Source organism: Ovis aries, chromosome 10 (assembly GCF_016772045.2).
Source record: "Ovis aries strain OAR_USU_Benz2616 breed Rambouillet chromosome 10, ARS-UI_Ramb_v3.0, whole genome shotgun sequence".
Taxonomy (NCBI): Eukaryota; Metazoa; Chordata; class Mammalia; order Artiodactyla; family Bovidae; genus Ovis; species Ovis aries.
Genome location: NC_056063.1, coordinates 28,549,534 through 28,798,710, shown reverse-complemented (window position 1 = coordinate 28,798,710; position 249,177 = coordinate 28,549,534). Strand labels below are relative to the sequence as shown.

The following is a 249,177-nucleotide window of genomic DNA, read 5'->3' as shown; positions in this document are numbered from 1 at the left end:
ATTAGCAACCTCCAGCAGTGATTAAGTGTTTTTATTTTAAAAATATATTGTGAATGCATGAATTCAAACATATTTTATGTTACAATACATGACTGAACTGAACGTTCAACAATAGAGGTTCATTAAGTAAATTATGGTATAGCTACATAGGAAACAGTAGTATAAGGTCACTAAAGTAATGATATAAGTGCGTATTTATTCACCTTAAAGTTTTTCATGATACTTTATTTAAAAATCTTTTTAACGTTAAATACACAATTATGGTACCAAAGGGAATGTAGTGACATATTTCTTTTCCACCACTGTTCCCAAGCTACTCAGACTCCTTCCTAGAAGTCCTCTAAGTTTGTGTATTCTTGTATATATCTTCCTCAACTTCCAGTGGGGTTTCAGCCTGATAAACCCATTGTTAGTTGAAAAGATCAGTAAATTGAAAATGAATTTAATACCCCTAACCCGGAGAAGACTTTAGAGAGTCCCTTGGACTGCAAGGAGATCCAACCAGTCCATCCTAAAGGAGATCAGTCCTGAATATTCATTGGAAGGACTGATGTTAAAGCCGAAACTCTAATACTTTGGCCACCTGATGAGAAGAACTGACTGATTTGAAAAGACCTTGATGCTGGGAAAGATTGAAGGCAGGAGGAGAAGGGGACGACAGATAATGAGATGGTTGGAAGGCATCACTGACTCAATGGACATGAGTTTGGGTCAACTCCAGGAGCTGGTGATGGACAGGGAGGCCTGGTGTGCTGCTGTCCATGGGGTCGCAAGAGTCAGACATGACTGAGCGACTGAACTGAACTGAACCTTCTGAACATCACAGCTCAGCTGAACTTACCTTAAATGTGCTCAGAACATTTAAATTAGCCTACAGTTGGGCAAAATAAATCTAACACAAGGTCTACTTTATAATAGAGTCTTGAATATCTTCTGTAATTTATTAAGTACTGTATTGAAAGTGAAAAAAAGAATGGTCGTATGGGTCCAGAATGATTGTAAGTATATAGGTTATTTATCCTTGTGATCATATGACTATGGCCTACCTCCACTGCCCAGCACCCCAGGAGTACCGTACCCACATCACTAGATTCAAACTCAACATCATAAGTTGAACCACAGGTTGGGGATGATCTGTATATTTTGCCAAATGTTTTAGAGCTGATTGTTCAGCTGTTGTGCAACGCTGTGGCTGTATCAGTAAAATACTTCTATAAGGTTCTTATATGGTCACATTCCTGGCACGTTGAGTATTCTCCTTCCTCCTTGGGCACTCCAGCCCCTCCTTGTCACCTTGCAGACTTTACCTGCAAGAGGGTAGATGCCTGGCACAGCAGGGAGTATTTAGCATCTTGCTCAAGTTACAGCCTGTATCTGTCTGACTGATCCTTGCCTGTCCTGTATAGTTGCATGTGTTTTAAATATTATCCCTGGAGATTTCTGTATAAGCAAATACCTGATGTTTTCAAGGAGAGATGGCAGATTATAAAACATTATAAATGTATGCTTGATATATTAAATTTATTATAATATATTTAGAATACATATGAAATTATATTTTAGAACATATTTATTTTATAACATAATTATATTTTATAACATATATATGAATAGAATATATTAAAAGCATTAAAAGTAACTTCATCTGGTGGCATGATTATGATTGATTTTCATTTTAATCTTTACTGCATTTTCAGATTTCTTTACCACAAACTCATCATTGACACATCAAAAATATAATTTTGGGAGTTCCAAAATCATTGCAGATGGTGACTACAGCCATGAAATTAAAAGATGCTTGCTACTTGGAAGAAAAGTTATGACCAAGCTAGACAGCATATGAAAAAGCAGAGCCATTACTTTGCCAACAAAGGTTCATCTAGTCAAAGCTATGGTTTTTCCAGTAGTCATGTGTGGATGTGAGAGTTGCACTATAAAGAAAGCTGAGTGCTGAAGAATTGATGCTTTTCAACTGTAGTGTTGGAGAAGACTCTGGAGCATCCCCTGGACTCTCAACCAATCCATCCTAAAGGAAATCAGTTCTGAATATTCATTGGAAGGACTGATGTTGAAGCTGAAACTCCAATCCTTTGGCCACCTGATGTGAAGAGCTGATTCATTTGAAAAGACCCTGATGTTGGGAAAGATTGAAGGCAGGAGAAGGGGACAACAAAGGATGATATGGTTGGATGGCATCACCAACTCAATGAACCTGAGTTTGAGTAAACTCCGGGAGTTGGTGATGGACAGGGAGACCTGGCGTGCTGCGGTTCATGGGGTCGCAAAGAGTTGGACAGGACTGAGCGACTGAACTGAAAACTGGTTTTATTTCAGTAAAATTAGTTAGTTTTTTTTTTTTTTTAAGTAATGGCAACATTTTTCAACAGCTCCATCTGCTGGCTGCTGAAGGAAGTTAATTTTCAAATATTACTATATTTGTTTCTACTATAACCAGGACAAGAAACAGAATCCCTGTATTAGAACAAAGTATGCTTTTTATAGATCTGTGAAGAGGACTGTCAGGAGTCAAGTGAATTTACCTGTAATGAAAAGTGATACAAACTTGGATGGATGTAGAGTGGATTACCCCATGTGTATTACCCCATGCACAAAAATAGACTGCTTCGAATAGAAACATAACACGGAAGAACTGGTTTCGTGTTTTTGGCTATTTTACACTGGCATGTTGAATTTGTTGATTATGTAAAATAAAAACATAGATTGGTGGTTGAGTATTGATATATATGAAGTATAGGAATTAATATACTTTTGCACTCATATTCAGAGCTTCACTTTAAACTCTCCTGCGTCATTATCATTATTTTCAAGTGCAATTGCTCTTAATTCTGTATCTTGAATCTGCCTGCAATACTGGAGACCTGGGTTCCATCCCTGGCTTAGGAAGATCCCTGGGGAGGGCATAGCAACCCACTCCAGTATTCTTGCCTGGAGAATCCGCATGGACAGAAGAGCCTGGTGGGCTACAGTCCATGGGGTCACAAAGAGTCGGACACGACTGAGCAACTAAGCACAGCCATTTTCCTGAAGTTGACTTGATGATAAATGCTTTCCGAAACAAAGTTCCTCTTTATATGGTTACAGGAGGTATTATATTTTGCTTAAAAATCTCTTAATCATCTAGCTTTGGAACTCTTAAAAAGTAAAATCTATCATGTTGAGTGAAGTCAATCATGAAAAGACAGGTACTGTATAATTTCACTTATATGAAGTATCTAAAGTAGTCAAATTCATAGAAACAAGATAGAATGGGAGTTAAGGGGAAAAAAGGAGTTGTTGCTTAATGGGTATAGGGTTTCAGTTCTGCAAGATGAAGAAGTTCTGGAGGGCTGTTTCACAAAGTAAATATGCTTAACACTACTGAACTGGGCACCTTAAAGTGTTAGAACAGTAAATTTTATTATTTGTTTAATCACAATAAAAAAGTAAAGTCTAAACATACATATGTATGTATTACATATGCAATATATATATATATACATATGCAATATATATATAACAAATTTGAGAGAAAATATTCAAGTAACCATACTCTACACTTAAGGATCCATTTTTCTTGTCCTCTCAAAAGTCTATTAATATTTCCACAAGTTTATATTTGTTTATGACTTATATGGAACTTAATTTGAAAAGAAATTACATATTTGTGAGATGAAATGAGATTTTTAAATTACTTGTCTGTGTTAGTCATTCATTCCTGTCTAACTCTTTGCAATCCCATGGACTGTAGCCCACCAGGCTCTTCTGTCCGTGGAATTCTCCAGGCAAGGATACTAGAGTGGGTAGCCATTCTGTTCTCCAGGGGATCTTCCTGACCCAGGGATTGAACCTGAGTGTCCTGCATTGCAGGCAGATTCTTTACCATCGGAGCCACCAGGGAACCCCTTTAAATTACATACTTTCTAAATTAATTGGAAGATGATGAGATTCACTAAAAAAATTTCCCCTGACTACGGATTCCCTGGAAAAATCATTTAGCTATTTGAGTCTCAGTTTCTTTATATAAAATAAATTGAAAAGAGGTGATCATTTCTATGCTCTTTGAACCCTAAACTTCTCAAAATCTTTTCATGGCATCTTTCTGACACCCTTTCCTAACCAGCTCTAACACTATTATATATGTGTATATGTATATACATATATATATAAACAAACTGAAAATAAAATTTGAAAAGCAACCATCAAGTAAATAAAGTACATTTTTAAATAAGAAATCACACTTCATTGGATCCTATATAAAGGAAGTCTCCTCTCTGCAATAGATAGATGTGATATGAATTTAGAACAGACTTTTAAAATATGCACATACAAAGAGTTCTCATGCCACAGAGAAAAACAAAAGGACTTACCTGGCGGTCCAGTGGTTCCAACGCAGGGGGCATGGGTTCCATCCCTGGTCAGGGAACTAAGATCCCACATGCTGTGCAACATGGCCAAAGAAAAAATAAAAAAGCACATACATATAGAATCCATACCTTGTAGAGAAGATTGAAATATTTCAAAAAGGATAGCGAGTGTTTCCTTTTTTGCCCTTTTTAAAAATAGTGAGGCCAACATTTTCTAGTTGTAAATAACATAGGCCATAAGACTATGGAGAGAAAAAGAAAATTAAAATGAAGGGTAAATCTACAGGCAAAGGAAGTCATGGGCCAAAGCAGCATGGTTGTGGGAAGTAGAGAAGTTCAGAGTAATGAGAAGTAAAGTGGTTAACTTAAGTAAGCAAGTCTGGTTGAATAAACAGAAGTAGCGCCCTCACAGCCTCATAGCTCCTTCGTCAACAAGTAGCAGGAGCTGCCCTGTATGCCAGACACTTAATGAAAAGTTAAAATATAAATAGGCATTTAGGGAGAGAGTGCTCGTTTTTATTCCATTCAGTCGTCTGGCCAGATTGTTCGATTACTAATGATTTCTAACACCATATAAAGAAATTTTATTCTAAATGAGATGTCTTTAAAGGAGCTCATGTATTACTATTAGTATGCTTCTGGTATTAAATTTAACTGCTTGCTGAGAATTATCGCTAATTCTAGTGGCTAATCATAATGCTCTTTAAATAAATTCTCACTTGCTTTCTTAAATATCTAAGCCAATGATATAGTTGATATAAATAGGAAATTTAGAGTAAGTCACTGTTTGATATAAAAAACATGAGCATAAAATAATATATATACACTATATATAATACTATATGAGTATATACTCTTATTCATATGTATTTGATTTTAGTCATTTTGAATACAATTGTGTGTTGGTGTGTTCCTCTTTGGTTTAATCGCATATGGGATTGTGCTTCCTGAACTTGGGTGAATGTTTCCTTTCATAGGTCAGGGAATTTTTCAGCTATTATGTCTTCAAATATGTTCTCAGACCCTTTCTCTTTCTCTTCTCCCTCAGGGACCCATATAATGTGAGTATTAGTGCTCTTGATGTTGTCCCAGAGGTCTCAAATTATCCTCATTTCTTTTTATGTATTTTAAATACATGCACTTCAACTGGTACTGGCATAATTCTTAACAGAGTTCAACAGTTGCAAAGAATACACCATGAAACAATGTTGAATATTTATTACAAGTTGTTAAAAAATAGCATTTTGATTCCAGAGTCTACAGGCTGTACTCTTCACCATAGGAAGCCACTAGCCACATGTACTTTTTTTTCTTTAGATTTATTTATTCATTTTATTTTTTGGCTGTGGTAGGTCTTCTTTACTGCATGCTGATTTTCTCCAGTTGCGGCAAGGGGTGAGGGGGTGTGTGGCATGTGGGATCGTCCCACATCAGGGATGGAATCCGTGTCTCTTGCATTGCAAGGCAGATTCCTAACCACTGGACCACCAGGAAAACCCACCACATGTACTTACTGAGCACTTGAAACATAGCTAGTACAAACTGAAATGTGCTTTTAGTGTAAAATTCACAAGATGAACAAGAGAATGTAAATTATCTGTGATTGTATATTAATAACAAAATTTTATGTTGATTATGCAAATGACAATATTTTGGATATACTGTTATATAAAATATTAAAATTAATTTCACTGCTTTTTTTCACTTTAACATGAAAACATTTCACATTACATACATGGTTCATATCATGTTTCTTTTGGACAGTGTGGATTTACAGTGTAAATTAGTGCCGTTTGCTCTCATTAACCAGGATCAGGCCCATTGATTTCACACACTGCTGAGTGCTAACCTTGGATAGGAGTGAACAGTTTTTGCTTTGACTGTTCTGCTCAGTGCATTCAGGAATTCTCAGTCAGCAGCTCAGAACCTCAATTATAATGGTGACCTATGCTACTTAACTCCAAGGAAATCTGGAAGACTCTACAAGTCTGTAGATAACACATATATACATATATTCCCAAAGATCCCAGAGATTTCTTCAGAATAAAAGAAGTTAAGACTTCCAGTATAATGTCTGTATCAGAGATCAGGAGTACCATTGGTTACTAGGTAGGTAAAAGATGCTTCAAGACTTAACCAAATGAGCTTAACAAGATGAGACCTCTAAGACAGTGTTTAAAAAGAAAGTCAGCAGGAAACTGACTTGGCTTACGTTTGGTGGCTTTGGCATTGAGCTGTATTGTAGGCAAAGTCATCTTGGAACACTTAACCTTATTTCCCTTTGTGGCATCCTTTCCCTTCTAGCTCTTCTCCCTGTGTGGAAATCACACTGCCTTTCTCCTCCTTGTCTCTTTTATCTGCCAATCCCTACGGAAAGGAAAATAATCTTTTAGTGGAATGTTAGTGGAAAGCTGATGGAAGCATGGGCCAACAGATGCCGCTTTCATTTATATTGCTCCTGATAAATTATAACTTGGTTATTTTTTGGACTCTATTTTTATTAGATTAGCTGTAAGTGTACAGCATATTGAGAGGAAGGCACAGAGATTTCCCATTTATACCCTGCTGCCATATTTGGTTGTTTTTTTTTAAAAGCCCTTACCACAGAAATTTATTTTTCTTTTAACACCAACTTTTCAAATTTTCCCAAAGCATTGCTTTAAATGAAAGTTTATATTACTAATTTCTTTAATCGATTGGCTGTTCCATAAAACAGTTTCGTTAGCAATTATGCTTCATTGAGGCCTTTAAAGTTATTTTTTCCTCTCTCCATCCTAATAGTAATCGACAGATCAACTTTAACATACCACCTTACAGCTGAAGGTGGGAGGAACGGCACCTTCTGGAGGTGAAGGGGGTTAGAAACCCAGCTTCTGGAAGGCGTCCGGTGATCTTCAGATTATTTCTCCAATAACAATTGTCATAGGACGAATGAATGGAGTGCTTTGTTACAGATGTAATTACTATGTTCCTCCATCCTCCCGCTTCCTAAACAATACCTGAAAATGGGGAAGCTGTGGGGTTAATTAAAGACATAACATACATAGTGGAGAAAAAAGCTATTTTATGACATTTTGAGATGACTACGTCATCTCAAACGTAAAGGAGCAAAGTAGTCAACACCAATTTTATTTACTTAACACAACATTCGTACTGAATTTCACTGTTTTGAAAAATTTCCAACTTTTATCCATAAAGCTAGAAATATATAACAATTTGTGTGGTTTTCGGGAAAAGTCAAGAAAGCCTTAAGAGGCCGAGAAAGCATTGACAGTTGCGGGTCTTGCAGCGGCGGCGTGCCCGTGTGGCTGCGTGCGCGCGCGACGAGCTGGGCGGGGCGGAGCGGCGGCGGGGACGCGCTCCGGGCGGGGCGGGGCGCAAGGGAGACGGGCGGGCCGGCGGGCGCGCGCGCGCGCGTGGGGCCGTCCGGTCGGTAGGGGGCGCTGCGCACCAACGCGGCGCTCTGCCTGCCCCCGGGTGCTGTCCGCGGCGGTTCGATTGGAGCAGCCGCCGAAGAGCGCTTGGCGCCATTTTGAAGCGGAGAGGAGGAGGAACGGCCGGGCTGGCTGCGGAAGGGGAGGGGGGGAGGAGGCGATTGGATGCGGCGGCGGCGGCGGCGGATCCCGGAGAGCGGCGGAGTGAGAGGAGTAGCGAGTCGGGCACCCGGAGGTAGGAAACAATTCAGTTAACGGGGAGAGAAAACCTCTCTGTTCTCCGGTCGCCGCGCTCCATTTTTTTCAGCGCCCGCCGCCGCGGCTGTGTCTTGGCGGGGCTCAAAGCGGCGCCCGCCTGGCAGCCGCGACTCGCCTCTCGGCATCGGGGGCTGCAGCCGCCGGCTGCGCGGCGGCGGCGGCGGCGGCGCCGGGAGGAGCGGGGCGCGGGCCGGGGGCGTGGGCCGGGGCTGCCCGGTGGGGGTGGGGAGGGCCCCGGGGCGGGCGCGCTCCCTCCACGCCGCGGGCTCCAGCCGCCGCCGACTGGAAATTAAACTTGCCGCCCTGGCCGGGCCGGGGCGCCCGCGGCGGCGAGGGCGGCGGGGCGGTGACCTTGCGCGCGGCCGGGGGTCCGCGCCGGCAGCCCGCGCCCCGCCGCCTCCCCTCCCCTCCCCCCCGCGCCCGGCCGGCCGGCCGGCGGGCGGGCGGCTGTTTCCCGGGCGGCAGGCGGGCGGCGCGGCGCTCCTGTTGAATCCTCCTCGGGCGGGCGGGTTTTCCATCCCCCCCTTCCGGGAGAGGGGCGGGGAGCGCGGGTCCCGGCTGGACCCCGAGCGCTGTGCCGGCCTCGGCGCCCTCTACCCCGCCGCTGGGTCCCCCGCGCCGCGCAGCTCCTCTGCTCCGGGCGGCGACCGTGGGCCGACCGAGTGACATTTTCGTACAGTTACTTGCCGGCGTCTGGAGGTATAAAGCGCGCTTGCCGCGCCTCCCGCAGCTGGTGCAGGGGGCACCCGAGGACCCGGTTTGAGAAGGAGTCCCACCCGGGGGTGGGTTTCCTTTAGGAAGCCTCCGAGTCGGAACGACCCGTGCCAGCCGTGTGCGGCTGTAGGAGTTGACGTTCGTGCGGTCTCTTGTCTGGGTGACAACCTGAAAAGTTTCTGATCGGGAGGATTTGGTGTGTGGTTCTCTAGCTGTTGGCTGCCTTTTGGTATATGCGTTAAAGCTGCGCTCAGCAGCGGTCCAGTTATTCGAGGCAAATGAATCTGAATCCTGAATCCCGGCACCTCCTCGTCTTCAGAGTTACCTCTTCCTGCGTTCCATTTGTGGCCGGTGTAAACTCGGGGTAGGGTTTGGAAGAGCAGGTCCCTAACCAGTTAACACACGTTTTAGGCATCTTAGCCAACCCCAAAAGGGAACCCTTTATCTCATTTTGGAGAACGTGCCTTGAATGCTCTTATCACACTTCTGTTATGGAATGATGGATGGGCAGTTCTGTCCTGAACCACCCTATAAACCCTGCTTAGTAAACCATTTCGGAAACGTTGGATGTAGCCTTCAATTTAGAAGGTGGGTCTGCGGTCTTGAGTGAGTTGGGGTCTTCTGCTGTCTTCCTAATAACCTTTAACAATTCAAGTGTGTTTATATATGAGACGAGCTGTAAATAAATCATAATTATTTAAAATTTGAATGGCAGTGTAATCATGTTCTCGACACATGTAAGTGAAGTTTCAAGATAGAGCATTTTCCGTACTCACGTATGAGTGAGTGAAGTCGCTCAGACGTGTCCGACTCTTTGCGACCCCATGGACTCTAGGAGCCTCTGCCCATGGGATTTTCCAGGCAAGAGTACTGGAAAAAGAAAATCCTTCTCCAGAGGATCCTACTCACATATGTAGTAGTCAAATAAAATGGTTAAAAACATAAAAATGGTATTAAGTGAAAAAAAGGGGGCTAGAAAGGACACTTACTTTAGGCTGTCCGTATGTCAGAGATGTTAGCAGTTTTAGGGACAATAAAATGTATGCAGGTCAGTTTGTGGAACAATTAATTTGGTATTGTCTGGTGATAGCAGAAAACTTAGTTAAAATTTATAGTGATTTATAGATGAAAGTTTCAACATGGTACTTTCTATGTTGAGGAAGATTTATTCTGACAAACTTAACTAAAAAATATCCCCTTAAAATAGAGCATTATTGTTTCAAAATAAATTTACAAATGTATGTGAAAGAGTGCACTTTAGACATTCTTTGATTACTGGAGTAGTTTTTTTTTGGGGGGGGGCCTTTTCTGATCATTAAAAAAACTATCCTCAGGGTTTTACTTACACAAGTATTTTAAATGACAAGTTAGTGTTTGCAGATTCTTTATCACTTGAGCCACCAGGGAAGCCCTAGTGTTTGTATTGCCTTTTATTTTTTCGTAAATAACTTTTGTGCCCTTTCTTTTTTGTTGTTGTTGCCCTTTCGTATTTTCTCCTTTTTTGTTGAGGTTGATTCTGTTTGTATTAACTTTATTTTTTACAGCAGCTGTCACTTTCATTCTTGTCTGGTTATGCCTTTTTTTCCTCCCCCCAAGAATTAGAGGTAATGTGATGTTGATAGTGATTCCTATTGTCGTGGAATGTTTTTTTACTAAGGTTATTTGACAAGCAATTCTACTGAATTGGCTGTTGATTAAAAGTTTAAATTTTTAATTTATTTTAAAATTATTTTTCATCTCTGTTACAGAGAGTTACATTTTGAGGACCAGGCTTTGTCAATAATTTGTTAAGCCTAAAATAAAGTGATCCTCTGTAATAGTTAGGGCTTGCTCCGGTGAAGAGGGCAAAACTTTGTGCAGAGGGGAATATTTTGGGAGATTGTGTTCTTTCTGCTGCTTTTTCTTGAAAATTAGGATTGTCCTCTGTCTTTCTCAGTGCTACTTTTTTTTTTTTTTTAATCATGGGTGCCTAGAACTAACAGGAGAGCTCACGGTGGTTTAACTTGGATGACAAGTACTGTGTGTAATTTGTATTAAAAAAGAATAAATTTGTATTTTCTTTGTTAGTGTTAGCAAGCTATAAGGAAACTTAGATGATCTCCAGTCATCATATGCATGAGAAATTAAGTTCAGATTGTATTTCGATGGATTTATCCAACGTCACAGATTCTTGTGATGGAATTGAGACAGCCCTTAGATCTCTTGAAGGCTTAGAAGCATCCACATGGTCTGTATTGTGTTATTCAGGACTTAAGCAATATGTACAGTTATTGCCAGATAGTGTATTATTCTCTGTTCCCTTCTCCCCTTTTCATTCATTCAACCAAGAAATAAAGTTTGGAGGTTAACCATCTGTTTGAGAGTCTGGTTTTAATAATTTGTATCCAGGATTCAGTCCACTTAAAGTGTCTCAGAAGATAATCTCTTGCATGTCTGTGTCTTCTGAAGTTGCTTGATTTTCTCATTGTGTTACAATGCTTGACAAATAAATGCCTTACAAAATGCCTTTTGTAAAGCATTTATTTATTCTTAAACTTGTAAGCCGGAGTAATTTGGAACTTAGTGTTGAACTTTATTTGGTTGTAAGATGTATGTATACATGAGTGTGTATTTTTTCACTTTTAAACTCAATTTGCTACACAAATCATTTGTCACTTCCGATTACAGATAGGTGTTTGGACAAAATTGTATTTGGTTTGAGTATTCCTGTTTGGGAGTGTTAAAAAGTCGAAAAATACTTAGTCCAAAAATAAACCCAGTAATTTTTTTGAGAGTGTATTTACTTCTTAAGCTTATTTAAGAAGCTGCCAAATTGTTCAAAATTCTGTCTCCTTGGAGTGTAGAGGTCAGCTCTTCCTCACACTACACTGTCATGAACCATCTGCTTATAATAATTTTCCCCAATAGTTGAAAAAGGTTTTATAACCCTTTCTTACTAATTAGTTCAAATTAAGGATAAGTTTGCTTTAATTGTTTCAGTTGGTAGGGGTGATCATACTCAGTGAGAAAAACATAAAGATTAAGCTCAGATTAGTTAAATCTAGTTTAAAAAATAAATCTTATAGCCATTACTCTGAGATATTTAAAAATATACATTATAGTTACAGTGCCCTAACTATAAGTGGCTCAGCGGTGAAGAATCCTGCCAATGCAGGAGATGTGAGTTTGACCCCTGGGTGGGAAAGATCCCTGGGAGGAGGTAATGGCAACCCATTCCAGTATTGCCTGGAAAATCTGATGGACAGAGGATCATGGCAGGCTGTAGAACATAGGGTTGCAAAAAGTTGGACATGACTGAGCACATCAATAGTAAGCAATATTAGAATACTTGGTTTAGCAGTGTAAAGTTTACAAGTTAGCTAAGAGGAGTGGAGGAAAGACTGATAAGCAGGAAGCTGATACGAGGCATTGTTAAAGGCCCATGATCTAGAAGTACTCCACTGACTTGCCTCTCTTTCACAGAGGGTGCTCTGACCTGATTCGGTTTAATGAACAAATATTAAGCTTCATGTATGCATTGTACCAGAGATGATGCAGCCAATAAGACTGAGACTCTGCTCTGTAGAAGTTTAGGGTGGTGGTTGGCTGCTTGCACCAAGGCCCTGAGAGCTGAGGAGAACCAGAGTAGGACCCCTGTTGTTAAGTGATTCTATGAGGGGCAGGCTCTCCTCCCTCTGCAGGGGCAGCTGAAGTTGCTCTTCTTTATGTGGGAGGGCGAAGGAGGGGACATTATAACCACAAGCATTGTCTCTCTCTGGGAGGGAATGGTTCAGTTCAGTCGCTCAGTTGTGTCCGACTCTTTGCGACCCCATGAATCGCAGCACGCCAGGCCTCCCTGTCCATCACCAACTCCCGGAGTTCACGCAGACCCACGTCCATCGAGTCATTGATGCCATCCAGCCATCTCATCCTCTGTCATCCCCTTCTCCTCCTGCCCCCAATCCCTCCCAGCATCAGAGTCTTTTCCAGTGAGTCAACTCTTCGCACGAGGTGGCCAAAGTACTGGAGTTTCAGCTTCAGCATCATTCCTTCCAAAGAAATCCCAAAAGTTCCCTGGGAAGGGTGGGGATTCTTTTTCTCTTTCATCTCTCAGATTGTTGTAGAGAGGTAAGTGAAGAGATTTTTTTTAAAAAGTCCCAGATAACTTATCCAAAATGTGTTTTCAAAATACATCCCTAAGTAGTTGAAATTCCATCAGGCAATTTCAGTTAACCTTCAGATATTGGGATGGGAGTTGGGTGTGTGTGTGGAGAGTTGGTAGTGAGAGTAATTGTTAAGGTTGAGAAGGAGAGAAGAGGTACTAAGAATCGTGCATTTTAAGTTAAAAGTTATACATGTATATGATAAAATTCTTATGGTACAGAAAAGTAAAGATAAAAGCTACTGTACAGCTTCCCCCAAAAGGTAATCCATTGTTAGCAGTTTTCAGAAAGTTTACTTTTCAAAATATTTATACGGAAAAGTATTATACCTTACTTCTTGTTGTGATAAAAAACTATATTGTTTACTTTTTCCTGCTGTTTACTTTTTTTCTGTAGTTAATATCACATAGCTCTTCTCATATTGGCACATATAGATCAACGTAATTTAAAAATAATTAGAGTATTGGGCTTCCCTGGTGGTTCAGAGGTTAAAGCGTCTGCCTGCAATGAAGGAGACCTGGGTTGGATCCCTGGGTCGGGAAGATCCCCTGGAGAAGGAAATGGCAACCCACTCCAGTATTCTTGCCTGGAGAATCCCACGGACGGAGGAGCCTGGTGGGCTACAGTCCACGGGGTCACAAAGAGTCGGACATGACTGAGTGACTTCACTTGACATCACTATATTCTGACTTTTTTTTGAGTGGTATTTAGGATGTAACTGTTTATACAAACCAACAGTATATGACTATGCCTGTTACATGTTTGCTAACATTGGGCTTTGTTAAGCTTTATATTTTTTGCTGATTTAACTTGAGAGGTTTCTACCTTGTTTTTAAAAGGGCTTCCCTGAGGTGGGTATAGAATCCACCTCCAGTGCAGGAGATGAGACACAGGAGATGTGGGTTAGATCCCTGGGTGGGAAAGACCTCCTGGAATAGGAAATGGCAACCCACTCCAGTATTCTTGCCTAAAAAATCACTAGGACAAAGGAGCCCAGTGGGCTACAGTCCAAAGGGTCGCCAAGAGTTGGACACAACTGAGCAGCTCTGCGTGCCCGAGCCTTGTTTTGGGTTTGCATTTTGCTGATTATGAGAAGGGTGATAAAATTCGTATGCTTATTGGGCAGCGGTTACTTGCAGCACATACTTTAGGTTGAGTAGGTTAATTATCTGGATGCCCCCCTTTCCCCATAAAATGGTTTGAGCGAGATGGAATTTGTCGAGAGGAAGATTTCAGAACCCATGGGGAATAATGCCCTGAATGGAGAGGCTACAGTGTTAGGCTGTGAACGGTAACCAAAGGTTAACATGAGGTTATTGAGAACCCTTAACTTGTTCTTAACAGAACATTATGTAAAGGCAGGAATGGAGATTCGAGAGTCAGGGCGAGTAAGTTTTATATCGGGTCAGCTCTGTCTCCTGGTGTCTGTTCGTTCTGTCTCACCACTCACCCCTCTTGCCCCAGCTGTCATTTCATTTTTTATTTATACTGTCATTGGATTTGTTCCTCTTCCCTGGTGGGGGTGGCAAACCTTGACTTTGATAGTTCAGTACCTCCAGAGATGAGGGACAGTTTTTCTATAAGGGAAACTGATTTTGCTTCAAACAGTCAAAGGGAACAGTTCTCATTTCTAACATTCTTTAGATCTATTTTGTGATCTTCAGTAGTACCTCTTTATGGTTGATAATTCTGCTAGTGTCAGGGCCCTTACGAGCTGAACTGCAGAAACCTGGGATGTTGGCATGAATACCTGAGCTTTGTTCCCATTTAATCCCCACACGCTGTCCCCACCCCAGCTTTACTTTTTTTTTTTTTTAAGGAAAAAATTTTTTCTTAGGCTTGGGAGGCAATTGGTTTAAAAGATTCTTATCTGTTTTTTTAGGAAGAGTCTTTTAAACCAATTGCCTCCCGAGCCTAAGAAAAAACTTATTTCCTTAAAAAAAAAAAAAGTAAAGCTGGGGTGGCAGGCCTAATTCTCCCTAACCGGGGGTTTCCTGAACTAGTTCAGCCCAAACCAGGGTTTCTTGGCAACAGACACATTTAGGACCAGATCATTTTTTGCTGTGGAGGGCTGCCCTACTCATTGTGGGATGTTTAGCAACACCCTTGTCTCTATTCACTAGATACCAGTAGCACCACTCTCCCCCTCCTTCCAGACCCTCCAGTTGGGACAACCAGAATGTCTCCAGGCATTGCCAAAGGTCCTGAGGGGAGAGGCCAGGGAAGGAAAGGGTGTTCAAAATCTGTTACCCCCTACCCCTCCTCACCCTCCCTGAATGTGACATGTAGAGATGATGTTGATTACCTTGATCTTTTCACGATGCATACATATATCAAAAGATCAAGCCATATACCTTCACTGTCTGCATTTTTATATGTCAAAGATGTCTCAGTAAAGTTTAAAAAAATGTTCTTTTCTATTTTCAGTTATTGTATACAGTTATTATCTTAAAGTGGAGCTTCCCTGGTGGCTCAGATGATGAACAATCTGCAGGGCAGAAGACGTGGGTTCCATTCCTGGATCAGGAAGATCCCATGGAGAAGGGAATGGCTTACCCACTCCAGTGTTCTTGTCTGGAGAATTCCATGAGCAGAGGAGCCTGGTGGGCTACAGGGGTCGCAGACTTGAGCACGACTGATCAGATGGATGGCCCTTTTTCATTTGTACCCTTAGTCTAGGCTCTCAAACCAGGGTGATTTTGAACACCTTTCCTTCCCTGGCCTCTCCCCTCAGGACCTTTGGCAATGCCTGGAGACATTCTGGTTGTCCCAGTTGGAGGGTCTGGAAGGAGGGGGAGAGTGGTGCTACTGGTATCTAGTGAATAGAGACAAGGGTGTTGCTAAACATCCCACAATGAGTAGGGCAGCCCTCCACAGCAAAAAATGATCTGGTCCTAAATGTGTCTGTTGCCAAGAAACCCTGGTTTTGGCTGAACTAGTTCAGGAAACCCCCAGTTCGGGAGAATTAGGCCTGCCCACCAGCTTTGATGGTAGCAGTCAAGCAGTAGTAATGCTTCATGTAGTCTTAGGCTCAGAATGGAAAGTTTTGAACTAATAGCTCTTGAGTACTTTTTTCCCCTCCTCTGTCTCTTTGGTCCCTTTCTTTTCAGCTTTTTGCTTCTCATTCTCCTCTACTTTTATGGTGTTAACATAATTAGGTCAGAGCTTTGCAGTTTGGAAGGTCACTAGCATTGAAGACTTGAGCAGAAGTCGGAACATATTTAGCCATTTGATAGGATGCTTGAAGAGTGAAGTCCCTTGCTAAGGAGAGTGAAGAGTGTGGCGGTTAAGCGTATAGACAAGAGTCTAGACTGGTTTTTATCCTGCCTCCATCACTAGTTAGCTGTGTCACTGTGGACAAATTACCTAATCTCACCAAGCCTCAGTTTCTTAATCTGTAAAGTGGAAATAATAGCAATATCTCATTTTTAAAACAGCTTTATTGAGATGTAATTCATATTCCATACAGTTTATCTGATGAAAGTGTGCAGTTTATTTTTTCCTAATATGTTTGTAGGTGCAACCATTGCCATGATTTGCTCTTTGTCCTCTATAAGAGAAACCCTGAATCCATTAGCAGTCAATTCCAGTCACCCCTTATCTCATTAGTTTTAGGTACAAATTAGGCCAAATGCTTACTCTGGTGATTAATATGTAAGTATTTAATTTAAAAACTATTATAGCTTGGGGCAGAGAGACTATTTGTGGCAAGACCACTTGTATCACTTTAGAGAAGGCAAAGATGGATAATTTTTTGTTGAATGGATATTTACATGGAAATTGTTTTCAGATATAAAGATGAAAGATATTCCTTCATTTAAAAGATCTTTATTCAAGTAGGAAGAAAGAGACATATTTAAAAATACTAGTTATACCAGTTATAATTTTAAGATAATTATAAAATGAGGTAGAATAAGTGGTTTCAGGAAGGTGTAAAAATTATTGAAATTGGAAATTTGATAAAGGGAGATTAATTAGGTTAAGAGTGCAGGAACCATGAAAAACTTCTCTAAAGTAGAGACCCTTCTGGCCAAGTCTTAGTTGATAAAGTGTGGGACTTTGGCTCTGTGAAGACCACCTGAAGAGTGCTGGTTTCTGAAATACTGGTAGTATCCTCAAATTTTTTTTTTTTTTGCTGCCTCATGCTGCTGCCAAATGGTTGCCTCTGGTAGCTACACCTGCATTCTGTTTTAAAAGATAACTTGTTTATTTTTTGCTTAGACTTGAGGTTTGTGGGGTCTTAGTTCCTGGACCAAGGATTGAACCTGGGCCCTCAGCAGTGAAAGGACTGAATCCTAAGCACTGGAATTCCTACCAGTGATTCCCATCCCCACCCTTTTTTGGTATTCCTAATCTGTTCTGAACTTGGCAAATTACCTAAATACAAGAAATAAACAAATGTTTAGCGAGAGCCTGGTGTCTGTGAGAGCAGGATATGATTATGTGGCCGTAAGCTGTCACTTTGAGTTAGTTGCCTTTTTAGTTTTCTTCTCCAGGTTAATTGCATGTATAGAATCAATAGTTCCTGGGTAAATTAGGCTCCTATAAAATGTTTTCTTTTTTTTCTTCCAAGGCTTCCACACCTTTCTTTTCAGTTTCCTGTCCTCTTTTTCTCATGCACCATCAGACACAGCACCTGCAGTGCACGTCCCAGCTGAGCCGCACTGCTCTCTCCTTTAACATCTGGTCAACACGGGATATTTTTGTATTTTGAAAGTTAAATGACTAGATTCGTGTCAAGTCAGTAATCTGGGTGTTATCTTGACCCCTCCATCTCCTTTACTTCTGAAATCAAATTTGAGTTAACAAATCCTGTTGATTCTGATACAGTAGTTTCAAAGTCTTTTTTTTTTTTTAAACACTGTATATGGAATAATACTTCAAAAGTAAAAAAGCAAAAAGAGACTTAACAATAAAAAGTTTCTTACCCATATCCTTCCTCATCTATATATTTCCCAGACTTCTACAATAGTTTACTAATATTATTGATTTCTTATATTCTTCTGAGGGTTTAAAAAAAATACAGCCCTGTACAAATACATTTATCCCACCCCATTCCTTCCCTTACCCCAACACATGTTTTACACTAATGTTGGAAACTTTAACTGCTTTGCCTTTTATTTTCTTCACTTGACAGTGTGCCCTGGAGACCTTCAGTGTTAGTATATAAAGTGCTGGTGTGTGTGCTCTGTCCCTCTCCACAGCTGCAGTGTCCATTTTATTCATGAACTATGATTTAACTAGCCCAGGGATGTGTAGAGTAAGATTGTTCCTAGTTTTTACTGTTATAAAAGTACTGCATGAGCAACCTTGTACACCTATCACTTTGTGCATATGCAGGCCTATCTGTAGATTAAGTTCCTAGAGGTGGGATTGCTGGGTTAAAGAATAAATGAGAAACAATTTTGATAGATATTGTCGCCCTTCATAGGGGTTGAAACAATAATGTATGTGTGAGACCACTTGTTTTCCCATAGCCTTGTCATTACAGCATGCAGTCCAGTTTTTTGGTTTTTTGCCGGTAATAATAGGTGAAAAATGATACCTCAGTGTAGCTTTCATTTTTTACATTCCTTATGAGTGAAGTTGAGCATCCTTTCATTTGGGCCATTTTGAGCTTCCTTTTTTTTCTCTGTGAACTGTCTGATCTGAATCTTTAGTCATTTTCCTGTCCATTTTGGGGATTCTTCAATTTCTCTTCAGTCCATGTGCCTTGGTTGATTTTTTAAAAGGAAACAACTTGCTTGTTGCAGTTGTCCTCTGACAGATTGCTTCCATTTTTACTCCCTTCTAGGCTTTCTCTCATTCACACTGTTAGCAAAGTGATACTTCTAATTGCAAATTTGAAAGCATCATTCCCTTGCTTGAAACTGTTCAGTGGCTCTTCACTGGCTCCATAGTGCAAGGGCCGTAGCATTAGGATGGTACCTCATAGGTTCTCCATCTCCCAGAACACTGACCTGCTCCTAGCTCCTTGTCGAGTTAGACCCTTTGTCTGTTTTGTGTGGCGTATTTCTCTGTTTATGACGGTCCGTTCCTGCTTGTCTGCGTGTCCATAGTTGTGCTTGTCATTCTCCACCTAATGAGGCTTTTCTGTTGCCTGACTCTTCCCTCAGTTCCCTAGGTATACCCTTATAATGGAACCCCTCACTTTGTGTATTTTTATTAAGTATTTCTTTGCCCTAGATGTTACCCTCTTGAGGGCATGAACTTACGGACTTTTGGAACCCAGCCTAGTGTTTGGCACATAGATGATGAGAGAGAATTACCGAGTACCCATTGATACATGTATACATACACTATGTGTAGACAACCCAGGACAAAGAAAAAAAAAGGAAAATTAATACTATGAACTCATTTTTTCAAAAATTTAATTTTTACATTGAGATATTTATTAAATACAATAAAAAGTACAGACCTTCTTTGTTTTAGGTGTGACTTTTAGGTGTGACAGTTGTACTCATGTAACTGGTAACCAGAGGATGATAAAGCATTCTCATCACCCCAGGGAGTTCGCTGGTTGCACTTTGCATTCAGTTCCCCTGTCCCCCACACGCTCTGAATGCTAACAGTGTAGGTATTTTGTTTGGTCTTCGTACAGTGTCTTCTTTTCTGGTATCTAGCTTCATTTGTTTAACATATATTTCCAGACGCATCTGTGAGGCTGGATGTGTCAGAGTCCTTTTTATTGCTGAGTAGTACACCATTGGATGAATGTATCAAGCTTATTTTTTCTTCTGTTGATGGGTATTTATTTACAGTTTTTTCATTTTTAAGAATAAGGCCTATATGGATCTTCTTGCAAACATGTTTCCATTTTTCTTGAGCAAATACCTAGGATTGGAATGGTTGGTTTATAAGCAGATGTGTGTTTTACTATGTAAGAAACTGCTACATAGTTTTTTGGAATTTTCTCTTAAATACTCTTCACTGTATGTTTTCTAGTTGCTCCACATCCTTTCCAGTACTTGAATGACCTGTTCTTTTGGATTCATTTTTATTCATGCTGGGTCTTCTCTGATGCATGAAGACTGTTCTCTGCTTGCGGCGAGTGGGGAATACTGTCTAGTTGTGATGCACAGGCTCTGCGTTGCGGTGGCTTCTCTTGCTGTGAAGCAAGGGCTGTAGTGCACACAGGCTTCAGCAGTTGTGGCGCGTGGCTTAGTTGCTCCAGGGCATGTGGGATCTTCCTGGATCAGGGATCAAACCTCTGTCTCCTGCATTGGCAGGCACATGCATTGTCACTGAGCACCAGGGAAGCCCATGGTCATTCTTTTTAGTTTTCGCTATTTAGTGCATGTGAAATGGTATTTTGTGGTTTTATTTTGGATTTCCTTGCTAGCTAATGATGTTTCATATGGTTGACAATTGTTAATAATTTTGTAGAATACCTCTTAAGTTTTTTGCATATTAAAAAGAATTGGTTATCTTTCTATTATTGACGTGTAAGAATTCTTAATATAGTCTTGATACAAGTTTTTTTGTAGCATCAGTGTCCTGGGAATGTTTTCTCCCAGTTTGTAAGTTTGTCTTTTCCTTAACAGTATATTTTGATAAGCTAAAGTTTTTAATTTTGATGAAGTTCAGTTCTTTTTCTTTAATAGATTGGAGTTCTAAGAAGCTTTTGCCTACTCAGAAATCATGAAACTAATTTCCCTTGTTTATTTTAGAAATTTCATAGCCTTATGCATGGGGCTGTGATCCATCTTGAACTATTGTGTGTTGTGTGAAGTAGGGATTGAGGTTCATTTAAAAAAAATATCCAATTTAAACACCATTGTTGGAAAATATTTTTTTTGTTTTGCTACACTAAATTGCTGTTGTATTTTTATCTAGGATTGTTTGTGTACACACGTGGATCTGTTTCTGGACTCAGTTTTGTTTCTTGATCTCATTGTTCCCCTATGCCAGTATTATTATTATCTCTGTTGCCGTAAGTCTTGAAATCAAATCGTGTGAATCCTCTAATACTCTTTGACCATCTAGCTTTTTTGTGTTTCTATATAAATTTTAAAATCAGTTTGTCAGTTTCTATGGGAAAAAAAAAAAACGTTTGGGATATTGATTGGGATTGTGTTGCTCTATAATTACATTTAGGGAGAAATGACCTATAACAATATTGAATTTGATAGTCAGCCTTTAACATGGTTTCCCTTGATCCCTGCCTTCTTGCATTTGCATCCTTTTGTATTTATTTACCTTGCACATGATTTTAGGGTTGGTCTGTGTAACCAGTAGCATATGGTTAAAGTCCCTTCTGAAATTAGATTATAAAAGGCACAGGGGCTTGTGTATTGGTCTCTTTCTGTCTCTCATTGCTAACTGTAGGAGAAACCAGCTCCCATGTTGTAGAGAGGCCCACTGCAATTTTACCCTGCTTGCTAGTTAACAGGTTAGCCTGCTGCAGTTTCACGGATGCTGATAGAAGGCATGGGAATCCTGGGTCTGAGTCAGGAGACAGTTCATTGTCACAGCTGCTGTAGTGGCCTGGGTGCTGTGAGCATTTCTGCACCAGCTCCTGCATCTCCAGATCACATTCATGGGAAGAGGACCAGATGACAACTGCACGTCAGTGCTTGCATTACAAAGGAATTCTGAACGTAGGGCACCTGAACATTTTTTAATGCACAGTAAGCATACCTGCTCTTTCCTCTGAAAGAGACTTTATTTTCCCAATCTGTTCACTTTATAAACATCTTTGGAAAGCCTGCAACAAGGGGCAGTGAGATCCTCAGCTGCAAGTGTGCAGAAATGTGAAAGACAAATGGAATATTGTCTCCCAACATCCTTGTGACAAAGGACTGAGGCTTTCTGTTGAAAGCAGATTCTCTGATCTTCACTTGAGTGTAGACCCAACTATAGTTTGCAACCTCCTGAGAAACCCTTGAGCCAGACCCACCAGCTAAGCTGCTTCTGGACTTCTGACCCTTGAAAACTGTGTGAGAGAATAAATATTTTCAACTGCTAAAGTTTTGGACTTTATTACACATCAGTGGCTGATTAATACAGTTGTTTACCTTTCCTTTCATTGGGTCATCTTTTTTGATATATTCTGGTAAACAAATTTTACATACATGTATGTATATATACAAGATCTCTACATCAGTGGAGTAAAATAGGTTTGTCTATATCAATATGTTATGGTAATACACTTATTATATAACATAATTTTGTTCATGTAACATTTTAATGATTTTCATAGAGATCTTGCAGTTATATTTATTCCTGAAGATTTTTCTTTTTGATGCTGTTTTCTAAATTTTATTTTTTGCTGCTAGTATATAGAAATACAGTAGTTGTTTTAACAATTCTTGTGCGCATATACTTTGACCATGCTGAACTACACTTAGTTCCAGTTGCCTTTTTGTGGCTTCTTTAGGATTTTCTCTGCAAAAATAACCACATCTGTGACTAATAAGACAGTTTTACTCCCTTTTCTCCCATCTTTGTAAGCTTTTTGTTTCTTTGCCTTACCTTATTGCTCTATCTAGCCTTTTCAATTTAGTGTTGAAGAGAAAGGGTAATAATGGTCATTCTTGTCTTGTTCCACGTCTTAAGGGAAAAGCAATATCTTTTAACATTAAATAGAATGTCAGCAGTGCTTTTTCTGTAGATTAAAAGAAATCACATTGAAGGTATTTCTTTCTATTTCCAGATTTCTGATATTTTAATTTTTATAGATGGGTGTTGAATTTTGTCAGATGTTCCCCTTTTTCATATTTACTGAGATGACTTTACTCTGTTACTATGGTGAATTGTATTTATTTATTTTTGAAAGTTAAACCAGTTTTGCATTCCTGAGTTAATCTTATTTGGTCGTAAATATATTGTCTTTTTATCTGTTTCTGAACTTGATCTGCTAATATTTTGTTAAGGATTTTGGTGTCTGTGTGCAAGAGGAATGTTGGTCTATGATTATCATTTTTGTAATGCCTTTTGATATCATGTTTAGCTTTCTAAAAGAATTTTTGTTTTCAGAAATAGTTTATATATGACTACTGTTATTTCTTTACTGTTTGGTAACCATGTAGGCATGGAGGGGTTTTATGTTGTGTGGGGGGGGAATTTTTGTTAACAGATTTCATTTCTTTGGTAAATATATAGTTACGTTGTTCAGTCACTTAGTCGTGTTGAACTCTTTGCGACCCTATGGACTGCAGTACACCTGGCTTCCCTGTCCTCCACCGTCTCCTGGAGCCTACTCAGACTCATGTCCATTGAGTTGTGATGCCATCCAACCATCTTGTCCTCTCTTCTCCTCCTGCCTTCATTCTTTCCCAGCATCAGGGTCTTTTCCATTGAGTTGGTTCCGGTAGCTTCAGCTTCAGCATCAGTTCTCCCAATGAATATTCATTCAGGGTTGGTTTCTTTTAGGATTGATGGTTTGATCTTCTTGCTGTCCAAGGGACTCTCAAGAATCTTCTCCAACACCACAGTTAGGAAGCATCAATTCTTTGGTGCTCAGCCTTCTTTATGGTCCATCTCTCACATCCATGCACGACTACTGGAAAAACCATAGCTTTGACTGGACCAACCTTTGTCAGCAAAGTGATGTCTCTGCTTTTTAATATGCTTTCCAAGTTTGTCATAACTTCTCTTGCAAGGAGCAAGTGTCTTTTAATTTCATGGGTGCAGTTACCATCTGCATTGATTCTGGAGCCCGAGAAAATAAAGTCCGTCACTGTTTCCATTGTTTCCCCATTTATTTGCCATGAAGTAATGGGACTGGATGAAATGATCTTAGTGTTTTGAATGTTGAGTTATATGGTTATATGGATTTTCTGTCTTTTTTTTCTGTAGGCAGTATATCTATCTCATTTAGGTTATCAGCCCTCTTGGCAGAAAGTTTTTAATTTTCCCTTGGGATCCTTTTAATTTCTGTAGGAGCTGTTGTGACCCCTTTTTAATGCTCTTTTTCCTTGGTCATTCTTGCTATGAGTTTAGCAATTTGATTTCTTTCCACAGCTTTTGGTTTCAATAATTCAATTGACTTGTGCCTGTCTTAATAGTTTCCTTCACTCTTATCTTCAGTTGGCTTAATGTATTCTTTTAATCCCTGGCTCCTTAAGCTAGAAATTTAGATTTTAATTTGGAAATTTAGACGTTTAAATTTGAGTTTCTTTTTAAATATAAGCACTTAAAAAGTTGTAATTTCCACACATTTCTATATGTTATATTTTCATTATCAGTTCAAAATATTTTCTGATTTCCTTAACTCATGAATTTTTTTAGAAGTGTGTTGCTTAATTTTCAAATATTTTGGTTTTTCCTGAGTAGCTTATTGTAACTGATTTCTTTTTTTGGCCGGGCTGTTTGGCATGTGGGGTCTTACTTCCCTGACGACCAGGGATTGAACCCGCACTCCCTGTAGTGGAAGTGTGGAGCCTTAACCACTGGACCTCTGGTGAAGTCCCTGTAATTGAGTTTTTTAAATGTGATTCTGTTGCAATTACAGATTAAACTCTATAAAATTTTCATCTTTTGAAATGTGGACTTATTTTATGATGTGATGTATGGTCTTATACAGTTGGTAAATAGTAATAATCGATATCTGAGATCAGGAAACGTCCTGCAAAGGGCAGTATAGGAAATATTTTAGGTTTTGTGAATTACACAGTTTCTGTTTTAACTACCCTGCCCTTGTAGTGCAAAAGCAACTGTGGCAATATGTAAATAAATGCATGTGGCAGCGTTCTAATAAAACTTCATTTACAAAGATGGGTAGAGGTCCTGTAGTTTGCTGCACCTGATTTGTTGCCTATGAATTGCTTTATAATCATTTCAGTAGCTGCGAGAGGGCTATTAAAATTAACAGATATAACTGTGGATTTATTAATTTCTTCCTATAACTTTGTTGGCTTAATTTATTTATTACTCACTTAATTGATTTATTCATACCATTTCCCTTGTGTTTACTATTTATATTCATGGTGTTTAAAAGTATGTTTCTTTTAGATAGCATATATTTAATGGATTTATTCTTTTCTTTCCTTCCTTCCTCGTTCCCTCCCTTCAGTTCAGTTCAGTTCAGTTCAGTCACTCAGTCATGTCCGACTCTCTGCAACCCCATGAATTGCAGCACGCCAGGCCTCTCTGTCCATCACCAACTCCCGGAGTTCACTCAGACTCATGTCCATCGAGTCAGTGATGCCATCCAGCCATCTCATCCTCTGTCATCCCCTTCTCCTCCTGCCCCCAATCCCTCCCAGCATCAGAATCTTTTCCAGTGAGTCAACTCTTTGCATGAGGTGGCCAAAGTACTGGAGTTTCAGCTTTAGCATCATTCCTTCCAAAGAACACCCAGGACTGATCCCCTTTAGAATGGACTGTTTGGATCTCCTTGGAGTCCTAGGGACTCTCAAGAGTCTTCTCCAACACCACAGTTCAGAAGCATCAATTCTTAAGGTGCTTAACTTTTTTTATAGTCCAACTCTCACATCCATACATAACCACTGGAAAACCATAGCCTTGACTAGACGGACCTTAGTCGGCAAAGTAATGTCTCTGCTTTTCAGTATGCTATCTAGGTTGGTCACAACTTTTCTTCCAAGGAGTAAGCGTCTTTTAATTTCATGGCTGAAGTCACCATCTGCAGTGACTTTGGAGCCCAAAAAGATAAAGTCTGACACTGTTTCCACTGTTTTCCCATCTATTTCCCATGAAGTGATGGGACCAGATGCCATGATCTTTGTTTTCTGAATGTTGAGCTTTAAGCCAACTTTTTCGCTCTCCTCTTTCACTTTCATCAAGAGGCTTTTAGCTCCTCTTCACTTTCTGCCATAAGGGTGGTGTCATTTGCATATCTGAGGTGATTGATATTTCTCCCGGCAAGCTTGATTCCAGCTTGTGTTTCTTCCAGCCCAGTGTGTCTCATGATGTACTCTGCATAGAAGTTAAATAAGCAGGGTGACAATATACAACCTTGACATACTCCTTTTCCTATTTGGAACCAGTCTGTTGGTCCATGTCCAGTTCTAACTGTTGCTTCGGGAACCATATCTAATGATCTCTGCCTCTGAGTGGAGGATTTGGTAACTTTACATTTAATGTTATTTGTATGGTTAAGTTAAAAGTCTTCTGTATTACTCTGTTTTATCAGTTTGTCTCCTCTCTTCCTTCTCTTACTGCCCACAGTTCTTTTATGTTGATCAAATTTTTAAAAATAAATTGCCATTGGGCTTTTTAGGCTGTATGGCTTTGTATAAGTGGCTGCTGTAGGAATTCCAGTATTCATGATTAACTTTTACAGTTCACTTACTTAACATTATTCCACTTGATGTGAAATGAAAGAACCTTAAAAAAAATTACATTTAACCTTTGTACTGTTGGTATGTTAACATTTGCTTCAACACAGTGCTATTTTTGCTTTAGTCATTTGCCTTTTTTTAGGGAGAGAAACGAGAGTCTTTTTAATTACATAATTATTTTGGATTTTCTTTATGTATATAGATCTAAGTTTCATTTGATGTCGTTTCCTTTCAACTTGAAGAATTTCCTTTTAACACGGCATAATGTTTAGGTCTAGTGATTAACGTCTTCAACTTATGTATGTTCACACACTCAGAGTAGATATATATACATTTATTAAGAGTAAATGTATTACTCTTACATTTTTATAATTATAATTTATAATTATATTATTCTTGGTAAATGTATATATATATTTACTCTTATTTTTCAAGAATATTTTTGCTGGATGTAGATTCTGGGTTGACAGTCTTCAGTTGCTTTACAGATCCTTTTTTAATTGTCTTCTGGTATCCATTGCATCCTTAATTTTCGACAGTTTGATATTCTTTTTTCTTTTTCTCTCATTTGTTACTTTGCTTAGAGTTGAGCTCATTGAATTTGCAAATTGATTTTTTCACCAGTTTTTTGACCGTTATTTAAATGATTTTTCTGCCTCATTCTCTCTTCTCTTTGAGATTTTTTACTATGAGGGTCTGCCCTGCTGGCTCAGTGATAAAGAATCTTCCTGCCAATGCAGGGAACACAGGTTTGATCCCTGATTGAGGAACATCCCACATAACTTGGATCAACTCAGCCCGTGCACCATGACTGCTGAGCCTTTGGCCTAGAGCCCAGGAGCCACAGGTACTGAGCTCACTCACTTCAACTACTGAAGTCTTTGTGCCCTAGAGCCTGTGCTTGGCAATAAGAGAAGCCACCACAGTGAGAAGACTGTACCGCAGCTGGAGAGCGGCCCTCACAGCGACGGAGACCTGGCACAGCCAAAGCCAAATGGAGGAAAATTATAAATTTAAAAAATGTACTATAGGTCTGTGAGTCTCTCTCGTTTTTGATTTTTTTTCAGTCTTTTCCCCTCAGTTCTTCCAGTTAAGTTACTTACGCAGATTTGTCTTCAGAGTCACTAGCTCTTTTTTATTTTGCTTCTAATATGCTGTCAAGCCCATTCCCCACCCCTATATATTTATGAATACTTTCCAGTTTCATTGAGATGTAATTGACAAGTAATATTGGATAAGTGTAAGATATATAGCATGATGATATATATGTATATATTGTTGAGTCATTACCATAGTTAGGTGGGTTAACACATCTGTCATCTTACATAATTAACATTATTTTGTATGTGTGGTGAGAATATTTAAGATTTACTCTCAACAGCTTTCAAGCACACATTATTGTTAACTGTAGTCACCATTCTGTACATTAGAGCCCCAGAACAATTTATCTTGTAACTGGAAATTTGTACTCTTTGACAAAAATCTCCCCATTTCTTCTCACTCCCCCTCACCCTGTCAACTCTCTGTTTATATGAGTTCGAATTTTTAGATTCCATGTAAAAGTGAGATCACACAGTATTTATTTTTCTGATTTATTTCACTTAACATAATGTCCATAAGGTTCATCCCTGTTGTTCAAAATGATAAAATCTCCTTTTCTGTGGCTCATGTTCTCTTGACTATATATACTACATTTTTATTCATTAGTCCATTGATGGATATTTAGGTGATCCGTGCCTTAGATATTGTGAGTAATTTTGCAGTGATCACAGGGATGCAGATATCTCTAAACCCACTTTAAAATAATGTACTTTACAGTTCAAGTATTTCATTTTAAAAAAAAATACCTACTTTTGGCTGTGCTTGGGTCTTCGTTCCTGAACTTGGACTTTCTCTAGTTGCAACGAGTGGGAGCCCCTCTCTAGTTGTGGTGCATGGGCTTCTTGTGGAGCACAGCCTCTGGGCTGCGTGGGCTTCAGAAGCTGTGGTTCCTGGGCTCAGTAGTTGCTGCCTGTGGGCTCTAGAGCACAGGCTCAGTAGATGTGGTGCACGGGCTTAGTTGCTCCTTGGCAAGTGGAATCTTCCAGACCAGGGCTTGACCTGGCTTGCCTGCATTGGCAGGTGGATTCTTTACCTCTGAGCCACCAGGCCACCAGCCTCAAGTACTTCATTTTTTAACTATTTACATTTATCTATTGAGATTCTCTATTGTGACCATGCTTTCCATTAAGTCTTTGAACAAATTTATTGCAGCTTACTTAAAGTCTTTGCTTGTTAATCCTTTCCTCTAAATTGTTTCATTAAAAAAAAAAAAAAAAATTATTGCTTTTTTCCCTTCCTTGACAGTAGGTCACATTTCCCTGCTACATTTCATGTCTAGAAAGTTTTGATTGTAGAGTGGACATTGTGGATGATTTGTCTCTAAATTCTCTTTTCTTCTGATGAGTGTAGTTAACTAGCTGCTTGACCACCTTGAGCTTGTGCAGGCTTGGTCTTATACTTTCAGATGGGTCTGTAGAGCACGTGAGGTGTTTTTAAGCTCTGATAACTTGACCAGGTTCCTGTCTCCTCTGCAGTGGAAGCAGCTGAGATTGCTGCTCAAAGGCTCTTTTAGCTTTCCACTTGTTTCCATTGGGCTCCTTAGAGTCTTCTGTGAGCATACTCAGCTCAGGGGTCAGTGAGGAATTAGAAATAGTTTATATTAGTTTTTGAGGTTTCTGCTTCTGTGACTCACTCATTTTCTGAATTTGCCCTCTGAATTTTTAACCACTCTGTGGCCATGACATTAGTGAGCCTGCGGCTTTTTGCTTGAGTTCTAGTAGTCTTGTGCCATTGTAGACGGGGAGTACCCTATAAGGGAAAAAGCTGTGTAACTTTGAACCTCTTCCAGTGTATTTCCCTTCTTTCAGTGGTCAAATTTCCAGTTTCTTCCTACTCTTGGTGCTTTCTTCTCTCTTCAAATCATTTTTAAAAGTAATTTACCCAGAGTTTTTTTTTTTCAATAATTGTTATATGAAGAATTGTTATATGTATAATGAGTTGATACGGAGAAGGCAATGGCACCCCACTCCAGTACTATTGCCTGGAAAATCACATGGACGGAGGAGCCTGGTAGGCTGCAGTCCATGGGGTCGCTAAGTCGGACATGACTGAGCAACGTCACTTTCACTTTTCACTTTCATGCATTGGAGAAGGAAATGGCAACCCACTCCAGTGTTCTTGCCTGGAGAATCCCAGGGATGGGGGAGCCTGGTGGGCTGCCATCTGTGGGGTCACACAGAGTCGGACATGACTGAAGTGACTTAGCAGCAGCAGCAGCAGCAGCAGCAATGAGTTGATAAAAAAGCTGTTAGAATTCTTCAGACTCATTTTCATTCATTTCACACTGGCCTGAAGCGCAGTTGCTGACTTAACACACACCTTGTTTGTTTTAGGCCTGTGTTTTTAGAATAAGATAGAGACTCACTATTTCTTCAATTACATCATGTATTTGGATTAAGTAGGTAATTATTTAATGAAAAACCTGGAGCTGAACAATGTTTGCAAAAACTTGTGAAAGGGACAGCCATATTTCTTCTGCTGTTTCTTTTCCCCTTTCTTAGCACCAGCCTCTGATAGATAGCAGTGGAACCCGGGACTAGGTACTATTGGAAGAAAACGTTGTTTTCGGTTGTGTTTGACTTTTACTTCTCTTGGTATTTATAAAAAAGTACTAAAATGTGTTGACCTCTCTGCTGCCCAAGGGACTCTAAGAGTCTTCTCCAGCACTACAGTTGTAAAACATCAGTTCTTCTTTATGGTCCAACTCTCACATTTGTATATGATTACTGAAAAAACTGTGGCTTTGACTCTACAGGCCTTTGTTGGAAAACTGATATCTCTGCTTTTTAATATGCTGTCTAGGTTTGTCATAGCTTTTCTTCCAGGGAGGAAGTGTGTTTTAATTTCATGGCTGCAGTCACCATCTGTAGTGATTTTGGAGCCCAGGAAAATAAAATCTGTCACTGTTTCCACTTTTCCCGCATCTGTTTGCTATGGAGTGATGGGAGTGGATGCCATGATTTTCGTTTTTTGAATGTTTCACAGTTGTAGGAACTGGTTGTATACACTGAATCTGATGCTGAGCTTGATGTCAGCAAGGCTGGGAACTGGGAACGGAACATGGACATGGAGTGATGGAGAGTAAGGTTAAACTGGAACTACAAAGAATTTTGGGAACTTATAGAAATGCGTTGAAACCTGTGAGCCCAAACTTGAGCCTTTGTGGCCCTCACTGCTTCCACACCTGTAACCTTGATGATGTAGGTGTCCTGTAGTGACACACCTAACTCTGCAGATGCACAAGAGCCTGCCTCAGGATTACTTGGAAAAGCAAAGATGGGACCTGACAGAAGCTAGGAAAACTGTAGGCCCAGTTGCTGCCTGTGCCAGTGAGGCTGAGCCCAGAGATCCTTGACAATGTCTGAGGGCTGCCATAATGCCTGAACTTACTTTAGCATTCCAAACCTGGGGGCTGCTTCTCTTTTGTCTTCTGCATCTCTTGGGGATTGATTTTTTTATTTTTAAAGCTAACTCTAACCAAGAACCCAGGGTGTATATTGTCACAGGGTGTATACGCAGAGCACATTATGAGAAATGCTGGGCTGGATGAAGCACAAGCTGGAATCAAGATTGCTGGGAGAAATCAATAACCTCTGATATGCACATGACACCACCCTTATGGCAGAAAGTGAAGAGGAACTAAAAGCCTCTTGATGAAAGTGAAAGAGAAGAGTGAAAAAGTTGGCTTAAAGCTCAACATTCAGAAAATGAAGATCATGGCATCTGGTCCCATCACTTCATGGGAAATAGATGGGGAAACAGTGGAAACAGTGCAGACTTTATTTTTTGGGGGGCTCCAAAATCACTGCAGACGGTGACTGCAGCCATGAAATTAAAAGGAAGAAAAGTTATGACCAACCTCAGTTCAGTTCAGTCTGTCAGTCGTGTCCGACTCTTTGCGACCCCATGAATCGCAGCACGCCAGGCCTCCCTGTCCATCACCAACTCCCTGAGTTCACTCAGACTCACGTCTATCAAGTCAGGGATGCCATCCAGCCATCTCATCCTCTGTGGCAGCATATTAAAAAGCACAGATATTACTTTGCCAACAAAGGTCTATCTAGTCAAAGCTATATGGTTTTTTCAGTAGTTGTGTATGATTGTGAGAGCTGGACTATAAAGAAAGCTGAGCACCAAAGAATTGATTCTTTTGAACTGTGGTGTTGGAGAAGACTCTTGAGGGTCCCTTGGACTGCAGGGAGATCCAACCAGTCCATCCTAAGGGAAATCAGTCGTGAATATTCATTGGAAGGACTGATGCTGAAGATGAAACTCCCAACACTTTGGGCACCTGATGTGAAGAACTGACTCAATGGAGAAGACTCTGATGCTGGGAAAGATCGAAGCCAGGAGGAAAAGGGGACGACAGGATGAGATAGCTGGATGGCATCACCGACTCGATGGACATGAGTTTGAGTAGGCTCCGGGAGTTTGTGATGGACAGGGAGGCCTGGCATGCTGCAGTCCCTGGGGTCGCAGAGTCAAACACGACTGAGTGACTGAACTGAACTGAACTGAACCCACAATCATGAAAAATGTGTTTGGAAAAATGTAGTTGCTACCCAGCAAGGTAAAAAGCCATCACAGACTATCCTTTGTCACCATGGCACCAATGCACACCTCTTTTCATTGTATTTATCTTACAAATAAAGACAATTGTGAAATTATACTTCTGGTCAACATAACGCAACTATCCTTTGTTCATCTGATAACATACTCTCTTTAAGATAACATTCATCTTAAACATTCGTCTGATAACAATTCTCTCTTTAAGAGAGAATACAAAATCTCTTTATCCATAGGTGGGTTAATTTCTTTTCTGTCTGTGTCACATTTTCTGCTTAACTTCCTGTAACTCAGATACCAAGATATGATATGTGATTAGGTACTATCAGATGATTATCAAGAGGGAGATAAAGCAGTTTAATAGAAATAGAAATATTTTGTATCATAAAAAGAAGAAATACTCATTAGAATTTTAATTTCTACAACTAACCATGTGGTAGTAGTTGCTGTCTGTAATTACTCGCCGCTGTCACTCCGCATTCCCTCTGTTCTTGGCAGTGTCTCAGCTGATGGTGGCTTCTTGCCTGATGGGGTGACCTGAATCTTCATTCCTTAAGGGTCTGGGTCATTAGCAGTCCTGCCTGATTGTTGCCATTGACTTTAATCACAGTACATGGAAATACTAAGTGGCCTCCCAGAGGAACTCCTGCATTCCAGACATACTTTCTGGGAGCCCCTCTTGTGTAGTAGGCGCTAGACTTCCCTTGATTGTGAGGTCAGTCACCCTAATCGGCCTGTAACCCCTTCTTTGTTTGTTGATTCCTTGGCATGAATAACCCAAAGTGGCTGGGTGGCAGTCTTAACTTCCAGTTTAATGGAATCATTTCTGCATTCCTTGGTGGAAACTAAAATCTAACAAAGGAGCTATATGGCCATAGATGCATATAGGTGGCTAAGTGATATGGTGTGCTGTATGTGCGAGTGAATTGGGAAGCAAAGTGAATTAGTTTAGAGTGACAGTCAGTTAATATAAATTAATATAGGCACATTTCATAATACTTGGGGAGTTAATCAGGATACCCTGTACTACTAAATACTTACTTTGAAAGTAGTGTAAATATATTCAAAATGTGCATTATTTTTTTTCTTTTTTACTTTTTTACTATACAGTATTTAATAATGGACTGGTGGTTGGTAACAGTTGAGTTTTGAATCTAGATCTGATATACTTTTTAGATTTTTAAATTTGTTTGTTTACCTCTAGGGTGAGACTTACATTTACTATTTTGAGCTTTTATAAATTAATTTTAAAGAATATAGAACAGTGAACATAAATGACTTCATTTATTTTCACAACTGAAAATAGTACAGTAGCATTGTGTGTTATATCTACTCTGAAACTAGAAATTATAATAATGCAGTGATGAGGGTGAGCCTGGAGTCAGACTACCTGGCTTTAAATTTCACCCCTCCTCAGTTCAGTTCAGTCGCTCAATCGTGTCCGACTCTTTGCAGCCCCATAAATCGCAGCAAACCAGGCCTCCTTGTCCATCATCAACTCCTGGAGTTTACCCAAACTCACGTCCATTGAGTCGGTGATGCCATCCAGCCATCTCATCCTCTGTCGTCCCCTTCTCCTCCCACTTTCAATCTTTCCCAGCATCAGGGTCTTTTCCAGTGAGTCAGTTCTCTGCATCAGGTGGCCAAAGTATTGGTGTTTCAGCTTCAACATCAGTCCTTCCAATAAACACCCAGGACTGATTTCCTTTAGGATGGACTGGTTGGATCTCCTTGCTGTCCAAGGGACTCTCAAGAGTCTTCTCCAACACCACAGTTCGAAAGCATCAATTCTTTGGTGCTCAGCTTTCTTTATAGTCCAACTTTCACATCCATACATGACCACTGGAAAAATCATAGCTTCGACTAGACGGACCTTTGTTGGCAAAGTAATGTCTGTGCTTTTTAATATGCTGTCTAGGTTGGTCATAACTTTCCTTCCAAGAGGTAAGCGTCTTTTAATTTCATGGCTACAGTCATGCTTATCCTAAGTTTCAGTTAACTATTGCTCTGTAGCAATCCCTCCCCCCCATTGTCAATGGCTTAAAATGAGTGCGTGTTATTACTCCTGAATCTGTAGGTCACATGGGTGGTTCCGATGATCTGGGCTAGATTTGGCTCATTTCAGCTGAGTTGATGTCGTCTAGGATAGAGAGGAAACAAGGAGACCTCACCCTGGGAACTGACACAACATCACTTCTGCCACGTTCTGTTGGTTCAAGTCAAGTTGTGAGGCCAGACAAGATTCAGGATATGGGGAAATCAGCTCTACCTCTTGATGGGGGGAGCTGCATTATCACATTGCCAGGAGTTGAATCTAGGAGGGGTGGAGAATTGGAGCCATTTTATAGCCATTTTACCATAGAACTTGACCATACACAAGGCTCTTCATCTCTTTGAGTCTGTTTGCTAACCTGTAAAAATGGCTAGGAGAGTAATGATTCTTGTTGAGACTATTTTGAAGATCAGATAAAATAATCTGTGTGAAGTGTCTTTGGTTGTGTCTTGATGTCTGCCAATATGTGCTCAGTATATGTTTGTTATTATTGTTTGGTAGTAAGTGAAAGTAAAAGTCGCTCAATTGTGTCCAACTCTTTGCGACCCTCATGGACTGTATCCTGGCAGGCTCCTCTGTCCATGGAGTTCTCCAGGCAAGAATACTGGAGTGGGTAGCTGTTCCCTTCTCCAGGGGATCTTCCCAATCCAGGGGCTGAACCCAGGTCTCCCACATTGCAGTTAGATTCTTTACCATCTGAACCACCAGGCAAGTCATGGAAGGTAATAATTGAGTGTGTTGTATTTATGTCTTAAAATACTTACAGTGATCCTATGATGCTATCATTATTTCCTTCTTATAGCTGAGGAGACAGACTGAATTGCTTAAGTTATCAATATGCCAAGGTTTGTGGTAGACCCAACATTTGAACCAACATGTTTTTTTGTTTTCGCCCTGAAAGTCTAATACTTGATTTTGAGAGCCAGTGCAGTGGTAAAACGTGGCCTCTGGAGCTTTGTTAGTCCTTGTCCCACACCTTTTGGGCCTTTTACCCTTGGGCAAATTATTTAACCTCTTTATGCCTCACTTTCTAGGAAAGGAGATTGCGTACCTTGGTCACATGGTTGTGTTGAGGATTAAATGAATTAATAGAGGTTAAGTGTTTGGAACTGGCTCAGGCTCGGTAGGTATGAAGTATGTTGTTATTCCTTTTCCTCTTTATTATTACACGCTGCTGTGTTTAGGTTGAAACTGTAAAAACTTTTCAATTGAAAAGATTAAATGAGACTGAAATTATCACCCTTTTCTTTTTAGAGCCATCTAATTTTTTCATGAAGTAGTATTGACCTTTATGGTTAGTTTCTTAATACACTAATTATGGATTTTACTGATGTGAATTGGTTATATAGGGATGGTTCAATTTGAGGAAAAACTATTCCACAGTATTTTGTCTTTTTTTCTCCCCCTTTTCCATTCTGAGCTTTTCTTGCACAATGTCATTCATTTCTATGGTTTCTATTCAATGTTGGTTACCCTCAAATCAACATCTGAAGTTTGACGTTACTCCTGATTTTCATTCCTTAATTGTCTTTTCTTTTCTCTCCAGTTAGTTATTGAAATTACTTTTTTTTCTCACATTGTCTCCTCTCCTGTATGCTTATTGCTTCTGGTTTAGTGCAGATCCTCCTATTTTGTTGTTGTTGTTTCTTTTCTCTTTTTAACATCTGACCTATTGTTAACTCTGAGAACATCTTGGTTTTGTTTTTCTTTTCACTTGAATATATATTTATTTTAGAATGAGGCAGTAGCAGCATTATAATAAGCTGTCACAAAGTTGTGCCTAGAAGCATACAATCTTTAAAGTGTGTTGTTTTTCACAAGTAATTTGAGTATGTCATTTATTATTTCGCACTAGAGTCAAAGACGACAGGTTCTTCAGCTTTGTAGCATTTAGTAACATTGAAATGATTGTCTAGTCAGGCAGAGGCAAGAAATTCAAATGCAGTTTCTTTCTCTTCTTCCTTTGTAGTAAGACCCATCTTCTCACATGAGAAATCATTAATAGGGAGACCTTCAATAACCTTCTAGGTCTTATCCTTGATTGTAACAGGGAACGAGTAAAGCAGATCATCAGGAATACCATAGGAGTTGCCATCAGAGATAATGCCCATGGACACAGACTCTCCCTCTGGGGTTCCAAACCAGATGTGTCTGACGTGGTCCCAGATGGCTTTTGCAGCTGGCGTGGCGCTGGGCACCTTCTGCGCCTTGGTGACAGCAGCACCGTGCTACTGCACGGCCCTCATGAATTCTCCCTTGAGCCAGCTGTCATCTTTCAGAGCTTCATAAACACCAACTTCCTTTCCTTCCAGTTTCACCTTGGCATGGTTAACATCTGGATACTGAGTTGAGGAATGGTTTCCCCAGATGATGACATTCTTTACATCCTCAGAAGTCACTCCAAGTTTAAGAGCAGTCTGAGCTTTAGCTTGGTTGTGATCCAAACGAGTCAAGCAACTGAAGTTCTCCTTTGGAATGGATGGCGCCGACTTAGAGATAGTCAGGCAGTTGGTATTGGCTGGGTTTCCCACCACCAAGGCCTTAACTAGACTTCTTGGGATATTTGTCCAAGGCTACACCCTGGCATTTGAAGATTTTCATATTTGCTTTGAGTAAATCTTTCCACTCCATGCCATCCCTTCTTGGCATGGAGCCCATAAGAATGGCCACATCCAGGTCTTTGAAGGCAATCTCTTCTTTATCTGTTGTGATGCCATCTTTCAGGAGGGGCAGGGCACAGCCTTGCAGCTCCATCAGGCCACCCATTATGGGAGTGATGGGAGTGATACCCAGCCGCCGAGAATGATAGGCCGGCCTTTACCGAAGACAGATCCATTTCCAATACTGTGCAACAGTGAATATGCAATTGGACCAGCTCCTCCAGTCACAAGGACTTGGATTGGTTCAGACATGACTGGGAAGGGTGTGGCGACTTCCTGCACCTGCCGAGGGAGCATCAGGCAGTCGGGTCACCTCTGTCCTGGAAGCAACTCACATCTTAGTTTTGACTGGCATCAGAGGTGGAAGCTCGCGGAGAGAACAGCCTCCCTCTCTTGGTAGTCTCTTTCTGGCACTTTTCTTTGGCCTCCTCCATTTTCTTGGCCACAAGTTTAGCATATTCTGCAGCCTGCCCTTGTTTTTCTCGGTACACCGTTTCCTCAGGGTAACATACTGGTGTTTGTGTTGCAGAACATGCGAAATACAGACACTGACTCTTGTGTGCCTTGGCCCTAGGTTTTGAACCCTGTTTGTTAGGGGGCTTTCTCACAACATGCTTGCGAGCATTATGGTCTTTAGAGAGATTGAAAAGTTTGGTAATTCTAGCAGTTTGGGAGTTCTGTTTTGGTTCCCAGTTGTTGAGCCACAGCAGTATCAGTGTCTGCAGGAATATTCCTTTTCTCCCTTTAAAAAAAAAAATGACAAATTGAAAACACTTAGATGGATGTTCACAATGTAACCCTGAACATGTTTGCACTTTCTTTCCGGTCTTCCAGGACTGCCCATTAGTAGCAGATGGATATGGCCATAGGTGAAAAAATGTGGAGACCTGTTTGTCATTCCCACCACTGACTTGCCACAGAACTAACCCTTGCATTCTTCGCCCAGAGCATTAGCAACAACTTCTGTGGCTACACGTGTCTCATAAAGTACAAAGTTCACTCTCATCGTCTTCAATGAGTTTCTGGCATCTAATGTCTGGAAAAGAGATCTTCAGTTTCATCCTGAAGCTGCTCACCACCTCCGAGGTGCCACAAAAAAGAGCTCATTATTTTTTCTTAAATTAATATCGCAGCCTCCGAATCAATCTCTTAACTCCATTCCTACCTTTTTCCAGTCTGTTCTCCAGGGACTGTCAAAATAGTTGATGTAAAAGACATTTGATCATTTTATTCCCTTGGTTAAAATGTTAACTTCACCTCGCTTACAAGAAAAAATAAAATTGAGGGACTTTCCTGGTGGTCCAGTTAAGAATCTCCCGGTACACGGGACATGAGTTCAATCCCTGGTCACAGATCCTACATGCGACGGGGCAGCTAAGCCCTTCTGCCACAATTAGAGAAGTCCTTGCAACAACAAAGACCCAGCAAGGCCAAAATAAATAACTGCAAGTTAAAAACAGTGAAGGGGAGGATTCAGGGCTTTTGGCGAATCTGTCTCTGTTTGCCTCTGCAGCAGAAACTTCACAACAGAATTTCTGAGTTCTGGCTGTGGGAAATTATCCAGGACTGTCATATTCTCTTGCATGGCTGTGCATCTGCGCATGCTTTTAATTTCATGTGAAATCCTCTCCTAGGTTTGTTCTGTGGACACCTTTGTGCATCTTTTTCAAAATTTAGCTCCAGTGAAATTTTTCAGAGGTTTCCTTATCCCAGGTGTACACTTTCAGCCTTCTCTTCTTTGCTTATATGATTTATTATCGCTTTCATCCCATTGGTGTTGTAAACATCTTTGTTTAGGTGTAGTTCATACCATACAGTTCACTGATTTAACATGTACAGCTCAGTGGTTTAGTGTGTTTACAGAGTTGTGCATTTGCTACTGCAGTCAATTTAGAACATTTCATTACCCCTCAAAGAAACCAACACCTCTTAGCCAGTACCCCCTAACGTTTCATTCCCCTTTCCCCTCCCCACTTCAACCATTAATCTGCTTTCTGTCTCTGTAGATCTCCCTATTCAGTACATTTCATATTAATGGAATCATTTAATACTTGATTCTTTGTAATTATGTCTTTAGCTTGATGTTGTCAAAGTTCAACAATTTTGAGGTATATATCATACTTCATTTCTTGTTATTGCCAAATACTCCATTATATGGGTAGACTGTATTTTATCCATTGATTAACTGATGGGCATCTTGGTTGTTGCCATTTTATCTATTATTGAGTAATACTATAATGAGCATTCATGTATAAGTTTATATACTGACATGTTTTTATTTCTCTTGAGTATATACCTACGAATGGAATTGCTGGATCATACATTAACTTCATTTAACTGTTAGAGGAAATCTCAAAACTGTTACACCATTTTACATTCTTGGTATCGGTGTATGAAGATTTTAATTCTTTACATCCTTGCCCACACTTGTTATTGTCTGTTTTTTAAAAAAATTACTTATTTTTGATTGAGGGATAATTGTTTATAGCCATTCTAGTGGGTGTGAGCGGGTATCTCATTGTGGTTTTGATTTGCCTTTCCTCTTGACGATGTGGAGCAATCCAGTATCTTCTTTGGAAAGCTATTCAGTTCCTATGTCCATTTTACAGTTGAGTTTTAGTAGTTTTTTTAATGTATTTTAGATACAAGCCCCTTAGCAGATATATATGATTTATATATATTCTGTTGGTAGACGTTTCACTTTTTTGATGTTACCTTTGAAACATGAACGTTTTTGTCTTTTTGTTTTTTAGTTATAAATCTCCACTTATCCTTGTTGTATTCAGAGTTGAGCCCAGTCTCTCTCTTCTCTTGCTATTATCTTGACATATAAAGAGATCCAGAAATAAGCTCTCATGGTATTAAAATTATTTTGAGAAGAAAACATTTGAGTTCCTGAGGTCTCTTTATCTGCCTAAAAGCGGAGCTTCCTTGAAGAACTTAGTTGTCGTAAATCCCCTTCCTGGAGCAGATTTCCAGAAAAACATCTGCTTTACTGACTATGCTAAAGCCTTTGAATGTGTGGGTCATGACAAACTGTGGAAAATTCTTATAGGGATGGAATACCAGACCACATTACCTGTCTCTTGAGAAATCTATATGCAGGTCAAGAAGCAACAGTTAGAATTGGACATGAAACAACGGCCTGGTTCCAAATTGAGAAAGGAGTACGTCAAGGCTGTGTATTGTCACCTTGCTTATTTAACTTAATATACTGAGTACCTCATGTGAAACGCTGGACTGGATGAAGCACAAGCTGGAATCAAGATTTCTGGAAGAAATATCAATAACCTCAGATATGCACATGACACCACCCTTATGGCAGAAAGCGAAGGACTAAAGAGCCTCTTGATGAAAGTGAAAGAGAAGAGTGAAGAAGCTGGCTTAAAACTCAACTTTCAGAAAATGAAGATCATGGTATCCGGTTCCATCACTTCATGCCAAATAGATGGGGAAACAATCGAAACAGTGACAGACTTTATTTTTGGGGCTCCAAAATCACTGCAGATGGTGACTGCAGCCATGAAATTAAAAGATACTTGTTTCTTGGAAGAAAGGCTATGACAAACCTAGACAGCATATTAAAAAGTAGAGACATTACTGACAAAGGTCTGTCTAGTCAAAGCTATACTTTTTCCAGTAGTTGTATATGAATGTGAGAGTTGGACCATAAAGAAGGCTGAGCACTTAAGAATTGATGCTTTTGAACCTATGGTGTTGGAGAAGACTCTTGAGAGTCCCTTGAACTGCAAGGAGATCAAACCAGTCCATCCTAAAGGAAATTGGTCCTGAATATTCATTGGAAGGATTGATGCTGAAGCACCAGTCCTTTTGCCACCTGATGTGAAGAACTGACTTATTGGAAAAGACTCTGATGCTGGGAAAGATTGAAGGTGGGAGGAGAAGGGGACGACAGAGGATGAGATGGCTGGATGGCATCACTGACTCGATGCACATGAGTTTGGGTAAACTCCGGGAGTTGCTAATGGACAGGGATGCCCGGCGTGCTGTGATTCATGGGGTCGCAAAGAGTCAGACACAACTGAGTGACTGAACTGAACTGTCAGCTTAAATCTGTTGTACTGTAAATGGTTTATTAACTCTCCAGAGAGGTGGAGTTATTTGGGGTTATATTGGCCATTTGGGGTCTATGTAATTGAGTTGGATGCTGAAGCTCCAGTTCTTTGGCCACATGATGCAAAGAGCCAACTTATTAGAAAAGACCCTGATGCTGGGAAAGACGGAAGGCGAGAGAAGTGGATGACAGAGGATGGGATGGTTGGATGGCATCACTGACTCGATGGACATGAGTTTGAGCAAGCTCTGAAAATTGGCGATGGACAGGGAGGCCTGGCATGCTGCAGTCCATGGGGTCACAAAAAGTCAAACACGACTGAGTGACTGAACAGCAACAAAAATGACTACTACCTTGAATTAATTGCAGCTTCATTATCAAAGAGAAGTGTAATGGTCGTAGAGGAGGCAGGCACATGCCCACATTGTTTGGGTGTCTTGGCAGTATAAAAATATGAGATAAATAAGAGTTACAAACATTGAAAATCATGTGCATTGGAAAGGAAGGGGCCAGTGTGGGAAACAGTGTTGTTGGTTTCTTTTTTGCAAGTGGAGCTCAGGTTTGTTACCTGTGCTTGGGAGGAGGCTGGGCCCTACTGAATCTCAAGGATTAAATAAGAGTAGTTTAAAGCAACTGTGGCAGTTTCATTCCCTTGCTAGCATCTGGTTTAATAATGGCATTATTACCTGTTTGAATTTTTGCTGGTTCAGTATGTGTCACATACTGCATAGGGTCGCAAAGAGTTGGACACGACTGAGTGACTTAACTGAACTATGTGTCAAAATCCTTCCTTACTTGGTCTTAATTTTTATTTTCTCATTACAAGGAAGAAAGGGAATACTTGTCAAATGTTTAATGGGTATTTTTCCCTCTTTTGTAATGCACCTGATAGTGACTTTTTGTTTCTGTTGGGTTGTGTTTTTCCTCCATATTGACAGGCATTCTTTGTATATATTCTGGTTACTAGCTTTAAAAAAAAAGTTGAATTGTAAATATATTCTCCCATATTGAGGTATTTTAATGAAGTAAAGCTTATCAAGCCTCTTGATTAAAGTGAAAGAGGAGAGTGAAAAAGTTGGCTTAAAACTCAACTTTCTGAAAACTAAGATCATGGCTTCTGGTCCCATTACTTCATGGCAAATAGATGAGGATACAGTGGTAACGGTGACAGATTTATTTCGGGGGGCTCCAAAATCACTGCAGATGGTAACTGTAGCCATGAAGGTAAAAGATGCTTGCTCCTTGAAAGAAAAGTTATGACCAACCTAGAGAGCATATTAAAAAGCAGAGACATTACTTTGCTAACAAAGATCCATTTAGTCAAAGCTATGGTTTTTCCAGTAGTCATGTATGGATGTGAGAGTTGGACTGTAAAGAGAGCTGAGCACCAAAGAATTGATGCTTTCGAACTGTGGTGTTGGAGAAGACTCTTGAGAGTCCTTTGGAAAGCAAGGAGGTCCAACCAGTCCATCCTAAAGGAAGTCATATTCATTGGATACGAATATATCCAGAATATTCATTGAAGGGACTGATGCAGAGTTGAAATTCCAATACTTTGGCCACCTGGTGCGAAGAACTGACTTATTTGAAAAGACTCTGATGCTGAGAAAGACTGAAGGCGAGAGGATAAAAGGGACACAGAAGATGAGGTGGTTGGATGGCATCGCTGACTCAATTGACATGAGTTTGAGTAAACTCCGGGAGTTGGTGATTGGCAGGGAGGCCTGCTGTGCTGTAGTCCATGGGGTTGCAAATAGTTGGACACAGTTGAGTGACTGAACTGAACTGAAAGCTTATCAATTTTTTATTTCATGATTTCTGTATTATATTAACTTGGTTTAAGAAATCATTCCATCAGGGGTAATAAAAGCATGTCTCTTGTCTTAAACCTTTGTCTTTTCCTTTCATTTCACTGAATTCCTTTTGTTTTTCTGTTTTCTCCCATCAGTAGTGGGAAAGAGGTTGAAATCCATTTTTTTCTTTATGAATATTCAGATTCTTTCATTAAAGGGTACACCTTTTCTGTATTGACTGCAAAACTAACTCTATCACAGTCAAGTTACCATATGTGTATTGGTTTATTTTTGGACTCACTTCTGTTCCAAAATCTGTTTGTCTGTCCTCACCATAAAAACTTTTGCTTTCTGTTAGAGCAAATTCCCCCCACTTCTTCACATGTGTTTTGGCTTTTTGCGCATACAAATAATTTTTAAATCTAGTGCTAAAGTCTTTCAGGTGCTCTCGCATTATTTATAAGATACTTTGGGGGAAAATTGACATCTTTGATATCAAACATGTTAATGTAACGATTGGTGGCTCAGCCGGTAAAAGCGTCTGTCTGCAATGCGGGAGACCCAGGTTCGATCCCTGGGTCAGGAAGATCCCCTGGAGAAGGAAGTGGCAACCCACTCCAGTACTCTTGACTGGAAAATTCCATGGACTGAGGAGCCTGGTAGGCTACAGTCCATGGGGTCGCAAAGAGTTGGACACGACTGAGCAACTTCACTTTCACTTTGGGGGAAAATTGACATCTTTGATATCAAACATGTTAATGATTTGAACATAGTACATCTTTATAAGCATTTAGATTTTATATAATGTTTTTTAGTAAGGTTTTAGAGTTTTCATCATATAGTTCTTTATTAAATATGTTTCATTATATCTTAAAGGTATACCTTGAGATACACTTTTTTATTTTAATTTACATTTTCAGTTGCTTTGACTGGTATATGGAAATGCAGTAGATTTTGCATACTGTTAGTTTTTAATATTTTGCTATTTATGAGTTTCTATGCAGCAAATAATGAGACTAGTTTCTTTCTATTCCTTATGCTATTGGTTTCCTTTTCTTAATGTACTAGATAGAATCTTCAGGTAAATATTAAAGAGGAGTAGTGATTTCCAGTGATTTCCTGGGTGGCTTAGTGATAAAGAATCTGCCTGCCAATATGGGAGATGCTGGTTCTATCCTTGGATCGGGAAAATCCCCTGGAGGAGGAAATGGCAGCTCACTCCAGCATACTTGCCCGGAAAATTCTTGCCTGCCAGGCTCCTGTCCATGGGATCACAAAGAGCTGGACACGACTAAGCACGCGTGAAGGACAAGTGGTAGAGGAGTTACTAGTGTTTCTGGCTTTAGAGGATGTTTCTCCGTTAAGAATGATGTTTGGTTCTGGTTTTTAGTAGAATACCTTTGTTCGTAAGCATATTTTCTTGTATTTTTAACAAATGGGTATTGATACCTGCATGTGTTGAGATAAGTTTCTTTCTTTCTTCAGCATCTTGATATTGTAAATTATGTTGATAGATTTTTCTGGGTCTAAACCAAAACCTTGCATTATTAGGAAAAACCCATTTTGGTCATAATGTAGCTACACTGTCCAATGTAGTACTCACTAGCCACGTTTGGAAGTTTGAGTGTAAATTAATGATAATTAAATAAAATTAAAAATCCAGTTTCTTAGACTTAATAGTCACATTTCAAGTGTTAATTGTAGCTAGTAGCTATCATGTTGGACATTGGAGATACAGAACATTTCCATTGCAGAAACTTCTGTTGTATAGTGCTGTGATATATATAGCTGCCTTTTAAAACACATCCATCTTTAACTGGTCAATTGAGAGTTTGAAATAAGCCATTACTTTTCATTACATTTTTTTGTTTTCTTTCCCCACCCTAGTCTTTCTGGTTATTTTCAGCATCCTTTTTCTGTTATCATATTTTATAATTTCATTTAGAAACATTTCTTAAATATTTCAGCTATATTTTACCTTTTGTTGATTAAATTTTGATATCTGAATTCAGTGGTGCTTCAGTCTCTCAGTGATGTTCTTTTCCTTGTGTGTTTGTTGATCCTTGAGTACGACTCATGTTTTGTTGAGCTTAGTATGTGGAAGATTTGGGAGAATACACTGAGAAGGTTTTTTTGAACCCACAGAAGATTGGTTTTTGTATCTGCTCAGATAACAGGATTTATGCCCTGGGAACTTTAAGGATGACTTTCAGGCTCAGCTTTCCTTCCAGGTGGCGCAATGCTGATAGAGACGTTTACTTTCTGGCCTCTGCATGTGCATACTGCTTACTGCCCAAGTGTCAGCATACTGTTGTTACGGGGTTGGATAGGTAGGGAGTATGGAAGTGATGGTCTAGCGGTTTTCCCTACTTTGTTCAGTTTGAGCCTGAATTTGGCAATAAGGAGTTCATGAACTGAGCCACAGTCAGCTCCTGGTCTTGTTTTTGTTGACTGTATAGAGCTTCTCCATCTTTGGCTGCAAAGAATATAATCAATCTGATTTCGGTGTTGACCATCTGATGATGTCCATGTGTAGAGTCTTCTCTTGTGTTGTTGGACGAGAGTGTTTGCTATGACCAGTGCATTTTCTTGGCAAAACTCGATTAGTCTTTGCCCTGCTTCATTCCGCATTCCAAGGCCAAATTTGCCTGTTACTCCCGGTGTTTCTTGACTTCCTACTTTTGCATTCCAGTCCCCTATAATGAAAAGGACATCTTTTTTGGCTGTTAGTTCTAAAAGGTCTTGTAAGAATGCTCAAACTACCACACAATTGCACTCATCTCACATGCTAGTAAAGTAATGCTCAAAATTCTCCAAGCCAGGCTTCAGCAATACGTGAACCGTAAACTCCCTGATGTTCAAGCTGGTTTTAGAAAAGGCAGAGGAACCAGAGATCAAATTGCCAGCATCCGCTGGATCACCAAAAAAGCAAGAGAGTTCCAGAAAAACATCTATTTCTGCTTTATTGACTATGCCAAAGCCTTTGACTGTGCAGATCACAATAAACTGTGGAAAATTCTGAAAGAGATGGGAATACAGACCACCTGACCTGCCTCTTGAGAAACCTATATGCAGGTCAGGAAGCAACAGTTAGAACTGGACATGGAACAACAGACTGGTTCCAAATAGGAAAAGGAGTACGTCAAGGTTGTATATTGTCACCCTGCTTATTTAACTTCTACGCAGAATACATCATGAGAAATGCTGGACTGGAAGAAACACAAGCTGGAATCAAGATTGCCGGGAGAAATACCAATAACCTTAAATACGCAGATGACATCACCCTTATGGCAGAAAGTGAAGAGGAGCCAGAAAGCCTCTTGATGAAAGTGAAAGAGGAGAGCGAAAAAGTTGGCTTAAAGTTCAACGTTCAGAAAATGAAGATCATGGCATCTGGTCCCATCACTTCATGGGAAATAGATGGGGAAAGAGTGGAAACAGTGTCAGACTTGATTTTTTTGAGCTCCAAAATCACTGCAGATGGTGACTTCAGCCATGAAATTAAAAGACGCTTACTCCTTGAAAGAAAAGTTATGACCAACCTAGATAGTATATTCAAAAGCAGAGACATTACTTTGCCGACTAAGGTCCGTCTAGTCAAGGCTATGGTTTTTCCAGTGGTCATGTATGGATGTGAGAGTTGGACTGTGAAGAAGGCTGAGCGCCGAAGAATTGATGCTTTTGAACTGTGGTGTTGGAGAAGACTCTTGAGAGTCCCTAGGACTACAAGGAGATCCAACCAGTCCATTCTGAAGGAGATTGGCCCTGGGATTTCTTTGGAAGGAATGATGCTGAAGCTGAAACTCCAGTACTTTGGCTACCTCATGCGAAGATTTGACTCATTGGAAAAGACTCTGATGCTGGGAGGGATTTGGGGCAGGAGGAGAAGGAGACGACCGAGGATGAGATGGCTGGATGGCATTACTGACTCGATGGACGTGAGTCTGAGTGAACTCCGGGAGTTGGTGATGGACAGGGAGGCCTGGCGTGCTGCGATTCTTGGGGTCGCAAAGAGTCGGACATGACTGAGCGACTGAACTGAACTGAACTGATCGAAGTGATGGAGTATGGAAATGTCCTTGTGGATTTTTCTTGGTGTGTGTTCAGCAATATGGTAACAGTTTTCTGCTGGATCAGTTGGGCTTTTCATAATACACTGACTCTATACTACTGGATATGGATGTTCAGTTTTCTCAGTTGGGCTTTTCACTGCTTCTGGTGATACTTAGTTCTCTCTCCCTTCATCCCTTCCAGTTTGAACTGTCCTGCTCTCAAGTCACTAGAATGTTCATTTCACTGTTGCTACTTTTCATTCCAGCTTACTTTACTTATTGTATGTACAAACCTATCCACCTTTATTTGAATACATTGAATAATTTCATTAAAATTAATGAAGATTTTAAAATGTATTTCTGTTGTGTCTTTTTGTATTGACTTTATTTTATGTAGCCTTGTGCTCTGATTCTTATTTTGTGTACCTCTTTTGGACTCCTTGAGTCTTCTGATGTGCTTGTTGATTTTTCTTTATGCAGTTATAGTTGTAAATGAAATTCTAAATTAGTCATTATTGATAGCAGGTGTGGGCTTCTTTAGCTATTGTATGATTTAGGGTCACTTTCTCCAGATGGGTCCTTCTAAGGGAATGGGCAGCTATAGTTCTTTATCTGTGTGTTCTCCCTGGTATGGTAAATCAACTGAGACAGGCTTTTAAAAGTAGGATTATTTTTAGGGTGTGTGGGCTAGGAGCACACCGGTAAGGCTTGTGTCTCCTGTGAACAAAACAGATGGCTGAGAGAGCATTTGTATCACAAAATCCCAACTTGTTTTATCTTGCAATCTGCAAGTCAGGAAAGCTCAGATGTAGTCTTTACCTATCTTAATTTTGTTTTGGTTTCTCGTGAACTTTCAAAATCCTGTTTGCTGTGTTTTTTGACCTGAGGTTATTAGCAGGAATTAGGAAAAGAGTTGCTGTAGTGGTAAGAGTCAGAGAAGGCAATGGCACCCCACTCCAGTACTCTTGGCTGGAAAATCCCGTGGATGGAGGAGCCTGGAAGGCTGTAGTCCATGGGGTCGCTGAGGGTTGGACATGACTAAGCGACTTCACTTTCACTTTTCACTTTCATGCATTGGAGAAGGAAATGGCAGCCCTCTCCAGTGTTCTTGCCTGGAGAATCCTACGGACGGGGGAGCCTGATGGGCTCCCGTCTATGGGGTTGCACTGAGTCGGACGCTACTGAGGTGAATAGCAGCAGCAGCAGCAGTGATAAGAGTATGCTATTGGAAGATTCTGTTTGCTTGTTTGTTAATAGTGATGGCGCAGACCTAAGGAGTTTTTATCTTCCTATCTTCATTCAGCTCCCCATCCCCTAATTCTGAGTCTGGGTGGTTTATTGCGACCTGGTTTTACTTGTGTTGACTATCAGCATTGTCAGTGATCTAATTGCTAACAGTGCTATAGTTTTTTCCCTTAGTTTTTATTTATTTGGCCGTATTAATTGATTTGGGGAAGAGGAGAGAGAAATGTTATTATGCATTGACCACTGTAAAATCAAAAACTCTACTGAAAAAGATTTAAAGGTTTATTCTTATTTTCAATGTGTGCCTTTTGGGCACGTGTAAGTTCTGAAGTCTTAGAATTAGACACTGCCACCTGCATTTCCTGTTTTACATTGATTTCTATGCAGTACTTTTTATCACATCAACTGCCTAAACCCAGTTTCTCAAAGATACATGGTAACCATCAAAAGGGGTGTAGAAAGATCATTCCATGTTGAGATGGAACTCCTTTGAGCTAGTGCTTCACTTGGTGTCTAACAGCTGTTAACAGTTGCTATGTTCTCCTTGGTAATTAAAAATATCCAACAACATCTGTGAATTTGCTGTGAAGTCCAGGGTGTTCTGAGATGTCTTGGTGCACAGTTTGGTAACTGTAGGTCTAGGACTTTACAGTTTGTATAGCATTTAAGCAGATAGTTACTTTCTACTTAGAAGACTGAAAATCAACCATCTTTGTGGGATAAGCTATAGATATTTGTACAAGGCTAGTCTACTGGGCTGTCTGTTCGCATCTCAGAAGACAGTCTTTATTTTAAAGTTTATTTCTGATTGGTATTTAAAAAATATAGTTCATTTTCTGTGAGTTTTTAACCCTTTTAGTGGAAGAAAATGTGTATTTGCCAGGGGATTGAAGAGAAGTGTCTTTCAAAGTAAAAGGTAGTAAAACCATCTACTGTATTGATATTCTTCCTGTTGCACATTTGTTTTTCTGAGAAAATGTTTTTTAAAAAAGGTTAAAAATTAATTTTCAAGTAAATAATTGAGTAACTTTTCATACTGTTCATGGAGTTCTTGAGGCAAGAATACTGGAGTGGTTTGCCATTCCCTTCTCCAGTGACCCATGTTTTGTCAAAACTCTACACAGAACATGGCAAGAACACACAGAAGAACTATATAAAAAGGTCTTAATGATTCAAACAACCATGATGGTGTGGTCACTCACCTAGAGCCAGGTGACCTGGAGTGTGAAGTCAAGTAGGCCTTAGGAAGCGTTACATGCATGCTAAGTTGCTTCAGTCATGTCCAACTCTTTGCAACTCTGTGGACTGTAGCCTGCCAGGCTCCTCTGTCCATGGGATTCTCTAGGCAAGAATATTGGAGTGGTTTGCCCTGCCCTCCTCCAGGGGATCTTACCCAGACACATTGCTCTTATGTCTTCTGTCTCCTGTTTGGCAGGCTGGTTCTTGACCACTAGCGCCATCTGGAAACCATTACTATGAACAAAGCTAGTGGAGGTGATGGAATTCAAGCTGAGTTATTTCAAATCCTAAAAGATAATGTAAAAGTGCTGCACCCAGTATTTCAGCAAATTTGGAAATTTCAGCAGTGGCCACAGGACTGGAAAAAGTCAATATTCATGTCAGTGCCAAAGAATGAGCTACTGCAGAATTGCACTCATTTCACATGCTAGCAAGGTAATGCTCAGAATCCTTCCAGCTAGACTTCAGCAGTATGTGAACCAAGAATTTCCAGATAACAAGCTAGATTTAAAAAAGGCAGAGGAACCAGAGATCAAATTGCCATCATCCATTGGATCTTAGAAAAAGCAAGGGAATGCCAGAAAAATGTCTGTTTCATTGACTACACTGAAACCTTTGACTCTGTGGATCACAATTAACTGTGACAAGTTCTTAAAGAGATGGGAATACCAGGCCACCTTACCTGTCTCCTGAGAAACCTATATGCAGGTCAGGAAGCAACCGTTAGAAATTGACATGGAACAATTGACTGGTTCAAAATGGGAAAAGGAGTACATTAAAGCTGTATATTGTCACTCTGCTTATTTAACTTCTATGCAGAATATATTGTGCAAAATGCTGAGCTGGATGAATCACAAACTGAAATCAAGATTGCTGGGAGAAATATCAACTGCCTCAGATACACAGATGATACTACCCTAATGGCAGAAAGTGAAGAGGAACTAAAGACCTCTTGATGAGGGTGAAAAAGGAGAGTCAAAAAGCTGGCTTAAAACTCGGCATTTAAAAAACTAAGATCACAGCATCTGGTTCCATCACTTCATGGTAAGCAGATGGGGAAAAAAATGAAAACAGTGACAGATTTTATATTCTTGGACTTCCAAATCACTGCGGATGTTTACTGCAGCCATGAAATTAAAAGATGCCTGCTCCTTGGAAGAAAAGCTATAACAAACCTGGGCAGCATATTAAAAAGCAGAGACATCATTTTGTTAACATAGGTCCACGTAGTCAAAGCTGTGGTTTTTCCAGTAATGTACGGATGTGAGAGTTGGACCATAAAGAAGGCCGAACGCTGAAGAATTGATGCTTTTGAATTGTGATGTTGGAGAAGACTGTTGAGAGTCCCTTGGACTGTAAGAAGATTGAACAAGTCAATTCTAAAGGAAATCAGCCCTGAATATTCATTGGAAGAACTGATGCTGAAGCTGAAGCTCCAGCACTTTGGCCGCCTGATGCAAAGAGCTGACGCATTAGAAAAGATCCTAATGCTGGGAGAGATTGAGGGCTAGGGGAGAATGGGGCAGCAGGGGACGCTGTTGGATAGCATTACCAACTCAGTGGACATGAATTTGAGCAAAGTCTGGGAGATGGTGAAGAACAGGGAAGCCTGGCATGCTGTAATTCATGGGATCACAAAGAGTCATACACAGCTGAGAAACTGAACAACAGAGGGGAAACTACAAGGGAGAGGGGATAAATTTGGAGCTTGGAATTTATAAATATAAGTATACTATGTATGAAGTAAGCAATAGGAACCTGCAGTGTAGCACAGGGAACTATATTTGGTATGTTGTAATTATCTATAATGGAAAAGAATCTGAAAAAGTATATATGTGTGTGTATTCTTATACATGAGCTTCCCAGGTGGTGCTAGTAGTAAAGAACCTGCCTGCCAATTCAGGAGCCATAAGAGACGGTTCTGGGTCAGAAAGATCCCCTGGAGGAAGTCATGGCAATGCATTCCAGTACTCTGTCTTACCTGGAGAATCCCATGGACAGAGTCATCTTAATTAGTGCTACAGTCTATAGGATTGCAAAGAGTTGAACACAGCTGAAGTGACTTAGAACATACACATAAGTAGGTGTATCTGAATCACTTTCTGTACACCTGAAACTAACATAGCCTTGTAAGTCAGTTATACTTCAAAAAAAAAAAGGCACCAAATAAACAGGAAAAGGTAGTCTTCAACAGATGATAACTGGAGCAGCTAGGTGGATTTCTACATGGAAAAGAGTGAAGTTGGATTCCATCTCAAACAATACATAAAAATAAATTCAAAGTGGATCAATGACCTAAACAACTAAAACCATAAATGCTTAGAGGAAAATACAAGAGTAACATTTCATGACTTTGGAGGTTTGATATTAGATTTTTAGATATGATAACAGCAAGCATGAGGAATAAAAGAAAAAAATGGATTGGTTTCACTACATAAAACTTAGAAACTTTTGTGCCTCAAAGGACATTATCAAGAAAGTGAAAGACAGGCTACATAATGGGAGAAAAAACCTTGCAAATCGTATCTAATATGGACTTCCAGATTTTCTGGATATCTGATATCCAGAATGTTTAAAGGACTTTTCGAGCTCTACAATAAAAGAACAAGCAATTTAAAAATTGGGGAAAGGACATGAACAGACATTTCTCTAGAATCTGGATTGGAAAGAATCCATAAAATCCTAAGTATATACCATAAAGAATTGAAACCAGGGTCTTGAAGAGATATTTGTACATGCATGTTCATAGCAGTATTATTGGAGAAGGCAATGGCACCCCCCTCTAGTACCCCTGCCTGGAAAATCCCATGGACGGAGGAGCCTGGTGGGCTGCAGTCCATGGGGTCATTAAGAGTCGGACACGACTGAGCGACTTCACTCTCACTTTTCACTTTCATGCATTGGAGAAGGAAATGGCAACCCACTCCAGTGTTCTTGCCTAGAGAATCCCAGGGCTGGGGGAGCCTGGTGGGCTGCCATCTATGGGGTTGCACAGAGTCGGACAGGACTGAAATGACTTAGCAGCAGCAGCAGTATTATTCACAGTAGCTACCAGTGGAAGCAAACCCAAATGTCCATCAACAGATGAATGAAAAAACAAAATGTGTTTAAATGCAGAGTGAATTGAATGGTATTGGAATTATATCTCAGTAAAGCTGTTTTAGGAAAATAAAAGAAACACAGAACAAAACCCAGCATCTTTGTTTGGACATCACTGATACAAAATGTTGAGTTGATTTTAGTCAGGAAGAATATATGGTAGATGATTGGCAGTTAGTCTATTAACCATAGAAAAATCTTTTAAATTCTCCTATGAAGTAAGAAGCAGCATCCCAGTTAGGATGATGCAGTTGCAAAATATTCTAAAGGGGCAAATAAATAATTTGGAATTATTAGACGTAATTCAACGAATCACTCAGAAAACTAATAATGAGACTAGATTCAAGAACTTGTACATATCTTCAAAATTAATGTCGTCAGGAATATTTTCAAATACTTGATGTACTATGATAGTTTTTTATGTTTTCCCATTAGGAGAAATTTATTGAGCAATTTATTAAACATTTTGGTGCACTTTACATCCAGAATTATCTTCCAGTTTCCCCCAACATTGCCCAATTTATTCATTATGGTTCATCTACAAGGTTTATAACTTAACGTTTTTTTAAGCTTCATCATGGTAAGAGCAGAACATAAAATTTTACTCTCTGAAAATTTTAGAATACAATAAGTGAATAACTTTTGAAGAAAATTTGTTGATTGTCATTATGAACATTCTATTACTTTTAATGAAGTAGGGGCTTCCCTGATGGCTAGGTTGGTAAAGAATATGCCTGCAATGCGGGAGACCCAGGTTCGATCTCTAGGTCGGGAACATCCTTTGCAGAAGGGCATGGCAACCCACTCCAGTATTCTTGCCTAGGAAATCCCACAGACAGGAGTTAGGCAGGCAACAGTCCGTGGGGTCACAAAAGAGTCGGACACAACTGAATGATTAACACTTTAAGTAGAATTAATAAGTATACTTTATTCTGCATACATTGTGGTATGGCCCTTAAATATCAGTATGAATGATACATTTATGCCCATTTTATTATAGTCTTAAAGAGAAGTAGATGTAGCTTTAGACAGGATATATTGAGTTTTGAATTGAAAGTATAGGTCTCTCTGAGTTGACATTGTTGATTTTTCTTACACTGAGCACCTTGCTGAACACAGCAACTCTTTGTAAATAGATTTTGTTTTGATTCTGAGTTCTCTAGGTGTGGAGAGCTTTAGGGGAAGTCACAGGGATGCCATGGAGATAAATGACCATCCTGTCTTGGTCTGAGAAAGGGTCCGGATAGTTTCTAGTCTCTTCTGGGGTAAAGTTTGCCTGCTGTTGTCTTCATCATTTTCTTCCATTAAATCATACTTCTCTCTTATTTTCTATTATATCCTTTATTTGGATGTTTCGTTCTCTTCCTGCTATGTCTATGAACCTCTCATATATTCTAGTAGTCTTCTTATGTTCCAGTTGGTGTGTCTCTTGTCTTTGGGAATTCTAAAATACAAATGTGATTGCTCTTTGTGTTCTTTAGAGAACAAAGAAAAACGATAACCACCTTATGTGGTGACAAACTCCTTATCAGGGATATAGGAAAGCCTGAGATGAACTGGTCTCAATTTCTTTTATAATCGTCCTCACCTGTATGTGCACATAGGCACATACACACATGCACGTTCCAGTTAAATCACTGTTAACACTGCTCTGCTGTCGCACATAGTTCTGTAGCATAATTAGCTCTGTGGTAAGTGGAGGGATGATTTAAGTGTAATGTGGAAGTATCATTAGTCATAAATGTCTGTTTTCTAGCACATCAATGTTTGGAAGCATTCAAGGGCAGTCTTTCTTCCAAAGATAATATTTTAACATTGTTTGAAGATAAGAGCTGAAAATCTACAGTGCAAATCAAAATCACAGTGAGATCAGATCACACTTGTTAGAATGACTATTATCAGAAAGACAAGAAATGTTGGTGAAGATGTGGAAAAAAGTACCTCTTACACACTGCTGATGGGAATATATATTGGTGCAGCCAGTTTGGAGGTTCCTCAGGAGATTAAAGATTGAACTGACCTATGATCAGCATTTCCACTTCTAGGTATTTATCCCAAGAAAATGAAAACACTAACTCGAAAAGATACATGCACTCCCACATCCCTTGCAACATTATTTACAATAGCCAAGATATGGAAGCATTCATGTCCACTGATGGATGAATGACTAAAGAAAATGCGAGATACATGCACAGACCCTGAAACATTATTCAGCCACAAAAAAGGGAAATTCTCACATTGCAGCAACATGGATGGATAAGTCAGAGGAAGACATATTGTGTAAACTCACCTATATGTATTAATGGAATCTGAAATCAACTCAGAACTTAAACTGATAGATTCAAGAAACAGATTTATAATTGCCAGAGCTGGGAAGGGGAAGGTGGATGGAACGGATGGGAGAGAAAAGGCATAGTCTTCCTTAAAAAATAAGTCATGGGGTGCACAATGTGGTGACTGAAGTTAACACCTTATTGTAAGTTTGAAAAATTTCTAAGAGAGTAGGTCTTAGAAGTTTTCTTCACAAGAAAAAGTTTGTATAGTGATGGATATTAACTAGGTTTATTGTGATCATTTTGTAATGTGTCTATATGTTGAATCATTATATTGCACACCTGAAACTAATATAATGCTATATGTTAATTATATCTCAGTGAAATTAAAAAAAATCTTAAAATGTAATACCATGTATTAATGTTTAAAGTCATATTAGATCTAGATGTGAGACAAAAAGATTGTTTAGATTTATTGTGCTCTGAAGGAAAATATGTTCTGTGAGTGATCTGTAGATGCAGTGCAAAAAGGAGAAAGCTCAAAATCCAGGTGAGAAATTGCCTGTTTATTACAAGCAGAAGATTTATTAATAGTATCAAGAATCTCCGATCATTTCTGTTAAGCTTCTGGTACAGCGGTGAATGTAGGCAAAATATCTGTGAGGCTATTTTCTCTACTTTTAACAAAAAATTGAAGACTGTCACTGGATTACATTTTTAATTCTGCCACAGTGTTTCCTGTTAGAAGTAAGTACCTTCAGGAGCCTGCATTAGAAAGGGAAACCTGAGCTCTGAGATTTAAGGCTGAGAAATTTGATTATGATGCTGGTAACAATTGCCAGTGGATAATTACTATGCTTGTATTTTATTACGATTGTGGTTGTTTTGCTCATGTTCTTTTAACAGTGGTTATTTTTAAGTGTTAATTTTGCAGAATGTGAGATTTTTCTGGAAACACTTTTTTTTATTTTTGGTAACTTTAAACTTTTTAGTTTGTATTGGGGTATAGCCGATTAACAGTGTTGTGGCAGTTTTTGCTGAATAGCAAAGGGACTTAGCCATACATATACATGTATCCATTCTCCCCCAGATTCCCTCCCATTTAGGCTGGCGCATAATGTTGAACAGAGTTCCATATGCTGTTCCATAGGTCTTTGTTGGTTATCCATTTTCGGTATAGCAGCGTGCATGACCTTCCCAAAGTCTCTCACTGTCCCTTCCCTTTGACAACTCTAAGTTTGTTGTCTAAGTCTGTGAGTCTCTGTTTTGTAAGTTCATTTGTATCATTTCTTTTTAGCTTCCACATATAAGGGATGTCATACGATATTTCTGTCTTCCTTCACTCAGTATGACACTCTGCATCCATGTTGCTGCAAATGGCATTCTTTCTTTTCCCTTTTTTAAATGGCCAAGTAATATTCCATTGAATATACGTACCACATCTTTATACATTCCTTTGTCAGTGGACATTTAGGTTGCTTCCATGTCTTGGCTATTGCAAACAGTGCTTCAGTGAAATTGGGGTGCATGCATCCTTTCAGATGATGTTTTCCTCTGTGTATATGCCCAGGAGTGCGATTGCAGCATCATATGTAGCTCTGTTTTTAGTTTTTTAAGGAACCCTTGGTTTCATTGAGTGAAACTCAACGCAAGCCATGCCTGCGAGGCAACCCAAGACAGGCGGGTCATGGTGGAGAGGTCTGACAGAATGTGGTCCACTGGAGAAGGGATTGGCAAGCCACTTCAGTATTCTTGCCTTGAGAACCCCATAAACAGTATGAAAAGGCAAAATGATAGGATACCAAAGAGGAACTCCCCAGGTCATTAGGTGCCCAATATGCTACTGGAGATCAGTGGAGAAATAACTCCAGAAAGAATGAAGGGATGGAGCTAAAGCAAAAACAATACCCAGTTGTGGATGTGACTGGCGATAGAAGCAAGGTCTGATGCTGTAAAGAGCAATATTGCATAGGAACCTGGAATGTCAGGTCCATGAATCAAGGCAAATTGGAAGTGGTCAAACAAGAGATGGCAAGAGTGAGCGTCGACATTCTAGGAATAAGTGAACTAAAATGGACTGGAATGGGTGAATTTAACTCAGATGACCATTACGTCTACTACTGTGGGCAGGAATCCCTTAGAAGAAATGGAGTAGCCATCATGGTCAACAAAAGAGTCTGAACTGCAGTACTTGGATGCAATCTCAAAAACGACAGAATGATCTCTGTTCGTCTCCAAGGCAAACCATTCAGTATCACAGTTATCCAAGTCTATGCCCCAACCAGTAACGCTGAAGAAGCTGAAGTTGAACAGTTCTATGAAGACCTACAAGACCTTCTAGAACTAACACCCAAAAAAGATGTCCTTTTCATTATAGGGGACTGCAATGCAAAAGTAGGAAGTCAAGAAACACCTGGAGTAACAGGCAGATTTGGCCTTGGAATGCGGAATGAAGCAGGGCAAAGACTAATAGAGTTTTGCCAAGAAAATGCACTGGTCATAGCAAACACCCTCTTCCAACAACACAAGAGAAGACTCTACACATGGACATCACCAGATGGTCAACACCAAAATCAGATTGATTATATTCTTTGTAGCCAAAGATGGAGAAGCTCTATACTGTCAACAAAAACAAGACCAGGAGCTGACTGGCTCAGATCATGAACTCCTTATTACCAAATTCAGACTTAAATTGAAGAAAGTAGGGAAAACCACTAGACCATTCAGGTATGACCTAAATCAAATCCCTTATGATTATACAGTGGAAATGAGAAATAGATTTAAGGGCCTAGAGCTGATAGATAGAGTGCCTGATGAACTATGAATGGAGGTCTGTGACAATGTACAGGAGATAGGCATCAAGACCATCCCCATGGAAAAGAAATGCAAAAAAGCAAAATGGCTGTCTGGGGAGGCCTTACATATAGCTGTGAAAAGAAGAGAGGCGAAAAGCAAAGGAGAAAAGGAAAGATATAAACATCTGAATGCAGAGTTCCAAAGAATAGCAAGAAGAGATAAGAAAGCCTTCTTCAGCGATCAATGCAAAGAAATAGAGGAAAACAACAGAATGGGAAAGACTAGAGATCTCTTCAAGAAAATTAGAGATACCAAGAGAACATTTCATGCAAAATTGGGCTCGATAAAGGACAGAAATGGTATGGACCTAACAGAAGCAGAAGATATTAAGAAGAGGTGGCAAGAATACACAGAAGAACTGTACAAAAAAGACCTTCATGACCCAGATAATCATGATGATGTGATCACTAATCTAGAGCCAGACATCTTGGAAAGTGAAGTCAAGTGGGCCTTAGAAAGCATCACTACGAACAAAGCTAGTGGAGGTGATGGAATTCCAATAGAGCTGTTTCAAATCCTGAAAGATGATGCTGTGAAAGTGCTGCACTCAATATGCCAGCAAATTTGGAAAACTCAGCAGTGGCCACAGGACTGGAAAAGGTCAGTTTTCATTCCAGTCCCAAAGAAAGGCAATGCCAAAGAATGCTCCAACTACTGCACAATTGCACTCATCTCACACGCTAGGAAGAGAAGGCAATGGCACCCCACTCCAGTACTCTTGCCTGGAAAATCCTATGGACGGAGGAACCTCATGGGCTGCAGTCCATGGGGTCGCTAAGAGTTGGACACGACTGAGCGACTTCACTTTCACTTTTCACTTTCATGCATTGGAGAAGGAAATGGCAGCCCTCTCCAGTGTTCTTGTCTGGAGAATCCCAGGGACGGGGGAGCCTGATGGGCTACCGTCTGTAGGGTCACACAGAGTTGGACACGACTGAAGCGACTTAGCAGCAGCAGCACATGCTAGGAAAGTAATTCTTAGAATTCTCCAAGCCAGGCTTCAGCAATACGTGAACCGTGAACTCCCCGATGTTCAAGCTGGTTTTAGAAAAGGCAGAGGAACCAGAGATCAAATTGCCGACATCCGCTGGATCATGGAAAAAGCAAGAGAGTTCCAGAAAAACATCTATTTCTGCTTTATTGACTATGCCAAAGCCTTTGACTTTGTGGATCACAATAAACTGTGGAAAATTCTGAGAGATGGGAATACCAGATCACCTGACCCGCCTCTTGAGAAACCTATACGCAGGTTAGGAAGCAACAGTTAGAACTGGACATGGAACAACAGACTGGTTCCAAATAGGAAAAGGAGTACGTCGGGGTTGTATATTGTCACCCTGCTTATTTAACTTCTATGCAGAGTACATCATGAGAAACACTGGGCTGGAAGAAACACAAGCTGGAATCAAGATTGCTGGGAGAAATATCAATCACCTCAGATATGCAGATGACACCACCCTTATGGCAGAAAGTGAAGAGGAGCTAAAAAGCCTCTTGATGAAAGTGAAGGAGGAGAGCGAAAAAGTTGGCTTAAAGCTCAACATTCAGAAAACGAAGATCATGGCATCCAGTCCCATCACTTCATGGGAAATAGATGGGAAAGAGTGGAAACAGTGTCAGACTTGATTTTTTTGAGCTCCAAAATCACTGCAGATGGTGACTTCAGCCATGAAATTAAAAGACGCTTACTCCTTGAAAGAAAAGTTATGACCAACCTAGATAGTATATTCAAAAGCAGAGACATTACTTTGCCGACTAAGGTCCGTCTAGTCAAGGCTATGGTTTTTTCCTGTGGTCATGTATGGATGTGAGAGTTGGACTGTGAAGAAGGCTGAGCGCTGAAGAATTGATGCTTTTGAAGTGTGGTGTTGGAGAAGACTCTTGAGAGTCCCTTGGACTGCAGGGAGATCCAACCAGTCCATTCTGAAGGAGATCAGCTCTGGGATTTCTTTGGAAGGAATAATGCTAAAGGTGAAGCTCCAGTACTTTGGCCACCTCATACGAAGAGTTGACTCATTGGAAAAGATTCTGATGCTGGGAGGGATTTGGGGCAGGAGGAGAAGGGGACGACCGAGGATGAGATGGGTGGATGGCATCACTGACTCGATGGACGTGAGTCTGAGTGAACTCTGGGAGTTGGTGATGGACAGGGAAGCCTGGCGTGCTGTGATTCATGGGGTCGCAAAGAGTCGGACACGACTGAGCGAGTGAACTGAACTGAAGGAACCCTTCCATACTGTTCTCCATAGCGACTGTACCAGATTACATTCCCACCAACAGTGCGGAAGGGTTCTCTTCTCTCCACACCCTCTCCAGCATTTGTTGTTTGTGGATGTTTTAATGAACACCATTTGATTGGTGTGAGGTGATAGCTCATTGTGGTTTTGATTTGCATTTCTCTAATATAGTGATGTTGAACATCTTTTCCTGTGCCTGCCTGTCGGCCATCTGTATGTCCTTTTTGGAGAAACGTCTGTTCAGGTCTTCTGCCCATTTTTTGAATGGGTTGTTTGTTTTGATGCTATTAAGTGTCATAAGCTGGTTGTAAATTTTTGGGACTGATCCTTTATGGTCACATCATTTGCAAATATTTTCTCCCAGTCTGTGGGTTGTCTTCGTTTTGCTTATTGTTGCCTTTCCTGTGCCAAAACTTCTGAGTTTAAGTGTGTCCCATCTGTTTATTTTTGCTTTTATTTCCATTATTCTGGAAGACGGATTGAAAAAGACATTGCTGTGATTTATGTTAGAGAAATAACATAAATCTGGAGTGGGTAGCCTCTGCCTTTTCCAGTGGATCTTCCCGACCCAGGAATTGAACCGGGTTCTCCTGCATTGCAGGCGAATTCTTTACCAACTGAGCTATCAGGGGATTGTTAGAGAGTGTTCTGCCTATATTTTCCTTTAGGAGTTTTACAGTGTCTGTTCTCACATTTAGGTCTTTAATCCATTTTGAGTTTATTTTTGTATACAGGGTTAAGAAATGATCTGCTTTCTTTTTTTTTTTTTAACCTGTGGCTGTCCAGTTTTTCCAGCACCATTTGTTGCAGAGACTGTCTTTACAGTATTGTGTGGTCTTGCCTCCTTTATCATAGATTAACTGACCATAGGTGTGTTGGCTTATCCTGTTCCATTGATTTATATTTTATTTTTGGAAACACACATATCTTGTCACAGATGCCTGGACTTGTCTTTTCTCACACTCAGCATGTCTTTGTGCTTCTGCTCATTGCTCCGTGTTTCCTCTGCCCTGAGTCCTCCCTTAGCCGCCTTGTTGTCTGCCACGGCTTAAATTCCAACTCCCTGTGATGTGTGGCTGACCCCTTTCCCTGCTGTCTCTGATAGAATGGATTGTTCCTTCATTTGTCTTTCCTTTAAAACATTGATTTTGTGTACAAGTGAATGATTTTTAGTTATTGCCCCCCAAACATCACTCGTGTCCCTTTGTAGTCAATTATTTCTCACCCCTAGCCAACTACTCTATCGCGTCTAATCCCTTGGATCTATTTGTCACTTTCACTGTACAGTCGTAAGGGATTTGGTTTAGGTCATACCTGAATGGTCCAGTGGTTTTCCCTGCTTTCTTCAACTTAAGTCTGAATTTGGCAATAAGGAGTTCATGATCTGAGCCACAGTTAGCTCCCAGTCTTGTTTTTGCTGACTATATAGGGCTTCTCCATCTTCGGCTACAAAGAATATAATCAATCTGATTTTGGTATTTACCATCTGTTGATGTCTATGTGTAGAGTCATCTCTTGTGTTGTTGGAAAAGAGTGTTTGCTATGACCAGTGCTTTCTCTTGGCAAAACTCTATTAGCCTTTGCCCTGCTTCATTTTTGTACTCCAGGGCCAAACTTGCCTGTTATTCCAGGTATCTCTTGACTTCCTGCTTTTGCATTCCAGTCCCCTATAATGAAAAGAACATCTTTTTTTTGGTGTTAGTTCTAGAAAGTCTTGTAGGTCATCACAGAACCTTTCAACTTTAGCGTCTTTGGCATTAGTGGTTGAGGCATAGACTTGGATTACTGTGATATTGAATGGTTTGCCTTGGAAACGAAGAGGGATCATGCTGTCATTTTTGAGATTGCATCCAAGCACTGCATTTCAGACTCTTGTTGACTGTGATGGTCACTCCATTTCTTCTAAGGGATTCTTGCCCACAGTAGTAGATATAATGGTCATCTGAATTAAATTCGCCCATTATGGTCCATTTTAGCTCACTGATTCCTAAGATGTTGATGTTCACTCTTGCCATCTCATCTCCTATTTGACTACTTCCAATTTACCTTGATTCATGGACCTAAGATTCCATGGGGAAGAGAATACGTTTGAGAATACCTAAATAGAAATGTTAGGTTGGCAGTGGTAAATGTAGATTGGAGTTCAGAAGAGAGCTCTTGGTGGGGTATTTTGGAGTGGCTTTAAGAAAGCTTGGGGTAGAAGCCTTGGGAGAAAAACATGTAGACCAAGAAGTGAATAGAGGAAATAGAATTAAGCCTTGGTGAATTAATATTTAGAGGTTGGATAGAAGAAAAGGAAACAAAGTAGACAGCTACTAGTAATAGGAGAAAAATCAGGAAAAGGTAAAATGTAGTAGAAAACAAAGGAAAGGAGTGTTTCAGAAAGGAGTCTGCTCTCCACTGTGTGTCCTAAACTGCTCAGATCAATAAAATTAGGATTGGAAAAGTGTTTTCTTTGGCAATGTGGAGGGCAGTGATGACTTTTAGTTAGCTATTATTGCATAACAAATCACCTCAAAACTTAATGACTTTAATCACCCAACATTTCTCGCAGTTCTCCAGGTTGGCAGCTTGAGTTTGGCTTAATTGGGTAGTTCTGCTGATCTGGGTCAGCCTTAGCTGATTGACCTGGGCTTGCTCATACATCTACAAGTGTGTGTCTGTGATCACCCAAAAGTTTGTCTGGGCCTGGCTTCCTTCATGATGGTCATACTTGGTATAACTGAGATCTCTCTCTGTGTATGTCTCAGTTTATAGTGGGATAACTTCCGTGCGTGTGCTCTTCTTAGGAGGAGTTTCAAGAATGCAAGTCAATAAATTCCAAAACACAAGCACTTTTTAAGCTTGCCAGTGTCCTAGTGACCAAAGTCATAAGACCATCTCAAATTCAAGTGCTGGAAAAACACTCTTCTTGATGAGAGGAGCCACAAAATCACATTGCAAGGCTGTAGATAGAGGGAAGAGAAAAATCTCTTGTCATTTTTGAAGTGAGCCTCAGTGATTATGGCAAAAGCAGTATTGCTGGTGTTGGAGGATGCTGGAAACAGGATTGGGTTAGTATGATAAGCAAATGGGAACTGAGGAAGTGCAGATTACTTTTCGGAAAGCTTGGCTATGAAGGTGATTTGAGAGAGAAGACAGTAGCTAGAGGCATGTAGAAAGTAAACAGGCATGTTGTACTTTCTTTTCTTTCCCTTCTTGGCTGAATTTCTTTCTGCATAGGAACCAAGTGCTTACGCTGAACACTGAGGGGGAGGATCTAGTAGACACAGGGTACAGATGCTGAGCAAGAAGAGAGAACGGATGAAGTGAAAGTCTCTGAGAAGCCTGTAGAGGATGGGATTCTGTGCACTTGTACAGGAATTCGTTTTCGATGTGAAGAGGGTTACATAATTTCTAGTTAACAGAAGGGAAGGGGGGGCGTGGTCCACTTGTAGTGTTGGGTTGGCCAGTAGTTCATTCTGGTTTCTGTAAGATTGTATGGAAAAACCCGAACAAAAGTTTTGGCCAGTCACAGCAGATTTAGTAATGGGAAACTGGGAGAGTTGCTGTGTGACAGAGCTTCTGTTTGCTCAGTGAAGTAGAGGCTGTCTGCTGAGAGTGGGAGTTCTAATAAGAGTGTGTGCTTGAGGTTTGTGAACAGAGAAGCTGCATAATCTTATCCCCTCAGTGAATGGGACATTGAGCTGACCACCGGCTGGGAAGTTTTGTTGTTGTTAGTCGCTTAGTTGTCTCCAGCTCTTGTGACCCGATGGACTGTAATACCAATCATTTAATAAATGAGAGATATTACCATTATTAATATAAAATGCTACTTTAAAGGGATTTTTCAGAACACTTTTTATGAGTTAGAAAGTGGTGCTAGTTGAGATGATCTCAGGCTTTTAATTCTACTTCCATGATGGTCCTTGAAAAGAATGTAGGCAGGAGGGTAGCCGTGTGTTTAATCATTTATAAATAAACATCACCAAAAATATGAACAAAATGGGTCTTTCTAAAATGACTTCCTGAAGCATTTACTATTACTTTGTATTAACAAAACATAGAAGAATAACTATTAAATATACTTAATTTGAATTAATAAAGATGATTCAGTCTGAATGGTTGGGTTAGTGGTAACATTTATATGGAAAAAAAACTTTGTTTTAGTAGTTAGGAAGTATGTAAATGTAGCCTTAAGGTTATATACTTAAAGGAGAATAACGTAATTTATTTTGTCTCTTTTCTTTTAGAACACACTCTTATTATTTTTTCAGTTATCTCTGGCCAGAAAGAAACCCTTCTTACTCTAACTATGTACTGGAAGGGTTGTATTGATATTTATGGAGGGCACCATCTGCTGGTTATAAGAGGTACCAGTTGTAGGAAGCCTACCTTTTACAGTTGTCAGACTTCACAAAATCTTGTTTTCTTTCCAACTCCACCTTAAACCTGGAGTAAAGTCCCAGAAGGAAAAGCAACTTTTAACAACAGTGGCAAGTAGAGATTCTAGTAGTGACTAGATCTGATTTCTGTGACTCTGATAAACTTGTTGCTACATACTTGGTATTTAAGAAAAATTATTATGAAAATGACAGATACCTGTTTTTATTTCTTCCCAGATCAGTTTACCAGTGACTGTTGCTATTGCTCTCACCCTTGTGGTTTAATCCAGTGAATGCTGTGCTCTTTTTTTCCATTCATTGAAAAGACCTTAATATTTTTACTTCAGTCTTTATTGTATCTTGTGAACATTTATTTATATCTAGAGTAGAATGATGATTTCATTGATTTTTTTTTCTTTCTAGGATTGTTAGTATGATTTTTTAAATTATCAATATGTTTCTTTTAATTAATGACCATTTTCTTAGAACGTACTCAGTGGTTGTATAAACTCTTTAGTATTAGAATAGTTTACATTTTATTGTTCATTCTGTATACAAAACTGTAGGTTTTATAACAACATGTATATAATGGTATTTGAAATTAATATATACATATATATGTGTGGTGTTTAAGTCCCTCAGTGGTGCCCAACTCTTTGCAGCCCAGTGGACTGTGTAGCCTGCCAGGCTCCTCTGTCCATGGGATTTTTCAGGCAGGAATACTGGAGTGGGTTGCCATGCCCTCCTCCAGGGGATCTTCCCAGCCCAGAGATCGAACCTGCATCTCTTGCATTGGCAGGCAGATTCTTAACTACTGAACCACTTGAGAAGTCCATATACATATGTACTCTATAATACATTTATATACAGTGTATAAATGGACTCTGACACAGGTCGGTTTTTATATAAATAATTTAAGTTACTACTTTCTTATTTTCAGTTCATTTGCTCTATCATAATGTATACTATTGAAATTCAGCACAAAATGAATGTCAAAGAATTTCTTTGACACTATTTCAGAGGAGCATCTGTGTGTCAATGTATCTTTTCCCTTTGACTTCGCGTAACAGTTGAATAGCCTATTTCTTTACTATAACCTTCCTTTCTTCTTCTTTATTGCTCTCCTTCTTCTCTCTCTTTCTCCTTTCCGCCTTTTTTCTCTTACATTATTATTTGGTGTTCATTCCTGTTGTTGTCTGGGAAGTACATAAAGAGATCAGTTTACCAAGTCCAGGGGCCTGGAGTTATCTTGAAAGAGTGATGTGTATTTCCAAAGTCACTAACACTATATAGCATCTCTCTATCTTCAAACTTTTTTTTTCCCCTCTTGTTAAAAAGCAATATTTTTCTCTCTTTTTTGACCCTCTTCTGTTTTCTTTCCTCACCCCCCCACATCAATACAGATGTTTCTTAGAGTTTAGTCTCTGTATTTCAGCTCACCATACACACTTTCTTTATTGATTCTGTAAGCCCCCAAAGCGTAAGCTATATGTGGTTCTAAAGTATTTTCTTTCATTGACTTTTCTCTAGAACTTCAGCTTAACATCTCTAGTTGCCTTGTATTCCAAACTTAATTTTTCCAAAGACTTGACTTCTCACTGGTTTTTCCCTATCTCTGTTATGATGAGGGCAATTATTTTATGTGTTACCATTGTATCCTTAGTGCCTTGAGGACTGCTGTCACACCAAGTAAGTTCTCAGTAGGTATTTAAATGGTTGACTTTCTAGGAACAAAGGCTTTGAGTCTTGCAGTCGTCTTCTGCTTCTCTCAAGTAAGTAAGCATTCATAGTCTTCGCATCAGTTTTCTTATTTTCAGTCATTCCCTGCAGTCTGTTCCTTATTAGTTCTTATTGGAATTTGGTAGCAGTTTCCTGTTTTTACTGTATTTGATTTCTCCTCTGCCTAGTCTGTACTTCCTACTGGAGCCACTGTCTCTTAAAATAGTTCTGGTCATTGATTCAGCAAGTATTTCTTGAGCACCTACTTTGTTCTAAGGATGCCTAAAATGATGCATACAATCCTTGTTCTAAAGGACATCAACCCTGAATATTGATTGGAAGGACTGATACTGAAGCCCCGATATTTTGGCCACCTGATGCAAAGAGCTGACTCATTGGAAAAGACCGTGATGCTGGGAAAGATTGAGGGCAGGAGGAGAAGGGGGTGACAGAGGGTGAGATGGTTGGATGGCATCACTGACTCAATGGTCGTGACTTTGAGCAAACTCCTGGAGATAGTGAAGGACAGGGAAGCCTGGCGTGCTGCAGTTCATGGGGTCGCAAGGAGTCAGACATGACTTAGTGACTGAACAACAGATCCTTGTTTTAAGGAGCGTATAGTCAAGTTGGGGAAACAGACAAATGAGTTTATTAAATGTGATGTGATTAAATGCTTATTATGATATGTTCACAGTTTTTCCAAGCTCTAGGGGTCAGAGCCAAGCTCGGCCTAAGGAGGTTGGGAGAAGTTTAAACAAAATCTTGAGAATTGAAGGTACATGGAGTTTGCTTATAGAGAGGGGCCAGTAAATTTGTCTTTACTTTGAGGAAACAGCCCACGTGTATACTCACAGAAGTATTTCAAACCTCTCCTCACAAAACCATTGCCTATGAAGCTGAAGTGCGAGCCGCGAGGCCTGCTGCTTTGTTGCTCTGCCTTTCCTTCTTCGCTCCCTTTTACTTGCCTCCACTTTTTCCTTTAGTCACGGCTTTAGACCAGTAACAGATTCTGAACTTTGTTCTCTGGGATTTATTCAGATTCTTTTCTCTGTCCTTTTGTTCTGTATATTGTTAACACTTCACCCCCATCTACTTTCGGCTTCTTTCAATCTTCTATTTTTCCAGGCTTGTTGTTTGTTATTTCTGTTGATAACTTTAGGATTTATTGTGATTTAATCATTTAGGGGGAATGTCTATTTCCTTTGTCAATTTTGAGACCTATCTTAACTCATGTGGCCCTCTAGCCACTCTAGAATGTCATGCACATAATAGGTTCTTGATAAAGTTTTGATTGTACAGATGGAACCATGTCTACATTATTAAGCTGTAGTCTGTGATTATAATCATGTGTTTGTTGTTAAGGAAGATGAACAGCTTTTGCTTCTGTTGAGGCAAGGTAGAGAGACTTTCTTATATTCCAGGTTCTGTGGAAAACTGGGAATCCTATCACATTTATATTTACCTTCCTGTAGAATGGTTTATCCCAGGCATTCAGTGAATATCTTCTTTGGTTGAAGAACACAAACAGCTGTAGGTTTGATTCTTGGCTTTTCCTAACCCGAAGTTGTGAAGTTGTTTTCCTACATTATATTTTAAAATCCTTTCCAATTGCCCCAATATTTAGTTCATTGATCGACCTGAAATTCCTTTTGTGTATGGTGTGACATATGGGTACAGTGTCATCTTTTTCCATATAGATGAAAGTCTCAGAACGTAAAAAATTTAAACAACTTTATTGATATAATTTATAGATCATAAAATTAATAAGATTGACCTATTTCAAGTGTATAGTTGAGTAATTTTTAGTAAATGTCCTGAGATATGAAACTCACCATAGTCCAATTTTAGAATATTTTTATCAGTCCAATAAGATCCCTCATGCCAATTTATAATTAATCTGTCACTAAATTCTTTATAAGTTTTCATCTTGAGTTCTCAGCAGCATCTCTGTTACAGTGTTAAACAAGTGATGATAGCAGGTATGTTTTTGTAGGTCCTGAAAATAGGTAAAACATTTTCAGAAGAGCATCAGTAAGCATGATTTATGCTGTAGGGTATAGCATCTTATCTTTCTCGGATTCAGAAATCTTTCATATAATTCTTAGTTTGTTGAACTTTTTTCCTTATTTTCTTTTATAGTTGTGAATTGATGGTGAATTTTCTTCAAACATTATCTCTTAATTTTTTGAGATTATTACATGATTTTTCTTTTTTATTCTGTTAATGTGGTGAATTCAACCTTGCATTTCTGGGATTAAACCCAGTTTTTTATCTGCAACTACATTTGATTTCTAAGTATTTTTTTTCTAGTATTTTATTTAAAAACCTTGTAAACAGAAAAGACCTATTGGTGGTTCTTTTCCCTTTGTCTTACTTTTCTCATTGGGTGTTAGTATCATGGTTATGCTAGTTAGCTGGATGAAATTGTTAGGTTGGTGAAAGAGTAACTGTGGTTTTGGACTGTGAATTTTAAATCATACAACTAGGCTCAAACACATCTTTATTAATCAAAATAGGAACCATTACAGTCAACACACTTTTGCTAATGAGAAATGAGTTGGTTTCTTCCTGTAGCATAAGAATCCGTGCTTTGGAATTCAGCGAACTCTTGGAAAGCATTATCTTTTTGGGGTTGGGGTAGTATTCTGCATTAATGTCAGGAAGGGTCTTTTGTTTGATGTTCTATCTTGACAGGAGTCTGTCCTCCTTTTCCCGTAAGATCACTGAAACTGAACTCTAGATTTGTCAGGGTTGGCAGATGGGCTCAGGGTGTAAGTAGATATAACGTTCCATTTACTTCTCTGGATTCCTGAATTCTCTTAGATTTTGGCCCAAGTAATTTTTAATACTGTAAAAAAAAAAGCTGTGTGTGTATTATATATATGTACATATATAATTTTGTAGTATATATTATAAATATTATGTTTTATATATGTAGGTAAGTATATAATTAAATAAAATCATATTTTTTTGTAATTGAAGGATTAGTTCAAATAACTTAGCATGTCACTAATGGAAATGAAAGTAAAAATAAAATTTTAAAATTTGGAGAAGTGTTCAATAAAATGATTTTCATTAATTAAATAAGTGAATTACTATAAATTAGGAAATAGTTATAATTTTTCATGTTTATTATGAATATTGTTAATGCTTTTTTTTTTTTGGTTTGCATCTAATAGTTTTCTTGTTTTAGGGGTAAAAATATTTCCATCATGGCTCATTCAAAGACAAGGACCAATGATGGAAAAATTACCTATCCTCCTGGTGTCAAGGAAATCTCAGATAAAATATCTAAAGAAGAGATGGTGAGACGGTTAAAGGTGAGTAGAATTAGGTTATGTTCTTTTGGCATCCGTTTAGGATAAGTGGAGTTGGGGAGAGCACCTGTGGAAATCATATAGGGCTGTACCTTGGTAAGGCAGCTTTGTAAAGCACATCAGAGCAAAAAATATTTATTGGCCAAGACTAGTTAGCTGTAATTAGGAGCTAAGAAAGTGGAATAGGTAAAGAATTGTAGAATTTCCTTAGCTATTGTTAATTGGAGCATAGTTGGAAAGGTGAAGCTTAGGATGTTTAGGGCCTCCTTTCCTGCTGAGTCGCTTCAGTTGTGTCTGACTCTTTGCGACCCCATAGATGGCAGCCCACCAGGCTCTACTTGGGTATAAAAGACAAATCCCCAATACGCTTATACTCCTTATTATCTGTCAAAAGTTGTCTCCTCTCTCCAGTATCTCATTCATTTTATAAAAACCATTTTAATTTGATTTTTAATTCTTATTAAAAATTAAAAGATTTAATTCTTTCTACTGAGTATTAAGTCTACCTTTTACTTTCTTGTATTTTGAAATGAAGTTAAAGAGTTACTTTTAGCTCTTGGTTTCTGATGTGCAGCAGTGAGTCAAGATGGATGGCGAACTTAAATTCATGAGGCAGTCACTGTGTGGTTAAACTCTTCTTATTTGCTTGAATAATATTTCATCTTTCACCATCAGTGATGGTCTTTATGATTAAAATGGTTAGAAGAGCAGAGTGGCCAAGGAGATTATTAAGCTGATTAGTTCAGATGTTCTTATTTTTAAGCATTTTTTTTCCCCTTCGGTGTTGTATCTACCTAGACATGTTGCCTGTTATTAATATTTATGTATATTCCAGTGTAGAAAGTTTGCCGTAATTAATCACTGAAGGCCTAGGAGCCTTACAATACTACTTTATGTTGCATGATTGTTTTTATTAGAAGAAAAAAACTCCCTTGTATTATTATAAATTTCACATAAAATCTTAGTATTATAGCCTATGCATACAATACTGGAATGACAGATATAAGGTGTTTATTATTCAAAGCAAAAGGCATCTTTGAGCAGATTGAGTTTACCAATATGTGGATCTTTTATCTAGTTCAGAGTGTGTATATTTTATTAGAAATGGCTAAGCTGCAAACTGTATATGGTATTTTTCATTTCTGAGTATCTAGATTTTCTTGACCTATTAAATTTTTAGAGAAAAAGTACGTTTATTTCCTCAGATTTGCTTATATTTCAGCAATGATATCATCCTTATTGTCTGCTAAGAAATCAGTGTTAAACACAGAGATAGATTCCACTTATAAGCTATTAGCATTTAGTGTCTTTTATGGATGTTATTTTCTCAGACATCTTTTTTAGTTTAAGGACTCCTATAAGAAGTATTCGTGAGTTTGTAACACCATTTGAGTTGTACACAGTATTGAGGAATTCCTGTTATCTGACCCTTGATTATTTTGGTGGAATGATTGCCACAGTGTTCACATGCAGTGCTTGTAGTATCCATTCATTATTTTGTAGACATACAATAATCTGCCCAGCAATAATCTGCTTAGTTTTCTTTCTAATTTACACTTCCCTCTTAAGTTTTATAAATCTTGCTAATATATAAGATGTCATTGTTTATGTAATTCCTAAGAGTTTCCTGTAATATTGTATTCAAAATATACTTTCTCTCTCACTCTTGTGAAGAGATTCCAAGGAAAGAACAAGTTCCTTGCATGTAGCTTTCCCTTCCTCCCCCCATAATACACCTAAGTCCATCAAAGCATATATCTTAAAAGTAATAAAATTAAGAGGTTAGGAGAGTAGCCCTGGACATTATACCCTTAAATTAATGTAGTGCCAGTCTGGAAGGATTGGTGTATGCCTGGTTCTGGATTCCGGTGTAGTAGAACTGAGGGTCTGTCCTGTGAGGAACACTGTTAGCCACAGCTGCTGTGAGAATTCAGTATGGCAGTGGGCAGTTCATTACTCAGAAGTGTTCACTCTGCAGCTGGGTGGAGACCCATGTTGCCATGTGTCTCAGGGACCCAGTCCAGTCCTGCTTGTTGATTGGTATTTGTAGCACCACCTAGTGGATGCCACACGGTCACCTTTACATTGTCCCTGACAAGTTCGGCGGTTTCGTTAAGTCTCATGTGAAGTAGAAATAGTGCAGGCTGAGACTTCACTGTGACTGCTAGTACTGAAATTAGAGAAAGCTCTTTACAGAGTTCAAACTGTGTAGTTTTTCATGACTGTTGTTTCTGTCTCACTTCTCTCACTTCTTTTATGTAAGGGATTGCCTTCCTCTGCTCACTCCATGCATACTATTGAGTCTTACTAATGAACTGTCCACCTCCTGTTCTCTTGTACTGTAGCACAGGAAGTGCTTCATTGGATGCTACAGATAGATACTTTTAGAGGAAACATGAAAGTATATTTATTGAAAGTTAACCTTTGTAATTAATATGATTTTTATTTTCAGATGAATATATTTTTACATAGAGGATATCATTATTTGATTTCATTTTATTTTTATATAGATGGTTGTGAAAACTTTCATGGATATGGACCAGGACTCTGAAGAAGAAAAGGAGCTTTATTTAAACCTAGCTTTACATCTTGCTTCAGATTTTTTCCTCAAGCATCCTGATAAAGATGTTCGCTTACTGGTAGCCTGCTGCCTTGCTGATATTTTCCGGATTTATGCTCCTGAAGCTCCTTATACATCCCCTGATAAATTAAAGGCAAGTACTGATTCAAAGAACTGCCAAGATTGACTGATACTTTATCTTTCTAACTGAAACGGGTATTAAAGAATTTAGATTATTTGTTTGGCGTCTTTGACATTAATTGCAGCAGTCGTTTGCTAAACTACTTTTGTTTTCTTTATTTTCTGTAGAATTCCCCCCCCCCATTAGTACTTAATTTTATAAAACAAGTTCTGATTTTCAGAATAAGAAGTTGATTAGTAAAGTATATTTTATACTTGTTTCTTGGCCCCTCCGTGTGGCTTGTGGGATCATAGGCCCTTGACCAGGGATTGAACCTTGGCCATGGTACTGAAAGTGCCAAGTCTTAACCACTGGATTGCCAGGGAATTTCCTATACTTTTTAAATTATGTCATCATTAGTGCTATCCCTTGGGGTACACTTCCTTTTCCTTTTTAAAAATTCATGTGAAGACCATGTTCATTATTGAAAAGACAGTATCTAGTGTAAATGTGAATTTATAGGAATCCTAATTCATATAATGGAAGATGTGATGTGCATTATTCTGAAGAAAATACAATGGGCAAAATTTCAATGAAAGGTAGAAAACATACCTAGTACTTGATTATGGTAGTTTTAAGTAAAGGCTATGTCAGTGAAATGATTTTTAAAAGATGGAAAAAGAAAGGGAATAACCTGGTTAATCCAGTGGATAAAAAGAATGAAAATAAGTATAACTGTGCAAAAAAATATTGAGTAAGCCAGGTTAGAAGAACATTAGAAAAACCAGCAATAATAAAAGATAACTGCGGAAACCGTGGGTTAGAAAATGAGTCCACGGGAAGATTACTGAGTATGAATTTAAAAAAAAGATAATTTAGATTTATTATATTTAACAAGTGTTTATGTTAGTTACCTGTCGGGAACTGGGTTTAACTTAGTGAAAAACAGCCCGGACTTGGTTCTATAGTCAGGGACTTGCATTTTAAAAACTGAAATGAGAAACCTGCTCATTTGATCCGGTGAGCCAGGATTCCAGTAAGGGATGCCCAAACTGCTGTGGGCATGTTTGTCTTATATATCTCACAATGGGGGAAATAGGGAACAATATTTGTCATTTAAATGTAAACTGAATTATAAGATTTGAGAGTGCTCGGAGACTTAAAATAGATAATATAATATGAGCTGGTCTGTGCAGTTGTGTACCCAGATGAATTGTGAACCTCTAATTTGAGGTACTTAATTGATTTAAGGAGTAGTTGTATTTAGTAATCATTTTTGAAGAGTGTACTTTTGATAGTATTTTTTTGAAAAGCTACTTAGTAATCTGCATATTCTGTTTCTTCTCTTTTAAATAAGGTTTATCATTTTACTTATAAGGGAATTTTTTTTTCTCTGTCTCTTTTTTTTGACAGATTAGCATGCTTCCTTTATAGAATTTAGCTTTTATAATTTTAGCCTTTTCCAAACTTTCCAAAGACATCATCTCCATACAAATTTGATTCAAAAGTGATACTGAACCTATTTTACGCAGGTATAAAGGGATGTGTAATAATAAGTCAGAAGCAAGAGATGGAGATAGATTGATAAATTGTAGGGAAAAACAAGTATTAATAATTATAATGACTGAGCAGGAAGCCTGGCAAGTTAACTTCTAAGGGTCTTTTTAAAATTTCTAAGTTTCTGCAGTCTATTTTTCCACTTGGTGATTTTGTTTTGCAATTTTAAGTTTCCTAAACTGTGTTCTTTCTGTACAATTACCATATATAATGCCATTCTACAAACCTGATCAAATCAGCTTTCAGTCATTGCAACGGGTTCGTCCTAATAACAGCATAAGTTTTACTTTACTCGGTTTTCAGAGCTGTTGTTTTTAACTTACTGTAAGATGTTTTTCTTTCTCTACTTTTAGATCATGGTAAATGATTTACTGTCTTCCTTTAAAGGGGGTAAGAAATTTGGTGTTTTCATGATAATGCACATTTAAAAAATTTGAGCCAAATGCAAGGTGTCTTTTTTTTTTCTTTTTTTAAACTGGTTCTTTACAATTTTATCATGATAAATACATATGAGTGCTGAATTATCTTTAGGAATTTAGTGGATGTTTTCATAATCTAAACAAAACCTTGTCCTTTTTTTTAAGGATATATTTATGTTTATAACAAGGCAGTTGAAGGGACTAGAAGATACAAAGAGCCCACAATTCAATAGATATTTTTATTTACTTGAGGTAAGTAGTATGTTATATTTTGAAGTGACATTTTAAAATGGTTTCTGTACATGTATATTTTTACTAATTAAAATTTTACCCTTTTCACCTCTTAATTTTAGAACATTGCTTGGGTCAAGTCATATAACATATGCTTTGAGTTGGAAGACAGCAATGAAATTTTTACCCAATTATACAGAACATTATTTTCAGTTATAAAGTAAGTTTACTAAGATTGTAATCTTTTTTAAATATAAAGAATTTTTAGCTCATAGACGAATCTGCATAAACTGTTTTTTATGATGAATATCAGAAGGCTAATATTTGTAACTTAAGAATTCATTAACATGATTTTTATAGATACGTTTTTAAAATAAGTACAGCTAATTTTTTATTGTAGAGAATAATACAAGAGTGGCATTAGTTAACCTAGCTGATATAAAAATATTTTTATTAGTTTTCTTTTGTTTAAATCACATATTACTGACCCCTTAATTCCTGTGAATCATTTAGTTCTTTATGTATCCCTTATAATCATCTGTTAGAATTAACTTCAACAAAGCAGTTTGATGCTCTGAATTTAAGGCCAAACTAAAGTTACATTTGATTTAATTACTTTTGATTGTGAGACTGATAAAAATTAGCAAACGTCATCTTGGAAATGTAGTTTAAAAAATATTTTGGATGCTACTGTAAGATTTTGGGGAGAAGGAAGCTTTAAATGAATATACACAATTTTATTTAATTAATACCTTAATATCATTGTAAAATAAAGTGTGATGTTCCATGTTATGATTAAATCCTATAAATTTCAGGTATGCTTAAATTTAAATGAAATACCAATTTTGAATTTCAGCAATGGCCACAATCAGAAAGTTCATATGCATATGGTGGATCTCATGAGTTCTATTATTTGTGAAGGTGATACAGTATCTCAAGAGCTTTTGGATACAGTTTTGGTAAATCTGGTACCTGCTCATAAGGTAAGTAGCAAAATATACTTGAATATATATCTAAAACCTATCAACAGTAGTGTCCAGAATTTACTTATGTTTAAAATGCAGTTTATCCTGCTTTATTCTTAGTTTTGAAGACTTTTATTGATTAATGTTAATGAACATTAATTCTGTTCAGTAAAACATAACTGTGTGGATCACAAGAAACTGGAAAATTCTGAAAGAGATGGGAATACCAGACCACCTGACCTGCCTCTTGAGAAACCTGTATGCAGGTCAGGAAGCAACAGTTAGAACTGGACATGAAGCAACAGACTGGTTCCAGATAGGATAAGGAGTACGTCAAGGCTGTATATTGTCACCCTGCTTATTTAACTTCTATGCAGAGTACATCATGAGAAGCACTGGATTGGAAGAAGCACAAGCTGGAATCAAGATTGTCGGGAGAAATATCAATAAGCTCAGATATGCAGATGACACCACCCTTATGGCAGAAAGTGAAGAAGAACTGAAGAGCCTCTTAATGAAAGTGAAAGAGGAGAGTGAAAAAGCTGGCTTAAAACTCAGCATTCAGAAAATGAAGATCATTGCATCTGGTCCCATCACTTCATGGGAAATAGATGGGAAGCAGTGGAAACAGTGGCTGACTTGATTTTTCTGGGCTCCAAAATCACTGCAGATGGTGATTGCAGTCATGAAATTAAAAGACACTTACTCCTTGGAAGGAAAGTTGTGACCAACCTAGATAGCATATTCAAAAGCAGAGACATTACATTGCCAACAAAGGTCTGTCTAGTCAAGGCTATGGTTTTTCCAGTGGTCATGTATGGACATGAGAGTTGGACTATGAAGAAAGCTGAGTGCCAAAGAATTGATGCTTTTGAGCTGTGGTCTTGGAGAAGACCTTTGAGAGTCCCTTGGACTGCAAGGAGATCCAACCAGTCCATCCTAAGGGAGATCAGTTCTGGGTGTTCATTGGAAGGACTGATGTTGAAGCTGAAATTCCAATACTTTGGCCACCTGATGTGAAGAGCTGACTTATTGAAAAAGACCCTGATGCTAGGAAAGATTGAGGGCAGGAGGAAAAGGGAACGACAGAGGATGAGATGGTTGGATGGCATCACTGACTCAATGGACATGGGTTTGGGTGGACTCTGGGAGTTGGTGATAGACAGAGAGGCCTGGTGTGCTGTGGTTCATGGGTTTGCAAAGAGTCAGACGCAATTTACTGAACTGAAAACATGAAACACTTATTAGTCATTAATTAAATGGAAAGAAGAGATAATAGATTTAGTACACATGATAAAATATCTATAATTCAGTTTTATATAGGATTATGTTTCAAGGAATATATTAATAGCTACTTAGAAATGGATTCAATCCCTGGGTTGAGAAGATCCATGGAGAAGGAAGTGGAAACTCACTCCAATATTCTTACCCGGAAATTTACAGAGAGTCTGGCAGGCTACGATCCATGGAGTCGCAAAGAGTTGGACATGACTGAGCGACTAACGCTTTCATTTTCTCTTCTTTGATTCTCTTATGTATGTTGGGAGATACATAACCAATTAGGGCCTTGGGTAAAAATAGTGATAGTATAGTTTGAAAGGAGGGGTGAAATTAAAAGAGAAGTCTTTACTAATTTGGAAAGAAGGAAATGTTGATGTCACTGTTATTTCTTGCCTGGGTAATATTAATCAAGTTGTGTGTGTATATGTGTTTGTTTTGTTCTTTGGAAATGACTAACACCCTAGTAAGCAGTGGAAATATGGTTCTGTGATTCACCAGTATAAAGGTCTTTGCAAACTTAAGACCTTTCTGGCAAAATATAATTTAAATTATAGCTATACAGCTTTCTCAGAAATATTGCCAGTGAAAAATGACCTCATAATCCAAAATTTCCAAACTGTTAAAATAGTCCCTGAATACTGAAAAATCAGGCACTAACTAAAAATTCAGATAATATATTTATAAACTAAAAATGATAAATGCCTTTAACAGAATTAAATATAACAGTTTTATGTCTTAATGCCTATGAGTTTAAGAGTTAAAAAACATGATAGCTAGACATAGAAAAGGAGAAGGTGTAAGGTTAGGGGAAAGAAAAGTATAAATTAAAAATGGTCATTGAGATAAAAATCTTTATTGGATTGTAACAGACATTTAGAGAACTAGGGTATAGATCTGAGGATATTATACAAATACAGTGAGATAAGGAAAACAAAAGATTCTAATAGGTGAAAGAGAGACTGCAAAGGTCCAGTATATCTAAAAGTGATACAGAACACCAAATAAGAATGGAAAAAGAAATGATATGCAAGTATATATTTGCTTAACATTTTCTAGAATTGATGAGAAGCATAAATTTATGAGTGAGGTAACAAAAGAGTCATGATCAGAATATAAACAAAACCCAGTGCAGACACATCCTGGAGAAATTGTAGAATGCTGAAATAGAAATAATGTGTTCATACAAAGCATCCAGAGGGGTAAAGCATAGCCCTTACAAAGAATAAACCTTAAAGTGATGTCTGACTTCTCAGTAGCAAGGACAGATGCCAGAAGATAATGGACCTATATTTCACAAAGTGCTAAGATAAAATAACTGTACACAGACACAGTTGCTATCCAGTTTGAGTGAACTTAAGACGTTAAATATACAACTTGTCAATATACCCTTCCTGAAAGAACTACTACTCTTCAAATACTTTAGAATACTGGAAATTGAAACTTGAAAGAAGTAAAATGTAAGTAGTAGTGGTGAACAACGAAATGCTCTAAGTAAGAACTGATATAAAGCAAAAACAATAGTAGTAAAAGTTGTACTTATTAAAGGGATATTAACAAAATGGTCCTAAACCACTGGATAAAAATAGCATGTAAGATTGAATGACTTAATGGAGTCAGTGAGTGATATGATCCTGGTGATGATCAGGAGGATAGAGCTGTAAAAAATTTACTTTGAACTTTAAATGAAATACTTTTGTTAAAACTTTAAGGATTACAATGCAGGGAAGAATTAAAATAAATATAAATGGACCAAATTGACTACTTCAGGTTGTCAGATTAGATTAAAAGTAATCCACCTGGTCATTGTTAATAAGAGATAACAACAAAAATAATTTCACCAAAGGTGACACTAAAAGGATGGGAAAAGTATTTGCCAAGCACATACTGACTGAAGTAGCTTGTATTGATTTTGGGTAGTATAGTCTTTACTGGGTAGAGAACGGTTTTATACAGTGATAAATTATAGTGCTAAAATGATATCTAACTTGCAATTACATAGGCTAAAAATATTAATATATAAATCATATATTGAAAAATTATAAGGAGAAACTCACAGTTTGCTGGGCCATTTTAAAAACTTCCCAGTAATTATAAATCTAATAGACCAGTGGTTCTTGAGGATTTTAAAACACAAAGCTAACAATGCTGTAGCACTCATAATTAATCTGTCAAAAGAATAAACCATAATGGAAATTACTAGATATTTAGAAATGATAATTAAAATGATACATATTGAATCCTCTGGGATTCAAGTTAAATATTGTGAATGCAACTTTATAGTTGTTTCCAGCTCAAAAAGTTATAAAAATATGGTTAGAGTGTACAAATGGTAGAAGAAAGTAAACAATGAAGAATGGAAGTTAATCAAATGGAAAATACAGTGACATTTCAGAAAAACCTAAAGTTGGTAATTTAAGTCAAATCACGTCAAATCAAAAAAAGGGAGATGGTATCAATAAACAGTTTTAGAATGAAATGAAGAACAGCAAACATTAAAAAGATCAGAAACAATTCCATGAACATTATTTTATGCTAACATATTAGGAATTGGTCAAATTTCTAGAAAATAGAACTTGCCAATTTTTTCTCAAGAGAGAAAAATTTGAATAACCTTTAACCAGTAAAAAATTTAATTGGTTTTAGAAACTGTATCCATAAAACAAACAAAGGCCTTCATGCCAAACAGCCATGACAATAATAATAGCAACAGCCACAGAACTCAAACCGAGCATAAAAGAACTTAAAACCCATCACGAGCAGATTTCTATTAATCATTTAAGTGCCATGTAATCCTGATATTTAGAAAGCTTTTTCAGATTATAAAAAGGAAGGCATGTTCTACAGTTCACATTATGAGCAGAATTAATTTTCATAGGGAAACTAGACAAAACCAAGTGCAAGAAAGGATAATTTAATTTAAAATGACAACCCATTCCAGTATTCTTGCCTGGAGAATCCTGTGGACAGAGGAGCCTGGAGGGGTGCTGTCCATAGGGTTGCACAGAGTCTGAAGTGACTTAGCCTGCATGTATGCATTGGAGAAGGAAATGGCAACCCACTCCAGTATTCTTGCCTGGAGAATTCCAGGGATAGAGGAGTCTATTGGGGTCGCACAGAGTCGGACTTGACTGAAGCGACTTAGCAGCAGCAGCAGCAGCAGCAGCATACTCATGTAAATCCAGTATAAAATAGCAATGGACAGTATCCAGAATGATACAAAGTAATATTGGTAATGAGCAAATTGACTTAATTTTAGGAATACAAAGATGGTTAATAGTAGGCTATTTGTGGAAATTAACAGAGCAAAGAGAAAAAATATCAGTAGATCAATAAAGAAAACTATTTGCTAAAATTCAGTATAACTTATGATAAAGAATATTCGCATATTTGAAATAGAAAGTAATTTCTTTAACCTTTAAGGTTGTATATGGTACTGCACTTAATGGTGAAATGATGAGGCATTCTCTTTGAAGTTAGGGATATTATAAAAATGTCACTTCTACTCAGGAAAGAGACAAGTATGCTGTTTCTAATCGACATTAACTGGAGGTCCTAAGTTAGTGGAATAAAACAATACAAACCAAAGATAAAAAACGATTAGAAATAAGAAACAAAACTGAAATTACTTGCAGATGTTCTGACTGCTTGTACAGAAAAAAAAATATACGAATTAGTTTCTAGAACAAGTAAGAAAATTCTGAAGTTGCTAGGTATAAGATCAATATATAAAAATCTGTTAGTGTAATCTGGAAAAAAATTTTATTTGTAGCTTTTAACAAAAACTTGAGCTACTTAGAAATTTAATAACTGTACATGACCTTAGTGTTGAAAATTATTGCAGTTGATGGAAAAGTATAAAAGAACCCTTCAATATGTTGCATGATTTGTTATGTTTATGTGATGGGAAACTCAGTATCATAATAATGTCATTCCTCTGCATACTAATAGATAACCCAATCAAAATAGATACTGTGAATGTGTGTGTATGTTAGCATGTGTTTTTAGTTGGACAAATTGGTTTTTGAAAAAGAGTAAGAAAGCGGGGACTTACCTTAACCTGATGTTAAGACATTGCTTCCATATGTCTCTTTGACTGTAAAATCAGGCAGTAGTAGTAATACACCAAGGGACATATGGAAGTAATGGATACCTTACAAATAGATACATAGTTGTATAGAAACTTGAGAGTGTGGATATTACAAGGAAGTCTCTGGAGGGAATAATGGACTTGAATGTCCATGTGGAAAATAATACAAGATTCTTATTTTACATCATGCATAAAAATAAAGTACAGGTAGAATCCAGATCTAAATATGAAAAGCCAGTGTTTAAAGTTTTATTCAAAAATATAAAACAACATTAACATCAGTGTAGAAAGAATTTTAAAAATGTAGAGAGAACACAAGCCAAGTAGTGGAGAGAGCACAAGCCAAATAGGAAAAGATTGATATATCTGGTTATATTAAAATGAAAACTTCTGTGTCCTAAGGCACCATAAGCATTGTAAAAATGTTAACTATAAGATATGTTGTGCATATAATTGACAGATATTTAGTGGATAGAATTTATAGAGAAACTTAACAAATAAGAATAAGGCAAAAACAGCTCATTTGAAAAATGATAAAGGTAGTATTTATAGAAAATTATTTCTTACATGTGCAAGAGCCATGTACAAGACAATTTCATGTCTATGAATAGGAGAATGAGTAAATAAGCTGTAGTATGCTATAATGGGCTTCCCTGGTGGTTCAGACGGTGAAGAGTCCACCTGCAGTGCAGGAAAACCAGGTTCAATCCCTGGGTCAAGAAGATCCCCCTGGAGAAGGAAATGGCGACCCACTGCAGTGTTCTTCCCTTGGAAATCCAATTAGAGGACCCTGGCGGGCTGCAGTCCATGGTGTTCCAAAGACTCAGACATGGCTTAGCGACTAAGCATGTACATATTATGTATTAAAATACTAAACAGGGATCTTAAGATCTACCAGACTACTTAGTCTTCAGAGAAAAGTGTCTTTGCTGTGCTGTCTCCCTTTTATTCAAATTGAATTTTAGAGTTTTCTTATTCATTTATATACTTAAGAGTAGCTTTGTGAATGCAGGTAACATTTCCTTTTTCATATTTAGTGGTGTATAATATAGGTATTTTTTCCCCTCCCCCCTCAGAATTTAAACAAGCAAGCATACGATTTGGCAAAGGCTTTACTGAAGAGGACAGCTCAAGCTATTGAACCATATATTACGAATGTAAGTGTTCTTTGTCCAATTGGTTGTCAGAAAGATTAGCCAAAATTTTAAAGACTGCTCTAAGCAGAGTTTTGGCAAGTAGTACATACTTTAAGATTTTTATTGTTTTAATCATTAAGTGTATTTTCTTTCTCATTTAAAATTATTACTGGTTAATATTTTCTAGATTACCTCTATCTTTTGTTCATTTCCTTCTTTCAAATTACGTAGTAACTAAAACAGTTTTTATTTTGGTTAGCAAACTACACTGTTTTTATTGTTGGAAATTGAGTTAAATGTAATTAGATAAATCATATGGAACTTTTCATTATTCAGAGAAGTTGCTTACAGCTTTTTGGAAATTAAATTGATTTGTACAACAAGAAGATATGAACTAATATCAAGACGTAAAAATTGAAGGCAAGTATGAATGACAGCAATGTGGTGCAAGTTGCCTATCTTACTCTCCTTGGGATAGATTCCATATAAATCTGCCTTTTCTGAGAATGGGAAAGAATTGCACTGAAAAAGCCCTTTCATTATCATCTCAGGTCTACTTATTTAAGATTGACCATCTTTATTTTCAGGAGAAATGTATTCTGTCTGCTAGGTTCTTGGATAGAAGCTTGTTGAGGTTTTATTTCACCCCCGAAGTTCTGGTGAGCTGCACAACTCTAGATGGCACCATTCACATTGTGTTCCATGTGAATTGTTCCATCCAGTGGAACAAATCCAGAACACAGTCTTGATATTGGCGTCTGGAGTTGTGTAGCAGGTCTGTCTCCACTCTGCTTTCCACTTTTATCCACATCTGAAAATGTAAAGGATGTAAATCTGTCTTCTTGGAAAAATTTAAGAAGGAAAATCTTTTGTAATTATGTATTTAATTTTCTAGAAGTTTATTGAAGGAGACTTTTTCTTGAAGTATACAAAATTTAATTTGGTATATAAAAATATATCATGGAAATGGAACAATACCTTGGTAAATTCCAGTCTTTGTTGCAGGCTTATTGCTTAAATAATTGTAAGCACATGATGATTTGGAAAAATGTATTTGATTTATAAAGAAACTGTTTTGGAGAGTGAACTTTGAGAAACTGGAGACTTGAATTATATAATCTGTCTTAATAGCTCCAGTAAGATTTCCAGGGAATTCTTAAATATTGATTTCTGCAAGTTTTGTGAGTGTTGTGTATTGGCTGGAGTAAATTGCTTAGATTGAGTGGATTGAGTTCTTTTTGTACGACATGATGGCACTTGAAATCTGTAGAGCCACATTTAAGCATTCTGTTATTAAGTACCCCTTCCCTATTTCTTTGCTTCAAGTGCCTGTGAATGATTGTCTCCATGGATATTAGATACACTAGGTGAGCTCCTCCTGGTGGTCATTTATTTAAGCTGATACTGCCAAGCCAGTTTTTTTAGGGGAACACTTACTTTTTCTGATACAAAAATAAGAAAATAACACTGTACTATGTTGGTATGTTTTCTAGGATTGGGAAAATAAATGTTTGGGTAATTAAAAAAATTTGGAATAGAATGAGGTGATTGGGTTCATTATACTGTTCTCTCAACATCTGTATGTCTGAAAATATTTATGATAAAAGCTAAAAGAAAGATAAAAACACTTCTGATAATCCCAGATATATCAAGGTAAAAACATTTCCCTGTCACTTACACGTTATGTTTCCTGCTCTTAGTTCTTGCTACAGATAATAGACAGCGCACTCCATACTTGTCTTTATCAGAAGCTGGGGATGGGGGCAGGAGATGCAGGATGAGTAGAATGGTCTGAGCATACCTTCAGTTCCATATTTATTCCAAGTACTCTGTCATTATTTTCTTCTCTCTCCCTGTTTTCCTTTTTTTCTTGTTCCCCTGCTTTATTTGAGAGTTAGCTAATAAGTCATTAAGAATTGCTTTTTTTCCCTTCTCCTGTTCGCCCTTCTAAATCTCCTTAACTTTTCTACTGTAAATCTATACAATTACATGTAAAATACTTTCTGGTGAGCTTACTTGTCTTGTGGGGTTTTAGTACAGTGTAAAAATCATTCTCAGTCTTTTTGGACTTATGCATGTGAAGCCATTGTTCATTTATCTTCCTAGTAGAGAACTAACAAGCAAAAATAAAGGTAGGCTATCAAGGTAATATAACCCCACATCTGTGTCGTCTTTACTTGTATCTTTTTTCACTCTCATGCATGTAGACACATTGAAGTTTTTTTTTTTTAATAGATAGTGATGTTTTTATATATAGAACTTAAGTCACTTTGGTGTTAGGAGTTATTTTTTAAAATAGAATTTGTAATTTGACAACTCACAAAACTACAAAGTACATATATGTATTTAAAAGGTACAACAGTATCAAAAACAGAAAGTACATAGTGACAATTCAAAAAATTCCCTATATGGATCACTTCTTGGTAATATTATTTTTTACCAGATCTTTTTAATTGCAGGTTTTAGGAGATGGCACAAAATTATTTTGTTGCATTGAAACAATGTGGTGTTTGTCTTGATACAGTTAAAATTTGGTTAAATTGCTTAATCTCACTTGGTGGCAGTTATTTTATAACTAAAGTTGATCATCTAAATTTAAGGTAGAATTTCTTACCAGTGTTTAACTTATTCCTCCTCCTTTCATCAGGAGGCAGTTGTTATTTAATGTTACGTGAAAATTAGTTACCGTTTGTAACAGAAGGACTCATGTTTTTTAGAGGGAGATACTTCAGTCAAATATGTATTTGCTTCTTCAGCTGAAGTATACACCCTCAGGAAGTTGTTTTACTTATAGTTGTATCATAGTACCTGTTACACATCATTCATTCATTTAAACTGAATTTAAACTATCAGGCACTGTACTAGGCTTTTGTTATGCAATGAAGACTGGAGATTGGTAAGTGTCAAATAAATGTTTTTGATGAAATTTGTAAGAAGTTAAACCAGGCAATGTTTTTTTCCCCCTCTTCCATTTTCATATGAGCTTTCTCAGACTGATAGAAATTTTCCCTACACTGATGATTTGAGCACGAAGGTGGCCAGATTGGAAAGAATTATCTTTTGTTAAGGAAAGCTATATTTATTTTTAAACAGGAGAAAGTTTTTGAATGGGAAAAAAAAGCCATTTTATCTTCAACTTGAATGAGAATTTAATCTTTGATGTCTTGAACTTCTTTCACACAAAATTGATGAACATCACAGACAAACAACTTATTTTTAAAACCAATAACTAATAGTAGAATAGAATTTTTAATTTTCTTCCCTCATGGTTAGGTAGTTTGTACAGGTTCATAAGTCTAAAGAACTTCATTTAAAAAACAACCCAAGAACTAAAGACCAGCAGAGAAGACGTTGAAATGTGAAGTCTTTGACTGTACTTTCCAGATAGAAAACCTCATTAAGCCAAGTTGTATGTTAATTGTCACAGAAAGAAGAGATCAGAGCAGCTTGTATGATGTAGAGAATCCTTAGTGCCTTTTTCAAGGAGATAATATGTAGGATATTCTGTGGGTTAATTTTTTTTACATATTTGGAAGACTTTAAATAGATAGGAACTTGATCATTACGCCATGGGTTTTTTACCATTTTCAGTAGTAATGTGATAAGTGTTTTGAGTGTAGAAGGTAGTGCTGGCTGCTATAGAAGAAATATGTTCACATTTGGATTTTCTTTTGTTTGTGTGTGCTTTTAATTGGACTTTAATTAGTGCTATAAACCTTTGTGTGTGTGTGTGTGTATATACACATTGTTTATCAGAATATAAAAGAAGATAAAAAGTATCAGAGGTTTTACATTGTAAATATAAAATTACATATTTTAAAAGTGGCGTTGGCTCCTACTATGAAGGTGTAAGGCTTTGACTTCCATGCTGTTCTCTCCCATACTGCTGTGGTGAACAAAGTGTGATCCCTTGCCCTTAAGAAATTTATCTAGTAGAGAAACTAAGATGTGTATGCAAATAACTGTGATACAGAGTAAAATATGGTAAGTACCATAATGGGGAATAAAATGTGTTTGGTAGGTAGGATGTTTATTGATATGCTAATTGATAAATCAATAGAAATTTCTTTTACTATGTATGAGATGAATTCCATGTTTTATCTTTTTTGGTAACCTGTAGTGGTTTCCCACCTGTTAGAAAACATTTTGATATGCCTGTTTTGACTTTGTATAGAATATTAATGGATTTAATGAAATAATCAAATTTCAGAAAATTCACTTTATCTGTGGTACTTTTATTAATAAATTATTTTTCTCAAAAGTTTTTTAATCAGGTTCTGATGCTTGGGAAAACATCTATCAGCGATTTGTCAGAGCATGTCTTTGACTTAATTTTGGAGCTCTATAATATTGATAGTCATTTGCTGCTCTCAGTTTTACCCCAGCTTGAATTTAAATTAAAGGTAACTATTCTAAAAACATGGTTTTATCAACTAGATTAGCAAGAACCATTATTTGTGGCTTTTTAATACTTCAGTGGTTTTAACTGAATGTTTTAAGTGTGATGGTGTATCACTGTTATTTATTTACATGTTTGTGCCTTGCCTGTTTGTGTCTTGCTAGTGGCTGACGTGGTGCCTAGCAGATTGAATCTGCTTATAATTAATGATTAGCAGGATGAATGTTTTCCAGGTGATGTTTTCTGGGTTGTGACTTTTTTTGTTTCTAAGGCATAGTTTATAGTGGTTCCCCAGACCCTTTGATTGTGCCATAAAAATGGTTTAGAGTCTGTTATCCACATAGGGTGAAATATTTTCCTTTATGAGCGTTATCTTTGCTTACCTAGCCTGTATCAAAAGTGCCTTTGCTTTTCAGATGACTTTCTAGAATCTATTGATAATGTCCTTATTGCCTCAGCATTAAATTATGCCATCAAATTCAGTTTCATTTGCAGGTTTGGGGCATATTTTTCTCTTTCAGATTGTTACATAAAGATTAAATAAATCTGGTTATAATTAATACACTTTGATGAACCACACTCTACCACCCAGAAAAGTTGTTAGATGATTTATGTGTTGTGTTTCTTGTTTCTAAAATTTTGAATTTGTCTCTTTGAAAGCTACAGAATAATGTGTTGATAGTGTAGTTACCCCCAAAATGCAGCGAATAATTATTCTCATTTTATTCTGGGTATCTTTTGGATGTATTTGCCAACTGAGCCATTTGATTCACTGGCCTTCCTCTGCCCGCTCTTTTCATATCACTAATTTTGATGAGGCAGAAGGCAGTCACACCTTTAATTATTTGTTGGCCTGATTTCATCTAAGAAAAATATTAAATACTATAAGAAATAAAAGAAGAAATTAGCATTGCCGCTTCTAGCAAATTTAACATCCATTATGGGAGGAAGAGGAAAAATCCATATCTAATAAGAGGCTGGATATTATAAGTATCATAAAAGATACAAACAGCATACAATTAAAGCAGAGGGAATAGCATGCAGAAACACGGAGAGATAGGAAGGTGCTGAGTGAATCTGCAGAACACGAAGAGTTACAGTTTTGTGGTTACATAAGTCAGTTTAAATCATCCCTGTCTGCCCATTAGAATCTTTACCTGTGGAGCCTTAACAGACAGACAGATTGACTTAAATCAGAATTTCAGGCAGTGGAGTTCAGAGATGAGTTTTTGGTTAGCTGTTTTTATTTTTAAAAGCTTTGCAGGTCATTCTAATGTTCAGTCAGGTTTGAAATGGACTCTTTTGGAGGAATAGCAAAAGAAATAATAAAGAGGAGTCAGGTCATATGGTCTTTAAATGCTTGGTTTTGGCATTGGTTTAAAAATTTAAAAGAAATCTGTACAGTGCTGCCTAAGTAACTTGATTATTAGCGCTTTGTAACAGTCTCACATTTTGTGTTCAAGTCTAGCATTGTGGCTGGCTCATTCATTTAAGTGTTGTCATGTATTAGAGGCACCAAAATCAATAATGAAGCTTGAGTTCTTATCTGCAGAGTACTTGTGTTGTATGTATAACAGAGACTTTAGTTTTCTTATCTGTGAGGCTTCATCACATTGTTAAACTCCATTAGGAATCTGCTGTATGTAGATGAACTGACTCTTGTATTGGGAGATTTAGTGCGTATTTATTTCTACAAAGAGCTTAAACAGTCATACATAATTCTCTCTCTACTGTAGGCTTGGGCTCTGTCAATGTCTGTTCTTAAAAACCACAAATAGTTTTTCTAGGGTCCCAAGTTGGTTTGATGTGAATTAGTTTTTGATTTTGAATGGAAACAAGCCTCAATTGTAGGCCAAGCCATTAAGTTTTAATCAAACTTTGGGATGAATTTTCATGTACAGGAGTACTTCTTTAATGTACTTTGAGATGATTAGAGCATTGAAGATAACATTTAATTTTGTGAAAAATATATTGAACATTTTTTATGTATAATTTTTCAACTGAAATTCATAGAAAGTTTTCAAGGTTTTTAAAGGTAAATCATGGGAAAAATTATTCTGAGTATATCTACCGCATGGTTTTAAAGCTGTGGTTGTGTTTTGTTTTAGAGCAATGATAATGAGGAACGTCTTCAAGTTGTTAAACTACTGGCAAAAATGTTTGGGGCAAAGGATTCAGAATTGGCTTCTCAAAACAAACCACTTTGGCAGTGTTACTTGGGCAGGTACATGATTATGGTGTCCTATTTTAAAGTAATATGTGTTTATGTCTACTTATTAATTTAAAACAACATCCACATTTGGGATTTTTTCATAGATGAAGGATTTTGTATTTTGAAATTTTTGATGCTGATAGTGATTAGCCATATTTACATATTCCCCTTGTCTTCAGAAATACTTTTTTTAGCAATTTTTAAAAGATAATATATTTAAATAGCTATCTTACAGAGTATTATAATCATGAAGTTGAAGTGTGTTATTACATAGCAATGATTCATTCCGACTGCAAATACATCATTGTGAGATATAGCCGCTCCACAAAAATTATATTTAGTTATATTATTTGGAGATTTGTAAGGATAAGAGTATCCATAGAATGGGTAAATAAATGATTATGTATGTTTCTCCTACTAACCTCCTTTCTGCATTTCTTATGATAAAGAAGAATTGATAATCTGGGCTTTCTTGTATGCTTTTAAATGATCCATAAACCTTGTGAAATTGGTTGCAAAATTTGAATATGTTTGTGTGTTTTTTCTGTGTGAGGAATTTATTACTTTTCTAAAGATGTCCCTGATCTTGAATATATTAAAACCACTTCTCAGTATCTTGGCTGAAACCTACTTTGACCTTGAGGATAGAGGAGGATTTCTCCCCCCACCCCCCCGCCCCGCTTTTTATTATGCTTATAACAAATAATGCAGTTAAGTCATAAATAAGTAAATAAGATTGAATCTTATTTTGTTTTCTTTGTGTTGAGATATTTGCATTGTTACTGCCACTTTTCTTTCTATTTCACTACCAGAGCCATCAGTGATTATAATACAGTTAATCTCTTCTGGACTTGTTTTTTCTAATTTGTTAAATGAAGAGATAAGCCTTTATACATTAAGCACTAAATTTTTACTCTGATTTCTTATTTCTTATGTAGCTCAATAATAATATTTAACGAGGTGTGTTAAACTGATAAATCTTAGCCCATTGTCATTTTGAATTTGATTTCTAGACTTTTTCACCTTAAATACAATAAGCAAGAGGGCCCAATATTTTATGTTTAATTAAATTATGCAACTACTAATAAAAGTCAAAATGTATTTTATTCAAACAAAAAATGTGTTCAAAACAAAAAATATAATTTTACATAAAGACATTTAATATATCTTTAAATCAGGACTTGGGTTCACCAGACCACTGTAGAATTTTTGGAGAAAAAATTCTAATTTAAATTTGTTACCTTTTTACTACATTGTAGTTTTTCCTTGTATTGTTAATGGCATAAACAATCATATTATTACCCATTTTAAGGAGCTAGAGTATTTATTTAAAGATGTCTTTTAGTGGTTATATGGTACATGCTTAGTTGAGAAGGTACAGACATAGATTGAGTACTTAGATTCAAATTACTCAGGAAACCATGAGACTAAAGACTAGATTTTATGTAACTTTTTTTGGGTGCACTTCATGAAGCAGTTTTTTTCCCCTAATATTAAGCTTTTATGAGTAACTTGTTGATCATTCAGTAGACTGCTATTTGTCTTTTTGTTGCTAAATTGTGTCTCTTACAGTATTAGGTGGTATAAGATCGGGAAACTTTTTGATCTTTGAGAATTAAGACATGCGAAAATGTTGAATGGAAAATCTTGTTCTTGTTACTCAATATATATATTTTTAATCTCTGTTTTGTACTTCATAATGAATTTAGGTATATTATAGGCTTTGAACACTGGTGGTTTAGATAACTAGACTGTATGTTTCCTGATGGAGGAACATGATACTGTATCAGGTCTTGCTTTAAAAAAATGAACCTGAATATGATCAAATCTGTAGACCTGATTACTAATTTGCAGGATTTAGGAGAGAGGGGAACCTGGTAGCTGACATCAGAATGGTAGGATTAAGCACAGTCTAAACTGTGGAAAACCACTACACACATAAGCACAAAACAATTGGTTCACCAGGTTATATGGGAGAAGAAAAAGAGAGGGGAAGTATAAAAGGTAAAGATAGTTAAATAACATATTGGCCAAAAAGTTTTAACTTTCCAGAGATGCATACTGAGATACCTACATTTTTATGTAAAGATTTGATTGATGTTAGTGTAAATAATTATGATGGTTAACTATAATAGATAGGAGTAATTATTGGCACAATTTTAAAGTCATAAAATAATACAGGGTTTAGTACAAGATCTGTGAAACATTTGTAAATGTTCTATATTTAAGAAAGAATAATTTGAGGAAGAGTTCTTATTTCAGTATGAGATTTAATAATGTATCCATGAACTGTGTATATACTTAACACTTGCATAAGCATATATATGTTAAAGTATAATATTTATAGGAAAAATTTTGTCATTCCAGTTATTTTTGAGCCAAATGTGTATTGTTTAAACATGCTCCTTAAAAGTACATAGTTCTCACAGGAGATTGACCTAGTTTAATATAAAGGTTCCATAGCATTTGTACGTGCATAGTATACAAATCTTTGTTACAATACTATGGTTGTGCTTTGAATTATGCTGTATAAATTATTTTTTCTTTTAATTAGAGAAATAAATATAAATCAAGTGCAGATTAAACACGTCTGTTTCTCTTATACTAAAGATTACTCTGTGCTTTTGTATTTTTTCAGGTTTAATGATATCCATGTACCCATCCGCCTGGAATGTGTGAAATTTGCTAGCCATTGTCTCATGAACCATCCTGATTTAGCAAAGGACTTAACAGGTACTGTATACCCATAATGGCAAATATTCCTTGGTGCTCTTTGGGAAAAAAAAAAAAGATAGGCTTTATATATAGCACAAAAACCTTCTGTTTTGTCCTTTTTTTGTGATTTTAGTGGGTGGAATCTTCAAATTCACCATCATGGTAGTTACTCTCTGAAGCTAGAATTTTACCTCCTAGTACAGTGGAGGCTACAATCACGTACATAAAAAGTAGTGTTATCAGAGGCAGTGTTGGTTTCTTAATTTAAGAGTAATTTATTTCAGGCATTCGGATTTGAATAGGTCTTGACTTTGAATACATTATGAGACTTCAGTGGTCTTTAATATTTTGAAAACTTACATGAGAGTCATCAATATATAAACTAACCATGCTTAATGGAGATAACTTTCTTGAAATCTGTAAATTCATAAGATATTTCATTTTTTATAGTAATGTGAATATTACATATCTGACTGTTGCCAGATATGAAATTATGAAATAGTTCAGAAAATATAGATGAATATAGCAGCCACTGTCTTCCTCGGAAATGTTAGCATTTTGCTGTATTAGTTTAGGAGATTAAAAAAGAAAAAGAAAATACATTGTAGATACAGTTGAAACACTTTTCACAAGGGATTCTCTTTCCTGCTTAGAGTAACTTCTCTAAAATTTGGTCTACAACGTGTTCATGGTTTTCTATCTATGTTCCATGTGTACATATCTATAAATTATATGTAGTATTCTTAAAGTGATTTAAACATTTTATTGAAAATATATATTGAATTTAACATAGTTGAACTTATTCCTATGATCTTATTTTGTGTTTTCTATTTTACACGCCTATTCTTTGCTTCTCTTATTTCTATTTTTCCTCTCATCTGCTCAGTGTATTTTCTTCTCATTTTTCCATTTTTATCCCCATGGGCCTGAAAGTTAATTCTTCTTCATGCTTTCACCGCATAGTTGACTAATTAAGTCTAAAGTTAATCAGAATACTAGCTTCTTTCTGAGCAATCAAGGACCCTTGAATACTTCAACTCTGAGCAGTCTCTTTCCCAACTTTCATATTATTGCTTATTATTATTGGGTTGGCCTTCAGGTTTTTAATTTAAAAATAAAACACACACTTTGCATTTTTACCAAAAACTTTAGTAAACTTTATATTCACTGTGAACTTTTTTAAACTTCATATTCACTGTTTCATTTCCCAACCTTCTACCATTTTTCAGGCAACTTCATAATTTCATCTTCTCAAAACTTTTTTATCTTTCTGAGCAAAGAACTGTTTCAGGTGCCTTTTACAGTCTTCCACAGAATTGAACTTTTTTTGTGTGAAGACCGAAATAAATGGAAAACCAAAGGTGCAATGTCTGGTGAATGATGCAAGGAATCAGAACTTCCCAGCCAATCTGTAACAGTTTTTGCCTGGTCATCAAGGAAACATGCAGTCTTGCATTATCCTGATGGAAGATTGTGTTTTCTGTTGACTGATTCCAGATGCTTTTTGTTGAGTGCTGCTTTCATTTGGTCTAATTGGGACCAGTCCTTGTTGGAATTAATTATTTGGTTTTCTGGAAGGAGCTTATAATAAAGGACTCCTTTCCAGTTCCACCATATATACAGCATCACCTTGGATGAAGACTGGCCTTTGGTGTCTTGTTCCGTGGTTTCTTCTGTTCTATATTATTGTACAGTGTCCACTTTTCATTACCTATCACACCTACTATCTTTCTCACTGTTTGAAATAGTTCCATTTGGTAGAGAATGCTCAAGGTGGAGGAGCTTAGGACCTGGGCATTGGTTTTATGAGCTTTTTACATTATATTTGTTAACTGTTCATTTATTGAGTAGTAAATCTGTTTACAATCATAAGCATTGTGTGTTGTTTATAGACATGGCTATATATGTTACTCCAGATCTGAACAACGAAATTATACTTACTAATCTTCTAATTAAAAAGCTGAATAATAATTTATGTTCACTTGTGGTGAAAGTGAAAATGAAGGTGCTCAGGCATATCCGATTCTTTGCAACCCCATGGATTATAGCCTGCCAGGCTCCTCCATCCGTGGGATTTCCCAGGCAAGAATACTGGAATGGATTGCCATTTCCTTCTCCAGGGGATCTTCCCGACCCAGGGATCGAACCCGGGTCTCCTGCATTGCAGGCAGACTCTTTACCATCAGCCACCAGGGAATATATTCACTTGTGGTACCTCTTCCTTAAACCTAATATATCATTACTGAAGATTGTTCATTTTTCTTTCAGTTTTCTGAGTGCCAGATCTGAACTCCCATGTTTTTTGCTTTAATATTTTCCTCCAGTCTCTCATAATTGTTGAATGTTTCATTTCTTCTGTCATCCCTTTGGTCTTTCTTTTAGTTAAGTGGAATTGTCTTATGCTCTTTCCTATAATCCTATTTCTTTACTGCCATTATCTTAATTTAATCTTTCAATAACCTCACTAAGGGTTTGCCTAGTTAAGGGAGATAGAAACTTATATTCTCTAGTCTTTTCCCAGCAGAACCACTTGACTTGAATATTTTAACCATTAAAATAAAAGTGAAATATTGATATACTTCTTGATTCATTTATGTGGCTTGTTAAATTACTGAGCCTAGGAACTCAAGTCATCCACCCTGCCCCATAGATGGGGAGGGGATTTACTACTCAGTTGCATGTAAACTATTGTATTTTGACTGAAGTACTAACCTTCCTTCCTTCTTCCTTCTCTTTCTTCCTTTCTGTCTCACCTGCTACTAATATTTTTGAAACGTTAAACATTCTACTTAGGTTTTGTTTTTGTTGTGGTTTATTTTCAAAGGTCTTATGCAATCTTTTAAGACATTTTAATTGTCAAAGTTCCATTTTAATCAAATAAAATTTTATCTTTCAGAGTATCTTAAAGTGAGGTCACATGACCCTGAGGAAGCTATTAGGCATGATGTTATTGTGTCTATAGTTACAGCTGCTAAAAAAGATATTCTTCTGGTCAATGATCACTTACTTAATTTTGTGAGAGAGAGAACATTAGACAAACGGGTAAGTAGGGATAATAATTACTAGTAGGTTTGTATTTTGAATACTCGATGTTTTAATAGAGTTTCATTTGCAAATATTGAGATTTAAATGAAATTAGCTCTTTTTTGGGGGGGAGCATTTTAATATCTAAAATGTTTATAAGAAGGTTTTACGTTTTGTTACATTAAATTTTGTTCATCTTATTTGTTTATCCTCAAATGGGACAGGTCTAAGTGGTAGATTAGTCAGATATTTAACCTGTACACTGATCTTAATAAGTGACTTTGTAAAGAACTGACACAACTTCTCTTTTCCCTTTCATACGGGTATCAGTTCATAGTCCTCTAGCTGATTGTATTATAATTTCTATGGAATAGAAAATAAAAGATGTTTTCAACATGGCAAAGCTAACCCGAGCAGAGCAGCATGCTTCTCGGCCACCTTCCATGACCCCAAACCTTCTTCCTTGAGCACCAAATAGCTCCACTCATTAGTTAGTGGCTTCCGAACAGGGGACTGTGTCTTGTTATGTTTGTATTCCTTGTTGCCTGGAGTGTGTTCGGTGCTTAGTGTTTCAGTGAATATTCATTCTCCACTCCTCCCCATTGCCTTTCCTTCATGGCATGGATTTTATAGACTTAGACTTAAGAGTAATTTTAATGAAAGATGAAAATCTTTGATGTATTTAGGGGTTAATTAGCAAAGAAAGCAGGAGGCTTGTTGGTAGCTGTTATTAACTTTAACCAGGCAAATACTTTACAACATTTTGACAGTCGCTTACAAGGTTGATTGTGCTCTCTTCATCATTTAATTCTCTCTTTGATCATGCTGGTTGTGGGTGCAGAATAGATGGACAGGAGTTGCATGGTTTTCTTGTGAAATCTGTAGGTATTCAGAGCAACTTATTTTAACTGATAAGTTTAGACTTGTCTTTATTGAATATATCAGTAGGATACTAAACAATGAAAAGGCCAAAAGTTGTAAAGGAAGACAAAGAGGTTTGCATCATGCTAGGGTGACAGCCTTCTGAGTGTTGTTTAAGTAATCTTCTTCATGGTCAGAGTTTGTGTGTTGTTGGTATCATGCTTCACATGTGTTTGATCATCGTGTTGTGTTCATTGTAGGACTGCTTGGGTCATTCTGTATATATTGAATACCAAAAAGTTGTTAAATGTATTTACATTATTGGCAGTATTAAAATTTGCTCTGTATCTTTAAATTCTCCCTAAAACACCAGTTTCAGGAACTAGAGGTAAGATAGGAAATTGGATATTACAGTTTTTACAAATGTATTGAATTTTGAGTAAAGCTTTTGAAGTCTTTTATTTCCGTGTGTATGCAATGGATGGATGAAATAAGAACTATTCTTTACTGTAATTAAAAGAGAAACCAAAAGAAAAATGTTGCTATGACTGCAAAGGAAAAATGAATAATTTTTGCAGATTTGTGAAGTTCTGAATATTACTAACATCCTACTGATTATAGTGCTGTAAAATTTAAGGTTAATCTCATACCGAGATAATTAATGTTAGATATATAGCAGATATGTACTCATTAAAAAAAAATAGTTGAATACGTTATTCTGACACCTGAATGTCTTTCCCAGGTATACAAAATGAACCACTAATGTGTCTTTACATTCAGCATCTGTTAAAGCCACTATTCTATGTACCTTTACAAGTATGTTTAATATAGACCATAATTTGGAAAAATTCTATAAGGAATAGCACACACTTTATGCACTTAACTGTCTTTGCCTTTTAAAAGTTGGTAACATGTTTCCCCTCACTAATTCTAAATGACATTAAGTAGATTGTGAGTGAAATTTGTTTTAAGAGGTTGGTAAGGGTCTAAGATATCAAAAGTGAAATCGCTCAGTCGTGTCTGACTCTTTGCGACCCCATGGATTGCAGCCTAAGAGGCTCCTCTGTCCATGGGATTTTTCCAGGCAAGAATACTGGAGTGGGTTGCCATTTCCTTCTCTGGGAGATACCAAAGCATTAAAATTATTTATATATTAATAGATATCTGTGCTTGATATAGTAAATATTAAAATGATAGTTGTCTATAGTTATTGCAAATTAACATCTAGTAAGTGAGGTAGGATTAAAATATATTGTGTAAAGTAAATAGAAAAGGGGGGAAGTAAACTTGAAGGAATTAATATAAGGAGGCATTTTTGAATTACTTAAAAAAATGTTTTTATTTTAAGTGGAGAGTACGCAAAGAAGCCATGATGGGACTTGCCCAGATTTATAAGAAATATGCTTTACAATCAGCAGCTGGGAAAGATGCTGCAAAACAGATTTCATGGATCAAAGACAAGTTGCTCCATATATATTATCAAAATAGTATTGATGATAGGTAAGTTAAAGAGACCATAAGTAAAATGTTTGGTGCTTTTTGGTATTATATAACTGTTGTTGAGCTGTTGTTTTAGGTGAACTATTTTTTAATTTTATTTTTTATAATTTTAAAGTCGCTCTTTGGTTTTTACTGCAAATTAAAAATTTTGAGTGACTAGTTGCTTTCCTGCCAAAGCCATAAATGAAGCAGTGATGTACATATAACTTTAGGGATGGCTACATCTTTTATGGTCATTTTCGTATACTGTATTTTAACTGAGTAATATTTGAAAGTAGAAATGTATGCAATTATAATTTAAATATTGTTTCATAGGTAATTGTATTATAAGGATTCACATTGATTTTTTTTTCAAATAAAAGTCAAATATACACCTTTTATATTTAGGCATTTTAAATAAAAACCGTTCCTACTTAAGGCTAAAAAAATAATTTATAAATTTATATATAAAAACACATTATCTGAATATAGTCTTTGTGTTTTTCTATTCCAGTATATAAGATTAGATCTTGTATGGAACCTATCCATTCTATAGTTAGTAGACTTGTAAATCCTGCTTCCAGTCCGCATTGGTTTGATGAATTTTTAGTGGGGTCCAAATGATCTTACCTGTAAAGATCAAAATAAGAAAATTAAGAACCAGTAGGACATCTTAGAATTTTAAGAGGTGTAGGAAGTAGAAACTGAGTATCTTAGGTTGATATCATCTAAGAAGTTTCACAGTTACTATTTTTAAAAAATTGACATTTTAAAGCTTTTTGAGCATGTGACAGTGCACAGAGATTTTCATTTTGATTTGGTAGCTCCCCTTTCCCCTGTTCTTTTTGTTCTTTTATCTAGGTCGTTTTTCATGATGATCACTCTGGAAACTCAGAAGACATATATTTCCTTGTTAGTTTTAACTTAGATTAGAATTTGTTGCTTGGAAAGTTCTAATGTAGTTTTTTAACCCTTTATTATTTAGTTAATGAAATTGAGCCCCTAGTACATAACTTGCCCAAAGTCATGCAAAAGTAGCGCTTTGCTAGGTATAGGAGTTTTTCTTGTATATCCAGCTGCCATTTTTTTTGTGGGGTGGGGGAGGCTCTTCTTGTTAAAGAAATCTTTTGATTTGTAAATCTCATCTCCACTCAGAAAGAAGAAGCTCTCATATGTATTTTTATATGTTTTGGAAATTTATATACATATGTAATACATATATTTATAGAAATTAATAGAGTACTTTATGTTTTTTCATAGATTGCTTGTTGAACGGATCTTTGCTCAATACATGGTCCCCCACAATTTGGAAACAACAGAACGCATGAAATGCTTGTATTACTTGTATGCCACCCTGGATTTAAATGCAGTGAAGTATGTTTCAGATGTCAAACTCTGTTCTTTCTATCTTTTGCAGTATACTGGATTTTATGGAAATGAAAACAACTGTATTTTTAATGTCGACAATTTATGTAATGTACATTGTTTAAATGGTCAGACACAATAGAATACTTGGATAAAAGTACCGCTACTAACATGGGATTAACAAGGATTTTTGTAACTAACTGAAAAACAGCTGATTGATTAGGTAGCTTTTAGGACTTGGTTTTTTCTGTTGTCTCAAGAAATATTGATGTATTTTTTGTTTTTTGCTTATATTCCTTAAGGCATCAGAAGGGTCCATATTGTGAAAGTAGTACTTTCTTATTTTTACCTGATACTGATTTGAGTTATAGTGTAAACCAGTAGGATACGTATTTTTGTGCTTCATAATCTCAACATGGTGTTATAGTTTGGCATAAAGGTAAGCAAATATATATTTTTATGACTGTGTTTCATTCAAAAAGTGCTTTTGAAGGCCTTTTGGCACTTTGTACATGGAAGAGGAATTGCTAATTGAATTGTACTGAGGCTTAGGAAATTGAGTCCTGGAGATTGACATGCTCTAGATTTCAGAAAGTATAGATCCTCAATATTCTAGTAAATGGGTAACTTAACCCCCAGCTAATGGGGTTTACATATGAAAAAATTAGAAGTCTAGGGAGCTGTACCTAATTTTCATTCCTATCACAGCTTAATGGAATTCTTCACTTCACTTCCCCCATGGAAATTGTTATATGTCTGTTTATATCTTTCACAGAAATGTAGAGAAAAAGATTGTAGGAGGGAAAATGTACATTTCTGAATATCGTCTGTATTTCAGGCACAGGAATGTATCTTAACTGTGTCTGCTTTCCTGCTGCAATTGGCAGAGTTGAGTAATTTCAACAGGGACCTTATGACCCACAAAGCTTGTGAAATGTACCATCTGGCCTTTTACAGAAAAAACTTGGCAGTGCCTAGCATAAGTAATATTTTTTCTGTTCTCCACGTGATAAACTGAATCCTACAGAGATCAGTTAACTTGCATAAAATTACACAAGTAGTAAGGGACAAGGCCAGAATTTGAATTCAGTTCTACCTGGTTCCAAAACTCATTCTTTTTCCACTGCATATAGTAGAATATGTTTCCACTGTATTTAATTGATTGTAAAACCTTAAATTTTAATATGCTAACATCTCTGAAATTGGAATGCATCCTTTTCTTCATGGTGCAGTTGATGGCCTCTTAGCGTGGATGAGATACGATATATATATGTATATTCCTTTTGGAACAAACTATTTTAAGTCACAACCAGTCTAGATGCCTTGACTCATTTCAGCTGTCATTCATGAGTAGTAATGAATTAAAGACACTTTTAAGCAAAAAGTGAGAGTTCACCACTCATAGATCCTACTTAAAAAATTACTAAAGAGTAAAAAAGGAAACTAAATCCAGAAGGAAGGAATAGGATAGTTTTCTTAAAAGAGTGTTGGGATCTGTATTAAAAAGTAGATTAGCATCTAGGCTGACACTGAGTCAACCTACACCGCTGCAACAATTTGTGAGCTCGTGAGAGTCCTTGGGATACCCTTCTCGTTCCCTGGGAGGGGGCACACAGTCAGATAACAACGTGTTAAGATGGCAGGTAGTGCTCTGATATTCTTTCATTGTATAAGAGCGAGGACAGATATGACATGTTGATTAATTAGACCAATTATACCTATTAAAAATTTGAGTCCCCCCTAAAAAAATTTGAGTGTATAACTTCCAAACCCATAGGAGCAAACAACTAATGACAACTTTAATACCAGAAATGGAAAAGAAAACTTAAAAATTTGTGAATAGAATACATAAAACATAAATGACAATTTCAGAACTAAAATAATATACTGAAAATATATTTTGAGATATACTGAAAAATAATTTCATGTAAAAGCTGAAAGTAAATTCCAATCTGTGGATCAATTGATTTCTACAAAAATGGTTGGTGGGTGCATGAATACTTATCTCTTTTAAGTTAAAATAAGTAAGGTATGTGTGTGTGTATGTGTATAACATTTTTGAAGTTATTTTTTATATCAACTTTTTGTAAAGTTTCTTTATATGTTCTATACACTAAAACATCTGTCAGGTATGTGCACAATATATCTTAGAGATTATAGTTATGTTTTTACAATGCTTATGGTGTCTTAGCGCATATAAAAGTTTTAATTTTAATATAACCAAATATATCAGTCCTTTTCTGTTTTGCTTATGCTCTCTGCATTTTAAAAATTCTTTTCTATACTGAGGTTAATTTGTTGTTCCATATTTTTGAATAAAATTTTAAAGATTTGCTTTTCAGATTGAGATCTTTATTCTTCCTATAATTTGTTTTTATGCATGATGTCAAATAAGAATCTTATATTATTTTCTACATGGATATTCAAGTCAGTTATTCTCTCTAATGACTTCCCTGTAATACCCACACTCAAGTTTCTATACAACTATGTTATCCATTTGTAAGTTCTCCATTAATTCAATATGTCCCTTTGTCTGTTACTTCCTATTAATCAACTTTTTCGAATTAACTGACCAACTATACACCTAATGCTTTTTAACATTTTATTACTTATTCTTTACATTTTGTCTGTGGTTATTTTCTCCAAAAGTCTTTACATTTACTGTCATGAAGTATTTTATGCACCCAAAGAAATGATGAGTTTTGGAGCATAGTAATAACTGTCAACATTCGCTGGATCATTGAAAAAGCAAGAGAGTTACAGAAAAACATCTATTTCTGCTTTATTGACTATGCCAAAGCCTTTGACTGTGTGGATCACAATAAACTGTGGAAAATTCTGAAAGAGATGGGAATACCAGACCACCTGACCTGCCTCTTGAGAAACCTATATGCAGGTCAGGAAGCAACAGTTAGAACTGGACGTGGACCAACAGACTGGTTCCAGATAGGAAAAGGAGTACGTCAAGGTTGTATATTGTCACCCTACTTATTTAACTTCTATGCAGAGTACATCATGAGAAACACTGGGCTGGAAGAGGCACAAGCTGGAATCAAGATTGCCGGGACAAATATCAATCACCTCAGAAATGCAGATGACACCACCCTTATGGCAGAAGGTGAAGAGGAACTAAAGAGCCTCTTGATGAAAGTAAAAGAGGAGAGCGGAAAAAGTTGACTTAAAGCTCAACATTCAGAAAATGAAGATCATGGCATCTGGTCCCATCACTTCATGGGAAGTAGATGGGGAAACAGTGTCAGACTTTATCTTTTTGGGCTCTAAAATCACTGCAGATGGTGATTGCAGCCATGAAATTAAAAGATGGTTACTCCTTGGAAGAAAAGCTATGATCAACCTAGATAGCATATTGAAAAGCAGAGACATTATTTTGCCAACAAAGGTCCATCTAGTCAAGGCTATGGTTTTTCCAGTGGTCATGTTTGGATGTGAGAGTTGGACTGTGGAGAAAGCTGAGCACCGAAGAATTGATGCTTTTGCACTGTGGTGTTGGAGAAGACTCTTGAGAGTCCCTTGGACTGCAAGGAGATCCAGCCAGTCCATTCTGAAGGAGATCAGCCCTGGGATTTCTTTGGAAGGAATGATGCTAAAGCTGAAACTCCAGTACTTTGGCCACGTCATGCGAAGAGTTGACTCATTGGAAAAGACTCTGATGCTGGGAGGGATTGGGGGCAGGAGGAGAAGGGGACGACCGAGGATGAGATGGCTGGATGGCATCACGGACTTGATGGACATGAGTCTGAGTGAACTCCGGGAGTTGGTGATGGACAGGGAGGCCTGGCGTGCTGCGATTCTTGGGGTCGAAAAGAGTCAGACACGACTGAGCGACTGAACTGAACTGAACTGAACTGAATAACTGTCTGTGAATCTACCACCCACCGTCTTTCATCCTGCTTCCTCTCAAAGGAAACCACTAACCTTAATTTTGTGTTTCTCATTTCCTTTTAAAGAATGGTTTTATTATACGTATGTATGTATCCTTTAATTATATATTTTTTGTTTTTGATCATTTTTGAACATTATAAAAATGGAGTGATTATCGGTATAGTCTTCTGTGATTTTTTTTTTCCTCATACCATTCTATTATGTTCCTAAACTTCATCCACTCTCTCTACATAGCTTATGGGTCATTCATTGTCACTGAGGTATTGAATTACTTTGTCATTATTCCACAGTTTTATTCCATCATCTTGACATTGCAGATCTGAGTGCATGGAAAGAATGGACATTTGTGTTGTTTCCATTTTTTAGTAATGCAAATAATGCTATTGTGAACATTTTCCAATTTAGTAAACATGCAAGAATTTCTCTGAGGTATAGTTGTGAATGGTTCTCAGATTTGACTACATATTGGAATCATTTGGAAAGGTTTAAAAAGCACTGACACATGAATCTCATCCTCAGTTTGTCATTTAATTTGTCTAGTTGGTAGTATGCACATTGGGGTGTTTAGAAAAGCGTTTCTGGGGATTCTAATGGGCAGACAAGGTTTAGGATCACTGGAGTTACAGCTATGAGTGGAACTGTGGAGGATGCACATTCCCAGCATTATAAACTAGTCAAATCATTTTCCAATATGATTATACTAATTTATACTCTTGCCAGTGGTTTCTTAAGTTTCTCCATCCTCTGGCATTTTATTTTTTGTGGATCTTTTGGATATGAAATTTTGTCTCATTTTATTTCCATCGTCCTGAATACTAATAATGATGGTTTACTTAATGTTTCTGATTTCACCACAGTGCTCACTACTGTATTATAACGCCTGTCCTACTTCATTTGTATTACCATTCTAGCCCAGAAAGTCATTTGAATTTGTGACGTCGAATTATTTTGAATGGTATTTAAAATAGCTCCTCTGTAACAGGCAGAATTTGTTTGGTAAGGATTTTTATTTATTGCAAGAGCCATATATTTTATTCTATGATGGTGTTCTTTTGGGGGAAACAAAGTACCTTCTATATTTTAGACTTTTTATATGTACCCACTTTTGGATAAGTCACTAAGTTAACTGAGTATCTTGATGATTGCAGAGGAGAACTGAGGCAGCTTGAGTGCCCTCTGATCATGGTGTGTATTTCCACCTTTCCCACGTTGCCCAGAGCAGCTGTTATCCTCGAGAGTAAGTGGTACTATCAGGTATCCTGGTGGTGATCGTCTCCTTCATTTATCAGGCTCTCATCTAGACAGTTCTGTACTGCCGAGTCTGATGGGTAGTTTGCCAGTTGAGAGCAGATTGGAGGAGAGGTTCTCGTCAACATTTGACAGGTTTCTGTGGCTCAGTGGCAGTTCTGTTTCTTTGAAATGATGCAAACGTAGTGCATTGGTGCAACTGAGGAGAAGCCCGCATGAGGGGACTAGTTGTCTACTTAAAATGTCACTTAATTTTAAAAAAGTCAGTTAACAAATGTAAGAGTTGCCAGGTTCCAGTCAGATTTTTCACTTTTATTTAGTGACAGAGCTGGAATTCAGACTAACATTGAATGAATGGGTACTTGTCTTCCTAGTATAGTAATACTGCTTCCACTAGTACAATTTTTTTTTTCCTTAAGTGCTGTTTAGAAAGGCAAAACACAAGGACACATTGTCTTTGCTGCTTAATATAATTTGATTAAAATGCTTGAGGGGGTGCCCCTCTTGACTGTTACAGTACAAATTCTTAGTATGTAATGGTCACTTTTTGACTTAAGCTGCAACCGTAATGGTTTATAATAAGCTTTAGAATTACTTAAGATTTCATCTTTAAATTAATAAATAACTATAGGTAAGATAATTTCTTTTTTATTTCTCTGCTTTAAGTGAAAGCAAGTTTCAAAATCCAGGGCCTTTTAAAGTTACAAGTAGTGATAAAATGTGTAGATATGGAGAGAATTCATTGACTTTGGGGTTCAGAAGTAATTTCACAGATGACTGCTCTGTTTCTTTCAAAATTATTGTTTTCATTACATAACTGCTACTTTGCTGTGAGACTTTTTCAGTCGTCTGGATAATGGTCATTTTTCTTTTAATATTTGAATCCTTGAAATGTGCCTGTTAAACTTTAGGGAACTTCAGTACCTTGAAAACAGTAAAGTATAGCTATTTTAAGATGAAAATGCTCCAGTACTGTTGTTTTGCTAGTACCATTTATAAGGGACTACTATAAAGGGAATTTGTGTCCAAATCTCTGCTAATTTATCTCCTTTTTTAAAAAATACAAAAGTACTTTTAAGACACAGTGTTGAGAATGAAAATATTAAGCAAATAATTGCTTTGTCTAGCAAAAGAAAATGGATGTTTTTACATGGTTTATGTACGTCTGCATTAAATTATTGTCTCAGAGCAGTGCTTTGTATGTGTGATAATGGAGTTAATAGAAAGTATGTGCTCAGTCGTGTCTGACTCTCTGCGACCCCATGGACTATAGCCCACCAGGCTCCTCTGTCGATGGAATTTTCCAGGCAAAAATCCTGGAGTGGTTGCCACTTCCTTCTCCAGGGGATCTTCCTGACCCAGGGGTGGAACTTGAGTCTCTTTGGTCTCCTGCATTGACAGGCAGATTCTTTACCACTCGTGCCACCTGGGAAGCCCCCGTAGAAGTATAAATAATTGAAAACAATAATGAGAAGTAGTAGTTGGTTTTGAAAAATTTCTTTTTAAAATTTTTGAATATAAATGGTTCTGATATTCTATAACTCAGCATTTAAATAACATTAACTGCTCTCTGTGATTTATATATATTTTATGTATAAATATAAGTTTCTTATATAAATCTCTTTAAAATTTCTGCCTGAGAACAATAAAAGTGTTATGGGGACATCAAAATTTTTGTTGTGTAAGGTGAATATTCACTTATATAACAATTTATAAATGAATAATAAAGTATATATATATATAATGTAAAATTATAATATTTTTCTTTCAGGAAAAAGTATCCCCATAATCTCAGAGCTCACTGTTTTCTGTCTTTTATTCCTTTTCATCCTACCTACTGAAAGATACTATTCCATTAAATATTGCTTTATTTCTCAAGTTTGTAATCACCTCGGTTAATTCCTATGCCCTTGCCTGCAAATGTGTTCCAGTTAATGAGAAATTTTCTGTATTTCTGTACAAAAGGAAAAACAATCACCACTAATCCCCTTCTTTTGATATGCCCATCTCCGCAAATGTTATTCTCTCTTCTCTTTGATTCCTCTCTCTCTCCATTTATCATCAGTTGCTTAGCCCCTATAACTTTTACCCTATCTTTGTCATCTCCCTTTATAGTCTGAACTTATAGAAATATTATATAGTTGGAATATCCTAGAGGATTTTTATCCCATTTTGTTATTTAAATTTATGTGTTTATGTTTTTCAGAGCATTGAATGAAATGTGGAAGTGTCAAAATCTGCTCCGACATCAAGTAAAGGATTTGCTCGACTTAATTAAGCAACCCAAAGTACGTTATCACCATTTCTGCTGTGTGTTTGTTGAACAGCTGTTTCTGGGTGGAACAATTCTGACTCTAGAACCTATGATCTCTAACTTAGAACACTGAAATTTTTAAGAAACTTACTACACAGAAAAACTTAAATTCACTGTATCTGCAAAAGATGATATCCAACAGGAAACAGAATGTGCTTCTGTGTACTCAGAATTAAGCCTTTTTTCGTAACTTTAAAAACAAAAAATAACTCAGCATTATTGATAGCATATAAAACAGTAAAATTACACTTAATGTTGTTGCACTGAAATGCTGCCATCATCTTTGTATAGTTTTGTGGTTATAGAAAGTTTTAAAATCATGTAATTATAGTTTAATATTTTGATATTTTTACTTAGGACTAATACTATGGTAATTTTAATGTATTACCTGGTCTTCATATTTATAATTTAATGGTGTTATTTATCCAGTTGATTTGTTTGAGAATGTTGTATGTAGGCCTATAAAAGATATAATTCATCTAAAAATCTGTGTGTCTGGTCATTTTAAATTGCATCCAGGGAAAACAGCACAGTGTTATTTTTGTCTCTTTTTCAGCACATAGTGGACTCCTTCACCCTTTCCCCACAACATACACTTTCTGTTCATAGGACAGAGGTCAATAGAATGGAGTTATTTCATCTAAGGGAGAACAGCTCCAGTTTTCCTAGGTGTAAATCTTGCCATTTGTCCTAAAAATCAGTGAGCTAACAGTAGTTGTTTGAGGTTTATGGTGACCTCACTTGTTTCTTAACCTCTAAGTCAGTAGTAGTAATAAGACATTTCTTGACCCTTGTTTGCCTGATTGAAGCTTTACAACTGAGTAGTATTTTTGGTTTATAGGCTAACAGTTATCTCTTTGTTTATGACTTATTGAACATAATTTAACCTTCTGTGATTCCTGATTATACTGAACCTACTAGAGTAAGTTTTTCCTTGTTACACAATAACTTAAAATTATTTTAGTAATTCTGCTATTTCAGTACTTCTGCACGAAGGAGGGAAATTGGAAAATCTCAGTTAAGTTAGTGTGTTTCAACCAATAAACATTTGTTTTAGTCAGTGTTATAATGCAGTGTTGAGTGTTTTAGGTAATATGCTCTGGATAAAGTGCCCCTCTTTGTCACCTAGAGACATATTAATTTACTACCTCTAAAGTTGCAAACATACTATTTTAGAATGTGAGATGTTCTCATTTTCATGTGTATAGAATTATTACTGATTGAAAGCATTATTAAAGTCTTAATAGCAGCTGAATAGCATTTTAAGTGTATAGGTTGTGTGTTGAGCAGTGTGATGTATGAGACTGTAATCAAGAATAGCTTTGTTGACTCTCACTGTCCCTTTAAAATTTATTTAGTGTGAGCTTCTTCTCTTTGCTTGTTCATAAAAACTTGGCAGGGTCTCATATTCCTGTTCAGTCTAGGAATAAAATACAGTCTCAATTCAGTTACAGTGTTTATTCCCTTCTACTTTGTGGTATTATCCTTTAAATTGTCTTAATTAACGTGCTATCTAAATCAAAGAGAATTCTCATTCTTGTATGGTGGGGTTGAAGAAGAAACAGAATGGAGAAGGATGGTACTCTAAAGCGGCCTTGTAGTGAAAGGAGAATTAAGTCTTAATACTCACTTTATGTTGAGAGTTCTAGTAGATGTGATACAGTTAAAGTTAGGAAAAAAAAGAAGCTGTGTTTAATTTTTGTCTTTATAATTCTGCCTATTTTATCAGGAAGACTCGTAGATATTTAATATTGTCCTTTGACTTCTTTATTTCTTCTGATTAAGATAATTTTTATTCTTTCTTAGCAATGTAGCTCTTCTACTTATTTCATTTAACTTAACTGATTTGCTCGGTGTCTCTCAAAGTGACTTGCAGTATTGTACTTTGTTGGTGATCTTTCTTTTCATTAAATAACACTAACTTGATGCAGTGAATAACTAGCATTCTTAGAAACATCATTCGTACCCATGACTTTACAGAATATGTTACATGAAGCACAGTGTAATGAAGACATTCATGCACTGAAATATTATACTGCACTGATGCAGCATATAACTAGCCCTCTTTGAAAAATCTTTTGTACATGTTAATGGCATCTTAAGTGTCTTCATCTAGCGTCTTCTCAGTGGCTTCCTGACTTATATGTCATAATTCTCAGGCTTCAATACCTCAGTTCAATCAGAATTATATTCTTGTCAGTTTTTTGTTTGAGATAGACTACAAATGTGCAAACCGTTTCCAGATTACTTTGTTCCCCCTTTAAACTAAGTTGTCCTGTCCTTTGAGTATACTTAAGAAAAACAGAATACCTCTGTGTCCCAAAAGGTTGAGGCAGCAGTCATATCTTTTTTTTTTCCTTTTGAGAGGATGACAAAACAGGATGAGGGAAGAAGTGACGAGGGTGGATTATGACTTCACTTCTTTCATTCAGTTTATTGGGGGCTTAAACATGTCTAAAGAAGGAATATATACTGGTGGTCTGGGCGTGGGCTTAGACTGTGAGTGGGTTATGCTTAACTTTCTGAAAAATGTAATGAAGATTATTGCTGGGAGATTTTAATTTTGCATTTTTTGTGTGATTTTCAGACAGATGCCAGTGTCAAGGCCATATTTTCAAAAGTGATGGTTATTACAAGTAAGTTACTTTAAATATTATATGTAAAATTTAAGGTTTATTTGAGACATTTCTTTCTTTGGTAGTATAAAATATTCCTCAAAGTTCCATTTTAGGCTATGATAATATAGGAAAAGATTAAAGTGTTTTGGTTGATTTTTATTTCTTTCCCCCAGCATACTCAGCTTTCCTTTTTTTTTCCTTGTTTTCATTTATTTTGCATTCTGCACAGAATTATTTTGTGTTTTGGTATGAGCAAGAGCTAGATAAAGGTTTTGTTGCACAAATTTATTTTTGAGAATTCATTCAAATTGCTATGTAAGCTTGCTGTTAAAACCTGAGCCTGTGCTTACCTATTGTTTGCTCTAATGTAAATCTATCTGAAGCTTTAATTTCATTGTGAGTCAAAGTTTAGAATGAAGGATATACTTAATAACTGCAAATTTTTTTTGAAAAAAAAAGTTAATTCACTTTTTTGCTTTCAAGTAAAATGTTTTTAAATAAAAAATGTTTTCAAATAAAACATTTGTTTTATTTCAAATAAATTTTCAAATCAAATGTTATTTAATTGCCTTTAACAGGGAATACTAAAGGGTTGTGTTGCACATCTCCTTTGTTCAGGGCAGGGAAAAGTAGCTTTTTTTTCAGGGCACTAGCTTTTCCTCTCACCTCAGAGGTCACTGTGTATAGCATGAGGGCGGATGGAAGATCAGGAGCACCTGGGGAAGTGCTTGCACCAGGCTTCCGCTTGGCTAATGAAGAGATCTTAGGGGGATTTTTAAGATGTTAAAAAATGTTCCAAGATATATGTGGAAGTATGTTAAGACACTAAAAAAGAATAGTAACCTAATTCATTGGGTATTAGACTAAGTGGTAGAAACTCTGGCATGAGTAGAAATTTCACACCAAAATACCTTGTAGTCCTGAGCAGTTAAATTAGTTTTCAGTCCCTTTGGAAAACTTAAAGCAAGTGATTTCATGCTGTTCCTTTTAAATAAGTATTTCCCTGGTTGTTTGGCTGTGGACACTATCCTCTAAAGGAGATAATCTCCTGTAGTCTTTCTGTTTTAACCTCGTATCCAGTTTCTTCCAACAAGTACAATATTTCCCAAACTCTGCTCCAAGAAATGTCAATATCCTGTACATATTAGTAGTACCATCAGAAAAAAAAGAATTCCAGTGGTCAAGTATGTTTGTAGAATCTTGAATTAAAGGGATTTTCATTGCTGTTTTTCCCTTCCTCCTTTTCTCCTCTTTCCTTCCTCTCTCCCACTCCCTTCACTTTCTTTTCATTTTGTTTCTTAGGTGATATGCTTTATTGTAGCCTTAATATGATACTGTGGAGGGGCGATAAAGTGACTTTTTCTAAAACTGTACCGTTGATAAACAGTACAGTAGAATTTTTGTTACGGAAATAGGGAAAGGTTACACAGTCACATAGTTGAGGGGGAGGAGATTAGTTCTTACCATGTTCAGTCATGTAGCCAAGATATAAATGGAACTTCAGAGTCATATATGAACTTGAAGACTGCATTTACTGTATTCATATTTTAAGATTCAACAGGTTTCTGTTACTTTTATTAGGAGTCCATATTTCTGTATTACCCTATTTATTAGCACGGTCCTACCTAGTCTGGTTCTCCATTACAGTTGTGAGCAGCCAGAAAAACGATATTATGATGGATATTTTGTTAGCTTTCATAAGTGTTTTGGTTAGTGATGTATTAGGAGAGCAGTATAAAACTAATCTTTGATTCTGTAAGAACTCAGACTTTCTCATGTGGTAGTGGCATATCTGGCAGGAACACCTGGACCATGTTGTTCAGCCTGTTTTGGTACTGAGCAGCATGCATGGGTGTGCGCACTTTCTGTGGATGTTTTAACAGTAAACAGTACAGAACAGGAAGATAGTTTCTTCAAGGTAAATCTTACTGATCTTGATCTCTTGCTGTGAATCACAAAAGAACAATGTATGCACAAGCTCATGGGACAGTAATAAAATTGGTATTTTTCAGGTTGATATTTAAGGCCTTCAGATATTATATAGAGTTATTTAAAATTAACCAGTATGATCTTTCTCTGGATAGATGGTCCTTCACAGTGATTTTATTTAATGTTTCTAGGAAAAAATTTTTTACTTGTGAAAATTCACTATTAAAGGATCTGTATAATTTTATCTCATTAAATTAAATGAATTTATATGTTAGGATTCTTCATCAAAGTAAAGAATGAAAAGTGTTGCTCTTTTATTATTTCAGGAAAAATCTAAAATTGTATTTTAATTTAATTTAAGGAAATTTGCCAGATCCTGGTAAGGCTCAGGATTTCATGAAGAAATTCACACAAGTGTTAGAAGATGATGAGAAAATAAGAAAACAGTTAGAAGTACTTGTCAGTCCAACATGCTCCTGCAAACAGGCTGAAGGTTGTGTGGTAAGGAGAGAAATTTAAAAGAGTTAATGTTTGATGATAAGTCACTTCAGTCATGTCTGACTCTGTGCAACGCTATGGACTGTAGCCTGCCAGGCTCCTCCATAATGTTTGGAGAAGCCCACAAATCCTTTTTTGTCCCCTTTTGTAAAATAATTTATGTTTGTTATGTAAAATTTAGGAAATATCACAAAACTAATAATGTATTAAACTGTAATTACTTTATAGACACAGTTGTTAATATTATGGTGTATGTTCTTCTAAAATAAGATTATATTGTACAGAGCTTGGTATATTTTACTTTTTTATTAGTCTTACTATATTATCTTTAGTAGCAACATAGCACATCATTGAATATATGTGCCATAATTTATTGAATGGCCCCCACTTGTGTTACACATTTAAATTTTTTCCCAGTCTTTGATTAATGTAAAAAATAAATAATCTTTATAGCTTAATAATTTTACACAGTCTTGATTTCTTTTCTTTAGGATAAATTCGCTATTGGCCAGTATCACTGTTGGAAACACAAAACTCAAACAAAAACATTACTATTTTGATAGGATTTATAAAATTGGTTGCAATCATATGAGTACTTTTTCTCCTTGGATACATTAGTCATTCTTATTTATTTTGTAAATTGTGTGTTTTTAATCTTTGCCTACTTTTCTAGACTATTTGTCTTTATCTCATTGGCTCATTAGTATGTCATGGCATTGTGTGTTAATTAGGCTGCAGATAGTTTTCCAACAGTTGTAGTTTAGTCCTTTTCATTTTGTTTGCGATGCCCTTTACATATGATAGTTTTGTTGTCTAAGTTTGTCAGCAGTCTCTTCAAGGTTTTTGCTTTTGGAATCTTGCTTATGAAATCCCATTGTACTGCAGGTGAATGAAAATATTTACTTATATCCATATTATTTAATCTGTTGCCCGTGTATCTTCCTAAATTCTTTAATAAAAGATGATTCTTGGCTCTACCCCAGATTGACTAAATGAGAATCTTCACAGTGAGGCCCAGGAATCTGTAGTTTTAATAAGCTCCCCTGATAATTTTGCTTGTTGAAGTTTGATATCCCATGACCCTTGGTTTTATTCTTTTGTGTTTGTTTTTATCCTTTTGGAATATCTTTGGTGTAAGATGTGAGATAGGAATTTAACTCTCCTTTTATTTTTAAAAAATGTCTATTGAGCTATTCTAGTATATTCAGTGTAATAATATATTGAATAATCCTTTTCCTGTTTACTTGAAATGTTACCTTTTTCCTACACTGAATTCTTAATTTAGTCTTTTTGTATTGATTTGTTTATTCCAGCACCAATACGATACTAATAGTACTGGTACTATGTGATTTTAATTATTGTAGTTTCTTAACATTTTAATGTAATGAATTATTTAAATGTACTTTTGTAATATTTTAAACATCTCCATTACAGCGTGAAATAACTAAGAAGTTGGGCAACCCCAAACAGCCTACAAATCCTTTTCTGGAAATGATCAAGTTTCTCTTGGAAAGGATAGCACCTGTGCACATAGATACTGAGTCTATCAGGTATTTAATGAAAATATTGAATTTTCATTCTCATTAATTCGTTCATGCTTTAGTAGTCATTACTGAGTGTCTGCTATATGTAAGACACTAATCTGTATAGATTTATGTATATACATAATGGCTATCTACTCATCTGTATATATCTGTATGTATTTAGTATTTCATGTTATTTATTTTAATTTGATATACTCTTTTTGGATGAGAATTTGTCAATACAAGCCTAATTTTTATCTGTTATCAGTATACTGGTTAGTTAGCTCGCATAAGTTAACTGATAGAAACAAGTTGCTGTTCTACCTTCTGGAAAAGAAAATAAAGTGATTATGTTATAAAACAACATATGATGCATTTCACAGGTATCTGAGAACTAAAAATGTTATTTTTAAGACAGCCTTCATTTAAAGTTTCAGGTTTGATATCACCTGACTTTGACATCTTGGAAAATACTTTCTTTTTATGTCTGTACTTGGTTTTGTAAAATGTGGGAAGAGCTCTTATTTATTTATTTATGGCCATGCCATACAGCATGATACCAGGGATTGAACCTGTGCCCCTTGCATTGGAGTGTGGAGCCATTCAACCACTAGACTGCCAGTGAAGTCCGCACCCAGCTGCCCCACCTGTTTTTGTTTGTTTTAAACTTCCTGAATGTTTCAACCAGTTGAAAAAAAGAATACTTATAAAATATGGAGAGCATATTCTTTTTTTATGACCAGTAGTACCTTTCAGAGGTATATTAGAATCTAAAATACTACTAATGGTACACTGTCCTCAGTAAAGCCCTTTTGGGGATTTTTTTGGAGGGAGGGCATAAGGTATGGCTTCTGGCTTGTAACGTTCTGTAGTGGAGGAAGACATGACGTTGGATGCCTGTTTTTCATTTTGGACTCCTCTTGCCTTGTTTTTCATCTGAGGAAAGTGTTCTTCAAAAGTGTTCTTTCCAAAAATAAAAGGAAGCAAAACAAAAACCGGAATCCTGTATATTATTACAAGGAAAAATCTGAATCAGACTGAAATTCATTAATTAAATAATCCGATGCCTTCTATATTTAAAACAATGCTACTTAGGCATTGGCAATGCATACTTTATGCTTTTCATTAATCTTCTGTCTAGTAGTGGAATAAGAATTTTAATCAAGAGATTATATTATAGTTGCATAAAATTGATGCAGATAGTGTTGAAAGGATTAAAAGAATTTCTCTGAGAGGGTAGTATCTGATGTGAGAGGAAGAATGGGTAAGATTTTATTTCTACAGAAATGGGAGGAGATCCTAGGTGTTGAGTTTTATATAAGCCAAGCTAACTGGATAGGAAGGAATAAGGATATTTAGAAAATGATTGCCATCTATTTAAGTTACTCTATGGAGAAATGTAAAAGTGTTATGAGGTGATCATCAAAAAGCATTTGGTGTCAGATTGTGGAAAGCCTTTAGGATCTGACTTTAGAGCTTTTACTTTGTTCTTTGGTCTGTTGAGAAGCAGGAATGATTGATGATGAACAGGAGGAGGGAAATAGAAGAGAGAGCCTGCTAAGGTGTTATAATTTTCTTTGAATGACAATAGTGGGATGGAAAGGAAAGAACATATTTGAGGAAGGTTTTAAAAGAACAGCCTTAGAAATGGGTCCTCTTACTGGAAATGGGGAATAAAATGGAGGAGGAGTGAGAAGTTTATGGGGTCAAATCCAGATGATGAAGAGAATAGTAAAAATGGAAAGAATGAAGGGAGCTGCTGAGAAAGGATATGCTTCTTGTTTGGGCATGACAGACAATTTTTTTAAAATCAAATTACAGAAAGATAAAAGCAGGTTATTGCAGTATTTTTGAAAGTTAAGATAAAGTTTCCAGAAGTAATGCATTTTATGAACAAAAAGACTTGAGGACCAAAGCATGTCTTTGTAGGTTGGTGATACATAAGATATGTTCAGTCATAACTAATAATAACAGGTAATAGCCATTATTGCTTATAATGTACACTCTTTGTTTTATGTGTTTTAACTCATTTTCCTCTTTATAAGGCAAAAAATATTATTCCCAGTTTACAGGTAAGGAACAGTGAGCTACACTGATGTTAGAGTAACTTTCCTACTGCTGGGGAGTAGCTAATGGCATTTAAACAGAGGAAATCTGGCTCCAGCGCCCTCTTGGTTTAACTGTCACACTGCAGAAAGGTTTCACTCTCTTCCCCGCCAGTAGTCATGGAGTGTCCAATTCACCTAACTTTTCCTAATAGTGGCTGTACCCTTTTTAGTCTTTCCCATTTTATAGGTGAATGATGATGATGTTTACTTGCTAAGTCATTTCCAACTCTTTGCAACCCTGTGGACTGCAGCATGCCAGACTTCCCTGTCCTTCACCATCTCCTGGAGCTTGCTGAAACTCATGTCCATTGAGTTGGTGATGCCATCTAACTATTTTTTCTTCTGCTGCCTCCTTCTCCTCCTGCCCTCAATCTTTCCCAGTATCAGAATCTTTCCCAGTGAGTCAGCTCTTTGCATCAGATTGCCAAAGTATTGGAGCTTCAGCTTCAGCATCAGTCTTTCCAATGAATATTCAGGGTTGATTTCTTTTAGGATTTATTGGTTTGATCTCCTTGCTGTCCAAGGGACTCAAGAGTCTTCTCCAACACCACAATTCGAAAGCATCAGTTTTTCGGCTCTCAGCCTTCTTTATGGTTCAGCTCTTGCATCTGTACATGACTACTGGAAAAACCACCATAGCTTTGACTATACAGACCTTTGTTGGCAAATTGATGTCTGCTTTTTAAAACACTATCTAGGTTTGTCATAAGTTTCCTTCCAAGGAGCAAGTGTCTTAAATTTATGGCTGCAATGAATGATGGCACTGTTTAAAGCTGAAATTTTTTTCCCCATATGTTTTTTGGCTTTTTGCTTTTCTTATTTTTCTGTAAGTGGCTTAGAGAAATTGTCATTTTTTATTGATTATATGAGTGCTTTATAAAACAAGGCTAATTAACACAGTTTGATTGCCTTTTAAATTTATGCTTGACATTAATAAATACTAAATTACATGATCTATCATTTGTTTCCTTTATTTCTTTCTGCCTTTCTTTCTGGTATCGTATTAGGTGGCTATATTTTTTACATTTAGGTTTTAATTGTTTTGGAATCCATTTCATTGTAAGGTGGAGATAAGATATCCATCCTTTTTTAAAAGCCTAGTATCTAGTTGTATCAAACCATTTATTGAAAAATTGGTTTCTTCCTGTTTGATTTGAGACAGTCCCTTATTTTAGGATAAATTCTTAACAATACTTAGGGTCTTACTGGATTTTTTCCCTTTGTTTCTTTGTATTTTAAGGCTTTTATGATAAAAATTTAAATTTCATTTAGAAAGTTCTTTCATCCCTCCTCCCTTAATATTTACTAGCTGTTCTCAAACATTACTTAATGTTTCCAGATGAGTTATAGAATGCATGTGTTGAATCTTATCCCACACCAAGTTGTGTTCCTGTAAGATATTTTTAGACGTAGTGGCAAATGCTATTCGTGTAATACTGTTTCCATCTTATGAAAATACTTGTCTTGATTTTTTCAAATCTCTTTGCTCCTTTTAGTAATTTTAGGAGTTATATACAGATTCTGTGCATTTAAAACTTTTTACTCCTAGTTATTTTATGTGTTTTGACTTGTCGTCATAAATAGATTTCCTCGCCCCTGGCCCCTGTATTTTTAAGGTGGCTTTGGCTAATACAGAACAGCTCTGTCCATTTTTGGTGTTGTTGGTGTCACCTCACTGAACTCTTAGTATTTTGTAATAGTTTTTCAGTTGATTCTCTCTGATTTTCCAGGTTGATGCTTTTTATCACTGGCTCTTATTCTGTGGTTATTAGCTCAATTGTACCTAACTTAGCAACTAAACAACAGCAGTACCACCTCTACAGGAATGCCTTTCCTCACTACCCTCGCTAACCAATCTCACTTCTTGTCTTGGCCTTCTCTCCAGGCCTTATTGTTTCCCGATTATCTTTTTTAATGTATTTATTTACTTAATTTTGGCTTTTGGCCTCCCCTCACTAGACAGAGAGCTTCCTGCTCTTAGTCATGGAAGAAAGAAATGAATTTCATTTTGGATATATGGCATTTTTCATTCCTTTGGTACATTTAGGTAAAGAAAACCTTAGAACTGATGAAAATTTGGGAAGAGAATTCAGGCTGAAGATTTTTATTTGGAGTAGTTGGAGCTATGAGAAACAGTGAAGCAGGGGAAATGGGTGGAACAGGACAGAAAACATCCTCAGTGATTTTAACTGTTAAGGGAATGATAAATTTAGGAGGATATTGCAAGGAAGACAGATATATTTGACTCATATCTTGACCTTAGATTTAAGTACATATTTTTGTAGAAACATAAATCTACTAAGGGTTTTAAAAACCATTGAATAATTGAATTTTCTTGTATTTTGATTTGTATAAGGTCTCTGACTTGATATTTGTTACTTGTTTTTTGTAGTAAAACATACCTATCAAAGTGAATGAGTATTGTGGATAATTGACAGTGCATTTCAAATGATTATTTTAAAATCACATAAGCTTGTTTTTAGAAGAAAACTTTAAAATATTGTATTTCCTTTGTGATCTGTTCTAAGTATTCTAGTGAGGATTTATTGTATGTTTGCTGTATAACATTTTTACACCTGTCAGAAGCAGTCCTTTCTGGCTTTCATAACAGTGCTGAACGCAATAATATTTGCTAGGTTGTTTGAAAGTGCTTTATGTTACCATTTATCCTTTATTTCAGTATATGTTGTTCTACATATTGGAACCATAATGAACGTTAGATAATTGGAAAACATCTTTTCTCATTCACATGTTTGGACCTAAACTTCACACAGCAAATACAAGAATAAAAATACACTGTTAATAAACAGCAAGTCAGATAACATTTTGACCTCATTTGAATGGCCATGGGGAAATACCATTTTGAAAAGAAGCATTTCAAAATATTTATTACAGCTTTTTGTTTTGCCATAATGGTTGGGAAACAGCTGTATCAAATTTGTGTGTGGTTTAGTTGTGGTCTGTATAGAAAATACTCAGGATTATTTTTCTTAAACATTGCTAATTAAAAAAGAGTTGAAAAAATGGAAAAAATATTTTTTTTGTCATACTTTAGTGCTCTTATAAAGCAAGTGAACAAATCAATAGATGGAACAGCAGATGATGAAGATGAGGGTGTTCCAACTGATCAAGCCATCAGGGCAGGTCTTGAACTGCTTAAGGTAAATATGCTTACATTGAAATTTAGGCACTTAAGTGGCTAATGAGATAACTGTTACATATATAGTTTGTACGTTTTAGTCGAGATTTGCTTTTCTAGGTTAATAGAATCTAAAATAAGATTTTCTTAATCACTTTTAGGTAATTTTGAAATTGTGCATTTATTCTAACATGTAAGCTAAATATTAACATTTTTATGTTTAAATTATATAATATAGCCTAGTATTAATTATATTAAGGATTATAAATTAAAGGTTTCATTAGTGTGCAAAGAACTTGCTAACACTACCACAGGAAGCACCAAAATTTTAAAGTCCATTTTATATGTTATTTTGTTAGCTAAAATTTACCTTTGCCTTTTACTTATTACAAAAATATCAGTTAATTGTTGATAACTTAGGGCATATAAAATCATAAAGAAGAAAACATTGAGAAGCCTATCATTCATAAATACTTCTTTTGTTTCCTTTTAATCTATAGAAAAATATACTTTTTGGTACAGTTGAAATGAGACTGAATATACAATTTTATATCTTGACTTTTCCCATAATAAATTATAAGCATTTTCTCAGTGTTTTTTAAGACAGTGTTTTTAAGTGTGTCATAAAGCAGGTCTGATTGTTTTTACTGTCATTTATTAGATAGTTACTCTAAGTTAATTGCTTTTGCTTCCTCATGTGTAATGGAGGTAGAAATAATACTTATCTCACAGGGATTAAATTAAATCATGTACGTGATGTCTTAGCAGATATTTATTTTGAAAGTGTGATTGTAATGGAGGGTCTAATTTGATTTCCTTCAGATCGCTATACCCAGTTTTACTAGGTCTGTTAAATTTCATCCATTTTCAGTTATTTTCTGTTGTCTTTATATTCTATTAAACTCTACCTTAAATTCCTAGATGTGGTAAGGTCTATTTATTGCTTTATTTTTTCTTTAGTCCTATGTTGGTGTGTTTATTGTAACCTTACAATTTCTTTTACTGTTTAATGTTTTACCCTCTTCCCTAGATTATTTTTTTCCAAAAATGTTATTATCTTCTTCTAATGACCTATGTTTAGAATAATAGAGGTATTTTTAAAAATTCTCTTCTCATTTTCCTTTTCTCCTAGCTTGAGTTTCCTCCACCCCTCCTCCCCAAACATTAACCAAATCCAGATTATTTTGAGAACTATGTTAGCATGTTGTTTAATTTTGAAGATAGTTGTTTCTTTAGATTGTACAGTCTTCCAGTGCTCTCATTTATTTTTAGCATAATTACTTGTGTTTTTACTTTGACTTGTAGCATTTCTAGTATGTAACATTTTGGATTTATAGAGATGAAAAGGATTTATAGATCATTTTTATGATCATTTTTTAGGTACTCTCATTTACACATCCTATCTCATTTCATTCTGCTGAAACATTTGAGTCTCTCCTGGCTTGTCTGAAAATGGATGATGAAAAAGTAGCGGAAGCTGCACTCCAAATTTTCAAAAACACAGGAGGCAAAATTGAAGAGGATTTCCCACACATCAGATCGTGAGTTGAGTTTTTTTCTGATAAATATTCTAGAAAATAAAATAGCTTGCTGTTTCTTGATTTACGTAATAGTTGGAGTCAATTTTAAGTTTTGAGGAAATAATGTCTGGGTTTTATCTTAAGTCTAAACTATTTAGAGTCTTTATTTCCTGGGAGAAGGCATTGATTGGTATTTTAGAAGATTCATGAAAATGTAAGGTGACCATGGCATTTCCTTCTGAAGCATCAATTTTGCTTGAAGATTTCAATGAAAACAGTTTTATAGCAAAAGAGTTCCTTGGCATATTATGGCATAGAATAAACAATGCGAATTTGAGGTCCAGTGAGAAACGCCAAAGGAATTTCAGCAGGATTGTCCATAGCACTTTACTTTCTTCTGTTATTATGAGTATTGAATTGAAAATTTTCAGTAGTATTGTTTTACTTGACACAGGGAAGCAGAGAAGCATGTAATAATCATCCTAACAGCAGTATATTTTCTGTGTGTGTTTGCATGTTCTAGTATTTCCAGAAATTGGAGATTATGCTGTTATCCTGGAGATCTCTAACTATGGTTCAGGATTCTATAATAGCTCAGAAAGAATACATCTTCATTCCTTATGAATCCCTCCTTGTTTCTGTGTGTTCATCTCTCCATCCTCTTCCTGGAGAGCATAGCTGGTGGTTGGTCCTGATATTGCCATAGTCACTGGTGACTGGTTTCACCTCTAGCTCATTGCTTCTGGTCTAGTTCATAGTGGTTGGGGTACTGTGTTTCTTCATGTTTAAGTGGATTGTGGTTCTTTTTTTCAGAGAGAGACTTGGACAAAGCTAGCATTTTAGAGGCTCAGGTATAGGTTTTGTAATCCCTTTCTATTCACATGAGCTTAATCAGCTCTAGAAACTATTGTTATAAAGGAAAAGAGCATTATTTAAATGATAATTGAAATACCAATACCAGAATATTGTAACAATATACTTTTGGCAACGGCAAGAAACTTTATTTTTTATAAATGGCTTCCTAATTTTTAAGGGAGCCTGGAGAACATGAATTTTCCTTGTAATGGAGCTGTGACTTTCCGGTCCAGATCAGAGATCAGAGTTTGGAGACACACGTATACACACACACTAAATGTATAAACTGTGTGCAACTCTGTACATGCGCTATACTAAATGCCCTATTACTGTCTCATTTAAACTTCATAACAATTCAGTAAAGTGTAGGAATTACTTTGCTGAGTCTAATCTTCAAAGTGGGAAATCTGATGTTTACTTGAGGCAGATCGTTCTAGGTCATATAGCTAGCAAATGGCTGAGGGAATATTTGACTATCAGCCTGTTTGGATGGTCTATGGTACCATATCCATTATGGCATAGTTTTCTTAATTAGAGCATTGATTGAGTTTTAGTTTGGTTTATTCAGCAGATTTTTTTGTTTTCATTCTAGACCGTCTTTTCTAATGCCCTTTATGTTTTAAAGAAACATTGTTCAGTTTATAGGAAAACTATGAGAGCAATGTTGAAAGTTGGACATTTTAGAACATGAAGTGAAAGTCGCTCAGTCATGTCTGACTCTTTGTTACCCATGGACTATTACAGCCCATGAATGTCTCCAGGCCAGAATACTAGAGCGGGTATCTTCTCAAGGGATCTTCCCAACCCAAGTCTCCTGCATTACAGGCAGCTTCTTTACCAGCTAAGCTGGTAATACTGAAGTGGGTAGCCTATCCCTTCTGCAGCAGATTTTCCTGACCTAAGAATCGAACCAGGGTCTCCTGCATTGCTGACAGATTCTTTACCAACTGAGCTATCACACAGAAGGGCATTTAAAAACATTCGCAGCTTTACTGTGAAAATGAGGTCCTTGAAATTACTTGATATATGTACATTGAGAATATTTCAGGTGTCTCTCATGAGGAGAATTATCTCAACTGATATTGAATACCTGCTGGGTGCACACTGTTTTCAATGAGGTTACTCTTGGTATATGTCTTCTAGAAGATGAAATACGTATGTGGATTTTATTTTTTACATTATTAAATTGTGTGAGTTGATGTTGAGGAAAACTGGTAAGAGATAAATGAATGTTTATTAAATTATCTTCCATTGAATTCACCAAAATTATTTAAAAGGAAAATGTGTCTTAAGCAGAAGCTACCATAAACTGGAGAGAATTGGTGCTAGATAAGCCATTTAGACTGAATTGAGTGTGAGAACATTGACACTTGATGACTATATCCCTGAATCAGATGTATAAGGGAATGTATAATAAGTGTTCTTTCATTTACTAATCTAGAGGGAGGAGTTTGAGGTATGGGCAGGCTTTGAAAGAAATGTTGTTCAGTCACCCAGTCCTATCCAACTCTTTGCAACCCCGTGGACTGCAGCATGCCAGGCCTCCCTGTCCCTCAGTTCAGTTCAGTCACTCAGTCGTGTCCGACTCTGTGGCCCCATGGACTGCCGCATGCCAGACCTCCCAGTCCATCGCCAATTCCCAGAGTTTACTCAGACTCATCTCCATTGAGTCAGTGATACCATCCAACCATCTCATCCTCTGTTGTCTCCTCCTCCTCCTGCCTTCAGTCTTTCCCAACATGAGGGTCTATTCCAATGAGCCAGCTCTTCGCATCAGGAGGCCAAAGGATGGGAGTTTCTACTTCAACATCAGACCTTCCAATGAACACTCAGGACTGATCTCCTTTAGGATGGACTGGTTGGATCTCCTTGCAGTCCAAAGGACTCTCAAGAGTCTTCTCCAACACTACAGTTCAAAAGCATCAATACTTTGGTGCTCAGCTTTCTTTATAGTCCAGCTCTCTCATCTACATGACTACTGGAAAAACCATAGCTTTGACTAGATGGACCTTTGCTGGCAAAGTAATGTCTCTGCTTTTTAATATGCTGCCTAGGTTGGTCATAGCTTTTCTTCCAAGGAGCAAGCATCTTTAAACTTCATGTCTGCAGTCACCATCTGCATTGATTTTGGAGCCCAAGAATATAAACTCTGACACTGTTTCCACTGTTTCCCCATCTATTTGCTATAAAGTGATGGGACTGGATGCCATGATGTTAGTTTTCCAAATGTTGAGCTTTAAGCAACCTTTTCCCTCTCCTCTTTCACTTTGATCAAGAGGCTCTTTAGTTGTTCTTCACTTTCTCCCATAAGGGTGGTGTCATCTGCATATCTGAGGTTATTGAATTTCTCCCGGCAATCTTGATTCTAGCTTGTGTTTCATCCAGCCGAGCGTTTCTCATGATGTACTCTAGATATAAATTAAATAAGCAAGGTGACAATATACAGCTTTGATGTACTCTTTTTCCTATTTGGAAACAGTCTGTAGTTCCATGTCCAGTTCTAACTGTTGCCTCCTGACCTGCATACAGATTTCTCAAGAGGCAGGTCAGGTGGTCTGGTATTCCCATCTCTTGAAGAATTTTCCACAGTTTATTGTGATCCACACAGTCAGAAGCTTTGGCATAGTCAATAAAGCAGAAATAGATGTTTTTCTGGAACTCTCTTGCTTTTTCAATGATCCAGTGGATGTTGGCAATTTGATCTCTGGTTCCTCTGCCTTTTCTGAAACCAGCTTCAACATCTGTAAGTCCATGGTTTATCTATTGTTGAAGGCTGGCTTCATGACTTTTCAGCATTACTTTACTAGTGTGTGAGATGAGTATAATTGTGCGGTAGTTCGAGCATTCTTCAGCATTGCCTTTCTTTGGGATTGGAATGAAAACTGACCTTTTCCAGTCCATGGCCACTGCTGAGTTTTCCAAATTTGCTGGCATTTTGGGTGCAGCACTTTCACAGCATCATCTTTTAGGATTTGAAATAGCTCAACTGGAATTCCATCACCTCCACTAGCTTTGTTCCTAGTGATGCTTCTTAAGGCCCACTTGACTTCACATTCCCGGATGTCTGGCTCTAGGTGAGTGATCACACCATCGTGATTATCTAGGTTGTGAAGATCTTTTTGTACAGTTCTTCTGTGTTTTCTTGCCACGTCTTCTTAACATCTTCTGCTTCTGTTAGGTCCATACCATTTCAGTCCTTTATCGAGCCCATCTTCGCATGAAATGTTCCCTTGGTATCTCTAATTTTCTTGGAGAAATCTCTAGTCTTTCGCATTCTGTTGTTTTCCTCTATTTCTTTGCACTGATCACTGAGGAAGGCTTTCTTATCTCTTCTTGCTATTATTTGGAACTCTGCACTCAAATGGGTATATCTTTCCTTTTCTCCTTTGCTTTTGGCTTCTTTTCTTTTCACAGCTATTTGTAAGGCCTCCTCAGACAGCCATTTTGCTTTTTTGCATTTCTTTTTCTTGGGGAGAGTCTTGATCCCTGTCTACTGTACATTGTCACAGACCTCCATCCATAGTTCATCAGGCATTCTGTCGATCAGATCTAGTCCCTTAAATCTATTTCTCCCTTCCACTGTATAATCATAAGGGATTTGATTTAGGTCATGCCTGAATGGTCTAGGAAATTAGTTCTTACCATGTTCAGTCATGTAGCCAAGATATAAATGGAACTTCAGAGTCATATATGAACTTGAAGACTGCATTTACTGTATTCATATTTTAAGATTCAACAGGTTTCTGTTACTTTATTAGAGTCCATATTTCTGTATTACCCTATTTATTAGCACGGTCCTACCTACTGAACCTAGTCTGGTTCTCCATTACAGTTGTGAGCAGCCAGAAAAACGATATTATGATGGATATTTTGTTAGCTTTCATAAGTGTTTTGGTTAGTGATGTATTAGGAGAGCAGTATAAAACTAATCTTCGATTCTGTAAGAACTCAGACTTTCTCATGTGGTAGTGGCATATCTGGCAGGAACACCTGGACCATGTTGTTCAGCCTGTTTTGGTACTGAGCAGCATGCATGGGTGTGCGCACTTTCTGTGGATGTTTTAACAGTAAACAGTACAGAACAGGAAGATAGTTTCTTCAAGGTAAATCTTACTGATCTTGATCTCTTGCTGTGAATCACAAAAGAACAATGTATGCACAAGCTCATGGGACAGTAATAAAATTGGTATTTTTCAGGTTGAAATGGTCCCTACTTTCTTCAGTTTAAGTCTGAATTTGGCAATAAGTTCCTGATCTGAGCCACAGTCAGCTCCCGGTCTTATTTTTGCTGACTGTATAGACCTCCATCTTTGGCTGCAAAGAGTATAATCAGTATGATTTTGGTTTTGACCATCTGGTGATGTCCATGTATAGAGCCTTTTCTTGTGTTGTTGGAAGAGGGTGTTTGCTATGACCTGTTCCTTACCACCTCCCAAAATTGGCCCAAGTTCATGTCCACTGTATTGGTGATGCAGTCGGGGAACCTTATTTTTCTATAGCAGAAATAAAGGAAAGACTTTGTGGTTATACCTTTTTTCTCTGGGTTTAATAGGCATAAAGCTTTTGGGTGAGGTAAGGCTTAGAGTTGTGAATCAAATGTCTTACTACCGACTTTACAGGAAAAGAAAAAAGTAAGTGCTGACCTACTAAACTAAAGTGATGGTGAATTATGGGTTCCATTTTGTCTCAATAAGTCTCTTAGGAATCTGGCTCACCTGAGAATAGTTAGATGTGCCAACACTGAGGGTTCCCTATAACCTAGGATACAGTCATAGTCCAAGTGAAGCTGGTTCTCAAATGGAGGCGGTTAAGCAGAGTCAGACACTACTGAGTGACTTCACTTTCATTTTTCACTTTCATGCATTGGAGAAGGAAATGGCAACCCACTCCGGTGTTCTTTCCTGGAGAATCCCAGGGACAGGGGAGCCTGGTGGGCTGCTTTCTATGGGGTCGCACACGACTGAAGTGACTTAGAAGCAGCAGCAGCAAGCAGACTTGGAGGAGAAATTAAACAGAAATAAAGGACTCACTACCTTTATTCCCACCTTCCTTCTCCATGCTGCTTATCAACTTGATTAAGCAAGTGTAGTTTCAGTTGGGAGTTCTGATGTTAATTTTTTGAAAGAAGTGTCCAGTGTTTAGTCATCAGGGAGACACCATCTCCATTTTTGTTTAAATGTCAGAGCCAAAGAGAATTTCTTTTATTTAAAGATGAATTAACAGAATACAGATAAATAGACAAACACAGATCCTTTGAGGGTATTTTAGTGTTCAAAAGAATGGTGATTAACACTAGGAAGAATGAAATTTTTGTTGGATAAAAGAGAATTTTAGACATGTGTTCTAAGCTGCCAGGAAAATTATGCAGCAAATGACATCTGGGAAAAAAAGGAAGAAAAATAATATACTGTAAAAAGAGAAATGACAGAACTAAGGATAAAGAAGAGCAGGAACATATTTCTGTTATGGAATGAAATTTATTATAAACAGCAAGGAGCAGAGTAAACAATATTGCAAATGTAATCAGGAAGGTTTCTGTTGAACTTAAGGAAACCGCATAGATCATGAGTATAGTGGGCAAAGAAATAAACGCAGTTAAAGAGAATTGCAGATGATGGAAAGTCATGATTGGTGTCTGTGGAGAAGACGACAGTATAATGGAAAGTGGAAAAAATTTTTAAATAATAGTAATGAATAATAAACATAATGAATGAAAACATGAATCTGGAAATGAGTACTCATGGTTTAGGAAGGTATTGATAGCTTACTGTGAATGGTGTCGGATTTGTGATCTCCAAAGAAGATTTAACTTTGGTACCAGGGACCAGGCTTGATCACTCAAGAGCTTTTGTGCAGCAGAGTTTTATTAAAGTGAAAAAGGACAGAGAAAGCTTCTGACATATTCATCAGAAGGGGGACAGAGAGTGCCTCCCGTCAATAGTCTTATCAAGGCCTCGTATACTTTTCCCAGACCCACCCTCACAACATATATCTTAAATTAGCAAGATTAGAACTAACAATAGAAAGGTCTTAAGAGACCCACTCCCATAACATACACATCTCAAGGTAACATGAATAATCAGAAGATTCCTGTTAAGAAGAACAAACATACCCTCAGGCAAGATACATTGTTATATTGAGTAAGACAAAGTGAAAGTGAAGTCGCTCAGTTGTGTCCGACTCTTTGTGACCCGTGGACTGTAGCCCACCAAGCTCCTCCGTCCATGGGATTCTACAGGCAAGAATACTGGAGTGGGTTGCCATTTCCTTCTCCAGTAAGAGTAAGACAAAGCAGTGTAGAAAACAGTTTCTCCTGTCCTTCTCCTTGAAAGCCCCAGAACCCTTTCTCCTTCTCAAGAGCTCTGGACCTCTTCCTCACTGATAGTCCTGGACTCCTTATCAACCTACCTCAGGATTTGCTCTCTCAATATCCTAATGGAATTTACTGAATTTTCAGAGATTCAGTTCCGTTCAGTTCAGTCGCTCAGTCGTGTCCGACTCTTTGCGACCCCATGAATCCCAGCACGCCAGGCTTCCCTGTCCATCACCAACTCCCAGAGTTCACTCAGATTCATGTCCATCCAGTCAGTGATGCCATCCAGCCATCTCATCCTCCGTCATCCCCTTCTCCTCCTGCCCCCAATCCCTCCCAGCATCAGAGTCTTTTCCAATGAGTCAGCTCTTCTCATGACGTGGCCAAAGTACTGGAGTTTCAGCTTTAACATCATTCCTTCCAAAGAAATCCCAGGGTTGATCTCCTTCAGAATGGACTGGTTGGATCTCCTTGCAGCCCAAGGGACCCTCAAGAGTCTTCTCCAACACCACAGTTCAAAAGCATCAATTCTTCAGCACTCAGCTTTCTTCACAGTCCAACTCTCATATCCATACATGACCACTGGAAAAACCATAGCCTTGACTAGACAGAACTTTGCTGGCAAAGTAATGTCTCTGATTTTGAATATACTGTCTAGGTTGGTCATAACTTTTCTTCCAAGGAGTAAGCGTCTTTTAATTTCATGGCTGAAGTCATCATCTGCAGTGATGTTGGAGCCCCCCAAAATAAAGTCTGACACTGTTTCCACTGTTTCCCCATCTATTTCCCATGAAGTGATGGGACCAGATGCCGTGATCTTCGTTTTCTGAATGTTGAGCTTTAAGCCACCTTTTTCGCTCTCCTCTTTGACTTTGATCAAGAGGCTTTTAGTTCCTCTTCACTTTCTGCCATAACGGTGATGTCATCTGCATATCTGAGGTTATTGATATTTCTCCCAGCAATCTTGATTCCAGCTTGTGTTTCTTCCAGTCCAGTGTTTCTCATGATGTACTCTGCATATAAGTTATAAGCAGAGTGGCAATATACAGCCTTGACGTACTCCTTTTCCTATTTGGAACCAGTCTGTTGTTCCATGTCCAGTTCTAACTGTTGCCTCCTGACCTGCATACAGATTTCTCAAGAGGCAGGTCAGGTGGTCTGGTATTCCCATCTCTTGAAGAATTTTCCACAGTTTATTATGATCCACGCAGTCAAAGGCTTTGGCATAGTCAATAAAGCAGAAATAGATGTTTTTTCTGGAACTCTGTTGCTTTTTCGATGATCCAGTGGATGTTGGCAATTTGATCTCTGGTTCCTCTGCCTTTTCTAAAACCAGCTTGAACATCAGGAAGTTCACGATTCATGTATTGCTGAAGCCTGGCTTGGAGAATTTTGAGCATTACTTTACTAGCATGTGAGATGAGTATAACTGTGCAGTAGTTTGAGCATTCTTTGGCATTGCTTTTCTTTGGGATTGGAATGAAAACTGACCTTTTCCAGTCCATGGCCACTGCTGAGTTTTCCAAATTTGCTGGCATATTGAGTGGAGCACTTTCACAGCATCATCTTTCAGGATTTGAAATAGCTCTACTGGAATTCCATCACCTCCACTAGCTTTGTTTGTAGTGATGCTTTCTAAGGCTCACTTGACTTCACATTCCAGGATGTCTGGCTCTAGGTGAGTGATCACACCATCGTGATTATCCAGGTCGTGAAGATCTTTTTTGTACAGTTCTTCTGTGTTTTCTTGCCACGTCTTCTTAACATCTTCTGCTTCTGTTAGGTCCATACCATTTCTGTCCTTTATCGAGCCCATCTTTGCGTGAAATGTTCCCTTGGTATCTCTAATTTTCTTGAAGAGATCTCTAGTCTTTCCCATTCTGTTCTTTTCCTCTATTTCTTTGCATTGATCACTAAAGAAGGCTTTCTTATCTCTTCTTGCTATTCTTTGGAACTCTGCATTCAGATGTTTATATCTTTCCTTTTCTCCTTTGCTTTTTGCTTCTCTTCTTTTCACAGTTATTTGTAAGGCCTCCCCAGACAGCCATTTTGCTTTTTTGCCTTTCTTTCCCATGGGGATGGTCTTGATCCCTGTCTCCTGTACAATGTCACGAACCTCCGTCCATAGTTCATCAGGCACTCTATCTATCAGATCTGGGCCCTTAAATCTATTTCTCCCTTCCACTGTATAATCATAAGGGATTTGATTTAGGTCATACCTGAATGGTCTAGCAGTTCATGATCTGAGCCACAGTCAGCTCCTGGTCTTGTTTTTGTTGACTGTATAGAGCTTCTCCATCTTCGGCTACAAAGAATATAATCAATCTGATTTCGGTGTTGACCATCTGGTGATGTCCATGTGTAGAGCCTTCTCTTGTGTTGTTGGACGAGGGTGTTTGCTATGACCAGTGCATTTTCTTGGCAAAACTCTTACTAGTCTTTGCCCTGCTTCATTCCGCATTCCAAGGCCAAATCTGCCTGTTACTCCAGGTGTTTCTTGACTTCCTACTTTTGCATTGCAGTCCCCTATCATGAAAAGGACATCTTTTTTGGGTGTCAGTTCTAAAAGGTCTTGTAGGTCTTCATAGAACCGTTCAACTTCAGCTTCTTCAGCGTTACTGGTTGGGGCATAGACTTGGATCACCGTTATAGTGAATGGTTTGCCTTGGAGACGAACAGAGATCATTCTGTCGTTTTTGAGATTGCATCCAAGTACTGCATTTCGGACTTTTTTGTTGACAGTGATGGCTACTCCATTTCTTCTGAGGGATTCCTGCCCACAATAGTAGATTTAATGGTCATCTGAGTTAAATTCACCCATTCCAGTCCATTTTAGTTCGCTGATTGCTCCTAGAATGTCGACGTTCAGTCTTGCCATCTCTTGTTTGACCACTTCCAAGTTGCCTTGATTCATGGACCTGACATTGCAGGTTCCTATGCAATATTGCTCTTTACAGCATCGGACCTTGCTTCTATCACTAGTCACATCCACAGCTGGGTATAGTTTTTGCTTCGGCTCCATCCCTTCATTCTTTTTGGAGTCATTTCTCCACTGGTCTCCAGTAGCATATTGGGCACCTACTCACCTGGGAAGTTCCTCTTTCAGTATCCTATCATTTTGCCTTTTCATACTGTTCATGGGGTTCTCAAGGCAAGAATACTGAAGTCGTTTGCCATTCCCTTCTCCAGTGGACCACATTCTGTGAGACCTCTCCACCGTGACCTGCCTGTCTTCGGTTGCCCCGTGGTCATGGCTTAGTTTCACTGAGTTAGACAAGGCTGTGGCCCTAGTGTGATTAGATTGACTAGTTTTCTGTGAGTATGGTTTCAGTGTGTCTGCCCTCTGATGCCCTCTTGCAACACCTACCATCTTACTTGGTTTTCTCTTACCTTGGGTGTGGGATGTCTCTTCACGGCTGCTCCAGCAAAGCGCAGCTGCTGCTCCTTACCTTGGATGAGGGATATCTCCTCAGTGCTGCCCTTCCTGACCTTCAATGTGGGATGGCGTGCAGCCCTATGGAAGTGATTTCATAAACATCAAGGGGGAAAAAAAAAAGGTAAATCCTGTATGGCAGAACAGTAATGGGGCTGACATTTCTTTTCAACCACTTAAGATTTCCAGTTAATGATTCAACAGTTGTGAAGTTTGATCAGAAAATGAATGTAACTAAAGTTTTCCTAATTAGCTAAGTTGTACTAGGGCAAATGAAGGATTTTCTTTGGAATTCAAGGATTTAGAAAACGTGTTACCCCTTTTTATTGTGAGGTCGCTCTTTCTACCAAGTTGTGTGCCGTTTTCCCTTTATTCACTTTTGCTTATGTCCTTAAATCAAACTTTTTGTTTTCTTATTTGCATATCTAATTGTCTTTTCTCACCATTTTAATTTCTGTATTCAAATTTTAGGTGTGGCTATATCTATGTTTTAGAGATCTGAATATCTGAATTTTTAAGGGTGATGTAAATAAATTGGTTCAGGAAGAAGGAAGGGGAAAAAAAATCCTAATAGGCTATAATTATAAAAGAATTTCAGAAAATTACCCTGTAATAATAATAAGGGCCAATAAAAGTTATGTTAGAGGGGGTATTTCAAATATATATATAAACTACATAGAAATTCTAAATCTTTTTAATTGTTCCAGGCATGAGAGGGAAAGGAAAGCATTTAGATATAAAGCCAAGGTAACTAGTAGGAATGCTGCTGCTGCTGCTGCTAAGTTGCTTTAGTCACGTCTGACTCTGTGTGACCCCATAGATGGCAGCCCGCCAGGCTCCTCCATCCATGGGATTTTTCAGGCAAGAGTACTGGAGTGGGGTGCCATTGCCTTCTCTGTTTAGGAATGGTAAAACCTGATAAAAGATATCTCTCCAAAAGAAAACTGAGACAAATTTTATTGATATTGATGAAAATTGAATGCAGAAAGAGAATTTACTATAGTAAGGCAAGAATACAATATGGCCAAATGTTGGTTAATTCCAGGAATACAAAAAGGGTTACTATTAGAAGAGAACCCGATGTTCATGTTATAATTCATTATATAAATGAGTAAAAGGGAGAGGCCACACAATAGATCTTTTTGACAGATGCTGCAAGGGCTTCCAATCAAAAGGAACATCAGTTTACTTACAGTTAAACCCAGCAAAACAGGATTTTAATGGCCTTCATACTTCTCAAACCAATGAAAGTGAAAGTGAAGTAGCTCAGTCTTATCTGAGCGATTCCGTGGACTATAGCCTACCAGGCTGCTCTGTCCATGGAATTTTCCAGGCAAGAGTACTGGAGTGGGTTGTCGTTTCCTTTTCCAAATAGCTCAAGTAATATCTACCAATATCTACCACCATATGATAAAACACAAGCATTCCCAGTAACATCAGGAGCAGGATGAGAAAATATGCTAACTCTGCCATGATTTAACATTGTTTTGAAAGCATTAGCCTATATAATTACATAAGAAAATAAAATTAAAAGGTGCAGTTGTTGGAAAAGAGGAAGCAAAGTTATCATATTTCTAAGAGAAAAATCCAAGAGAATCAACTGCAGAACTACTAAAAACAAGATGGCCGTATCGAGTATCTAGAAATCCAAGGCTCTCTTTATATCCCACTAATAATCACTTAGAAAATATAGGAGTGAAAAAATCAGAAGATTTAAAAGTCAAGAGTATGAGAAATTCACAACTTCACAACACTGTACTATCCCTATAGTAGTGAGGAGTATAATATTTAACAAAGAAATTAGTCAGGAAAACTTAAATCACTGAATAAGTAACTGGCAAGCAGTTTTAAAAAGAAAAAATGTAGACTACTTACTTGATACTACATATATTCTGGATGAGCCGGAGTTTCTTTATTTAATAATCTAAGATTTTATTTTAAAACTTTTAAATTTATGATGATTATTTATATATATATATATATATAAATGAATTATTAAAATTATTAGTAACCAGTTCTTTTTTTTCTTTTTAATTTTATTATTGAAAGATAATTGCTTTACAGAACTTTGTTGTTTTCTATTGAACCTCAACATGAATCAGCCATAGGTATATATATATCCCCTCCCTTTTGAACCTTCCTCCCATCTCCCTCCCCATCCCACCCCTCTAGGTTGCTACAGAGCCCCTGTTTGAGTTTCCTGAGCCACACAGCAAATTCCTGTTGGCTATCAATTTTACATATGGTAATGTGAATTGCCCATGTTACTCTTTCCATGCATCTCACCCCCTCCTCCCCTCTTCCCATGTCCATAAGTCTTTCTCTGTGTCTGTTTCTCCATTGCTGCCCTATAAATAAATTCTTCAGTACCATTTTTCTAGATTCCGTACATGTGTGTTAGAATGCAATATTTATCTTTCTCTTTCTGGCTCACTTCAGTCTCATGTAATTTATCTTTCTCTTTATATTTCTCTTTCTGGCTCATGTAATAGGCTCTAGGTTCATCCACTTCATCAGAACTGACTCAAATGCGTTTCTTTTTATGGCTGAGTAATATTCCATTGTATATATGTACCACAACTTCTTTATCCATTCATCTGTTGATGGGCATCTAGGTTGCTTCCATGTTCTAGCTATTGTAAATAAATAGTGCTGCACTGAACAATGGGATATATGTGTCTTTTTCAGTTTTCATTTCCTCAGGCTAATATGCCTAGAAGTGCGATTGCTGGGTAATATGATGGTTTTATTTCTAGTTTTTTAAGCATTCTCCATACCATCTTCCACAGTGACTATCAATTTACATTCCCACCAACAGTGCAAGAGTGTTCCCTTTTCTCCACACCCTCTCCAGCATTTATTGTTTGTAGACTTTTTGATGATGGCCATTCTGACTGGTGTGAGGTGATATGTCAATGTAGTTTTGATTTGCATTTCTCTAATAATGTGCAGTGTTGAGCATCTTTTCATGTGTTTGTTAACCATCTGTATGTTGTCTTTGGAGAAATGTATGTTTAGATCTTTTTCCCACTTTTTGATTGGGTTGTTTGTTTTTCTGACATAGATTTGTATGAGCTGCTTGTATATTTTGGAAATTAATCCTTTGTCAGTTGTTTCATTTGCGGTTATTTTCTCCCATTCTGAGGCTTATCTTTTTACTTTGCTTATAGTTTCCTTTGCTCTACAAAAGCTTTTAAATTTAATCAGGTCCCACTTGTTTACTTTTGTTTTTATTTCCATTACTCTAGGAGGTGGGTCATAGAGGAGCTTGCTTTGATTTCTGTCGAGTGTTCTGCCCATGTTTTTCCCTCTAAAAGTTTTATAGTTTCTGGTCTTAGGTTTAGGTCTTTCATCCATTTTGAGTTTATCTTTATGTATGGTGTTAGGAAGTGTTCTAATTTCATTCTTTTACCTGTAGCTATCTAGTTTTCCCAGCACCATTTATTGAAGGGAATGTCTTTGCCTCATTGTATATTCTTGCCTCATTTGTCAAAAATAAGGTTCCCATAGTTGCATGGGTTTATTTCTGGGCTTTCTGTCTTGTTCGATTGGTCTGTATTTCTGTCTATATGTCTTGGAAGATTGGTCTTGTCTAAGAATCTGTTTCTTTTGGTTTATCCATTTTATTGCCATGCTGCTGCTGCTGCTAAGTCGCTTCAGTTGTGTCTAACTCTGTGCGACCACATAAATGGCAACTCACTAGGCTCCGCCGTCCCTGAGATTCTCCAGGCAAGAACACTGGAGTGGGTTGCCATTTCCTTCTCCAGTGCATGAAAGTGAAAAGTGAAAGTGAGGTCGCTCAGTCGTGTCCGACTCTTAGTGACCCCATGGACTGCAGCCTACCAGGGTCCTCCGTCCATGGGGTTTTCCAGGTACTGGAGTGGGGTGCCATTGCCATATAGTTGTTCATAATAGTCTCTTATCATCCTTTGTATTTCTGTATTGTTTCTTGTAACCTCTCGTTTTTCATTTCTAATTTTGTTGATTTGATTCTTCTCTTTTTTTCTTGAGTCTGGCAAAAGGTTTGTCAATTTTGTTTATCTTCTCAAAAACCAACTTTTAGTGTTATTAATCTGTAGTATTGTTTCTTTCATTTCTTTTTCATTTATTTTTGCTCTGATCCTTATGATTTCTTTCCTTGTACTAATTTTGGTTTGTTTTGTTGTTGTTCTTTTTTCCCCAGTTGTTTTAAGTGTAAAGTTAGGTTGTGTATTAGATGTTTTTCTTGTTTCTTGAGGTAGAATTATATTACTATAAACTTCCCTCTTAGAATTGCTTTTGCTGCATCCCATAGGTTTTGTATTGTTGTTTTTTGTTGTCATTTGTTTCTAGAAATTTCTTCATTTCCCTTTTGATTTCTTCAATAACCTGTTGGTTATTTAGAAACGTGTTGTTTAATCTCCATGAGTTTGTTTCTTACAGTTTTTTTCCTTGTAATTGATATGTAGTCTCATAGTGTTGTGATCGGAGAAGATGCTTGATACGATTTCAGTTTTCTTAAATTTACTGAGTCTTGATTTGTGACCCAAATGTGGTCTATCCTGGAAAATGTTCCATATGCACTTAAGAAAGTGTATTCTTCTGTGTTTGAGTGAAATGTCCTGAAGATATCAGTGAGATCTGTCTCATCTAATGTATCATTTAAGACTTTTGTTTCCTTATTAGTTTTCTGTCTTGATGAGCTGTCCATTGGTGTGAGTGGGGTGTTAAAGTCTCCAGCTATTATTGTGTTACTGTCAGTTTCTCCTTTTACGTCTGTTAGTGTTTGTCTCATGTATTGAGGTGCTCCTGTGTTGGGTGCATAGGTATTTACAATTGTTATGTCTTCTCTTGGATTAATCCCTTGATTGTTATGTAGTGTACTTCCTTATCTCTTGTAAAATTCTTTATTTTAAAGTCTATTTTGTCTGATATGAGGATTGCTGCTCCAGCTTTCTTTTGCTTCCCATTTGCATGGAATATATTTTTCTATCCTCTCACTTTCAATCTATATGTGTCTTGAGGCCTAAAGTGGGTATCTTGTAGACAGAATATATATGGGTCTTATTTTTGTATCCATTCAGCCAGTCTGTGTCTTTTGGTTGGAGCATTTAATCCATTTACATTTAAAGAAATTATTGATACATATGTTCTTATTGCCATTTTCTTGTTTGGGGTTGGTTTTGTAGATCTTTTTTCTTCTCTTGTATTTCTTGACTATATAAGTCCCTTTAACATTTGTTGTAAAACTGGTTTGGTGATACTGAAGAGGTTTTGGTGGTTTTGAAGACCTTTCTGCTGTTATGTTCAACCCATTTTTCTGTGATACTGTTGGTATTTTCATTATCTGTTTGTAGGTGTTTACACTTCATGGATATTTACCATTTCTCTGTAACAAGAAATACAAAATTTCCCTTCAATTGGTCACTTGTCTTTTTATTATATTTTACTGTTATCTTTTCTGTGACTGCTATTATTATAATGAATTATTTATCTCTGATTGTTTTTTAAACTGGGGCACTGAGTTGGGCAAGGAGAATTCAGAAGTTATTTCCACTGAGAAATAAATGCATAGTTGAACTAAGAGAGCTTGCCTTATTCAGGATTTTAAGTTTTTATATAATGAAGTGATATGATACATCAGTGTTCTTCCAGGTAGCTAGATGACTCATTCCCTGCCTCTTTGAGAACTGTGGTCAAGTGTTGCTTTACTAGAGTGATCTTCTGTAGGCAGCATATGTAAAATTGTAACACTGTCACAAACTTAGGCCTGTTCCCTATGCTGTCCTTTTTCTTCTCTCCCACCCCCTTACCCCTGCCTTATAGGAGTTACCACAATTTAACCTAACAGATGTTTTGCTGACTTAATGTGTTTTCATTTACCTTATCCCTAATATGCTGGTAGAGTGAATGCACCAATTTGGAACTTTAAATAATGCCTGGCATTACAGCAAGTACTCAATTTGTATTGATTAAATGATCAAATTTCCCCTCATGTAGATTTTTTGAGGATAGATTAAAAGATGAACTGGAAGAGGAAGAGACTTGAGAAAGAAGGAGCAATTTAAGTCCCATTATGGTGGTCTTACGTGTAAGGTAGCAAAAGCTTAGCTGAAGTAATAGCAATGATAATAAAATAGAAAAGGCTAATGGAAATGACATTAAAAAGAAGAAATGGGTTACCATTCTTGTTTGTATTTATAACTAATAAATAAAAAGGAAAAATTATTTGTGTTTGTATTATATTTTAATATAGATGTTTATAAAGCAAAATTATAGATGATTGAAAATGAGTGAGTAGATGCTGTGACTTTTGTTTCTTTTGTTCTTACAAAACATTACTTTAAAAATACAAGCTTTAAAGTATCTAGTGGAAGTCATAATGATTTTTCTGGTGTATTGTTTTTCTGTAATTTTTTTTTTTAGAGCTTTGCTTCCTGTTTTACATCACAAATCTAAAAAAGGACCCCCCCGTCAAGCCAAATATGCTATTCATTGTATCCATGCGATATTTTCTAGTAAAGAAACCCAGTTTGCACAGATATTTGAGGTAAAAAGAAAAATTTTTTTTTGTTTCATGTTATTGTTAAAAAAATATAAATGAGTTTACAGAATGTTCACGTTTGGAGATGTATCATTTTGTAATTTTCCAAATTTGAATCAGTATATCAATATTAATGATTGGTTAAAATTTGAAAATATCTGATGATTCAGCTTTTTAATGCTAGCTCATTCAGAAATCAAGCAGTTGTATAATAGTTTTGACGTTACTTTATACATTTAGTATTAGGAAACTTTTTTCATTAGTAATTACATGTAAAATCATAGTTACTCATAGTAGGTAATAGGTGATTATTCTATCAGTTTACAGATTTTAGAAGTTTGATTTCTATATATGAAATACTACTGAAGTGTGGGGGGTTTTATACATGAATAATAATTTATAATTAAGGTTAAATGCATTTGTACTTTAATGACTGACCTAATTTCATATTAGATTAAAATGTGCCTTTTCCTTTGCAGGGCACGTGATCCACACCCAAAGATCCTTGATAGTTGGTGCTCTCCAAAACACCCATAGCAGTTTAGGTCCATGCCAGATGGTTTTGGGCAGGACCAAATATCAAGGACCTTTTGGTGTGGTCCAGATGTCTCTTGGAATTTTTGAGCGGGACCAAATATGAATAAATATTAAGGACCTTTGTGTGTAGACCAAATGTCTTACTGGGTGTATTGGGACAGGACCAAATACCTACTGACTGTCTTTTCAGCATGTTTTTTATTTTTTCTGTACTTTGAATTACCAGTACCCTTTCTAAGTATGGCAATTTCAGTATAAGCTATTATAATCTAGCTTTAGCCTTCTTACTGCAAATAGAAGCTAAACAGAAAATTTATAAAAATCTTGTAGTTATAGTCTAGGAGCCTTGAATGAAGTCAAAACAATTTGGAAATTATGCTGAAACTAATCCACCATAAATACACAGACTTGCTGTCTATTTTAGAAGTATTTATACTAATTTTCTCATATTTTCATGATTTATATTAAAGGTGGAATAAAAGAGGAAGAAAAGTTTTCTGTATCAAACAGCATCTTAGCTATAGATACTCAATCATAATATAATTTAAAAATTGAGGTGGAGGTATATTCTATAGTCTTTAATTTTTTAATAAGAGGATGATTTCAGTGGACTCATGTTGATTTCTAGAAAGCTTTTTATTTTTCCTTGAATAATCTTTTTGTTCCCTCCAATGATGAGGAGGAAAATGCTGATAATAGCTTGACTTTATTGGTTACTTTTGATTTTAATATCTATAACTTCATCTTTATAAGAACCTACCTGGTAATCCTTCTCCTGTAACATAGAAGATTGGCTGGCTTTCTGAGAAATGGTTTCACAGACACATCTAACCTTTATCAGATTACTGTTAATCCAGAGCTGCTGCTGCTGCTAAGTCACTTCAGTCATGTCTGACTCTGTGCTGCCCCATAGACGGCAGCCCACCAGGCTCCCCTGTCCCTGGGATTCTCCAGGCAAGAACACTGGAGTGGGTTGCCGTTTCCTTCTCCAGTGCGTGAAAGTGAAAGGTGAAAGTGAAGTCACTCAGTCGTGTCCGACTCTTAGCGACCCCATGGGCTGTAGCCTACCAGGCTCTGTCCATGGGATTTTTCCAGGCAAGAGTATTGGCGTAGTGTCCGACTCTTAGCGACCCCATGGGCTGTAGCCTACCAGGCTCTGTCCATGGGATTTTTCCAGGCAAGAGTATTGGAGTAGGGTGCCCTTGCCTTCTCTGGCTAATTCAGAGACTGATCATTAATTTTGGTTTTTCAGAAATGATTTTAATACCTTATTGTGGAAAATTGTCACGCAATATAATAAATGAGTTGGAAAAAAGTACACTGTCAGTGATGTGTTTCTGATGTAAACAAGTTATCACTTAGATGTGCAATGGAGGTATTGAGGGACGTCATCGAGAACAGCAAGAAGTACTGTCATTACTTTTGATTAAATGAAACTTTTCATATTGCCCCAGTGTGTTGGAAAAGAACAGTTTTGTGTTGTTTTTTAAAGCCTAGAATGCTTGGTGTTCAGTATAGGAGGATACCTACACGTTAATCTCAACCCCATTTCCCCAGCCACCCAGTTTCTTTTCTCAGAGGCAGCCAGTGTTACCAGTTTCTAATGTACTTTTCAGGAGATATTTTATTCTTATACAAGTAATATAAATACACAAAACACATCTTTTGTCCCCTTCCGCCTCTCCTTATGCCAATGATAGTGTGCTATAGCCACTCTTCTGACTATCATATTTTAAAAATTGAGCAATATATTTTAGGTATCAACTTATGTGATTAAATAATCAGTCTCCTTCTGTTATGGCAAAATGAATATTAAAATAATATTTTTATTTTACTATGAGTAATAAAATAGTTTTATTAGTTATAGTACTTAATATTTGATGCTATAAAAATCCACAAAAGCGCTTGTAACTATCCATAATGAAAGCTTATTTCTTGCTCGTCATAAAAGTCCATTTGGGTGTTTTGATTGCATTCTATTCAGTGTTTTAGCCACGCAGACCCTTTTTGACTAGTGGCTTCTCTTTCCTGGTGGCTCAGACAGTAAAGCGTCTGCCTGTAATGCGGGAGACCTGGGTTCGATCCCTGGGTCAGGAAGATCCCCTGGAGAAGGAAATGGCAATCCACTCCAGTACTCTTGCCTGGAAAATTCCATGGACAGAGGATAGTGGTGGGCTACAGTCTGTGGGGTCGCAAAGAGTCAGACACGACTGAGCAACTTCACTTTCTTTCACTTTTACTTTTTCTCTTTGCGTCCCATTGGATCCTTTGTATTAAGCCACCAGTGAGTAAAGAGAAAGAGAATGTGGAGAAGATACGCTGTTCATGTCTGCCTGAGTTCAGGCATGGCATACCTTACTTCCATCTCCATTCTGGTAACCAGAACTTTCGACTGCACATAGAAGCATCCTTATGCCCAGAAAGTAGAATAGAAGTAGCTATTGGTGAGCCGAAATGGCTACCCACTCCAGTTTCTTGCCTGGAGAATTCCATGGACTGAGGAACCTCATTGGCTACAGTCCATGCAGTCACAAAGAGTTGTACATGACTGAGCAACTTTCAGCAGTTGCTGACATATGCAGTCATAAAATATATGATACGTGATTCTTCATATTGAAATGTTTCTTTACCTACCTCTAAAATATAATTTGGGAAAAACTGAAAGTGCTTAAATATGATGCCTTCTAGTCAGTAAAAGTTGTCAGTAAAAGTTAAATATAACTTGAACCACTGCTTATACCATGTATTGGAACTTGTGTGGTTTTTAGCATTTGTAGATGATACATGTGACCAGTTTATTTGCATGTTTATGGAGTTAATCATTTTCCTTTCCTCACTTTCAGCCTCTGCATAAGAGCCTAGATCCGAGCAACCTGGAGCATCTCATCACACCACTGGTGACTATTGGTCATATTGCTCTCCTTGCACCAGACCAGTTTGCTGCTCCTTTGAAGTCTTTGGTAGCTACTTTCATTGTGAAGGATCTTCTGATGAATGATCGGGTAATTTATGTTTTCTAGATGTGTATTCTTCATAATGCTATCTTCTAAAATTTTATGCAACAAAGAGAGAAGTGGAATGATGTAAATAGCACTTCAGTTTGGTTTATATGTTTTTAGCTTTTCCCATCTTTTTACCATGCTGCATCTTCATTATAAGTGAAACAACATTGAAACATCTCTTTAGTTGAGCACAAGGCTGTGACCTGGAATGCTTTCCTTGATAAATACAAGATATCACTGGATTCTGTCTCTTTCAACTTTATAGGGATGTAAGTTTTCTAATGACATCTATTTTTTAAATATGTGAAGATTGACAGGTTAGTTTGCAGTATGGTTGTCATGATAGTAGTTGTTGCATTTCATACATACTATAGAGAATTAAAAGATCCCTGAGGGAAAATACTAGGGAAAAAAATAGTGATTTTCTGTCTCCATTGTGTGAATATTTGGGGCAGGATATGTTTGGGTGTCTTGGAGAATTGACCCTTACAATCATGTGGAGTTTTATGCATGGGTTTGTGTATTTTTAGATATACATATGTGTAAAAAAGAATACTGTAAAACTAGGATTTTCAGAATGGTAAATGAGCATTGGTTTCGGATTAAAGTTACCAGCTGCGTTAGCCCCTAATAAAGGTAGTCCTGTTCTATGATGCTTTGAGGCAAGCATTGACTTCTCTCTGGCTGTGAAAGTTCTACAATGCATCTTCTTCCAATAGGAGATTGTTTTCTGTGTTGAAAATCTGTTTAGCATAGCCACCTTATCTAAGCTAGATGTTCTGGATAACTTGCTGCAGCTTCAGCATAAGTACTTGCTGCTCCACCTTGTACTTCTATATCATAGAGATGGCTTCTTAAGTATTATGAACCAGTCTCTTCTAGCCTGAGATTTTCCTTCTGGAGCCTCCTTAGCTCTCTCAGTCTTCATAGAATTGAAAAGAGTTACAGCCTTGCTCTGGATCAGGTTTTGGCTTAAGGGAATGTTGGGCTGATTTGATCTCCCCTCCAGTCCATTAAACTTTCTCCATATCAGCAATAAGTGTGTTTTGCTTTCTTGTCATTCCCATTTTCACTGGAGTAGCACTTTTAATTTCCTTCAAGAACTTATCCTTCACATTCACAACTTGGCCCAAGAGGTGTAATTTTCAGCTGGTAGTAGCTTTTGACATGCCTTCATCACTAGGCATTATCATTTCTAGCTTTTCATATGAAGTTGAGAGATGTGCAGTGCTTCCTTTCACTTGAACATGCACAACCCATGATAGGTGTGCTAATTTTCCCAATTTCTATGTTGTTGTATCTTAGGGAATAGGATGGCCTGAGGAGAGAGGGAGAGATGGGGAAAAGGCCAGTCTGTAGAGCAGTCAGAACACACGTGTTTACTGATTAAGTTCATTGTATTAATGGGTGTGATTCATGACACCTGAAAACAGTTACAATAGTACCATTAAAGATCTCTAGTCACTTATCACCATAACAGATGTAATAATAGTGAAATCATTTGGAATACTGCAAGAATTATGAAAATGTGACAGAGATAGGAAGTGAGCAAATGCTGTTGGAAAGATAACACTGATAGAAACTTGACACGAACCTTCAGTTTGTAAAAAATGCAGTATTTGTGAAGCTATTGAGACAATTTTTGTGTGTATACAAAAACTATGTCAGACAGCTGGATAACAGTAAAAATAAAATTTGTTTATTTAGAGTATGTAATTAGAACTGCAGCAAGATAGGAAAGAGAATATGAAACAGAAACAGTATTTGAAGTGATAATGCCAGAAGAATTTTTCAGAATTTATGAAAGACATCAAAGCTATACATTCAAAAAGAGATACAAATCCCAAGTAGGATCAGTATAACACAAAGCTCACTAGATATATCACAGTAACACTAGAACCAATCAAAATAGAAAGGATTAAAAGCATTTATGCAGAAAGACAGAAAGCCTTCCAGGGAACAAGACTGTCATCTGACTTCAAGAGAAAAGATTAGAAAATGGAAGATAATGGAATAATATCTTCAAATTATTGAGTGGAAGAAAAGTACCAATCTGGAATTCTAAACCTGGAGAAAATATCCTTTAAAAAGGGAACGCAACATAAACACATTTTCAGACAAAAACTGAGAGAATGAGAGAAAATATTTGCAAATCATGTATCCAGTATGTCCATATTGTATAAATCACATGTAAAATAAATAAACAACAGAAAAAGAGTTTGATTAAAAAATAGGCAGAGGTGACGTTTTTCCAAAGAATGCAAACAAGTCATCAGTAATTGTAGAAAAAGTGCTCAACATCAGTAATCACCAGAGAAATGCAAATCAAAACCACAAAAAGATAGGACTTTACTTTTCTTAGAATGACTAATATAAAATAGACAGATAATAAGTGTTGGTGAAGATGTGAAGAGAAAGAACCCTTTTGTACTGTTGGTGTGAATGTAAATAGATACAGCCACCATGAAAAACAGTATGGAGAATCTTCCAAAAAATTAAAAATAGGAAAGAAAAATAAACAGAAGCACCACATGATCCAGTAATAAATACTTCAGAGTATTTATCTGAAGGAAATGCGAACACTAATTCAAAAAGATCTCTGTACCCGCATGTTCAGTGCAGCATTATTTATAGCAGTCAAGACAGGGAAGCAACCCAGGTGTCCATCTAATGGATGGATGGATAGAGAAAAAGGGGTGGATATACACAATGTAATATTGATCAGTCATTAAAGAAAAGGAAAAAGTCCTGCCATTTGTGACAGCATGGATGAACCTTGAGGACATTATGCTAAGTTAAATAGACAAAGATGAATACTGTGTGATGTTCCTTACATGCAGTATCAAATTTAAAAAACCCCAAATAACAGCAACAAAACCTCCCAAACTCATAGTTACAGAGATCCAGTGGCAGTTGTCAGAGGCTAGGGATGCAGGATGTGTGAATTGGGTAAAGGAATTCTAAAGGTACAGACTTCCAGTTGGAAAATAAGTCAAGGAATGTAATGTACAGCATGGTGCCTATTGTTATTAATACTGCCTGATAAAACTGAAAGTTTCTGCTGAGAGTAGGTCTGAAAATGTCTCATCATAGGAAAATAATTGTAGCTGTGTTGTGATGGGTGATCACTAGACTTACTGTGTTGATCATTTCACAATATATTGAATCATTGTACCTCTAGAACTGATTTGTCAAATGCCAATTATATCCTTTTTAAAAAAATTATTAATTTAAAAAAAAATGAAAAATGAACCTGCAGAATGGGAGAAAATATTTGAAAAATTATATATCCGATAAGAGGCGTAAAACTCAACAAGACAAACAGCCCAGTTTTTTTTAAATGGGTGAAAGACCTGAATAATCATTACTATTAATAGTTATTATAGCTTTTTTGTTTATATTTTTGTATTAAGGTTTGTTCATTGTTTTTCTAGACATGATGCTATGGCACACTTAATAGACCAAATTATCATATAAACATAACTTTTTGTATAGTGGAAAACCAAGACATCTGTGTAACTCGCTTTATTGCAATACTTGCTTAATTGTGGTTGCTTGGAACCATACCTGAAGTATCTCCGAGGTATACCTGTTTCTGCTTGCTCATGCTTCATTTTTGCTTTCTTCTGACCCGTCTTTGAATTTACTCATCCTCTCTTCAGACTTGTTGAGTCTTATGTTAAACCCATAAAATTGAGTTCTTAATTGCAATGTTTATATATTTTTTCCTGTAATTTCCTTAGAGTTTTTAAATGACATTTTTAGTTCCCTGCCAGAATTCTTTTTCTTACCATTTAATCTTTCAGCACCTCTAATTATGTTAAAATTTACGTGAGTTAGTCTCAATATCTGTATCTCCAGTGGCTCTTTTTCTCTGTCTGGTTTTCACTTGATTGTTGGTCAGGTCTTACCTTGCACATGTTATTGTTGATTGAGTTGCACACTTTGTGTACGAAAAGTTACAGAGATAATTTGAAGCTCTGGATAATTTTATAATTCTTCCAAAGAAGATTTATTTTTGCTTCTGATAGGCAGTTGAGCTGCTCTGAAATAATTTTCATTCAATCAAGAAAGCAGTGATTGGAAGCTGGGCTTCAGTTTTTGACAGGCTGATTGTTTTTCTGATCACTTTTATGTTGAGGGTGTTTTTATTTGGGATCCACCCAAAAGTCTAGATTGTTTAACAAGTCAGTCAGTCAGTTCAGTAGCTAGTCATGTCTGACTCTTTGCGACCCCATGAACTGCAGCACGCCAGACCTCCCTGTCCATCACCAACTCCCGGAGTCCACCCAGACTCATGTCCATTGAGTCGGTGATGCCATACAACCATCTCATCCTCTGTTGTCTGTCCCCTTCTCCTCCTGCCCTCAATCTTTCCCAGCATCAAGGTCTTTTCCAGTGAGTCAGCTCTTCACATCAGGTGGCCAAAGGATTGGAGTTTCAGCTTCAACATAATGAACACCCAGGACTGATCTCTTTTAGGATGAACTGGTTGGATCTCCTTGCAGTCCAGTGGACTCTCAAGAGCCTTCTCCAACACCACAGTTCAAAAGCATCAATTCTAAAGCATCAGTTCTTTGGTGCTCAGCTTTCTTTGTAGTCCAACTCTCAGATCCATACGTGACCACTGGAAAAACCATAGCTTTGACTAGATGGACGTTTGTTGACAAAGTAATGTCTCTGCTTTTTAATATGCTATCTAGGTTGACCATAACTTTCCTTCCAAGGAGCAAGCGTCTTTTAATTTTATGGCTGCAGTCACCATCTGCAGTGATTTTGGAGCCCAGAAAAATCAAGTCAGCTACTGTTTCCACTGTTTCCCCATCTATTTGCCATGATCTTAGTTTTCTGAATGTTGAGCTTTAAGCCAACCTTTTCACTCCTACTTTCATCAAGAGGCTCTTTAGTTCTTCTTCATTTTTCTGCCATAAGGGTGGTGTCATCTGCATATCTGAGCTTATTGATATTTCTCCCAGCAATCTTGATTCCAGCTTGTGCTTCATCCAGCTCAGCATTTCTCATGATGTACTCTGCATAGAAGTTAAATAAGCTGGGTGACAATATACAGCCTTGACGTACTCCTTTCCCGATTTGGAACCAGTCTGTTGTTCCATGTCCAGTTCTAACTGTTGCTTCCTGACGTGCATACAGGTTTCTCAAGAGTCAGATCAGGTAGTCTGGTTTTCCCATCTTTCAAAATTTTCCACAGTTTATTGTGATCCACACAGTCAAAGACTCTACTCTTTATTGGACTCAGAATTCCGTTTTTTTTTTTCTCCTTCTAGCTCTGTGACACTGATGCAAAACATTGCTCAACCTTTAAACCTCTTTCAGTTTCAGAATCAGCCATCATTTATATATCAGAAAAGCAATTTTAGTGCCAGGCTTACATCTCAGTTATTCTCTTTCAATACCCATGAACTGTTAGCATCTGGTGATGTTACTCTCCAAACTTTTTTTTTCCTGCCCCAGCTAACCACAAAGCACCATTTTACTGTATATTTATCTGAAAACAACATACTTGTTTAGGTTTGCTTGTTCCTAGGCTTTATGAATTATTTTATACCATATATTGATACATTTTTGGGTGGCTTGCCATCATTATTACGGATGTGTTTCTTAGAATAACTCTTGATGTTGAATCTAGCTGTAGTTCATTTATTCATTGCTCTGTATTATATCATTGTGTGGTGTATATCTCATTTTCTTAATGGACACATGGTGTATTTCCATTTCTTTCTTGTTTTAAACAGTACTACTGTGATTTTTTTCTTCTTTATAGAACCATCTGATGCATATGAGTACAGATTTCTCCAGGTTACATTCACAAGAGTGGTATACTTATGACCATCAGTCTGTACATTTTTCAATTTATTGCCGAAATATTTTTCAGACTGGTTGTAAAACCTTATTTTCCTTTCATCAGCATGTGACATTATTGTCAAATGTCTTAATTTTTGTCCATCTAATTAATACAAAGTAATATCTCTTAATTTGCATTTCCCTGGTTACTAAGAATGTTTATGTCAAGTCATCATTCATGTTGCCTCTTTTCTGAAATTCCTCTTGATGTCGTTTGCCTTTTTTCCTTTCTTGGATTGTTTATGTTCTACTCACAGGTAATCTTTACACACTTAATTTTTTTTTCAGGTACATGTTAAAGTGTGTTCATAAAATCTCATTTATGGTGTGTCTTTCTATTCCCTTCATAGTGTCTTTTGAACAAAAGTTATTAATTTTAATGTAACTAAATTTATCATTCTTTTCTCTTATAGTTAGTGCTTTTTATATCTTGTTTCAGAAATTATTTCCTGTGCCATTGTCATAGTCTCTCATACGTTGTTTTAAAAGTTTTAAGGTTTTCTTTTCACACATAAAAATTTTAATCCATCTGGTTTTGGTTTTTTTTTGCTTTTTTTGTATGCTGTGACTCAAGATCTCCCTTTCTTTCTATTCTCCATTAGGAGAACCAACTTTCCCAGCATAATTTATGGCATGATCTCTCCTTCCAATCATCTGCAGTGCTACCATCCTTATACAGCCTGTATTTTTTCTCATTGCTTAGTTTGCTCATCTACAGTGTCTTTCAGTAAAATTTTATAGTTTTATATGCTTTTTCATCTTGACTAGTACATTTGTCCATTAGTTTTAGATTTTTTTGTTTGTTTGATTTTAGTTTTGTTGCATCTATTATGGTTTTTTTATTTTTGAACCTGTCTGTTTACCTTATGATGTTTTTTATTTTCTATTTGTAATAATTTGTGCTGATTGAATTTTCTTGTGAATTAAATATTTATGTGGAAGACATCTTTGAATAATTCTTTCAAACTGGCTTGTAATTTGAAAGATTTCTGAAAATATTTTTCTCCCTGTTCTTAAATATTAGAATTCTGTTTTTCAACTCTCTTGGCTGTGGAAAATTCAGAACATTGTTTTTTGGCATGTAGTCTTGCCACCAAGAAATCTGAAGTTGATGTGGTTCTTGTTTCTTTTTTGGTAGGTTCCTCCATGGGAGCTTTGGGATTTTGGGGGATGTTCTTAGTTCAGAAATTTCATCAGTATGTTTCTAATGAGAGTCTTTTTTTCATTATTTCCACTTCATGCTTTGAAGGCACTTCTCTCCTGAAGACTTGGTCCTTAAACTATTTGTAAATAGCTTTGTGTGTTTGGAAAACTTGCCTTCTGTATTGGAACTACCTATCCTGTTGCCAGAAGGTCATCTGAGATGCTCTTTGATTTCTGTTTCCAACTAGCAATTGCTCATGTCAAGTTGAGGTAAAAATGGGATCTCCTGTGTTCCAAGATTGGGCTCAGCTCTTTGATCACCTTACTTGTTGCCCGGCTGCTGCTGTGAATTCCGCCTCTCAGCACTTTCAGTTTATCATCTCAGTATTACTCTATGATTGTTCTGAAAAGATGACTTTTTGGAGGGTGTTTTCTGTGTTTTTCTGGAGATGTCAGTCCTCTTGCTCTGTTTTATTGTTTGTTTACTTTTGCTGTTTATTTTCTGTTTTTTGAAACTTTTCTATGGTTTTGGTTTTGTTTTCTGGGCTTCCCTGGTGCTCAGACGGCAAACAGTACACAGTGCAGGAGACCTGGGTTTGATCCCTGGGTCAGGAGGATCCCCTGGAGAAGGGAATGGCTACCCACTCCAGGATACTTGCCTGGAGAATTCCTTGGACAGAGGATCCTGGCCGGCTACAGTCTTTGGGGTCACAAAGAGTTGGACATGACTGACTAACACTTTGACTTTTTTGCTTCCCAGCCCAGCTAACGGGGTAAGAGGGATGGGTGTGGGGTGGGGTGTGTGGGTGTGAGTATGTGTTGCCTTGAAGTAGGAAGATACTAATGTATGTTTTCTGTTACTTCAGCTGCAAACCTTTATATTTGTTCCCTGCTCAAGACTTTTTGCAGCTACCTTCACCCTTGTTGATGAACTATAGCTGACCATTGAGCAAAATGAAAGTTAAAGCTGCCAACCCTTTGTGTTGTGGAAAAATCTTTTTATAATTTATAGTCAGCTGTCTGTATGTGGTTCCTTGGGCATTTGTGATTCAGTCAAATATAGATTGTGTATAGTGTATCACTGTAGTATATATTCACTTAAAATCTGCATGTTGGTGGACCTGCACAGTTCAAACTTGTCTTATTCAAGGGTCATCTGTATCCTTTTTGGCTCCAGTGATTTTTATCCTCTTCTTTGCTGACTGCCTTAAATAAATGAAACATTAGTCTTAAAGGGGGTTAAGCAAGGAAGTGTACATAAGTTGTTAAAGTCAGTCCTGTCTCATACCTGCAAAGAACCAACTGGAGCTGGAGGCATAAGGTTCATTTTGGTGCTAGTGAAGACAGGTCTTTCAACCTTTTTGCATAAGTAACAGAAAACATAGTCATATATAATGACTATTGTTATAGAAGGTAAAGATTTCATTCATTCTCTAAATATTAATTACACATGAGAATTTGTATCTTAAAGTCCTTAATTTTTGTTTAGCTTCCAGGAAAAAAGACAACTAAGCTTTGGGTTCCAGATGAAGAGGTTTCACCTGAAACAATGGTCAAAGTGAGTGATATGCACAGATCTGCTGATTTTAATCTACTTAATATACCCTATTATTATTATATTATAGGTGCTAATAGTTCCTGTTATAAAGATATGGCTATTGAAATAACTCAAGGTTTTATGTTTATCCTGTGACATCCTTTGGGCCATGAGAGTATAGGGCAATACTGAGAAACCTGAGACTTTGGACAGCTGCACATAATCTAGTTTGGAAAATAAAAAGAGTTTGAAAACTCCTTCCATGTTGCTTTTTCTTAGATATCAATATTTTAATGGCAAAAGACAATGCTGGCCTTAAGTACCTTCTTTCAGTAACGATGGTCATCCAGGTTTTAAGATTATTCAGCAGGGCTTCCCAGGCGGCTCTAGTGGTGAAGAATCAGCCTACCAATGCAAGAGAAAGAATCTGCCTGTCAGTGCAAGAGACAAGGGTTCGATCCCCGGGTCAGGAATATACCCCACAGGAGGAAATGGCAACCCGTTTCCAGTATTCTTGCCTGGGAAATCGCATGGACAGAAGAACCTGGCAGGCAACAGCCCATACAGTCACAAAAGAGTTGGCCACAACTGAGCATGCACGCACATCTTTTCCATGGGATTTGATAAACTTTTTTATTTAAAAAAATTCAACCTGTCATTTCTTGAGTTAGAAGTCATATGTAAAAGATTGCTTACCGCTTCTGTAGGAGTATTACTTCTCTAAAACCGTATGTAGTCTGTAATATAGACCTCAGTCTGCTGCCCAAGGTATGAAGGCCAAGAACAAATACATTAAATATTGTTTTACTAATTATACTTTCTTATAAATAATTTTGTTGTATATTTATGTTTCATACTGTGAACTACTTTTTCACATTATTGCAGTTTCAGATTCTAATACTATTTCTCCAGACCTGTAGGGCAGTCTTTCTTTAGTATCATTGAATGATGCTGGTTTTGAGTTCTAGTATGAACCAGTTTTCTCTGCATTGGTCTCAAGCAGCAGTTTTGTATAGTTGGACAACACTGTATTAGAAGGCGGGCAGCCTGCACTTAAGTTCATGGTTACAAAGTGGCCAAGGAAGAGAATCTGAAGAGTGTAAGCCGCATACCACAGTCTAAAACCCATTTAGCTCTGAAGCTTCAGATCTATAAAAAGTAAGGTAATACGTAAAAAAGAGAAAATGTGTTGCACCCCTTCAGAAAGGGTTGTTCCAAATATTAGAGGCAGTAACAGGTATTAAAGTACTGATATTGATAGTAAGTACTTCATAATTATGAAAAATACAGTACAAATGTAAGGTGGTATAAACTCTTAGAAAAGATGGAATATGATTTGCATTTGGGAACTTTATGGATTAGGGAAGTTAACATGATTTTACTGTGGATTCTAAAGGCTAGAGTGTTGGAGAAACATTTTTTAAAAAGGGGGAAGAACCAGTTTTTAGGTAAATCATTCATTTGTCAATTACCAGGAGGTGGAATGTGAGACCTTTTAAAACATTCAAAGTTATCTTCACACATGCAAATAAAAATAATTTTTTCTTTCCTTTTCTTAAAATGCATCTATTAAAAACATTTCTTCATTCTTTTTCAAAGCTAATGTAGAGTTTCTTTGAACAGTAGCAATGTTGTGTCAATTTGTATTTTAAATAGATTCAGGCTATTAAAATGATGGTTCGATGGCTACTTGGAATGAAAAATAATCACAGTAAATCAGGAACTTCTACTTTAAGATTGCTTACAACAATATTGCACAGTGATGGAGACTTGACAGAACAAGGGAAAATTAGGTATGTAATTACAGCTTCAGCATTCTTTGGATTACACAGTATGTTAACATCTGATGTAATTTTTGAATGATTGTTTCTTTTTAAATAAAATACAGATTTGTAGATATGCATATACTTTTGTTGTAATAGGCTTTTGTATATTGGTTATTTCAAAATGACAGTCCCATGTCTAGTGCAGATTACTGCTGAATGCTTTAAAGTATTTTTAACAGTAGATCTTTACTTTTTTTAATACCTCATATGAAATTGTTAATGTACTAATCAGTAACTGGTGTTTTACATTCCTGTTAATATCTAAATGCAGAAGAACAGACCGAATAGAAAGCAACTTACCTGAATCTGTTGCCAGAAGTATTGTTGTTGTTGTTCAGTTGCTAAGTCATGTTTGACTCTTTGCGACCACGTGGACTCCAGCACACCAGACTCCTCTGTCCTCCACTGTCTCCTGGAGTTTGCTCAGACTCATGTCCATTTAGTTGGTGATGCTATCTAATCATCTCATCCCCTGCTACCCCCTGCTCCTTTTGACATCAGTCTTTCCCAACATCAGGGTCTTTTCCAATGGAATTGGCTCTCCAGAAGTAAAAATATATGCATATGTGGAAAATGCACTTGACACAAAGTATTAAAAATACACATACTTTTTTGTTTGTTTTGTTTGAAAGACGTATAGTCTAGAGATTGAAAACATGAACTCCGGATTCCAGATTCAAATCCTGGGACCACATCTTAGCAGCTTGGTACCTTTCAGCAAGTTACTGTAACTGCTCTGTACCTCAGTTTCTTCAGCTGTAAAACAGAGATGATGATTAATATCTATCTCATCTAGCTATTATGATAATAAAAAAGTTGGTATATTTAATATATTTAAAACACTGCCCAGCACATAGTAATTGGATATATTGATGGTAGTGATTATGTCAGAATTAGCTAACATTTAGAAGTTCATCCTCTGTGAAAATACAGGTGCCATTTATAGCATCTTATTGGTAGTTAAAAATATGAGAGTAACTTCCCCCACCTTTTATATATATACGTGTGTGTGTGTGTGTATACACATCTAGCTTAAAGTCTTTAGGACCAAATGGTAATTGTCAACTGCTTAATACTTTGCTATCTTTGCTTCATTTCTTATATGTTTTGCTCATACAGTACTTTTTGCATAGAATATTAGCATTAACACATTCTTCTCAAACAGATCAAAAAAGAAAATTCTATAAGGTATTCCACATGTATAACTCATTTATTACCTTTTCAGTAAAATTAGTTGTCTCTACCTTCTACTCTTATAATTTATGTTAGCATCCAAGAGTAACATAATAATTAGAAAAATTTCCTTAGTATTAATACATTTTGTCTCAAATTTACTAATTATATTATTTATGTGCATACTTAGGTCTCATGCCACCTGTTTTATTCATAGTATTCTTTAACAAAATCACATGTGTTCTTGAATTCTATAAGTGTGTGTGAATTACATTGGATTTGTCTGCATTTTTTAAAAAAAATTGAATGAAGTACAGTTGATTTATAATAATGTGTCAATTTCTGCTGTGCATCAAAGGGATTAAGTTAAATACATACATACATACATATATATATATATATATATATATATGCCTTTCCATGTTCTTTTGCATTGTAGTTTGTCACAGGATATTGAATATAGTTCCCTGTGGTATACAGTAGGATCTTGTTTATCCATCCTATAGCTAAAAGTTTGCCTCTGCTAATCCCAAACTCCCAATCCCTTTCTCCTCTACACTTCTGTCCCCTTAGCAACCACATGTCTTTTTTCTATTTCTGGTTTGTTTTTGTTTTGTAGATTTGTGATTTGTGTCACATTTTAAATTCCACATATAAGTCTCATTCTGACTTTGCTTAGTATGATAATCTCTAGGTCCATTCATGTTGTTGCAAATGGCAGAATTTCATCTTTTTGATGGCTAAGTAATATTCCACTGTATGCACATACCATATCTTCTTTGTCCATTCATCTGTCAATGGACATTTACGTTGTTTCCATGTCTTGCTGCTGCTAAGTCACTTTAGTCGTGTCTGACTCTGTGACCCCATAGACGGCAGCCCACCATGCTCCCCTGTCCCTGGGACTCTCCAGGCAAGAACACTGGAGTGGGTTGCCATTTCCTTCTCCAATGCATGAAAGTGAAGTCGCTCAGTCGTGTCCGACCCTCAGCGACCCCATGGACTGCAGCCCTCCTGGCTCCTCCATCCATGGGATTTTCCAGGCAAGAGTACCGGAGCAGGGTGCCATTGCCTTCTCTGGTTTCCATGTCTTAGCTATTGCAAATAGTGAACATAAGGGTGCATTTATCTTTTTAAGGTTAGTTTTGTCTTGGTATATGTCCAGGAGTGGAAATTGCTGGAACTTTTAGTTTTTTGAAGAACCTCCATATTGTTTTCCATAGTGGCTGCACTGATCTACTTTCCTACCAACAGTATAAGAACAGTGTCCTACCGAAAGTGAAGGAACTTTTCTTCACACCTTCTCCAGCATTTGTGGTTTGTATACTTTTTCATGATGACCATTCTGACTGGTGTGAGGTGGTACCTCCTTGTGGTTTTGATTGCATTTCTCTAGTAATTAGGAACGCTGAGCATCTTTCCATGTACTTATTGGTCATCTATATGTCTCCTTTGGAGAGATGTATATTTAGATTTTTTGATTGGCTTGATTGTTGTTGAGTTCTTTGAGCTGTTTCTGTATTTTGGAAAAAAAGCTGTTATTTGTCACATCATTTGCAAATATTTTCTGCCTATCCCTAGGTTGTCTTTTCATTTTGTTAGTGGTTTCCTTTGCTGTGCAAAAGCTTGTAAGTTTAATTAGGTCCCATTCGTTTATTTTTGCTTTTATTTCTATTGCCTTGGGAGCCTGACCTATGAACACATTGTGTGATCTATGTCAGAATATTTAGGCTTTTTTCTGTGAGTTTTATGGTGTCGTTTTGTTTTTAAGTCTTCAAGACATTTTGAGTTTATTTTTGTGTATGGTGTGAGAGTGTGTTCTTACTTGATTGACTTACACACAGCTGTCCATCTTTCCCAGCACCACTTGATGAAGAGACTGTCTTTTCCTCATTGAATATTCTTGCTTCCTTTGTCAAGGATTAATTGTTCACAGGTTTGTGGATTTATTCTGGGTTCTCTATTCCGTTCCATTGATCCATGTGTCTGTTTTTGTGCCAATAACATACTGTTTTGATTATGGGAGCTTTTTTTGTATTGTCTGAAGCCTGGAGGACAGTGCCTCCTGCTTGTACTTTTCCTCAGGATTGCGTTGGCAATTCTGAGTCTTTTGGTTCCATTTACCTTTTAGGATTATTTGTTTTAATTCTGTGAAAAGTCTCATGGGTAATTTGATAGGTATCGCCTTAAATCTGTTGATTGCTTTGCATAGTATGGCCATTTTAATAACAGTGTTAACTCTCAATTCAAGAGCTGGGATGTTTTTCCGTTTTCTGAATCATCTTCAGTTTTCTTTATTAATATTTTGTATTTCTCAATATATAAGTCTTTCATCTCCTTGGTCCAATTTATTCCTAAGTATTTTATTTTGGTGGTATAATTTTAAAAGGGATTGTTTGTTTACACTCGCTTTCCAGTATTTCATTGTTGCTGTAAAGAAATGCAGCCTGTTTCTGTATATTAATCTCATATCCTTCTACCTTGCTGAATTCATTTATCAGTTTTAGTAGTTTCTGTGTGGTGTCTTTAGAGTTTTCCATATTGTATCATCTACATATAATAATAATTTGTACCTCTTTTCTACCAATTTGAATACTTTTTATTTCCTTTCCTTCTCTGCTTTAGCTGGGACTTCCAATACTATGTTGAAGTGAAGTGGTAAGAGTGGGCATCTTTGTCTTTTTCCAGAGTATACTGGGAAGGCTTTCAAGTTCTTACTGTTGAATATTATATGGGCTGTGGGTTCATCATAAATAGCTTTTATTATGTTGAGTTATGTTCCCTCTATACTCATTTTCATAAGGGTTTTGTATCATGAATGAATATTGACTTTTATCAAGTGCTTTTTCTGCATCTATTGACATAATCATGTGGTTTTAATCCTTCCTTTTGTTGATATGGTGTATCGCATTGATTGATTTGCATGTGTTGAGCTATCCTTGTGGCCCTGGGGTGAATCTAGCTTGGTCATGGTGTATGACCTTTTTTATGTGTTGTTGAATTCAGGTTGCTGATACTTTAAAAACTTTTGTGTTTATTCATCAAAGATATTGACCTGTAGTTTGCTTTTTTGATGGTGTCTTTGTCTGGTTTTGGTAACTTCATTACCAAACTTTAGGGTGATGGTGACTTCATAGAATGTCTCTGGGAGTGTTTTCTTCCTATTCACTCTTTTGGAAGAGTTTAAGAAGTTCTTTTTTGTATGTTTTATAGAATTCCCCAGTGAAGCCATCTGGTCTTGAAGTTTTGTTTATAGGGAGTGTTTTTGGTTTGCTTTTTAAAATTATAGATTCTATATCATTTCTAGAGATTGGTCTGGTTATCTGTTTCTTCTTGCTTTTTAGTGGGTTGTATGTTTCTAAAAAGTTGTCCTTTTCTTCTAGGTTCATAGTATTGATCATAGTAATTCTCTTTCGGTTTCTTTGTATTTCTGCAGTTTGAGTTGTGATTTCTCCTCTTTGATTTCTTATTTTGTTTATTTGGGTCTTTTGTTCTTGGTGAGCCTGGTCAGAGGTTTGTCAATTTTTGTGTGCCGTGTCAAAGAATCAGCTCTTGGTTTTATTGATTTTTTTTTTTGGTGTTGTTTTTAAATCTCTTTTATTTATTTCCTCTGTTTATTATTCCTATCTTTATTATTTCCTTCCGTCTGCTGACTTTAGGTTTGTGGTTTGATGGTTTTCTTTTGTATTATTCTTGTATTCTCTTCTTTTTGATTTTTGTTAATCTTCTGTTACGTTTTTGATTTGTGCTTGCCCTGGTTTTCAAATATATTAAACCCGTTCGTATACCTACTTGTTTTAGATTGGTAATCATACAAACTGAAACACATTCTAGGAAAAGACAAATCTATATTTTCTTACTCTCCTCTCCCACATTTTATAATTTTGTTGTCCTTTTACATCCTCATAGTGACACTTTTGCTGTTCATTTTGGTAATCATTGCTTTCACAGTAATTTTATTCTTTTAAAGAATTTGTGTACTTATTTCAGTGATTTACTTTCCAATTGTGATTTTCTCTTTCTTATAGATTCTTGCATGTTTTCTACTTAGAGAGGACCTGTCAATATTTCCTTTAAGATAGGTTTAGTATTGTATTCTTTAAGTTATTGTTTGTCTGAGAAATTCTTTATTTCTCCTTCTATTCTAAAGGATAGTCTTGCTGGCTATAGTATCCTGGGTTGCAGATTTTTCACTTTTGGACTTTGAATATATCTTATCTTGCTACTCCCTTCTGGCCTACAGTGTTTCTGTAGAGAAATGAGCTGATAGCCTTTTGGGGGTTCCCTTGTAGTTAACTCTGGTTCTCTTGTTGCCTTTAAAAGTCCTCTTTAACATTATTATAATGTGTCTTGGTATAAGTCTCTTTGGATTTATCTTGTTAAGGGTACTTTGTGCTTCTATTTCTTTCTTTAGGCCTGGTAAGTTTTCAGCCATAATTTTTTCAAGAACATGTTCATTCCCCTTTCTCTTTTTTCTTCCAGAATCCCTATCATGCATAGATTTGGATGCTTCATATTATCCCATAGGTCTCTTATATTGCCTTTTTTTAGGGGGTGGTTGTCTGCTGATCTACTTGGGTAATTTCCATTTTTCTGTCTTCCAGATCACTTATTCCTTCTGCTGTCTATAGCCTTTAGTTCAGCTTTCGTCTCTTCTAATGAATTCTATGTTTTTTCCTTGGCCCCTGCTTATAGTTTCCAATTCCTTTTCACAGTAATCTGCATCTCTATCAGTGACCTTTCTTAATTCCTGTAGTATTTTCATTCATTTTCTCCATTTTGAATTCAGTGTCTGTTAGTCTGAAGAAATGTTTCATTGTTCTTTCAGGGGAATTCTATCTTTTAATGGGGAGTGCTTTTTCTGCTTCTTTATTTTACTTTCATTTCTTTTGCCCTGTGAGTCTAGAGCAGTTGTTTGCTGTGGTCTTTGAGGGCTGTTTTTCTGTGGGGAATGACCCTGTGTAGCCTGTGTAAGTTTAGTATGTTTTGGTGTGAGGGCTGTTTTTTAGTATGAAGGCCTGCAGCCTGTTCCCTCCATGTATGCTGGCCAGTATCCCCTTGATGGGAGCTGTGACAGATGTTGCAGTGACCAGAGCCTGTACAGGATATTGATGGGGCCTCCTCTTTGGTCTGTGGTTGTCATTGCCCTGTTGGGGCAGGATCTGCTCCCAAGTTGCTGGGAGTAGAAGCCCCCGATCTGTTTCTGATCTGTAGTGCAAGGGTGGTAGGATTGGAAGCCCCCAGCAGAAGAGCCACTGAGTATTGCTCCCCTGGAGCTGTGTGCCTGTGAGTGTGCTCTGTTGCATCACCTTCCCCTATTGTGTGAGCTCACAAAGTGCACTGTTGCTGGCACTGCCTTTGCCTTACCTTAAGCATGGATATGCTGGCAGTTGCTCTTGGTGTCTCTCAGGAGTTGTTTTCACAAGGTCACCAGTGCAGATACACTGAAGTCAGGTCCCAAGACTATAGTAGTTGCATACCTGGACCCGCTGTGGGAGCTATGGAGGCACTGCAGACCCTAGCCTAGCCCAGTGCCCGAGTGTACGTGCCTGCAAAGCCCACAGCTGCTAAGGCCAGACCTGTCCCACCTGCAGGAGCTCTCATTGGGTCTGCGTTCTCAAACTAGTCTTCAAAAACATTGTTGTAATGGACAGAGGAGCTTGGCAAGCTGCATTCCGTGGGGTCACAAAGAGTCAGACATGACTGAGCGTGCATGTGTGTGCGCGTGCACACACACACAGAGTATTTTAATTAGTTACTTTTTAAATTTTACTAAATAAATTCCAACAAGGAATTCAGACTTTCCTTAGCAGTGGTTGAGTGACTTATCTTATAATAACTACTTGGAATATTGCTATTGATGAACTGAAAATATCTCTGCAACCTGTAACTTCAGAACCTTATTAATGTTGGCATACAGTCAGGAAATATTTTTACATAATTGTTAGATAAAGAAAGAGCCTTAAACCAACTAGATCTTTAGATCTTGGAAGATTAAGATTTGTCTCTTTTGCATCCTGGAAGATTAATTAAGATTTACCTCTTTTACATCCCTCTCAGTATGGTGTATTTTTGTATGTATAGCAAATAATAATGTTTTACTGTGGAGCTACATAGGGAGTCCTAATTAAGGAGTTACAACTTCCCTCCTTACAATATTTCAGTGAATCAGTAATTCATCTGATATATCTCTGTATTAGGAAGGATTATTTAAATATATTTACTAGTCAAGAATTTCCTAATTGCTGAAGTACATCCCATTTTACAACAGATTTTCTTCCCTTAAAAAGAGGCTCCTGATAATATTTCAAAATTGAATACTAGCTAAAAATAGTAATTTTTAAAATCTATTGTACCTGCTTTTATGTTAACTTCTTTTGTACTTAACACCATAGTTTTAGTTGAATGATCAGTAAGTTATGACATTTTGTGCCTAATACATAAGTAAACACATATCCCCCAAAAAATCCATGACTTGAGACCTAACAACTGAACATACAAATAGATTTGTCCTAGGCTTGGCTGAAAGCTTTCTGTGTAGAACAAGAAAATTCAATGACTAGCTTACACTTGTGTTCAAGAGAAGAATTTTGTGCTATTGGACACCATCTTCCAAGCATAATATAGTGGTCAGTATCACTGAAATGTTTTCTGCCCTTTTTTTTTATTGGCCAGAGGAATTTTTATATAATTAGATATACAAAGTAGGAGTGTTCTTGTGCAGATGTTCAGAAATCTGATTCCTGTTCTTTCTTGCTTATCTTTCAGTAAACCAGATATGTCACGCCTGCGACTTGCTGCTGGGAGCGCAATTGTGAAGCTGGCCCAGGAGCCCTGCTACCATGAGATTATCACGTTAGAACAGTATCAGCTGTGTGCTCTAGCTATCAATGTAAGGAAAATGGTTGGTTGTACAGAACATGATTCTTTGTGTTCTTTGACTTTTAGTACTTGTGGTACTCCAGTATTTAAAACATCTGTTTATTATGATTTTAGTTTTGGTTCAGATACTTGACTAGGCAATATGAGAAATGAGATTTTTGCAAAGCCCATGATTTTCTGGTTTACTATTCCCTCTTTAATTTTGGAAATAACCTTATTTTGCCATAAAATGAGAATTGTTTAAAAATAGCATATTAAATTTCTTAGGAAACAACGTATGTAATTAATTTTTCAAATTGGTAGTACTTGCAGTTTATCGATTTATTGGATTCTTGGTCTGATATTTCTTAGGGTATTAGTGGTATTGGTTGTTAAGTAGAAATTTTTTTTAAAAATTAGGGCAAGTATAGATGTTAAGAGAGATGGACTTTGTTTGGAACTTGCTGTGTATAGTAAGTTTGTGCAGATCATTAGTTAAATGTCCACTTTGTCCAGAGAACATCCATGCTTGTTAAATTCTAGAGACTTTCTTTTCTAGCATACTGTATGTGTTACTATCTCAGTCACCAAATTCCCAATGTGAAAGTTCAAATTACCTTAGTTTAAAGGTTGTTTTAGAATTCTGTTGACTGTGAAACATGTAGTCATTGTAAAATGTTAATTATTATCACATTCTCACAACTTACAAATATGGGATTACCCTATTGTAAACAAAGCTTTTTCCTAATTTTGTTGTTCCTTTCAACCACAGGCTTGTCTCTGCTCTCTTATCCTCTCTTAAATGCTCACATTTTAGCATTTGCTTTCACTGTTTTCCAAAAATGATCTAACTAAGTCCCCCAGTCCAATGATCTTAATCTTTATTTTACATGTCCTTTTGGCATTATTTGACACAACTCATTGCACCTTTATTTTTGAAATACTTTTTTTTTTGGGCTTTTGTTTCCTGATTTTTGTCATACTTCACAACTACGTTTTCTGGCCCTTCTCAAGTTTCTGGACCCACTTCCAACACCAAACAGAACTTTCAAACTTTTATTTTCTGAGAGTGTAAGACTGAATCTCTCCCAAATCTACTCTTTCCTGACACACAGAGAACCTCAGGAAACATTAAGTAAAGGTGAATGGCTTTCCTAGACCTAAAAGCATGATTTATATTTGACTATTTGCTTGTGTTTGTACCTTGTCTCAAAAGTACAGATAATTCTGTCCTTTGATATCTATTACATCTTTTTTATTCATACCTTCTTAACCTTAACCATTCTGATTGCTGTACCCATTGTTAGCTGTTATCTGTGCTGTTGGGAGACTTCTGTATGGTGGGTTGAATTTCCCTATCAAGTTCTGGTCATGTTATTCCCCTGTTCAGAAATATTTATGGGCTTGTACGCATAAGAAAGAAAAATTGCATATATTTTACCTTGCCATTCAAGCCCTTCTGATATTTGGACCCACATATACATTTAAAAATTCTGTTTAGCACACCACCCTTTACCTATGTTTATTTCAGTGAAGCTGAACATTTTTTTTTCTTTTATGTACCTGTAGTTTGCCTCCCTCTAATTTTATTTTCACCCTCTTCATTTCTACATACCCAAATCCAACCCTTTTTGAAAATCAAGGCTCAAACACAATCTTCTCCACAAAACTAGCTCTTATTTTTACAACAGATCTCCTTTGGATCCCCTACAGATTTTATCTACAGTCCTGATACATACTTGCCTTGTGCTTAGTTACATGCCTATGGTTTATTTGTATTTACTTGAGTTGTGCTCGTTAAAGGCAATGTTGTATCTCAGTGGCCTTTGTCATGTATTTGAATAGAAAGTAAATCTGGAGGAATAAAAATTCAATAATACAAATATTGAAAGCAAAAGTGGCCCAGTTGTGTCCAACACTTTGCGACCCCATGGACTATACAAGCCCATGGAATTGTCCAGGCCAGAATACTGGAGTGGGTAGCCTTTCCTTTCTCCAGGAGATCTTCCCAACCTAGGGATTGAACCCAGGTCTCCCTCATTGCAGGCAGGCAGATTCTTTACCAGCTGAGCCACCAGGGAAGCCCTTGAAAATCAGTCAGTCATGTCTGATTCTTTGCGACCCCATGGACTGTACAGTCCATGGAATTCTCCAGGCCAATCTAGGTATTTTAGAATGTGAATGCACTTCATGAAAATGTACTGTGTACTTCTATGTGCTATGCATTGTTCTAGGTTCTTCAGATACAAAGGTGAGTCATGGCTATAGCCCTTAAGATAATTTCTTAGGAAAACAGAAAATATAAGTGCTGTTAATACAGTGCAATACACACAATAATTGAACTATTTACAAGATACTACAAATAACTCTGAGAATAGTTTACACTTAAAAAGTATACTTTGCTGTACAGCAGAATTAACACAAAAGTTTATTTAATATGCAGACTAAAATGAATTTCTTAGTAGTGAATAAAAGCTTCGATTGGAACTTTATCTCAGAAAAATATTTGGTAGTATTAGATACCATCTTCCTTATGTTGAATCAATTACTGGTTATAACTGTAAACATGAAAGTATCAAGTATCTGCTTTTTTGAGAGTGTATTTTTCCTGATAAAAATTGTATCACTCTATCCTCTGCTTCGCATGTTTTTATAACCTAGTCAAAGTGTAAATCTTTACTTCTATTTTTAATAGCCTTTGTTGTTCAGTTGCTCAGTTGTCTCTGACTCTGTGACCCCATGGACTGCAGCACGCCAGGCTTCCCTGTCCTTCACCGTCTCCTGGAGCTTACCCAAACTCATATTTATTGAGTCAGTGATGCCATCCAACCATCTTGTCCTCTGTCATCCACTTCTCCTCCTGCCTTCAATCTTTCCCAGCACCAGGGTCTTTTCCAATGAGTTAGCTCTTCGTATCAGTGGCCAAAGTACTGGAGTTTCAGCCTCAGTATCAGTCCTTCTAGTGGATATTCAGGGTTGATTTCCTTTAGGATTGACAGGTTTAATAACCTAGTCGAAAGGATAAATCTGTTCTTTACTTCATATTACTTTTTATAAACTAGTGAAAAGGGTAAATCTTTGCAAAAACCAGAGCAAACATTGGAAGACTTCCTCATTTCCCAGGAGCACATCTTTTAAATCTTTATTTAGATGATTCTCTTTTGCTGTACCCATTGTATCATCATTCTTGTCAGTTTTCTCATCTTTTGTTGTTAAATATGTCAATTGCCTTGCATATGATTTGACAGTTTTTTCCTAACATTATCTTAATGACCTTTTGAAACTCTCCTACCTTTGCTGTGATTCACAGTTGACATTGTAATTAATTTGCATCGCATTATTAGATTGTCAGTGATTACTGAAAGAATGACAAAAACATGGCCTTGGAAATGTATCTAAGTAGTGTGGAGGGATATTTGAGTGTTCTTCAGTATTTTGTATTTTGTTGTTTGTTTGCTTGCTTTATTGAGGTATATTTGATTTCCAGTATTGTGTTAGTTTTAGGTATGACGAGCATAGTGATGCCGCTTGCTTCTGCAGGTTATGTTCCACTATAGCTTATTATTGTTAGATAATAGTATTGAGTGAAAGTGAGAGTTTCTCATTCATTTCTGTCTCTCTGCAACCCCATAGACAGTAGCCCCCAGACTCCTCTGTCCATGGCATTCTCCAGGCAAGGATACTGGCATGGGTAACCATTCTCTTCTCCAGTATAATATTGACTAGTTTGTATCTATAATATAGTCTTAAGAATAGCTTGTTCATTTGTGAATATGTTTGTGATATTTTGACTTCTACTTATATTGTTTGCTTGTAATTGGATATTTTCATAATGAATAATTGGATACTGAAAATTCTTCTCCCTATAGGGGTGATAATGAAGAAGGGGTGATATAAGTTTAACTTTGTTTTGTGGAATATAAGGATAGGTAATAGACAGTAGTTCTGTCTATTAATTACTATTTTTTAAAATTGAAGTATAGTTGATTTATAGCGTTGTGTTAATTTCTGCTATATAGCAAAGTAATTCAGTAGTGTGTATACACACACACACACACATACATTCTTTTTATATTCTTCTCCGTTATGGTTTATCACAGAATACTGAATCTAGTTCCCTGTGCTATCCAGTAGAACCTTATTATCCATTCTGTGTATAATGCTTTGCATCTGCTAACCTGAAACTACCATTTCATCCCTCCCCCACTCTACCTTCCCCCGTGGCAACCAACCATAAGTCTGTTCTGTGTGTCTGTTCTGTTGTTTTGTAGATAGGTTCATTTGTGTCTTATTTTAGATTCCACGTATAAGTGATAATATCTGTCTTTCTGACCTGCCTACTTCACTTAGTATGATAACCCACAGGTCCATTCCTGTTGCTGCAGAATGGCAGTATTTCATTCATTTTACGGCTGAGTTGTATTGTCATTCATCTGTGGATGGGCCTTTATGTTGCTTCCAGGTTGTAGCTGTCATAACCGGCACTGCTGTGAACGGGGTGGTGCAGGTCTCTTTCTGAACTATGGTTTTGCTGATTATGTGCCCACGAGTGGGATTACTGGGTTGTATGGCAACTCTACTTTCAGTTTTTTGAGGAACCTCCATACTATTCTCCATAGTAGCTGCACTTGACTTTTTTTAAAAGTGGGTGTTTCGTATTGTAATAAACTGAAGTTTAAATGAAAGAAGATGAACAAAATAAAGATTTAAAGATAAGGGCAAGATGTTGCAACCTGGGTTTTGAAGAAAAGCGAAATTAGCATTCTAGATAGAAGAAATAAACATAAAGTTGCAATAATATGAAACACACCACACATTATGTTCATTGATGGAGTGTAATAATGAAAGTCTTTGTATATCTCATATGGCTCAAAAGTCATATCGAGCTTTTCCCTATAGTTTAGAAAAAATTCTCATAATCTGTAGCATACACTGTGTTAGGTTTTGAGGCACAAAGAGGAGTAAAATCACAGTGCTTGGCTTCAAGAAACAGCACTGCATAAGACAGATAAACCAGTCCTTTTCATACTGCGTACTAAATATTAGGCTGGAGATTTGCACAGAGTACCAGCAGAGCACAGTACTAGATATGCACAGAAGGTTCAGGATAAAGATTTACACAGTGATTTCTAGAAGATATGGGAGCTGTCCTTTTTTTTTTTTTTTTAACTTTATTTTACTTTACAATACTGTATTGGTTTTTGCCATACATCAACATGATTCCGCCACAGGTGTACACATGTTCCCAATCCTGAACCCCCCTCCCACCTCCCTCCCCATACCATCATATAAGAAACGAATTGCCAGTCTAGGTTTGATGCAAGATACAGAATGCTTGGGGCTGGTGCACTGGGATGACCCAGAGAAGATGTTATGGGAGCTGTCCTTGAAGATGAGGACGGGTTAGCTACTAGAGTGGAGGTGGGTGGTTTAGGAGAGTGAGTAGTGTGAGAAAAGCAGGCACAGTGATGAGCAATTCATTTATAGAACTAAGAGGAACGTGATGTTGCTGAAATGGATTAGTAACTCCTGCCTTTGGAGTTGTGCGTTTTAATCTGAACAGTTTTTTAAAATGATAGAACTAAATATATAAATTGGACAGAGTTTTATCTTGCTAAGTAAATGAAAAAGGTAAATAAGAGATAGTATTCAGACTTGTTTTTACATATCTCATTTAAGTTAAGGTGGACTAATATTTACTAGTTTTTATCTATTTTAAGAGTACATTCAATGTGTTCTCACACAGGTAGCTGGTAGTCATTTTAAGGTCCAAGTTATCACTCTGGCTTCCGTATTAACTTGTCACATCTCAGTCCTGTGAACTGGAGCACTGGTTGTGGGTACACATGCTGTTTATTCTTCTGATTACCTGATACAGTGGATTTCCTATCCAAAGTTGTTACTTCCTCTTTGATACCATGTAGGTAACGTGGAATAATTATGTCTTCCAGGATGAATGCTATCAAGTAAGACAAGTATTTGCTCAGAAACTTCACAAAGGCCTTTCTCGATTACGGCTTCCACTTGAGTATATGGCAATTTGTGCACTTTGTGCAAAAGACCCTGTAAAAGAAAGAAGAGCTCATGCCAGGCAGTGTCTGGTAAAAAATATCAATGTGAGACGGGAGTATCTGAAACAGCATGCAGCTGTTAGCGGTAAGCTTGTGTGAAAATGAAGAGTGTACTTTCCCATCTTGCCAGTTTCAGTTTTGTGGAACACAAGATGATGTTTCTGTTGTTTATTATATTCTAATCAGCCCTCATTAAGTAAGTTGTTATTACTGTTTTTCAGTAGCAACTTTTCCTCATAAAAGGTCATTTTTAAAATACAAATGCATGGGTATTTAAATATCAACCCATAGTTCTTTATGCAACTGACTAAAAGACCAAGGGGAAAAAGCAGGAACTTTGGAGGTAAATGAAACAGTAAGAGGTACATTTATAAAGATTGTCTAAGTACTCTTACTTTAAAAAAGTCCAGGTCTCTAAACTTTATTGGTTGTCCTCATCTGTAGCTGACATTAATATCAGGGTCCTGTGTGCTTTTTGAAAATCTGCTCACATCACTCCGTCCACACTATTAGTTTTTGTGTCCCTGACTTCTATGACTTGATCAACAGCATTAAAAGCCATCCAGTTATGCAAGTCAGAAGTCACAGGCATTCCTCATGCCTTCTTTTTTCCTCTCATTGGTCACTAAATCCTCTTAATTCTTCTTTTGGGTGTCTTCGCTGTTTCTTCCCAACTCCCCTTCCTGCTGTATTTCACTTGGATTATCATATCTACTCCTAACTAACTCCCTGTTGTAAATGTTCCCCTGCCTCAAGTCGAGCCACACCACTGTCAAAATTATCTTCCTAAAACAGATCAGCTCACATCATTTCCTTGCTTGAAACCTTGGTTGGCTTTTTTCTGCTCAGAGGACCAAGTAGAAGCTCATTAGCATGACCCTTTGCAGTTAACTCTCAGCCTGAGTTTTAAACTTTCTCTCTAGCTACTCCTGAATGTAAATTCTTTGCTCCTTGTACTCTGGATTATTTGAAATTTGTCTAGCCAGCTTTTTTCCCTCTGTTGTCAACTGTGGAAATTTTGCCTCCCCCTTCTGGCCGAACAAATAAACAAAACCAAGGAGAGAAGTTTGCCCCTTTTGAATCCTTACAGTTTTGAGACCCTCTTTCTTTCTTTGTCTTCCTACTTCGCCTTGAGGGTTCTGGAGTTAAATCTCACCTCTGCCACCTCTGCCATTTACTGGTTGTATTTGGGCAGGTTGTTTATGCAGTCTGAGCCTTAGTTTCCTTTTTGTAAGATTGGTATAGTTTTACTTGTATCTTATGGTGGTTATGATTAAAAAGTTATATATATAAAGCACCTGGCATAATGCATGGTCCAAAGAAGTACTCAGAAGTTATTAGCTGTTCTTATTTTACGGTACTATTCATGGTGAAGTGGGGCTTCTGTCCTGGTCCTGCCTGTGCTCACTGTGAGGTCTTTGTCTAGTCTTTTTTTTGTGTGTGTGTGTCTAGTCCTACACATCTTTATATTTAAAATAGTAAGCCCTACTAAAATAGTAGGTCTGGAAAAGAGTAAGCACTCACTACATGTTTGATAGACTTTAATTCAAATTTCACTGATGTTACTTTTTTCTTCTGTACCTACCTTGAAATGAATATTACACATAAGCTTATTCTCTTTGAGTTCAGTGATAGGAATAAAGAAAATTTGGTGCCTTGTTGACACATACATTATTTTACTCTAGACTGAACATCTGATTTAAAATTACAAGAGTAGGAAATATAAAAAGAATTGCTCAGAGTATGAATCTTGGTCTTTTGGGTAACCTTTATTAAAACTAGTTAGGATTTCCATTTCTATGTATAATGGATTGTACTGATCTCAGTCAAAAAATTAAAACATTTGAATTTAAACTGAAAAGATACTTCATTGTTATTTAAAATGCCCTAGAAACAATGTTCTTTTCTATCAGTTTTTATGTTGTAAATTGTATTAAATAGTATCAACCTTTACTTCCTATTTTTGTGCCATACTGACTGAAAGATTTACTAGTTGTTTTCCTTTTGCACAGCAACTTACAAGGGAGTGTTGAACCTAGAGTTACTAATAAGAAGAAAAATAGATTTTATGTTCCTTAGTCTTGAGTATAGTTTGGGTCACTTTTTCTCGTATCTGTTGAAAATTGAAATATTTATCTTTGTAGGCTCAGCACAGGGTGCGTTTAGTAGGCATATCAGTATTGGCCATGATGGATAACTGAATAAACTTTATGATGTACCTCAGCACTAGACCTTTCAGTGTATTTTTCTTCCAGTGATATTGTGGTATATTATTGGGATGCAAGAAATAAAGATTATCAGAGAGAGAAAGAGAATGAGTAAGATTTGGTTTTCTAACCTAGATGTTTTTGTTTTATTTCTTTTTCAGAAAAATTATTGTCTCTTCTACCTGAGTATGTTGTTCCATATACAATTCACCTTTTGGCGCATGACCCAGATTATGTCAAAGTACAGGATATTGAACAACTTAAAGACGTTAAAGAGTAAGACTTTTTCCATCCCATTTTCATATTTTCTGAAGTTTTTTCCCCTTTCCTGCTGATAATGGAATCTCAGTTATAATTAGTGTTTTAAATTTATTTCATTTCTTAGGAGTTTAAGGTTCTTTACCTTATTTGTTCTCTTTTTTTTCCCTTACCATCTCTTCATATTTCATTTCTTATATAATTCCCAAAACAACTTAGCATAATTACTGTATTGCTGTCCTGTTTCTCTACCAGTCTGGCATTTCTTTTCTATTGAAGTTATCCATTAAAGAGTTTGCTTTGTAATTCTTATCTCTTCCTACTTTCTTCTGAAGCACTGTATAGATTTTTATGTGGAGTGAATTAACACTCTTATTCACATGGTAAGCATATTTCCTTTGCAGTTCCTGTCTTTCTCCGTAAGGAAGAAAGATAATCTAATTTAATAATGGGCCAAGTTGATAACCAGGGAACTGTTCCCATACTTCACTGTTGATTCTCTGACTAAATTAGGTTTATAACAGTTGTAGTTCTTTAAAAGATTCTTGTTGAGATGCCAGAAGAATATACCTGCCAGGGTGTGGGATGGGGGAATATAATGGTATTTAGAGAAGTCTTTGTAAGACTTCCTTAAATAGAGATGAGATCCTATTTCTGTTATAGTAAAGGGTGACCTCTGTGGTTTTGAATAAATTAATTTCTTATGCTTTTAGCTTCTTATTAAAGGAAAATAACTCTTGGTTTCTTGATTCATAGAAATATTTTAAGTTAAGTATTTGTGGTGCTTCAAGAGAATAAAATTAAATTACTGGTAATTTTCTCATGACAAGAGAAAAGGCTTTTGCCCTCTTTTTGCCATAGTTTCTAGTTTTAGAAAATAAGCAATTAGTTTTCCCAAATGAATTCTGTGTTAGTATGATTATACTAAGGAAAACTTTTTGCCATTCCTCTTTCTTAGAACACTTTTTTTTTTAATGATAAAATATTCCTTGAAACTTACTAAATAAATATTTGGGGCTGTATTTATAAATGGTCTAGTACAGCCCTGAGTGATCTCCTTTCTCTCAGAGAAAAGAAACTGTAACCTATGCCTGCGGTCTCAGAGGTTACTTTTTTCCCTTCCAGAATGATGCCTTGTTTCACATTTCCCTTTTCTCCCATTTTCTCCTCTGTACGATCACTCTGTCCCATTCTGTATGCATAATACAGAGACAAAGGACTTTCATTTTTTTCTTGCATAGAATTTAATATAATTACCCTGAAACTGAGGTACTTAAACTTGTTTTTTCCCTTAAGTACATAAAGTTGTCAGCCCTGACTTTTCCCTCAATTTATTGATGAAGACTCTCACGGTTGTTTGCGTTTCCTAAAGACTGCAGTCAGAACCACAGTCAATCTTAGCACATGAGAGTCTCCACTTTATGACCCAGTTACTGCTTCAGGCAGCCCTCCATCCCTGCCACAGCTCAGGATTAAGATCATTGCTTTATTTCTACCATTTCTGTTTCTTTTTAACTTTTCTGTCTACCTAGGAAAATTAGTGAGACTTTGAGAAAGGATGTTATGAACTCATACCTACCTTGCTGATACGTTGTAATATGTATGTGACATACTTTTTTTCTCTATTGATTTTTAGCTGTTTCTTTTTAATTTTTTCTGCTCTTGGAGTTCATTATATTTAGAATTATATCTGTATTTAATAGTGAATTTTTTTCTTGGTATTTTTTAGGTGTCTTTGGTTTGTTCTGGAAATACTAATGGCTAAAAATGAAAATAATAGTCATGCGTTTATCAGAAAGATGGTAGAAAATATTAAACAAACAAAAGATGCCCAAGGACCAGATGATGCAAAAATGAATGAAGTATGTAATTCTTTGTAAATAGTTATGATTCTGTATTGACTTTAAGCATTTGAGCATAGGGTATAAGACTTCTGTAGACAGCATCAGTCTTTTCTACTAGTAGTAAATAGTAGTATTCGTGTTAATATAGAATCAGTAGAGAATGGTAGTAATGCTGTTACTAGTAAACTAATTACAGTAATAGAATAAGTATATTAACTTACACTGTTGTCCTGAAAACTACGTACTAAATGCATGTTCTGGAATTACTCCTAATTCACAGATTCTAGTTTGCCAACTTAAGTACCTGATTTTTTCTTTTTGTTTAATACCCATTGCAGAAACTGTATACTGTGTGTGATGTTGCCATGAATATCATCATGTCAAAAAGCACCACATATAGTTTGGAATCTCCTAAAGACCCAGTACTGCCAGCGCGTTTTTTCACCCAGCCTGACAAGGTAGTTATTTTAGGATTTATTTGTGTAAGTTGAAATAAAATGTATTGTCACCACTAGGTTGTGGGAAGATCAGGAAGAGTCAGTGTCAAGAGTTGACCCACTACTTATGTCATGGGGAAAGGTCGCCATGAATCTTAACCATGTTCAAGATCAGAATATGGGCCAAGCTGGAGGACACAGATAGGTTCAGAAATGAGTTAAAATGATATAGAATTTTTATTGTTTTCTGAGTTTTATGTTAGTCTTAAGAGCACTGGCAAAAATGTGATCAAAGCTGGTAAATTGCCGAGTTAATGGCCATTGATTCAAAACGGGAAGGAGAATGCTGATACAGTCTGAAATTATAAGCCCTTGAAATTTTAACTGGTGTGAAAGAATCAGAGAACTGACATTGGAGCATGCTTAATACCTGGGAAGTATTACAGGGATCTTCCCAAACCACTCTCAGAAAACTCAAGTGTAGTATTAATCTAAAAAAGGTATTTTTAAGAATCTCTTGGAGGTTTATAGTCTACCTAAGTGAGAGGAGAACAGTCATTACCCTTTTTTTTTTTTTTTTTAAGCAGAATACCAGTTAATATCTTAACCCCAGTGTATAGAGATTGGAACAGGCCTTGTAGGTTCACCTAAAAAGGGACTGTCTGCATTTAGGCATTCACTTTTTTGTGATTAAGATAAAAAGAGTATATATATGTGGTCTCTTCCCTGGAGAGTATTATTGTATAACCGTGTTTTTGTTCAGGTGCTCTTACAGCTTTAGCATATTAGAGCTCAAAAATGTTGTGTTAGTACGAGAGTTAGTACAAGGTTAGTTTTAGCTATTACAGCATTTAAAATCAGTGACTGAAATTTTGTGTTTCAACTGATTTTTAGTTTCAATAAGTATGTATTTTATAATGCACTTTAAAACAAAAGGAAAGTGAAAGTAAAGGAAAGTGAAGTCACTCAGCCATGTCTGACTCTTTGTGACCCCATGGACTGTAGTCTACCAGGCTCCTCTGTCCATGGGATTTTCCAGGCAATAGTACTGGAGTGGATTGCTATTCCTTCTCCAGTGGATCTTCCCGACCCAGGGATGGAACCCAGGTCTCCCACATTGTAGACAGACGCTTTACCGTCTGAGCCACCAGGGAAGTCCAAAAGCTGCTCTGATTTAAGCTTTGTTGACTTTTGAATTGCTTTGTAGATACAGTGTTTCAGAAGTCATTGACTGTGTCTTTTTTCCCTTGCTTCCAGAACTTCAGTAACACCAAAAATTATCTGCCTCCAGAAATGAAATCATTTTTCACTCCTGGAAAAGTATGTTTTGAAAATTATTTTAATTTTTATGTGGTAGTTTATTTTAGTGTGACTGTTGATATAATTATATTATTTTGTATTTCTTTTAAATTGGTTTATCAAAAGAAAATACAAATATTCAGTATCTTCCATTTAGTAAGGAAAAGTTATTTTTACTATATAGATATAGGTTGAGATATAGAAAATATTTTTTAGCTTATGGTAAAACCCTGGATATCTTCCTTCTTAAATTTCTCATTCTGTAGTATTAAAGTAAAAAGACATGTCCTTCCTTAGCAAGAGTCTGATTGTCAGTTTTCACTATTGACTATACATTTTTTGTGTTCTCACTTTCTGTGTAAGCCTTCTTACTGTAGATAACTTAGAAACTTAACTGTTATTCTGTTAATACCGTTTTTATTTATTCAAGTGATACTCAGTTTATAATTCATATTTTGCTTAAGGATAGGCTGGCTTTTCATGATTTATATATGGAAATACTTTGGCAGGTGTTATTTGTGATTCTTTACATCTAAATTTCCTTTGGCTTTTATCAAATAGAAAGAGATATGCATTTTTCATTTCAGCCCAAAACAACCAATGTTCTAGGAGCTGTTAATAAGCCGCTTTCATCAGCAGGCAAACAATCTCAGACAAAATCATCACGAATGGAAACTGTAAGCAATGCAAGCAGCAGCTCAAATCCAAGCTCTCCTGGAAGAATAAAAGGGAGGTAAGTACACAAGAAATACCATGCTTTACATTAAGGACTCCACCAAGGCTATGAGATCTAAAATAACATCTTCTACCTTCAGTGTCAGTGAATGAAAGTCAGTGCATATCTGTACATTCCTATTTTAACACTGATAGCCATTTACAGGGTAAATGTATTTGCTTACTCACTTAGATGGGTACTCCATATCCTTTCATATTTTAGCTTCCTGGGGCAATCTGTTGTTAGACGTAAGCTGGTTTCCAAACTTAGTGTCCAGTGAATGTAAACTTTTAAGTTACAGCTCATCTATACAGTGGGATACATAGTCCTTTAAAAAATGACATATGAGCTCGTATGAAGAGTTTCCACAATACGTGATTGAGTGGAAAAGACAAGAATAGAACAGTGTAAAGTATTTTTGGGTTTTAAGAAGAATTTGTATTTACATGTACTTGTACATGCATCAAAAGTTTTAGGAAGAATACCCAACATCTTCGTAGCATATACAGTAATCCAGTGAAGGAGGGAGATGCTCTGATGTGGTTTTGAATTTCTTTTACTGAGCAAGTATATAACTTTTGTTTTAAAAAAGTTTAAAAATGTGCTTTCAAATTGTGCTGTGTACTTTCAATTTTTTCTTTTCCAAAGAAAAAAGGAAAATAATTTACAATTTAACTAGTTTTAGCATTCTTGTTTTGTTGTTTAGTTTCTGAGTTGTGTTGTTTTTTGTTCACCAGGACTCTTTCTAAGGGAATGGGCTAGGGGTGTGTGAGAGATCGCTTTGGTTGGAGAGTAGGGATTAGAGAATAATGGTCAGGGATGAAGTTGAGAGGTAGCCAGATTATGTTTGGCCCTTGTGGATAATGTAAAGAATTTGGTTTGACTTTTAAGTAAAACTGGAGAAGGTAGTAGAGTCTAGTGATCTAATTTATGCTTTTAGAATATTACCTAGGTTACTGATGGAGAATAGAGGAGCTGCTGCTGCTGCTAAGTCGCTTCAGTCGTGTCCGACTCTGTGCGACCCCATAGATGGCAGCCCACCAGGCTCTGCCATCCCTGGGATTCTCCTGGCAAGAACACTGGAGTGGGTTGCCATTTCCTTTTCCAAGAGGAGCCAGAATCAGCTGATAGTAATCTCAGGCAGGCATGAAAAGGGAGAAGGTTGGAAAATAGCCAAAATGGTATTAAATATATTAAAGTGCTTCCCTTGCAGCTCAGTTGGTAAAGAATCTGCCTGCAATGCAGGAGACCCGGGTTCAATTCCTGAGTCAGGAAGAGCCCCTGGAGAAGGAAATAGCAACCCTCTCCAGTATTCTTGCCTAGATAATTTCATGGACAGAAGAGCCTGGTGGGCTACAGTCCATGGGATGGCAAGAAAGTCAGACACGACTTAAGGACTAAACCACCATGAAAATAAAATGGATACTTTTTGGAAAGAATGAAACTTTTTGTTCATAAAGCTATAAAGCTACACTGGGGACAGGAAGAACTTTTAAGGTTTGATTGTAATAATAATAACAAATATCTGTATTAAAAGGCTTGATAGTTCTGAAATGGATCACAGTGAAAATGAAGATTACACAATGTCTTCACCTTTGCCGGGAAAAAAAAGTGACAAGAGAGACGACTCTGATCTTGTAAGGGTGAGATATTTCGTTTGATTTTATAATAAGTACAAGAATAGTAATTCTTTCTATATAAATAATAATTTTTACACGGAAACTAGTGAGTGTTTCAAGTTTGACATACGATTTTACTTCAGTGGTTTTAATCACAAATTTGAGTTTATAATTATCCTCTACCATGTAATTTAAGTATATTGAATTTCTTGTGTGTCTTATTTTAATAAGCAGTCTTTATTCTTTAAAGCTTTGGACTCAGACATGCCTGTTCTGTACTCAGAACTGCTTGGCTTTTGTTTTTGTTTTCTTTTTCTTTAAACACAATGAGTTTAGACTTAGCCTTAGAGAAGAGACTAGAATGAGAATTCTTAAAGGTTCTTGCATCTTGGCTGATCTCCTGAGCCTTTAATTACTAAATATGATTCCAGTGAATGTTGGAAATGCTACAGATTTCATAAAGTCCTTGTTTAGTTTTTAAATCTTAATAGCAGTGATACTGATATGTGTTATAGACATAATTTATAATTATCATTTGAAGACAATTTGGCATTTTTAGTATGGACATAGAATGCGGTTATGTATTCCAACACAACCCAATGACATTAATAATGGAGTACATTTTGACTTTCTAGGTTAGCTCTAAACATTTCTTGAATAACCTGTTAGGTTCCCTGAATTAATTTCTTTATTAGAAATTAAGAAGGTACTGGTAAGGTTTATCAGAATAAATGAATTAGCCCAAATGAATGGTGGTTGCTGCTGTTTCATTGTTATCAAGATTAATATTTTTTATTAATGATTAACATCATAATAAAAGTTAATGTGCTTTCATCTACTTGATTAATAGAGGGAAAAATTATTAATAAACACATTGCTTTTTCTGAAATAGTTCTTATACTTCTTGTCTTCCGGTGGCCCAAACTTACATATCCCACAAAGTTTAAATGATTTTCAGTTTTTTTCAGGTTTCTCCAGTAATTTATTTTAGCAAGTTGTTTCTCTTCCTACTTAAAACTCTAAAATTCTTACTCAATCCTAACTATAGTATTAATTCTGATTATTATTGGCTGTTTAAATATTTCACCCAAGCAGAATTAAAAATTGATTGCTTAGCCAGAAAGGAACCTTGTTATCTGGATTTATAGAAGAATCCTTGAGTGAGAAAAGTTATTAATGTCTTCTAATCTGACCTCTCCCTTAGTGTAGAAATTCCTTCTTTATAATTTATGAGAGTTAGATACCATATGCTTGAAAATGTCTTAAGTGGAAAGCCTGTAATTTCTCCCATTTGTTGGAGACCTCAGGTAGGTTACCCACACCCACATATACTGCTCTTAGAAATTAGAAAACATGGTTAATATTTTGTTATCCTATAAATTCCATATCTAGTCTACATTTTGGAGCAATGCAGAATAAACTCTTTGTTTTCATAGAACAGTTCTGAGTTTATAAGCTTTTGAGATTGATACATGTAGTTAATAAGGCTTTTGCCATCTTTTGTGTAACTTTGCATCCATTTTCAGAAGCACCTTATTAATAAGCTTGTTCCAACTGAAATGTCTTTAGAGAGTTGACATTAGGAGACAGAAGTTCAATTTAAAGACCAATAGATAGTGGAAAAGTATTGTCTTTTTTGTATACTACCAGCTTCACATTGAAGTTTCACTGCAAAGGGATTATTGTTCATGTACATTTATATTAAATATGGCCACAGGACTGCAAATGGTCAGTTTTCATTCCAATGCCAAAGAATGTTCAAACTACCATACAATTGTGCTCATTTCACATGCTATAAGGGAATGCTCAAAATCCTATTAGACTTCAGCAGAGCATGAACCTAGAACTTCCAGATATACAAGCTGGATTTAGAAAAGGCAGAGGAACCAGGGATCAAATTGCCAACATCTGTTGGATCATAGAAAAAGCAAGGGAATTCCTAAAAAACATCTACTTCTGCTTCACTGACTATGTTAAATCCTTTGATTGTGTGGATCACAACAAACTGGAAAATTCTTAAAAGAAATTGGAATAGCAGCCCACTTTACCTGTCCTGAAAACCCTGTATACAGGACAAGAAGCTACAGTTAGATCAAACATGGAACAGTGGACTAGTTCAAAGTTGGGAAAGGAGTATGACAAGGCTGTATATTGTCACCCTGCTTTTTTAAGTTTTATGCGGAGTACATCATGCAAAATGCCAGGCTTGATGCATCACAAGCTAGAATCAAGATGGCCAGGAGAAATAACAACCTCATATGGAGATGATATACCACCCTAACAGCAGAAAGTGAAGAGGAACTAAAGAGCCTCTTGACGAGGGTGAAAGAGGAGAGTGAAAAACCTGGCTTAAAACTCAACATTCAAAAAACTAAGATCATGGCATCCAGTCTCCATGGCAAATAAATGGGAAAAAAATGGGAACAGTGACTTATTTTCTTGGGCTCCAAACACTTGCTCGTTGGAAGAAAAGCTATGACAAACCTGGACAATGTATTAAAAAGCAGAGACATCACTTTGCCAACAAAGGTCCATATAGTCAAAGCTGTGGTTTATCCAGTAGTCATGTGTGGATGTGAGAGTTGGACCATGAAGAAGGCTGAGCACCAAAGAATTGATGCTTTTGAACTGTGGTGTTGGAGAACCACAATAGTTGGGATTCTTGAGCATCCCTTGGCTGCAAAGAGATCCAGCCAGTCCATGGTAAAGGAAATCAGTCCTGAATATTGAAGGACTGATGTTGAAACAGAAACTCCAATACTTTAGCCACCTGATGTGAAGAACTGACCCATTTGAAAAGACTCTGATGCTGGGAAAGAATGAGAGCAGGAGGAAAAGGGGACAACAGAGGATGAGATGGTTGGATGGCATAACCAACTCAGTGGACATGAATTTAAGCAAACTCCAGGAGATAGTGAAGACAGGGATCGCAAAGAATTGGACATGACTTAGCAACTGAACAATAGTAATTTAGTTTTACAATTAACATTTTCCCCATTTCTTACTTCTAATGTCAATTTTATACCCACTCTGTTCTGAAACAGTACAGTTCAAATGAAAAATTAGAGAATTTAGTGCTTTAGGAAGCTAGATTATTTTATGATGCTGTCAAGAAAACAGACATTGAATTTCCTTTTTACCACCAGCCTTTTCCAAAACATTAAGATTTCAGCCATTTTTTTCAGATCTTTGGACATCAAAATGAATTGTAATATTTATAATTAGAAACTTTAATATTTTTCTTCTCTAAGTAATGACAATTAATTTTTATGTTCAAAACTCTAGAAAAATAGTAACAAATTAAAACCAAACATTTATATGTCTTTTTTCTTCCCAGAATACAAGGATAATTTAAATGCTAAAAGATCTTTTTAAATAGCAAGTCAACATCCTAAATAAAAGATGCTAACAAGATAATCTCAGATCGTGTCAAGCAGATATAAATAAAATTTCATTCTTGGCAAATGAATGAACTCTTTGTAAATTAATGGTAGAAACGTACTTAATCATATGCTAAAAGTTTTATCTGTTTAAGTCAGTAGTCAGTGATTTGGTCAAAATTATTATTAAAGGCAAAATACTTGAAGCATTTTTATTAAAAATCAGGAACAAAACAAACAATCAGTTATCACCACTGTTATTGTTCTAGAATATTTGGCCAGTTCTGAAAGACATGAAATAGGAACCAAAAGTATGACAATGAAAAAGAAGAGACATTTATTTTTATACTCTTAAAAAAAATAAGGGGAAGCAATAAAGAAACTAAATTTAGCATGGTAGATGTATGTTTGTATGTATATATATAACTAACTTTACTCTGGTTATTTTACTTTATATCAGACAGACACTAGGGGGAAAATAGATTTATTTTACAGCAATAACTGTTACAGTGAAATTAGAGGGATCTAAACATAATCTTAAAAAGAAGTAGGAGGAACCTATATGGAGAAAACATTAAAACTGAGAAATATAGGAGAGAGAGAGGACATGCCATATTCTTTCATGGGATAAATGAATTTTTAAAAAATGACAGTTCTGAGTGAAAATATCATTGTAAAATCCCAGTGTGATTTTAAGTCCACGGTGAAGAATGTTGTTTAGCTGCCAAGTTGTGTCCAACTCTTTGTGACACCATGGCCTATAGCCCCACCTTCCCCCCACACCCCCTCCGCCCAGTCTCCTCTGTCCGTGGGATTTCCCAGGATTTCCAATATTCCCAAGAATACTGGAGTGGGTTTTCCTTTCCTTCTCGGGATCTTCCCAGACTAGATATCAAACCTGTGTCTTCCTGCATTAGCAGGTGTATTTTACCACTGAGTCACCAAGGAAGCTCAAGGTAGAATAAATGGATGCAAAGAAGGAGTAATGATAAAATCAGCCCAACCAAACACAAACATACTTAGTTATAATTAGTAAAATACCATGCTTTTGTTGCATAGTATTTTACTAATACCTAGAAGCATTACTGTCTTTGAAAAATAATACAAAGTAAAGGAAGCATAATACATCATTGAAGTGATTAGATGTGTCTTTGGCAGTGGGAGTAGGTAAAACAGTTTAGAACCTCAACTCACATCCTATTCTAAAACAAGATATGATAATGTGTTAGTCTGTTCATAACAATACACCATAGACTGGAAGGTTTGAACAACACAAATTTTCTCATATTTCTGGAGGTTGGAATGTCCAAGATCAAAGTGTGGGCCAGTCCAGTTGCTGATGGGATCTCTGTTCCTGGTTTGCAGATGGCTACCCTGGGTTCGATCCCTGGGTTGGGAAGACCCTCTGAAGTAGGAAATGGCAACCCACTCCAGTATTCCTGCCTGGAAAATGACATGGACAGACCAGTGTGGCGGGTTACTGTCCATGTGGTCACAATGAGTTGGGCATGACTGAAGACACGTACACACACCCTCACACACCCTCCCTTCTTACTGTGTTCTTACCAGTGGTAAGAGGATATGAGTTTGGGCAAACTCCTGGAGATGGTGAAGGACAGGGAATCCCAGTGTGCTGCTTTTCACAGGGTCACAAAGAGTCGGACATGACTGAGCAACTGAACAACAACAAGCTGGTGGAGAGAGAGAGACAGTGAGATCTCTCTGGTGTCTCTTTTCCTAAGGACACTTATCCCATCATGAGGGCCCCACCCTCATGACTTTAGAATTACCTCCCAAAGACCCCATATCCAAAGAATATCAGAATACTTCAGCTTGTGAATTTTGTGGGAACACAATTCAGTTCACAACAAACAGGAATATTTGTTTGTTATACACGAAATACACATGAAAGTGTAGAATATTGTAGATTAAAACTCAGACTCCAGTAAACAGACAAGGGGCATAATTAGGCAGTTCACAGATAGGAAACACAAATGACTAATTAAACGTGAAGAATTATAAGTAATCTGATAATTTTTGTAGTCACTGATGTTTTAAGAATGTAAATTGGAACAAACCATTTGGAAATTAACTTAGTACTACAAACATGGCTCAGATGGTAAAGTGTCTGTCTACGATGCAGGAGACCCGGGTTCGATCCCTGGGTCAGGAAGATCCACTGGAGAAGGTAATGGCAACCCACTCCAGTACTATTGCCTGGAAAATCCCATGAACAGGGTAGCCTGGTAGGCTACAGTCCATGGGGTCGCAAAGAGTCGAACACGACTGAGCAACTTCACTTCACTTCTTCAAACCTATGGAGAAAATTACAAAGTCATGCATACTCTTCCTTGTTTCTTTGAAGAATTTCTTTAAAGAATCGCCATCTACGAGTCAAGGCTTAAATTCTGTGACTGTAGACTGGGATTTTATGTTAAATTTGGAAGTCACTGATTTTTGTATTGTTGTATCTGGGAAAAAGCAATATCTTTGATTCAGAAATGTTTTCAGAATTTTTAATAAATGATGAATATGTTTAACTTTGTATCTTACAACCTCCACTTTTGAAATAAAATAGTTCTTTTATGATGTGTATGCATTATGCATTACCTAGTTAATATTTATGTCTTATTATATACACTGAGTGGTAAAATTAGGATTACTTAAATTGACTGTCAAATGCAGATGCACTATACTCAGTGTAGTTGTCTATTATTTAAGCATTGAATTTGGCTTTTTTTCTTTTTTTTTAGTAGACCAGATGGATTTTTTTTTAAGAAAATATATTGATTTTATTACTGAAACAGTATAGACATTTGTGAAATATTTGAAAGTAAGTTGCCAATTAAAACTTGGTAGAGACAGCAGATACTAATAAGAACTGCAATTCTTCATAATGAGTACTGAACTATGACTCCTTTTAAGTGTTGAATTTAGAATGTTCTTTTTAATGGACTAGCTCTTCATCAAAAATTTATCATCTATTCATCTACTGAGAGGTTTCATCTGAGGCTCTTTAGCTAGAGTAAGAATAAAAATTTACCCTCTTACCCCCAGATTATGTTTTATATTAGAAAATTGTTAATAAAAGCAAGTAGGTAGTTATGGTTCCGACATGCTTAAAACCTCTAGACCTTATTAGGTACATTCTTATAACTGAAGTAGATAACAGATTTTGTTCATTTGTTTATTCTTGAACATATACACACACACACACACACACAAATAATGTATACTAAGTTTTATATTTGAAATCGTGGCTTTTATTCCTAGTCTGAATTGGACAAACCTAGAAGCCGGAAAAAGACACCTGTAACAGATTCAGAAGAGAAATTAGGCATGGATGACCTTTCCAAGTTGGTACAGGAACAGAAACCTAAAGGCAGTCAGCGTGGACGAAAGAGAGGCCATACAGCTTCAGAGTCAGACGAACAGCAGTGGCCTGAGGAAAAGAGGCTCAAAGAAGATATACTAGAAAATGAGGATGAACAGAACAGTCCACCAAAAAAAGGTAAACGAGGCCGACCACCAAAACCTCTTGGTGGGGGTACACCCAAAGAAGAGCCAACGATGAAAACATCCAAAAAAGGAAGCAAAAAAAAATCTGGACCTTCAACAGCAGAAGAGGAGGAGGAAGAAGAAAGACAAAGTGGAAACACAGAGCAGAAGTCAAAAAGTAAACAGCACCGGCCTTCAAGGAGAGCACAGCAGAGGTAAGTGTGTGCCACTCTGAACTGCATGCATTCAGTTATTGTACTGTAAATCATAACTTGATGCTGTCTGCATCTGGGTCTTTCCCAAAGCAGAGCAGAGTCTCCAGAAACTAGTGCAGTTGAATCCACACAGTCCACACCACAGAAAGGACGAGGAAGACCATCAAAAACACCATCACCATCACAACCCCCCAAAAATGTGTAAGTTGTAAATAATATTAAGTTTCAAACCAGTTTCAAATTATTTTGCAAGAGTTCATAAATTTCTAAGTATAACAATACATAGTGAAAGTGTTCGTTGCTCAGTCGTGTCCAGCTCTTCGTTACCCCTTGGACTGTAGCCCACCAGGCTCCCTTGTCCATTCTCCAAGGAAGAATTCTCCAGGCAAGAATCCTGGAGTGGGTTGCCATTCCCTTCTCCAGGAGATCTTCCTGACCTAAGAATCGAACGAGATCTCCTACACTGCAGGCAGATTCTTTACTGTCTGAGCCACCCATATATTTAGCCCATTATACTAGGTAAGATAAAATTTTTGTAAACTTACCTAGGTGATTAATATCCCAATCATCCTTTGGCGACATTTGTACATTTTTATAGGCTTTAGAGAAATGGTTATAAACAAATACCAAATAGTTGATTATTTCCAGTACACACTTTATGGTACCTAAAGAGACGATGGCGTATCTTTAAATAATCACGCATAGATCACATTTTCTTGTTACTCCACACCACAGGTTTTCCATCTTTCCTCAGCAGCTTTAAAAAAATAGCTTATACACTTTTGCTTTCATTCTTTGATCAGTGTAGGAAAGTAACAGGCATCATTTTTCCTAAGTACGTTGGTGGAAATTATCACATAGTGATCTCAAGCTTTTGATGTCTTGATATTGTTTTCTAAGTAAATTAACACATCTGTATCTACATATAGATAGTTTTGGATGTTCACACAAGTACATGTTTATAGGAGAGTTATAGTAACAAATCTGTGTCCAAAATTATTAAAGTGGCAGGGGCATCAATGTTGTAATTTATAAATTTGGCACTTTTTTCCTCATTTAAAGCAAAAACAGAGTAGCATGTTGTCTGTCAGAAATTTTACAGTTTTTCTGAAAGTAATCTCATACTTCAGTGGCTTGACTTTTCAGTTGCCAGCACACCTTGGTTAAACACTCAGTTCATAGTTTCCTGTTCCTGTGTATTCCATGGGAAAAGTTACTGAGTGTCTAGCCAGTACTTCCCACCTTTTTCCATTTAATTTTTCCTTCACGTAAAAAGTAAAGGTAAGTACATTTTTTCGGCAGCTTTATAAATGTGTTTGTATGCAACCATGGAAAAATAACTTAAAAAAAATTCCTAAGATAGCCTAAATTTCAATGATTAACTTTATAACAAAATAACAGGGTAAATATCTTTCATGCTTATAACTTTAATTTATATTGGGGCATCATAAAATTAAGGGCTTATATGATTATCATTTTGTCTTGTAAAATTACACAAGTCCTCCTCATGGGAATGTTTTTAATGAAGCAAGTATTTTCTGTTAAAAAAATCAACACACAGAGAGAGAGAGTCTATGTCCTATCTTAACAGCCTAACTTCTTTTTACTGGAAGGCCCCTCTTTAGAGGTAGTATGATCACATATGTTACTATTTGCTTGTTTTCTTGTTCTGATCTTAGTGGAATTGAGCAAGATTATATTATTTTCCCTGTATTTTCTTCTGTTAATTCTGAAAAACTAAATCAAGTAAATTTGAGAAAATTGGTTTGAGTACAGATTAAACAGTATGTATATTCAGTTGCTTATAGAAATGATGAGGAAATTCTAAATTAAATACCAACAGATATATACGTTTAATTAAATGGTGGTATCTGTTACATATTTTTGAGTATCTTCTATGTGTCAGAGAGTACTAGGTGCTAAGGAATATAGTGACAGAAAACAGACATCCTTATAGTGCTTAGCATCTAAAAGGGAATGTAGTTATTAAATAATCACACATGAATGTGAAATAATAAGTTGTGAAATGTACCTTGGAGGACAAAGTTAGGGTGCTGTAAGAGAGTGTAATGAGAGGGCTGGGGAACTGGGGAAGTTTTCTCTTTGGAAAGTTGATTCCTTGAGAACAAGTTGATTCCTCAAGTTGATTCCTTGAGAACAGTAGGACTTAGACTTCTAGAGAGTAGGGAGAGGAACATTTCAAGTGGAGGGGACATTGTTTTGGAAGGTGCTGAAGTGGGAACAATCTTGACAAATTCAGAGAGCCGAAGGAAGGCAAAGTTTTTGCTGTATTGCAGTTTCAGGGAATTGGGGTATAGAAAGAGATGAGAACTGAAAGTAGGCAAGGCCAGTCTAAAGGTCCTTATGTACTTATCAAGGAGGTTAATGCAGTTACTCTCAGTACAGTAGGGGCCTCTCTCAGGGGCATGACATCAGCTGTTTTACATTTTTAAAAGATTACTTAGAGGCAAGAGATGAGAATGGTTTAGAAATATGTATGATGTAACAGTGAAGATGGAGAGAGTGAATGGATTTGATATTTCTTTACAAGTAGAATCTTTGGGTCAGACAAAGAATTGCACACTATTAAGGAAGACTCTAAATTTTCTGGTTTCAGCAACTCAGTAGACATAGATGCCTTTTACAGACTTGGGAAAGGAAGAGTAGACTTTGGGTTATATATTAAAATCCTTTATGGCGTTGGTTTCAGTCACCCTGACTTTTGTTATTTGTTAGATCTTTTTATATGTAACAATCTAGGGTTAAGTACTGGTTTAGGGTTTAGAATGTAAGAAAAATATTTCTTGGCTTACACGGTAATTGAGGGTAAAAATGATAATAAAGGACAGTCTATTAAGTAATTAAAGCATTTCCTCTTATGAAGTAAAGTAGAAAGTGAAGTTGCTCATTCATTTCCGACTCTTCGTGACCCCATGGAGTCCATGGGAATTCTCCAGGCCAGAATACTGGGGGGGCGGGGGGGTAGCCATTTCCTTCTCCAGGGGATCTTCCCAACCCAGGAATTGAACCCAGGTCTCCTGCATTCATTCATCTTTACCGTCTGAGCCACCAAGGAAGCTCAAGAATTCTGGAGTGGGTAGCCTGTCCCTTCGCCAGGGGATCTTCCCAACCCAGGAATCAAACCCCTGATTCTCCTGCCTTGCAGGCAGATTCTTAACCAGCTGAGTGGTATACCAGGGAAGGCCTCTTATGAAGGTAAACTACCACTTAAAGATCACAATGTTCATTTTATTTTACCTGTGTTTTACTCTAGCCGTGTAGGACGCTCTAAACAAGCAGCTACTAAAGAAAATGACTCAAGTGAAGAAATAGATGTGTTTCAGGGTAGCTCTCCTGTCAATGATGAAAATCCACAGGAAGAAACAGAAGAAGATGAAGTCTCTACAGTAAATGTATGTGTTTTTTAAAGTTCCATGTGTGATAGTATGGAGTATATTCAGTAGAATTAGAGTTGATAAGTGGTCAGATTCTTTTAGCACTTGCTGTTACTTAATAATTCTGAATATTTATGTATATATTTTTTCATTTGTTTGTAGTGTGTTAGTTCATCTATCAGCTTAGATTGTGGAGAAAATATCATTTATGAAAACCTGAAACCAAGTGAGAATAATAGACATAGCCTAGTGAAAGTGTAAATGTCCAGTGTACAACTGAATACAGAGAAGAGCAAGTGATAGTCTCAGGACGACACCACATGCACTTAAGTTTTCCCAGTATCTGTTACATATACTCTTGGTGATATTTCGTATAAGTTTTTTGTTTGAGTTTCTCAGTAGCAACTAGAATTTAGTCAGTCATGTAGAATAAAGTCATGTCTTCAAATAAAATTAGCGTTTGGAATTCATAAAAATTGGCAATAGACCTTTCTTTCACAAAAGTAGGAATGTGATGCCTCCCAAGATACTTTTTAAAATAATGAATGGCTGCCTGTCACAGCTCCGATTTTTCTCTTTGGAAGAAATATAATTGATGCGTCTAAGTAAGAGCTGTGTATTGCTAATATTCTTGCTGAATCTGTGGATCAGCTCAGCTAGTTTCAGTTTTTTGTTTGAGAAACGTGTGTCCTGTGATCAAGCCCCAGAGTTGACCCCTGCCTCTCTGTCTTATTTAATATAATCAGCACCTCTGTCTGCATCAGGATTCATTTATCTGAATTAGTTGAAGACCAGAGGAAAAAAATATGTTGAATTATGGTCTCAAACTAGTTTGGCTTATAAAGGGTTTTTATGGGGGGAAGGTATAAAAATAAGGCTGATGTGTACATAGTAACTGATGGCTTCATTAAAGGAAAACTAAACTATAAGTTAATTACATTAAAATCCTGTTCTGTTTGTGTTCCTCTTCATAATACTAAACTTATTTTATCTGAAATTTTATGTTTTCATTAGTACTTGCCACATTTTTTATATCTTTTTGATAGTTATTATGATCCAAACTCAATAAGTAACTTCTGAGAAAGGTAGCTATACGCCTAAGTTCATAAATACCAGATGTTTTCCTTTATTAAAGACACATAAATAACATGGTGATGTTTGTCATTGTTTTTTGCCATTGACATTGACTTCTGTTCATTTCTCTTTAAAATTATTAAACAGAAAAGTAAAATATTTTCTCTTTTGCTAATCCTGGGAAAGGCTATTTATAAGCATTCATGTATGTGATGCTAAGGCTGAAAGTTAATGTAGGAGAAAGATTTTAAGAAAGGACTATCAGGAACGTGTTAAGAATAATAATTGGTTATAAAACAATGGTAATTACACCTGTTGATGTTTCTTTCAAGGTGCGGCGGCGAGGTTCTAAAAGAGAAAGGCGATGAACAGATGCCGTTAATAACTTTCTGTGTGAGAGCTTTGAAAAAAATGGTTATCAAGCTTCAGGCTGAGTAAAGCCTTTGATGCACAAAATGGGACTGCTGAAGAGTGGACAGTTGGACCTTACTCTGATGACCTCATGTGTCTGTGGTCACACGCTTTAGCCATGCGCATGGTGACAACATTGACTGTGGAGTCTTATGAAAGAGTCTAATGTGCGATGGCTATGTAGACATAAACTAAAGAAGAAACTTGTAAATATATTTTTCTTTTTTTTTAAATGTTTCTGACTTCTAAAGTGCTTGTATAGCTTTTATCTGTGGCTTTAAACTGACAGTGCCCAGCTGTTTATTGGATCTATTGATTTGAAAAGAGTTTGTTAGGATAGATCTTAAGCAGTAATCTGTCAGTGTTTGTATTTGTATTCTCTGCAATTTACTGTGAAAAAAATTTTTTTTCAACAAATGGTGTCATTTTCTTGATGTCACTGTTTGTTGGAGAGTTGAAATGCTCTCTTTCCCATACGTCTGTTAGCTGGTGTTTACTCCCAGGCATCCTTAATCTGCAGAGGTGCTAAGTGGTCTGCCATCACACCTGAATCATGCCTCTGATGGGAGGACGCCACACAAATGGTGAAACAGTCCTGAAGTTGTTTGATTATTTTACACCTCAGTATTGGTCCCAGAATTTTCTGGCCTGTCATGGCAACGAAAATTTTAAAAAGAGAGAGATTTAAAATATTTTAATTTTAAAGAGTGTGTTAATAAAATAATGTACTGAATTCTTTATCCCGTTTTATCATCCCTTTTCAGTTTTTATTAATCTACTGTATCAATAAAATTCTGTAATTTGAATTAGTTTCTGATAGTCTAGAATGTTATTGTGTATAGATACTTCCTCTTGAACATTATGTTCAGAAAATGCAAATTATTACACTATAATATAAAATCTGATATATACACATTAGAAATGTTTCAGTTCTCCATAACAGTATAAAGTTAATCAGAAAGAAAAAAATTTTATTGATGCAGTGTGTCTTTATAAAGCTGTTCTTGAAAGCAAGTGTTTTGTATTTTATAGTGAGTTGCATGTTTATGAAAAAAAAGTGCTGAAAATGGGATGTGCTCTTTTCTGTAAATTCATATTTAGCCATAGTATATGATAGATTGCCCCATAACATAGTTTTTCATCAAGAGTTTATTATTGTACTTTATTTTGGAGCCAAAAATTGTTTTTTGGGGGGAGGGGCAGGGTGGGAGTGATATATCCAACTATATGAGCTACTGTAGGTACCACAGTCTTATGAACTTTGAATGAAATTCCACTTGTCCAGATTGAGAGAAGTGGAAATTTATTTGGGTTTAGAGCATATCTTTCTTCTTTTCTTTGTTGTAATCTACAAAATATAGAAACAAAGGCAGTATCCTTTATACAGTTTTATGAACTGTATTTTCAACCAAAACATATAGAGTATGACTTAATGCTTACCTAAATTCATTTTAGTATTTCAGGTGCTGTTCTTTCATTTTTTTCATGGTTACCATCAGAAAAGAAAATCGTATTCTAATTTATTTATCACAGTGAATAATTGAGCATTTTCATTTAATATACCATTATGTTTAAGGTATATTTCCAAGGTTGGTTATAATAGATGGGGGATATAATAAAGAAACTACTATTTTGGAAAATGACGTTTACTATTTTCCAGTTTATACTCACAATTGATGTGATTATTTTTCTTTTAAAAATTTCTTCATGTTTATGAAAGGGCCTTTTATTTAAAAAAATAGTTTTGAATTGTGTCTTAATCTCTCAATATTTAACTATTCTTCATTTACAACAGTACTGACACCAGTGATAATGGGAGGCTGCTATATATCAAGACAGCTAACGTTGGACCAATATACAGCTGGTTTTTAAACGTGCCATTAGCTCAATTCTCCCAAACACGCTATTTCTATTTCAGCAGTACAAAGGCATGTTTTTAAATCTATAAAATAAAGAATAAGGGATAGCTTTGTATTTTTGTCTTTGACTAAATTGCACCAGAAATGTTTATGGAAGTGTATCCTTATGACCATTTTATAAAACATAATGAAAAAATGATTATGGAGGATTTTTATTTGCATGATCATAGTTAACCAAATTTCATTGCACATTTAATTCTGTACATTAGTTCACACAAAATGCTCATTGTAGATTTTGTTCAATGCCAATGAGTCTGTGATTTTATAACTTGTCTGTTCACTTTTTGGGAGGATTACAATGTAAATTTTCCATTTTTCTGTAGAAAAATAGGTGCAATAATGATCAAAGTTTTAATGTCCTGAGTAATCTTAGGGGATTATCTTATTATTATGTTTAAACTTAACATTTCATGTACTAACATTTGGAGAGCCACATACGATAACTAAAGTAAAATTAAGTATGTGTAAAACATTAATTGCTAACCATGGTTAGCAAACTCTTCAGTGATAATGTTCATTTTGAAAATATGTACTGTATAAAATTAAGAAAATATTTAACTCATTGTAACAAGTTCCACTATGAAAATCTTACGATTCTTCAGTGAGGTTATCTTGCTGCACTCTGTAGCAAATCCGTTTAATCTACATTATAATAAAATTTCTTGCTGCAGTGCAACAGGAAGCTTTTTCAGTGATCTCCACTGTATATGTAAATTACAAATGTGGCTGTAAAACTTGTTCCAGGCATTAAAGGTTAAATTACTTTCTGTATTTTCTTACAACTTGTTAAGTTTGATTTTTAAGATTTCCTTTTGCCCACTTAAAGAATGTCAGGAATTTAAGAATTTGTTTAACTTAGGCATATGTCCCCTACCATATAGTATTATGTCACCATGATGAACAATTGGTATTTAGGTAGATAACCAATTTTCAGACACATTTTTGGATTTTCTGTGAAGTTGAATAAACATGGAAGCTAATATATAATTGTATTATTTTATTTATGTGAATCTATATACATTTATATTTAAATGTTTACTAAGTGGAGGAGGTCATATTTTAATGATTTTTACTTTTGGAGCCTTTGGTTCATGAAGAGAAAAGTGTATTTCCTAGTAACATTTTTCAAACTTTTTGTTTGAACTTCTCATGCAAAATCTTGGCCAACAGAGATTTACTAAGTATTATTTAAATGATTGCATAACTGAAGAAAAGAAATGTATCAACTTCAAAAGTAAGCACCAAGAAATGTAGTGGCAGTTTTGTTAATGTGTTCAGCAAATATTTATTGAATTCCTACTATGTGCTAGGCTGGTTACAAAAGTGTGATCAGGATAGTAAGTCTCTGCCCTTGCGGAGCTCACGTCCTCCACAGAGAGGTGGGGGAATAAGGAAAACAAGAAGCAGTATTTAATATCATATCATACGGTAGAAGGTGTAGAGATTAGAAAAGGACAAATTGGATAGAGAGTAGAAATGATTGGAGGAGAAGCTGTTTTATACACTTGGAAGCTATGTTATTCAGTAAAATTTAGGATTGTTACATTTTTATGATGAAGTTGACACTTTTCTAATTATAAAATGTCACTTGTTGTCTGTATGAATACATCATGCTGGCTTTGATAATCGAAACAGCCATTACCAGTTTTGTTGTAACTATTCTTTGCATGACAGAACTTCTATCCTGTTATTTTCAACCTGTTTGTGTCCTTATGTTTAAAAGCGTGTATTATGTAAACATTTTTTCCTTTGGTCTTGTTCTTTTATCCAACCTTAGAATCTTTGATTTTTAGTTAGACTGTTAAGGCTGCTTATTTTTGTTTAATCACTGATATGGTAGCTTTCTTTGGTATTTTCTCTTTTTGCCATTTTTTTCTTCATTCCTTTATGTTCTCCTTTTCCTACCTTCTTTTGGCTCAGTAAAGTACTTCTTGCTATATTATCTCTTTTACTAGCTTTTTAGTTACACCTGATTGTGTTATTATTTCAGTGGTTAACCTGCAGATTACAATATCTGTATTTTACTTATTATAGTCTACCCTGTATTAATGTTTTTATAACCTTATGAACAAGGCAAGAAGTTGAAAACAGTTCAGCTTCATTTGCTGTGCCTCTACTTTTTGTTCTATATTTTTGATATATTTTTTGGTTTTAAATGTCAGAATATCAATGCTTTCAATAATCAGTGTTCTTACTTGTTTACCCATAATTTTCTCTCTCTCTCTCTCTTTTTTTTTTTTAATTTGGATAGTTCTGTGCTTCCACTTACTTCATTTTCCTTCGGCCTGAAGAACTTTTAGTATTGCTTATGTAATATAAGCAGTTAATATAAGCAGGTCTGGGGCAGTTAATTCGTTCAGCTTTTTTTTTGTTTGTTTGAAAGGTCTTAATCACACCTTCATTATTGAAGGGTATTTTCCTTGGACGTGGAATTCCCAGATGGGCAGTTCTATTTGGCACCTTAAAAGTTAGCATTCTCTCGTCCTCTCATTTCTGTATTTTTTGTGGGAAAGTCAGCTTAAAACCCTTTTGCCCCTTGTAGGTAACGTGTCTGTCTTTTCTGGCTGCTTTTAGAATTCTTTCTTTATCTTTGTTTTTAGCAGTTTGACTGTACTGAGTGGCTTTCATTTTGTTTGTCATGCTTGGGGTTTCCTGAGCTTTTGAAGCTGTGGATTGATGTGTTCCATCAGTTTTGAAAGATTACCCTCACAAATTACTTCTACTCTATTATCACTCCTCTCTGACACTCTGGTTACAAATACGGCTTCCCTGAAAGCTCAGTTGGTAAAGAATCCACCTGCAATGCAGGAGACCTGGGTTCGATCCCTTGGTTGGAAAGATCTCCTGGAGAAGGGAAAGGCTACCCACTCCAGTATTCTGGCCTGGAGAATCCCATGGACTTACCCCATGAGTCGCAAAGAGTCGGACATGACTGAATGACTTTCACTTCACTTTCCCTTTCCCTGTTCTTTCTACTTGTTTTTTCTCTGTGCTTCACTGTTTTGAGTATTTTCTATTAACCCATCTTCAGATTTATCAAGCCTATCTTGTGCCCTGTCCAGTCTTCTATGTAACCCACCTGATTAGTTGATTTCAAACATTATACTTTTTAGTTTTAGAATGTTATATTTTATAGATTTCATTTCTCTGTTGAATGTCTCTTTCTATGCTTTTCTCTCATTTATAAAAATATGCAACTGGCAGAGATTGGAATTATATAACTAACTATTCATCATCTGTGGACCTGATACTATTGCCTAATTCTTTTTTTTCTTCATTATCAGTCACATTTTCTCTGGTCACATTCCTTTCTCTCACCTTTCAGGGCTTTTAATTTTTTTCTCTATTGCAGGAGAATGTGCATAAAAGAACTGAAGGATTGAAGTTGATGTGATTCCGCACCCCCACCCCCCAGGAGAGAATTTGTTTTGTTTTCTGTTAGGCAATTGATTACCTCAATCCATGGAATTGGGCTTGGATTGCAGCTTATGTTAGACTCAAACTTGTTTCAAAAGTTTTGGGACTTGTGTTATGTGTTATGTGAAGGCCTTCCCCTTTAGCACAGCAAGACTGTGATTTCATTCAGCTTTTCCCTCCAGCCCAGACTCTCAACAGGAGGGCAGTTTTACAAAGGATCATCAAAGAAGGTTCTCTGAGAAGGTGACATCTGATTGTGGACTTTGATGAAGCGAGGGAATAAAACCAAACCACATGAGGGGAAAAAAGAATACTACAGGCAGAGGAAAGAGTTACGTACAAAAAGTCCTTAGGGGAGAATGAGCACATTAGGGATTTCAAGAAGGCTGTGTTTCTGAAGTGAAAGTGACCAATGGATAAAAGGGCTGAAGGGAAACTCAGAAGCCAGCAAAGAGCTAGACCATACCTTTGTGCTCTTGGGAGTTTTGTTCAGAGTTTGATGGGAATCCATTGTCTTTGATGAGTAGGAGAATGGCAAGATCTGGATCTGCTTTTATTTATTTTTTAATTAAAAAGATGTTGGACTGAACATGTCTAAAACTGAATGCATAACCTTTCCTTCCGGGATCTAGTCATCTTCATACATCTGGAAGTAGAGCTAGCATTCAGCTAGTAACACAAATCAGAAACCTAGAGATTGCCGTCTTCCTCCTCCTCATCCTTATGCTTATATTCTCGTCTGTCATTAAGTCCTGTTGATTTTCTTTTCTGATTGCTCCTGGAATTTTTCCACTTTAAGTTCTCATGTCTTTGCCTCCAAACTTGTCTGTCACGTTTGCTCTTGCCTGACCTCAAGTTGATGTTCACAGTGTAGCCAGACTATCGTGAAATAGAGTGATCCTCTCAGCAGCAGCAGCAGCAACAGATCTTGTAGTGTAAACCCTACAACCCCTTAACACTCCACTGTTGCCTCTAGATAATGTGCCCTACACAGCTTTGCATCTTTGGTCACTCCTGTCTAGCCAGACCTTTCTTCTTAGTCTATGTCAGCCACACTCTTCCCTTACACCTAGTTGCCAGAGGTACAGGCTATTAGGGTGCATACAAAGGGATATGGACATTCAAAAGACAAAGTATAGTCTACTCTTTGTGCCTGAAGCCCTGTTCCTTTTTCTGCTTGCATCTAGTTGTCTCATACTCACACAACAAGAATTTTCCCCAAGGAAGCCGTTGTAGGTTTCTGTGATGAGGACAAACCCTACTATTGTATGCCCTCTTAGTTTCCTTCTTTATAGAGCCTCTTAGCCCAGTTGGTATTTGGATCGTCTTACTGCCTCCAACATTGTAAGTTACATGAAGACAGAGATGAGGTTTCTGTTCACTAGTTTAATCTCCAGCACACAGCACAGTGCCTTGTACTTAGTAGTCAAGAACACTTGTTGAGTAAATCTAAATTTACCTTATTAAAATGTAGATAAATAATGTGACAAATTATTCTATTTAAGATGAAGTCAGATAATTTATTGTGCCAGATAGCCTTACTGAAGGCTTTCCATGTACTATTTCACGTAGCCCTCCCTCACTGTAGCTCAATGTGGTAGTGGATGGTATGCCCCTTAACAGATGAGGGAACTTGAGGGTCAGAGAGTGGTTTACTCAAGATTCCTCGTCTTGGAAGTGATGCCAGAGGGGTTGATCACATCTGTTTTACTCCAGAGGTGTGCTCTGTTTCTGCTATCTCAGATATTAATCATCCAGCCAATTGATAGAATAAATGTTAATAAAAATCTTAAAGAAGTCATGATATAGTTCTCAAATTATGCTGGAATTTCCCAGTCAAGATGATAATACTGGTCCACATTTTATTGGATACCCTATTACCACATCTCCCATTGTGAGAAATGTATATTTTCAACATTTTACAAAGCAACCTAGACTTGCCCAAAGGTCACAGGGTAGAGCCAGTCAGAGTTGATGGTCTGAAGTGGTCCTTATGCTGCTTATTTGGACTAGAATTCAAATGCTAATAACTGAAACCAATACTGCTTACTTTTTACTGAAAGCATATACGATAACTTCAGACTGAGATCCTAGAAAGTGACGGATAAAAATGTAAGTTTTATTTACCTGGCAGTTTCCTGTCTTGAATAGATGGGTTTGACTGGGTTCACTAGATAGTCTTCTGCACCCCCTGGGGGCCTGTAGGTATCATGAATAAAAATCCTGGAGAGGAGATGATGCTGTTCACCCCTTATAGATGGTATGTGAATGTTTGGAGGGTGCTGCATACTAGAAGTGTTCATTTGGGAAATGAGATCAACTTGGCTCAAGAGAGCTTTCTGAGTTGTGGTTGGGTAGTAGGGAGATAACCTGTGGAGAAATAGCTTGAGAGAACACCGTGTGGGGCTTTGAATTACAAAGCCAGTTCAGGGAGCTACCCATGACTTTAGAGCAAAAGAAGCTATTAAACTATTAATGTTAGGAGTTTTAATGCAACAGCTTTAGAAGGATGTGTGATACAGTTTAACGGGCTATAAATAGGGAGTCCAATTAGTTAACTCTTAAGATTAGCTTAGTAGTTTGCTCTGAAGAAGCAATTACCTTGTCATTAAGCCTCAGACTGTTCATAATTAGTAATTGTTAGATGAGTTCTGTAGTTTAATTAGATAAAGACAGTGTTGACAGTAACTAACAGCCATTGAACATCTTTTTTGATTTGAAACCTTACACATGTACTTCCTAAATATTTTACCATAGAAAGGAGATGGAAACACACATTCAGAGCAAAAATATGAAAATTACCCTTCATCTGATGAGGATTTCAGTTACACTTCCTCATGCATACCTGTATAGCTTTTGTTTTTATGTAAGTGGGACCATGTTACACCCTTCTACAATTTTTTCCTCTACCTACAAAGCTATCAGCACGTATGGGTTTATTGCACACTTTTAACAGCTGCATAAAATTCATTGTGTAGTTATGATTTATTTAATCAATGTTCTATTGATGGGCATTTGAGTTATTTACACTTTTCGCTTTTACAAATGAGGCAGTAAATGATCTTTCCTGTATGTCTTTGTGCTGAAGTGCCAGCTTTCCTGTAAGAAATAGATACCCGTGTAGAGGATTGTGGAGTTCCTTGAAATTTTAAGTTTTGCCAAATTGCTTTCCGCAAAGTCTACCAGTTAATGCTGATTTTAACTTCTGTCAGCTGATAAAAATTACTTTGTTTTCATTTGCATTTCTCCAATTAGAAATGAAAGACCATTGTCACATATGTTTTCTTTTTGATTGGCTCTTTCTAGTCCATGAACTACTTGTTTGTATTTGCCTGTTTTTCTATTTAACTGTTTCTTTTTATCATTGTTGTTCCTCATCTCTGGGCAAAAAGGGAGGACGTAGGGATGGGTTATGGACTTTAGCTATACCAAGTTACATTTTGTTATAAAAAGTACTGTAGGTTTTGGCTAGCATATATAATAAAGTGAGTTTACTTTTTATTCCATGAGCTCTGTACATATTCTCACATTATTCACTTCTTGTTAAATCTGTGGAAGTTACCTTCTGGTGACTCACATATCTTCTTAAGCTAATTTTTTTTTTTTTTTTTTTTTACTGTATCACACAAGTCGTGTGATCTTAGTTCCCTGACAGAGGATTCAATCAGGCCATGGTTGTGAAAGCATTTGAATCCTAATCACTGGACTGCCAGGGAATCCCCAATTGATGTCTTCTGTCATAATTTCTGTAATAATATGGGAGTTTTTCCTCTTCCTGAGCTCAAATCTGTCAGTATTTTTCACTGTGGCCTTAGAGTTTTGTGCTATCTATAAGATTTTTTTTAAATACTTTTCTCATATGTATACTTTTTTTTAACATTAAATCATGTACTCCATCTGGGGACTACTTTTGTATATTGTGTGTGATTGTGTTCTAACTTTATTTTCTCCTAAGTGTGTGGTTGCTTTTCTTAATACAGTTTATTGCATAATTTCTTTTATCTCCACTGGTTTGAAATGCCACAGGTATCATGAACTAAATATCTTTGTCTACCTGGATATGATTTTGGACTCATGTGTCATTGATTTCTTTGTCTTTGCCTATAACCAACGTATAATGTAGTTACTATACCCATATGATAAGGTTTTATATTTAGTCTGAGACATTTCCCTAAAATGTAATTTTAACAGTGTCTTATTTGTTGTTCTTGGCTATTCTGGTTATTTTCTCTTACTCAGAATATCAACATCTTTACAATATTGAGTCTGCCCACTGAGATAGATTTTTTTTTAAGTCCTTTCAATATAATTTTACTATTTTCTTCATAAGAATAGGCTTTACATCTTAAAACATATATTTTACAAGTTTTTTTGTCATTGCTAACGTTGTTGTTATTCTATTTTCTAACTGGTTATACCTATTGTGTTATGTTTTCAGCCACTTTGCTGAACTTTTACTAGTTGTAAGAGTCTTTCAGTTAATTCTCTTGGATTCGTTAGGTGACACTGTCTGCAAACAGTTTTGTCAGTATTTCAGATTGTTCTGATACTTACATCATGTTTTTCTGGTCTAATTGTGTTGGTTGGCATCCCCAGAGCATTGTTAAATAGAAAGCATCCTGTCTTTTGCAGTTTAAGAAAGTTTCTGTTTCTAATCAGGGTTATTGAAAAAATAAAATCTGGAATGTGTGTTGAATTCCATGTTTGCATGTCAGTTCATGTTTTTTAAAATAGATAAGTATCAGTGTAATCAATTACATTAATAGGTTTCATAAATAGAATCACTTTTGCTTGCTTTGGCAGGATTAACCCAACTTGGTCACCCTAGTAGATTCAGCGTGCCAGCATTTTACTCAGTATCCTTACGTTCACGTCGAGGATTGAGATTGTAATTCTCTTTGTTGTGTTCTCCTTACTCCAGTATTGGTGTGAAGGGTTTTGCTAGCCTTTAAAATGAGTTGGAAAGCCGTCTTTTATTTTTCTATAAAACAATTTATATAATGTAGGAATTATCTACCTCCTGAAATCTTCACGAAGCTCACATTTTACATTGTACTTGGTGCCTTTTAAAATTCTACTTTTTCACTTTTCCAGTAAAAAATATTTTCAGCATCTGGGAAATAATATAGCTGACCATCATGATCTCATTCTCCAAATATAAAAGATGTTAATACTTCACCGTATTTTGTGAGTGAGCAGTAAAGTCTCTCAGGAATGTTTAGCAAGCAGTGTTTATTTACTGTATTTTAAGAGTAGACTCACTATGCAAAAGATGCATTCCTAAGTTTTTTTTAAAAAACACTAAAAGATATGGTTAAAACTTACAACCTTCTTTCATTCTTCCCCTTTTCTTCACTAGGAGATAAATATCCTGATATTAATGTGTATCATTCACATGCATGATTTCATCCTTGTTTTACATATGTATATTTTCAAAAATACATAGGACTATTTTGTATATTTTTAAACTTTATAGGGAAATGCACTGTATCTATAATTTTGAAACCTGTTTTTCACCCAATACTGTGTCTTTGAGGAATAGGTATAGCCATGCTTATTACGTTGTTGTTTCTATTTTTTCATGATTTAACATCTCTGAAATTAGGATGCTTCTTAAATCGTGATGTCAGATTTGATGAAGTCCAAAATTAATTCCTCTTAATTGCTTTTGTGAGACATTCTATATCGTTTGACTGTATACCACAGTTAATCCATTTTTATAGCACTAATAATCATTTTTCATATTTTTATTTTTACCCTTGTTATCAGATTGTTTACACTTTCACTATTACACACCAGGGCCAAAGTGAACAACCTGTCTCACAGACGATTATTTTGAATGGAAATGTTAAACTTAATGAACATGCTTCATTAAAGCACGAGGTTGTTTTACTTTAGAGTCCCACCAGCAGTGCATAAGAGCTTTTGTTTGCTTTTAATTTTTAGATTTGAATCCTTTTAAAATTAAGTCTGTGTGTGCTGTGGGCTAGGGGTCTTATTTTATCTTTTTCAAATGCATAGCCATTCACCTCAGCACTGTTCCTTGCTAGTTTAATCTTTGTACTTTGATTTAAATACTATCATATACCAAGTGCCTTTATAGGTTGGGACTATAAAATAACATTTATATTTATAATGTTCTAGGCTCTCTTTTTGTGTTCCATTAGTTTACGTATGTTCTGCAACTAGTATATTTTCATTACTATAGTTTTATAGTAAGGCATCTTCCCTAATATTACCATTCAAAATTGTCTTGGCTATTTTTGTCTTTTTACACCTCCACATGAATTTTAAAATCAAGCTGCCAGATTCTGGGAACAGTCCTTAGGATTTTTACTGGGATTGCACTGAACTAAAAAACTGTTCTGAAAAGAATGATCATTTTTACAATATTGAAATCTTTTCTATTTATGAATATGATTGGGTGGATGGTATCTATCTTTAATATCCACAAGTAGTTTTGTACAGTTTACTTCATAACAGTCTTGCAAACCCCATCTTCCTTTCAACTTACTCTTCCTTGTTGTTGCTGATGGATAAGGAACCCTGGCTGTCTGCCCTCACTCCTTTACTCTTACTCTTTGGGGGCCTAAAAGCTTTTTTAGGAGCTGCAACTTTTATCATCCTTTTAGCTTCCTGTATAGTTCATCTACAAGTGTTCCACTTCTTCCTGAAGTGAAGTTTTGGTAACTCATGTTTTCCCTGGCATGTCTAGATTTTAAAATCTGTTGGATTGAGGTTTCACGTAGGCAGTTTTCATGTAGGCAGTTTTGTTGTTTCATGTTGGTTCTGTAATTTCTGCAATAATATTCATTCCTTTTTTTCACCTTTACTTGAATTTTTAAATTCCTTTTTAGTCTCTTGGGCTGTATACTTATTTCATTTACCTTAAATCTTTCTTTAATAATATATATGTTGCTCTTCTACCTACAGCTTGATTACAGTCCAAAGGTTTTGTTTTGTGGTGTTATCCCTTACTATTCACTTCTAAACAGCTTATAATTTTTGTTTTGAGTCTTAAGCTTAGTGGGGCTTTTTCTCCCTGCAGGCTTGAAAAAAGAGAAATTCTGAATGTTGGTAGGATTGGGGGGAGGGGGTTGGTTATTTTGTTACCTTTTTGTGATTAACTTCTAATTTAACTAAATGTAGGCCAGGAATGTCACTTGTGTAATTTTGATTCTTGGTCTGTGTTAAGAAATTTTTGTTGCATGTTTCCATATGTGTCTGAAAAGAAGGTTTGTTTAGGTTTATTCACAGTGCTTTGTGTACCAAATTTTGTGTGTATGTGTGTGTGTGTGTGTGTGTGTATGAATGTTTTAGATTGAACATACTGGGTTATTTAAATTTATATATCTTGGTTTTATTGTCTGTCAAACCTGTTAGTTTAGGAGATACTCTTTTTATGTGGCCAATGAAGACCATGAATTTATCTATTTCTCCTCTCAGTTTTAACTCCTGTTTCAAGGTTGGGATGTTAAAAGTTCTATGACTGATATAAGTATTTGATGCTCCCTTTCCCAGCTTCCCTCTGTCATTTTGTTTTTCATCTGATTTTAAAATACCATATCACTATCTTTACTACTTATTTTTTCCCCTTCATTTTCTCTGTTCTGTTTCTAGAATTCCTTTCAGATATTTAGAGATTTTCTAATTGTCTTCCACATCCAAACTTTACCCTTGCAATGCTTTTCTCTAGCATGCGTTTTAGGTTGTGTTTCTTGTTAAAGATTTTTTTTCTTGCCTGAGTTTGACAAAATTTTAAATTTCTTTCTCTTGTGGATTTATCTTGGAGTACATGTGCATGTGTGTGTTATCTGCTTTCATTTTATGAGGAAAGATAATTGCCAGCACTTAATTTCTGTCTGAATCCCGTAGAATCCCATCTTGACTCCAGCACTTACATTGTATTCCTACCCATTTTCTTTTTGTTTGCTTGGGGGATGAAAGTTTCCTAAGTTTATACTTTATGCATCATCTCAGAGCCTTCCAGAGCCACTTTAAAAAACAAAAACAAAAGCTAATTATCTTCAGCATGTCTGGTTGTGCTACTGCTGTTTATCATTGTAAGTTGGAGTCACTTCAGTTTTTCAGAGCTCCTACTGTTCAGAGCAGCTCATTTTATGGAATTATTACTGTAGATCACCAATGACCAAATCTAATCCTTTCTTCTCAGTCTTCTTTCTTTAGGACTTCTCTGTATCACTTGCTTTTGACTGGCCCTTGTGACGCTGTTAGACTAGGATTTTCTTCCTACCCTTCTGAATGTCTTATTTTCACTATAGTGGTTTTTCTTCCTTCACCCACTCCTTAACTGACATTATAACTTCACCTAAGTGTTATCAACTTTTCTGCCCTCTTCCTAAAGGCAAGAAGACAATTTTACTGACCACTGCACACTAGAAACTGTACTTTTTAAATATCCATTGAGAAAGTTTATATAAAGCCGAAATACTTGAGTAGAGCCACATAATAAACATTTAACTTATATACTGATTTTAAAACCTGTCCCCATGAAAGATATGGAGATGTGACTCCACTAGCTTCTTTAATCACCTCAGCAACATATAGTATTAAAGACTGAATAAGTAAAATTCCCTGGCAGTCCATTGGTTAGGACTCTGCACGTTCACTGCTGAGGGCACAGGTTCAACCCCTGGTCTGAATACTAAGATCCCACAAGTGGCTTGGTGTGGCCAAAAAAAAAAAAAGAGTAAGTGTATAAAAGGCAAATATTTAAATAAAATGAAGTACATATTGCAAGAAGCAGTATCTACCTATTTTCCATTCGTCATTGTTTTCATGGCTATCCTAAAGGCAAAGTTGTTTAAATGCCCTGACATCTTAAATATGTTGGGTTGGCCGAAAAGTTTGGGTTTTTCCATAAAATGTGGAAAAACCTGAATGAGCTTTTTGGCCATCTGAATACTCCCTTTAGTGCCTTTCATAGGTTCAGGACATTGATAACTCAAATTTTAGCATGCATGGAAATCACTGCTTTGGGTTATGTATATAAAACCAATGGAGATGTAAGGGATTCTTAAGGGTACTTTCAAGTATACCTAAAATTTATATGTCAATGTTAGATTTGCCACACTCAATAAGTTTTTATTCCTATCTGTATACATTTGAATGATATTGCTACATACATGGAAAATACATTTATTGAAACTGTATGTAGATATGTTCATCCCATGTGATAACTCCTTGTGTAAAGTGGACAAACAGTGCTTTAATTTTACTGTCTCTGCAAATGTAGTTGAAGTATGATCTCAGTCAAGTTACTTTACATATCTGTGCTGCAGTCTCCTATCTATAAAATGGCAGTAAATAACTAACAGCTCAGAATATAGTCAATCATATCAAATTGTGCAAAAAAACCCACAAAAACCCGTAGATGATGAAGTTTTCAGGTGTCAGTAATTCAGTTATTGGGATCATTACCCACTTTTGGACAAGAGGGTAATGGTTGGTCCTTAAAGAAAATATGTTTAACTGAAAAAGTGAGATACAGTCATGGGGAACTGAGAGTTACACGTGGGTGTGTGTGGGTGTGTGTTAGGGTATCTGTATTGTGTTTGCTGCCTTGGGACAGAGGTAGGGAATATACAAACTATGTCCCTGTCTTCAGTACTGTCCACCTTTGGTAATTTCTCAAATTGCTGACCTTTGCCTACTGTCCAAATTATAGTTCACCTTGCCCACTCATCTTGTTTAATTTTTTTTCCTGATTTTTTCAAATGATGGTAAAATTCACCAAACAAAATTTACCATCTTAACTGTTTATAAGTGCATAGTTAAGTGGTAATTATATTCATAATGTATAGCCATCACCACCATCTATTTCCAAAACTTTTTTCTTTTGGGAAAACTGAAACGCTATACTTATTAAACACTGATTCCACACTTCCCCCTCCTTCAGCCCCTGGCAACCACCATTCGTGTCAGTGGACTCTGGGCTGCTTCCACATGTTAGTTATTGTGACTGTGCTGCTAGAACATGAATGTTGCAAATATCTCTTCAAGATCCTGCTTTCAGTTCTTTTGGGTATATACCCAGAAGTTGGAATTGCTGAGCCATGTAGTAATTCTTTTTAAAATTTTTGAGGAGCTTCTGTACTGTTTTCCACAGTGGCTGTGCCATCAACAGTGCACAAGGGTTCTGATTTCTCCACACCTCTGATTCTGTCTTGGTTCCTATTTATTGTATCTCTGCTGTAATCCTAAACAAACCTGAATCTGAGACTAAGCCCTGTGCTTTCTGCTTATGATCTGTTAAATGTTAGGTTATCCTTTTAAATGGCCCAACTTGATACTTTGGCTATAGCCCTTCAGGAAATCTTGTTTACCCTACTTTTTAAAACCAGACTTTTTTCTTTCTATACCAGTGTAACCATTGAAAAAAGGATTAAAATAAGTAGAAAACTAGAAAACTTCATAAGAGCTAAGCAAAGAAACAGCCATAACTATATACCACAAATTAAGAATATCAATGTTATTTGATATTAAGATAGTTTTTAATTTTTATAAAGAATACATAGTTGGGAAAATCTAGTATTATGGATAATCTGCAATAAAATGTCCCAAACTCTCAGGAAAAAAAAATCTATTGAATCTCATCCCCACCCTACCCCCATGCTTAAACCTGAACCTCTCTCCTAGAGTTTTATCATTCTGTACAGCTTTCATTCTGGACTTTCCTTCTCTTAGGTAGAATCTGTTTCCTAAATCTCAGGTCTTCCTCTTATATAATTTCCTTATTTTGCTGGAATTCATCTTCAAGTAAATTCCTAAGAAAGGGTTATGAGAAGTATACTTTGTGAGTACTTGCATGTCTGAAGAGAAGTGTAGTGAAAGTCACTCAGTCGTGTCTGACTCTTTGCAACCCCGTGGACACTACAGTCCATGGAATTCTCCAGGCCAGAATACTGGAGTGGGTAGCTTTTCCCTTCTCCAGGGGATCTTCCCAACCCAGGGATTGAACACACATCTCCCGCATTGCAGGTGGACTCTTTACCGGCTGAGCCACAAGGGAAGCCCAAGAATACTGGAGTGGGTAGCCTATCCCTTCTCCAGTGGATCTTCCCAACCCAGGAATCGAACCGGGGTTTCCCTGCAGGCAGATTCTTTACCAACTGAGCTATCAGGGAAGCATAGTATGAAGTAAGAATGAATGAATGAATGAATGTCTGAAGATATATACTCTACATTCACACTTGCCATTTGTCCTGAATACAGCCCCCACTTCTTGTTGGAGAAGCATCAGTGATGTTGTAAGACGAGCCTGGGAAAGGGATGAATATTGGTGTGGCTCTCCAGGAAATTCCACCTGCCACAGTGAGCGCCTTAGCAACAGGTGTGCTCGCCTTTTTAGTTTCTGGCTCCTGCTCCCTTGCCTGGCGCTGACCCTCAATTACATTTTTTCTGTAAGCTCTGGAGCCCTTGGAAATGTTGACCTTTCTGACTCCTGTTCCTTGGCTCTTATTCCCTGCCTGTCAGCTTTCTTCTCTTTGGCTTTCTTTCTGTTCTCGGCTACCCTTGGTCTAAATATCATTGACACTTGGACTGATATGTCTGTAGAGCTGAAGAAAGAGAAATAATGTTTGCAATCACAGTAATCCAATCCAAAAGACAAATACAACAGAAGTAATTATCCCTCTTTCCCTGTAAAATTTTATATTTCTCCTTTCCCCTACTTCAGTCTACAGTTTTTTCTGCTGCACAACAAAAACCCCCAAAACAACAACAAACTAGAGCATTCAAATGCAGAGTGACTAATTAAAAAAAAAAAAGATGGTTTGCACTTGAGGAGATTATTTTCTTGGCTGAAGGATTTCAAATGTGGGACTTCATAGATCGATGTGTTCAGAGATAAGTGAATAAGGTGCACAGCTTTTTAGAGCTCAAGGATGTGGAGCCATAACCAGAGGAAGACTAGATTGACCCTCACCACCTCCAAGAAACGTGGTGTTAAAATGTGGTTTGAGAATGGGTTAGAAAAGCTATTAGTTCAGTTCAGTTCAGTCGCTCAGTCGTGTCCAACCCTTTGTGACCCCAAGAATTGCAGCACACCAGGCCTCCCTGTCCATTACCAACTCCTGGAGTTCACTCAAACTCACATCCATCGACTCGGTGATGCCATCCAGCCATCTCATCCTCTGTCGTCTCCTTTTCCTCCTGCCCCCAATCCCTCCCAGCATCAGAGTTTCTTCCAGTGAGTCAACTCTTCTCATGAGGTGGCCAAAGTACTGGAGTTTCAGCTTTAGCATCATTCCTTCCAAAGAAATCCCAGGGCTGATCTCCTTTAGAATGGACTGGTTGGATCTCCTTGCAGTCCAAGGGACTCTCAAGAGTCTTCTCCAACACCACAGTTCAAAAGCATCAATTCTTTGGCACTCAGCTTTCTTCACAGTCCAACTCTCACATCCATACATGACCACTGGAAAAAACATATATAAGATCCCTGGTGGCTCAGACAGTAAAGAATCGGCCTGCAGTGCAGGAGACCTGGGTTTAATCCATGGGTTGGGAAGATCCCCTGGAGAAGGGAATGACTACTGACTCCAGTATTGCCTGGAGAATTCCTTAAAAAGCCATGCTGTAAGTTCTCCCCACAACCCCTACTCTGCAACACACGTGGTGAACGGCTTGCAGGGTGTCTTGGCCCAGGCTAGGGAGCTGAAAGAGACAGCTGGAGGGAGGCTGCACATGGACAGTGCCCAGCAAGTAATTCCCCCCAACCCCCTCCCCTTCTCGCTGGCCTGGCTGGTCCTTGGCACAGAATCTGGGCACCAGATGTTGAGCTTGGTTAAAGAATAGCTTGGGGTCATTTTTTAAAAAAGAGGTTTTGTCCAAGAAAGTGGCCTGCCAGGATAAGAACTGTGCATCCTTAAAGAGATGTGTTGGATTCCAAGAGCCAAAGTTGAGGAGGGGGTTCCAGAGAACATCCAGAAAAATTACTTTATTATTATCTCTTTGAGTCCTTCCAGAAATTCTGTGGGATAGCTATTATCTCCGAAACTCAGGGGTTCTGATAACAAATGTTTATTTGTAACCTGGTTCAGAGGGTCATAGGAGACCCTGACCACAGAAAAAGGTGACCCCACACCCTGGACTCTAGCCTTCGCTCCTCCTTCAAGAATTCTTTGGGAGGGCCCTTGAAGGGTGATCACAAACAGGCTTCTTTTGCCTTCCAGGCCCGGTCCCTGGTGCCTAGGACTTCCCGCGTCCACATACAGGACTCCAGATATAGCTGGGTCACACCGTTGTCCCGCTGACCTCCCAAATCCCCAGCCTCCACTTGACTCGCCGAGCTGAGTGTTCCTCCCGGCCGGCAGGGGGCGCGTGCTGAACCGCGGGTGATATCACCATCAGGTGCCTCCCGATTGGGTGCTTTTCATCTCAGCACTGGTGATCCGATGGCTTTTTCAGTCGCAGAGCCCTACACAACATTCCAGGACAACCGAAAGAGATGATTTAACAACCCATTAATCTTGGCAGTGCCACATGGGAAATGGCAACCTGGATCTAAATTTAGGTCTGTCTGGGTCCCTCATCTAATCTGGCTCTGTTTTACAGAGATACACATATTGTTTGTATGCATGGAATAAAGATGAAAAGGAAAGTCAACATCTTAACTTGGGGTAGGGAGTGGGTATTACTGTTTATGGTTTTTAAAAGTTATTGAAAATAAAGTGAGCAGAAAAGTCAGAAAGTTTTTTAAATGATAAAATTGATACATGAGGAGTCTAGGCAAAATTGTTAAAGCAAAGGTCCAAAAGATGGGAATAACAGGTTGGAAGACAATGTCAGTTGTTTTCAGGCAAGAGTGTTGGTTGACTGAGCCATAGACCTGTTGTCTTAGTTTTCATGTAACTTTGACTTCCTTTGACATGTAAAACTAACAAATTCCTTTATGTTAAAAAAATATAATAACTTGAAATGTCTTTTAAAAAATCCTAAAGTTTTATTATTGGTTTAAATGCTAAAAAATTCATTTCTTCCCTGACTCAGCATGAAACTCATGCTGCATTGAAAATTAAAAGATGGAAAGATACACCTGACAAATATTAACAAAATAAAAGCTGAGAATGGTATATAAGGAGGAGATAGATACCTTGAGACAAAAAAACATTATCATACATAATAAAAGTATCATTTTTACTGGGAACATATGTTCTAAATTTGTGCACTAGTAAAAAAGTATCAAATTATATGAAAAAGTAAGGGACAAATCCATTATAATAGGTAAGTTCATTCTCTCAATTATTAAGTTAAATGAAAAATTAGTAAAGATACAGAGTACTTGAACAAAATACTGATGTGTTGGGCAATTAGTGTGATGTGCAATAAACTGCAATAATACACATTTTTCTTGAGCACATGTGGATACTTTACAAAATCTGACCATGTGTTAGCCCACAGAGCAATTCTCAACAAATTTCAAAGAACTGATATTATGTAAACCACATTTTATTTTCTGACTGAAATTCCATAAAGATAAGATTAAATTCGGAGAAGGCAATGGCACCCCACTCTAGTACTCTTGCCTCCCATGGATGGAGGAGCCTGGAGAGCTGCAGCCCATGGGGTCGCTGAGGGTCAGACATGACTGAGCGACTTCACTTTCACTTTTCACTTTCATGCATTGGAGAAGGAAACGGCAACCCACTCCAGTGTTCTTGCCTGGAGAATCCAAGGGACAGGGGAGCCTGGTGGGCTGCCGTCTATGGGGTCGCACAGAGTCAGACACAACTGAAGTGACTTAGCAGTAGCAGCAGCAAGATTAAATTTTCCATACATCTGAAGATTGAGAGAATATATTATAAGGGACATTTAAAATTTTAGTAACATCCATGATGATAATAGATATCAGCTGTTATGAGATGGAGCAAAAGTAATACTTAAGAGTTTTATAGCATTAAAGGTTACATTAGAATAGTCTGAAAATTAGTAAGCAAAACTCCTAACTTAAGATACTAGCATGGCGAAGAAAATGGCAACCCACTCCAGTATCCTTGCCTGGAAAATCCCATGGACAGAGAAGCATGATAGGCTACAGGCCATGGGGTCACAAAAGAGCTGGACATGACTTAGCGACTAAGCAACAAGATACTAGAAAATAAAATAATTCTTTAAAAAGTATAAGGAAGGAAGAGTAGAAATCAAAGAAACAGAAAACAAACATCTGACAGACTTAAAGCCAACAAAATTGATTCTTTATAAAGAATCTATTTATTTAGATATATTAATGGAAAAGGCAAAAATAAGGTAGGGAATGAAATGGGGAACATATGTATAGACAGGAAGGACTTAAAAGACAAGTGAATATCATGCACAACTCTGTGCCAATTAACTTGAAAATTTAGATAACGTTGACAAATTTCAAAGAAAACAGGAAAAAATAAAACTAGAATTATAGAGAATCAGTAAAGATAGCACTAAAGAGAAGGCTCTAATTAATTATAGGCAAGTCCTATCAGTTTTAGGAAACTCTAAATCATGACATAAGCTATGACACTTATAAGTTAGATATCAAAACCACACAAATATAGCATGGGAAACCTCAGGTCAATTACATTTATGAATGTAGATTAAAAATCCTAAACATTAACAACTGAGCCTAGTCACATATTCTAAAAAGAAGAAATAAACCAATGGGCTTTCAAATTTCTGGGTTTATTCCAGGAATGCATTTTAATAGAGTAAAAGAAAAAGAAAACATATGATCATTTCAACAGAGGCAGAAAAAGCATTTGGTAAAATTAAACACTCTAAATAAAAACTCTTAGTGAAATACAATTGCCTTAATCTGATAAAGAATATCTGCCAATAACAAATATTTTCCATAAGGAATTATTAGAAGCATTCCTTTTAAAAGGAATAAGAGTATAAGCATATGTGATAAAACTTTATATGTAAAAAAGTCAAGAAAATGAGAAAACTGACATTCAAGAAAGGTTATACCTGCTAGGAGCCCAAGCCTGGGACAGGAAAGGAACACAGGATAGTAGTGGGTCTGTTCTACTTCTTAAGTCGGGTGGTTTTATAACAGGCCTTTCATTTATTATTACGCTGTGAGCACATTATATACATTTTTGTTTATGTAGTAAGGGTGTTAAAATGATATATAGAGGAGAAACACATGGCAAATATCTCTAATTCTGGACTCTGATGTCTCTGTGGGTATCTGGTGGATTTAGGGGGGAGGGTGGATATAAGAGCCGTGCGCTGGAGTCAAGACCCTTCAACCCAAGGACAATGAGGCAGCCCGTACCCTGCACCCTGGGGCCCTGGTTCCCGGAAGGAGAGGATTTCTGAGCACGGTTTGCGGTTTCTCTCACTTGACCAGCTCTTGGCCCAAGTCTGTGCACTAAAAAGAGGCCTGGAAGTAAGCAGCCAACGGCTCTGTGACCAAAACCCTGCAAGTCCCTGGTAGAAAAGCCGCGCTGATTAGGAACACCTCTGACTGAATGTCAGCTTAAAAGGGAAGGAAGATATTTCCCCCTCTGTGGAGCTCTAAGTGCACTGTGAGGGTCCGAAGAGCGGCAACGGCAGACAAGAGGGTGTAGATCCCCAGAGGCGGCAGTGCCCATCGGACACTTAAGGTGCCAGCGGATGGAGGCTCAGTGCCCAGGGAGCCTGCATGGGAGCAGCCCTGTGTGTCCACAAGGGCAAGAAGAGACCCTTGGAAGTGCCTTGCAACACCTGGTGAGAGTTACTCCTCTGACTTCATCTATACCCACGACCCAGGTGACATTTCTGTTTCAGAGAATGAGATTTACAAGCTGCTGCATTTTCCTTTATCGGAACGTAGTATCAGCATTAGTCCTATCTCTGTCTCTGCTTCCCTCCCTTCATCTCCCTGTATCCTTCTGATAGAAATGTTGGGCTAGTGTTACCGACCTTTCCAGCCGGGTCCCAACCAGGCTCCTCCTGCTTGGGGTCCCTCGCACCAGCAGAAGGAGACCAAATTTGGTTCTGAAGCGAAGGAAAGTCCTGTTAACTGATCAAAGAGGACAGGTGAACGCTCTGGCCTGAGGCCTCGCTCTCTCAGAAGGCGGGGCTGCTGTACAGAGATCCGGTCACAGGGAAGGGCCAGGGCTGCTCGCGAGGCCGCAGGGCTGTGCTGCGCTTGCCTCAGAAACCGTGTCCGGCGCAGCCTCTCCGCGCACGGCCCGCCGCCGCCGCCATCTTGGGCTGAGATGTTGCTCCTGATGCTTCTACACGCCGAGTAGTCAGCGTGTCATTTCGCACCGGGAATGCTGGACTGAACACCCGGACTGAAGTGTCGCGACCACGGCCTCTGCAAGCGGCCCCCTGTGAGCAAGTGAGGCTAGACTAAGCACAAAGGAAAAGGGGGGGCGGGGAAGGTTAGACTAATTTATTTTATTACCTAGACTGTTTTTATTTCCCAGGAATTGTTAATAGGCTTCACCGGTGACACTAGCTCTAAGCACTAGGCCCCTAGTGGGTACTGTTTGTTCTTGCAGGGGTTTCTAAATATTTTTCCAGAAATAAATTGTACAGCTCCCCAGGAAGAGTGCCAGTGTGCCTGGCCTTGCTTTCAACGTGTCTCCCCTTCCCCGTGGCTCCCTCCCTCTCCGTCGGTCTGCCGGGTGGGTGTGAAGAGAGCACAATTCCCGTCTGTGGGGATGCTCTGCTGAACGGCTTTTGTTTCCAGAGCTGTGATGTGAGCAAGACCGCATTAGTGTTTTCATTTTGCCCTTTCTCTGGCATTGTGCTTCTTAGCTCGAAACATTCTAAACAAATCTCTTAAGAATCTTTACATAATTGTCAATGTTCTGTGTGTAAATGCCAAGGTTGACAAACTGCTTCGAGAAATTTAATTAAAAACGGAGTAAGCTTGTTTGGAAATTGAGAAGTGGCATTTTATATGCTCCTAAATATATTTACCCATCTACAGAATATAATAGGATGCCAGAGTCCAAGAGACGCTGAGCACTTGCTAATTGATTCTCAGGACAAAAGTGTTCAAGTGAATTCAAATGATGATGCTCCAAGCCAGTTAAACAACTCGAATCTCTGTACAGCTAACAGTTGTCAAGCCCCAACAATAGTCACTTGTGTCAAGCAAGAGCCTGTGACAAACTGTGAGACTTTCAGAACACCTCTTAGAGATCTTCCAATTGAATTATTCTATAACATAAGGATTATTCATCATGCAACATAGTTTTCAGTTAATCTTTCATAGATCAACTTGTAATGAGGTTGCCAGATCAAATCGTTTAACGTTGAAATGGCAGTCTCACCATACAAACAATTACAGCTGGGTGTATAAAACTGGCAGTTTGTAAGGTCAGCTTTTACCATTGGAAGCCTGTAGAAATCCTTAAATTTTAGCAAAAAGCATCAGCTTCATTAATTACATGAGCTTTGTTGAGCTACTTCTCAGATACGATTAGGATTGTGTCAACAGTATGTAAACATTAACTGCTGGCTAATCTTTGTGGACCTAGAGGACCTCTGATCATATACTTGTGTGGTGGAATGTGAAGTCAAGTGGGCCTTAGAAAGCATCACTACGAACAAAGCTACTGGAGGTGATGGAATTCCAGTGGAGCTATTTCAAATCCTGAAAGATGATGCTGTGAGAGTGCTGCACTCAATATGCCAGCAAATTTGGAAAACTCAGCAGTGGCCACAGGACTGGAAAAGGTCAGTTTCCATTCCAATCCCAAAGAAAGGCAATGCCAAAGAATGCTCAAACTACCGCACAATTGGACTCATCTCACATGCTAGTAAAGTAATGTTCAAAATTCTCCAAGCCAGCCTTCAGCAATACGTGAAACTGTGAACTTCCTGATGTTCAAGCTGGTTTTAGAAAAGGTAGAGGAACCAGAGAGCAAATTGCCAACATCCGCTAGATCATGGAAAAAGCAAAAGAGTTCCAGAAAAACATCTATTTCTGCTTTATTGACTATGCCAAAGCCTTTGACTGTGTGGATCACAATAAACTGTGGAAAATTCTTCAAGAGATGGGAATACCAGACCACCTGACCTGCCTCTTGAGAAATCTATATGCAGGTCAGGAAGCAACAGTTAGAAATGAACGTGGAACAACAGACTGGTTCCAAATAGGAAAAGGAGTACGTCAAGGCTATGTATTGTCACCCTGCTTATTTAACTTCTATGCAGGGTACATCATGAGAAACGCTGGACTGGAAGAAACACAAGCTGGAATCAAGATTGCTGGGAGAAATATCAATCACCTCAGATATGCAGATGACACCACCCTGATGGCAGAAAGTGAAGAGGAGCTAAAAAGCCTCTTGATGAAAATGAAAGAGGAGAGTGAAAAAGTTGGCTTAAAGCTCAACATTCAGAAAACGAAGATCATGGCATCCGGTCCCATCACTTCATGGGAAATAGATGGGGAAACAGTGGAAACAGTGTCAGACTTTATTTTGGGGGGCTCCAAAATTGCTACAGATGGTGACTGCAGCCATGAAATTAAAAGACACTTAACTCCTTGGAAGAAAAGTTATGACCAACCTAGATAGCATATTCAAAAGCAGAGACATTACTTTGCTAACTAAGGTCCGTCTAGTCAAGGCTATGGTCTTTCCAGTAGTCATGTGTGGATGTGAGAGTTGGACTGTGAAGAAGGCTGAGCACCCAAGAATTGATGCTTTTGAACTGTGGTGTTGGAGAAGACTCTTGAGAGTCCCTTGGACTGCAAGGAGATGCAACCAGTCCATTCTGAAGGAGATCAGCCCTGGGATTTCTTTGGAAGGAATGATGCTAAAGCTGAAACTCCAGTACTTTGGCCACCTCATGCGAAGAGTTGACTCATTGGAAAAGACTGATGCTGGAAGGGATTGGGGGCAGGAGGAGAAGGGGACGACAGAGGATGAGATGGCTGGATGGCATCACTGACTCAATGGACGTGAGTCTGAGTGAACTCCAGGAGATGGTGATGGACAAGGAGGCCTGGCGTGCTGCGATTCATGGGGTCGCAAAGAGTCGGACATAACTGAGCAACTGAACTGAAGAACACCTCTGAGGTTAATAAGAATAATTTCTATGAATGTTTCTAATATTGAAACTTTTCAAACCTTCTAAAATATTATTTTGAAGGACCTGGAATTATGAGAGTATAGCAAAGAGTATATGCATGTCATTGGATTTATACCTTTTTAGTATTTATCTTTGTGGTTATTTGTCAGGATTTAATTCTTGTTTTAAAATTTATTGGAGTACAGTTGATTTACAATGTTGTGTTAGTTTGTGTACAGCAAAGTGAATCAGTTATACATATACATATATCACTCTTTTTTAGATTCTTTTCCCATATAGGCCATTGGAGAGTATTGAGTAGGGTTCTTTGTGCTATATAGTAGATCCTGGGGCTTTTGTTTTTTGCTCCACCACTGAATTGAAAAAAAGAGTCTGAAAACCAAATTAGTTCCCAGTTGGTTGTAAATAAAGTTGTTACCATCTTTGAATATACAATCAAAGTAAAAATAATATTGACAAAATGAATTATTGGCAGATAAAATCAAACTATGTTTATTGGGAGCAAGAGTATTTTGTGGGTGAGAGAAATGATGTAGGTTCTAGTGCTGGCTTGAGATCCTGAAAAAGTCACAAAACTTTTCTCAGCCTTAGATTCCTTGTGTGAAGTGGTTGATTAGACCCAATAATCTTTAATATGTCTTTCCATTCAGTCAGCTTAGCTGCTCAGTCATGTCTGACTCTTCGCGCCAGACTTCCCTGTCCATCACCAACTCCTGGAGCTTCCTCACACTTGAATGAATGATGCCATCCAACCATCTCATCATCTGTCGTCCCCATTTCCTCCCACCTTCAGTCTTTCCCAGCATCAGGGTCTTTTCAAATGAGTCCAATTCTTTGCATCAGGTGGCCAAAGGATTGGAGTTTCAGCTTCAGCATCAGTCCTTCCAGTAAATATTCAGGACTGATTTCCTTTAGGAGTGACTGGTTGGATCTCCTTGCAGTCCAAGAGACTCTCAAGAGTCTTCTCCAATACCACAGTTCAAAAGCATCCATTCTTTGGCGCTCAGCTTTCTTTAGAGCCCAACTGTCACATCCATACATGATTACTGGAAAAACTATAGCTTTGACTAGATGAACATTTGTCAGCAAAGTAATGTTTCTGCTTTTTAATATGCTGTCTAGGTTTGTCATAGCTTTTCTTCCAAGGAGAAAATGTCTTTTAATTCCATGGCTGCAGTCACCATCTGCAGTGATTTTGGAGCCCCCCAAAATAAAGTCTCTCATTGTTGCCATTGTTTCCCCATCTATTTGCCATAAAGCAATGGGACTGGATGCTATGATCTTAGTTTTCTGAATATGAGTTTTAAGCCAACTTTTTCACTCTCCTCTTTCACTTTTATCAAGAGGCTCTTTAGTTCTTCTTTGCTTTCTGCCATAAGGGTGGTATCATCTACATATCTGAGGTTATTGATATTTCTCCCAGAAATCTTGATTCCACCTTGTGCTTCATCCAGCCCAGCATTTCATATGATGGACTATACATATAAGTTAAATAAGCAGGGTGACAATGTACAGCCTTGATGTACTCCTTTCCCAATTTGGAACCAGTCTATTGTTCCATGTCCATTAGGGAACATTATTTTTCTGAAACAAAAATGAAGGGGGTTCCTTATATACAAAAACAGAAGAACTGCTAGGGACTCCTGATGGTACATGAAATTACCACATCATATGAAACAAGATTGCTTGTGTGCTGAGAAATAAGCCCTAGCTTGCCAAGTCACTTCAGTCATGTCCAACTCTTTTGCAACACAGTAGACTGAAGCCTGCCAGGCTCCTCTCTCTATGGGATTCTCCAAGCAAGAATACTGGAGTTGGTTGCCATGCCCTCTTCCAGGGGATCTTCCAGACCCACAAATTCAATCTGCATCTCTTACATCTCCTGCATAGGCAGGTAGGTTCTTTACCACTAGTGACACCTGAGGAGCCCTAGAGCTCTCAGTTAGATGCCCAGTCTTGTTTCTTGTATCATACACTACCTTTCAACCTACTGGATGAAAAATGATATGTGTAGATGTTTCCAGGGGTTGCTATGTACCTCTGGAGCTTGCCATTGGGGTCTTGCCCAGGGCACCTAGCGAGCAGTAAGCCATCCTGAGGAGCACAACTATCTCTACACAAAGCAAGAATCTCAGGCTTTGTACTTCCTAATGTGTGTGCATTAGAGAAATACAGTTTTATGTCACTCATGGTCTTGGCACAGGTGAAAGCAATACATGTTTCTGAAGCTGCTTCTCTGTATTATGATTTTTCTCATCCCATGAGCTTTAAACTATATCCTTGGGAGCATTTGCTAGTTCACCTCACCTCTGTTATATTCCTTGGGGATGTTAGCATCTTTTCTATCTGGATCCAGGGGCTACCTTTTGGCCCTCACTATTTTAATGCCACATATATGCCCTGCAACACTCTCTCCTTCTACTTATATACGTATCTTCTATTATAAAATCTCTGTGAGCAAATACAGTGTCCAGGACACTTTACATTGTTGGTACTGTTTACCTGGTTTGATTACTTTTAGCTCCAGAATCTTGATGGTAATAGAGTTAATTGAAGTCTTTAACAGAACATCTGGTTTGTGCTATAAGAAAAAGAAAATCCCCAATTCAATTGACTTAAACAAAAAAGAAACTGTAATATGGCTGAGTCCCTTCTCTGTTCACCTGAAACTATCACAACATTGTTTGTTAATTAGCTATACCCCAATACAAAATTAAAAGTTTAATAAAAAAAAGAAATGCTAGCATATAAAAAAAAAGAAAATGTATCACAAATAACAGGAAGTCTGGCTCAAGAACCTAAGGTTCATTACTGCTTAGCATTGTGGCTTGTCCTCATGGCTGCAAAATGGCTGCAGCAGTTCCTGTCACCACAACTAGCTGTGATAATAGCAGAAGGAGAGAGGATTTTCTGCGTGTCTCTTTTTGTTAACAAAGATATCTTTTCCATACTGTCTCCCTACTTCCAGTCAGATTTTTGCTAGTACGTCACTGGCCAGAATATATCAATAGTCATACTTTGCTAGTTACTTGGTAAGAGGAATAAAATTATCATGACTCATTTAATTGATACCTTGTTTTATTTGAGCAAGTTAATTTATATAGTTGTAACAAGAGGTGTTGACTAATATGTAAATACTTTCTTTTTGTATATAGTGAAGCTAGAGCCACATGAGAGTAAAGCTTTAGAATTAACTTCTGTCTGGAGGCTTTGTAAAGCCGCAAGAGTTGTAAATTACTTTTATGAGTGAAAGAGATTTTATCATTGTTATCAGTATTATTTTCTCTAAGAATCCCACATTTGTTAATATTACTGGATTGCCAGGAAGTGACATTTTTTACTGCATGAGGTTGAATGTTATAAGTCATAGAGCATATAGGTTTCCCTAGGAAGACTTGTAGTCTTTGTTCCTTAATAGTGGAGAACTATAGTCTTTGTTTCTCTATCACATCTAATTAAATGAATTTTTGGCATAGGCAATATTCAACTACATTTTGGTAAGAAAAAGACATGGTCATAAGTAGTAATTCCCTTCAGAAGTGGGTAAGCTATATTAATTTATTAGGTCAAATTTTTTTAAAATTATGAAATAGGAAATTGGTCACAGAAAATAAGGAGCTCAGTAGAGATACTTTCCACACTATCTAATCTTGGTTATGATTATTGTGTAGGCCCGTCAATACATGTCATTATAATCCAAAAAGTTATTTTAAAATTGCCTTGATTATATATTAACATAATTTATACCTCATGGGACACAATCTCTCATAAGATTTTTTTTTTCTTTTGAATTTTCACTATTCATGTGGAGCAAAGTGTCATATTAGGAGTACTTGATTCCAGTGTATGAGTAGGTATATCCTACTAAATTGAAAGTGAGAGATAGTTTAAATAGTTTTCTAAAGATTTATGAAAATATTAATTACAGTGAAATCAGTACTCACAAAACCTTTTGGGAACACATATCCACCTTTGCTATAACTCATCTTTCAATTTATTGAAAATACTGAATTTATTATGCAATATAAGGCTGTATATTGTCACCCTGCTTATTTAACTTCTATGCAGAGTACATCATGAGAAATGCTGGGCTGGAAGAAACACAAGCTGGAATCAAGATTGCTGGGAGAAATATCAATAACCTCAGATATGCAGATGACACCACCCTTATGGCAGAAAGTGAAGAGGAACTAAAAGGCCTCTTGATGAAAGTGAAAGAGGAGAGCGAAAAAGTTGGCTTAAAGCTCAACATTCAGAAAACGAAGATCATGACATCTGGTTCCATCACTTCGTGGGAAATAGATGGGGAAACAGTGGAAATAGTGTCAGACTTAATTTTTGGGGGCTCCAAAATCCCTGCAGATGGTGACTGCAGCCATGAAATTAAACGATGCTTACTCCTTGGAAAAAAAGTTACGACCAACCTAGATAGCATATTGGAAAGCAGAGACATTACTTTGCCAACAAAGGTCCGTCTAGTCATGGCTATGGTTTTTCCTGTGGTCATGTATGGATGTGAGAGTTGGATTGTGAAGAAAACTGAGCGCTGAAGAATTGATGCTTTTGAACTGTGGTGTTGGAGAAGACTCCTGAGAGTCCCTTGGACTGCAAGGAGATGCAACCAGTCCATTCTGAAGGAGATCAGCCCTGGGATTTCTTTGGAAGGAATGATGCTAAAGCTGAAACTCCAGTACTTTGGCCACCTCATGCGAAGAGTTGACTCATTGGAAAAGACTCTGATGCTGGAAGGGATTGGGGGCAGGAGGAGAAGGGGACGACAGAGAATGAGATGGCTGGATGGCATCACTGACTCAATGGACATGAATCTGAGTGAACTCCGGGAGTTGGTGATGGACAGGGAGGCCTGGCGTGCTGCGATTCATGAGGTCGCAAAGAGTCAGACATGACTGAGCGACCGAACTGAACTGAACTGATAGTGGTGCTAGTGGTAAAGAATCCGCCAATGCAGGTTTGATCCCTGGGTTGCAAAAATCCCCTGGAGGAGGCCTGGCACCCCATTCTAGTATTCTTGCCTGGGAAATCCAATGGACAGAGGAGCCTGACGGGCTACAATCCATGGAGCTGCGAAGAGGCAGACACGACTGAGTACACAACCATATTTATTAAATAAAGTTTTTTGCTGTATATGTGAATATGTGTGTGAATGTACATTTACACTGGGGGAAGTGGTAATATATTTAATGGAACTGCAGGATCCAGAGCAGACAGCATTTTCTGCTACTCGTTTTGATTTTCTTTTATACTTCTGGATACATACCCAGCAGGATTTTAATGTAGTTAAATTAGCTCATAATGGCTAACAGGAGAAAAGAGCCTCCTGGTTAGCACATTATAATGTCCTTTCTGAGAAGAGTATTCCTGCAAAAGTTGGGCCTAATTGTAAAAACATTAAAGTTATAAAAGCATGAAATTGCATCTTAGGGTGTACAGGAATAAATATCCTCTTTGTACTGGTGGTTTTTCCATCTATATCACTCAGGCTCAAACACACACAGAGAATGTTTTTGCACCACTGAGGACTGCATTGCAAAGCTGTATTGTCTTCTCAAAACAAGAGAAGGAAAGGAAAAGAAAAATACTCAGAATAGTTTGGGCTGGTCTAGGAGTGAAGGTAATTTATAAGATTGTCTTTCTCCCGGATTCTTGCTCTTGTGTTTTTCTCTGAATGGAAGCTCAGCCATTCCTTGTTGACTGACAACCTCTGTGAATCCATGGGGCTTGCCTTTCTGGGCCTCCTGGTCCCACATTCTTAAATCCAGAGGATCAGGGCTGGGACAGATGGTCTGACACCACAGAGACAACCATGTCACTGCCACTTAAACCCAACTTCAGTGTCGATTGGTTTGCAAAGGACTATCCAGTACTGCAAATGCCAGGCACCATTGCTTTGTGGAGGAAAGCGCCCCTGCACCTGTGGGTAATGAGCATGTTGCCTTGACAGTGTTGCAAGCCAGAGGAAAGAACAACTAGCTCCTGCTTATGGAGTGGTTATTTATTCTTTGGTTTTAAATATGAGTAACATTTCTTTGGCCAGCTGTTTGAAAATGGCCCTTTCGAGATACAGTTTTCTAGCACGTGTAAATTGATGGTAACATTCACTTTGGGATGACCTGGAAGGACCTCCATCTTTCAGAGCTGGTGGAAAGAACATTGGTTCTGGAATCAGAAAGAATAGATTTCTAGTCTGAGCTTTGTGATCTTAAGCAAATTCCAGTTGATTCTTATTTTTCATGGCCATTCTTTTCTACAAAGTCATTGTGAACCCTGAATTAACAAATACTGAACCACTGCTCCTGGGGAAATACAGGGTGAGGTTCCTGTGAGCCTCTGCTCACAGCATCTTTGTCAACAGATCGGTACATACCCTTGTTTTGTGTGTGTTTCTGTTTGAAGACAACTTATTTAATATATTGTTGATTCATTAATATTGAACTTAGAGCTACAGCGCTGTAACTTGTGTCTGAAGAAAGCTTATTTAACGCATGTATTTTCTCTGTAAAGCACATTCCAGCCTTCTCGAACGTAGGAACACCAGATAGCACCCCAGCACTACATTTGGGGGCCAAATAAACAGTGAAGTCACCAATAAAAAGCAGAAAAAAAAAACAAAAAAAGATGGTAGTAAAGACTATGAAAAGGATGCAATATTATGAGAACTAAAACCAGAAGGCTGAGCATTGCCTTGTTGAACCTCACTTGGAAGGAGCATGTCAGGTGACTCAAATTTTTTGTGGCTCTGCATGTGATCCCAGATGAACCTGCAAGTGCTGCGAGTTTTAATTTTGGCTACAAATACATTTTTTAGGTGTAGGTGGGTTCCTAAATATGAAATCCACAGGGAATGAGGATCAACTGTATTTATCCACCATGGATGCTAGTTTTCTCATCTGTGAGTTGGAGCTTATACAGTTTATTCCAGATTGCTGGGAAGATTAAATGAGATGAGGTTTTTGCAGCACTGGGCTCATATCAGAACCTTTGTTGTTGTTCAGTTACCCAGTCATCTCCAACTCTTTGTGACCCCATGGACTGCAGCACACCAGGCTTCTCTGTCCTTCACTAGCTCCTGTAGTTTGCTGAAACTCATGTCCATTGAATCAGTGATGCCATCCAACCATCTCCTCCTCTGTCACCCGCCTCTCCTCCTGCCCTCAATCTTTCCCAGCATCTGGGTCTTTTCCAGTGAATTGGCTGTTGCGTCAGGTGGCAAAGGTATTGGAGATTCAGCTTCAACATCAGTCCTTCCGATGAATGTTTAGGGTTGCTTTCCTTTAGGGTGGACTGGTTGGATCTTCTTGCTGTCCAAGGGACTGTGCATCAATTCCTTCTTTTGTCTCTTTCCTGCATTCTCTCTAGGCTTGACTTAGAATCCATCCTGCTCCCACCTGCTTCTGTCCTTCTCTCAGGTACCCTTACCTGCATCTTGGTAATCCCTGTCTACCTCATCCCGTGAGGCTGGGTTAAGACTCAACTTTGCCAAGAAGGTTTCCAGGTGATCTTGCTCCCATGCAGTCTGTACTACACAGACTTAAAGTGGTAGCTCTTCGAATCTGGTTTTTAGGTCTTGTTTTCTCCTAACTTGTAAGCTTATGTGCCCAAGGACCATGCCTTCAATTTTTCCTATTTATCACTGAATAGATGCCACTGCTGGGGCTTGGAAGGTATTCTGTATTAAATATGTTGAATAAATAAATAAATAAATAAATAGAAAGAAAGAGACACATCAACCAACCAACCTGGGTTTTCTGTACAGTATGTGCTTGCCTGCTCAATGTAGTCTAAGAACAAGGTCTCTGTGACTGACAGTACTTGATTGACACCAGTATCCTGTGGTCTGAGGGTCACTTTTTACAGTTCCTCATAGCATCAGCTCATCAGAATAGACACAGCTCCACAGAGAAGCTGGCAAGGAGGAGAGAAGCAGCCACACGCATGATTCAATACTGCCATTCCCTTGTCACATCTTCCTTTTATTTCCATGTTAGCTCTTGCCACAGTCAGAAATTCTCTTCGACTTTTGTTACTTGTTTATTATGCAGTCCATGAGGCCAATAATCTTGCCTGCCTTGTTTTCTACTATGTCTCCAATGCCTTGGACAGTCCTGGCACATAGTCAGTGCTCAATCAATGTTTATGAAAGAATAAATTCAGTTCCGCTATCATCTGTCTTTTTTTGAAATTTTAATTGATTCGCCTGTACCATCTGCACCTTTGGACAAAAATAGTTACTTTCTAGCATATGTAGATGGCCTTCTTGTGACTTTTTATTCATTTACTCTGTTATTCATCTGCTCACAGTTGTATCTGCTCACTTCTGTCGTCTGTGGGCTCCTTGAGAACAGACAGTTATTCAGCTTTGTGTTCCCAGCACATAGTGGGGATGCAATAAATCTTTCATGAATGAATGGGTATTTTCTCTAGAGAGTAGAGGTGAGAGGACAGTTGGTAAGGTACCCCATGAACAAAATGGAAAGTGAAGAGAGAAAAACAACTTAAAAATCTAATATCATGCTCTGTGGTGTTAAATCTGCTTTCTTATAGAGTTAGTTGTTTTTTTTTTTTTCTCACAAACTCCTATAAACTAGAGCAGGTATTACTGTTCCCGTTTAGAAATGAAGACATCTACTCTTGTGGATTTCAGTTTGAGCTTATAAAGTTGGTAGGTAGTGAATCTAAGATTAAAAAGCCAGGTCATTTGATTCCAAGATCAGGGCTTTTTGCATTCAACTAGGGTGAGGGTGTCTGATAAAACACAGTGAGACAGTGTTCTTTTGTGGATGATAAATGTCCGAAGGTAAATCCACAGAGGAGAGCTGACTCTGCTATCGTATTGTTAGAATGAGTATAATCTCGAAAGGGCTATGATGGATAGGACCCATCTGGGCGTACAAAGCCTGGTGTGTGTGTTTTAATCAGAGTCTCACTATCACTCTTGTCTAGAATGGGAGCCAAGAAACAAATGAAGGAGAGCATATGGATGGGTGGGTGGGAGTAGGGAAAAGATCCGTACGGTGGCCTGTGGTGGTGAGGTAGCAGCAGTGATGCTGCAAACTAGGGTTTTGATTAGCAGGGGGCTGAGTGGTACCTAAAGGAACAATGGACAGTTGGTGGCAGTGCCTCTGCAAAGGTGAAGCCAAAGTGAATGACCCGAGCCAAGACCAAATCTTGTTAAAGCCCGCATGGTGTCCTGACCTTGGGGATCCTCTGAAGTGAGCCCTCAAACCATGGCTTGTGGGCCCCTTTATTCCCTCCGTACTGCACACTCTCTCTTTAAACAGCTTAAATGTCTAAATTGGATTCTGGAAGAAAAATGCCATGAAATTGCCAACCTCATTCTTTCTATAGGGGACTCCTGTTGTGTTCTTGATGGGTCTTCACAGATAGCTCTTGCAGCAGAAATACTGGAGTGGCTTGCCATTCCCTCCTCCAGTGGATCATGTTTTGCCACTGTCGTTCTTCCAGTGGTCATGTATAGATGTGAGAGTTGGACCATGAAGAAGACTGAGCCCCAAAGAATTGATGCTTTTGAACTGTGGTGCTGGGAAAGACTCTTGAGAGTCTCTTGGACTGCAAGGAGATCAAGTCAGTCAATTCTAAAGGAAATCAACCTGGAATATTCATTGGAAGGACTGAAGCTGAAGCTCTAATACTTTGGCCATGTGATTTGAAGAGCCGACTCATTGGAAAAGATCCTGATGCTGGGAAAGATCGAGGGCAAGAGGAAAGGGGAGTGACAGAGGATGAGATGGTTTGATAGCATCACTGACTCAACATACATAAGTTTGAGCAAACTCGGAGAGATAGTGAATGGGAAGAGAGCCTGGCATGCTGCAGGCTATGGGGTCACAGAGTCAGACATGACTTAGGGACTGAATGACAACAACATGGATGATGGAAGCAGGCTACTGAGAACCTGAGAAAAAGTCTCTCTGGGGCCCCCAAGGGTGTTCTGAGTAGAAACAGGCCATCCCTTCCAGTTCTCATGCAGCAGCCTCCCTGCCTTACATAAGACAGTTGAGGGATGCTCAGCATTGTGGCATTTTCTGAGCACTGGCTGCTGCCGCAGGTGGACAAGATGTGTGGGAAGTTGGTACTAGACCCTCCAGCTTCACCCATCCCTGCCAAGCTTCACTGTCCCCCCATTGTCCCACTGTCCCCTTGGCCTCACCATTCTTGGCCACTGATGCTTGGACCTCTATCTCCTGTGTCAGGCAGCCAGGTCAAGGCATGGATGTTCTCTGTTCAGAGAACCCTGCTCTGAGAGACTCTAAATACTTGCCTCATTCATTGCCATAGTTTTACTCTCTTCATCAAACAACCCTCAAACATACCACATTTCATGATCTCAGAGGCAGTTCTAACTCTTGCTCCTCTTTTCCTTCCCTTTGCATCCCAAAATGCCCATAGGAGTTACACCACCTATATCCATGACTACACCTTGAACTTGAAGGGGTTTCTCAGACTTGTTTGGAAAACAGTGACATATTATTCATTTAATTTTTAAGATCTAAATACCAAATGTTAGGCTAAAGCAGACATTGGGCTTGGTTGCTCAGTCATGTCTGACTCTTTGCAACCCCGTGGACTGTAGCCCACCAGGCTCTTCTGTCTGTGGTGATTCTCTATGCAAGAATACTGGAGTGGGTTGCCATGCCTTCCTCCAAGGGATCTTCCCAACCCAGGGATTGAACCCAAGTCTCCCACACTGCAGGTGGATTCCTTACCAGCTGAGCCACCAGGAAAGCCTAAAGCAGACATTATTTCACACTAATCTCTAGTGGGTGAACTTGAGGTAAAAAGATATCACCAATATAGGAAAAATGTATTTTGAGAAATTTTAAATTACAAAATTTTCATCCATGAACATAGTTCTCCCTCTTCCAAATTAACACTGGGGATTATGGAATTCTGGCAGCAGAGCTATTGGTGGACTGTTGGGATAGACAGTATTTTAAGGGGGGAGTGAATAAGGAGAGGGTCTTCCCAGGTGGTTCAGTGGTAAAGAATCTGCCTGCCAATGCAGGAGATGTGGATTCGACCCCTGGGTCAGGAAGATCCCCTGGAGACGGAAATGGCAACCCATGCCAGTATTCTTGCCTGGAAAATTCTAAGGACAGAGGCGTGTGGTGGGCTACAGGGTCGCATATTGGTCCTTAAGAATTTCTGTGACTGCATTCTTACTCTGGAGGAAAGCTGTAGAGAGATTGGGAAGAATACTAATAGCTAACACTCAAAATAATGACAACACCACACCCAGGTTTTTTTAAAACCACTCTGAGATATGATTGAGATATAAAAAGCTGGACATAATTAATGTATACAACTTGAGTTTGGAGACTGTGTATACACCCATCACCATAATCAGTATCATAAACATATGCATCACCTCCAAAAGTTGCTTCTTCCCCTATTTGTTTATTCATTATTCCAGCACTATTTTAAGTGCTTTACATATATTAATTCATGGAATTGATAAAACATTCTTATGAGGTAGGTGTGCTTGTACTGTTTCCATTTTATAGATGGGAAAAGAAAGTCACAGAGAGACAGTTAGTTGCCCAAGATGAGTTAGTAAAGGTGAGATTTGCAGTCTCTTCTACCTTCTGTCTTATACAGTCTTGTTGAGAACTTGCCCTGCATATTCCTCACTCACCACCAGTGTGTTGTCTCACTAAGTCCTGTGTGTGTGTGAGTCCAGGGGTTGGCGTTAAGTTCCAACAGCACTGAGACTTTGTTTTGCTCACTGTTGTGTCCTTGGCCCCCAGCACTGTGCTCAGGATATGTTTGTTGACTTAATTAAGGACTAAAGTTCGATTCTTCTGAGTGCCAGGCTCACGTCGTTAGCAGTTATTTTGCGGCCTTCATTATGACCCAGTTTTCTTTTTTCATTTGGGTGAAAAATGATTTTGGCATTTTAATAGCACGACTTCATTACTGATACTTTTAATCTGTCCCCACCATCAAATTCCCCTTTTGGTATTTTGTCACTCCCAACATATTTAGGAACATTTGTCTTTGTCTTTTTCTCCTTCCTTTTGAATCTGTGATGTATTTTAACAAGGAGTATTCTATAAATAGTTATATTTTATTTTAGTTTATCTCCTTTACTCCGTAATAGAGGTTAAGAATATACCCTTTTGATAACAAAGAACTTTCTTACTATCTTTCTGATTGACTGAATAGTCAAAGAAAACACCATAATTGTGTGAAATGTTCTGATTTAGAAACCAATTACAAGGAACATAATTATCTACTAATGAAATATGCATGTAAGTCCTTGGTTTGCTGCTTCTGATGTCACTGTAGACAAATGTGTATCCAGCAGTAACTTGCATAAGGTAAATTGAAAGTCAACCATTTCTAGACTGTGTCTGAAAATCTCATGACAGCCAACAACTCAGAATCAAAAATATCTATTTTTCTCCTGCAAATGTCTTCTTCACTGTGTGTGTGTGTGTGTGTGTGTGTGTGTGTGTGTGTGTGTGTGTGTGTGTGTGTCTAAGGGACGTTTTCTGGTCTGAAATTAAGATTTGCTTGCTCCTCCTTTCTGTCTACTGATGATTTTCAAAGATTTAATCTTTGGTTTTTCTGGGCTTCAAAGGTGGAGCTGGAGGAGATTCCTTTATAATTATTATTTATTTACTTGTTTATTTATTTTTGGTCACTTATTATTTACTTATTGATGATTGCACTGGGTCTTCATTGCTGTGTGGGGGCTTTCTCTAGCTGCAGCAAGTGTGGGCTACTCTTCATTGAGGTACATCGGCTTCTCATTGCAGTGGCTTCTCTTGTTGTGGAGTGAGCTTCAATAGGTGCAACATGCGGCCGCTAGCAGTTGTGGCCTGCGGGCTTTAGTTGCTCCACAGCATGTGAAATCTTCCCAGACCAGGGATTGAACCTGCGCCCCCTGCATTGGCAGGCAGATTTTAGACACTGTACCACCAGGGGAGTCCTGAGGTTCTTTTATTATCATAAGGATGCAAACAGACAAAAAAGGCCCCTTGTTTCCCTTAGGAAATGTATTGTTAAGAATAATCTCTCGCTCTCCACAGATACATCAGGAATAAGCCTTCAGACACAGAAGTGCATGCACAACGCCAGATGAGAGCAGACAGGAGTCCCTGAACAGCAGGAAAGAATATATGCTGCTGCTGCTGCTGCTGAGCTACCTCAGTCATGTCCGACTCTGTACGACCCCATAGACAGCAGCCCACCAGGCTCCCCCGTCCCTGGGATTATCCAGGCAAGAACACTGGAGTGGGTTGCCATTTCCTGCTCAAATGCATGAAAGTGGAAAGTGAAAGTGAAGTCCCTCAGTCGTGTCCGACTCTTCGTGACCCCATGGACTGCAGCCTACCAGGCTCCTCCGTCCATGGGATTCTCCAGGCAAAAGTACTGGAGTGGGGTGCCATCGCCTTCTCCGAAAGAATATATAGACCCACGCAAAAGTCGGTAGTACAAAGGAACTAGAGGGGGAAAGGGACTGTTAGTAGGACTGGACCTGCCCTTGTAGAGTGGGGGAACTGAAGCAGGGGTCCGATCCCCACACTGGGGCAATTACCTGAGTCAGAGGAGAAACATTTAAGGCCGAGAGAGGAACAGCTGATCTGTGGCAGCCTAAATGGAATGAGAATCTGACAGTCCTTGCCACAGCCATACGTACCCTAGATGGCAAGCTGGCTGGGAGCTGGAGTTTAGGGATTGTGGAGCAATCCCAGGGCGAGGGCTGCTGTCGACTGGGGAGAGACGGATGGAGGGAATGTGAGAGAGGAGACTGTGGTGGGAAATGCCTGTGGAGGAAAGCCTGGCAGCCATGGAAGCAAGGCGATACTGCTGAGTCACGTGTAGGAGGTGGAGTCATCGCCATAGCCTGTCTCCCCCAAAGTGCCCGCATTGGCAGCTGAACAATAGAGGGGCTGGCCCATCAAATGCCTGATGCCCTGATCTATAGAGTAGGACCCCAGGGGGTAGGGGTGGCCCCTCTATGTGCCTGATTGCGCCCAGGCAAGGAAGCCCTCTAAGTGCCTCAAGGGGCAGAGCTACAGAGAAAGACTGGGCAAAGAGCCCCTCTGATCACCAGCTACAAGAGGCTCAAAAAAAGACTCTGATAGGGCCCTAACTCCTGCGATGGAGGCAGTCTGTGTCCCTGTATGCTTGGCGCTGCCAGGGCCCCTGCAAGCCAAGCAGCTGCGCTACCTTCACGCTCAACTCTCACTGGGGCAGAGCTGCCACAGACAAAAAAAGTCCTGCACATAGGGTCGCTTCAGAAGTGTCCAACTCGTTGTGACCTTGTTGACTGTGGCCTGACAGGCTTCTCTCAGGGAGGGGGTCCTCCAGGCAAGAATGCTGGAGCGGATTGGCCAATACTGGTTGCCATGCCCTTCTAGAGCACTGTGTTTCCTGCTGCCCTAGCCGCCAACTCCCCTGAGTCGCTGGTGCTGCCAGAAGCCCTGTGCCTCAGGCAGCTGCACCACCTCCACACCTGGCCCTCACAGGGGCAAAATCAAGTCCTCCAGGGCAGCGTCAGGAGCAAACCCCAGTGGACGACCCATATCCAGAGGTAGGAATAAAAGCACAGTTGAAACCCAGGGGCAGTGTGACTAAGGAAGAAGACCCCAAACCCTCCCACCAGGTGTACAGCTGCAGATTAAATCCACACGATCAACTAGGCAGACTGTCCATCTGTGATTCCACAGATGGAAGGTCATTGAGAGCTCCCACAAAAGAAAACACAGTAGTTCTGGTAGCTGTGGACATTAGAGGCAAGAACACAGAGGAGTAGGAGCAGATTAGAATCTGAGCAGCCCCCACAGCAGGTCCAGCACAGTGTTAGAGGGGATCCTAGGGAGGTGAAGTGGACTGCAGTGACTCAAGAAAAACATTTATTGTTCTTATGTTTTGATGTGTTCTACGGATTCTTTTTTTCTTTTTTTTCTCAGTCACATTTTTTATTGTTGTTATAAACCTCTGCCTCTATATTGGGCTTTTGCTGTTCTGGGGAGATTTTTTTTCCTCTTTTTTTAAAAATTTTAATTTTTAAACCTATTATTATTTTTTCTACATTTATTCCTTTGTTTGCTTTTCCTACTGCTCTTTTTCCCTTGCAGTTAATCTTTAATATATATAAATCTTCTTTATCTATTTCTGTTTAACTTTTCATATCTATTCTTTTCTTCCTTTAGTCTCAACATATTTGTTAGTTTTATTTTAATTGCTTATACGCCAGTTGGCACCTTGCTTTAGTTTTGTTTTCCAGTTTGTGCTTTAGTTAGTTTCATTCTGGTAGACATAATTTTTGGTTCCCTTTGTTTGGCAGGTCAGTTTGCTTATGGGTGTATATGTATATGTATATGTATATGTATATGTATATGTATATGTATATATTCAGTCACACTTTTTATTGTTATAAACCCCTGCCTCTACTTTGGGCCTTTGCAGTTCTGTGGAGTTTTCCTTTTTTTCTTTTTCTCTTTCTTCTTCCATTTTTTTCTTCTCTCTATTTTATAATTTTAATTTTTAGTTTTCTTAAACCTATTATATTTTTCTACATTTATTCCTTTGTTTGCCTTACCTACTGTTCTTTTCCCCTTGCAGTTAATCTTCAATGTATATAAATCTTTATCTACCTCTGTTTAAATTTGCATAGCTATTCTTTCTTTCCTTTCCTCTCAATATTTGTTAGTTTTATTTTCATTGCTTTATTCCCCAATGGCAACCCACTCCAGTACTCTTGCCTGGAAAATCCCATGCACAGAGGAGCCTGGTAGGCTATAGTCTATGGGGTTGCGAAGGGTCAGACACGACTGAGTGCCTTCACTTTCACTTTTCACTTTCATGCGTTGGAGAAGGAAATGCCAACCCACTACAGTATTCTTGCCTGGAGAATCCCAGGGATGGAGGAGCCTGGTGGGCTGCCGTTTGTGAGGTCACAGAGTCAGACATGACTGAAGCGACTTAGCAGCAGCAGCATTCCCTAATAGACACCTTGCTTTAGTTTTGTTTTCCAGCTTGTGCTTTAGTTAGTTTTGTTCTGGTAGGTATAATTTTAGGTTTCCTTTGTTTGCCAGGTCGAACTATTGTATTTTATTTTTGTTGAACTGTTTTGATTTTGCTTATGGGTATATATAAATATGTGTATATTCAGTCACACTTTTTATTGTTGTTATAAACCTCTGCATCTACGTTGGGCTTTTGCAGTTCTATGGAGTTTTCCTTTTTCTCTTCCATTTTTAAAAAATCTTTTCTCTTTTTTATAATTTTAACTTTTAATCTTTTTAAACCTATTATATTTTTTCTGCATTTATTCCTTTATTTGCCTTTCCTACTGTTTTTTTCCCTTTGCAGTTAATCTTTAATGTATATAAATTTTCATCTACCTCCAACTTTGCATAGCTATTCTTTCTTTCTTTTCTTTCAACATATTTGTTAGTTTTGTTTTCATTGCTTTATTCCCTACTTGGCACCTTGCTTTAGTTTTGTTTTCCAGTTTGTGCTTTAGTTAGTTTTGTCCTTAACCGGTAAATATAATTTTTGAATTCTTTTGTTCGCCAGGTCAATCTATTGTACTTTATTTTTGTTGGATTTTTTGGCTTTGCTTATGGGTATATATGTATATGTGTATATTCTATTATTTTAATTGTTATTTGCATGATTTTGTAACTGCCATTTGTCTGGGGTTCATCTTTGGTTTCTCATTTTTGGATATTTGTTTTAATCTCACTTAATGCCATAACAAACCACTTGTGGAATCTTCGTTCCTGACCAGAGATCAAGCCCTGAGCCTTTGGAGTGGGAGCACTGATTCCAAGACCCTAGAATACCAGAGGACTAACCCAAGCGGGTATCAAATAGTGAGAACTCAAACAAAGGAAACCATTGTAATACAAGACCCAGCATCACCGAACCACCAATAGTATCTCTGTACAGGATGCCTCATTTAAACAAACAAAACAAAAATACACACCCAGTCATCAGCAGACAGGATTACCACCTCACTCAGCCTTGCCCATCAGAGGAAAAACAAAAACTCAGCACAAATCTCACTCTATAAGAAGCTTACACAAACCACTGGACCAACCTTAGAGGCCAGAAACCATAAGGAAGAAAGAATTCAACCTTTAAGCCTGGGAAAAGGAGACCTTAAATACAATAAGTTTAAAAAAAAATGAAAAGGCAGAGAAATACTGCACAAAAGAAGGAACAAACTAGAAACACAGAAGTCCAGATAAATGAAGAATAGGCAAACTACCTGAAAAAGAATTCAGAATAATGATAGTAAAGATGACCAAAAACCTTGAAAGCAAAATGGAGAAAATGCAAGAATCAATTAACAAAGACCTAGAAGAATTAAAGAATAAACCTGCAGAGACAAACAACACAATTACTTAAATTTAAAATACTCTAAAGGAATCAGTAGCAGAATATCTGAAGCAGAACAAATCAGTGAGCTGGAAGATAAAATGGTGGAAATAACTCCTGAAGAGCAGAATAAGGTAAAAAGAATGAAAAGAGCTAAGGACAGTCCCAGAGACCTCTGGGACAATATCAAACGCACCAAGATTGCAATAATAGGGGCCCCAGAAGAAGAGAAAAAGAAAGGGTATGAGAAAATTTTTGAAGAGATTATAGTTGAAAATTTCCCCAACATGGAAAAGGAAATAGCCTATCAAGTCCAAGGGACACAAAGAGTCCCATACAGGATAAACCCAAGGAGAAACACACCAAGACACATACTAATCAAACTAACAAAGACTAAACACAAAGAAAGAATATTAAAAGCAACAAGGAAGAAGCAACAAGTAACACATGGGAGACCCCATATGCTTAACAGCTGATCTTTCAGCAGAAACTCTGCAGGCCAGAAGGGAATGGCAGGATATATTTAAAGTACTGAAAGGGAAAAATCTACAACCAAGATTACTGTACCCAGCAAGGAGCTCATTCAAAATTGATGGAGATATCAAGCAAAAGTTAAGAGAATTCAGTACCACCAAACCAGCTTTACAACAAATGTTAAACAGACTTATATAGTCAAGAAATACAAGAAAAGAAAAAAGATTTCAAAATCAACCCCAAACAATTAAGAAAATGGCAATAGGAACATATAAATCAATAATCACTTTAAATGTAAATGGATTAAATGCTCCAACCAAAAGACATAAGCTGGCTGAATGGATACAAAAATAAGACCCATATATATGCTGTCTACATGAAACCCACTTTAGACCTCAAGACACATATAAACTGAAAGTGAGAGGATGGAAAAATATATTCCATGCAAATGGGAAGCAAAATAAAGCTGGAGTAGCAATCCTCATATCAGACAAAATAGACCTTAAAATAAAGAGATTACAAGAGATGAAGAAGGACACTACATAATGATCAAGGGATCAATCCAAGAGGAAGACATAACAATTGTAAATATCTATGCATCCAACATAGGAGCACCTCAATACACAAGACAAACACTAACAGACATAAAAGGAGAAATTGACAGTAACACAATAATAGTAGGAGATTTTAACACCCCACTCACACCAATGGACAGATCATCAAAACAGAAAATTAATAAGGAAGCACAAGTCTTAAATGATACATTAGATGAGATGGATCTCATTGATATCTTCAGGACATTCCATCCAAATGCAGAAGAATACACCTTCTTCTCAAGTGCACTTGGAACATTTTCCAGGATAGACCACATCATGGGTCACAAATCAAACCTCAGTAAATTTAAGAAAATTGAAGTTGTATCCAGCATCTTCTCTAACCACAATGCTATGAGACCAGATATCAATTACAAGAAAAAACTGTAAGAAACAAACACATGGAGATTAAACAACATGTTTCTAAATAACCAACAGGTTACTGAAGAAGTCAAAAGGGAAAACAAAAAATTCCTAGAAACAAATGACAATGAAAACACAACTCAAAACATATGGGATGCAGCAAAAGCAGTCCTAAGAAGGAATTTTATAGCAATACAATCATACCTCAAGAAGAAAGAGAAACATTGAATAGACAGCCTAACTTTACACCTAAAACAACTAGAAAAAGAAGAAGAAAAAAAAACCCCAAAATTAGTAGAAGGAAAGAAATCATAATGATCCGAGCAGAAATAAATGAAAAATAAATAAAAGATTAATAAAACTAAAGGCTGATTCTTTGAGAAGATAAACAAAATTGACAAACCTTTAGCCAGACTCATCAAGAAACAAAGAGAGAAGAATCAAATCAACAAAATTAGAAATGACAAAGGAGAGGTTACAACAGACAATGCAGAAATACAAAGGATTATAAGAGAATATTCAGTTCAGTTCAGCCACTCAGTCATGTCCAACTCTTTGTGACCCCATGAACTGCAGCATGCCAGGCCTTCCTGTCCCTCACCAACTCCTGGAGTTTACTCAGACCCATGTCCATTGAGTCGGTGATGCCATCCAACCATGTCATCCTCTGTCATCCCCTTCTCCTCGTGCCTTCAATCTTTCCCAGCATCAGGGTCTTTTCCAATTAGCCAGTTCTTCACATCAGGTGGCCAAAGTATTGGAGTATAAGAGACTATTATGAAAAACTATATGGCAATAAAATGGATAACCTGGAAGAAATGGACAGATTCTTAGAAAAGTTCAATCTCCAAGACTGAACCAGGAAGAAATCAAAATTATGAACAACCCAGTTACAAGCACTGAAATTGAAGCTGTGATCAAAAATCTCCCAAAAAGCAAAAGCTCAGGACCAGATGGCTTCACAGGAGAATTCTATCAAACATTTAGAGAAGAGCTAGTGCCTATCCTTCTAAAACTCTTTCAAAAAATTGCAGAGGAAGGAACACTTCCAAACTCATTCTCTGAGGCCACCATCACCCTGATACCAAAACCAGACAAAGACAACACAAAAAAAGAAAACTATAGGCCAATATCACTGATGAACATAGTGGCAAAAATCCTCAACAAAATTTTAGCAAACAGAATTCAGCAACACATCAAAAAGCTCATACATCATGATCAAGTTGGGTTATGCCAGGAATGCAAGGATTCTTCAATATATGCAAATCAGTCAATGTGATACACCAGATTAACAAATTGAAAGATAAAAACCATATGATAATAGATGCAGAAAAAGGCTTTGAGAAAATTCAGCACTCATTTATGATTAAAACTCTTCAAAAAATGGGCATAGAAGGAACCTACCTCAACATAGTAAAGGCCATATATGATAAGCATACAGCAAACATTATTCTCAGTGGTGAGAAACTGAAAGCATTCCCTCTAAGATCAGGAACAAGACAATGGTGTCCACTTTCACCACTATTATTCAATATAGTTCTGGAAGTCCCAGCTACAGAAGAAAAAGAAATAAAAGGAATCCAGATTGAAAAAGAAGTAAAGCTCTCATTGTTTGCAGATGACATGATACTGTACATGGAAAACCTTGAAGATTGTATCAGAAAATTACTAGAGCTAATCAATGAATTTAGCAAAGTTGCAGTATACAAAATCAATACACAGAAATCACTTGCATTTCTATATACTAACAATGAAAAATCAGAAAGAGAAATTAAGGAATAAATCCCATTCACCATTGCAACACAAAGAATTAAATATCTAGGAATAAACTTACCTAAAGGAGACAAAAGAACTGTACACAGAAAATTATAAGACACTGATTAAAGAAATCAAAGATGACATGACACAAACAAATGGAGAGATATTCCCTGTTCCTGTGTAGGAAGAATCAATACTGTGAAAACGACAGCACTACCAAATGCAATCTACAGATTCAATGCAATGGCATTTTGCACAGACCTAGAACAAAAAATTTCACAATTCATATGGTAACACAAAAGACCTGAATAGTCAAAGCAGTCTTGAGAAAGAAGAATGGAGCTGAGGGAATCAACTTTCCTGACTTCAGATTATACTACAAAGCCACAGTCATCAAGACTGTGGTACATCAAGTACATCAAGTATGGTACTGGCACAAAGACAGAAATATAGACCAATGGAACAAGATAGAAAGCCCAGAAATAAACCCATGCACCTATGGGTACCTTATTTTTGACAAAGGAGGCAAGAATATACAATGGGGCAAAGATAGCCTCTTCAATAAATGGTGCTTGGAAAACTGGACAGCTACAGGTAAAAGAATGAAGTTAGAACACCTCCTAACACCATACACAAAGATAAACTCAAAATGGATTAAAGACCTAAACCTAAGACCAGAAACTATGAAACTCTCAGAGGAAAACATAGGCAGAACACTCGATGACATAAAGCAAGATCCTCTATGACCCACCTCCTAGAGTAATGGAAATAAAAACAAAAGCAAACAAGTGGGACCTGATTAAACATAAAAGTTTTTGCATAGCAAAGGAAACTGTAAGCAAGGTGAAGAGACAACCCTTGGAATGGGAGAAAATAATAGCAAATGAAACAACTGACAAAGGATTAATTTCCAAAATATACAAGCAGCTCATACAACTCAATACCAGGAAAACAAACAACCCAATCAAAAAGTGGGAAAAAGACCTAAACAGACATTTCTCCAAAGAAGACATACAGATGGCTAACAAACACATGAAAAGATGTTCAGCATCACTCATTATTAGAGAAATGCAAGTCAAAACCACAATGAGATATCACCTCACACCTGTCAGAATGACCATCATCAAAAAGTCTACAAACTATAAATGCTGGAGAGGGTATTGAGAAAAGGGAACGCTCTTGCACTGTTGGTGGGAATGTAAATTGATATAGCCCCTGTGGAAGTCGGTATGGAGATTGCTTAAAAATCTGGAAATAAAACCACCATATGACCCTGTAATCACACTCCTAGGAATATACCCTAAGGAAACCAGGATTGAAAAAGACACATGTATCCCAATGTTCACTGCAGCACTGTTTACAATAGCTAGAACATGGACTCAACCTAGATGCCCATCAACAGATGAATGGATAAAGAAGCTGTGGTACATACACACAATGGAATAATACTCAGCCATCAAAAGGAACGCATTTGAGTCAGTTCTAATAGGTGGATGAACCTAGAACCTATTATACAGAGTGAAGTGAGTCAGAAAGAGAAAGATAAATATCGTATTCCACATATATGGAATCTAGAAAAATGGTTCTTAAGAATTTATTTACAGGGCAGCAATAGAGAAACAGACATAGAAAATAGACTTATGGACATGGGGAGAGGGGAGGAGAGGGTGAGATGCATGGAAAGAGTAACATGGAAACATACATTACCATATGTAAAATAGATAGCCAATGGGAATTTGCTGTGTGGCTCAGGAAACTCAAACAGGGGCTCTGTATCAACCTAGAGGGTTGGGATGAGGAGGGAAATGGGAGGGAGATTCAAAAGGGAGGGGATATATGTACACCTATGGCTGATTCATGTTGAGGTTTGACAGAAAATAACAAAATTCTGTAAAGCAATTATCCTTCAATTAAAAAAAGAAGAATCTCAGTTTTCATAGTCTGAGGACAATGAAACAAGATAGCCCCACAGGCCAGTGGGGATGCTTCTGAGTTCCCACCTTCCTCTCTGTAGGGGTTCGTGAGAAGCTTGCTATAGTCTGGATAGGGGGGCAGCACGGCCTGAGCAGGGTAGAGCACTAGTCTCCTTGGCTCTAATTGTCTAAGGAAAGGATACTGGACTATGAAGGATCCTAGCCCCAAATGTTTGCCTCACTCATGCCTATAATGTCAGAGCAACTCTTGTTGTTCTGAGGCCAGTGAAGCTCATGTCACTGAAATGATCTTTTGTGCTTCCTTCTCCCTAGTACAGTGCTTCAGTCTCCTCACTTACGGTATCTTATCAGCTCTAAGACACATTTTTGGGGGATTATATTTTAGCATCTTTGAAATTGGGCTGTATCTTACCATCAACGTTTTGTCGCAGTTTAATTTGCTGCTCTGGGACATAAAGTAACCATGTGCTACATAAAGGCTTCCCAGATGGCCCTGGTGGTAAAGAACCCACCTGCCAATACAGGAGACATAAGAGATGTGGGTTTGATCCCTGGGTCAGGAAGGTCTCCTGGAGGAGGGCATGGCAACCCACTCTAGTATGCTTGCCTGGAGAATCTCATGGACAGAGGAGCCTGGCGGGCTATGGTCCACAGGGCCACAGAGAGTTAGACATGACCAAAGCATCTGAGCATATGCTTCAAAATCTACAATGTCTCAGGTTGGATGAAATATCAGTCATAGCAAGCCTATAGGCTTTGCAAGAACGTCCCCCTTTCCAGCCTTGTCATCTGCCACCATCTCACACAAACGATCCTGAAGGACATGCTGTGAGTGACTTCTGACCTCCAAATGTGTGCTGTACTTTCTTACCAGGCCATCTTTGCTCCTGGTTGTCCTCTGCCTTTCATGCTTTTTCCATCACTGTCCATGGAAATCCATTCCATTCTTCAGGGTCCATCTCATTGACTTTGGCCAACCTGGACACTCCTCTGATTATTCCCAACCAGGAATCATCCCTTCCTTCCCTAAAATCCATATAGAGATCTATGTGCATGCATGTATGCCTGCGTGCCCTATTGCTAAGTTGTGTCCAACTCTTTGCGACCCCATGGACTGTAGCCCACAAGGCTCCTCCATCCATAGAATTTTCTAGGCAAAAGTACTAGAGTGGGTTGCCATTTCCTTCTCCAGGGGATCTTCCCCACTCAGGGATCAAACCTGGGTCTCCCGCATTGCTGGTAGAGGCTTTACCATATGACCCACCAGTGAGTCCCTAGGAGAGTAAAGGATGAGTTCATCTGGGTTCCCAAAGAAATCTGAACCGATGTACCTTTAACTGAAGAAGTTGCTTAAGCTGTTATCAATCTGTCCGCCTCAGTGTGAATGAGTCTGGGATCCCTTCCAGAGAGCAAGTTTTAGAAGGGTGGATGTGGGGCATCACTGAAGCCCTGAGAGCAGTGGGGGCAGTGCAGGGGGTGAGCAGGGGGCTCCTTCCCATCTTCCCAAAGCTGCCCAGGAGGAAGAGATGGAAGTGCAGGCCTGCTCCGGTTTTCCTGGGGTCAAGGGCTGCCCTGCTGGGGGTGGGGGTTGAGGACTGTGCGAAGCCCGGCTCCACCTCCAGCACTTGCTTGCAGGAGTGCTTGTAGTGCCTGGGCGGTGGACAACCTGCGCTTGCCTCTGGCTGCTCTGCCCACCGCGCAGTCTTTGCAGCCGTGTGACTTGCGAGTGCTAGGTTTGGCCTACTCGCTGCTGTACCCATCTTCCCACAGCTCCGCAAAGTCTTATTTACCCCAGCGATGGTTACACAAAGAAAGATGGGTGAGTCACCGGGGCATGGGGAGAAAGTGGCTTTCTGTCATTCTCCTGAAGACGCAGAGTTAATATTGCACCGCAGGGAGGAAGCCTTTGTTATCAGACAAATAGGTATTCCAGTGTGTTCTCACTGCTTGTCACTCAAGATTCGTCTCTGCAAGAAACTTTCAACCCAGCAGAAGGATTGTTTTCTTACTCCCTTAGGCTTGAGGAATATTGAATCATTGCATTAATATGTCTTCTTATAGTTGGTTTTGTGTCTTTTAAGTGAGATCTGTGGCCTTACTGTAGATCTCAAGAAGCTTGCCTTGTTTTTCAGAGCCATCATGAAAATGGTAGCATACATATACTGCTCACAAAAGACCTTGTCCTCTTCCACGGGAAGGTTTATTGGCAATGTGATTTCCACGCCAAAGCAATTACACATCTGTTCAGCATCTACAAAGGACCAAGCTTTGTGCTGGGCACAGGGGATGGGGAGTTGAATAAAGAGCTATCCTCACCCTTGAGTTTTATTCATTCATTTATTGAACAAATCCCTGTTCTAGGCACTGGCTATACCACAATCAGTAAAATAGAAAAAGTTCCCACCCTTGGGGAGCTCATATCACAGTGAGGGCAAGAAACAAATAATACAGTAGCGGTGGTGATATGTCTTGGGAAGAAGGATAAGGCAGGTAACCACGGAGCTTGTGTGTGCTGTTTTAGAGTTTTAGAGTGGTCAGGAAGAATGTGGGCGTGTGGGTAGCATTCTGAATAAATCAGGGAGTGAGCCTCAGTTGCCTGGAGGAGGAACACGCCAGACAGAGAGGGGAGCAGAGGCCCAGAGGTGTCCGAGCAACAAGAAGACTGTGTGGTTGTGCTTAGTGAGCCAGGTGAAGGTCACAGAGACAGGGCAGACTTGCAAGACTTGGAGGCCACTTATGGACTTGGATTTGATCCTCTTTCATTGTAATTCTGCATTTGAATTCTTTTTAATCACATGGGATTTTAAAATAGAAAACTTTTTTTTTTAACTAAAAGATAATGAACACACGGAAACATACAAAAATTAGAAGATACCTGTGTACCTGCACTCGGGTTGAGAAATAGAATTTTACCTGCGCCCCACCCTAGAGACTTCTCCCAGTCAGAGAACCACTATCAGACTTCTAGAAACATAGAATTATTCTGAACTTCCTATAAGTGAAAGTGTTACCGAACAGTTTGGGCTGCCTCCACCTGCTTGCCTCAAAAGCCAATAAACAGGTCAGGTTAGTGGAAAGTTTGCTTTATATCCGATGCTGGCAGCCATAGTGGAGGCCAGATGTCTGTCCAAAGGCTGACTCCCCCACTGACAATCAGTGGGTTAGAGATTTTATAGGCTGAAGGAGGGGACTGCGGGCAGAAACAGCACAATCAGCTCTGACAGTCATCTTGAGATTGGTCTCTGGTGGTCTGACCAGTGTCATCTTTATTGTTTTAGGTACAGTTAATCTTCACTTCCAAGGTTGGTTTGTTTCCATTTCGTTGAGGGCAGTTCTGGGCACTGCAGCAGCATTGGCGCTATGTAATTAGCCTCCATCTGGTGGGAGTTTCAGTATCGATGAGACAGCTCATGGGATATGGCTCAGAATATTACCTATAGCTCTTGAGAAGGACCTAAAGGTTCTTGACTATGCTTAATGACTATTATTATTGGTCTCCTTTGACTGTTTTCCTTTGTTTCTGCATGCTCTCATTTCGCTGATTAAACTTGTTCTTTGACTAAAGTTTTCCACAGACAAAAGGCAGGCAGAGGATCAAAAGCATACAGTATATAGTTTTTTATGTCTGGTTTCATTCACCTAACATTATGCTTATGAGATTCTTCCATGCTGTTGTGTGTTATAATGCTTGTTCATTCTTGTTGCTGTATAATATTCCATTGTATGAATATTTGACAGTTGATTTTATGTGGATTGTTTCCAGCTTTGGCTGCTATAGATACAGCTGCTACAAGTACTGATGTATGTGTCTTTCAGTCTATCTGTATGTGTTTCTGTTGGGTATAAATCTAAGAGTGGAATTGCTGGCATATGTATATGTTTGACTTCAGTAAATAGTGTCAGTATTCCAAAGTGTGGGCTTCCCTTGTGACTCATCTGGTAAAGGATACGCCTGCAATATGGGAGACCTGAGTTCGATCCCTGGGTTGGAAAGATCCCTGGGTTGGAAATATCCCTCGGAGAAGGGAAAGGCTACCCACTCCAATATTCTGGCCTGGAGAATTCCATGGACTGTATAGTCCATGGGGGTCGCAAAGAGTCGGACAACGACTAAGGGACTTTCACTTTCACTTTTCCAAAGTGCATGCTTCATGTTTTACTCCCACTGGCCTTTTGTGAGAATTCCAGTGGCTTCATATTCTCGCCAACAATTGAGATGGTTTGTCTTTTCTGTTTAACCATTCTGGTGTGTCTGTAATGGTATGCCACCGTAATTTTCATTTTCATTTTCCTGATGACTCATGAAGCTACGTTTTCATACATTTGTGAACAATTTGGATATCTTCTTTTGTGAGGAAAATCTCTCTGCCTGTATCACTCATCATATTTGCATTGTAATTGTATGTAGCAGGGAAAGGGAAAGATAAAAAACCTAACTCAGCTTCATTCCTCTTTCTAGAAAGTGTGCATGTGTGCATGTACGAGTGTAGGTATAAGTGTGTGAGAGTGTGCATGAATGTATGTGGGCCAATGTGTCATGAACCAAAGTGTGGATAAGGAAAATCTCTACTATATCCTTCTGCAGAGAAGCTCTCAGGTGAAGAAAACAACTGAAAGACTAATTTGTACTGCCCACAGCTGGAACTCGTCACAGATTTATAGCAAGACTTGGAGAGACAGGCAGGCAGGGGAAGAATTCTTCATGATCAAGTGGGGAAAAGTCAAGTTTTTCTGCCAGAGAGAGACAGGGAGCCAGGCGGAGGTCCTCTCATAGTGACACAGGTAGGGTGGTGTCCAGAGTGGGTCATAGGATGCAGATGGCCCAGGGACAGCTCACACAAGTGGAGCAATGAAGGGAGAGAACTCAGTAGGTGCTGAAACTCAGAGCCAAAGCTGCTGCTGCTGATGCTGCGTCGCTTCAGTCGTGTCCGACTCTGCGACCCACAGATGGCAGCCCACCAGGCTCCCCCGGCCCTGGGATTCTCCAGGCAAGAATGCTGGAGTGAGTTGCCATTTCCTTCTCCAATGCAGGAAAGTGAAAAGTCAAAGTGAAGTCGCTCAGTCGTGTCTGACCCTCAGCGACCCCATAGACGGCAGCCCACCAGGCTCCCCCATCCTTGGGATTCTCCAGGCAAGAACACTGGAGTGGGCTGCCATTTCCTTCTCCAATGCAAGAAAGTGAAAAGTGAAAGTGGAGTCACTCAGTCGTGTCCGACTCTTCGCGACCCCATGGACTGCAGCCCACCAGGCTCCTCTGTCCACAGGATTTTCCAGGCAAGAGTACTGGAGTGGGGTGCCATTGCCTTCTCCAGAGCCAAGGATGAATAGTAGACAAAACAGAAGCTTTGGAGATGGGAGGGGGCCCCACTGGGAAAGGCCATTTTAAGTCTTACAGAATAAACATGGCTTCCCAATGCTGCAGCGTGGCATCATGGACACTGAGGCAGTCCGGCTCAGTTCACATGTCTTTCTCCACACATGGGAAGTGAGCTCCTTGGCTCATTAGAGTTTGTGGACAGCCAACACAGTCTGGGCCTTTATGGTTGAATTAATCAATGACTGAGATTAATCAATAAAGATGGGAGATAACGAAGTGAGAATAAAGAGACTGGAAGTGCTGGAGCAGACCAAACAAGTGATTGAGGAAAGGAATTAGATAAAAAACCAATAAGGTGAACTTCAGCTGGTCTAATATTTTCAGACTGATGCTGAAACTGAAGCTCCAATACTTTGGCCACCTGATGCGAAGAACTCCTTAGAAAAGACCCTGATGCTGGGAAAGATTGAAGGCGGGAGGAGAAGGGGACAACAGAGGATGAGATAGTTGGATGGCATTGCTGACTCAATGGACATGACTTTGAGCAATCTCTGGGAGTTGGTGATGGACAGGGAAGCCTGGTGTGCTGCAGTCCATGGGGTCACAAAAAGTTGCACATGACTGAGCCACTGAACTGAATATTTTCAGCATCCATGTTCCCTGAGAAGCCAGGGGGGAATCTCGGCTCCTGTTGGGGGTGAGGAGTAGCCTCCATGTGTGAGCCCTGCAAGTAGAACCACCTGGGCTACGGCTGTGATACAGACAAGGAGACTTTCCTCTGGCTGGGGATTGTACTGTCAAGTGTTTTTTTGTTTTTTATTTAGTATAGCCATTGACAGTTTACCTTATTATAAGAAGCGTTGCTTGAGAACCTTTGTTGTGTTTGGATAATACTAAGCAAAGCAGTGATTTATGGGCAGCTATTGAGTGTAGCCATAGACCCGAGCCCTGGGCTGGCAAGGTAATACTGCTATCTTCTCTGGAAGATCCTCTCCTCAGGCTTTATTACTCTTCTTGTGGCTGTAGTTGAATAAAGTTACATTTTTATAAATTGAACATGCTTATCTGAGTTGTCTTCTTAGGGGAAAAAAAACCCACACAAACAAACAACAGATATAGTGACATAAATATGCCCAGCATTGTGGAGATAAGGCGGAGGGGACCACGTGCAGCTGAGATTGAGTAGATTATGTCCTGGGGGATGGGAAAATCAGGGGAAAAGGGAAAGCAAACAGTCACGTTCCTAAAGCACAAGCCCTGGAAGTGAATCTTGATTCATTTCACATACAATTCCAGTGTGCCCCAGCAGCTGAGACCCTTCTGTGTTTGCTTATTTGTTTAGTAAAGGGAAATGTCCCCAGCCTGGCAGCCCTCATGGGTTGTTTGCCTGGAGAGGATCGCAACTATTGAGCCATCCTGGAAGGGAGGAAATAGGGCTCTAACAGTAGGATGTTTTTTTAAAGGGACATTTTTAAAAATGTCTATGAAATGTTCCATCTGAAAAAAAACAGCAACGTATTTTTTTGGACTTTATCTGTTTTGTCACTCCTGGTTCCTCAGTGTCACGTAGAAGGCATTCAATAAACCCTAAAAAATAACCCTAAATATGGCTTCAACACGTTTGATGGGTTTCCAATTTTTATCTTTATGAACAACACTTCAGTGAACATAGGTATCTGTGCATCTTATGATTTCCTCAGAATAAATTGTTATGACTGAAATTACTGGTCTGGAGTAGTGCTTCTTAAGGTGCCTATGAATTTTCTGGGGCTTCCCTGGTAGCTCAGATAGTCAAGAATCTGCCTGCAATGCAGGAGACCCTGGTTCAATCCCTGGGTCAGGAAGATCCCCTGGAGAAGGAAATAGCAATCCAGTCCGGTATTCTTGCCTGGGAAATCCCATGGACAGAGGAGCCTGGCAGGCTACAGTCCATGGGGTTGCAAAGAGTCCAACACAAATGAGCAATTAACACACACACACACATGTGAATCTTCTGGGGAGTCTTGTTAAACTGCAGGACATGATTCTTCAGGCGTGGGATGGGGCCTGAGAGCCTACACTTTTACTAAGTTTCAGGTCACGCTGACATTGCTGGTCCACAGACTACACTTCGAGACTTGAAGCACTAGATAAGCAGCAGGCAGGGCCAGCCAGTGCAGCAGTTCACCTCCAGGAGGCAAATTTGAGTGGACCAGGGCCCCTGTGTATTAGGAGAAAAGAAAAAACTAACCGCTGGTCACCAGACTGTTCAGAGTGAATTTCTACTCCTCCCTTAAAAATATTAGAAAGGGTAAAGAAATCTCAGTGCTGATTTTTGTGATTTATTTGGAGTCAAATAGATACACTGGCAGCCCAGAGGAATTATCAATGAACTGATAAATGGGGTGTGGGCAACTTGCCAATTCTTATTAGCATCCCTCCAGGCCTCAGGGAGGGAGCAGATCATTGGAGTGGTCAGCTCAGAGGCAGCCTTTGCTGAGGACAGACCTGCTGCTGTCTGCTCAGCTTTGCGTGGGGCAGACCACAAGTTACTCTCGCCCTCCTGCCTCTGCTGAGGGAGTGATGCTTGCCTCAGTTCTGCCCTGGGTCATCAGGAACACTTTCTCAGAAGAAACGACCCTCTATGCCCATTTTCCTTTTATCTGTGGTTTTGCCTTTTTATGTTTATTTCCAGGAACTGCTTTCTTCAAAGTAGCACCCAGGGACCCAGAGAGAAGGGACGAAGAACAAGTGGGTCATGTGTACCCCCCTAGAACTGGTGCAGGAGATTTGCAAATGGAGTTTGAGCTTGGGCTTGTGATGTGGTTGACCTCTAGGGATGGTTGGAAAAGCTGCCATGATTTTATCTAGTCTTATTAACAGTTTCATTTGGAGAGATTTGCCCCTGAGGTGATTTTGTGAAATGCAATCTAAAAACTGAGTAAAGAAATGATTCACCAAAAGCATCACTTAGCTTGCTAGGGGAAAGAAATAATTTTTTCCAATGAAGGCCTTTGTCTGCTAAGAGCCTAGTGACTTTAGAATGCTGGAAGCGTATTTCAAATGCTGCAGTTATTCTCAGGCACTCTTCTGTGTCCTGTGTTTCTGCTAGTTAGACGATATAAGAGGAAATTGTGTCTTCAGCAGGCAGTTCCAGAGAACTGGCCAACGTGGGACATCATCTGGGCCCCAAGGAATGTAGGCAGGGTCTCGAAAATATGGGCTCTGCCTTCACTTAGCCACGTGACCCAGCTGGGGACAGAGGCACAAAAACTGTGCATGGCAATAAGAGTTAAAATAAACCCATAGACTGGCCTGATACAGAAGCCTAATTTTCCCAGGAGAAGCAGTCTCTCCCACTGCTCTTCTATGGCTCCCATCTCTTGTGTACCACTCTCCTGCCACTTGTACAATTTTATATATGAATTTGTCTTAACTTCCTAACTTGTAAGCTTCTTGGAGACTCTGTGATGAACTAGTATCTAGTAGAGGATCAGGTATAGCCAAATCAGTCTAAGAGGGCTTCCTGGAGGAGGTGACTTTCCTCCTAGCTTTAGAAGAAAGTGATACTTTCTGATTTGGTGAAATTATCATCTCAATTTTCCTTTGTCCCATTTTGCAGTTTTCTCTACTTTTCTGTTCTCATTTTTAAATGTGAATGATCTTGCAGGCAATATATACATACATATATACACAAACATATTAAATATGAAATACTCTTTCCTTTTAATCATCTAACCCTTGTCTCCATTTAGATGAATCTTCTCTTGTTCTTAAACTTCAGTTCCACAATCCTCCAAGACAGAGCCCAGTGATCCATGCCTCCTGGTACTCATTATTGTGTATAATTGTACCCTCCTGAGTAACCTGCTTCTGACAGATATCATATAGAAATATTGAAGGGTATCACTTTTGTGATTAGTGACAAATAAGTGTGACCTCCGCCTTGTTAGCAGACTCTTCCTCTTGCCTTTATAGTTTGCACAGTTTGGTGAAGTTGCCACATAGGGAACAGGCCCATGTGGCGAGGGACTGAGAGTGACCTCCATCCAATAGCTAGCAAAAACTTGGGGCTTCAACACACAACAGCCCATGAACTGAATCCTGATACCAGACACTGGAATAAGCTTGTAAGTGCCCCCACCCTAGTCCCCACCTCAAGCTTTCAGATGAAAACCCGTGTCAGCTGACTCCTTGAGCACAGCTCTGTGAAAAACCCCAAGGAGAAGGACTCAGCTGTGCCCAATTCCTGACCCTCAGAAATTGTGAGATAATGAAGGCATGTTGTTGAAGCCACTGAGTTTTGGGGTAATTTGTTACCTAGCAATAGATAACTGATACACTCCCCATGACCTTTGTTGCTAGAACGTCAAGACTGAACTCTTTGCCTTCTCTCTAGATCCCCCTAGTACAGCTCCTCTTGCTTAGTTATCTCCTCTTGGTCGCTCTTTAATCAGCCCCTAGACTTGGGATCCCTTCTTCATTCTTTCTGCCCCTTCATCTGTTATTTTCAAGTCTCAAGTTTTGCTCATTTTCCTTGGTGATGCAGTTAGCTAAGTGGAAAAAAATGGTCCAGGTGGCAGGAACCATACAGGTGAAAGGTCTAACATGGGAGCCAGCAGTTTCTCAGTTCTCACTTCCATCTCCTGGTTTCCTTGCCAATCAACTCTGTTCTGCACAATTTAGCAATTAATTTAACATTGCCTAATATCATTCTCTGACATCTCATGGACTAACCATGTCTTCTTAAACTAGAAACTGGGCTCAAACTCATAATTATTTTTTCTTTCAGTTCAGTTCAGTCGCTTAGTCATATCTGACTCTTTGTGACCCCATGAATCACAGCACACCAGGCCTCTCTGTCCATCACCAACTCCCGGAGTTCACCCAAACTCACGTCCGTTGAGTCAGTGATGCCATCCAGCCATCTCATCCTCTGTCGTCCCCTTCTCCTCCTACCCCCAATCCCTCCCAGCATCAGAGTCTTTTCCAATGAGTCAGCTCTTCACATGAGGTGGCCAAAGTACTGGAGTTTCAGCTTTAGCATCGTTCCTTCCAAAGAAATCCCAGGGCTGATCTCCTTCAGAATGGACTGGTTGGATCTCCTTGCAGTCCAAGGGACTCTCAAGAGTCTTCTCCATCCAACACCACAGTTCAAAAGTATCAATTCTTGGGTGCTCAGCCTTCTTCACAGTCCAACTCTCACATCCATACATGACCACTGGAAAACCATAGCCTTGACTAGATGGACCTTTATTGGCAAAGTAATGTCTCTGCTTTTCAATATGCTGTCTAGGTTGGTCATAACTTTTCTTCCAAGGAGTAAGCGTCTTTTAATTTCATGGCTGTAGTCAACATCTGCAGTGATTTGGGAGCCCCCCCCAAAATAAAGTCTGACACTGTTTCCACTGTTTCCCATCTATTTCCCATGAAGTGATGGGACCGGATGCCATGATCTTCGTTTTCTGAATGTTGAGCTTTAAGCCAACTGCTAAGGACACAGTGGATTAAAAAGGCTTGGACTGAGGCCTAAGGCTGCATGTCCCATGGAGCTACTCAGTGTGGGTGGGCACTGGGGTGACTGTAGATGGAGATGCAACTCAGGGCAGACAGTTCCCGCTCTTAGAATGTAACTGCTCCACTGGGGTGAAGGTGGGGTTCCTCCATGGTCCCAATGGTACTGTTAGACCTCCTGGTGCAGAGGGGTTATTCCCACTCATGTTACTGTGCTAATCAGTAACACGTCTGCAGATTCCTGCTGCTTCCTTTCATGCCTTTAATCTCAGGATAAGATTTTACTGACAGCCTTAGTCTTTTTGTAACTCCTTTGCTGAACTGTTGACTCAGTTTTCTTGCTGACTGTAACTCAAGTCATCTGTGACTGATGGAATGACAGCAAGCTCGAGGTTCAGGGGGAACTTCATAGTGGGCAATGTGCCCACTCCTTGTTTGTGAGGACACTTCAGATCCAAATTCAAGAGCTCTCACCTTTGCCTGAGACTGACTCATGAACTAATTAGTTGCATTTGCAGCTAATCAAGGGTGAGCTCTGGGAACAACCTGATTTATTTTCTCTTTCAAGAATCTTTTGGCTCTGACCACATATGGAGCAAGGGGTCTGCTCCTGTATCAGCAGCTTGAACTGAAATATTTGTTGAACCACAGACATAGGACTTGAGAGCTAAGAATTTACAGTGAAGGGCAAAGGCCTCTGGGGCAAGGCTCCTTTGGTCTTCAAACTCACTTCCAGAGCTTGACAGGCAGGTATCCGGGGAGCAGGGGATGGCAGTTAACTTTTGATCCCCAGGGAGGGGCCAGTTTGGCTCTGCTCTCTTCTGGGTTTCCTGCGGTTCATAGGAGGTCTCTGGGGGCAGAACCAGAGGCAGAAGGAGAAGCAGGAAGCTTCCAACAACCTGACCTAAGGGAAACAGCAGGCAGAGAGGAGAATGCGGATGTATGGCTGCATTCAGTGCACGTCTTATTAGGCAACAAGAGTGTGAGCATTCGGTGGGGGCAGTGGTATAGGAGGAACCCAGCACTTAGCACTGCCCACTTGTACTCAGAGAGGAAAACCTGGCATCAAGCGAGAAGCACTCAGCATCGCACAATCCCAGCTCAGTACCGGGATGAGGCTTTGGTCACAGGCTGTTCCCCTAGCACGGGTCCAACCTCCTTCCTCCGTTGTCCTCTGCATCACACCTTTTCAGCACCTTGCCTTTCTCAGCTCTGAGCTCAGACCGCAGACACGGACTCCGTCCTCGTGTAACTTGTGCATCAGGTAAACACTGCCTAACTTAAAGGGCTCACCTGACAAATGATTTGCTTCTCAGCAGTGCCTCTTATACCTACCGAAGGAGAAACACTCCGGAAATGCAAATGAAAACAGAGACCTTTTGAAAGTTCCCTTGTCATAACTCTCTTCCAGTTAAGACACTAGTCTTGTGAGCGTGTGTGCACACGTGAGGTAGAGATGAACACAGCGTTGTTTTGAATGTTTATGTCTTTATTATGATGATGTGGTTAAGCTAAGCACCACAAATGTGCCCTCTTCCTTCTTCCCCCTTTCTCTGTCCCTTCTCCCCTCCCCCTTTCCTCCCCCTCCCCCTTCCTCTTTCCCTCCCCTCCCCCTTTCCTCCCCCTCCCCCTTTCCTCCCCTCCCCCTCCCCCCCTCCCCCTTTCCTCCCCCTCCCCCTTTCCCCCCTCCCCCCTTTCCCCCTTCCCTCCCTCCTTCCCCTTTCTTACCCCCTCCCACTTTCCCCTCCTCCTCTCAGTGGAGCATATTTACAAAGGAGGCATACATCTGGCAGGGTTTGATCCCCAGGGTCTTGAGATCTGGGTTAATTTGCTGATGAAGGACTAGAATGTCTGGTGAAAAGGGTGTATCCGCCTGAACATCTCTAACTAAAGGTTCCCAATTCATTGAGCTCTTTAACATCTGCCAGATGACTGCAGGATTTTGCTGTTAGTGGAATTATTCTGGGGTCCTTAACTGTTAGTATCTAAAGAGTAAATGGCAGCTGGAACAGGAGGCATGGGGTTGATCTGTGTTCCATGTACTGAGGCTGGCTGGGGTTTAGAAACCCGTCTGCAGCAGGATTGAGTAGCTCACAGCCAAGGGCTGGCTCTGCCGGTAGGGAAGAGATGACAGGGAAGTTAGAAAGCTTAGTTCATGGCATCTTTCCTAAAATCAGCCCAGATTTGAACATTTGTAGGTGGGTGTGACAGAAAAACAGTGGAAATTGCTTCCTAGACATTCTTCTAATTAATAAAGCAGATAAATCTCTATGCATGTCCCACCAAGGGAGAAAAATACAGCCCTTAAAAGTTTATTTCCCCTAAGTTGGCCCTTATGCAAAACAGTTGCCTCCCCTCTGCTATGGAGACTGCTCACCAGTCTCCATAGAGTTTGCTTTCAAAGAAACTTCCAGGGGCCCTAGGTTTGAATTTCAAAGAGCTTTCAGATGGTTCCAAGCTTCTGTAATTCTAGAAACATTCAGAACAGAACAGAGCATGAAGATGATTATTTTTCTCATCTGTACAAATAATTTCTTCTCTCCACCCCCAGCTTTATAGAGGAAAAATTGACAAAAGTTGTATATATTTAAGGTGTGCAGTGTGATGTTTTGATATACGCTGAAATATTCATCAGAGTCAAGCTAATTAACATATCCATCAACTCACAGTTACATTTTTTTGGTAAGAATAATTAAGATTTATTCTCTTAGCAAATTTCAAGTATAAATACAGTATTGTTAACTATGTGCAAATAATTTTTAAAATCTCCAGTGGGTCAGGGTCATGGCCAAGTTTGGAAAGGAAATACATTCCTGAAATGCAAATATGGGTTACCTGCAGGAGTGTTGTGCACTTTATACTCCATAAACTCCGGCTTTCAGAGTCTAGGGAGGAAGGTGTGGGGATGGGAAGGCAGCCTGGGACTCAGGAGAAAGAGGAGGAAGAGAAAGATTGTGAGTCATGTGTTCACCTACGTCTTCATCATCAGCTCTGTTATTACTGACCATCTTGAATGTACCCAGTGATGTGCTGGGCTCTGTGGGGTATAACAGTCATTGACTCAGTCCCTCCTGCCTGGATTTCAGAGTCTGACTGGGGAGCCCTGTGGAGACACCGATTCTTAAACACAAGATTGTTGTGCTATAATAGAGGTTTAAAAAAGTGTTCTGGGAAGCCAGAGGAAGGAAGGATTAATGGTACTGGGGCCAGAAGGGAAGACCTGGCAGAGGAGGAGGAGAGGGAAGGTGGGTTCTTACAGAAGGTCTTCACCCATGCCTGCTGTCTCCTCTGAGAGGGCCAAGTCCAGGGAGACCTTGAGAAATAGAACTCTTATTGGAATGCACCAAGGGCCTGAAATAAATGCAGGATCCTGTTGGCATTCAGTGATAAACAGAGAGTAGAAAAGATATTCAGAATGTTTTCTGAATGTAGAGGAAATACATATACTGTTATGCCCAAGTCGCGAAATCTCCCAGTGACCACCAGGGAGCCAATATCCGATGCAAAAGCAAGAGTTTTTATTACCAAGCTTGATCTGGGGCTCCCACTGTTACCCAAGCAGCAGCTATAGGGAGGAGCCCTGAGCTCTGGGTTACATTGCTTATATAGGGTATTCTTGCACGAAAAACTCGAAAAATGGGAGTCTCCGGGTCTGATTGGTCAACTTCTGGTGAAGGGTTAGGTGTTGAGTTCTGATTGGTTCTCATTTCCCTGGCTGGCCAAGGGTTCTGATTGGTTCACAGGTGGTGGGGTGAGGTCAGGGGATTTCCAAAGGCTCTTGGATTTCCAAAGGCTCTTTTCCCAGAACCTTACAAAATGGAGTAGATTAGATTCTTCAATACTTTCCCAGCCCTGGGACAAGTTCCATTAAACCTGGCAGGATCCAGTGAATGATTGCTTCCCTTTCACAGGGAGGCTAATGAGCTTGACAACCTAGGAGGTCTTTCTCAGTCCTCAGAACTCAGCACTCAGAACTCAGTTCTCAGTACTCAGAGCTCAGTGCTTGGTGCTTAGAACTCATTGCTCAGAGCTTGGTGCTCAGTGCTCAGTACTTAGAGCCCAGTGCCTGGTGCTCAGTGCTCAGAACTCAGTGCTTAGAACTCAGTACTCAGCAATCCACATTTACACAGCCATGAAGTGAGCAGAAGCCTTACCAAGGACAGACACTACTCTGGGATGTCAATCACTCATGGAGTCTACTGGCTTCTCAATAGCCTAAAAATACTTGGAAATGCTTCATTATGACTCTTTGTGTAGGAAAATCCAAAGAAAACAATTCTTTGGGCTATCAGTTCTTTCTGCATTTTCCAGAAAGAGAAAGCCTATAACAAAAGAAGCAGATATGGTTCCTGACCCTACTTTCTCTGTGGCCTCAGTATCTTTGTCTGTACCAGGAAAGGGTGGGGCTGCTGGGGCATGAATGCTCCTCCCTGCTGGACGTCCTCTTAGATTGAGCTTTGTGCAGACTGGCAGCTGTTTGCAGTTCCTTAGCCAGGCAGTCAGAGGAAGTTTTCTCCCCACTATGTCTCTCCATCTGCCAAACTAAATTCTTTTCTGGGCAACACCTGTTCACATTGTCTCAGCTGACCACAAAAATAATTACATACTTATTCCAGAGTAATCAGTTCGTCTGAGTCCTTTTCAACAGGATAGCATACTTCACTGGGAAAAGTGACATCCCAAGAACGGAAGTCCTCCAGTGTGCCACAGATCAGGGAGCTTACTAATCAGTGCCCTTGTCCTTAGGGGCAGTAGTGGGAGGCAGAGATGGCTCTGCCACTTGGAGCTGTGCTAGACCTGAAGTGTCAGCCCCTTTTCCTTCCTCACTCTTTCTCCTTTGGAACTGAGCTGTAGGAGTAGAGTGTGGGGAGGGTTTCTCACAGACTCTGATACGAAGTTTATGGTAGGGTAGAAAAAGAGCAGAGGGTTTTATTACAGCCAAGAGTGACACAGTTAAATATATTCTGTTTCCTTTGATATACATGTAAAAGGCATAAAGTAAGCCAGCAGTGAGAAACAAAGGTAAACAGTGTGCTTATGACAAACTCATCTCTTTTTGAGCTGTTGTACATAACCTGAGTAGTGGGGTTGGGTCAAGGGGTGATAATATGAGATGCATAATGATTTGGGGGAAACAAGGTTTATGGAGCAGAAAACCACATTGGAAAGGCCACGTAAATATTAGGTCTTGGATGACCTTGAATGACGGGCTGAAGCTTTGGAATACATTTTATGGCAAGTCATGGGAGGGTCACCAACATTCATTTATTAATAATTGGATTTCACATCTTTCGTATCTCAGGCTGTCCCCTGTGAGGACAGGGAGTATAGAGTGCTAGCTGTCCCTGGGGTGTAGTGTACTGAGCTTCACATACTTCCCTCTTCTTCCTCCAGTGGTTATTTTGCATATAACCATCTTGTAGGATATTGGAAGCTTTTCAGGTTTCTGAGGGGACTACTAAACCTTTTAAAGGCAATAATTATGGAACTGGTCTGTGTTCATTTATTCAGCTAACTAAGGTGTCTGGTAAAGAATCCGCCGCCAATGCAGGAGATGCGGGTTCAATTCCTGGGTCGGGAAGATCCCCTGGACAAGGAAGTGGCAACCCACTCCAGTATTCTTGTCTGGAGAATCCCATGGACAGAGGAGCCTGGTGGGCTATAGTCCACGGGGTCGTGAAGAGTCAGATACAACTTAGCAACTGAACAACAAAAATGAATGTGTCAGATACTAGATTCTGGAGATACAGTGAATAAATCATGGTGCTAGACTTCAAGGATCTTAAATGGGGAGGGAGACACTAAAATATGCTTTCATTATAATGTAGTCAGACAGAAATAAGCACCAGAATCTGTGGGACGACAGAGGTTTCAAGGAAAGGCTTCTTAGAGAAGATGAATGTGCCCTGCAGAGGTTAATAGATAACTGAGAGTTGTGTAAACAGGTCAAGAAGAGTACAGGGGCATTTGAGGTCGAGGGATTGGTTTGGTGTGTGCATTTTGGCATTATCAGAGTGGAGTGCTCTAGACAGAGAGGAGCAAAAGCCAGATTGTCATAGCTGGGATCTGAATGGAACTGGAGGAAACCAGGCAGGGAGTGAACACTCCTGTTTTAGTGACCATGCTGTTTCCAGACCTGTAGAACTGGATGAGCTCAAATCCATCTGCAAATATCTAGAAATTCTGGACAAAATATGGCAAAGATCTTTTTGAAAGACTAGCTAGCTTTGAGAGAAAGAGAAAACCCCGTTGCTCTAGAAACTTGGATTTTAATGCCTACAAGGGGATAGGATATGAGGCCATGAGCTGATGAAAAAGAGCTGGAACTGAAGCTGGAACTAAGCTCCTCCCTAAACCCACATGCTCAGATGGTTATACCCTCAGTGACAGAGTGGACTAGGAAAGTCTGCATTGGCACAGAAGAGAACAGGAAGCTTGACTATTTTGGGGTGGGAAAAAAAAAATCCCTTGTCCCTCTGTCCGACCAAAATTCATAACCACACTGTATGTTTGACCTGAGTTTTGGGTAGTGAGTTTATACTATCCATATGGTTTGGCCATTGCCAAACCAAAAATTTTTTTAATAAAGATTGTCCCCAGACTGAGGATACAAAGAGCTAGGACTCTTTGTAGGAATGAATGCAAAGATGTTCTGAAAGGGCAGTGTTTTCCCAGCTTGGGAGGTAAAAGATTTGTACAGTGGAGACAACAAAAAATCAAGTTAGACCCTTAAGAACTTTAGATAATTGAATGGCAAAATTAATATTTTGAAAATGAAAATTAATATTTTGAAAATGAAGATTCCTATTTTGATAATAAAAATTCATATTAAGTTAATATAAGATGAATATATTTAAGTGACTAAAAATATGAAAGGGTTTAAAACTTATAAAGCAAGACAGCATGAGGAAATAACTGTCGAATTTGAAAGAATCACATAGAACTTTTAGAAAAATATCATTGGAAAAAATTCTGTGAATAGTTT

At 37.9% G+C, this 249,177-nt stretch overlaps 1 protein-coding gene, 1 long non-coding RNA gene and 1 pseudogene across 9 annotated transcripts; 1 reads left to right on the top strand and 2 right to left on the bottom strand.

The window, feature by feature from the left end:
* The first annotated feature begins 7,887 nt into the window (after positions 1-7,887).
* On the top strand, positions 7,888-186,409 carry PDS5B (PDS5 cohesin associated factor B). Of its 8 annotated transcripts, none has more exons than XM_015098135.4 (35): positions 7,888-8,033; positions 68,685-68,811; positions 71,319-71,522; positions 73,631-73,717; positions 73,819-73,916; positions 74,553-74,679; positions 81,106-81,186; positions 85,428-85,568; positions 87,673-87,788; positions 90,415-90,509; positions 93,388-93,533; positions 95,725-95,876; positions 97,116-97,229; positions 104,578-104,659; positions 107,273-107,321; positions 109,594-109,733; positions 111,165-111,280; positions 116,417-116,522; positions 117,881-118,041; positions 135,027-135,150; positions 138,525-138,683; positions 147,178-147,246; positions 148,882-149,018; positions 156,993-157,116; positions 163,037-163,241; positions 165,525-165,639; positions 167,351-167,483; positions 167,804-167,923; positions 169,160-169,222; positions 169,789-169,934; positions 171,454-171,553; positions 178,189-178,628; positions 178,722-178,829; positions 181,903-182,041; positions 183,430-186,409. In XM_015098135.4, exons 2-35 carry the CDS (start codon positions 68,704-68,706, stop codon positions 183,463-183,465), a joined length of 4,341 nt encoding a protein of 1,446 aa, XP_014953621.1. In that variant the 5' UTR covers positions 7,888-8,033; positions 68,685-68,703; the 3' UTR covers positions 183,466-186,409. The 8 variants fall into 8 exon arrangements, 7 of the variants coding, with proteins under 7 accessions (XP_014953621.1, XP_014953620.1, XP_014953619.1 ...); XM_015098134.4 differs by having other exon boundaries at positions 178,719-178,829; XM_015098133.4 differs by having other exon boundaries at positions 171,454-171,559.
* Positions 35,796-38,142, bottom strand: LOC121820435 (malate dehydrogenase, cytoplasmic-like; annotated as a pseudogene).
* A 16,888-nt stretch (positions 186,410-203,297) lies between the features above and the next one.
* On the bottom strand, positions 203,298-205,915 carry LOC121820434 (uncharacterized). The gene is made up of 2 exons (XR_006060952.2): positions 205,747-205,915; positions 203,298-203,643 (listed from the first exon to the last, which is right to left on the bottom strand). It is a non-coding gene; the product is annotated as an uncharacterized LOC121820434 (long non-coding RNA).
* Between the last annotated feature and the right edge of the window lie 43,262 nt (positions 205,916-249,177).

Bases quoted from the DNA above. Each gene is read 5' to 3' on its own strand.
- PDS5B (XM_015098132.4), top strand. From the start codon at position 68,704: ATGGCTCATTCAAAGACAAGGACCAATGATGGAAAAATTACCTATCCT. The intron at 167,924-169,159 runs GTAGTTATTTTA...CCTTGCTTCCAG, and splicing joins TTTTCACCCAGCCTGACAAG to AACTTCAGTAACACCAAAAA. The intron at 178,629-178,718 runs GTAAGTGTGTGC...TCTTTCCCAAAG, and splicing joins TCAAGGAGAGCACAGCAGAG to CAGAGCAGAGTCTCCAGAAA.